This window comes from Manduca sexta, chromosome 23 (assembly GCF_014839805.1).
Source record: "Manduca sexta isolate Smith_Timp_Sample1 chromosome 23, JHU_Msex_v1.0, whole genome shotgun sequence".
NCBI lineage: Eukaryota > Metazoa > Arthropoda > Insecta > Lepidoptera > Sphingidae > Manduca > Manduca sexta.
Window position 1 is genome coordinate 8,691,689 of NC_051137.1, and position 288,358 is coordinate 8,980,046.

General features: G+C 35.3%; 21 protein-coding genes across 30 annotated transcripts in view; 9 read left to right on the forward strand and 12 right to left on the reverse strand.

The window, feature by feature from the left end:
• Positions 1-910: 910 nt before the first annotated feature.
• Positions 911-3,303, reverse strand: LOC115454963 (activity-regulated cytoskeleton associated protein 1-like). The gene has a single exon (XM_037442101.1). It carries the CDS (start codon positions 2,906-2,908, stop codon positions 1,844-1,846), a length of 1,065 nt encoding a protein of 354 aa, XP_037297998.1. The 5' UTR covers positions 2,909-3,303; the 3' UTR covers positions 911-1,843.
• A 5,360-nt stretch (positions 3,304-8,663) lies between these two features.
• On the forward strand, positions 8,664-14,675 carry LOC115446003 (transcription initiation factor TFIID subunit 5). Its single transcript, XM_030172539.2, has 12 exons — positions 8,664-9,050; positions 9,168-9,353; positions 9,997-10,199; positions 10,351-10,550; positions 10,687-10,888; positions 11,261-11,450; positions 11,567-11,642; positions 11,843-11,980; positions 12,479-12,672; positions 13,029-13,142; positions 13,329-13,509; positions 14,386-14,675. The coding sequence occupies exons 1-12, from the start codon at positions 8,988-8,990 to the stop codon at positions 14,592-14,594; spliced, it is 1,956 nt and encodes a 651-aa protein (XP_030028399.1). The 5' UTR covers positions 8,664-8,987; the 3' UTR covers positions 14,595-14,675.
• Positions 14,629-17,293, reverse strand: LOC115446004 (integrator complex subunit 10). The gene has a single exon (XM_030172540.2). It carries the CDS (start codon positions 16,728-16,730, stop codon positions 14,991-14,993), a length of 1,740 nt encoding a protein of 579 aa, XP_030028400.1. The 5' UTR covers positions 16,731-17,293; the 3' UTR covers positions 14,629-14,990.
• Positions 17,294-18,913: 1,620 nt separating this feature from the next.
• LOC115445995 (F-box/SPRY domain-containing protein 1) lies at positions 18,914-24,618 on the forward strand. Its single transcript, XM_030172528.2, has 5 exons — positions 18,914-19,073; positions 19,205-19,549; positions 20,238-20,511; positions 21,386-21,476; positions 22,779-24,618. The coding sequence occupies exons 1-5, from the start codon at positions 18,934-18,936 to the stop codon at positions 22,871-22,873; spliced, it is 945 nt and encodes a 314-aa protein (XP_030028388.1). The 5' UTR covers positions 18,914-18,933; the 3' UTR covers positions 22,874-24,618.
• A 723-nt stretch (positions 24,619-25,341) lies between these two features.
• On the reverse strand, positions 25,342-38,918 carry LOC115445996 (transmembrane protein 164). The gene is made up of 6 exons (XM_030172529.2): positions 38,616-38,918; positions 38,291-38,473; positions 35,918-36,034; positions 28,887-28,965; positions 28,710-28,810; positions 25,342-28,284 (listed from the first exon to the last, which is right to left on the reverse strand). The coding sequence occupies exons 1-6, from the start codon at positions 38,748-38,750 to the stop codon at positions 28,036-28,038; spliced, it is 864 nt and encodes a 287-aa protein (XP_030028389.1). The 5' UTR covers positions 38,751-38,918; the 3' UTR covers positions 25,342-28,035.
• A 9,990-nt stretch (positions 38,919-48,908) lies between these two features.
• Positions 48,909-63,430, reverse strand: LOC115446005 (collagen alpha-1(IV) chain). The gene is made up of 12 exons (XM_030172541.2): positions 63,213-63,430; positions 62,949-62,988; positions 59,261-59,551; positions 58,315-58,557; positions 57,691-57,912; positions 57,099-57,407; positions 56,323-56,790; positions 55,735-56,118; positions 54,473-54,929; positions 51,880-53,397; positions 49,939-51,170; positions 48,909-49,851 (listed from the first exon to the last, which is right to left on the reverse strand). Exons 1-12 carry the CDS (start codon positions 63,407-63,409, stop codon positions 49,591-49,593), a joined length of 5,622 nt encoding a protein of 1,873 aa, XP_030028401.1. The 5' UTR covers positions 63,410-63,430; the 3' UTR covers positions 48,909-49,590.
• On the forward strand, positions 63,299-114,211 carry LOC115446006 (collagen alpha-1(IV) chain). The gene is made up of 15 exons (XM_030172542.2): positions 63,299-63,500; positions 98,816-99,001; positions 99,082-99,126; positions 99,235-99,519; positions 99,623-99,868; positions 100,130-100,913; positions 101,342-101,602; positions 101,761-101,989; positions 103,576-103,688; positions 107,255-107,655; positions 108,034-110,101; positions 110,919-111,096; positions 111,749-111,863; positions 112,144-112,364; positions 113,451-114,211. Exons 1-15 carry the CDS (start codon positions 63,408-63,410, stop codon positions 113,671-113,673), a joined length of 5,448 nt encoding a protein of 1,815 aa, XP_030028402.1. The 5' UTR covers positions 63,299-63,407; the 3' UTR covers positions 113,674-114,211.
• A 2,928-nt stretch (positions 114,212-117,139) lies between these two features.
• On the reverse strand, positions 117,140-120,026 carry LOC115446007 (PITH domain-containing protein GA19395). The gene is made up of 4 exons (XM_030172544.2): positions 119,498-120,026; positions 118,893-119,014; positions 117,830-117,934; positions 117,140-117,374 (listed from the first exon to the last, which is right to left on the reverse strand). The coding sequence occupies exons 1-4, from the start codon at positions 119,675-119,677 to the stop codon at positions 117,164-117,166; spliced, it is 618 nt and encodes a 205-aa protein (XP_030028404.1). The 5' UTR covers positions 119,678-120,026; the 3' UTR covers positions 117,140-117,163.
• Positions 120,027-120,292: 266 nt separating this feature from the next.
• On the forward strand, positions 120,293-125,024 carry LOC115446002 (thioredoxin reductase-like selenoprotein T homolog CG3887). Its single transcript, XM_030172538.2, has 3 exons — positions 120,293-120,707; positions 121,914-122,043; positions 123,317-125,024. Exons 1-3 carry the CDS (start codon positions 120,547-120,549, stop codon positions 123,635-123,637), a joined length of 612 nt encoding a protein of 203 aa, XP_030028398.1. The 5' UTR covers positions 120,293-120,546; the 3' UTR covers positions 123,638-125,024.
• Positions 125,025-125,477: 453 nt separating this feature from the next.
• On the reverse strand, positions 125,478-148,388 carry LOC115446001 (WD repeat-containing protein 35). Of its 6 annotated transcripts, XM_037441888.1 has the most exons (23): positions 148,111-148,388; positions 147,166-147,277; positions 146,795-146,934; positions 146,317-146,419; positions 145,645-145,805; positions 145,285-145,432; positions 144,982-145,112; positions 144,532-144,735; positions 143,922-144,036; positions 143,710-143,823; positions 143,190-143,412; positions 142,722-142,947; positions 141,976-142,145; positions 136,012-136,227; positions 135,244-135,387; positions 134,624-134,744; positions 133,984-134,112; positions 133,707-133,800; positions 128,433-128,608; positions 127,177-127,263; positions 126,984-127,093; positions 125,612-125,664; positions 125,478-125,559 (listed from the first exon to the last, which is right to left on the reverse strand). In XM_037441888.1, the coding sequence occupies exons 1-23, from the start codon at positions 148,132-148,134 to the stop codon at positions 125,489-125,491; spliced, it is 3,072 nt and encodes a 1,023-aa protein (XP_037297785.1). In that variant the 5' UTR covers positions 148,135-148,388; the 3' UTR covers positions 125,478-125,488. The 6 variants fall into 6 exon arrangements, with proteins under 6 accessions (XP_037297785.1, XP_037297784.1, XP_037297787.1 ...); XM_037441887.1 differs by having other exon boundaries at positions 125,478-125,664; XM_037441890.1 differs by lacking the exon at positions 148,111-148,388 and adding an exon at positions 147,863-148,077 and having other exon boundaries at positions 125,478-125,664.
• Positions 148,389-151,087: 2,699 nt separating this feature from the next.
• LOC115446017 (sodium leak channel non-selective protein) lies at positions 151,088-173,720 on the forward strand. Its single transcript, XM_037441963.1, has 35 exons — positions 151,088-151,592; positions 151,665-151,850; positions 152,600-152,823; positions 153,043-153,171; positions 153,921-154,066; positions 154,150-154,258; positions 154,604-154,803; positions 155,106-155,266; positions 155,422-155,589; positions 155,972-156,163; positions 156,643-156,780; positions 157,228-157,434; positions 157,686-157,939; positions 158,241-158,363; positions 158,438-158,626; positions 158,807-158,986; positions 159,107-159,227; positions 159,340-159,471; positions 159,832-159,999; positions 160,247-160,314; positions 160,418-160,558; positions 160,820-160,940; positions 161,626-161,759; positions 161,976-162,141; positions 162,652-162,846; positions 163,126-163,343; positions 163,545-163,768; positions 164,187-164,323; positions 164,668-164,804; positions 165,382-165,541; positions 170,089-170,193; positions 170,277-170,340; positions 171,052-171,148; positions 171,334-171,410; positions 171,718-173,720. The coding sequence occupies exons 1-35, from the start codon at positions 151,491-151,493 to the stop codon at positions 171,900-171,902; spliced, it is 5,358 nt and encodes a 1,785-aa protein (XP_037297860.1). The 5' UTR covers positions 151,088-151,490; the 3' UTR covers positions 171,903-173,720.
• Positions 173,721-176,196: 2,476 nt separating this feature from the next.
• Positions 176,197-185,173, reverse strand: LOC115446016 (nucleolar protein 10). The gene is made up of 19 exons (XM_037441727.1): positions 184,882-185,173; positions 184,538-184,798; positions 184,321-184,461; positions 183,627-183,835; positions 183,088-183,316; positions 182,309-182,435; positions 182,052-182,220; positions 181,697-181,934; positions 181,493-181,615; positions 180,593-181,023; positions 179,331-179,393; positions 178,877-179,030; positions 178,703-178,777; positions 178,460-178,623; positions 177,930-178,131; positions 177,462-177,637; positions 177,205-177,385; positions 176,908-177,123; positions 176,197-176,508 (listed from the first exon to the last, which is right to left on the reverse strand). The coding sequence occupies exons 1-19, from the start codon at positions 184,945-184,947 to the stop codon at positions 176,266-176,268; spliced, it is 3,468 nt and encodes a 1,155-aa protein (XP_037297624.1). The 5' UTR covers positions 184,948-185,173; the 3' UTR covers positions 176,197-176,265.
• A 1,308-nt stretch (positions 185,174-186,481) lies between these two features.
• On the forward strand, positions 186,482-186,892 carry LOC115446015 (M-phase phosphoprotein 6). Its single transcript, XM_030172555.1, has one exon. The coding sequence runs from the start codon at positions 186,482-186,484 to the stop codon at positions 186,890-186,892; it is 411 nt and encodes a 136-aa protein (XP_030028415.1).
• Positions 186,893-187,850: 958 nt separating this feature from the next.
• Positions 187,851-197,009, reverse strand: LOC115446028 (katanin p80 WD40 repeat-containing subunit B1). 2 transcript variants are annotated; one of them, XM_030172570.2, is made up of 16 exons: positions 196,683-197,009; positions 196,467-196,597; positions 195,756-196,089; positions 195,271-195,469; positions 194,424-194,574; positions 193,768-193,942; positions 193,562-193,696; positions 193,424-193,480; positions 193,079-193,243; positions 192,471-192,614; positions 192,299-192,401; positions 191,701-191,833; positions 190,382-190,522; positions 189,856-189,968; positions 189,696-189,770; positions 187,851-189,467 (listed from the first exon to the last, which is right to left on the reverse strand). In XM_030172570.2, exons 1-16 carry the CDS (start codon positions 196,711-196,713, stop codon positions 189,212-189,214), a joined length of 2,343 nt encoding a protein of 780 aa, XP_030028430.1. In that variant the 5' UTR covers positions 196,714-197,009; the 3' UTR covers positions 187,851-189,211. The 2 variants fall into 2 exon arrangements, with proteins under 2 accessions (XP_030028430.1, XP_030028431.1); XM_030172571.2 differs by having other exon boundaries at positions 189,212-189,467; positions 193,619-193,696.
• Positions 197,010-198,176: 1,167 nt separating this feature from the next.
• On the forward strand, positions 198,177-199,225 carry LOC115446022 (UPF0598 protein CG30010). Its single transcript, XM_030172563.2, has 2 exons — positions 198,177-198,543; positions 198,616-199,225. Exons 1-2 carry the CDS (start codon positions 198,382-198,384, stop codon positions 199,129-199,131), a joined length of 678 nt encoding a protein of 225 aa, XP_030028423.1. The 5' UTR covers positions 198,177-198,381; the 3' UTR covers positions 199,132-199,225.
• LOC115446021 (protein crossbronx homolog) lies at positions 199,121-201,203 on the reverse strand. Its single transcript, XM_030172562.2, has 5 exons — positions 201,031-201,203; positions 200,894-200,958; positions 200,708-200,808; positions 200,266-200,453; positions 199,121-200,166 (listed from the first exon to the last, which is right to left on the reverse strand). Exons 1-5 carry the CDS (start codon positions 201,114-201,116, stop codon positions 199,917-199,919), a joined length of 690 nt encoding a protein of 229 aa, XP_030028422.1. The 5' UTR covers positions 201,117-201,203; the 3' UTR covers positions 199,121-199,916.
• A 5,447-nt stretch (positions 201,204-206,650) lies between these two features.
• On the reverse strand, positions 206,651-216,232 carry LOC115446026 (protein big brother). Its single transcript, XM_030172568.1, has 3 exons — positions 215,890-216,232; positions 214,894-215,073; positions 206,651-207,923 (listed from the first exon to the last, which is right to left on the reverse strand). The coding sequence occupies exons 1-3, from the start codon at positions 216,061-216,063 to the stop codon at positions 207,573-207,575; spliced, it is 705 nt and encodes a 234-aa protein (XP_030028428.1). The 5' UTR covers positions 216,064-216,232; the 3' UTR covers positions 206,651-207,572.
• Positions 216,233-260,149: 43,917 nt separating this feature from the next.
• Positions 260,150-262,754, reverse strand: LOC115445997 (tRNA-dihydrouridine(20) synthase [NAD(P)+]-like). Of its 2 annotated transcripts, XM_030172530.2 has the most exons (6): positions 262,300-262,563; positions 262,064-262,202; positions 261,651-261,983; positions 261,282-261,569; positions 260,950-261,109; positions 260,150-260,790 (listed from the first exon to the last, which is right to left on the reverse strand). In XM_030172530.2, exons 1-6 carry the CDS (start codon positions 262,451-262,453, stop codon positions 260,512-260,514), a joined length of 1,353 nt encoding a protein of 450 aa, XP_030028390.1. In that variant the 5' UTR covers positions 262,454-262,563; the 3' UTR covers positions 260,150-260,511. The 2 variants fall into 2 exon arrangements, with proteins under 2 accessions (XP_030028390.1, XP_030028391.1); XM_030172531.2 differs by lacking the exon at positions 262,300-262,563 and adding an exon at positions 262,668-262,754 and having other exon boundaries at positions 261,651-262,202.
• Positions 262,755-264,735: 1,981 nt separating this feature from the next.
• Positions 264,736-265,399, forward strand: LOC115446000 (COP9 signalosome complex subunit 9). Its single transcript, XM_030172535.2, has 3 exons — positions 264,736-264,985; positions 265,069-265,141; positions 265,270-265,399. Exons 1-3 carry the CDS (start codon positions 264,917-264,919, stop codon positions 265,305-265,307), a joined length of 180 nt encoding a protein of 59 aa, XP_030028395.1. The 5' UTR covers positions 264,736-264,916; the 3' UTR covers positions 265,308-265,399.
• Positions 265,400-267,586: 2,187 nt separating this feature from the next.
• Positions 267,587-275,724, reverse strand: LOC115445998 (transcription factor Dp-1). Of its 3 annotated transcripts, none has more exons than XM_030172533.2 (11): positions 275,557-275,724; positions 274,878-274,999; positions 274,076-274,124; positions 273,910-273,995; positions 273,000-273,172; positions 272,526-272,694; positions 271,628-271,840; positions 271,184-271,332; positions 269,559-269,641; positions 268,677-268,760; positions 267,587-268,210 (listed from the first exon to the last, which is right to left on the reverse strand). In XM_030172533.2, exons 2-11 carry the CDS (start codon positions 274,986-274,988, stop codon positions 268,041-268,043), a joined length of 1,287 nt encoding a protein of 428 aa, XP_030028393.1. In that variant the 5' UTR covers positions 274,989-274,999; positions 275,557-275,724; the 3' UTR covers positions 267,587-268,040. The 3 variants fall into 3 exon arrangements, with proteins under 3 accessions (XP_030028393.1, XP_030028392.1, XP_030028394.1); XM_030172532.2 differs by having other exon boundaries at positions 275,283-275,669; XM_030172534.2 differs by having other exon boundaries at positions 275,433-275,665.
• Positions 275,725-278,250: 2,526 nt separating this feature from the next.
• Positions 278,251-288,358, forward strand: part of LOC115446008 (EGF domain-specific O-linked N-acetylglucosamine transferase) — an 11,135-nt gene continuing 1,027 nt past the window's right edge. Inside the window, exons 1-8 of the mRNA XM_030172545.2 lie at positions 278,251-278,724; positions 278,957-279,047; positions 279,354-279,454; positions 280,235-280,411; positions 280,566-280,840; positions 281,883-282,217; positions 282,447-282,549; positions 282,993-288,358. The exon at positions 282,993-288,358 is cut by the window's right edge and continues 1,027 nt beyond it. Coding sequence (XP_030028405.1) covers positions 278,406-278,724; positions 278,957-279,047; positions 279,354-279,454; positions 280,235-280,411; positions 280,566-280,840; positions 281,883-282,217; positions 282,447-282,549; positions 282,993-283,160 — 1,569 coding nt within the window. The 5' untranslated portion in view covers positions 278,251-278,405 and the 3' untranslated portion in view covers positions 283,161-288,358. The remainder of the gene's footprint in view (positions 278,725-278,956; positions 279,048-279,353; positions 279,455-280,234; positions 280,412-280,565; positions 280,841-281,882; positions 282,218-282,446; positions 282,550-282,992) is intronic.

Consider the following 288,358-nt stretch of genomic DNA (forward strand, 5'->3'; position numbering starts at 1 on the left):
GTGTAGTCTATCGCGTCTTATCAGCATACTTTTTCCTATCATCTTGACGAAACTCAGCCCTATCTCTAATAATATCCCAGTTATCTATGAACCTACGAAGGTATGGGGTGATCTGAGGGAGGAAATTCTCTTTATCTAATATGGCTCTTAAATCACACTGCGCATCAAATGGGGTTCGCATTTCTCTGGCGAACATAACGTGCGCGGGACTGGATCCTAGGGTGGAACACATGGCACTATTCGTAGCAAATCGTATTGAAGGCAAAAATTCTGGCCATCGGCGGTGCTCATTTCTCACTAGGATCGAGAGCTGTGTCCGTAAATCCCGATTCTTTCTCTCTGCAGGAGTGAGGCGATATGGAGGTACTGATATAGGCGGATGATCCCCAGTGTCGATATGGTGTTCGGCATACGGAGTGGGAGCTCCCCCTGGTCCGAAGACTTCTTCATTATCGCCTAAAAGTGAAGCTAGCCTCTCACGTTCGGGAGGACTAAGCATGGTTCCCTCGTCTTCTCTTAGGAACTCAGCAGCAGAACAAGACGCAAGGCTGTTAGAATACTCATATTCTAATGGATATACTTTTCCAGAACCATGAAAGCGCCATGTGGAAGTAGCAAAATTAATTTCCAATCCGGCTGCTGTTAAAAAATTGATACCTAACAGTGTATCATTGTCCATCGCATCGGGAAAAACAGAAAATTCTACATGAACACTCCTACCTTGAATCTTGACTTCAAGCGTCGTTGACAGCATCTGGCGTGTTAGCCCGGAACCGTCGGCGAGCTTAACACGCATTGGGCTTGGTTTGAAGAGTTGATTATGCTGTTTCAGTAGGGCGTAGAGTGTGGTTCCGGCAATGGATCCTTTAGACGCGGTATCGATTAAGCCCATTCCTTTAATTCCTAAAATCTCGATACCTAAAATGGGTCGCCGAAATGTTCCTTCATGGCAAGAGTTAACTGATGAGAAGGTAACGAACCTCTCATTATTGCGTTTCGAAGCCGGACCACTTAAATTATTCATTTTCAGATTGTTTCCTGGTAAATTCTTAGTGACCCTGTTCAGTAAACCGGTTTTCGAAATTTGTCCCGAAAAATTCATGGTCACCCTACTTTGTGAGCCCATTTTCGGAATTTGTCCCGGAAAATTCATGGTCACCCTACTTTGTGATGGACACTGTTGAGACCTAACATTGTTGATAACGCGATGTCTACTATGCAATATAGGTAAATCACAATACTTATGCAAACCATTATTTACGATACACTTATTATAGTTAGGTTCCCTAGGAAGCAATAACTCACATTTACTAGGTACACGAGTGCGATTAAAAGACTCCCCCTGAATTACAGGACGAGATGGCACATTCATAATACTTTTATGCTTAACTTGTTTATAGGGAACATTCATATTACGTTTACAAACAAAATTACTATCGGGGAATATACTTTCGTTATTATACGAACTATTAATAAGACTAGGTTCTGTAGTGGTGAGTCCTGTGTTTACATTAGCACAGTTTGAACTTGCAAAGTTAACACTACAATTACGAGAACACGAGTCAGGTACAACCCCAGTACAAACCATAGGATAGGTATCAAAATTACTTACGTGCGCGGACGCCTTACCAGCAGCCGTTGCAGGAGGGGTCGGATATTTTCGCGATTTTGAGCTCGACATCGGAATAAAATCAGTCGCGCTAAAATTTGAATTACACTTAGAACGATTAGGACGCATCACTCCGCTCTCGCCGCATCCATAACACGATATAATATTATTATTCTTATTGTTTATATTACTATCACGAGCACGACCTACACTTTGTAATAATTTACGACACTGTTAACGTGTATGTCTATAGTTTTTACAATAAACACAATACGACGCTTTCCTAATCGGAGTAGCGTTGGAGTCGATGCTTGGTATATGATGACGCGAAGAACCCTCTGCTGTCGAAGACTGACGGTTGTAAGAAGCTCGTTGCGTTGACGGCCGCATCGTCGCGGTCGTCGCAGGCGTCGGCGATATAGCGCGGGCGCGCGTAACAACGGCGGCACCCTTTGAGGTGTCGGCGCGCGTAACAGCGGCGGCATTCTTTGAAGTGTCGGCGCGCGCCTTTTGTGAATCCGCTGTGGCTTCCTCGATGCTTCGAGCTTTGTGAAGGAAGTCATTAAAATTAGAGAACTCTTCTCTTCGAAGTCGTTTACGTATGTTATAATTAAGGAGTCCGTAGATCATATCCAACTGGACTTTTTCAGTGAGGTCCCCGCTGGGTAGACGTGCTAAATGGGCGCGCGCTTTAGCCACAAAAATCTCTGTTTTCTCTTGAAGCCCTTGTGGGTTGGAGAAGAGTTCCACGTATATACGATGTGGCGGTCGGCTATCTCCGAAAGCGCTGCGCAAGCATTGAAGTGCGCTATCCCAAGTGGTGATGGTCTGTTTTACTCCTTGCCACCACGTGGCTGCTTCGTGAGTAAGCAGCATTGATAGCCCACGTAGAGCGTTAGTGTCGCTAACGTTGGCACAGTCTTTAAACGCTTCCACTGCATCAATAAAACCATCGAGTGACTCCGATGTCGCTCCGCTGTAACGAGCCTTACACGTTGCGAAGTTGCCTGGTGCAGGTTGAGCAGAGGACGTAGGTATGGCCGGCGCGGGTGAAACACGCGCGGGCGAACAAGATGGCTGACGGGCATCTAGAACTTTATCAAGCAGGCGTTCGAAATGTTCCGCTTGCGCTTGCTGCAAGAATGTCATCATAGAGGCGATATCGCTCGCCGTGATGCACGCCGAACCTTCAGTCACGGACACGCGGCGCCGCTCCGTTAACCTTGGCGTCGCCATTTCTTCTTGTTCCAAGTCGAAGTACTCGGTTTGACGTCGTTTGTTCCGTGCCGTACGTGGCATTTTGGAACGATCACGTAACAATTAGTTAGCACTTATTCACAAAACTTATTCGGCCTTCTCGTTGGGCAGCCAGTTTTATAACAACTTTTCGTTGTGGGTTCGGGGCGAATCGAATTGGAAAAGCGCGCGTGATTGACGACTAAGAATTTATTATTATTTGACACATAATCAATAATATACACAGCTACACAATATAAACGCAAATACATTTAGGGACTAAAAACGGTATCGCGACGGAGCTCGGGTGATGCGTGTGCGCGTGTGGCGAGGGCCGGCAACGGACTGGCGACACGTCCCCGAGCCGCTACGTGGCTGTCCATTGGCCGAGCGGTAACGCGAGGCCGTAGGTAAAACGCTTCGCGCATGCGCGCTAATCGCTCGGCGCGTTTTAAAATTCGGACACGTTATAATATAAAAAAAAACCCTCAAATTGAAGGTATCCAATTAGGTGTTTGGTACCATGTAAAACTATCACCCGCATGCGATCCGGCCTATTATAGGTCAATCAGTCTTCTTAGTAGGTAAGAAACTTAATGAACGGATCTTCCTCAAACGTCTCAAAATAGTAGCTGATTTTGTCCGGAGCAGTTCGGTTTTCGCAGTTTCGAGCATCACATCTCCGTGTCACGGAACGTGTTTAGAATGCGTTTATGTACAAAATCCGTACCGATGCTCTTGTTTTCGATGTCGAAAAAGCATTCGACAGTTTGGCACAACGGCTTACTTTTAAAACAGTAGGTACACACGCAATGTACCCACACAGCTCGTGTACATTATACGAGACTTTTAGTCGAATCGCGGTATCAAATATCTCGTGGAGGGATTTCTGTCTTTCTGACACACCACCACCGCGCCGGAAGCCCGCAAGGTTCCGTCCGCTCTTTCTCCATTTAATTTCTCGCTGTCCACAAGCAATATTCCAAAATTAAAAGACGCTCATCTGGCGCTCTACCTACCTCTACGAGTACCTCATCCCTGATCAGAAGTTAACGTTCGTCCCACTCGTGAACGCGGTACGCGCGCGAACCACATTCGCCATGGATCAATTATATTGGCTCATAAATGACAATAGTAAAATATGCACCCGCAACAAGATTAAGATCCGATAATGACATACGCGTCGCCCGCACATATCTAAATATCGCCTGCTCGACTTCAACGTCTGCAGGTCTTGCAAAACAATTTCTTATGACGCGGTATTGGTGCCCCGTGGTGGTACGTTCACAACCTCAACCTCCACGTGGAAACAAATATACCGGCCATCAGCTACTTAATGCATATGGCCAGCAAACGCCACTTCGATCGGGCGGTAAACCATCCGAACACGCTAGACTGTCATAATTCGATTTATACTCCATTCGACCGCGCTTACTGGAGGCGGCTACGTTCAGTTCTAAGCGATCCAGAGGACTATAGCACACTTGCCATTCGCCATAAACACGAATTCCTGAAATTCATACATCCTGCAAGATTGCAGCTCCGTCCGCGCCGCAGAGGACGTCACCACGTTCCACGTCCCCCTGATCCTTCTAATAGTTCCGGCCCGCGCATCAACGAATATGGTAATGGATAGAAAGTTTGGTACGCTCATCTCTTAATCGTTCATGTCTCATGCTCTCCTGCGGACGTCTTTAGCCGAAATTACAAACCTGTTAGTGGATTGCCCTCGGCATGGTCACTTAATTTTTCAAGTGTGTCCGGACGACTGTACATACTTCATTTGTTACAAAATTATTCCGTCGAATTAAAATGTAGATTTTAGAAATCGTTCTTCTTATAATATTAGAGTAGCACTAGAACTGCTTGATTCAATGTTGGGCTTATACATTTGTAACGGCATTCTGAATTCCGAAACGTTATTTAGATTTGAACCGCACCGCTCCGGATCCAATATAATTTTGTATTACTACCTCAGAAATACATTGAACTTTTCCGTATGTTAAAAAAAATAATTCTTAGAATGATTTGATACACTAATAATTTCACGAGCATTCAGGTTTCAGACCCGGAATTCATTCCATATTATTCAGCTAACGTTGAGTTGAAAAGTAACAAAAAATCAGAATTTTTAAAGGTGTGAGGCTAACATCCGTTTTTCTAATTTTAAGGTTATATTTAAAAGTTGAAAAGAAAATGTAAAAATAATTAATAATCATGGATATTTCTGCCTTTAAAATTTCGTCATATTAAATTTTAAAGGCCGAAATATCCATGATTATTAATTATTTTTACATTTTTCTTTCAACTGCGAGAACTAATCACTAACTAGACGTGAATTTAAATTCTTTACTTGCCAATACTTGTTTAGTTACCCAGATTAAAGCCGAAACAAAATGTATGAAAATGGACCTTGAGGTATCGCCTTAAATTCAGAGCACCATTACGGATGTAATATGAGCTGAGCCATAGACCTACACACCCTCCACGGAGTTAATAAAATATTATTAAATAATAATTTAGAAGGTAAGTATATAACCTCGATATATATGTACTACGTACTAAATTTGGCGTTCCGAAAACTTACTGTGTTCAACTGAAATGAACTGCAATCCATACATCTGACTTTATGGTTTCAACAATGACAGCGTGTGTACGGAGCGGTGCTTATAATATAAGAACTCATGTTTGTGTAAACAAAGCATGTGAATAAAAATTATTAGTCCAATAAATAAAATTATTTTTATGTTTAAATTGACTTGAAAACGGTTGCACTCTAGTTTATTGGTCTCTGGGTTGCACCTCTACCTCAGAACAATGACAAGCATAGAAGTAATACTATGACATTTGAGTGTACTCTGTCTTTGACAGCAAGAAATTTAATTGTGTTGCGATCCCTTCTGACATCTTATCGATATCGATAGATGCTTTGTCTATCGGCTATGGTAAATTCACAGACCTGCTAAAATAAACACTTTTCGGTCAGTCAACTACAAACCGTTGCAAATTGCTATTTTAGATAAAGGCTAAAAAAGATATCAAAACCCTGATTTGGTATTCAAGTACCAAAAGAAGTCTGGGTATATAAAAGTACTCGTTAAAAAGCTGTTAAATTACAATAAACTATAGAACTACCGCCTTTCTTCGAACTAAATTTTGTCCAATTTTCATTTGCTATTTACAGCAGTTTCCATGCCTTCCGAAATGTCATTCACACAAAAATGGTTTAGCACTTAGATTATTAAATTACGAAAATGTTAGAAATTTCGGAAGGAATAGAAACCGCTGTAAGTAACAAACAAGAACTCGGCCGGAATTTCGTCTAGGAGAAAGCCAGTACGCCTTCTGTTCTTTTCTGACTTTCTTAAAGATTAAAAGATACCCAAGAGGTGTGATTTGACAGAAGCTACTAAAATGGGACAGTAAAATTAAAACACAGCGGTATCATTCATGTCACATATGTTTGATAACTTATTTCAATGTTAATAAAACTTTGTCGAAATGCTTAGAGCAAACAAGGTGCTGTTTTTTCCAATTGGGACGAGCTATGGCAACGATCCATTTTTGCCTCATAGCGTCATTTGTGGGGAATCTGCAATGAAACACATTGTATGAAACACACTATGAAAATCAGATAGTTTCCCCGACCCCAACCTTCGCGCACGATTTCCAAGTGGCTTTTACCACTACACCACCGTATATTGAAAGTAAAAGGCAATTTATGCAAAATAGTAAACTACAATATACTAACATCTACTTATGTTATCGACAGAATATGCAGCACAACACTATTGAACACGATTACGTAAATTGGTAAAAATGAAAAATACTTAATAATGACTGGATCGAATGGCCAACAGCAGATTATAATATGACTACAGCATAATAAAGTATATTTAATAACACTTTTTGCACTTATGTACAGGGTTTAAGCAAATATATTAGGTTTTTTGTTTACTCACCGATGGAAGCTGATGATTTCAGTTTCATTTTCTTTACGAGAAGAATGAGATTTACACTCCACAATAACGCAGGCCATTGCTTGTTCCTAGGGCTATATTTTACTTAAGCGGCACTGTGTATTTATTAAAATCTATATATATAAAAATGAATTGCTGTTCGTTAGTCTCGCTAAAACTCGAGAACGGCTGAACGGATTTATCTTATCTTGGTCTTGAATTATTCGTGGAGGTCTAGGGAAGGTTTAAAAGGTGAGAAAAATTCGAATAATTGCCGGGAAAATCCTCAAAACAGCATTTTTCTATTTCCCATACAAACGTTTTCTAACTAATACGTAGAGTCAATTTGAGCTTTATTGCTATTGTATAAAGTTCACTGTTGTCTAAGCAATGTAGGTGTGTTCCTAACATCAAAGCAGTGTGCGTTGGAGCACAGAATATAATAATGTAATGTCGCGTTCTGAAACTCAACAAAAGTGATATCGCGGACCCGACTAAATTGAACAGTCACAAAATTTAATATATCATTAGTTATTTGGTTGGCTTCACGATATTATTTCTTTTGTTTTACTTTAAAATGCATGTTTTCGTTATGGACAATTTTTGAGCTACTTTTGCATATCTATACTTATAATAAATCTGTAGAGAGGTCAATTCTGTACATGAAATATATTTCCAAAATAACTGGGGGTGATTAGGGATCGATACTGATGCCAAAAATGCAATTAGTAAAATTTTTGTCTGTCTGTCTGTATAACCGTTATAGAAACAAAAACTACTCGACGGATTTTAACTTAACTTGGTACAATTATTTTTCATACTCCTGAGCTGGTTATAGTATACTTTTCATCACGCTACAATTAATAGGAGCATAGCAGTGATGGAAAATGTTGGGAAAACGGGAGAAGTTACTCCATTTTTAAGCTTCCGTCATTTCGTGTGCAACCTTAATGGTTAAAAGTTCCTTCGATTTCACCAGGATCCCATCATCAGACCCTGACCGGACAATCGGACCACCTGCATACCACCATAAATTAAAAAAACATCCCGACAAATTGAGCACCTTCTCCATTTTTGAAACCCGAAATCCACGCGGGTGAAGCTGCGGGCGGAAGCTAGTTAACAATAAAAATATTACACAACATGTAGCCACTTTTGAAAAGCACGCGCTGAAGTATAACGTAACTAAATTGTGTGGGCGCGTTTGTGACATTGTTTTGAGATTGGCAAGTTGAAACATTTGACATTTTATTTGCTTTTTAATTCGGCATCATAAAGATTACCAAAGGTAACCATTTGATTATTTTAAAGTGTACGCAAGCCGACCTTAGCAACATAATATTTGTCTCGTTCTATTCAACGGTTTTGGCCTATTTGAAAAAATAGGATAAGTATATGAGGGTAATTTAGATTCCTTCTATGCTTGTTCTTGTTCTGAGACCTCTACTGAGTCTGACCACCAACCAGTGTGACCATATGTGGCAGGATCCTGCCTTTTTGGCAGGTTTAGCCCTTTATTTTACTCCCTAGCAGGATTGGTTGAAGTCTTAGAAATTTGGCAGTATAGCAATACAAGCTGGCAGATTTAGCAGTATAGCCTATAAATGGAACAGGGTGTAGTATCGAGGAAAGAAAAATCAGTAGGAATTTTAAAATGTCAATAGCAACGTTCAATGTTGAATACTGTTGTACATGTCGCTTCTATTTTACATACAAAACAAGGTTTTAGTGAACATAGCGACTGCATTTTATTGCAGCTAACTAAAGAAATTTCTTTACACTGACGTCTATTAAGAATTTGGCAGGATTTGTCACTTTCTTGCCTAAGCGGGGCAGGATTTCAGATTTAAGGTTGGTCACACTGCCACCAACGTCAAAAATGTCATTGAATTGCCAATAAGCGTTTTCGACAGCCAAACAAAATAAATTGGATTGGATTGGTGATTTTTAATTTGCATTTCGAATTTTTGATGAATAAAATAAAAAATATTATTCCCATTTGATACTAAAACTGCTACACACAGAATATTGTTAATTTATTACGAGATTAGCTCTTGGCGCCTACACCACATTTGCATTGTATCAAAGAATATTATTACTAGTAAAAACTACTAATGTAAGAAACACATTACTTCACAAAGCTATATTTGTAAGAAATAAAAAAAAAAAGAAGTCGGCTAAACATGACTGAGAAGTCTACACCCCTCCTGGCTGTTTTACAGCTGCTTCGAAAGTATAATTTGAAGGTAAGAATATTTACATGTAAGTAACTTATCACAAATATAATACAAAACTAGGCTTTAAATGCATTCATAACACAACTTTCTGTTGTACGCAAATTTTATGTGATGTTAATTCCACAGGGTACTGAGGAAATATTGAGGAAAGAAGCAAGTCTAGGAGATGTGGAATATGAAGGTTTAGATCTACCTGAAGTTGAAATAGCAAGCATACTCACTGCTCACCATACTGAGAGTGACCCTTACAGTTATGAATTTGCATATGATAACTTGAAAAAATTTGTTGAGAATTCATTGGATGTATACAAGGTATGTATTTGATGTATTACTAAATATATGTGTGGGTTGGCATCAAGTAGAAGTCTAATTGTAAATATAAGCAAAATCCTTTTTTCTATTGCATGAAAAATTGTTTTACACTAATACAATGTTAAAATAGGTCAAAGGCAAGGTAGAAGGGTACCTAATGTAAATACACCTACATTTAGGGAATATTTTATTCTTGATTAAATATTTAACTTTATCATATTATAATAATGGATATAATGATGGAATTATAATTATGGAAAAATGTAGTGGTGCTTAAATACCAGAAAGGAATTTTCACTTTCAAACAAGAAATATTTTTAAAAATGAATCTATCTTACTAATTTCATAAATGTGTAAGTTTGTAAAAATGTTTTCATGTTAGAAGTAAATGCAGAATCAACTAAACAGATTTGCAAAAAATTTGGCACACCGGAAGCCAAAATCCTGTATTAACACATTTTTTTTCACAGCTTGCATAAGAAATAATAGATGCTTCTAATCATTTTGTTAAATAGAAGGTCCTAGTCTTGTACAGTGCTTTAGAGCTTTTATTGCTGAAAAGACTTTTCATGCAGGCAAAGCCACATGCAACACCTGGTACTATAAGAAAATTGAAGCCATAATATATTATTTTTTCTTTCAGTATGAATTATCAATGCTCCTTTATCCAATATTTGTCCACATGTATTTAGTGTTAATTTTGTATGACCACACGGAACATGCTGCTAATTTTTTGGAAAAGTTTGGCCCTGAGCAGGAAGATTACTATCAAGAGGATCTAAAGAGACTTTCCTTTGTCACCAGTAAGGAACAAATAAAAGGCAATGAATTGGCTGAAATATACAGGTAATTAATTGTTTCACATTATTTTTAAAACTATGTTTAGAGTTCTGTACTTGTACAAATTTGGTATAAATTATAATGTTAGCCCTGCAGTCAGTGCCACAATCAATAAATAAACACAGATAATAATTAATTGATAATATATATTTTTCAGTTCCAATAAATTTGTGGTGCAACTGTCTAGAGATGCATCTTCACAGCTTAAGCGTTATTTACACGAGCAAAAGAGTTCCACAGTGATCATAAATATTATTAATAACCATATTCAAATTGAGGTTCATGATGGTCCAGGTAGGACACAAAGTCAGGTCCGGGCCACAGCTGGTGGTATCCTCGGTGAAGCAACTAGAAACGGTATAGTAAATTCTTTATAATTCACTCTAAAATCTGATTGACTTCAATGGAAATAATCATAAATTTGAAATAAATTTTCATAAAAGTTTGGTTTTAAAAATAAGAATATTTTAAAATAAATATATATTTCTCACAGAAAACCGCACAAAAGTTTATTATGGCCTACTGAAAGAACCTGATATTCAAGTACTGCCTGCACCAGTAGAAGACGAAGAGGAGGTCGAAGAAACACCTGACAAACCTAAAAAGAAAAAAGCAAAAAAAGATAATATCTTTATGAAAAAGCCTAAATCTGACCCTAACGCTCCTCCGAATGATAGAATTCCTTTACCTGAATTGTATGTATTTTACATCTTTATGTTGTGTACATAATATGATACTAATATTATATTTGTGACCTGTTTATTTAAAAACTATAGGTACCTGTGTAGAGTAACTTGTAAGATAAGTGGGATTTGTTTATATTTCAAGAATAATATCTATTAAAATTGGAGACCATGTTTATATGTAGTAGTAGCATCTTGTATTCATGGTGTTAACCACATAATGATTTAAAAAAAGGGTGCTCAATATCTTTTGGTTATTTTTAACTAAGATTTAGAAACAATTTTAATAGAATTGTGTGCTTATTGGTAAAACAAAGTCATATGCGCTAAAACATTTTGTTAAATAATTTAAAGTATGAATAATATATTATATTTTTCCTTTAGAAAAGAGGCTGATAAATTTGAAAAAGGGAAAGCTCTAAGAGAAGCTTCAAAGCGTGTGCCACTAGGACCCGAAAGCCTGCCATCTATTTGTTTTTACACATTGCTAAATAGTAGCAATAATGCAATATGTACTGATATTTGTGATGACTCCACTTTATTGGCAGTTGGTCTCGGTAACTCTACTATAAAGGTAATAATTAACAAAATCTTAATAATCTCATTACACACAGAATCTTTTCCCTAATTTTTTTCTTATCGATTTATTGTATTGAAAGAATAAACTAAATATTGACTATTGACTTGCAGGTTTGGACTTTGACAACAGTAAAATTACGTGGAATGAAATCTGTGGATAAATTGCAAGACATTGACAGAGAAGCAGGTAGTTTGTGTTCATATTTATATAATAATGTAAAGTTTTATATTCAGTTCGACCCTTTCATTTCACACTTACTGTATCTTTGGGGATCTATCTATATCATTCTCTAATATTATTAGGTTTAAATGTGCCCATAATACGTTAAAAATGAGTATTTTATAAAAGTTACAAGGTTTTTTATTGAATTATTTATTAATTTTTAGGTGATGTCCTTGTCAGAATGATGGAAGAAAAAGACCGAGATACTTGCCGTACTCTTTTTGGTCATTCTGGTCCTGTGTACAAGGTCGCATTTGATCCGTTCAAAACGTTGCTTTTGTCATGCTCCGAAGATGCCACAGGTATGAAAAATAAATATGTTTTTTTTGAAAATTCGAGACAGTACTGAAGATCGTGACGGAAACACTCTTGAAAACGAAGACAAGACGTATTGCTCATGATAAAAGATGAAAAGTTTGCAGCAAAGTATACTCACTTGTTCTATAGTATTTCATAGATATATATTTTAAAATAATTGCAATAATCTGCTTACATTTGGTAACAGCGCGTCCTTGGCATAGCTCTAACGGGTATGAAATGTAGGCCGGTAGACCCAAAGTTACTTTAGGATCAGATCTTTAGATAGGACTAAAGTTAAAATCATAAGTTATACTTTATCACGGATTTTAAAGAAATTTGGTATGGAGAAAGGTCGAGACTTTGAAAAGGACATAGGATACTTTCTGTTCCGAATAACTAAAGCAGGACTTTTAACGCGTAAAAACTTTTGTTTGGATCTGCGAGCAAAAGCTTGTTTTAGATAAAGATAGATGATGATAAAATAGAATTTTCTATTTCAGTAAGGCTATGGTCTCTGCAGTGCTGGACGTGCCTGGTGGTGTACCGCGGGCACGTATGGCCGGTGTGGGACGTGCGCTGGTCCCCGCACGGGCACTACTTCGCGTCCGCGGGACACGACCGGACAGCTCGATTGTGGGCTACAGACCACCACCAACCACTCAGAATCTTTGCTGGACACCTCTCGGATGTTGACGTAAGTAATTAAGTATATACTTCTAGTTAAAGATGAATGTATGGCGAATGGATGATAGTGGTCTTAATATATTTTGTAAAATTAATTAAATAATTATTATTTGGGTATTTCTGCTCATTCATCATTCATCAGTCCGGTGTCCGGAATTTGTGCCCGAAATGAGGATAAACTCACCCCCTATCATCATGAGATGGAACACACATGGCCAAAAATGGGCCTCTCCCTTCGGGTACAATGGCATGATGTGTGTGTACACATGCGTGTGTGTGTGTGTGTGTGTGTATATGTACATGAGCGCGCGCGTGTGTGTGTTAATTAAATAGTAATATAATAATTAACACGATTTACTTTTACAGTGCGTACAATTTCATCCAAATTCTAATTATATCGCAACAGGATCCAGTGATAGAACAATAAGAGTATGGGATTGTTTGACGGGAAGTCAACTACGCATAATGACGGGACACAAGGTACGGGCACTTTAAACTACACTATTAGAATTACATCATTTTCATATCTTTAATGCGTTGAATACCGCGCTAAAACAATTAAATTATTTACCGGTGCGATTCACACGTCATGTGCTTCTCACACTCGCACGGCTTTCATGTATCTATGAATAAGATAAAACTTTTAAAACATGTATTAAATTTCAGTCCGCAATTTTTACTCTCGCATTTTCCGTCTGCGGAAGATGGCTTGCGTCAGGCGGAAGCGGTGGTGAAGTAATGGTGTGGGATATCTCTAATGGGATGCCGGCCACCCTTCTTCCCCCGTCGCATACGGCACCAATTCATGCTCTGGCATTTAGTCGGGACGGCACAATTTTAGCTTCTGGTAAGAGCATATACTTTAAAGCTATTCTACGAATTATTAGTAGATATTTTAATTAATACAGGATAATATTTATTCAAGAGGTTTAATTTATGTTGCCACAGGCCACAATGTAAATTCATTGACCCATTTAAGTGTCTAAAAACGTAATGAAAGTTGTTAAAATTGTTTAAAAAAACGTATATAAAATTGACCAAAATATTATTTTATTCTTATAAAGTTAGTATACAGTACACGTGACTTTGGTTAGTTTCTTTAATTTTAGTAAATTTTTTGAAATCTATCGGTAGACATTTCAAATGCTCGGCCGCCGGTCCGCTCGGCCGACGGTCCGCTCGTTGAATATAGCCGCTCTAATCTATTCCCCCAAATAAATGATAATCAAATGAGTGCTACTTATTGACTATTTAGTACAATTACTGTAAATAAAATTTATTTGAAACATGCACTAACTCTATATTGTACTCAAGTAATATTAATTACAAAAATTGTACCGCCCCCAAAAACCATGTTAAAGATTTTTTTTTTGCTTTTTAGTGTTTACTAATAAAGAGACCCCAACAGAACCCAATAAAAACATTTATTAACATTGTTTTGACTTGAACATCAAACCACTAAACCAATTATGATGTAACTAAATCTTTAATTTCTACAAGCAAAGATAAATATTTATTTGGCAATATTGCCAAATAAAACATTTTTGTACTAAATTATTATATTATAGGGGTGTATTTATAAGTCATAACTGTAAATATATTGCAGGTACAATAACAAAGTAATTGTATTTGTATTTATAAGTCATTTAATAACTTGCTACTTATAGCTACGCGAAATCTGTGCGAGGTTTTGGTTTTGTTCATATATTCCAATTCATTTCAGGTTCTTTGGACTACAATATAAAATTATGGGACTTCACCGCTATAACTGAAGAAGCTACTCTTGAAGAAGCCGGTATAGTAAATAGTACACAAAAAGAAGATAAATTTTTGTTGCGATCGTTTCCTACAAAAAATTCACCCATAAAAGGATTGCACTTTACAAGGCGTAATTTATTACTTGCCGTGGGGACATATGAAGGAAATCCATAAAAATACTTTTTAAGTAACTGAAATAAAACAAATGTTAAGCATTACTGAATAATTTTATAGAATAAATGTTTTAGAAATAATTGTAGTTTCTTTTTAATACATCTGTAGTGCTCTGTATAAATTCAGAGTCCAAAACCGATGCTCCGGCGCTCCTTGATTTGGGTAGGCAATCCTCGCATCTAAATTGTGTTGTCAATTTTGTCCATGTTCAAAATCAATAAGTGCAATCTTTGCCTAACAAATATATTTTCTGTAGAAACTGCAAATTTTTTATTACTAGTTCAGACGTCTTGTGAGACCTGAGGTTATAAATTGAAAGTATTTAAGCATCACAGACTTAATATGTCCTGTTGCAATCTCTTTCTATTAAAATAAAAAGTTTTTGTCTATAGCAAATTACAATATTTGAAGAAAATATGAACGCTCTGAAGTTATGAACTGGATAATTAGATTTAAAATAGAGTCATTACTCCGTGCTACTTGTGCTCTCATAGCTTGTTTGAAATCTTCTCTAACTCCCTTGTCAGCCCCCCTAGTGCCAATTCTTCTCTGACCTAAATGTTGCTGTGAATTTGGTAGTATATCTAATACAATTTTATTTCCTTGTTCATTCCAAATAAAGCTTATTTCTTCTAATATATCAATATGAATAATGTAAGTAGAAAATAAGTGATAATGGAAGACTCCCTTTTGTCTTATTACATCCAGTATATGTATAAATATTGGTTCTTCTTGAGGCCAACCAAGCTGCATTAGTACTAACATGTGTCCATAATTTAAATCAGAATTGTTTCCTGAATTGAGCAAGATTCTTATTAGTAGTGTGCAAAAATAATGCATTATAGCAACTTTTGTCAATGGTAAAAAATGAAGGTGTCTGTGTTTGCCACCAACAATTAATTCCGTGTCTAGTATCCCCTCTATATTTGGTAGCTGAGATATTGCTAATAAAATACTTTCAACACATGCAGTAAATTTCTTCTGTAAATAATTTATAGACACCCTTACTATATTAGTTGCAAGGGTGTTAATATTGGATAATGGCATGGCATCTTCATTCCTGCCTCTGTATAAAGATAATTCTTCTGAAAAACCTTCAGTCCATGGTTTTGCCACCAGCTGGTTTGCTAGTTTTATAAATTCTCGTGATATGACATCATTATTATGAAGCAATTCCCAACAGTTTGCTGCAGCTTGAAATTGGTGTGATGATATCCCTGTTACTTCTATATCTCCTTTCCTTCTTTTGGATGGTGGCATATCAGGATCTGTTAAAGCCTCAATTAAAATGTGATTTCCCTTGAGTGATCTTTGTTCATAAAGTGATCGCAAGAAAAAGGTTGTACCACAATACAGAAGCTGTCGGCAATCTTCACTATTTCTTAATGTTAATAGTCTTTGAAAATAAGCTTCTTTGTTTAGACTGTTACTGTAATTAACAAGGTATGGATCCCAACCCAGCTGTCTTCCCAATAAGTCAAGAACACCATATAATCTTTGCCATGGGTCTGTTATATCATGTTCACTTTCATCATATACATAAGAATTGTAAAAATCAATAGCTTTAACTAATAACCGTTGAAGTAATCTGGGGGACTCTAAAGAGCTCAACAGTGGCAATGTTTCTACCACTAACAAACGTGCATATCTATTGTCGTAAAAAAACTTTTCAGCATTTATTAATGTTTTAACGAGACTGTCTACACCCAACTGAGGAAATTTTTTTAGTAACAGAACTAAGGAACGGCAATGTTCCATAGTGTCATCACTATTTTCAACACTTGTCTTAAGTATGTTTAATTGAGTGTGGGGATGAATATGATCAAACATTTGACTTAAAAAGCTGCCTTCTGATGATCTCAAGGCATTTGCAATTGCACATATCTCTGGTAATAATGTTTGTATATTTTGACGAGACTGTATTAATGAACTGAAGCATTCAGCAGCTTCTTGAATATTACCTGATTGTTTTTCCATCATATAGGCTTCGAATTGAATTTTAAAATTTGTTGGGAATAATGTTTTTGCAGTTAGCATCCAAGCTTTTGCAGAATATATGTTATGCCTCTGAGCATCTTTAGCCTTCATTATTATGTAGTCTTCATCTGATAATGTATGATCTACTCCCGGCATCATTCTAGACAATATGGTACTTGTTTAACTCTATATACTAAATGATGGCTGTACTTCTTGTTCAGAAATTCTAAAATAGTAATAGAAATTTCTGCTTAGATATTTTGAAGCACAGTTACAATTTCAGAAATACTAGGATGTGAAAAAAATCGTTATAATTATTATGTTCCACTTTTCAGCTTTACAATTTTTTACTATATCAGCTTCAGCCAGGTCATAACCTCTAAGTACCTACGTCTTTAGACGTTTTCCTGCCTTCCCTGTAAGATATATTTTTATGTTTTCATAATTATTTATCCCAGGTGGGTACGTCTAAGTCTCATTCCACTGATGTTCTTGCATATTCCTGTTCGAATCTCATTTAATTGGAAGTACAAAAGTTTATGGTGTACAGTAAACAGTTTCCGTATGTACTTTATTGCTTTTTCGTGCACAATAATCGAAAACCCCAACGAAACGGCCCGATTATCGAAATCTCGAAATTATTAATTCAAAGAGAATTATAATATTAATTTATCAGAGTTCTTTTTTTTTATTTTGATTTCCCCTTTATTATTGGGAAGGCAAAGGGTTCTAGCCCATACAGCCTCGTCATTAATAGTGCTTAGATCAAAGAGAATTATACTATATATGCTATAGAGCAGGATGTTATGGATATGAAATTTCGGATATGGATATGAATATAAGAATAAAATTATATCGGTTTCGGATACGGTTACGGATATGTAATTATTTCGGATTATCCGTTAGTTTCGGTTACGGATATTAGATTAAAGTAAAATAAAAATATTGAGTAATGCAGTAGGGTGACGATTACTAACTATCGTTCGTCGTCATTGTCGATTATTAGTTATCGATTAACTAATTAGGGGACATGGGTGTTCGGAAAACCTCTGTGTTTTAATTTGAGATGTAGTTTCAGTGAAGTAGTGCCACCTCCTCTCCGTGAAAAGTTTTTATCATACCGTTTACATTTTGCAAAATTACCTTCAACTTGATCTAAAAATGTCCAAATTAAAGTACATACTTTGGATGCATTTTGTCCTTATAAATCAATTTTGTACGTAACACACGACTATTCCTTCACTTTATTAACTAAGTAAGTACCTACTCCTAAATAAATAAAATACTATTTATGAATGAGGTTATGTATGACTAAAAATTACAAACAAACTACATAATATGTATATTATACAAGATGGCGTGTGAGCGGTGAAACAAAAACCTGTCGAAACATGTTATCCGTAACTTATCCAAAACTTTTTTAACGAATACGGTTACGGTTATGGACATATTTTTATTTCGGATATCCGATAGTTTCGGTTACGGTTACGGAGCTCCATAACATAGGGATGTTATAGAGCACTCTATAGCAGGGGCTATAGAGTAAATATTTTTCTTTAATTCGTCCACAGGATAGGCTATGGTCTTTCGACCTAGTCCAAGGAGAGTCCTAGGGCCGTTGCCCCTAACGACCATCCCCCTCCCCCGCCCTTCCCTAACAACGCCCTTGTTGGTCGCCACAGATTTATTAAAAAGAAAAAATATTATTTTTTGCTATGATTAGGTATTAGAAGATTTGAATACGTCGTATATTTCCGTACAATGTCGAAATAACGATTATACATCGTATCAAAGCTGAAAAGGTCTTATGAATACAATTTAAGATAGGTACTGCATCGATACTTTCAAGGAATATAAATATATTCGATATCTTTTTGACATTTCCGACATCCCTGCAAAGAATATGAATACTTGGGAAGGAGATCTAAACTAAACACATAAATAAAAAAAATATATGTTGAAATCAAAACTTGAGTGTAGTGTAATCCAGAACTTATAAAATATTAAATAAAGTCGTTTACATATTTCTAAACTCTATTTTAAAATATACATCTACATACTTATTAGCGCTTTTAATAATAACTAACTGAATTTGAACATAGAATGCTCGCCAACGCTAACAATGCTTGGATTAAGATTCCGAATTCAAAACCAGATTTTTTCAAGCTCGGGCGTTATAAGAAAATGCCTAGCAGCCTAATTTGATGCCTGGGCTTATCAAGTGAAAAGTGAAAACTCTAGTTTCTGGTGAAAACTGTGAAGTATCAACTGTCAAAATACGTAAGACTAGGCAGTATGGTCGTAAGACTATAGCCTGTCCTCTAAGGACGAATTATATAAAAAAAAAAAGTATCAACTGTCAATGTCACACTGGGTACCTATTGACTATACTGTGCATGTTTCGATCCATGTAATATTTTACAATTATCTTGCTTATATTCCTAAGAATCTTTCCAAAATCTTAATGATATTGTTTGTCAGAGATGGGAATGAAATGTCAAGGTTAGAATTAGAATAGATCTTCTATACAGTAATTAATAATTTTAACAATAGATAATAGAAATTGTTGTGTTTACTTTTACAATGTGCTATCACGAAGCTGAAATACTAACATTTGATTTATTTGTTCACAGTAAGCACATGAACATGAATGAATTCGATGTTTATTATGACGATTACGCATTTGCTGAAGTATTGTCTGAGCATGTCTTAGAGAATATATTTTCTTACCTCAGTTTAAAAGACCTGCTTAATTGTGCTTTAGTATGTAAAAGTTGGTATAGAATCCTCAGCGATGAAAACAATGATCTATGGAGATTACAATGTGTGAAAAGATTGGCAGAAGAAGTAATGAAGGCTGATTTACTTTCAACACTTACTACATTTAGGTCCAAATTAAGAGCATATTATCATGCATGGAATCCACATGATTGTTCTAGAAACATATATATAAAGCCAAATGGATTTACTTTACACAGGTAAAGAAATACATTTAGACTTAAATATAATATGATATAGGTACACACTAGAAAGCTTGACTATACTATTCCATTAACACAAGAAGTATTTAATGGTTTTGTTGCCTTCACTGGACATGGAGGACTGAGGTGCCGTGTTGGTCATCTGAAAAGTCAAAGTTACAATATCTACCTACATTTTACAACTATATATTTTTTTTAACTCTTAACAGTCCACACTACACAAAATGAGTTTGGTTTCACAGAAATTTATATAAAAAAATCATATAAATTAACTTAATGACTTATAATGACATATCACTTACAATCTGTGAGGAAATATGCCCATTTTTGTGACTGATAGAATACCATATTTTTTTACCCATCCTCTGCAATGTGCAAACTGCATGTTGGCTTATCTTGTTAAAATTTTTGTACAAACTTAATGGCAGTTTTTTATAATGATTTAAGCACTAAAAGATATTATGATTAAATTGTTATGCTTTGTATGAAGTTTGTTTAGTAGGATTTGATTTTAATTTCATTCAATGTCTTCATAATCGAATACTACTATAAAAAAAATGGAGGTAGAAAAATGTTCTATGATGTGTATGATATAATACCAAGGAAATGTATGTTTAGTGTATTAAGCTTTTGTTTCTGTCAAGTTAATGTATGTAAATATAGTTTACAATGTATTATTTCACAGAAACCCTGTGGCACAGAGCACTGATGCATGTAGGGGAAAAATTGGATTTTATCAAGGTCGACATGCATGGGAGGTAATATGGGAAGGCCCTCTTGGTACAGTGGCAGTAGTTGGAATCTCAACCAAAGATGCACCCTTGCAATGCCAGGGCTATGTTGGTTTACTAGGATCTGATGAGCAAAGTTGGGGATGGAACCTAGTTGATAATCAGTTATTACATAATGGTGACACTCAAGGACACTATCCACTTCTAAATAACTGCCCAAAATACCAAGTAAGATATTAAATTATTGTCTATATTCTAAAATCAACTATGGCAACAATTATGTTTTAAAACCCTCTCTGGTTTGACACAGTGTCTCCCACTTCACAAAATATAATATGTCCAGGTTTACAGGTTAGTTTGCATGTTAACCTAGAATGCTTAACAAGATCTTGACATTGTAAAAACATATTGTGCTTAATGGAAGTGATGTAGTGTGCAAAAGTAACGGCGAGAGAGCCAAAATGGCTCTCTAAAGAGGAACTTCATTGTGAAGATAGTAGTCCAACTTACAATCATTGAGTAACATAAACTTTTGGCTCCGATTAAGGACTGAAAGAATGTCAATACTGAACTAAACTTTTTCTGCAATAAGCTTGTAAGAAAGCATTAATTCTGCCAATCGTATTTTATTAATATTAGAAATAAGAGTGATAAAAATGTAAATTAATAAAAAAATCATAATAACACCTAGGTTATTTATTATCCCAGTAATTTTGTTCTAGAGATTTTTTTTTCATCTGAGTTTTGAAGTAGCTGGCGCTGGCGTCGTAGATGATGCTATGGATGTATATGGATGTATATGGATTTGGGAACTTGTAGTATTAGGCTTTAAATGTTTAAAGCCTTTTCCTACAAAAGTCCTCAACTCCCAGGTGAAGCCGCATGCAACAACTAGTAATTCAGAATATTATTTACATGTTTCAAATATTCATAGTTTCGAAAGCTAAACAATCTGTATGTGTCGGATCCCTACTTTGGTTTACATCAGGTTAAATATATACTTTTTTAATCCCCTTTTAGCCAAAATCCTTTTATGAATATGCCAAAAATTATATGAAAGATTAGTAGATTAGTGATGAATTTTCTTCTGGTTAAATTTCAGGTGGGTGAACGCATAAGAGTTATCCTAGACTGTGAAGATAACACTTTATCGTTTGAAAGAAATTATGAATTTTTGGGGGTTGCATTTAGAGGTACGTAGTGGTTTGCTTTCGGACGTTTGAATTTACATTGTCATATTTGTTAGCAAAATTTAGTTACATAAATGGCAATGGATTAATTTATATTTTGGTAATCAAATTGAAATTACTTAGACATTTGGTACAAACTGTACAAGTTGTACTGTTTCAATCAGCAGTGTGCATGGACTGTTGTGCTCCGATTTTAAGGACACTGTATCCAGCGTAATTATTGGAATTATGAGCCCTAACATCATATCTCAGGGTGATAAGCACACCATTGAGTGCCATGCAGTACTTTAGTTCTTTTTGGTATCGCTACTATTTATGGGTGGTTATATCCCTTGCCATGGTGAGCGGCATGTCTGTTATTCAACTGCAATCAAAGAATATCAACAAATGGTATGAGATGGCAATATTGGGTATAAGGGAATTTCTTTACACTTGTTAACATCGCTGAAATTCCTGACACCGATACTAATCTTATAAAAGGATTAGAAATAAAATAATTATGCTACTCGATAGCCTCGTTCTCACATATGTAAGCGAAATAAGGCAATCTTACTTCTTACTTTTATTTTACCTTTCTCTAACTCGTTTGAGCTTTTTTGCTCGGGCCGCCCTGATACCTTCAGGGAAGAGGTGATTCAGTCTCCCTGCTGTTCCCCGTGTACGAAAAACGCGTCCCCTAACAATCTGTTCAATATTATAAACGCATAGATTGCTGTTTTAAAATTTGGCGCAAGCATACACAATATTACCTCATGGGCTTCTTGTTATCCCAGGATTTACTCCCAGTGGAAATAATTAAAACTTTTCACATAGATGGCGCTGGCGCCGTACCGATGGCACAATGGTTCGCTACAATGATTAGGAATTTATGTAGCGGGAAATTTTCATCATGCGGGCGAAGCCGCGAGCAATACCTGATATTAAATAAGACACTTAGAAGCTTTTCATAAGTTTGCGCGACGCTCGTAAAGTTCATAATTTTGTTTCGTTAGCATCATTTCTATTGTCTTTCGATGGTAACACAAGGTGGTAATAGACTGCGGTGTGTGAAAATAAATAAAATATATTTTACTTTAAAATTAAAATGGTGTAAATATAGGTATATTGATACTCTCCCTAACGATAGACAGATCAGCATAAATGTGCGTATCTACGGAAATACCTATTTAACGGATAAAATAGATTTTAGGTAATACAGCATTAGTAACTAAAGGTTTTATCTTTGGTTTGGTCAAACACATATACTTTTCCTTTTATGATTTATGCACATTACCTAGATCCATTCAGATTTTTTATTATTTCCAGGACTTCCAAACAAGAGACTGTTCCCAACAGTATCAGCCGTGTATGGCAATACAGAAGTTTCAATGGTGTATTTGGGGCCACCAGTGGATGGCTGATAGTGAATAACATTTTCTTTTAGTATTTATTTCTAGTCAGAACAACACGATGTGATAAATATTACTAATATTCATTAGTAGCTACCACTATAATAACTAACAGCCGTATTCACTCACAATATCCCCTATGATTTTCATAATTGGAATTTCGTAATTTTGTTTAAGTATCTGACAGCCAGGTGAAGATAAGTTTCCTCACAATGTTACTAATCACAACGCCCAATTGTATTCTATGCGTAATTAGGTGGCCCAGAGGTCGCTTCTAATACCGAATGAGATGTAAAACACAGTATCGAGCTATAATTATTATAAAATTAAATAACATTTGTGAATACGGGAGTAAGTTTTCAAACAAACCGGTATAAAATACAATCAAGAACATAGCTGAGGTATGCTAGCAATTGCTAGCATACCTTTCCATTGTTATTACTAACAACAAAATATGTTAGGCCAAATAGGCCAGTGTTATGTTAAACGCATCACACACGGCAGCTATAATGTATAGATTTATATTATACAACGATATATTTAGACACATCTTTCCATTGAAATCGTCTGAACACCACACACGACAGCTATAATGTATGTTGTTATACTTTCGTATCTTAAGACACAGATCGACTAAAAATATACATTTATATCTAGTTCTAAGTTGATTGTGCGCCAATCGAGAAAGATACTAAAATGAAGATAAATAAACCTACATTACATAACCTGCTATGTGTGTGAAACGTAAAGATAAGTTAAAGCTATACATTCCGGGATGTAATATACATTATAGTTACCACGTGCGATGCGCTTTAGACTTGTTAATTTAATTCTTTTGCAAACCTATTTGAATCCCAGAGTACGACATGTTCGAATTTCAAACAAGATCTGAAATTGTTGGCGATAGACGATGTATGCATGCATTTCACACAATATCAATATCAGAATGTAAACAGCATTGCTCACACTACCCACTTGAAATAACATATTCAAATTATGTATAATTATTACTTAGCTACATTTTGTGCGTATTCTTTTTGTTGCAACCTGCAGGGGATAATAATCTTTAAGGGGTAATCTTTAAGGTTAATCAAATAACGTGAGACGCTTAATGACAATTTAATAAGTTTATTTCCCTTAACAGGCACATAATTTTATGTTCATCGGAATAAAAATTGTCGAATGAAATAGAGATCATATTTTATTACGTTATTTGTATAAGAGTAATAAAATTCGGAACATTTTTAAGCTATAATGCTAAAACCATAATCGAACGCCAAAACATAAAACAATTTAAACCAGTGTGTGATAGACCACAGTGTGTTATCACACTCGTTTAGATTGTTTTATGTATTGGCCTGTATGTATTATTTAAGTCTGTGCCTAAATTAAATTTAAATAATTGACGTGCGAAAAATTTATCCTGAAAGATCCGATTTATATTTTGCGGCCAATAAATGTATATCGATCCACCGGCATAATTGTGTGTAATGGTGAGGCATATTCATCTCTAGTTTGTCGATGCTTTATCTGGACTCAACTCTATTTACCACGAGATGTAGGAGTAACGACGGTGTCGGTATAAAAAAAAATCTAATTTAAATATTAAGAATCTCATGTAAGCTCGATTTATCATGCGTTTCATTTATACAAATTCGTACAATTTTCAAGCTTTGCTTTTACGTGTCAATGAAATAAAGTACTTAACATCCAAGAACACCCCCCATGTTTTTAATAAATAAAAACGATACATTCAATTCGTGTTTTTGTTTTACGAAACCGAAATCTTTATCATGACGAACCGCTATATGACCTAGTCACCCGATTAATCTATTAGAGGTCAAGAACAATGCACGTGCCATTAATATATTTTTTATAAAACGCTCACACTGTCACTTAACAGAAAAAAATAGGCATGTCTAAATACAATTTTCCGAAATAGATGGATTAAAATAAGAATATCAAATGCATTCAATAATTAATGTCTTTTCTTTTTCAATATATAAAATGATTTTAGAACAGGATTGCGAAAAGATAATGATTTTATGTTTTCCATAAAATGACTCCTCTCGCACCATGAAGGGGCGGTAAAGAATATCAAAATAAATATTACATAATATCTAATGGTTATAAATATACATTGAGACCTATGAGGGTTTCTATTGTTCCCCCACAGTTCCCTTCCCCAAATATTCCCTTCCAACTTCCTCCATCTATGCACCATAGCTTGCACCATTGTACTATCGGGACGGAGAGGGGTGGGGCGGTCTGCAATCAAATTGCGAAAACTCGTCCACCGCCACCACGACACCACAGTCGTGAAACGAATCACCCTTTTTTGCATCATTAAGATAAAGAAAAAAAAAATCTAATATAAATTAGCTATGTATATAAAACAATATAATTGACTTCAAAAACCACTATAAAGGACAAACAAATAGGTTGATTTAAATGGGATAATAAAATTGAAATACGATGAATGTAATCTGCTTTGAAGGGTTTATAGCATTACGATTATATTATACAATTAACAAATTCTTGAAGTCTGTGCCTAATTTAAAATTAAGTAATGTTTTTGCATAAAGAGTATTTATTAGTGTTATGTTCCCTAATTAGTTTGGCTGGCAAATAATACGTTAGAAATCACTTCACAAGATTAAGATTCACGGAGACCAAAGAATGACTCACAGACAACTTGGCATAATGAAACTAAAACAAAAATATGTTTATGTTGTTTCTTTTTTCGTGTTTTAAAAGTCAATTAACCCAAATAAAAAAAAAAAAAATTTAAAGCAGTTTTGTTTATATTTAATTTTTAAGTACCATGTCGACTAGGCCCACTTATTTATTTTGTACTTACCCACACGGTACACCGCAACAGCTTAAATTAGCAGTCTCATTTTCCAATTCAAACATTTAAAGGCAACCACATAAATCTACGCTTCTTGATAGGGATTTTAAAAGTAATCGGCGTCAATAAGAAGAAAAAATGCTGTTTTTTTTTAATTCTATTCATAAAATAAATTATTGATTTTTAAGTGTCTAAACCCTTAAAATAAAAACAAAAAGAGATAGAAGTGAACCATAATAAAAAACATAACAATTACATATTAAAAAAAAATACGTCATGTAAACCTATTATAATAACAATAATTATTGTTAGGTCATAATTATAGTGTTCTTCCTGAAAACTATATTTGACTATTCTTTATACGTTCATTAAGGACAATTAGTATAACACAATGACGAAAACATATCAAAGGTCAAATGCGGGATCGTCGATTGAATAATTTTATTTGATTCACATAGTATGTATACCTTTCCTTTTCAGAGAAGTTTCATGATATCGATAAAACTACTTTAGGGCTTGTTTTTCGCAGCGCCCATTATTTTCGCGATAAATTTGTTTAATTTTCACTCCCCGTAAAGTAGTTTTATCTTAATGTCAAACATTTGCATTAACATAAGAAATCACACCTGAATTATAATAAATAGAATTATATGAAGTGTGTATAGCTCAGTAGTAATAAAATAGTGAAAACATTAAAAATCCATTAACACCTAAATTGCTGAGAAATACATTGGGGAGTGTTTACGCCGAAAAAACTATGATCTCTTACTCGCCTGTGACGGCGTCCAACCTAGTACAAATCATAACGATTTAGATACGTACTTTAATCTTCTACCCCACACACTGACGCACAAATAACGTACAATTTAAATCAGTGGCCCTAATTGCGTACAATTTTACACACGAATTCATATTTAAGGTATCTAGGTGAGGTGCCACACAGGTGGAGTGCTCGGTTCGGAACGAGTGCAGCGCTATCGTAGCATCGAAAGAGACCTCATTGGGGTAGACGGCGGTTCTGGCGTGCGGGGACAAATTTCTACGAATAGTCGTGAAAGAAATGTGTTGAGTCAGATCGGGAAATCCAAGATACTGCCCATTGCTAGGGGTGGATTTGTAAATAACCATAGCAATACAAGACATGGCCTAAGGTGCCATACGTAGTTAAAGTAATTGCGGCACAAATTATCTGAGGACTCTTTTTTCGTTTCCGCAAGATAGGCACCCAGACATGGGACAGGCGAGGTGGCACAAACTGAATGGTATATATTTAAACCCCGTTTGGGAGATAGGCATTGGACGTGCGTCTATAGCTATGTGTATTTTATTCGCCATACTGCTATTCAGGTGAGCGCGCGCTTTCGATGCGTCGGGATGTGTTTTTGTTTTCTGGGTAATTTTAAAAAGTTTGTAAAGGATACAGGGTTATTAATAGGCGAATTTGAAAAACGTCCCGCTTTAATGGATTGTGTGTGGGAAGCAGTGAATATTCAGATAAGATTTTAGGGAGGGGGACTAGGGAAGAACTTCTTCGAGGTCCTCTGACTTGTAGAGTCGGGCCTTAGGCGACGGCACTGCCGAGTCGATAAGAATCGTTATAAGAGCGCTTTTTGCCCAAGGTGCTGGTTGCTATTTTCTTTGGTATATTTCTAATATTAATGACTATGTCCACCATGGCCGTCATCGGACCTCTTCACGTTTATATATGAAAAAAATGTTTATTCTTCTGTATAAATCAGTTACGGGTCGCGTGTCGGCTAGGTCGAATGACGTTCACATTTAGCTCTCTCTATAAAACAAATTATTGTTACGTGTAATTTAATACTTCTTTCCATTGTTTTATTATTATCTATTATAATATTAAAGTAGATGGCCAAAATATACTAATTATTGGGACAAAACTTCTGTCGCATATCTGTACATTATTATGTACATAATAAATGTGAAACGTCAGATAACTATATTTTAAAACCCATAACAAGCTACTTTTGTAAAAAAATAAAATATTCATTTAGATTTATGATTAATTAAAATTTTGAATGTACAATTATCGTGTATTGTTGTTAGCATTTAGAATAACTGTTTAATTTACACATTACTGTATACATATAAAGTTCGGTGTATCTGCATTTTATACTATTCTTTATTACTTGTACTATCTAAAGCAATTTTCTTATAATATTTAATTCTATCATAATCACCAAAATGAAATGGACGCGATGAAATATCGTTTTTTACTACTTAGGCAATTTAGTTCAACAATCTAGGCACCCTTCAACGGGATTACAGCCTTAGAAAGAAAATGCATATATTCACTATAACATTAATCGTTATGAGTGTTTACAACCTGACGATCAATAGGTTTACTCTCTTGAAGATAATCTTTCATTTGTGGTTTAACTTTAGTCGGTGGAAATTTAGTAAGGCAGAATTCGGCAACGACACAATAAAATTTACAAAGTAACGGACATAATAATGCTTGGTGAATAACTGCAGCCACGCGATACCACGGCCCGTCGAACGGATCCAATATAGCTGGGCAGAGCATGTGGTTTAAATTGACCTGGGCGGGCTGGAACAAAACATGTCACATAAATACATTTTTATTCATCGAATTAGCATACAACCGACTCACTGTAATACTTACTAGTATATTATTATTTATGCAAAGCAGCTACTTTATACGTAAGGTTGAATACAATTTTAGGTAAGTATATATTTTTTTTATAATGTTATAAGTAAACTCCAAGTTTAAAACATTTTTTTTTCTTTTGAATGCTAAAGTTAAACTGTATTTTTCAGATTATTATCGAAATAAATATTTTGAATGTTTATTTTATATAAACCTAATATACGGGATAACGATCTATTATTTTAAGTGTTTTATCTCTTTATGTGTTAATCTAAAACTTCTGGCATACAGACTAAAGTAAAAAGCAAATCACTACAATATCATAGTAATAATAATATAAAACTAATTAATATAATCATACTTACAATTGCGATTATCTGTAATATAACAAAATGATAAAGCAGGTTGAGGCAATAACTGAATATAGACCAATTAATGTCACCCAGCGGTTCTATGTTGTATACACCTAAAACATAATTGTAGACAATTATATTTTTATTTTAGAAATTATAATCATATTATAATATATCATAACTGTCTACCTCCAATTCTGAGAAGATAATATGGAATTATAAACATCATTCCATGTTGGATCCAATAAAGAGCAGCTTCTGCCAGTATCTACAATGTAAAGATTCGTAGTAATGTTTACAAATATCCATATTAAATAAAGAAATTACGAAATCATAATATTAAACTATACGGCGACCTGAAAATATCATAATGTTATATGAAAGTCCAGACATAAGAGAACTATAAATAATCACATTGCGTGTTGCTAAATCGTTATTTTTCTACGAAATTAAATACAATCAATTGGAGGATTACATGCCTTACTTTCACCTTACACTTCGCTTGTTAATATATTTAAATGTAATGTATGATAGGTACCATAATAATAACAAAGGTAATATATGCATTAATGAAATGCGTACTTTTCGGCCGTTCAACTTCTATTTATTAATTTATGCAATGTAAAATACAGATATGTATTTGTTTTTATTTTTGTAACTACTTAAGTTAATTAGAATCCAATATTATTGTGGATTTAACAGTTATATATCGATACCGGAAATTTCAATTGTCGTAAGGGACAAAGCATCACTTTTCAGGAGAGCCAAAAAACATATTTTTTTGTCTTAAATTCATTGTAACTTTTTCATTTGTAATCTGATTTTAAAGGTGTCTAGGGACCACTGATCTATTTTTGTGCTCTTTCTATTAGCTTTATCCAGAATTAACGTAGGGCCACTACTTTCAAAGATAGATGTCCCTTACATCCCACCAAAATGAATAAAACGCCTATACACCCTTAGCTTAGTAAGGTTGCATAGGTTGTAAAGGACATTTTTACACAAATTAAACTAGCGTTTTAGGTAATAAATGTCACATTACCTAAATGTGAAGGGTAATAGAAGGTCCAAACTTATACAATTTTAAAAAATAAAACCCTTACTACATTTTTATTATCTTTTTATTAGAGTAAATCGAATAATAAAAATAACATTCTAAGAACAAATCCAAGTCTTATAATGAAAAATAATGTTCCTGTATAAAAAAAATAAATAAAAAAAAATCCTAATCCAGTATTTGGTACGAACTTTCATAATATTTTTTTCATATTTTCTAAAATAATATCAAGTATCAAAATAATAAGAAATTATTAACATAATACACAAACAATATTAATTATAAATCAATGGAATTTCTGGCACACTTTACCCATATTTGGTAACGAAAGATCAAATACTCTAAAGTATGAAAATACTTATTCATCGTCCTTAGCCTCCTCCGCATTAGTCTCGGGAAGAGCATCTCTACCGAAAGCCAAAATGGTGGCTCTAGGTATTCCTTGTGAATACGCTTCGGTATAATTGCATATTATTGCATAATTTTTCAAATCATTAAATTTATCTACTGATATAGGAAGACGATTTCCATACAATGTCGGCAAAACTATGTTCTTGGGATCTTGGTTTTCTACAACTTCAGCAATTGTTTCTTCGTCTTTTCCTTTCCTTGGCTTTTATCTTTTACCTTGAAATTTCCCATTACTAAAAAATCCTTCTTCTTCTCTCACCTAAGGCTATTATTTGGGGATTTTCATCTTTTTCATAGAATACTTCACCTCTGCAATTTTATCTTTATGATTGTTCAAAGTCATTGTTCGTATCGTTTTTAAATGTGTTTTTGAGTAATTTCAGTGTAAATTTTAGACATCATATTATGTTCTGTTCTGAAATTATGTTTAGAAATGTTCCAAAATATTTTATGGTATGGTTTTGCCCGTTTTCTTACCGATACTGCGTATGCTGGCCATTAGCTTGTAGCCCAAATGATAATTCGCTTGGTCTCCCGTTCAATAACGGCATACATAGAATCAATTGGTATGTATTGATGCCTAGGTAATTTATAATATATCTGTACTCCTTGAATATTGACAGTAATTTTCAAAAAATGACTGCGGTTAGTAGTTGTTATTTAGTTTTTATTCTTCCCTGGGCAAGAATCGCAATAAACATTTTCGATGGAACGGTAATTAATTTTAAGAAGGAATTCACAAACACAAGTGGCAATATCGTTACCTCCACGTTTATCACGTCTACCACTCTCTCTATCTACAAGAAACAATGTCCAATGTTAGTTTGGCTCTCATAGAATGTATGTTAGTGATGTAACGAATATTCGCATTCGCGAATATTCGCATATTTTTGGATATTCGCATTCGCATTCGCAAAATTTCTGCGAATGTTTTGCGAATGTCAATATCAGAAAAAATATATTTGAAGATAATAGTAGACTGCCTCGGTGGCATAGTTCTACTGCATGTGCGGTACGGCAGCGCTCTAAGGTCCTGGGTTCGAATCCCGGATCGGGCAAAGTGATATTTGGATTTTTCTGCTCAGTATCAGCCCGGAGTGTGAAATTTGTGCCCGACATGGCGATAGGCTCGCCCCTGTCACACTATTAGACGGAACACACTTGGCGAAAAGTGTGTGCCCTGGTTGCGCCTTTGCATACCCCTTCCGAGATAATATTCGTAATACTGTGTGTGTAATAGTAGGTTAATAAAATCAAAATCTAAACTAAAACAATATACTTCTACAATAAACTATAAATATAGTCTAAACAAATAAACAAAAATTATAGACTCTCAAAGAAAAATACCTCTCTTTCTTAAAACATACCAATTAATTAACTATTTTTACCATGTTTTAAGTTAGTAATTAAACTTGAGTAGAGGAATATTAAACTTTAAAAATAAACAAAATTATTTCGTTTACTTTAATAAAGCTTAAAAATGTAATTCCCCATAGAACTTGTAACACAATAGCAACTAAGAAATTAAAAGCAATTGAAAGAAACAAAAACAATATATTCTATAATTTTTTATCAGTCTTTACATAACTTTTAATGTTTAGATAATTATCATCTTAGATAATAATAAAATTTAGATAATCATCATAGAAAATTGGCGCCAAATTTGAACAAAAACTAAACATTCGCATTCGCATTCGCGAATGTCGGTAGCAGATATTCGCATTCGCATTCGCATTCGCGAATGTTCAAAAAATGACATTCGTTACATCACTAATGTATGTGCAGTTATAAACGGCATATTTTCTGGAGTAGTATAGAACCATGCTCTCCCCATAATATCGGGTAGTGAGCACTTCGTGTTAACCAAAAATTACTGTTAGTATATCTTTGAGATCAAATTCTGGGATCAAGTAAATATTAAATCTTTGATAGCTAGCTTTTTCTCCGCAAATGAAAATCAATTTCCTTTTTTTCGTCCTTTCTTAACATATCTTCGTTTTCTTTTTTGTGCAGAGTATGCACTTGTCTTATTTTGGCGTATGGAAACGTATATTATAAATTATTATTAAATTTATAGCAATGAATACTTTCTTACTCATATGAATTTAGAATTTTCTGGACAGTTTACTAGATAGATTCTATAGAAATTTGTGATATTTCTATATTCTTGTGCCAATAAAAGACATTAACTATTCTTCTGGCATTAGTGCGATGAAACTATACATAGTGTTTTAAAAGAGTCAAAATAAGCTGTTGCTTCTTCACTATAATATTGATGCTTTACGTCTAGATCCTTCAGTTTTATTTATATAATATTCTTATGTTAGGCTTCTTCTACTTTCTACTAGTTTAGCATTTTTATCTCTTAGTAATGCTTGGTTATTTACATCTTACAATCTAATCTCGCCGGCATCGTGGTTCAAAAAATGCTCAAATAATCTTTGTCCTTTATTTTATGATATTTCATAGCATTTATCTGGTAAATACTAATATATAATTAATGTATAATTTTCTATAATATTTTTTTCTTCTCTTACTTGATCTAATTTCATTTCATTTTCAATCAATTTCAACTCAGTCCAGCATTCTTGCGTTTTTTTATGTAGTTTAACTTTGTTTGCTATTCTTAAGCGCATATTTAATGATTGACTTACTTCTTAATAATTTCGTTTTATTTTTTCGTTATTTGCATGTTTTTGGTGAACCAGACTCCAGAACTGCCTAAAGAATAATCTTCGTCAACAGAAAGAAAATCAACGTGAAATTAAAATTTTTTTGCTTCACCTTTTTTTTAGTAGTAGTTCTAAATTCGACATCAATCGAGCATTTACTTTGAGTGTTGAATCACACCATGGAGAGTGACCGGGAGCAAGGCAGAAGCCGATGTGTTGTGTAGGCGGATACTTCTTACTGCCAAGTGTCTGAACGTAATTTTTCCTTCTGGAAACTTTCCCTAATCCCAATCGTCGATCTTTGAAACAGATTCAATTTGATAACAACCAATGGTACGCATAGATAAAATGATGTAGGTATGTAAAATAATGTGAGAAGCTTTATCAATATAAGGTTCCGATAAAAGCACAGTGCCTACAAGCTGATGAAATCTTAGAGGTTCAACAACAATAACAACTGTCTCTCGCAAAACAGTCCTCGCTGCCGCTTCGGTAATATTCGATGCAACTGCAGCATAGAGCCCTCCTTGATGCCAAAGTGTCTCATAAGACCTATTTTCTCAAATATTTAGCTTCAAAATATCAAATTTGTCAGGGCGTAAGGGATTTTTTTTTAAAGATAGAATTATTTCATATATACCAATCGATAGGGCTCGAAAAGCCGAATCCGGCAATATATATAACTCATTTTCGCCAAAATGTCCCTTACGCCAATTGAAATTTCCGGTATCGATATGTTACCAGCAATATGTTAAGTCCCGTATTCTTTACAAATCCTAGGCAATGTATAAAATGCTTGGGGCGCCCGGCATTCCATACTTACACTACAGAATATACACCCAGCAATTTGTGCAAAAGGAAGTTTATGCTTAAAATATTTATTTATGGCACATGTACACACTTTCAACCTAACTTAACCAACTTGAGAACTTGTACCTATGATATAACTTTTCCAAAGTCTAAAATGTAAGCCGAATACGTCGTAAATACTACAATAATATGGTTTAATTGTCCATGAAGTATTTATAGGTAAGTACGTGCATACATAACATTGTATATAAAGTACAAAATCGGTTTTCTTTACACATTAACGGTGGACCAGCTTTTATTCTATACAAAGCCTGGTTATTGTATATATTGCCTAGGTAAAGTATGTAATGAATGTTCATTCATAATCTTTTATAAACTACCTGGACGGACTAAGCATTGTATACATTGCCCGAACAAAGAATCGCATTATACAAATTGCCGGTGACAAATACACTATCAGTTTTTAATTTATAATATCAGCCTTGTACTATATACTGTCCCACTGCTGGGCACGGGCCTCCTCTACTACCGAGAGCTGGAAAAGCTGGTAAAACATAATTACGTTATTACTAGAAAACGAATCTAACATTATTTATTATATCAAGATGCAATTCTTGTGCGCTCGGTCTCGGCTCCGAATGCACACAGTTAGTGTTATACCGCGTGGTGGTAAATTCAGACTGAGGTCTATAAGGGCCCTACGGACAGTTCCCTCGTTCTCTCCTCCACCGATTCTAGAAGAGGGTATCCTTCCCCTACAATTCCCTTCCAACTATCCTCTGGGCTCCGGCGATAGCTAAGCCGGGGGAATCCAGTATCCCGTTCGCAGGTTTCCACAGAGTAAACTGCAGGAACACCTACTTAAAAAAAAAGCGTTCTTATATCATCTGCATAGATATTCTAAAAAGGTTATTTTATTATTATTATTTGTTATCAGACAGGCAGTTTATTTAACTGATATGTCTGTATCATGTAATTTTCGATTCCGGTTTCACTTCCCAGCAAAATATTTGTCAAGTTTGTTCTTAAACCGGTTAAATTTATTCCAAAATGCATGTATGAATGCGGGTCATTGCGTAATTACGAACCTATTAACCTTTCGATCTGAGTGCTCAATTTCGTTTATAGATCAAGTTAAGTCTTTAAAATTGTCCTCGCATGTATCGGGAATGCGCTTATTACACAATACGGGACAATAGGGATTGTTGGTCTTTAGTTTAAACGTAGATTAAATAGTCTTGCCACTTGCAAATGTGATTAATGCCAAAATATCGCTGTAATAACAATGCAATATCATAATAAACATTATAATACTCGAAACCCTCTAAAACATTTCTATGTACAGGGGCGGCTTTAGGGGGAGGCGAACCGGGCGACCGCCCAGGGCCTCGCGCCTACAGGGGCCTCGCGCGCGGTGCTTTGGAGGACTTTTTTTGCGATCTTACCAAGCAAATTGTTAAAACCGGGGAATTGTTCTTGCGCCGTCCGGGGCAACGCGTTGTATTTTTGATTTCACCTGGGGCCTCGAGCCCACTAAGGCCGCCACTGTCTATGTATGTACAATACTAGATATAATACCGATAATGTCTGGAATTACTGTTCTGATTTGAAAAAATCAACAAATAATGTTAGGTTATTTCTAGCTGTTAACTGTTAGGCTACTTTTACCCGATAATAAAGTTTTACGCGGGCGAAATCGGGATCAGAAGCTAAAATTTTATGAAGTCAACTTCTTGTCAGTGGAAGTTAGAGACTTACACTATACACTATACACACACATAGTACGCTAGTATGCTATTCGATATGTGGCCACACACGTACCAAATACCTAAACACACTTAATTTGGACTTAGAAGTAATAATGTACTCGAACTCCCCTCCCCCTTTTCTCGTCTAACCCTTATGCACTCTGTTTAGTACCCATAATTAACACGCTATTATTAGCTTCGATCATATGTTTGTATGTAACGGAAACTTTGAAGACAATTTGGAAAAAAAAATGAATCAATTTGAATTAAGAATAGTGTAAATAAGAAAAAAATGTATCAATCAATGTAACAAAAGCGTGGGGTACATGGTATCAATAGATCACTGAAAAAGCACCAATTTTTTACACTATTCTCAATTATTTTTAAAAGCATAGTTTACCTACATTCTCATTGAAATATGTAGAGGCCTCAAGAAGATTTGGAGTTTGTAGTAGATACTTACATATATTATTGCTTTTAGACTATTGGAAAAATAATACTATTCATTGGGTTGATACATACTGTTCTAGATGCTGTCTCAGGAAACAAAAATGCTAGAAGTGGTCCATTCAACAAGTTCAAATGAATGCGAAATACTGCAGTTACTGTGTTGCTGGGTGGTGCGGCTAATAAATAAATCTGCAAAATAAAAATTGCTATAATTACAAATTCGTACACGTTACAAAAAAAAGATTTACTGAAAATAAGTATACACATTTGCGCCGCATGGGCTACCGGCGAGAAAGTACAGATTTACAAATAAATTATTTCAAAAATTAATTTTAGTTCTTTTAAATATTTTAAACCACCATTATATTCCTTATTAACAAAATAATATCTGCATTATAAAAAAATTAAGTAAAGTAAAGATAACATTTTGGAGAAATAGGATGTTAACTTTTTTATATTATGTATTGTAAATTTGGTATAGATAGCTTATAAAAATATAGTTGGCATGGCGCTCCATTTTGCTGGAGAGAGGACCTTTAAATATAGAAAATATGACATAAAAAAAAGATTAATACAACAGTCACAAATAATTTGTAGTTTAGTAGTAGTTAAATTTTAAATTGTATTTGAATCTACTAGTTAGTTGTGCCTGTGCCTACCCCTTTAACTGACTTAAACTTTGAAAACTACTTTCTATGAAACTATTTATAAGTTATTGTTGACTGTAAAATTATTCTACTTTTTTTATCTATTTTGTGTATTTCTTTTAGTAAATATTTTAATCTTTTAACTAACATAGTGTATGCTCATAAACACCATATTCTTTATTCACTTGAGACATTCAAGGCCAAAACAACAGATTTCAATTTTCAGTCTTCATCATTTTGAAAATTTTTTTAGGCATGTTGTCCATCTATAACTTAAATAAATTTTTAAGGTATTTCTGAATTCTTCAGAATGCTCCATCAATGGAAGCAGTTTTTTTTTAAATATGTTGTAGAAAATAAAACATCATAGTACTTTTTGTCTAGTGCTAATTAAAGTGAGGAGAATATTCTGTAGTTCAAAAATTTCTGTAAATATAATTGTTTATGTCTTAATAAACGAAACACTGGATTCTAACTATTATGGTCAATAGAAAGGATAGCTATTACTCCAATTTATGTAAAATAAAATCATGATTATAAATTAGTGCTAAGGTTGACTTTCATAAAAAAAATTACAAAAATCTAAATAACTTTTAAACTACACTATTTCAGACAACATAAATAGGGATTTAATTGATGTATATTGAGGCCCTCTAGCAACCTGCTTCTGTCATAATATTATGGTGGACACCTAATTAAGGGCATGCAAACATTTTCAAATAATGTAATTGCCATATAGTTTTATGACACTATATTTACATGGTTAAATGATGGTTTTATGCTAAACAGTACATTACTAATGAATATTCAAAGTAACAAAAACTTTAAAATCCTTTCTGTAAATAATTTTTCAGTCTGGTCATCTAATCAAGGACACTTAATGTTTGCATTCAACTTTCCTGTAGAAAAATATTATTTCTTTAAAAACCCTTTCATAATAAAACATTTAATAAATTAACTATGTGTAAAATCATCACAATTTTCTTTAAATATCAGAATATAGCAGAACATTTAAATTGTACAAGACAAAGAAATATGATGCTGTACAATAAATTAAAACATTCAATACACCAGTCAAAGAAACAAAGACTGAAAATTTAAAACAGTCCTAGCAGGATAGTCTGTTATTACAAAGAGAGGTAATTTTTTGAGGTTTTATATTGATGAAATAAGAATCTGTTTTGGCTAGAATAAAATGCTAGCATTTCAGCAAGGACCCTGGGCTAATGACTTTCTACCATTTATTTAATTTAATGTTCTAATTTTTTTCTGATGATTGTACTTTATTTATTACTGATATTAACAGAGGATTACTAGTATAGTATAAGTTAACATTGGAAATCCCACACTTTACTTACCATCAGGTTCAATAGGGTCAATGCCGTGCAATACTGTGGACATGCAAAAAAAAAAACTAATAAAAATAACATGGATTCAACATGATGTCTCACTAGGTGTATGAATTTTTGAGGTTTAGTTAGATTATGTTTGTCATTAAAATAAATAAAAATATTCATGCATGGGATAAAAGATAACAGAAAAATATTTATTTGGCCTTAATGCTTATACCTATACCAAGCACAATAGATAAAAACGCCATAACCTAATTATTGTACTCTAAAATATCATAAAAAATGATTTGTTAGTACTAATACTCCCTTAGTAAGTAGGTATTTATTTCAATATATTTGATGTTGCATGAATATTGTAAATGTCATTATGAGATTTCTATTTTAATAAAAATAATTTAAGCTTAAGTTACACTTACAAATTCTCTAAATAAAATAAAATTACTTACTTGCATTAAAGTAGTTACATGGCAAGGATTTAATAAATAAATAACAGTATGTGACGCAAATTTAAAACCAATTTCCATTCCCCATAGCAAGGCCAAGAGGATAACAAGAAACCTTTTGCCTCCTCTGTCACTTTTCGTATAATTTACATCGTGAGGAATTTTTAATTTGGGATATGTCTTAATCTGTAAATAAATTAATAAATTAACAGCAATTTTTTTAACGTAATTACAAGAATGCAGTTATTGAACTAATTAAATTATGCCGATATATGGCTTTTTACATTTAGATAAATAATTTTGTTTAGAAATATTTTATTATACGAACCAAGACATAAATACATATAGAAGTCACGATAATCGTCTCAATAATCTTTCGTTGAGGCGTTAAAAAATAAGCGCACTCAGGGCCAACATTTCTAGGAACAGCTCTGTTTGCACCACTGTAAGCCCACTCGAACATGGTTCACAAAAATTGCGTAATAAATTAAATTAAACACAACATTCAAAAATGTTCTTTAAATAGATTTCTTGCTTTCAAACATGCAAATATTCAAAGAATACATTTATTACAAATTACAATGTTTTAATATTTCGTTTCCCGCTAATGACAGTGATTTTATTGAATCAGTGTTGCCATTCTACAAAATTTAAAGTTACCAAACAATATGAAAATTACGCTCGAGATAAGGGGAAAAAATCTTACAAGCTAGACATTTATACCAGAAATTTATATTATTTAATATCATTTACGTAGACCTAGCTCTAGCTCATACCTCTTCCGATCAGCGGTAGAAGTGAGGGGTATTTGTCGCAACAGTTAAATATAACAGGTGTGAAAAAATAACAAACAGTAGCTGTTACCAAATAATGAAAAAACAGTTCCATTACACACGAGGGCAAAAAATCTTTTGAACAGTAAGTATCACAATATTTTTATAATTGTTCTCTATATTTTTATAATTAAGAAAGATACATATCGTCTGTTACTGATAACAACCTGTTACACTCCGTACCATTTCGTTATGATCGTTGTATCATAAATAGATCATTTATACTCTAATGAAAGTACTTAAAGAATCTAGACACGTCCAAAGGACCAGGGCCAGATGCAGTACCAGGTATATTTATTAAAAAAACAGTTATATCTACTAGTAAAACTCTCTGTATTCTATTAAAAAAATATTTCAGCAAAAGGTATTTCCCAGACATAATATGGAAGTATGCATTCATTTCTCTCATACATTAAAACGAGTTGAAGTCCAGGGTCACCATGAATAATATTATGTAGATACTATATTATTATCAACTCCATGGAAGTCACCAACTAAAGACCTATTTCGATCTTCTGTAGAATATTAAAGCTTTTCGAAAGATTAGTGCATAGTACAATTTGTCTTAACCGTCGATATATATGTATTACGTGCTAGGTCTGGCGTGTCTGGATGTGTCTGACGTATTGTGGTAGGTAAACGTTTATTTGGTTTAAATACTTAATAATTATCATGATATAATAGCTGAAATATTTCAAATTTATGTGTTGACTCTTTCGGAATCTGTGTTGAGCAAGGCTTGTGTTATATGTTGCAAATCACAAACAAGCCAGAAAAAATACGTATGACTCGGTGCCTTTCCACAGGTGAATTTTCCAGCAGAATTCAAGATATGCTTATGACATCAACTAGAGTTTCCACAAGAAGTTTGGGTTCTTTAATTTTATTTTAATTCAAAATGTATAAATGATTTCAATAATTATCATTGGAATGCAACAAAATGTATTTAAATGAAATAAATAGTTTTGATTTTTCTTGGCTTAAATCGGGTAATTTCAAGTCACTCAAATTTTAAAACTGTAGGTCTAAGTACACGTAAGTTATATTTAATTAAGGTCAGGTGGGGCAAGTGCGCCGACGGGGTAAGTGCACCTGCCCTAAAAAAATCGAAAACTATTGATGTTATACAATTACCGCAATCTTATATCTATGCTACTAACTGAAATGCAGTTCCACTAAAAAACACAAATAGCTCTGTTCATTTTAATACGATTTATTCGCCATTTTATTTTAAGTGTCATTTAGACCTGTAAACCATAGAGTAAATAATATACTACGTAAGAAGAGGCGGCACTTAGTACATTGAATTTGAGCTCACGCACACATACATGAGCCCAGTAAAGTTATATTTTGTACCAACATTACGCAGAAAAAATGACACGCAAGGCTGCCAACTTACTATAAATCTGCTCGTCTCTAGGGACGTTCCTTATTCAATCGATATTATCGATAATTTTGTATCGATAGCTTTATATCGATAAAAATTCCTGACCATAAATCTTACACTGGTATAAATTATGATTGAATTTAGAATATTAAAAATAAAACGTCCACATTTTTTTATAATTCCCTTTATTTAATTAGAAAATACACAATATTATCACGTGAATTTCTTATGTATAAATTGTATTATGTTTAGGTCTCCTACTCAAAAATTCATTACACTCCAATTTTCCGTTATTTATTTCCAATTTTATATGGAAATTGAAAAATTTGATAGCTTACAGATATGATCTTTTTCCATCCAATCAAAAATTACTATGATACAATCATTGCAAGGGCAAATTCATAGATGTCGCACGTGCCTTTTTTGAGTAGGTTAATAAGCATAGAATTGAAACTCCATAATCTAGAATATTCTCTTCAACGACTACCTGAGTTTGTAAATTTGAATTAAATATATATCACTTTTATGTAATGTTTTAAATCACAATATATATTTTCTCTTTCCGGTGTGGATAAAATGGAAATTTAGCCATAATTATGTTTGACTTTGAGTGCTTTTGTATGCCACAAACCTCACATTTTTATACACATTAATTCTTTTCCCCATTCTCGCACACAAAATAAATAAACTACACAAATGTAAACAGAATTAGAGTCAATATCTCGGAATAATAAAAGTCACTATCTCGTAACACACACTAGACAAACCTCCTTCCTTCAAGAAGAAATATACACGGAACGGAGAAGCAGGCTCAACTCAACGTATTCGGCATAAAACTTACCTTATTATTTAACAAAATCGCAATTATACAAATTTTTGCAAATAAACTCCAACAATGACAAATCTACCGTCAATAATGGCGGCAAATTATCAACTATCATGGTAGCCAACATACTTTCTAATTTTTTTGGTTTATTATGTTGGTACGAGATGTAACGATCAGACGTCCTTTTGTCAACCAAAACTAAACTTTATGTTACGGCATTAAGATATATAATCATTCATCATTACACAAAATGTTCTAAGTGTCCACCCCCTGCTGTAAACCTCAGAACAATGACAAGCATTGAAGTAATACTATGACATTTGAGTGTACTCTGTCTTTGACAGCAAGAAATTTAATTGTGTTGCGATGCCTTCTGACATCTTATCGATATCGATAGATGCTTTGTCTATCGGCTATGGTAAATTCACAGACCTGCTAAAATAAACACTTTTCGGTCAGTCAACTACAAACCGTTGCAAAATGCTATTTTAGATAAAGGTTAAAAAAAAAAATATCAAAACCCTAATTTGGTATTGAAGTACCAAATGAGGTCTGGGTATATAAAAGCACTAGTTAAGAAGCTGTTAAATTACAATAAACTATAGAACTAGCAGCTTTCTTCGAGCTAAATTTTATCAAATTTTTATTTGCTATTTACAGCAGTTTCCATGCCTTCCGAAACATCATTCACACAAAAATGGTTAAGCATTTAAATTATTAAATTAAGAAAATGTTAGAAATTTCGGAAGGAATGGAAATCGCTGTAAGTAACAAACAAGAAATCGGCTAGAATTTCGTCTAGGAGAAAGCCAGTACGCCTTCTGTTCTTTTCTGACTTTCTTAGCGATTAAAAGATACCCAAGAGGTGTGATTTGACAGAAGCTACTAAAATGGGACAGTAAAATAAAAACACAGCGGTATCATTCATGTCACATATGTTTGATAATTTATTTCAATGTTAATAAAACTTTGTCAAAATGCTTAGAGTAAACACGGTGCTGTTTTTTCCAATGCCAATTGGGACGAGCTATGGCAACGATCCATTTTTGCCTCATAGCATCATCTGTGGGTAATCTGCAATGAAACACACTATGAAAATCAGATAGTTTCCTCGACCCCAGCCTTCACGCACGGTTTCCAAGTGGCTTTTACCATAACACCACCGTATATTGAAAGTAAAAGGCAATTTATGCAAAATAGTAAACTACTATATATACTAACACCTATGTTATCGACAGAATATGCAGCACAACACTCAACACGACTACGTAAATTGGTAAAAATTAAAAATACATAATAATGACTGGATCGAATGGCCAACAGCAGATAATAATATCACTACAGCATAATAAAGTATAATTAATAACACTTTTTGCACTTATGTACAGGGTTTAAGGCGATACCTCAAGGTCCATTTTCATACATTTTGTTTCGGCTTTAATCTGGGTAACTAAACAAGTATTGGCAAGTAAAGAATTTAAATTCACGTCTAGTTAGTGATTAGTTCTCGCAGTTGAAGAAAAATGTAAAAATAATTAATAATCATGGATATTTCTGCCTTTAAAATTTCGTCATATTAAATTTTAAAGGCCGAAATATCCATGATTATTAATTATTTTTACGTTTTTCTTTCAACTGCGAGAACTAATCACTAACTAGACGTGAAGTTAAATTCTTTACTTGCCAATACTTGTTTAGTTACCCAGATTAAAGCCGAAACAAAATGTATGAAAATGGACCTTGAGGTATCGCCTTAAGCAAATATATTAGGTTTTTTGTTTACTCACCGATGGAAGCTGATGATTTCAGTTTCATTTTCTTTACGAGAAGAATGAGATTTACACCCCACAATAACACAGGCCATTGCTTGTTCCCAGGGCTATATTTTACTTAAACAGTACTGTGTATTTATTAAAATTAACAACAAAAATATTACACAAGATGTAGCCACTTTTGAAAAGCACGCGCTGAAGTATAACGTAACTAAATTGTGTGGGCGCGTTTGTGACATTGTTTTGAGATTGGCAAGTTGGAACATTTGACATTTTATTTGCTTTTTAATTCGGCATCATAAAGAGGACCAAAGGTAACCATTTGATTATTTTAAAGTGTACGCAAGCCGACCTTAGCAACATAATATTTGTCTCGTTCTTTTCAACGGTTTTGGCCTATTTGAAAAAATAGGATAAGTATATGAGGGTAATTTAGATTCCTTCTATGCTTGTTCTTGTTCTGAGCTGTAAACAGAGATGACCCCGTGAAAGATAACATCAAATATTTCAAGATATTTAACATATTTCTGTAAACCAGTTTTTTTGTACTCAAGGTATTTTGTTTTGAGCCGACTTAAATAAAAAGGTGTATTAGTTAATTCGTCAGATATTTGTTTGTTTTAAATGGTTCGTTTTTACAAAAGAAGAAATGAGAAATGTTATAAGGTCAAATTCTAAGTTTTTGAGTTATAATGCATTCAAAAATGTTAATACCCACATAATTGTATGTTTTTTTAGTTTTTAGAAATAAAATGGATTTCGTATTAAAGCTACCATTTCTTTATAACAACATATCCGCACATAAAACTCTAATATTAATACCTAAATATAGCAAAAAAAAATAGGTAAAAATGGAAAATGGATTTCGTATTAAAGCTACCATTTCTTTATAACAACATATCCGCACATAAAACTCTAATATTAATACCTAAATATAGCAAAAAAAAAATGGGTAAAATGTTTTGAGGCCCTGATTTACAAATATATGGCGCACTTGCCCCGAATTTGATTTGACAGCCATAGTTTGTTATAATATTGAGTTATAAAAAATTATCCAAGAGCAATGCGGGTAAAACTTATTTTTCTATGGACTAAAATGAGTGTTTTCTTTATAATGTTTAATATTGACGTTTTTTTTTACACAGGCGCACTTACCCCATTTCCGGAGGCAAGTGCGCCTACTACCATCTTTTTTTACTTTGAGCAAAATATTATTAAATTATTGTCTGATTTCCTTGAATGGCTATAGGTCGTTATCACAAAATACCAAATATTGTTAAATTAATAAAATTACATTCTTAAGTCAGTACAAAAAGAAATTATTTTGCATTGAATCCAGCTATGATAATTTTATGGCGCACTTACCCCGACTGACCTTATATATTAAATTTTTATAGGATTTAATAATCTGAACACAGAACACTTCGGATCCCGTACAAAATAGCAGCCTCACTCTCATGTTAAATGTTTTCCCGTAAGTGAATGATAATTGCATGATTCAATAATCAGTTTTTTTTTGAGCCAGGAAAGCTTGAGATATTTGTGTTGAATTGCCCCACAACAATAAGCCATATCGCAAAACTGATCCTACATAACCATGGTAAGCTGTTAGTGCTGTTAGTTCCGAGGCTATCCTACGTATATTTCGCAACGCAAAGACGAATTTATTTATTCTGTTGCATACGGATAAAACGTGTAATTTCCAATTGCAATGCTCACCAACAGAAATCCCTAAAAACTTGATGTGGTCAGTTTGTTCTAATTGTTGGTCGTAGTATTTTAAGGATAGATCTTTTGTCGTCATTTTATAATTAGAGAATTCAATGAATTTAGTTTTAGTTAGGTTTACATGGAGAACATTTAATTTCAACCATTCAATTACATCAGATAGAGTTTTATTCGCTACAATTTCATGATTGATGGTCTGTCGGTGTTTGTTAGGTATAATTATATATATACCATCTGCAAATAGGATGAAATGAAATGAAATGATTTATTTGAATCTGTAAAATGTTATGCATTATTTAGATTCCGTCAATATTAACTCTACCACCAGTTCGGAAAGCAGTTTTCACCAGAGAAGAACGGGCAAGAAACTCTGGTGTTGCTCTTTTCAATCAGTGTAGGGTAAAGACTACAGTACATGATAAAGTAAGAAGAAAAAAAAAAGCATTGGTGATTTACATTATTGGGAAGATCATTAAGATAAAGCAGGAAAAGAAGTGGTCACGCTACCTTGCGGGCTCCCCTTGTATTTTCTTTGAGCGTTGACTTATAAGTAGTGGATATAAGATTTTTGTTAACACGGTTTATTACAACATGTTGGTGTCTGTTTGATAGGTAGGTTTTAATCCAGTTTAGAGCTGGCCTCCCTAATACCATAGTGTTCACATTTACGAATGAGTATAGCGTAATTAACGAAGTCAAAGGCTTTCAACATATCTATCTATCTAAAATAGTACAGTCTCAGGGATCCCATTATCTATGTTTTCCGTAACCGTCTTCATCAATGTAAAGCCTGCAAGTGTAGTAGATTTATTTTTTTGAAAACCGTTTTGTTTTTCTTTAATTACTTTGAATTTGTAAAAAAAAATTGAAATACGTGTATGCATTGCCTTTTCGTATATTTTAGACACTGTAGGGATCAGAGTTATGGGTCTGTAATTAGCTCTTCTAACGAATTGTCTTTCTTATATAACGGTTTGACTATAGAAAGTTTTAACTCATAAGGAAATATTCCTTAACTATAGGAGAGATTTATTAAGTACGTCAAAGGTAAAGATATATTTTTTGCGCACATTTTTAGTACATTGGTCGATATGGAGTCATGCCTACCGACTTTGTCCTTTTTAAAGATCTTATAGTTTTTTCAATTTCAGTTGGGGTACAAGGGGATAAGAATAATCACTTTTGTGCATTTTGTATGTTAGGTAAGTATATACCTAACGACATCATTAAATATCATTACAGCGATTTTCTGTGGATGTCATTGTTACATAATATTCGTTGAAGGCATTTGCTATATGAATAGGGTTAGTAATTATTTTATCTTTGTATGTAATGGACTCTATGGATTGGTAATATTTCATATCAGCTTTATTTTTAATTAAATCCCAAGAGAGAATTTTCTATATGTTTATTATTTGTATTTCTTTTTGCTTTGAGTATGCATTTTTAGGTAATTTATTATACTGAAAATATGCTTGTTTATTTACGTCCGACTTATCTATATAATAATTGTATCTTAGTTTCTTTTTGGTCGTACATGAAACTCTGAGACCTTTAATAATCCACTGTGGACCTGAGGAATTTGCATTAATTTTAACCTTTTTTGTGGGAAAACAAAGGTCATAGAATAAAATTAAAGTTTTGTAAAACAAATTGAATGATATATTCGCGTCAGTTTCATTGTATACGTCGGACCATGTCAAATTAGCCATGGTTTCTATGAACCTTCGCAAATTTTCTTTACTGTAATCCTTTTGCATTACATACCAGTATTGTAGTCTGTTTATCAGTATCTTCACAATACTGTGAAGACGCGCAATGCGCCCGAATGCATAGTGTCGGCAATTAAAGATTTCTTTGAGTTTGTTCAGCTATATGTATGTGACAGCCTGTATATCAATATTTTGCTCAAATATTTTGTTACGAGTCGTTATCCTAGCCGATGACATCGGGCGTTTCCGGGAATATTCGACAAAATAATTCGAAGATATGTCTCGCGGCGACTATTGTTCTGAGCTCAGAACAAGAACAAGCATAGAAGGAATCTAAATTACCCTCATATATTTATCCTATTTTTCAAATAGGCCAAAACCGTTGAAAAGAACGAGACAAATATTATGTTGCTAAGGTCGGCTTGCGTAGGTACACTTTAAAATAATCAAATGGTTACCTTTGATTATCTTTATGATGCCCAATTAAAAAGCAAATAAAATGTCAAATGTTCCAACTTGCCAATCTCAAAACAATGTCACAAACGCGCCCACAAAATTTAGTTACGTTATATTTCAGCGCGTGCTTTTCAAAAGTGGCTACATATTGTGTAATATTTTTGTTGTTAATTTTAATAAATACACAGTGCTGTTTAAGTAAAATATAGCCCTAGGAACAAGTATAAGGTTTTGAAAGAAAATAGAATATAGATGTTAATAAATTATTATATTCAGTTTATAAACCCCAACACTCTGATCGTTATTCATATAGATTTGTTAATTGAGCTATCAACCTTTAATACTCTGGCAGCACAACAGCATAAAGGAATAACGATCAGAGCGATGGCAGTTACAAGTTGACATTTAAAAAAAAATATATATAAAACGAAAAGAGAATGGCGAGAGGGATTCCGCCGTCTGAACTGGAGAAGGAATGGTTGTTATGTTGAAATAGTTTAAGTATCAGTTTTGTCTCTAAGCCAGATTGGCAATTTATGTTACAATATATAAGTTCAATATAATTAAATACTTACTAATAGTGCTGCTGTGGTTTAATTATTTGGAACGGTTGGACTGCTTACTACACAAGTAATGGCCTGCGTTAGTGTGGGGTGTAAATCTCATTCTTCTCGTAAAGAAAATGAAACTGAAATCATCAGCTTCCATCGATGAGTAAACAAAAAACCTAATATATTTGCTTAAACCCTGTACATAAGTGCACAAAGTGTTATTATTTATACTTTATTATGCTGTAGTCATATTATAATCTGCTGTTGGCCATTCGATCCAGTCATTATTATGTATTTTTCATTTTTACCAATTTACTTAGTCATGTTCAATAGTGTTGTGCTGCATATTCTGTCGATAACGTAGATGTTAGTATATTTTAGTTTGCTATTTTGCATAAATTGCCTTTTACTTTCAATATACGGTGGTGTAGTGGTAAAAGCCACTCGGAAACCGTGCGCGAAGGCTGGGTTCGAGAAAACTATCTGATTTTCATAGTGTGTTTCATACAATGTGTTTCATTGCAGATTCCCCACAGATGATGCTATGAGGCAAAAATGGATCGTTTCTATAGCTCGTCCCAATTGGCATTGAAAAAAACAGCTCCGTGTTTGCTCTAAGCATTTCGACAAAGTTTTATTAACATTGAAATAAGTTATCAAACGTATGTGACATGAATGATACCGCTGTGTTTTAATTTTACTGTCCCTTTTTAGTAGCTTCTGTCAAATCACACCTCTTGGGTATCTTTTAATCGCTAAGAAAGTCAGAAAAGAACAGAAGGCGTACTGGCTTTCTCCTAGACGAAATTCTGGCCGATTTCTTGTTTGTTACTTACAGCGGTTTCCATTCCTTCCGAAATTTCTAATATTTTCTTAATTTAATAATCTAAATGCTAAACCATTTTTTTGTAAATGACGTTTCGGAAGGCATGGAAACTGCTGTAAATAGCAAATGAAAATTGGATAAAATTTAGCTCGAAGAAAGCCGGTAGTTCTATAGTTTATTGTAATTTAACAGCTTCTTAACGAGTGCTTTTATATACCCAGACCTCATTTGGTACTTGAATACCAAATTAGGGTTTTGATATCTTTTTTTTAGCTTTTATCTAAAATAGCATTTTGCAACGGTTTCTAGTTGACTGGCCGAAAAGTGTTTATTTTAGCAGGTCTGTGAATTTACCATAGCCGATAGACAAAGCATCTATCGATATCGATAAGATGTCAGAAGGGATCGCAACACAATTAAATTTCTTGCTGTCAGAGTACACTCAAATGTCATAGTGTTACTTCTATGCTTGTCATTGTTCTGAGGTTCTGAGACTACTATATTTTAAAATGCCAAGAAAAACAAATAAGTACACTTTTAAAGTTCTTTTATTAAGTAAAATTTCTTTAGCATGCTAAGCGTTAATCTATCTACAATGGCAGTGCTTACATAAACATTTCCGTTAAACATCCGACCGCATTTTACTCGGCTTTTACAAGAAGAAATTATGTATTTGCTTAAAATTTTGGGTTGTAGAAAAATAAGAATATGTATTTTAAAACTTTGTTGTAACAGTAATAATAGAAATAGATACTCGTATATACAATTAGCAAATCTACATTATCACAAATGCAAATATAAAATATGTAAGTATGTGAATAAATGAGAGTTTTATTATGTGACTAGTGATTACTTATTGTGAAAAGTTAAACAATTTGAAATAATACAATAGCCTAATGAATGCGTTACTATCCTGGATTCATTAAATTACTTTATAAATACACTTGTAATCTGAAGTTTATTATACATTTTTTTGTTCTAATCTTAAATTGCTTTGGCGTATTCATTGCTATTAAGGAACTCAACATTTTTTTGTTTGATAAGTAGCGATAAATTAGTTACTACCAATAACATAATTGGATCGTTCTAATGCACTCTTATATATTATGTACTATCTACTATATCTGACCTCTGAACTTAAATTTATGCAATGTCGCATTATGAACCAGTCACATTATTATCATTTGCATACCAATTTTAAATTCTATATTGCTAAGAAGTATTCTTGATACACACTGTGCAACGAGACACACGTTCTTTTAGATGCCCTGCTTTAATTGTTTGTCTGTCCGGCATAGCAAACTGCTGGCTATCCTCAACGGTAGTAAGCCAGAAGCTGAGTTTATCGGCAAAGTGGTGACAAGTGCCGCCTTCTCCGTTACATTCTATAAAAGGTATAGCACGGAAATCTTCTAAGCAAGATCCGGGGCTGGCTAGAGCTTGTCCTCCTCCTTGGCCACCTGCTCCAGTATGCTGTAAAATAAAAACAAAATAAATGCATAATAGTATCTGTTTATAATCGTTAACGTATCGGTAAAGTTAAATGTATGCAATAATTACCATAACGAAGCTGTATCCTATCCATAATTCGTTCCAACCGCTCGGACAAGTAGGAATGTCTAATGTCTGACTGTGAACCGCAATAACATTTGATGGTACTTCACACACAACGCATCTTGATATATATTTCGCAATGTCGTTTCCTGATACCGGTGTCATGGGTATGGGTTCCCCAGTAGACAACCAGTAACTTCGATCGTTACGACTTGAGTAGTGGCAAACATCATTAAGATCGCAGAACAGGAATGGCATTGTACTGAATTTTCTAACGCATGAACCTGCATATCCAAGATCTTGATTATGTGATTTCTCATTTCCATCTATATAAAGCAGGGAATATCCATCCCATAATTTCACGTGTCCAGAATCACACTGAGGCACTAAATCTCTTTGACTATGTCGGACCAATAATATCCCTGTTAAATAATCGGTCCTTGCACAAGGGGCTCCTGCATCTCCCTTAGCACCAATTTGACCAGTCATACCTATCTCACCCCTTTCACCTTGGAAACCTTGGATTCCTTGCATTCCCATTGGTCCTTGTGGGCCTGGTAGTCCCATAGGGCCTCGGTCTCCCTTCATTCCTGAGTTTCCTTGGAAGCCTTGTGGGCCAGGTGGACCGTCTCGTCCTGGTGGACCATTCAATCCAGGCATTCCTCGTGGGCCCATATCTCCCTTTGGTCCCTGAACAACAACTGCAGGTTCACCTTTATCTCCTTTAAAACCTATATCTCCTTGTAGACCCATTCTACCTGGTAATCCTCGAGCTCCTGTCTCACCTTTCTGACCCTGTAGTCCAGGGTTTCCTGGAATGCCATTTAATCCACGATCACCCTTATCACCTTTTTGTCCGTCGATTCCCGGTTGTCCAATCGGTCCTGGTTCTCCTTTTTGTCCTGGGAAACCAAATCCTGTTGCTCCTTTGTTGCCTTTATCTCCTTTAGAACCTCTCTCGCCAGGGAATCCTCTTTCACCAGTCTGTCCCCTTTCTCCTGGGACTCCCGCAATTCCTTCTCGGCCTAGTTCACCCTTTTGACCTTTTTGTCCTACCGGGCCAGGCAACCCTGGTGCACCTGTTTGTCCAGGAAGACCTGGCAAACCTTGGTCTCCCTTCTCACCAGGCGCTCCAGGCATACCCGGTCGCCCATGTTTTCCAGGTGTCCCAAGTACACCCTTTTCACAGAAACCTTTTCTTCCAGGTTGACCCATTGGACCCATAGGTCCCATATCACCTGAAAAAAGTGTTATAATATGAATGTTAGAATTTCTGCATATAATAATGACTTAAAATATTTTTTTAAATTACGCATACCAACAGAGTGGGTTTTTAACTAGTTAAACTTCGCTGTAACTATAAGAATAAATTCGTAGTAGACTTTATATCCTATCTATAAGATTTAAAAGATTTACATTCCTACTTGCGTGTAATGTTATTATAATCTCGAAACTTCAATTTCATTTATTATGTTTACGCGATTGTTAGAAAAAACATATTCCTGACGGCAAACAAGCACGCTCTAACGAAGTCTGCAGTTGCTGCACATTCGGAATAAGTTTCCAGTCACTGACCTTGACTAGACCAGCTACAAATCATTGCCAAAGAACACCGATTCCTACCTAGGATGATTCGCGAGGCTATGGATTAAAAAAACATCCAAATTATTGTAATTTGGAATAGAGAAGATGGTCAGAAATTTGCACAAAACCCAAGGAAACAACCGAAGACTAGAAATAGGAATTTTTGTGTGTTAATTGCCACTTTAGATTATTTTTAATAGGTGGTTATCCGTAGCGGATATTAGCGTATAAGTTTTATAACAGGTCGAGACAGATGTAAGACAATCCACGCAGAAAAAGTTACGGGCGCAGCTATTAAAGTATATCAATAAATATTTCACTTTATAACAGAAATTGAAATAGAGAAAAACGACAATATTTTACCTTTTTCTCCTATCATTCCAATTACACCTTGAAGTCCCTGTGGACCCGGGAAACCTTGATCACCCTTATCTCCTTCCGGTCCTTGAAGGCCAATAAAACCTTTTTCTCCTTTGTCTCCTTTAGCTCCAGCTATACCTTGTATACCCATATCTCCTTTATCTCCTTTTATGTCCACAGACAAACCCGGAGAACCGCGTTCTCCTTTAGGCCCAGTGTAGCCCTTAGGTCCGATGGGACCCGATGGACCTATTGGACCCTGCTCTCCTTTTAATCCATTGAGACCATTTCTACCAGGAAAACCCATTTCACCTTTGTCTCCTTTTTGGCCTTCTAGACCTGGTGAACCCATTTCGCCAGGTGATCCAGGCGTGCCCTCTAAGCCAGGTATTCCAGGACGTCCTGCTTCGCCAGGCAGTCCTGTGTTACCTTTAAGTCCTTGTATCCCCGGACGTCCCTGATTACCTTTCAACCCTGGAAGACCAGGATTTCCATTCAATCCTGGCATACCAAGATCTCCCTTTTCTCCAGGTAAGCCTGGTAAACCTATTCCAGGAATACCTGCATTCCCTTTGTCACCTTTATCACCGTTTAAACCAGGTAAACCAGGTAGCCCTTCGATACCACGTTCACCTAATTCTCCTTTCTGTCCTTTATCAGAAGCAAGTCCTGGCTCACCTTTAGGTCCTATCATCCCAGGAAGACCCATGTCACCTTTTAGTCCTTGTAAACCAGGTCGGCCTGGTAGACCTGGTCGTCCAGGAAATCCTTGATCCCCTCTCATTCCAGGTGCACCATCAAGGCCTTTTGGACCTGGTGCGCCAGGTGCCCCTGGATTGCCATTATATCCTATATCGCCTTTATCTCCTTTTCGTCCCGGCTCACCGTTTATTCCTGGTGTACCTGGTAACCCAGGGCGTCCTCGTGCGCCGGGGAAACCTTTAGGTCCCTCTGGTCCCTGTAATCCAGGTTCTCCTTTATTACCGGGTAATCCGATAAGTCCAGGTTTACCAGGTGCTCCCGGAAAACCTTGCTGACCTTTAGAGCCATCCCTTCCTGATGCTCCGGGGATACCTGGGACACCAGGAGGACCAACCGGCCCTGGTTCTCCTTTACTTCCAGGTGGGCCAGAGAATCCTGGTCGCCCCATTTGGCCTTCGTCTCCTTTTTCTCCACGCAAACCTATAGCACCTGGTGGTCCATCTTCACCAGGCATACCCGGTTCTCCTCTAAAACCTGGCTCGCCCTGACGACCAGGTTCACCTGGAGAACCTTTTGGTCCAACTATAGATGGTCCAACTTCTCCTTTATCGCCTTTAAGCCCTGTAACCCCTGGGAAGCCTCTTGCGCCAGTTGATCCTGGAGTTCCCGGAGAACCAATCGGTCCAATATCTCCTTTTTCTCCTCTAACTCCAGGAAGTCCACGAGGTCCAACTGGCCCTGGTTGACCAATTATGCCTCTTTCTCCTTTGTCTCCGGTTTTTCCTGGATAACCCTTGTCACCTTTTTCACCAACATCACCTAAAACAAATTATATTTAATTAACCATAATTTAAAGGTAACGATAGTCGAGAGTGGAACCATAGAATGTCATACTACGTAGTGAAACGGACTGCTAAGACGAGGGTCACAGGTTCAAAATCTAAAGCATATACATCTACCTTTTCTAAATTATGCAGTTTTTCTACAAAAATGGTGTTACAAAGAAAGAATCATTTATTGTCACATAACAGGTATAAATAAAAGGTTTAATATCAAGTTGCATGTCTTCAATAGGAAGAGACTAGGGTCAAATAAACGTGGGTCCATTAAAACAAGTGTTACAGTCCGATGACCATAGCTCGATGCCAGTCTGAGTACGTCTAAAATTTTTGTAGGGGTTTATTTGTTTTTGAATATGTAAAGTAAATAATTTTATATTTTATTTCGTATTACACGAAAAGTATTGTTTTTCGTCTCAGCTAACAGTTATCATTACTGTAAATATCCCAGTAGAGTTTATTCTTGTATTTACATACAAAAATAGGTCCTTTATTGTTTATAAAGTATTTTAAAATGGGGTGTAAAGAGAACTGAAACAAGGCAATTTAAACGCCTATTATTTACTTTCCAACTGTGTCTCATAGTCAAACAAGTTCTCTAAATCTTATTGTAGATATCAGGAAATGGTTATAAAACTTAGAAATGTGCAAGATTTATATAAGTAAGTTTATATGTTCCATTAAGAGTATCCAGAATAAAAATTTCATAAAAATACCTTTCTTTCATAGAAAGAATAGTTTTACTATCTCATAAAATGCATCAATCAATACCCACGACTTGAAGAACATCATCTTTCAACTAACCCTACACACTGTTTTGCTTGACCCCGACGTAGCGTTAGCTGAACCGATACCCGATTTTTTTAAATTTTGCAATAACAAAATTGTGTGCACTACATAATCTAAATCAGTGCTACTATTTCATAGTAATATAATTTAGCTTTAATTTGAGACCTTTATAAATTAGATGGTATGACGTCACACTTGATTAATCGTCCTGCGACATCGACAATAGCATTTGCTATTAGAATAAAGAAAGTTACGTTTAAAAATACCTGGCAATCCTTGAGGTCCTTGTTCTCCTTGTTCACCTCTGTCACCCCTTGTTTGTTCCGTCAAACTAGCAGCACATTGCCCTGGTTGTCCTTTTACGCCCTTCAATCCTGGAGTACCCTTGTCTCCTTTCGCTCCATAATCCCCTGGTGTACCTTTTTCTCCTTTAATAGATATTCCTTTATCTCCAGGTCTCCCATCTCTGCCAGACTGTCCTGGTATACCCTCAATCCCAGGAGGACCCATTACGCCTTTTTCTCCTTTTTGTCCAGGCATTCCCACAGGTCCAGGACGTCCCATAGGGCCATCCCTTCCTCTTTCACCTTGAGGACCACGTGAACCTTTAGGACCAGGATTTCCCTTTTCCCCCTTTGGACCTTTAATTAGATCATATGGTATTATAGCACTATCTCCTTTGTCTCCCGGGGATCCTATGGGTCCGTCGTCACCACGATCACCCTGCCAAGTAAAGTGAGTTTTAAAAATGTTAACTTCCTATTTTTTATATTAATTTACCAATGGTGGGTCGCTCGTGTACAAGAGACTAAATACGTAAGTACTACCACCGCAATTTCATGTGTATCAGTGCCGAATGTGGCAAAATATGTTATAAGACAATATTTTCATACCCAGCGACATATTCACGCGAACATGACCTCGAGCAATCTAAATATTACTTTATTATCAGTTCAGAAAACAGTTCTCACCAGAGAAGAACAGGCAATATATTTATTTGAATTAAGGCCCTCCACACGCTCACCCCTGGGCAAATGGCTTCAAGCATTCGATCCATACATTCACGAACCCATAACATACGGGCTGGATTATGTAAAAAAAATTGAATAATTTCTTTAAAAATCATTTTAAGTTCTGAATAAAAATTTAAAACAACCATTATATCACTCATAAACTGTAAATATATTACTTATAACTACCTAATAGTGTTGGTTGCGAATTAAAATTATGGATATTTTAGGACGAGGTGTCAATCAACAATTTTACTACCACTTTGATTATGAAATTATTTTTTTCGTGTTGTTATTAATAATAAGCACATGAAAAATTTTAACAACTAAAGTACAAATAACATATTGTAGAAATATGATGTTAATCTTTTTTTTCTATATTACGTAAAATAAATTTCGAATAGATATCTTTACTAAATATAGTTAGTACGCCGTTTTGCTGGGCCATAAAATGGCAAATAAAATTACACATTTATTTGCACTTTGTTCCTAAGTCATCTGCGTGATTAATTACTCACTGGTGCACCAGGTGATCCAGGTAAACCGTTCAATCCATCTGATCCTCGTTCTCCAGGAAGACCTATTGGACCTTGAGGCCCTCTTTCTCCACGTTCGCCTTGTGCCCCATCAGAACCTCGATCACCTTTTTTGCCAGATTCTCCCGGCCAACATTCATTACATTTTCCACCGATATCTCCTTTTTGTCCAGGATTTCCAGGCATGCCATTGATACCAGGTCTACCTGGTTCACCCTTATCGCCGGGTGGACCCATTTCTCCTGGGGCACCGGGTGTTCCCAGACTAGAGTTACCGGGAACTCCTCTGAGACCAGTGTAACCTTTCTCCCCCTTTTGTCCTTTTTCGCCAGGATAACCGGGCACACCACTGTCACCTTTCTCGCCCTAGGAAACAAAAACGAAAGATCATGACGTATTTTTATAATCAACTTAATCACAGGTCGAGCAATATATATGTATTGTTTGTGTGTGTGTGTGTGTGTGTATTTTTTGGAACGTCATTTATCTGGAACTTAATTTTTTTTTATGTTTTAACATAAGTCTGAGATAATCACTTATTGTGAAGGGATTAAATTCTAAAAATCTTACAGGGATCGATAGTCCATCCTGTCCTTTGGGTCCTCTTGGGCCTTGTGGGCCCACGGCACCAACATAGCCTCTAGGTCCAGTTTCACCACGTGCACCATTAAGACCGGCTTCTCCCTTTTCACCTTTTTGCCCAGCTGGCCCTTCAATACCTGGATTACCAGGTTCACCCTGACTTCCAGGTGGTCCCATGGGTCCCGCTTCGCCTCTTTCGCCTGGTCTGCCGTCAGTCCCTTTTGGTCCTGGTGGACCGGTATAACCGCGTGGTCCCTGTGGGCCAGGTGGTCCCCGCGATCCCGACAGACCTCCAGCAGGACCAGGTACACCTTTCAATCCCCTTGGTCCGGGTTTCCCATCTCTTCCTGGTTCACCTTTACTTCCATGTAATCCTGGCAATCCAGGCATCCCATCCTCTCCTCTATCACCTTTTTCACCCCTTGGGCCTGGTGCTCCATACATTCCATCTCGACCCTAAACATAAAAGTGTACAAATGGTAAATAAAATTAATAGTTACAGCTTTACATAAGATTATGCTCCCGTAGTTTGATTTATAAAAATGAATACTTTTCAAATAATGGTAAAAAGACATGTAACGGTTATGATATGTATAAGTTATGTTTACAGATGATATAAATGATACTTTATTGTATATAAGCATTGCTTATAGAAAGCGAAAAATTATAGTATTAAAATGAGTACAATACATTGAGATAATTTTTAAAATTCCAATTATTTTTTAAAACCGTTTTTCTGATTCATGTGTTATATCTTTACATACCCGTTCGCCGGGGTTTCCTCTTGTACCCTTTTCTCCTTTAGGCCCGATATTGCCCGATAAACCCGGTTCTCCCATCGCTCCAGTATCTCCTTTTTCACCCATGCGACCTGGTTCTCCTTTGTCACCTTTATCCCCCATATCTCCTTTGGTACCTTTGACTGCGATTCCTTTATCTTTTTCCACAGGTAAAGTAGGTGAAGTACAACCTGCACCCCGATCACCCCTATCACCGCGTTCTCCTTTATCACCTCGAATAGACTCCCCCTTAGATCCTTTAGCACCTTTGTCTCCTTTCCCTCCAGTAAAACCCTGCAGAAAATATTATATAAATATAAACATATTATGCTATGATTCGTTTGGAGTTTGGATATTTTGGGAATTAAAATAAATATTTTTTTTCCGGCATAAATATAATGTACGTCATTCTGTAATGCCTCTTAGTTGTTCTGAACACGCATACACTACCAAGGAAGTGACAAAGAGATTTTTTTTTTGATACAGTAGATACTCATATTTCAATTTATTTATAACAGTATAATGATAGATAACCTATAAACTAATAAAAATGTAGGTACTCATAATGTTTACTGACCATTGGCCCTACGGCTCCTTTAGGACCCTGTAAGCCTGGAGGTCCAGATGGTCCCATTGGGCCTTGTCTACCCTGCATGCCTTCTGTTCCAGGTTCACCTTTTTGACCTTTTGGATAACGACCCATATGAGCTGCTTCACCTTTATCACCTTTGTCACCCCTTGGCCCAGGATAACCCCTAGGACCTTGATATCCCTTTGGGCCAACTTCGCCGGGCACACCCTGGAATTAGTTATATTGTAATTAATTTTAAATATATCTTAATAATTGCTAATATTATTTCGAATAACAATTCTTAGAAATCATCATTGTTCTTAATGCCAGCGTACGATATGTTAAATTGATAAGATGCTGGATTTGGTTATAAGTATTCGAATTAAAGTATCACATTTTTTTATTTATGCCATTGAGCATTGAAACTCAGAGAGACTTGAGGAAAACTTTAATCTGTCTTTAGACCGCAACAAAATTAATCAAACAGGAAGATAGGGTGGAGTTGGATTATGCGTCATGAAGCTTGTAGGCTAACTGGTCTTTCCGGTTGTAATACAATTCGTTTAGTTTTTTGCGGAGTAGAGAATTTTCTTAATTACAATTTTCATATTTTTTAGTTTTATTACTCACATCTGTTCCATTACAACCATCTCTACCAGGAATTCCAGGAATACCAGGTTCACCTTGAGGACCTGGTTGGCCAATTATACCAGTAAATCCTTGAGCGCCAGGCTTTCCTCTGTCACCTCTGGGTCCACGTGGCCCTTGTGGCCCCATCTGACCCTTTTGACCTTTAGGCCCCTGAGGACCCTCTGCACCCTCATGACCAGGAAGGCCTCTGATACCTGCTGGACCCGGCTGGCCTGGGAAACCCTGTTTAGGAAGTCACTGTTTGATACACATCAATAAAATTATCCTTCGTCCTTAACTTCACATATAAGCTTTGTTAGATCTAACCAGTGTTTAGAATATCACGATTTTGTTACCTTTTTATAACTATGTCTAAGGGATGATTGTTTATCGAATGGGATAACATTGGAATTTTCTCATATTTTCTGTACAAAATAAGTCAAAAAAGCATAAGTAGTAATATTCCCATTAAAAGTTATATTTTATTATTTGGAGTAAGTACCACCAAGAACTGAATTACAAATCTGCGTAGTGCGTGGCGCTCCACTGCGTTATCATCCTATGACAATAAATGTTAAGTCTCATAATGATTCAATGGGTACTACAATATAGCTAATTCAAAGCTGAGGAACACAATAAATAGTGCTTGCACAATGCTGATTGGTGGCATAAAAAGACATTGCGATATAAATGGAGGAACTGATGAGCTTTCGATATGAGACTTACCACTTAAACGACGGAAAATAAAAAATAGGCCCCAAGACAAAACATAAATTATTTCATCCTTACAACAACGATTTAAAATTTATGTGTGTTGCATTTTATCCGATAAATAACTATTATCTCTTGAATCATGATTGAAATATCAGCCCTAAAATAACTTTCTAAAAATGTAGTGAGACACTTTCAATAAACAATAGCTGTAAAATAATTAAAAATAAATTACTCTGTTGCCCTTTTCAGCGAAACATTTTGGCACACAGCAACCGGGGGCCGTGCAATTGCGATCCACTGCAGTGGTGCGTTGCCTTGTAACCGGATCATACACTGCGAAATTAAGCCCTGAGGCCTGTCGGGGCGGTGGTGGCGACGGCTGCGGCGGCGGCGATGGCACGTCTATCCTTCCCGAAAGACCATACGTGTCCGGTATTCTATTTTCCAAGTCTTGTTCTTGATAGTCCCCTGAGTCCCAATCATTAGCAGACCAACTCTGGGGGCCTCTCCAGCCATCTTCTTGCTATAATTAAATGTTATAATTAATATAATGAATGTGAATAAAATAAGTAAGTACCTACCTATTATATAAACACTTATTTAAGGTGCAGTGCCTGCGTGGCCAGATTATATTTGGTGATAAAAAATGTTTCTAAAGGATTTTTGTCGTGTATATATTCACCCTTTGGTCTACAAAGGGTTAGGCTGATGCGCAAAAATCTCACAGTTTTTGGCTCTCCGACCAGGGAGTTGAACCCAGAGTAACACGACTGACAGGCCATGTATGCTGCCGCTAGTGTTTAGATAATTAATACATACTTATTTCGAAATTGGTAGAGCAACACTGTATATTTGTGTAACTACGTAGATAATTGTCAAATAACCGTGGCGGCGACGTTGGTGAGTGAGATTGCGAGAAACTCAATTCCCCCACCCCATATCTAATATACGTATACATTTCCTTTTTTGCATGATTTTTCCTGAATTGGAAGTGTTTATGGGCGATGGAGATTATTTAATATTAAGTAACCCATATACTCGTTTTCAGGCTTATCTTTTAGAAAATCCTTACTAGGGTTATTGCAGCTGTTCAAACCTAGCAATGTCTACAAGTATTTAATAGCATTGTGACCGTCCGCGTTATCCAGCTGTAAGGCTAATTTTTATTATCCTTAGTCCACTTGTACGAAATATCTGTCTATAAGTGTTTAATAGCATTATGACCCTCCGCGTTACCCGGCACTAGGTTATTTTTTATCCTTATTGGATTTGTACGAAATATATATCTAAAAGTGTTTAATAGCATTATGACTGTTCGCGTTATCTGGTATTAAAGTTATTTTTTATTATCCTTTGTCGACTTGTAGGAAATAAGTAACTGTACTAGCGGATAGTCGCTTAGCGATTGTTCATCACTGCTTACTCTACATTATGTTATTTACAGGCTACTGCAGCTTACTGCTTATAGCGGATCTTTTTTACTGCAGCTTACTGCTTTTAGCGGATTACTTTTAGCGGATACATTTTTTCAATAAAGACGCTACAATCGCCTTCGATTTCGCTATAATTGCCTTCGATTCAGATTGCGCGATTTTAATTACGATACTTTTCGCGTTATAATTTCGCTTTTTACGACTTAAATTCAACCTACAAATTTATGTATTTGTTCAACAAACAAACATTTTAAATTGATTGCCTTATCATCTCTTATTTTATAAACAACTGAATTAACGAAAATCATCAAAATTAAACCCGTAGGACGAAAAAATAGTTGAAGAGCATAAAGTAATAAGATATTCTTGCCTCGAATAAATGGTGATACCTACAGTACAGTATAGGCCTATACTGAACTTACTATTATTATACGTACCTATTTTAATAAACAAATATATAACAGGGTTACTTTTTTTTAATTGAACGTGATAAAACTTACACCCTAACTACAAAAATTATACTACTGAAATACTGACATGAATACACATAATATACATTTTAAAATTGTACTTTGTAATCTTTCAGTAAGCGCATGCTTGTTATTTTACAATATCATTAGCACAAAGATACTATACAACCAACAAACATCACGTCTATTTCCATTTTCAGGGGCAGGCACTAGGCAAAAATAATATTTAAAATTTTTGCTAGCTATTTTAGGTCCCCATAGGAACGAGTGTATTGCTATTTGCGGCCAATAATACATACTTCAAACTGATACTGAGCAGATAAACCAAATATCACTTTGCCGTACCCGGGAATCGAACCCGAGACTTCAAAACAGTAATCACAACAAAGTATGCGGATAATGCGAGATAATAATTTCCGTAAGGAATGCCAAAGCATTCTTAATTGCACCAAAAAATATTTTTATAGCCATAATTATTATCATTGAAAAATTAAGTATATTTTCTAATATCACCTCACCTAAAAATCCTCTGCTAATCTACCCATCACGCCAGCAGCCGTTGGCCGCGTGCATTGTATTATAATTATATAGGTACATTGAAATTATCTATAACTAAATGAAGAAACTTTGTACTCATTTTGAGCATAATTAAATTAAATTTAGGAGGACAGTCAAATTGGACACAGTTAAAGTTTATAGGTATGGATAGAAATGCAAAAAGCTAAAATTTATTTTAAATTATACTAGGAGATGGACAAGTGGAAAAATATCTAATGTGTGATGAATTTAATCTGGTGGTAATGATAAAATAAAAAATAGTTGTTTGTTCGTTCATAATATCTGGTATAAGTTACGCGACCAATGATCAAAGTTTAATTTGATACTTAGCCACTTGCTGTGTTAGCATATTGTTATAATAATAGTAAACGGATACTAGTTGTTGCGCACGTTTGCATTACAGACAAAATTGGATTCCACTAAATTCCAGTACCTACCTAATATCATACCTACATGTAAATATTATAATAGTTATTATGTATTGTACGTATATCGGCGACTTTTCGATTAAATTAATAATTTAAATAAAAAAATCAATTTACGTGTATTTTGCTGCTCTCACAATGGATGCAAATAATATCATAATAATACTATAATATATATAACAATCTAGTTATGGATATCAAAGATTGTAAAAATATTGACTATAAATAGTGAATATTGCATTTCATAATATTAATATAGCTTCTCGGATAATTTCATTTACCATATTATATACCACTTGCTCATTGATTTTCGGGGACGAAGTGGGAACTATGATAATATTTTTATAAGTACACAAAATTATGATATATTCATATTAAAAAATAAAACAAAATATAGGTAGGTGACTTCTATACCTATCCCTAGTTAGAATTGTGCATCCCACTTCGTAAAAAGTAAATGTATTATTGTTAATATTAATTCCAGCATAATCAGAGTATAATAAAATTATTTTAATGACAAAACTACTTGCAGATATATATATAAATAAATATATTTTTAAAGCTTCCGCAGTTATTGTAACAGTAATAAATAAAATAATTATTATTATCGTACATAATGTATGTATTTAGTTAGTACATTTGCGCAATGCCCACGCATTACATCCGAGCAATGATAAACTTTGTCGGTTTTCTCCACGATTGCATTGTATATCGTTATTGGGGACAAGAGCAAATAACAAGGAAATGCTTTACTCTAATCTAGAATATTAAATGTTTTTGCCGCGAACTTTTTAATTTTGATAAATATTTTATGATATTATTTCATAAGTTTGGTCACCGCCAAAAAACCTCCAACGCAACGTTTGCTAATATTGACTCCTCAAGAAACTGAAAAACGACGATTGCAAGCGGACGAGCGGGTCAACTCGACCGCTGCCTCGACGTAATTTTAGCATTCCCAATTCTGCTCCGGTTTAGACGAATCAGTTTAGACAAAAAAATATAATAAAAATGATTTCTCAAAAGTTACTCACCGATTTTACTCCTGATACAAGTGCCAAAGCAGCTACCAACCTAATGATGAGATTTTAAATGAATCCAACTTACTTTTTAGCATTCAAAAAATACACACATTTTTAAAATTATTTATATAGATTTAAATTAAGGTTATAAAATATAAAGTTAACATTAACTCTTTAATTTACGTATTAGAAAAGTGTTTTGAACTACAAATCTTTAATTAAATAGTTTCTATCACTTTAAAAAAAATGTACCGAAACATATTTAGGAAGTCTTACCACAGTACGTAGTCCGCCATGGCACGAAGCGCGCTGCGCCTGAATCCCGTGCGCGCGCGCCGTTTGTGCCGGGATACTAAAGGAAAGAGGAGAGCTCGGGCGGTGGTCTGGTCACCCCCGCCCCGCAGGGAGCGGACGCAGCGCCTGCGGCCCCAGGCTGCTGCGAGGGCGCGCATCCAGTAGTGCGGCGCAGCCATGTCGGGCCCGGCGCGTGCGCGCCTCCACGCGCTTTATCTTGTGCCCGTCGCGCTTCTTCTACTCTTATGGAATCCTATTCCAGTTACAGCAGTAAGTAAATCTAAATAATCATACTACTTTTTTTAAGCTATACATTGCAGAAATTTGTATGATGTTTGCAAAGAAAAAAGACATCAACGCGCATACTACATTTGTTTTGTCTTTGTCCTCAAAAGATTGCTTATTGTTCCGAATTGTTGTATGTCATAAATCTGCGTTCAAGATATAAAAATATAATCATGGACCTACCTAGTCCATTGTGAGTGACTTTACTATTTAATAGTGTAATTTGTTAAAAGGAAGGACTACACTATAATATAACCCTAATTTGTTATGTAGTTAGTATTCATATGCATGCATGGATAACGATAGGTATATTTATATATATTACATTTATATGACATCGACAGCAGAAAAAGTAACTTTTATATATTACACATTAAATGAATTGTATGGTTATGTAGTGAGTTAAATTTTTGAAATCAACATTCATTTATTGACGTATCTCTTTATTTTAGATATGTATACTAAAATAATAATTATTATAAACGTACATGTAGTCCCTCATGCCTTCTTTAACTCTTCATCTACGCCCAAAGGGGTAAGCAGGGACGCAACTGCGCTTCTGTATGTGGTGGTACTAGTGTACCACCACAATTAACCAACATCCTTCTTTTTCCATCAGTCCTTATCTTGCTCTAATAAGATGTTCACTTAATACGCGTTTTCAAATAAGCTGTAAAAACTATTTGGGTTAAGCTAGCTGGCTCTGTTACGTTTCTTTTTTTTAGGCATCCAAGCTCTGGCAAATTTTATTAGGATAACCCACTTAAAGTCTTTGAGTCTTCAACAATCTGAAAACAATATAAGACTGTCTTATCAAAATGGTAGAGTCACACACTTAACACAAATAATACATAGTATAATTTTTCTACGCATGGAAGGGCCTGACAGACGGTGGTAGTGTCTGTCTCAAAGAAAACTAACATGAGGTAACAGAGAAGTGTGGATTTTAGTATGATGAGTTTTATTTCAGTAGAGCCAAATACGTCTCTCCCTTCTTTACTCTTTATTTTGACCTCTAAATGCGATGCATGTATTAATTATCCGAAATTACGTTTACAAACGATACAGATCGCTAACGATCAAATAGACTCACTTGTTTGTTTGCCGCCCCATGTTTAAAAACGTAGTTTACAATATAAGATATAGAATAGACTCCCCCATTCGATACGACGTATTGTGGGTACGCTATTATCCAATTTGAAATCAATAACCTCTGATTAAGTGGTTTATCGACATCATATATATTAAGGCATTCGTTACTTAAGAACTAGGTCCTGCAAACTAGGTGCAACAGCCATACGAATGATTTGCCGTTCTTGTATATCCATGAGGAGAGTAGTCTCGACGGATTAATTCATCATAGCGCCACAGATCGATTCTCTCGAGTTGCTCCTCATATAATCGATTAAAATGGATCCTTAACATCGAAACTTTGAGGGAAGTGCAGTTTAGAGGTCATTTGAACGATAAAGCTAAATCGGTTAGTAGGAAGTTAAAAACTTAGAGCGGAAACAAACAATATTTCACGGGCTATAGTTGTAAACTCTATAAAACACAAAGCCTTACGTTGGGCAATATTATAACATCTGGGTACGAAACCCTAAATGCTTAATTGACTTAAGTCATGTGTCCCTGAAGGCGCGCAATTCATATCATTGACTTCAATGTCACGGACATCTTATAGATTTCACCATTGCGGTAAGACCTTCAGTCTTTTTATGTTCTATAGCCTCTTCCGTGGCAAGTATTTTGAGAAATTGATCATGATCCTGATGCCATCGGCATTATTTTACTATCACACCATGCGATACCACAGTGGTGTCCATTGATATTATTATGATTGGGAAACATGCCAGAATCGGATGTAGGCATTCACTACTATAACCGCTTTTATTTTTAAACGAGAATAAAAATTCTGCGTGTGCCGCGTCTTGTCACCTTTGGACTTGCTAAGTCCATGAGCAGGTATAAGCACTTACAATAAGGCGGGTCGCTTATTTGTCTGCTTATTCGGATATAAAAAAATCGCAGATGAATGAGTGTTTCAAAAAAGCCTTTAAAAATAAATAGTTAAATATCGACTTTAACACCTTTCATAAGATTAATTTATTGCCAAATCTTGATTTTTACTTTTCACACTAATCTCAAGAATATTATTATGATATTTATAATTAGATACAAATCTCTTATAGTAAAATATAATACTATCGTAGAATTCGAATCTTGATTTATAGATAATATAATTAATTGACTACGGTATTTTTATATCTGTGCGTTTTATGCACTTGTTCAGATCAATGTGTTGGTAAATAAAGATCTGCTTTGTTCTCGGCATTTTTAATGTAATTCCTTTCATCATCTTTTTCTTAAATTGATACCTATATAGTTCGTTACTATAAGAATCAGTTTAGTGATCGTGTTCTGCTTGGGTCGTCAACTTTCTTCTATGAAACTAACGAAATCCACGCTAACTATTTCTGAAATATATGACTACATTAGGCTTACATATGGGTTGGAAATTCAGTTGCAGTTAGTTTCATCTACAGATTAAATATAGAAAGCGCAACTTATAATCCCTATATCGAAAAAAAGTATGACAAAAAATCCTTTCCATTCTTATGTTGTTACAACCGTACACTTACTATACCATACTTATAAATAGAAAAGTCACTGTGTTTGTCGGCTAAGCTTTCAAAGCTGAAACATTGAACTAAATAAAAAAAAATATAGGTCCTTTTCTATCCCCGGAAAATAAAGAAACGGTTGAATTCGTGAGCAAAAGCCAGTATTATATAAAAAGTTCGTAATGATTGTTTGCTTAGATGCTAGGATATTTGATAGAAGAAAAAGCCGAAACCGATGAACGGATTTGAGTGAAAAGTTAAATTCACACTGGATACGTGTTACTTTTTATCTAGAAAAAGTAAAACCATAGCGTTCATACCGGAAAAGGGCTAAAACATTCCACACTAAAACTTAGTATCTACTTCACAATAAATGACTGTCATTTTTTTATTTACTTTAATTGCTCATTTGGAAATAGAACCTAAGAACTCATATATTATACATCTTATAAAGTTATTGGCCTTATATATGTACCTAGTGTTTACAGTTTGCAAGTATGTATGTAGCAAAATATTATCATGTTTTTTAATTTTAAAAATAAATGTGATGCACTGATACCTTGTGGCACATTTCCGCAGAAAATATGATAAAACATTATCAATTCATTAATACTTAATAAAATGATATGAAATAATTTATTTTAAATCCATAAAATATATAAAATAATGTTTAATATTTAGATTTAATAAATTTTTACTCTAGCACCAGTTAGGAAAGCTGTTTCCACCGGAGAGGTGCGAGCAAGAATTTCTAGTGTTGCTTATTTTCAGAATTAGTTCAAAGGTGTGGTTGTCAAATTAGCACAGAATTTAGAAAATGTTATATATATTTTTTGTTTGTTTTGTTACTGTGCATCGTCTACTGGTAATCTTAGATAGTAAATAATAAAGGTTTCTTATGTTTACGCGAATGTTAGACATTGAAATTAAAATACTTTTCGGATTCTAGTTGTTGTTCGTGGAGTGCTCTAAGTTATATATCATCACGCTATGACCAATAGGAGCGGAGCAGTAATGAAACATGTTGCAAAAACGGGGACAATTTATTAGTTTTGAGAGCTTCCGTTGCGTGCGCTGCGTAAACGGTTAAAGTTATGCAACAATGATGTATGACGGGATTGTTCTTCTTAAATAGTTATACAAAAATATATTATAAAACAAAGTCCCCCGTAGCATCTGTTTGCCTGAACGTGTTAAACTCAAAAACTATCCAACGTATTAAGATGAAATATGGTATAGAGACAGTTTGAGACCCTGGGAAGAACATAGACTCCCGGGAAAATATATAGCGTGACTTTTATAATGGAATACTTTAGCCCGAAAAACTTTATAACGCGGGCGGAGCCGCGGGCAAAAGCTATGATTTATAAATTTCTAAAATACCATTACTACTTATACATAATAAGTGGCAGTAAATGGGCAGACCAGTTCCAATAAGCAGCACCTATTCACAAGTATGACGCCGATCGGTATCCTCAACCATGTTGCAAGGAAGTGGCCGACTCGACACACGACGTCGGAGCAGGCATAGGCAGTTTGAGTATGTCAATATGTCATACCTAAGCCGCCTAAAAATATATATGATTATATTATTGTTAAGACTATATATTTTTTGAAATAGAATTTGTGTGCATATGATTTCGATAAAGTAATAAAATTGTAAACTAAATTTTACATACGTTTTCAGCACTTTCATATCTATACCATTGATACATTTTTTATCATAATTATGCTGAAAAATATAATTTTGTATCTAAAAATATTTTTATTATCCATATGAATTAATAATATTTAATCAAATAAATAAGGACAAGATTTATACACAAACATCATTCTTATTCCCAAAGAGGTAGGCAGAGGTGCGTCCAGGGCATGCACTTTTCGCCAAATGTGTTCCTTCCCACAATGTGACAGGGAGCGAGCCTATCATTATGTAAGGCACAAATTCACTCTAAGCTGAAAGTGAGTAGAGATGTCGTATATCCTCAGGGCACTGTCGTATCACGAACGCAATACAACTACGCCAAGAAGGCAATCAATGACACAATTTAGGTTTTATATCACTTGCGCAACTTCGATTTTTAGGCCAGGATAGTGTATTAAATTAGTATTAGAGACTCAGCCTATCACTATGCCGCTCCTGAAGGCGGATAGTTATTGTCGTTTTGTTGCTTATAGCAACAAACGAAATGGTGGATTTTCTTCTAGCACAGGGCATCATAGGGATATAGGGATAACTTGATAGTCCCGGGGATAATCCCGGCCTAACTCCCATTCAAAAATATGTCTCCAAGTGCTCTATCACAGTAAAATTATTAAAACATAAATAAGGAAGTGGTGTTTGCATTGTATTTTTCCTTTGAAAACATTACATTATACAAATAGGACTTAAAGTTATAACTTCGACTTAAAAGTGTGCTAATTCAAATATTTTTGAGCACACTGTTTTCATTGTAATTGTTATTTATATTTACACCTATCATTTCATTAATTACTAGGTGTTATTCGTGGCCCTGTACGCGACAACAACCGTACCCAACATATAACGCCCACTACACACATGAATAAATATATCTATCTCTATACCAAGTTTCATTCAAATACATTCAGCAGTTTCCACATTATGTGTTTACTCCATCAAATATCCCAACATTATTACAAATTCACGTTTTAATACATAACAAAAGTAAGATAATCGGACAAAACAATTATCAACTGCAAAGTCTAAGGCCCTTTTTCGCAAGTTTTAAGTAAATTTTATTTGTCAGTTTTATATTAAAGAGCCAATGTAAATAATACTTATTTTATTACCTACCACTTATCTGGTAGCATAGACTACAGTCTAACTTTTATATTTAGTCCGCGTATATATTTATGTGACGAAAAGCATTTACTCAATGGTTATGAAAAAGGCCCTGAACAGTTTTAATTATAATATAGGTAATTATTATAGGATATTTATTTAATCTTCGTAAGTCCTCTAAAATTTAAACTCTAATGGACATCTCACCAGCTACCACCAGCTTCGACTTTCGAATAGTCAAATTATTTAATAATCAATGCTCAGGTGTATCACATCTATTTTTAACTTCATGGAACACGGATAAATTCTCTATACTAAATACCACCTAATACTATTTAGTAACTAAGTTCTAGGACAGTCAACTCACTTCAGACTTATTGTTGAAGAGACACTTTAATTAATAAGGTACAATTTTATTCAAAAGCTTGTATAATATGAATTCCGACACCCATGAAAAAATAACTAAAAAGTTAAAATTTTACTTGGTATAGTTAAAGGAAATTAGAAAATAGAACTAAAATATTTAAGCGTATCATGAGAGTAGTGAAAAATATTTAATACTTGGGGCCCGACAGACGTCCTGCCCTAAAGAGGAGCTTAAATCATAGCACAAAAGTACAGCGTCACCTACCGGGTCCAATTATGAATCAAAATTATCCAGGCAACCACGCGAAAACACACAAATATTTCATTAACATCGGTCCAAGAGCTTAGGAGTTCAGTGACATGTACAAGAGAATTATATATATAATTTATTTATTTATCAAAATCATAAAAAAGACAGCTTTTTATTGAATTCCTTTTTTATCAATACCCAAACTATCAATCGCAAGAAGTTTAAAACTTTGTTAAGATTTTTTAAATTTTCCAATTTTCTGCGCAATCTTCTTAATTATTTTTTCCGTAAGGAGCTTATACAAGGTACGGGAAAACTTAAAAAAAATATGAATGATATCGGTTTAGTCGTTCTAAAGTTATGGCATGACTAAGGAAATAGAGACGCATTTTTATACTTAGTCTGGCCATAAATACTGTTACACTTAATTATAAAAAAATATTACATTTGAATTTCGAATCTGTCATTTTTATACGATTGTTCATTGTGTTTTCTCATTTTGGCGCCAATACATTGTAAAATATTTTGCGATATTAAAATGGTGTGGGGTGATAAAGAGAACCGAATCGCTGTGATAGCATTACACAAAGTAGGTATGGAGCCAAATGCAATTTTTAAAACTCTCCATACACTTGGTATTAGTAAAATGTTTGTGTACCGGGCTATTAATAGGTACAATGAGACCTCCTCTGTTTGTGACAGAAAAGATCTGGCCGTCCACGTAGTGTTCGTACGAAAAAGGTGGTCAAAGCAGTAAGGGAAAGAATTCGAAGAAATCCTGTCCGAAAGCAAAAGATTTTATCTCGGGAAATGAAGATAGCACCTAGAACCATGTCGCGTATTTTAAAAGATGACTTAGGACTTGCAGCCTATAAGAGACGCACTGGCCATTTCTTAACTGATAATTTAAAGAAGAATAGGGTGGTAAAATCGAAACAACTACTGAAGCGGTACGCAAAGGGAGGTCACAGAAAAATTTTGTTTACGGATGAGAAAATTTTTACAATTGAGCAACATTTTAACAAACAAAATGACCGTATTTATGCTCAAAGCTCTAAGGAAGCTTCCCAATTAGTCGACAGAGTGCAACGTGGACATTATCCGACTTCAGTGATGGTTTGGTGGGGTGTTAGCTATGAAGGAGTGACTGAGCCATATTTTTGTGAAAAAGGTATCAAAACATCGGCACAAGTGTATCAAGATACCATTCTTGAGAAGGTAGTTAAGCCCCTTAACATCACCATGTTCAATAACCAAGTATGGTCCTTCCAGCAAGACTCGGCGCCGGGTCATAAAGCTCGGTCCACGCAGTCTTGGTTGGAATCGAACGTTTCGGACTTCATCAGAGCTGAAGACTGGCCGTCGTCTAGTCCCGATCTTAATCCGCTGGATTATGATTTGTGGTCAGTTTTAGAGAGTACAGCTTGCTCTAAACGCCATGATAATTTGGAGTCCCTAAAACAATCTATACGATTGGCAGTGAAGAATTTTCCCATGGAAAGAGTGCGTGCTTCTATTGATAACTGGCCTCATCGTTTAAAGGACTGTATTGCAGCCAATGGAGACCACTTCGAATAAGCTTTTTATATTTTTAATTGTTTTATATTTATGTATTAAACTGACACACTGTAAAAGTAATAAATGTTATTTGCAGTTAACAATTTTCTTTTTTCTTTATTACAATATTTATGGCAAGACTAGGTATATTATATAGATTTGACATGGTATAATAGATATACATGAATAGTGCAATAAATATACATAATTCGTATTTATGGAAAATTATTCCCGTTTAAAATAATTATTGTATACTTAAACTTTTTCCTTGAAACTCTGTGCGAATGCAAGTAATTTTCTGAAATAAAACCCTACTATACATTTGACATTTATAAATAATAGTCTATAGATTGATTTCGGGCTATGTTTGTGCATTTTTAAACTATTTTTCTGATGTTATTTACGCATGAATCGTCTGAATAAACTTATGCGTTTATTATTATACATTACTAGGTGTGTCTGGTAGCTTCGCCCGGACAAAATGTCGTTGTTTGTATAAAAACTCCACTGTTCTGGGAAAAAGTATATGCAGGAGAGAACTATCAGGATTCTAGGTGTCAAATTTCATTAAAATCCGTTCTGAAGTTTTTATGTTATATTTTATTATTAGAATTATATTTTATGAATTCCTGGTTACTGTTATCGTAACAAAAAACAAGTGGCAACTTAATATAGAATAATCAAATGACCTTACAATCCAGTGGAGTACCTACTTGAAAAACATATCGCTTATTAAAACTTTGATGATAAATACTTAGCTACAGAGGCTATCTTATATAAAATACTGATGTCATTGCTTTGTTAGTAATACTCTTCAATTAAATGTTCAATAATTGTACCGCATGCGATTCAATCTTTGACCTTATTCCAAGATTAAATAAAAAAATGAGACACAAAATTGATATTATCAAGTTTATATTATAACCGATAGTTAATGTGAACTTATATTTATAATCATATTAATTTTATGTTATTGTAAATCCGATACTATGTATCATGTAGGCCAGTCTCTCAAAGAAAATCGATGCTATGCGGTAGCTTTGCTATTGCGTGCAATCGGAAACGTCGGAGGCCTAAGACATTCCCCTCTCCAATCCCTACTTCTTTTCTTTAAAGTTGACAAGCAATCAAATAATGTAGCGATGTGTTTAGTTTAAATTATGCGGAGAATATTTATTAACAGATAATCCACCTGGTCGTTTACATCCGTTCCAGCAATGGGCTAGTGTATAATTTTGAGGCTAATATATTTTTACAGTCAAAAATTTTATTGGTGAAATTCTCATTTTACAATATTCCAAAATAAAACCCGGTTACCTCCTCATTTTTTTTAATTACAATAAGGCTATTTATTAACTCAAGTCTTTCTGTTGCTTCCGTTGGCAAAGTCAAAACAAAGAAGATTCGCAAGTTCATTCGTCCGTGTTTTACAGACATGCTATAAGAGCTGTTTTATATTGTTATTCATACTATTCATGACATTCATATACTGTACAGGTATGAATAATTATATCTATTATAACTATGGTAATGAAAATACAATGTCTACAGACCCCATCCAGTAGGATATCGTTGAATATTCGATTTAAAAACATTATGATATAAGGGCTTTGAAATAGCTTGTCAATATTATACTTAATTTTGAAATACGACTACATAATAGTTATTGATTTCTATCGATAATTTATCGATTAAAATGCGTTTTCATAATCATGAATGGTTAGGCACTTGACTTATCGTAAAAAACCATAATATTAGATGACGTCGATCAGTTCAAAATTTATATTGCCAATTTAATAAACCTCATTTTATCTCCAGAATTTCTGGCAACGGAACCCTACATTCATATGCCCTGACTGGGTCTTGATTAAGTCTTAATTGCATAATATACGTAATAATTCATTTTGTAACGCATTTTGTACTATACTTTAGCATGTTTTGTGCATAACAAACTTTCCACGATGTATACAGTCGCATAATCGTTGCTTAATATTTTTTTCATAATTTATAATTATTGTGCTTTAATCTGGTGTTACGGTAACCTTTGCACTTCGTATTATCTTTAAGTTTTTATTTGGTACATAGTATCATCTGGCAACAACACTCCGTTATCATCTTGTAGCCTCATGACCTAAAAATGGCTTCAGAAGAATTATTAAAAACGTTTCTTGTTATTATCTATAATTTAAATTAATGTCACTGCGTTTATTTTTAAAAATGTATATTGTTTAAACGTTATAATTTGACACAAGATCAATACTTTCTTCGGTTGTATGAAATTATCGATTTAATTGAATAATTATTGCAGAGGTAATGAAGTTTATTAAAAAATATCTTATCTAAAAAAAATAATTAAACTAATTACGTTTATTTTAAAGATCATGACCCATAGATAATATAACGGATGAATGGCGATTGATATAAGAAAAATCCAATTTTAATTATCTGACCCATATATTTTATTATTTTTTTGTAAATACGTATGTTATGGAACATTCGCAAAATAAAGTATTTAATAGTCTTTTGTGCTAATTGATTGTTTTAGAGACTCGATAAATATATTTAAATAGTAACTGTTTTTCAAATATCGGATTGCTACATTCAATAATTTTATTATGATAACACGAATGATATCAGTAAATTCATATTTCCGTATCCCGTTTGCGTTACGCAGTTCTGCGAAGCGCGGGAAATAAGTCATCGTCATTTTGGTATGCATTATTTAGAACAACGCCTTCTATCAGACGGCCATAAATTAGGTCAAAATCAGCTCCCATTGACAAAGCTCTCTGAAACGAGGTCGCGACACAAACAGCGGCTTCATTTATCAACACAGCAGGAAACTGCTATCAACTTGTCGTTAGGTACATAACACATTTTTGCAATTATTGCCGAAATAATTATAACTCCCACGATTTGTTATTGGGTTCTGATAAGCTGGTTATAAAATTCTACATACATGCACGATACACGCGTTTTCTTTGTAAAATAATGATAACTTATCTATTCACTCATTTAACACATATTTATACTTTAAAGCATTATGCCCATAAAATAAATTTTATGTCATCACTTTATTTTTAACAGCTAAATGACTAGACGAGTCATTTAGCCACATATGCCAGTAAACAGTGCGTTGAAAGGAGTAACACATGAGCTGCAAAATATATAATGCATTACGTTGTAATTAGGTACCTACGTATGTACCTCTACTGGACTTGACATCCTCAGGGTCAACCCGTAACACTACCTACTTTATATTTCTACCCTTTTCAGCAGTAAAACAATAACCAAAATGGTTGGAACTGCACACTACAAACTTTCAATTAAAGCATACGAGAAATAGATATAATTATTAATCGCTCAATAAGTACTGAATGAAATCTTACACATCTTTAGTCCACACATAATCACACCTAGCTATGTGGTTTTCAGTTAAATACTTAATAAATCATTAACAAAATTAAGGAACTGTGATTGCAAACATATTGTAGCTAACTAATATATTTAATAGTAAATAATAAGTAAATAACTTATATACAAATAAACATGCGTTACAAGTATTGTTTATAATAATATGTGAAGACGATGTAATTAACGTGTATTATGTCATATAAAAGTTTACTACATTATATTGCTGTGTGGTTCTGTCGGTCAACGTTTGGTTATTTTATTCCGGGGTGAATCGCCCTGTCAATGTACGGGCTCATTCATGAGTCGCTCTTTTATCGTTGTGACGTAGGCCAGTACAGAACGTTGAACCCAAGAGGAAGTATGCCTATGTTCCTCAATTTTTACGTGTCCTCGTTATCGGTGTCGTGTATAGTGTTATTACATATAATTTTGACAAAAAAGAGCAACACAATCTAAACCGCAAGCCAATAGAAGGGTAGAAAATGATGTCAAAATAAATTCACGAATTAATAATTATTTATTAATCGTCTAATAATACGGACGCTTTACAAAAGTCTATGGATTTTAATATTTCGTTAATAAATGAAACTCAATACTTCTCTTCCTGATACCAATACCTAACCATAAGTATAATAAATTATTCTTTCTTTCTCTCTTTCTTCTAAATTATTCTAACTATAAATGTAAAATAAAAATGTTAGAGTTTCGAACAAAATACTTAGTCTGGCCATAAATACTGTTACACTTAATTATAAAAAAATATTACATTTGAATTTCGAATCTGTCATTTTTATACGATTGTTCATTGTGTTTTCTCATTTTGGCGCCAATACATTGTAAAATATTTTGCGATATTAAAATGGTGTGGGGTGATAAAGAGAACCGAATCGCTGTGATAGCATTACACAAAGTAGGTATGGAGCCAAATGCAATTTTTAAAACTCTCCATACACTTGGTATTAGTAAAATGTTTGTGTACCGGGCTATTAATAGGTACAATGAGACCTCCTCTGTTTGTGACAGAAAAGATCTGGCCGTCCACGTAGTGTTCGTACGAAAAAGGTGGTCAAAGCAGTAAGGGAAAGAATTCGAAGAAATCCTGTCCGAAAGCAAAAGATTTTATCTCGGGAAATGAAGATAGCACCTAGAACCATGTCGCGTATTTTAAAAGATGACTTAGGACTTGCAGCCTATAAGAGACGCACTGGCCATTTCTTAACTGATAATTTAAAGAAGAATAGGGTGGTAAAATCGAAACAACTACTGAAGCGGTACGCAAAGGGAGGTCACAGAAAAAATTTTGTTTACGGATGAGAAAATTTTACAATTGAGCAACATTTTAACAAACAAAATGACCGTATTTATGCTCAAAGCTCTAAGGAAGCTTCCCAATTAGTCGACAGAGTGCAACGTGGACATTATCCGACTTCAGTGATGGTTTGGTGGGGTGTTAGCTATGAAGGAGTGACTGAGCCATATTTTTGTGAAAAGGTATCAAAACATCGGCACAAGTGTATCAAGATACCATTCTTGAGAAGGTAGTTAAGCCCCTTAACATCACCATGTTCAATAACCAAGTATGGTCCTTCCAGCAAGACTCGGCGCCGGGTCATAAAGCTCGGTCCACGCAGTCTTGGTTGGAATCGAACGTTTCGGACTTCATCAGAGCTGAAGACTGGCCGTCGTCTAGTCCCGATCTTAATCCGCTGGATTATGATTTGTGGTCAGTTTTAGAGAGTACAGCTTGCTCTAAACGCCATGATAATTTGGAGTCCCTAAAACAATCTATACGATTGGCAGTGAAGAATTTTCCCATGGAAAGAGTGCGTGCTTCTATTGATAACTGGCCTCATCGTTTAAAGGACTGTATTGCAGCCAATGGAGACCACTTCGAATAAGCTTTTTATATTTTTAATTGTTTTATATTTATGTATTAAACTGACACACTGTAAAAGTAATAAATGTTATTTGCAGTTAACAATTTTCTTTTTTCTTTATTACAATATTTATGGCAAGACTAGGTATATACGAAGAAAAAGTAATTTTAATTTGACATGCCCTCAAGCCATTTCTTCTCACTACACGATGAGATTTTGATGAAGCAGCAACATTAACTTTCTGTCAGAAATACACTACTAAATAAATAAACAATAAACTACAAAATTATAAAAAAATTTTTTTTTATCTAAAACCGGGATTTTCGGCGAAAACATTTGTTATTTATGGATGATTTTTTGCAAAATGTCAGCTGAGGTAAAGACGAATATTATGTGATTAAATTTAATAATGAAATGTCAAAATGACCCTGTATATTCCATCGTTACAGTGAGTGCTATAACATTTTTATTTATTTTACCATTTTAAGAAATGCAAATGTCTGAAATATAGCTCTTAACAGATCTTATGGCAAGACGGCCAAAAGCTTAGTTCCTTTTAGCAAAAATGAAAGATTTTGTTACACTTTTGTGATACCCCCTTTTTTTTTTTTTTTTTTTTTGTGTCGCGGGGAAAATCCATTTACGGACCCCCCACCTCCGAAGAGGCGGGGGAGTGTCGGGCTCACCAGCGCCTTCCACCCAGCGATGCTAGGAGTCGCCCGAGATGTGATGGGCGATCGCTGGGTGGGTCCCTACCAGACTTAGCGCACCGGAATACCGACTAAAAAACCCCGCGTGGGCCATCATCGGCGCATTAGGGACGGCTCCGGGAAAACCTGAGCAGAACGCATGGATTGCGCCGGAACCGCCCTGCGCAGTGCCGCTTTCGCGGCCCGACTCGGCGGGGAAAGGTCCGTTCCCCGCACGCCGAGCGTCGCTGTGGCGACGGCGACAACGTGAGGCCTAGCCCTTCACGCTGTCGCCCACCCCGTGGGCCGCCTTAATGGATGGTAGGAGCGGCGGCCCCGGTTGCCCACGAGGCGCAGGGCGACGGGTTAGACACCGTCGCCCCGACGCCTCCTTCTCCTCCTCTGGCGGCGGCGGGCGGGATCGGTCTGCTCCTATCCCGCTCCGCGGCCTCCTTCTGCGACATGGCACGCTCGCAGAAGGAGGCCATAGCTCGCCACGACCTCCGACTGCGGACCATGGCGGCGACCACGGTCGGCAACGAGAGGTCGCTTCCGATGACGGCCAAGAGAGCGCTGCGCTCTTCCGTCCAGGCTGGGCACTCCTCGAGAGTGTGTTGGGCCGTGTCCTCGCGGCAGTTGCCACAGTGGTGGCACACGGCGGACTCCTCCTTCCCGGCTATGCGACACAGGTATGCACCGAAGCACCCGTGCCCGGTGAGCACCTGCGTCAGCCGGAATGTCGGCGCACCGTGGCGCCTGTCCAACCACTGACGAAGGACGGGTCGCACTGCCGCGACGGTCCTCAAGCCCGCACTCGGGCTCTCCAGCTTGAGCTGCCATTCCTCCACAGCGGCGTTGCGGAGGGAGACCAGAGTGGTCTCGACCTCTTGGGGGGCTAGCCTCTGTCCTCGGCGCAAGCTCTCTTCCCGCCACCAGAAGACAGAAGAGAGCCCGCGCGTCGAGATCCCAGGGCAGAGTGCCCGCCAATACGCAAGCCGCTTCGTGTGAGATCGTGCGGTAGCCCCTGACGATACGCTGCGCCACCATGCGCTGCGGTCTTCGCAGCAGCCTGACGCAGCGGTCGTTCAGGAATTGGCCCATACGGGAGAACCATATAGGGCCATAGACCGCACGACTCCAGCGTACAGATTCCGGCAGGGATTGCCAGGACCTTCGACGTTTGGTAGCAGACGGCCGAGAGCACCGGCCGTCCGTACCAACTTTCGGCGAGAGAGCCTCAAAGTGCGCGCGGAAGTCCCATCGGCTGTCCAGATGAAGACCGAGATACTTCATCTTTGAGCCGACGGGTATCCGCACGCCCTCCACAGAGATGTAGGCCTCGATGGGCGGCCTACTCCGAGGCCCATGGAAGGCAAGGGCCTCGGTCTTGTGGAGAGCCACCGCGAGACCCAGTCGCCGAATCCTGCGCACCACCAATTCGGTACCGAATGAGGCGAGCAGGGACGCCCTCTGAAAGGTCCTGGCCGTCGCCGTCACGAGCGTGTCGTCCGCATAGCAGACGACGGCGACGCCTTGAAGGTTGGTACCACGGAGCACCCAGTCGTAGCCGATGTTCCACAGGAGCGGCCCGAGGACCGAGCCCTGCGGGACACCGCACGACATCGCTCTACGGTGCCACCCGTCAGCGCCCGGATACACCACGTACCTGTCTGACAAGTACGAGCGCACCAGACGCCGGAGATAAGGTGGCACCTCGTGATACCGCAGTGCCTCGTTGATGCAGGCCCAGGGCATGGTGTTAAACGCGTTGGCGATATCCAAGGACACCGCCAGCACGACCCTACCCCGAGCGACTGCATCCTCCGCCAGTGCTTTCACCCGCAGAATCGCGTGAATCGTGGATCGGCCGCGCCTAAACCCGTACTGGCAAGCGGCCAGATCCGGGCCGATCCGCTCGAGATGCCCGACGAGGCGAGCGTGTACCACACGCTCGAACAGTTTGCACACCTCGTCGAGCAACACGATCGGTCGGTAGGCCGATGGCGACTCTGCGGGTCTCCCTTCTTTCTTGAGCAGGACAAGCTTCCCCGTCTTCCACCGCGACGGGAAAGTGCCCTGCTCAAAGCACGCGGAGAAAAGGCTACGGAGCCTCGTACCCAGTGACTCGACAGCGAGGACCCAGACACGTCCGGGTACACCGTCGAGCCCCGGAGCCGAGTTTTGCTCCGCAACCGAGACACTGCCACCTGGAGCTCTCCAGGCGAAACCTCCGGGATATCCTCTGCCGGAATCGACAACGATGGCGCCGATGGACGTGGCGCCATCGGTGGAGGAATGGCCTCCTGGGTGGCCGGAAATAACGCCGCGACAACGTCCGTCACCAGATCGGCTCGGAGACTCTGCGTCAGCGGGGCGCCCACGGGCGGAGCTTGCTCAACGCCATGCGGTACGGGCGTCCCCACGGGTCGCTGTCGAGAGTTCTCCGAGACTCCTCACGTGCCGCGGCCTTTGCTTGCGCAATGGCCACCCGCAGCGCTCTCTTGGCCGTCTTGTGTAGGCCGTGAAGCAGCCGCTCCTGTTCATCATCGCCGGGTGGACGGGAATGACGGCGGCGGTGTCTGGCGAGTCGACGGCGCGCAGCCATGCAGGACGCGCGTAACTGGGTGAGCTCCGCCGACCACCAGTACACCTGTCGCTTCGGAGGGAGGCATCGGGCCCGGGGCATGGCCGCGTCGCAGATTTGCGACATTGCCCCCCCGAACCACTCCGCCTCCTCTTCGACCCGCACCGGCCCTGCCGGTACAGGGAACCACGCCTGAACAAGAGCGGCTTCCTTCACAGCCTCCCGGTTGAGCCGCGTAACGGCCCAACGCTGGCCGCCCCATCGTCGGGAGGTCAAACTTCCACTGTTACTGGGCTGGTTGGTCCGGGGAGTGGAGACACTGAACCGTATGTACCGGTGATCGGACAGCGTCTCCTCCTCCACCAGGACTCTCCAGCCCTGGACACGGCGGGCTAGGTCCGGGGTGGCGAACGTGATGTCCACCACCGAACCCCCGTTGTGCCGCACGCACGTGTCCTCCGACCCCCGATTTAGGACGACCAGTCCTGAGGAGATCGCCCATTCCTCCAGGGCCCTACCCCGCGCGTCCGTCACCGACGAACCCCAGGCCAAGGATTTGGCATTGAAGTCGCCGGCGACAAGCACAGGGCGGGGCTGGCTGCTTTGCACCACCAGGGTTCCCAGCCGAATGAGAAAACTCTCAAATTCGGCTAGGGATCTGTTGGGGGAGAAGTAGGCTCCCACTACCCACACCCCCAACAGAACCGCCACACATCCGGTACCCTTCGCTACTTTTTCGAAGGGCGGGGAGCCGGCGGCACCCCGGGTGATGACAGCCACCGAGCCGTCGGAGTCCCCTGCCCAGTCATCCCGGGGGGGAACGAAATACGGCTCGCTGACTACAGCCACGTGGATTGACCACTGCGCCAGGCTCTGAACAAGCAAGTCCTGCGCTCTGGCGCAGTGATTGATGTTCGCCTGGAGGAAATGTTTTTGTGCCATGATTTAATGGGCGATCTCCATCTCCACTGGGTGGGACGGTTGCGGACGCGTCACAACCTCGGCACCTCCTCCGCGACGGTTGCGGGAGGGATCGAAGAGGCGACGCAATCCTTGCCGCCCACCCTGTGCCCCGCGGGTTTGCCGGCAGCTGCGCACACTGCGCAATGCGGCTCCGCGGAGCAACCCTTGGCCTTGTGAGCCCTCAAGACCGCAACGGTAGCAGATCCCGCTGCGGTCCACCCTGCGGTGCATTTAGCACCTACGTGCCCCCGGCAAAGGCACCTGTAACACCTTTGGGGCCTCGGCTCAAGGAGCCGGACCCCGGCGGACACGAAGCCTACCAGGACGCGTCCTGCCCTGGCGACCTTATCCGCCACCTTTGCCGGGCACTGGGCCCACGCGGCGCCCAGACCCGAGTGCTCGATCTTGACCTGGCCCACCTTCAGGTCCTCGATCGAACACTCTCCGATTTTGGCGATAGCCGTTGCGACATCGTCAGGGGTGACGGACTCGTCAAGCCCTGAGATGCGCAGCTCTGCCGTCATGACGGGCCGGGAGACGCGAACGCCTTCCGACCCACAAAGCGCCTCCCCTCATTTTGATGACGAGGGAGTCGGCTTTCGCCTCGGACTCAGGTCCGGGCACCTCGAAAAGGTAGGCACCGGTGGCCACCCGTCGCGCCTTCATGCCGACCCCGATGCCAAGGCTGGCCAGGTCGACTTTGCCCCTGACCGCCTGCAGGGCCTGGGCGTAGGTCGTGCCCCGTTCTACCGCCTCCGGTGCTACCGTCAGGGTGACGGCAGCCTTCTTCGGAAGACGAAGCTGGGGCACAACCTTGCGCACCACCTTCTGCCTCTGGCCGGCATTTGGGGCGTTCGGCTTCGGCCCGGTCCTCCTCTTGTTCCTCTTCCCCTGCCGCCCCGGTTACCCACCACTGTCCACCCTTCTTCCACTGTTGTGGGGGCCGGAGCGGATTGAGGCAGAGGCGTCGCCGCTCTCCCTCCTGGACCCCCGCATACGCCGACGCGGCGGGCGTTGGGCAGGCTCCTCGGCCACAGGTGTGGCTGCAGGAGCGGGGGGCCGAGGCGGGAGCTGGAACGTCAGCAGATCTGGGCGGAGCCGCGAGTGTTGCTGCTGCCCGACTCCTCCTCTCCCCGACGGCTGGCCAGGACGGGCCAGACACCACCGACGCCACTGACGAGCGTGGGAAGGGCGCTGGGGCGAGTTTGGCCGAGATCGCCTCGAGCGTTTTCTCCATGAGAGCTTCCATCCGTCTCTCATGCCGCTCGAGGCGATCCTCCTCCTTTTCTTAGAGGCCGCCTTCGGCTCCCTGGAGCGGTCGCCGGCCACAAAATCCTCGAGGATTTTGTTCTGGGTGGCCAAGGCAGCCTCCAGTGCCGTCACCTTCCGCTCGAGGGAGGCTATTATGGCCTCCAGTCTCGCGGTTTCCGCGGAGGAGGGCTCTTCCGCGCGCTCCTGCAGCTTGGCGGCATCCTCCCTGAGAGCCTTCACAAACGTCCCTTTGAGGTTCCGGGACGCTTGTGAGACGTGACGGATGTTCTCCGCCACCTCAAGGAGGAGGTTCTTTGTGGGAACCTTTGCCGACTTTGGCGCCGCAATTTTCGGGCAGGGCGCCACGATCCCCACTTCCTGGAGCGCTGCCTCCTCCTCCACTGCGCGGGCGGCTTCGGCCACACGTTCCTCCCTCAGGGCCGACTGGTAAGCCTCTTTAATCCCGGCCACGGAGTCATCCTCCTCCGTATCCGAGGCTGAGGCCCCACACAATTTTTTGGCAGCGGCGCGCAATACTGGGTCCGTTGCGCTGCCACTGCCACTCGTGCGGACTCCCCGCGGCCTTTTTGAGGCCGGCTTACGGGGTTGCCGCATTATTCGCCTAGGTAGCCGCGAAGAGTCACTGCTCGGCTCGGACTCGCTCAGGATCCGGGCCGGCGCGCGCCTCCTAGCGGCCACCGCCTTCTTTGGCTTAGAGCCACTACCACCGCGTATCTCGGCAGTCGAGGTGGAGGCAGTGTTACGCCCAGTCGCCAACGTGATGTCGCGGTCGGAGAGCAATTCTACCTCGACAGTGCACTCTTTTTTTTTTATTATTTTTTTTTGGGTTTCCATCTAATTCCCACGAGTATGGGGGAAATAACGGTCCGCCCAGGCAGTGCCCCCTGTACCTGGGTAAGCCTAGCGTAACCCGCGCAGAGTGTCGGCCGGTACTCTGGCGGGGTCGCACTCGGGACCGAACTACCCATCGGCCATGCATCCCTCGCGGTGCGCCGCCGCTTGGGATTCGGGGTGATTTTTATAGAGGTTTTCTTCCTCGCGGTCCGGGCGGTTAAGCCAAGACCCTCGGTCCAGTGGGAGCGCGAGACATATCCACAGACCTCCACACCAGATTACGATCTGCGACGGCGACAATGGGAGAGGGAGTCCCCCCACTGCCTGCTCGGGGCGGGATGAGCGCACACCGAGCCCGTCGACACCCCGGACAGAACCGGGAGCCGCCCGAGATGGGCCCACCTCGTCCGAATCGGACGACGGCCGCCGCAAGGGGCGACGACCGCCATCCAACTCCATTGTCAGGATATTGGCCGTCGCGCCAACCAGCTCGATCGACGCGCCGTTGCCCAGGGTGCACCACGAGGAGGTTTCCTGACCTAGCACCCCGATACCCCCTACCATGCCATGACTGTTGCAGAATGATGACAAATTTTTGTCGCAAAGTTTATTTTAGAAATGTGAGTGTACACTTTGTATTTTTGCTTATGTAGCAGTGTCCAGTGGTTTTTTTTAAGTCGGTAAAAAAGATAATAGTAAGGGCTTTATCGACCCACTCTTTTACTGCAAAGCTTGATTAAGCACGTGCTATATATCGACAATAAGGACCAAGTCTAAAGTTTTTTTTATTTAATTATTTTCTCTTCTTACAATGGATGGGATTTCGACATATTCTAGTTTTGAAAACATTATCATTTTGACAGCTTTTCTGAATTTATTTGTTCGTGGTGCGGTTGCGCCCGTAGATTACCCTGGTATTTACTGGCTTTGGACAGAGGAAGTCTTATGTAGGAAACCTTGAATTATTTTGTAATATAAATAATGTATATTTTGCAAGTTGAACACAATGCCGGCCTCAAGAACCGGCGACTGGTCTACTGGCCATCTCTCCCATACTGTACGTCGATACTGGTTGAACAATTTGGTTAATTCCCATACCGAACTCTACTAAATGACTATTTATGAAAATAAATAGAAATAAAATAAATAGTGCGCGATGAAATAGCTTTTGCGAAATATTGTTACAATAACATCTGTCTCTTTTGTGTCTCACTGTTTCGTTACATTTATTTTCAGAAATAATAAAATATTAATTCATAATCATGCGCAATTTATCAGTTTTAAACAACGTGCGATTTACTATTTATTATATTAGGAAAGTAAAAAAATAAGTGAGTAATTCCAATGATTTTAGGTTCTAATTTCTCAACATTTTTGAAATCCTAACCCAATCAAAACATTCAATTATTTTGTTTGAATAACATCAGTTTATAAAATTGATATTGATGGTATAAGTCCCTAACTACATACAACTATGTACACCGCTTATTGCAGTTTATATGTACACAAGATTCCGTTTTACAACCGCGAGCACTGCACTGAAAGTTATTGCTTACTTCCAGTAAAGTGAAATAGGTCAATAGTTTCAGTGCGGCAACAAAAGCCAGTTGTGCAGCTATATTCCTCATCTATTTTTAGTATTGGTCGATGACGGTATGTGATGTCGGCTGTCGGTGATTGCGGAAAGCATGCCGCTGCTCCGTGAATGTGCGAGTTGGCGTCAGAGACCCAAACATACTCGTTAAACTAATAATAACACCGCAACTTGATAACTTCATATTATTCATAATCTCACACACTTTCGGAATCAAGCCTAATGAGAATGACGCTGATACTGCTTTATAGAAATTCACATCTCAAGTTGTATTACCTTTCGATACAGAACCTGTAGGTAATCAATACCTGTATATTCGTATTTGAACACGCTAATCTCTAAACCTTCTATTACGATGTACAATATCCTTTACTTATACGAAACTACATAATCCCAAGTGCTTTATGGTTATTTTGGGAAAGTACTACTTGCAATAATTAATAATATTTGTCAGCCTCCGGGGCGTAGTGAACAAAATGGCACAAATAAATTGATTATAATATATTTTACAACAGATATAGACCATGTATTGTAGGTATTATCACGCTGCTTTAACCTTTTTAATACGCTTCCATAAAATTTTTATTCTGGAAAATGATTTTCACGCGGGTGCAGTGGCGAACAAAAGTTAAGTACTTATTGACATTACCTGATGACCATAGAGTGTTTTGGTAAAGACAGCCCAGAGATGAGCCACTTCCAGGCTCACGTGTTTTCTCAAATAATTTTATAGATCTTATTGTTAGGTAATCACACTGCCCGAAGGCGCCATCATAAATGGTCTTATTTAGTTTGGCGTATTTTATTCGGACTTTGAACTCAATAAAATTTTAACTACTATCATTTTGCGTGAAAGTTGAATGTACTTTAAAAATAAGTTTATCAAGAGTTCGGCTTCATTATTAATTATACCTAACTGGAAAAAAATACGTTGACTTATAATGATGTTTAAAGTGTTCTCCTTTGAAACATGTAGGCACGTGATAATAAACTTTGGCTTCTTACTTCTTGTTAATATTACTTTGATGTTTAGATGGTTTTAAAAAGTAGATAGACGTAGAAACCGCTTAACGAATTTTGATGAAATTTGACACAAGGACATAATATAGGCTACTTTTGATCCCGGTAAAATTCATAATGGAACTTTAAGTAAAGGTTATATAGTTTCAGATGGACGGAACCGCGAACAAAATCTAGTAATGATAATAATAATTATATTCGTTTTGATGTTTTTATTATACGTAAAAATAATTGTAACGTAAGATAATATGAGGGAAAATTATTCAGTTTTAACCAGCTTTTGAAGCTATTCGTGCAGACTCCAAACTATAGCAGAAATAAATGATATATAATGACTAGCTTCCGCCCGCAGCTTCGCCCGCGTGGATTTCGGACTTCAAAAATGGAGGAGGTGCTCAATTTGTCGGGATGTTTTTTTTAATTTATGGTGGTATGCAGGTGGTCCGATTGTCCGGTCAGGGTTTGATGATGGGATCCTGGTGAAATCGAAGGAACTTTTAACCATTAAGGTTGCACACGAAATGACGGAAGCTTAAAAATGGAGTAACTTCTCCCGTTTTCCCAACATTTTCCATCACTGCTATGCTCCTATTAATTGTAGCGTGATGAAAAGTATACTATAACCAGCTCAGGAGTATGAAAAATAATTGTACCAAGTTAAGTTAAAATCCGTCGAGTAGTTTTTGTTTCTATAACGGTTATACAGACAGACAGACAAAAATTTTACTAATTGCATTTTTGGCATCAGTATCGATCCCTAATCACCCCCCAGTTATTTTGGAAATATATTTCATGTACAGAATTGACCTCTCTACAGATTTATTATAAGTATAGATATGCAAAAGTAGCTCAAAAATTGTCCATAACGAAAACATGCATTTTAAAGTAAAACAAAAGAAATAATATCGTGAAGCCAACCAAATAACTAATGATATATTAAATTTTGTGACTGTTCAATTTAGTCGGGTCCGCGATATCACTTTTGTTTCAGAACGCGACATTACATTATTATATTCTGTGCTCCAACGCACACTGCTTTGATGTTAGGAACACAACTACATTGCTTAGACAACAGTGAACTTTATACAATAGCAATAAAGCTCAAATTGACTCTACGTATTAGTTAGAAAACGTTTGTATGGGAAATAGAAAAATGCTGTTTTGAGGATTTTCCCGGCAATTATTCGAATTTTTCTCACCTTTTAAATCTTCCCTAGATCTCCACGAATAATTCAAGACCAAGATAAGATAAATCCGTTCAGCCGTTCTCGAGTTTTAGCGAGACTAACGAACAGCAATTCATTTTTATATATATAGATAATACACATTGAGACGTGGCCTCTCACTGGGGGCCTCATTAGGAGACTCAAGGTTACTCAACGAGCTATGGAGAAGGCTATGCTCGGTATTTCCCTACGAGACCGAATCAGAAATGAGGAGATCCGTAGGAGAACAAAGGTTACTGACATAGTCCATAGGATTAGCAAGCTGAAGTGGCAGTAGGCCGGGCACATAGCTCGAAGAACCAATGGCCGTTGGGGTCGAAAGGTTCTAGAGTGGAGGCCACTTCCAACAGGTCGACGTGGAGATCCTTGGGGGAGGCCTATGTTCAGCAGTGGACTTCCTGTGGTTGAGATGTTGATGATGAATGATAATGAAATAGCGGCTACATAACCGGAACTGCAATGGCCTTCTCATCGATGATGTTGTTCATACATATATAATATATAAGAACATTAATATTATTTAATTCCTTACAGCACCGGGACACTGCAAGCCTGTTTACCCAACATCAAAATCCCTTAGGAAATTATAATTTAGCCTTTTGGTGACTTATATACTTTTAAATATCTAAAAGCTATTTTTGACAAGTAAAACACACAGCTCCGGTCGCTCCAGTCCTGTATTGAGAACGGCTACGTTCGGGTGTTTATGATTCGTTCGAGTCACCAGATTCCGGTAAACGCTCGTAAATCCCGACATAGCGTTCCATTTTTTAATTTGACATAGTTACATCAAGAATAAACATGACTCCTTGTTTTAAATACACCTGGTAATTAAAAAGAGGCAAGACCAGAACGTAGTAAAATGAGTATTTTTATAATACTCGCGGTATTACATAGTTACGTCAATATTTTGAACTAGGACAAACAAAAAAGCTATTTAATGGTTTTTTATAACATATCGAAAGGGCCAAAAAATAACGATGTTTAATAAACTAACTCTAGAGCATAATATTATACTTAGAATATAATTATATCTATCACTGTACTCTCTTTATTACTCTTTCTATAATTGATAGAGTCCCGATCCAGAAATACGTATCGAGCTTTATTGAGACATTGATTACCTGAGAAAATGTTTACAATTATTTGAATATTTATATTTTACGATTTTTCCGAGGTAGATAGTGGCATGTATGTAATACGTATATCCAGTAGGGGCTTGAAGGGGTTGCAAATGGGACAACCGAACAGAGCCTCGCGCAAGCTAGAGGCTAAAAGAAATTAAAATTACCTTCCTTTGGTAAATTCGCATAAGAAGGCCACGCAAAAAGCTACCGCCCAGTGTCTCGGAATAGTTAAATCCGCTACTGTATTTATTAATCGTGAAATGGTTTAGATGTCAATATAAAACTATTATTATGTAATTTAATTCGATGTCTACCTTTTGTGTAAACATAAGAAATCACTATGATCTCTATGCCTAATTTCATGCAAATCTTTTAAACGGTTATAACATACAACGTAACTTCCGAACATCTTTTAAACATCTACTAGTGGTAAATCGCGCATATGTGAGAGTCCGCCTGGGTAGGTACCACCGCAATGTCTATTTCTACCGCCAAGCAGAAGTGTGTAGTCACAGCTGTATTCCGGTTTGAAGAACATTGCAGCCAGTGTAACTACTGGACTTAACATCTCATGTCTCGGAATGGTGAGCACAGCTGAATACTTACGCAGCGCGTTTACAATAAAAATGGTAAGGTTTCAAGACAGTGGTAATAACATAAAATTAGAACTCTATGGTGGTGAACTGCGGGTAGTGCTCAAGTAAATAAAAAGGTTTCCGACATAAACGGAGCCGCGGCCAAACCGAGTTACAAATAAAAAAATAATTAAATAAACGACTGAGCAGTTTAATAATAATGATGGTCGTACATAATATATTGTCGGCCGGCATGTGTGATGTGACATGTGTTGGCAGGGTGTAGAAGTAGCGCGGGGGAAGCACGGGATGTGCGAATGGCCGTTATCGCATTGGACACTGCAATGATTGTTTATCCAGCTTGTTCCTTGAATTGCAACTAATGACTCACCAGTTCCATAATCGTATGTTGCCGTAATATGAGCATGTGGCTTATTACAAGCATGACATAATTTACCACGTTTAATTATATAGTTATTACCAGTGGTCGCCTAGTGAGCCAAATTCGATATTTATCATTATTCAAATTATTTACTCTACATCGAAGGTGTAACAAAATAATTTTTCAAAACATTTTTGATTGATAACACTAACAAAATTCAATAATAAATACAAAACAAAAAAAAACGAGAAATCCGGGAAAATGTTACTGACTCCTAAACGTTTTTTATCTTTATGTATTTATTTTTTATACACGTAGACTTTGATATATATATGATATATATTTGAATGCATCTCTAGTATTTGTGTTTTTTCAGTTTGTAAAGGTCAAACTATGAATATCTACTAAATTTTCTTTCAACTGAATTAAATTGGAATTAATTAGTCCCACATTTCTTATGGATTTCAATTTTAGATAGTACATAGTACTTATCAGATTGATTCTTGTTTTGGAATTTTTAAAAGGCTGGGTCATGGAAAAAGCTTGTTGCTAGTTTCGAATATTGAGGTACAATAATGTCTTATTTTCCACATACATTTTTGGGTACCTAATTACTACAGATTATATTGTAATCTTACATGCTAGTTTCATATTTGCATTTGGGTCATGACAGTGTTTTACAGTTTTATTGGTGCAGATGTTTTAATTTTAAACATCCGAGTCCTTAGTCTCCTTAAACATTCCCAGAATTAGTATGAATGATGTCATATAATATAATACACGGCATGCAACCCGAGTACCTATATTGTTTAATTTTGTTTAAAATACATCATTTAACTTGCGATGCTTTTTTCCTTGTCTAAGACAAACAAGGGATGAGAAATAAAGTAAAGATCAATCTGCAATCCATTTTAATTGATTTTTAGTATAAAATTTCCAAATAAACTTTGACTACTGCTGGTAGGTGTCTTGTGTGCGAAGTTCAATTGGGTACCGCAATATTTATTTTGTTGCCCAGAAATATTAGGGAACCAGTGTTCTGTTTAGTTTGAAGAACATTGTGATTAATGTATATATGTAGGTAAATACTGGGCATTGTGAGACTTAAAATGCAATATGTCAAAGTGACAAGCGTAGTTATATCGTTGTTTCTGTTCTTGGATAATCGTGTCGGTTACTATCAAACTAGCAGATTGTTCCAATAAGCCTCGATATCACACGCTTGTGAAAATATATACGATTAAGCAAACGACAAAGCTGTGAATTCGGGGTTATGTTACTGTTACTACCATTTACCAGTAGTGTTACTTGCTTTTATCGTCATTGTTGTTAGTATGTAAGAACGAAATTATAAATGTTTTTGACCCCGAAAACTGTTAAGTCGAGAGCTAGAAAACATCGCGCGCATTGTTTTTCAGCGAAGCATCGCTGTCTGTGAAATACGAGTTACGATGCGTGCGCGAACGGAAGCACACTGCGACAGTAGGTAGAGCCCACGCGTCCTGTCCGGAAGTAAGCAGACGTTTGCTAGTTCGCGCTTCAAATCGCAGCTTACCATCACAAAGTTTCATTTGTTTTTCCACTAATCGCGCTTAATGTTTATGAATTGGGTTCTTTTTTTACATGCTAGTACTACTACTACTACTAAAAATTAAGTAAGTACAGTAAGCGGTAAAGCTCCGCTGTAGACCAGTTAGTCGAGACAGTGGCGGCCAGCTGTCTACAGCATAGATTGGGCATTTTGGGCCATTTGGGCATTGCTTAGCGTACGGAAATTAAATGACTGACGACGGTACGTCTCTATTGACATAAAAAGAAATCTTAAAAACTCAAGAGATTTCGCACTCTGAATTAGATATTTTACTATGTTTTTATTTAATAAACCACTTACTAATTTCTAACATCAATTTAACAACAAAAGCCCTCTCTATGGCAGGTTTTACGCCTTTAGAAGGACGGTCGCTATTTTTGAGGCTACAAATATTGTTACACAGACATTTCAATTTAATACAAATTTGGACCCATTATTTTATAATGATATTCTATCTGTTTTTCAGTTCTAACATTATAAAAAAATAGATATAATTTGTTTCAATATATTTAATAATATAACATGTCTGTAGTAAATTTACAACATTCGCTAAACACACTAACCGAAACATGTGCTTCGATGGTTTAATAATCATTTTTATGGCTCCTAAATTAAAAGGCGACTGTCTGACTCGTCAGTCGCGGCTGAGAAAATTGTGTTCTTTCGTGTATGCACCTACGCAACTATTACGTAATGAATGTACATTAGATACAATCGAGAGGCCTTACAATCGTTTATTTAACCTTTATATAAAAATACATGTTTATTTATAGTTAAAAAAAAAACAACAGAACTAGGTGTCTCTGAACATTAAAAAAAAAAGGAAAGGGTAAAGAAGATTAGATAATAGAACAAAAATCAGCGATTTTTGTATTTTTTTGGTTTGTTTTTCTATTTATTCGTATTCGACTCCGATACTACTAAACAGAATTTCATGAAGTTTTCATAGTTGAGTAGGACTATAATTAGGACCAGAAATAAAGCTTTGCGTCTTTAAAATCCGAAATCGGAAAAAGTTATCGTCGTTTAAAATATTTGCAATATAAGTACTTAAAAGCTTTTGAACAGGCGCAGTTGTGGGCACAGCTATTAAATAAAAAAGAATCTAAACTTTCGAGGTGTTAAAAAAACGAAACCTCATTTCTGGCCAGCAATGGCCATAGTTATTTGTATGTATGAAACAACACTACGAACTGCGGCGACCTATATCTTTCAGCCTTGACAGACGTAGAAAAAGACCAGTTTAAAACTGGTTATAAATTTCAATTTATTTGCTCCATTTAGACTGTCTGAAAATTAATGAAACCTTACCTAATGTCTGTCAAGATAATAAATTATTAAATCAAAAGTCAGGCAGCAGTGAACAAGGCGAGTGTTACTTCTATTACATTGCGTCGTCATGCAAATTTAGAAATGTGGCCAACAGCAAATTGATACGACTCAAATGGCTTCTTAATAAATAGGCGTATTGTATCAGATACTTTCGTTTGTGTAATTCCACCTATGTTGGCTTTTTATACCTAGCTACCTACTAACCAAATACCAACATTTTATTATGTTGGTACTTGTACATTGTTTTACCTACTTTTATCAGTAACGGATATATTAGTATTTTTCAAAATAAATGCTCGTTAGGAATTAGTTTTTATGAAACATTATTACGTTTTTTTCTCCCTCCTATCTTTTTTTTGTCTTAATACAATTATTTATATACTAGCTTTCGCTCGCAGCTTCGTCCGCGTGGATTTCGGACTTCAAAAATGGAGCCGGTCGCGAACGTTCGAGAATGTTCGTTTTACGAAGCTACTCGCTAGGTGATTCGCTAGCCTCTAGGTGCCAAGCAAGCCGCCTGCCTGTGCGTTCCCGACCTTATATATATACAAAAATTATAATCCTTATAGCATGATTCAGTATTCACGCATGATGGCTTATTATTAGCGTATTTCGTGTAAGTATAACTTTGGTGTTTCTATACCGATTTCTATGATTCTTTTTTATGGAATATTTAATAATGTTAACTTTTATAATTAGGGATGACTGAGAGTGTTATAAACGCAAGAGTAGACAAATATAATGAGAAAGCTTCGAACTGCTAAGCTATCGGGAATTACACGTGTTATTGTGAGTCAACCATAAAAGTTAGACATATGCTGTGGTGGGATATTTTTTACATAATTTTAAGGAGAACATTTCCGTCATACATGATTTCTGTGTAGCTTTAACCATTAAGCTTGCACACGCGACGGAAGCTTAAAAAATGGAGTAACTTCTCCCGTTTTCCCAACATTTCCCTTCACTGCTCTGTTCCTATTAATTGTAGCGTGATGAAAAGTATACTATAACCAGCACAGGAGTATGACAAATAATTGTACCAAGTTTCGTTAAAATCCGTCGAGTAGTTTTTGTTTCTATAACGGTTATACAGACAGACAGACAGACAAAAATTTTACTAATTGCATTTTTGGCATCAGTATCGATCCCTAATCACCCCCTGATAGTTATTTTGGAAATATATTTCATGTACAGAATTGACCTCTCTACAGATTTATTATAAGTATAGAAGATAGATTATTTGATATAATAAATGTCTTTAGAAAAAAGACAGATGAGCCTGAAAATTCGTAACAATATTTTATTTTGTGAAATACCCATATTGAAAAGGCGTTAACATTGCAGAATCAGTGAAGTAAATTATTATATTCTTTTTTAGTACTTAATTGAAATACAAATTTCGAAATGTCACAAAGGTAATCACGGATACAAGTAAAATATATGTTTTTTCGATTATTTGGAAAAGACTAGAGAATAAATCTTGCACTACTCGCCTTTTTTGATTACTTTTATGAAAGTTAAAAATTGTTACAAATTGAAAGTTTTAACAATTCTATCATTCACAATACCTACAGCATACAAATAAAATAGAAACAATAACAAATAATACCATCCACATTGGTGCAATATGGAGCTTGTCAATCTGTTAATGGAGACGAACAAAAGCTACGATGATGCAATGTTTTTTCTGACATCATCGTCGCCATAAACTATTCTGCAAAACACATTTCATTGAGATAATTGTGTCCACATAAGACATATTGGTATTCCCATCATGGCAGCTTGCAAACACTTGATAAGATCATTTGATTTTGTAAACAGATATTTGTTTATTATACTTATTAGCTAGATATATTATTATGAAGAATAGATACACTCTATAGAGTCAGAAGTGTAACAAGATGAATTGGATACAACGTTTCACAGGCAGCTCAGATTCCTAGAAAGATTGCGAAGTATTTTGCCTACTCCTCAATGCTAGTAAACTTACTCCAGTACTGGAATAGCCGTATAATTAATGATGCAAACGTCACATGGAGTATTTTGCCTACTCCTCAATGCTGGTAAACTTACTCCAGTACTGGGATAGCCGTATAATTAATGATGCAAACGTCACATGGAGCCTTCACATTTTCATCATTTTTTTTTAAATGTTCGTATTTTTACCTATTCCTTATTTATTAAGTGTTTATTTCCTTATGTATTATCTAGCTTAACTAACAATTTTAATTAGGCACCGACTCCAAAATTGGTATCCAGTATATATACCTGTTAAGTGAATTAATTTCATGGTTTTGAGTGGTTTTTGAAGGCGGTTAAATTTTTTGGTATTTTTTTAATACATTTAAGACATCACGAGGAATAGAAAAGAAATTAAGTGAGTATACTTATTACACGCTAAGGTGAACCTCTGCTTATGCCTGCGGGAACACAGGCATGAACTTACTTAATGATAAAAACACACAATAGCTGGAATCTGAATTAGGATGTTAATAGCAAGTAACAATACGTGCCTTATCGTCATGACTTCTGACACAAATACAGGGTAGAGCAAGTGTAAGAATTTTATACTTCCTGCATTTTTATAGAGCGTATAAATAATTTTCCATGGGCATGGGAGTACCTACTCGAAATACCTAGTAAAAATTAGCCCTTAATTAGGGACTGGCAAAGTATGTGTTGTTAACATATACTTTGAACCATCCCTCTGAATCCTTTTTGTCAAGTAGCACATTCACAAAATTCTATATATAATATAAAATCGTTAATTTACCATACCGGTTCATTTTTTTTTTTTTTTGGAAATTAATACTTATGAAATTATTGTCAGTTTATCTGTTTGTCTGTTTGCTTGAATGTTCGTTGGTGTATCACGCAAACACTACAATTAGCTTTCTTTTGTGTAAAATATAGATAGGGTAGGGCGGAATCAGATGGTCATACGAGAGAAACGGGCGAGACGCTTTGGGCGTATTCTGGTTTACAGGGCAGTGTATCAGGTATAATACGCTGAGATAGATCAAAGCTTTCAAAAATTATATAGAGCGGACCTTAGGAAAATTGTCATATAAAAATCTTGCGTTCATGCAATGAATAATCGTCTATTCTATTCTATATCGTGATTTTCTGGTTTCGAATACGCATATTTTCATATTAGCATATTTTCTATAAAAATGATATTTTTGTATTAATATCTAAGGACGCTGTGACATCTTGCCACACGAACATTTCAAATAAGACGACATATTACTAATTAGTAATAACTTTTGGAGCACAAATGAGGTCCTGATGTCCATTTTTTAACTAACCATATTATCTACTATCCCTCTTATTCATAGACGTTATTTATCTAAGGACGGAGCATTGCTGTGATAACAAGTCTATTTCTCAGCTTTGTTTATCTGACAGCTTGCTGTTTGTTCAACTTTATTTATCTGACAGCCAACTAGATTCAAGTTGTATCTCAATATTATCCAATCACAACGGCCCTATGTCTACGCACTGCGAAGGCTGCTAAGCCGTCAGCACTGAGAAACAGACTTGTTATCACAACAAAGATGGAGCTTAAATAAATAACGTCTATGAATAAGGGGGTAAGTCTATGCAGACAACGTTGTAGGCACGGCTATTACGGTATTTAATATTGTGGTGTAATATATCGAAAGCGTCTGATAATTACTTAAAATGTTTATACAATATATCTACATAATATCAACGCTGGAAAGGCAATCATGTGTAAGCAACAAATATACTGAAAATTAATTATATAAATATTTGGAATCGTCATATTATCGTTAGATGTAAGTTTTGTAGCTCTAAGACAATTCTTAATATAGGGGCATTCCACGTGAAGCGGGCACGAAAAAAACTCGATGTCTCAGATTTTCGTAATATTTGATTATGTTATACCTGTATATGTCCTCGATCCAGATACAAAATATTATTAAAGTATAAAGCCTGGTAAGCGAGTTAAAAAGGACTTTGAAGTTTTGACTGGCCGGCTGGTATACGCCACTTCGAATCCAATTATCAAGTTTTTAAATGTTACAATAAAATAAATAAAGCAATGAAATAAATACTTCATTTAAAAATAGCTACTATTGTATAGATAATCCCTGCAAAGTTTCATAATGGGCTGAGAAGTAGTTTAGGAGCTAGACCGATTACAGTGCCGAAGCGCGGCGGTCGCCAGAAAGAGCGAAGTAGTAAAAACTTTCAATTAAACTAAATACTTTCGATTAGAGTATTTTATCATGTTTTGCATCGCTCTAACGATTCAATTACATCTGATTATAATATAAAAAAATATATTTATATTACTGTTACCTATATTATCTGTATCTATATTACCCAACCATATTGTACCGCGCACTATTGCCGTTGAGTGCACAACTTCTTCTCTGACGTCTCAGATTAGATTCTTGAATACATATGGTGAAAATTGTTACACTAGTTGCGCCTCTGTCTACCCCGTTAGGGATAAAATAACGTGGGAGTGTATTATTTGCCTGATGAGCTTTGGCTTTCTATACTGAGATCTTTCACCTGCCTTCATATCTTACTCTAATGTGTTATCGACTCCACAACGTTTTAGACTTGATGTAGCGATGGATTTACATCAGTTTTATGACCGGGACGTTCTGTATATACTGCACTAAGTTACAAAATGTGCCGTAATCTAATTTGCACCATGCGGCGTCGTCTGCGCATCAGTATTTAACACAACTGAAAAGTTGCTTTTGTAAAATAACATGGGTAGGTATGTAAGCATACGTTTCCGAATCTCCTTACGTATTCCGGCATTAGAGGTACACTTTGATCCCAGTAGCAGTATAATAATATCAAGTAGTAGTGGGTGAATATTTGAACATAGACATATTCGGTGTTCCTAAAATAAATTCAAATATTGCTCCCAATCGCGAACTTTATCGATTCGATGTAAAGTTTATCGTACTTATATACTATATAAATCAAAGGCACAGTCTGTAAATCGATATTCAGGTCGAAATTGGATTTGAAAAATGTTCACGAATGGCAATGAGAAATGACACATATGGTAATTAGTATTTGAAAAATGGTAATTAATATTTGCTAAATGGTAATTATAGTTGGTGGTTGGTAGGTAATAAGTAAATAAATAAATACCGTTAAAATTATATAATATATTATATTTATGAATTATATAAAAGTCTCTAATATATAAAGATTGAAAACAAACATATCTACTCATTGCCACCATTATAATATATAATAATATACGCAACATGATTAACCGATTTTGCTCTTAATAATCAACAGAGTTTGGTCAGCAAAATAAATACATCTAACAAAACAACAGTCTTGTTTAATTATTACAATAATATTATATTTTAAAATCAACAGAAATGAGAAAATCCATTATAAAAATGCGTTAAACATTGATCTCGACTTAATTCTTCAAGGAAATAATGCTAAAATGATACAATATGTCGAATGTCGACGGACCACCTGATATTCAGAGGGACTAGTTGCTTTGGGTGTTTGGAAATGAATTGTAGACATACTAAGTATGTCGGAAAATTACAATGTGATAGCAAAAATGAATCTACTAATACTATGGATAAAGAAACTATTATTGATGAGTTGGGTTAGTGAAACTCTTGTGCTAGACGATCTGTCAGAAGACCCCGGACGTCCTGTTGTTCAAAAATATTATGAATCTGATTCTAATTCAAGTTTAAATATCTTTTAAGTTCCTATGTTATAATTTATCAGTTTATCTCATAACCTTAATTAAGAAATACATTTACATGCGACTTGTTCAAAATATTATTTTTAGTTGATTTTATTTTTCATATAACAATTCCGATAGATCTAAAATATTTTCAACATTTCTTTCTTTGCAGTCTTCTAGCTCTTGGTGTTAATTCTTAAGCTGATAATATTTTTTTCTTTGCTCTTCGTTTTTTTATCGTTATTTTTCTTTCTGGTTTTCCTGGGCGTATAATAATAGGATCAGCTTTCATTTTTGTGTATCTACTGCTAAGCACAATTCTCAAGGCTTTTGCTTATACTTCTTCATTAGTTTTTTTTATTCCCAGGCATCTTTAAACTCAAAAACAGTGAGATGGTAAGCGTTACGATCACCCATAAACAGTAGCAATTCTACCTGGAATTTTAAATTACAACGTACTGTGTGGTACTTCACTGCGTTTACTACGGTACGGTACTGCGGTCATCCTGAGAAATCATAAGGCATTAAGTCTCAAGATGCCCTGTAATAACATTGTTTGCTACATTTTATTTTATAAAACATTCTTTAAACTACTTTATAATTTAAGAAACCATAAAACGGGACAGTTTTTTATGACGATAATTATAGTTAATCCAAATTGTAAATAAGCAACACAGACTTACCACAGCAATCTCAAACGGAAATGAGAAAAATTTGTGACAAACGCTTTTTTTCGACGATAAATTCGTATTTATGCAGCTGCAGCTCGTGCTGCAGCTGCCGTATAACCAATTCTTGATGTGTAATCTGCTTGAGTCGCGAGAGGAAACTCAGCTCTAGCCGCAGAATAAATCAAACAGGCACCGACACGTTCCGTTTAAGTTTTAACACTATGACTATTTCAACAAATGGTAGGTAGAACAATGTGTTGGGACAAATTTCGAAGTGGTTAAAAATAATATTAAAGTGTTCTTTATAGTTTGTAATTTGGGTAGCTTGTAGAGTATGTATTCTATTATCTGAATAGTTTAAAAAAAAATACGATCTTCAAAAGGTTTTTACTACTTTTCGCACATTTATTGCTAAAATTTGGAAATTGTGACACGGATGGTAATTAGATTTAAGGCATGTTTTTGAGGATAGCTTTTCTATTTATTACAATACGGATATGTTTTCCACATGCACATGTAGACCAGGAACCAAGCTTTAGGAAAAATAAAAAAAAAAACATTAAATAATATTTGTCTAGGTAGTTATTTGCTTAGAGCCGCGTAATATGCACATGTCAAATATTCACCCTAGTAATACGCAGTAACAGTATATTACAATTCTACGCTCCACATAGACTGATCATCCCCAAAAATTGTAGGGTCATAGAAACTCAGGCCCTCCTCTTCATTTTACGCTGTCGTTAAGATAAACTTACGATTATTTGTAGTACTTACATTACAGGAATACTTTTCAAACCACCGTATTGTTCTCCTAACGTTAATCATTTTAATTACAGGTTATATGCAATCAGACAATATGCGACTGTACCGGACTGAAAGGTGACCGGGGAGATTATGGACCGCCCGGTATACCTGGTCCACAAGGCGACTACGGTGATGATGGACCTGAAGGCCGAATGGGTGTACCCGGAGAATTTGGAGATTTCGGTGATCGCGGAGATTATGGTGACAAGGGAGAACGGGTATGGGAATAATCAACCAAGTTAGTACATTATTTATTCTGTTATTTAGATATCAATTTCTTTTTTTTTTTTTATTGCAGGGAGTTGATGGTCCATACGGATTAAGAGGTTCCCCAGGACCGCAGGTATTGAAATAATGACCTACGTGGTCACTTTTAGTTTCTGTGAAACAGGTATATTATACTTTATAACATATGATAACTATGTCTAGAATAAATTGTTATCTTTTTAAGGGACCAGTAGGATTAGGAGGAATTATAGGTTTACCAGGTCTAGACGGCTGCAGTGGTATTGATGGAAATCCAGGACCTCCAGGAATGCTTGGTCCACCTGGTGACCGAGGTTTACCCGGACCACAGGGCGACAAGGGTTTCCAAGGTTTAGCAGGTGAAGGTGGTGTTAACTCAAGAGGTGCCAAAGGCATGCAAGGAGAACCAGGCAGGCCGGGAATGATAGGAGAGCGGGGGCCTCCAGGCTGGAGGGGAGATAGTGGTTTACCTGGTGAAGATGGTGATCAGGTTGGGAAATCGCAAATATTATAAATATTAATATCAAAATTGTTCTCTCCTATAAGTAAATTTTTCACAGAGATTATGTTTTCAACTAACTTTATATTTATAGGGACCTTCAGGCTTAAAAGGCGAATTGGGGTACAGAGGTGAACCTGGCGAGGATGTTATAGGCCCGCCAGGTGAAAAAGGCGATCAAGGCGAAGTAGGTGATCCAGGACGCTCCACTATATATGGAATTGATCGAGTATCACAAAATATAACTATAATTGCCAAAGGAAATATGGGAGACAAGGGGTATAGAGGGCAACAAGGAGTTAAAGGAATTAAAGGAACAATCGGCTCACAGGGTGCTCCGGTGAGTTAACATTCGAGCAACTATAACAATCTTGATTTTTTTTTAGTGTACAGCCACGTTAAATGACTCCACTACATCCGATGGTAAGTGGCGTGGCGGAGTAGAGTTTAGATAGTTCCGGATAATAAAAAATGATTATCCATTGCCAGTCGATATTATTATGCCAGTTTAGAACCAGATATTTACAGGCTGATCCCGGAAAGCGACACATTTTGTGTAAATAAATACATTCTATTGATTTACGTTTTTCTTTTAAAATAGGGAGTATATGGTGCAAATGGGCCTCAAGGTTTTAAAGGAGATCAAGGCAATGAAGGTCCGCGTGGAAAACCTGGCCATAGGGGTAAAGATGGCCCCCCGGGACCTCGGGGCGATAAAGGCGCTCCAGGATACGCAGGATTAGACGGGGATAATGGACTAGTTGGATTAAGAGGTGAAGATGGTAGAGATGGAAATCCTGGACCTCAAGGACCACCCGGTGAACCAGGACCATTTGACGAAACTCTTAATGAGCCTTTACTTCCTGGGCCAGTCGGAGAGCAAGGTCCTGAAGGATTTCCAGGACCAATTGGAGAACCTGGTTTGAATGGCGAACCTGGTATGCCGGGTATAATGGGGAAACATGGGTTACCAGGTCACAAAGGTTTCCCTGGGAGACAAGGGAACCCTGGTATTTCCCCAAAAGGGGAACAAGGAAGTGATGGTTTTAAAGGTTTACCTGGTTTTCGTGGACTCTCGGGCTATCCGGGTGAAGTAGGACCGATGGGACCAAAAGGATTCAAAGGTGCTACTGTGAGAGGGCCACCAGGTGAAGAAGGATTTTTTGGCATGGATGGCATACCTGGCATGCGAGGAGATCGTGGTGAACAAGGTACCACGGGGCCGCCTGGTTTTCCTGGCCGTGGTGTTCATGGAGTAGGGCCACCTGGTCCTCCTGGTACCCCAGGGCGCCCCGGTAGACCCGGTGATACGGGCTTTGCAGGAATGCCAGGTCTTCCAGGTTCAAAAGGAATTCAAGGAGATGATTGTCCGTATTGCCCATCAGGTAACGTTTGTTACTAACTATTCAAGCCACAAAAATAGTCATAGCAACATTACACAGTAATATTACACATATTATTATTAATAGTAACAATTGTTACTATTAATAGTAATATGTGTAATATTTTGATTAATTCTGTGAAACAATATATTTTGAAAGTTATTTGGATTTTCATGAAATTTAAATAAATCTACTAGTCGTTCAACTTATCTTAAAACTTCGCAAGCTTTTTTAAAAGGCTAGGTCGCTAGGGTCATTATTTGTTTTCGGAAAATAGAGCTTAAATTAATAGTTATATCAAGTGACCATGTTAAAGCAACGTCTTTAAAAATTGGGTTAGTGTTCCTCCGGGTAACCGACTGATGTTATAAATGATGTACTGTAATGGTGACTATTTATATATACAAATGTAATTAATTACTTGATTTCAGGAAACCCTGGCCCTAAAGGACAAAGAGGTGATGATGGTTTCCCGGGTCAAAAAGGTTACATAGGTTATGAAGGCTTGCCAGGTCCACGGGGTTCGAAAGGAATCTCTGGATCTCCTGGTATACCTGGGCCTAAGGGACCGAAGGGTAACAAGGGAAGTCCCGGTATGGGCGGACCTCAAGGCGCTAAAGGGGCGAAAGGACACCTAATCGAGCCCCCAAAATCCCTAACAATAGCAGATGTTGGTCCACCAGGAGACTCAGGTAATGTACTATTCGCGGTAATTCCCCATTGACGCAAATACCAGGCGCATTAATACGACTCAATTACATTCGATCGAAACTGAGCATGTAAAAAATCATATTTTGAGTATTAACGATTATGTAATTTAAATAATAAACTTATTGTTTCCGATTTTTAGGATTCATGGGTGATATCGGATTGCCGGGAGATCCGGGATATCCAGGCAGTGCTGGCAATTTTGGCCTGAAGGGTAAAGAGGGCATGCGGGGAGACGACGGTTCCCAAGGATTTCCTGGTAGAAACGGGACTAGAGGGCGCGACGGGCAGCCTGGTTGGCCAGGAGCTCCAGCTGATTTCTATAATATGCCTTTTGTACTTCAAGGCCAAAAGGGTGAACCAGGTTTAAAGTAAGAACTTGTAAAAATAGATTTTTTCATAAAGCCGCGTCTACGCTTTGACGTGGTTTTGACGTTTCGACGTCGACACAAGTATGAGCGGAACAAGCGAAAAGTGAATTCCCGTAGCGATGAAAACTTGATAGAGCCCGCTTCAACCATAGAGCTCACAATTATAGTTTATAAAAGTTGTCTTTAAAATACTAAATATGAAAAAGTATTTTGAAAATACCTTTATAAAATAAAATTATGCTTTTATAAAAAAACAATTATACATTTGCTCATTTAATATCGTTATGGTTTAAATAGACTACAGAGTGATTTTTTTAAGTGAATGCCGATGACCAAATCCGGAACTATTATATTATAGCGAACTTACTTTTCTGACGGTATCCCAAATCGTTTTTGTGATAACAGAAATGATTTTGATGATTTTTTATATAGAGTGCAGGAGTTCCCAAATTTTTAGCCACGCCATCCAACTGTTTAAAATAAAAATACCTACGCCTTTATCCGCTTCGATGAAAGAAACATGGAGCCAGAAAGCTCACCAAGTACCCTTATAGGAACTTTAGGATACAGAAAAGGACATTGGGTACATTTAATTCAGAAAAAGTGGGTGTACTGTTTCCGAGTGATAGAAACGGTCAAAGTCGCGCTAGGCCCGCGGGCCCGCGCCTCCCGTTACGTGATATCACGCCTCCCTAAGGGGGTGCGACCCACACGTTGAAAAGCAATGGTATAGATATCGATTGGAAGTTTGGAATGCTATGTCTCCTTTTTGGAGCAAACATAAAACTCGAAGGGGGTGAAATTGGGGGTGAAAGTTTGTACGGGGAATCTATCATTTGTAAAGTTAGCGAAATAAAATTTCATCATGTCTACATTTTTCTGATGTATCTGCGTTTTCTACCAATGTGTGAAATAGACAAAATTTTAAGTACTTTACTATTTTTTTAAACCTATAATACTGTTATTCGTCTATATTAAATGCTTACACATTTTTAATATTTGACGTATGCATCATAATATGATACAAGTACATAAGTAGATACGATCATCCCAAAATAATGTATTAACAGGAAAACGTTTCATACGTACATTTGGTTTCTATTCGCATATTATACGAATATTTAAGGCTGACTAAAGTCACTTGTTACCTACCCATTTAAAATTTGCATGTCTTATAAAAATCAGGAAAGTTGGAAAACATTGGGTCGGTTTTGGCTCTCCTACAAAGTTTGTCCTTTGAGACATTTAAAATTCCAGCATCTATTTTTTCTCTTGACTTCAATTTCTTTAAAAAGGAATTTTAAAAGCCTTATCCAATAGGCTAATAAGCATGACATGATAATTAAATTTGCTTAAGCGTGAAAACTTGGTTATGACTGGCTGCAATACTTTTTTGTAACTTACTATACTGTTTAATGTTTTTGCTTATTTGAAAATTCTGCATAAATTATGATATTGTTATTACCGGTTATTTTCTTTTTTTGTGATGTCATATGTAAACCAAATCAAACATAAAGAGCTACGCTTATCCTGAAATACTAACTGTTTCTTAATATAAACTACTTAACTACCAAAATATTTTTCAGAGGCGAATTAGGAGAACCTGGTATAAATGGTTCTCCAGGAGAAGTTGGCGAGTCTTCTGAAAATTTATATTCAAAAGGTGCAAAAGGATTTCCTGGAATCCCAGGAATCAAAGGTAAATAGCAATATTTTTTAATACTACGTTAAACTATGTACTTATATTTTTTACACAACATATCCCTAGGGATGAATATGTGGTATTCTTACTTTTGCCCACTAATCCACTCGTTTATATGTTCGTTTTCGGAATATAAAAATGCTTATAGCACTTATGATTGTTTTTACTTATTAGTAAAATAATTTTTCCAATTTTAAGAAAAGAAGAAAAAACATATGCCTAAAAAGCAATCATTTCAGGTTTGAAGAACAGGGGGGAAATTAATGACATTTAAATCAACATTTTACCAGATAATATAAAAACTTGACTGTAAACTACATACATATTTAGTGTCCGTAAATAGGATCTGTTGAATTCATTACAAAAAAAATAAAAGAGTATAAAGGGATGACATGGGGCACTTTGAATGCATAAAATGGCGCGGACTCCGTCCCTTACAATAGTGACATATAATCTATCTATACTTATAATAAATCTGTAGAGAGGTCAATTCTGTACATGAGATATATTTCCAAAATAACTATCAGGGGGTGATTAGGGATCGATACTGATGCCAAAAATGCAATTAGTAAAATTTTTGTCTGTCTGTCTGTCTGTCTGTCTGTCTATCTGTCTGTCTGTCTGTCTGTCTGTCTGTATAACCGTTATAGAAACAAAAACTACTCGACGGATTTTGACGAAACTTGGTACAATTATTTGTCATACTCCTGTGCTGGTTATAGTATACTTTTCATCACGCTATAATTAATAGGAGCAGAGCAGTGAAGGGAAATGTTGGGAAAACGGGAGAAGTTACTCCATTTTTTAAGCTTCCGTCGCGTGTGCAACCTTAATGGTTAAAGCTACAGAGAAATCATATATGACGGAAATGTTCTCCTTAAAATTATGTAAAAAATATCCCACGACAGCATATGTCTATCTTTTATGGTTGACTCACAATAATACGTGTAACTCCCGATAGCTTAGCAGTTCGAAGCTTTCTCATTATATTTGTCTACTCTTACGTTTATAACACTCTCAGTCATCCCTAATTAAAAAAGTTAACATTATTAAATATTCCATAAAAAGAATCATAGAAATCGGTATAGAAACACCAAAGTTATACATGAAATACGCTAATAATAAGCCATCATGCGTGAATACTGAATCATGCTATAAGGATTATTTTTGTATATATATAAGGTCGCGAACGCACAGGCAGGCGGCTTGCTTGGCACCTAGAGGCTAGCGAATCACCTAGCGAGTAGCTTCGTAAAACGAACATTCTCGAACGTTCGCGACCGGCTCCATTTTTGAAGTCCGAAATCCACGCGGGCGAAGCTGCGAGCGGAAGCTAGTAAATAATAATATCAGCCCTGTATTATATACTTGCCCACTGCTGAGCACGGGCCTCCTCTACTACAGAGAGGGGATTAGGCCTTAGTCCACCACGCTGGCCTAGTGCGGATTGGTAGACTTCACACACCTTCGAAATTCCTATACAGAAATTCTCAGATGTGCAGGTTTCCTCACGATGTTTTCCTTCAGCGTTAAAGCGAACGATAAAATCACAAAGAATACACACATGATTTTAGAAAAGTCAGAGTTGTGTGCCCTTGGGTTTTGAACCTGCGGACATTCGTCTTCGCAGTCCGTTCCACACCCAACTAGGCTATCGCCGCGTTATATAATAGTGATATGCTAGTACCGAAAATTTTGTATCGACATCGAAGAATTTAAAGAGAGATAAACAAGTTCAAAAACAATCTAATACAAAAGGGGTTTAGGTTCTATCATAATATAAATATAACGAACCATAATATAAACAAACAAACTGAAACTGATTTATAAGTGACAATTGTTAAAGAAAGCAGTACCTGTTGTGACAAACATCCAGTTGTGTTTGATTCATTTTGTATATTAGTATATTGCATTATTCCTTGCTAAACATTTAAGTTACAGATTAAGATATTTACTTAATACATGATAAATGGATAGCGTAGCCAGCAATTATTTGGTGGGTATTATTTTATAATTAGTTATTATGCTCTTTGATCGAGAAACATAACTATGTCTCAGCAAACTAAAATCAATGAGCGTAAAGATGGTGGTTAAGATAGTCAATTATAATAATTATTTGCAATAACAATAATATGATTATGTATCTATTTCCGTGCATGCAAAGGTTCCTTGAAACATTAGACCGCCAATTGTAAAAATATACCTATCTTTATTTTGTTTCTTTTATGTTTCATTGGTTATGCAATAACAATTCTAATTTTATTCGTAGCAATATATTAAAGTAATATTACTATTAGGTGAAGTATAATAATCATTACTATTTTACTTACCGGGAATATTGTTGGAAAACAGTTATCTTTTATTCGTGTTACTTTTAACGCGTGGTTTATACATTTCTTCTTAAAATGTAGAGAATGAATATATGTATTTGGTGTAGGATTCCAATCACGTCGCCGTATATTCTCAATCCATTTTGCCCTGGTTTTAAAATTTTCTGGTAATCTAAAAAAAATAATCTAATTTCACTTAGTTTGTCATTCTGGATAATACAATATTGATGTATGCTCTAACATTCTTTTAAAGATAAACACCGTAGCTGATAAACGGGCGTCTGTTAAAATATCGATATCAATAATTTCTAAGCAAATCCACCCATCCTTAGGGATGGGTGGATTTGGATCACGAGCTTAGGCTCGTGTTTAAACAAAAATAATGATTTTTATGTATATAAATCACGTCTAAAAGGGTCCAAAGCTTAACAAACCAGATCCACATATAATATTAAATGATAAAAACAAATCCAAAAAGTAAATATACAAAGATAGATATATTTACTAATGTTCGGTAAAAACAGTTACTAACCTATGAACAGAAAATTCGGGGTCTTTCTTGCCTGAATTCAATTTGCATCCTTTCACACAACACTGCGTCATTTTCGAAACTTTACAAATGCACTAATAAACAAACTAAACAATTGAGAATATGATTATATTCCTTTAAATTCAATATTTATGAAGATTTGTTTACATCGTTTGACACTACATGTACTTGCTGACTCGGCTGCAATAAATGGCGTCTTCTTCCGCAAGGTGGTCCCAGTGTGTTGAAGTAAACGAAATAGTGCCATATTCGAAGAAAGCAATTATTTTGTCTTTTTATGTTGCGTTCCAAATAAGCTTTGAGAAAAAGAGATAGACATATATATTTACAATTCTGCGTCGATTTTCTTAACATAAATATAACTTAATCATACAGCTAACTTTTGAGGCCTGTCCTCTATATATTTAGTCATCGATTTATCCCTGAAGGGATATGCAGAGGCAACCAAGGCACCCACTTTTCGCCAAGTGTGTTCCATCCCATGATGTGACCCTATCGCCATATTGGGCGCAAATTCCCGACTCCGCGCTAATACTGCGCAGAAAAATCCACATATCACTTTGCCCGACTCGGAATGTGAGAGCACTGCCGTACCGCACATGCAGTACAACTACACCACCGAGGCACTCAAAAAGTTATAGATATAAAAATGTAATATACTTGTATTTACAAAATGTTTTTAGGTATACGAGGGAGGAAGGGAGAACGGGGGGAACTCGGAGTAGATGGTTATGAGGGTCAACCAGGTGATCAAGGATTTAGAGGAAAATCAGTAGCTGGTCCTATAGGCTTCAAGGGATATCCTGGTCAAAGAGGTGACACGGGTCCTTTCGGTGAACCAGGAGACGACGGACAACAGGGACCCGTAGGATTTCCAGGGAGAAAAGGATACAAAGGCTCTCGTGGAGACATAGCTTCTACCGCTTTACCTGGCGAGAAGGGTGAACCTGGACTAGCCGGGATGAAAGGATATACTGGTGAACCAGGCTACCCTGGCTCTTCTGGACGGCCTGGCGCTTTAGGAATGAAAGGACTGCCAGGTCCTCCGGGAGAAATAGGACCTGATGGACCAATGGGACCAAGGGTGAGTTGCACAGGATCATTTTCCAATCTATTTTTAAGGAAACAATAAAGAATGAGTCAAGTAGTCTTTCGCGTCTGATTTTCAAATATGATTTCCGCGTCTGAATCAGTAATTTTCCATTAAAAGCGATGAATACATAATATAGTGTATAGTTTACTTTAAGGAAAAAACCATTTGTATAAACTTTACTTTCATTAAAAAAACCGCTGTTGCTATTTCAAGGAAAAACCTGTCAGGATTATATAAAAACGCAAAATTACCTACACATTACTAAAACATAATATTATTGTTCCAAAAAACTAATATTCTAACTACGTTTAATACATGCATACATAGTGTGATAAATGATTTTAATTAATGTAACAATTATTTTTACAGGGTAGAAAAGGGTTCCCAGGTGTCTTTGTACAAGGCGCACCAGGTCTACCGGGTCGACCGGGACTGCCTGGGTTAATGGGGCAGATAGGTGATCAAGGTTTACAAGGACCTAATGGCTTACAAGGTGATACAGGTGTCAAAGGAATGAAGGGAGAGGCAGGTCGAATGGGATATCGTGGTTTGGATGGAGAAAAGGGAGCTCCAGGTTTGAAAGGTTTCCCTGGACGTATGGGTAGGCCTGGACTAAACGGAGTGTCTGGGGATCGTGGAGAAACTGGTGCTCCTGGATATAATGGAGAACCGGGAAGTATGGGTCCAAAGGGATCTGAAGGTATAAAAGGCCCGAGGGGTGATATAGGCCTTCCTGGAACTCCTGGCGAAGAAGGTAAAATTGGAAGGAAAGGTGACATGGGTGATATCGGATTCACGGGGCTTAAAGGAATTAGAGGTGAAAATGCACTCAATGGAATGAAGGGTGATAAAGGTGAACGTGGATATGAGGGCATAGAAGGAACACCAGGATTAAACGGCATAAAAGGTGACAAAGGAGAAGAGGGAGACATAGGCTTAAGCATAGAAGGCAAGCCGGGGAGCAAAGGTGATAAAGGCAATTCAGGTTTCCCAGGAAGACCGGGCATGCCTGGACTTCAAGGACAAATTGGCGATATTGGTTACCCTGGAATTATCGGTCAATCCGGTGATAAAGGATTCCAAGGGGTACCTGGCTATCCCGGAAGACGGGGTAATGATGGACCCAAGGGACAAAAAGGTATTCCTGGCATCACGGGCAAAAAAGGTTTTATAGGTGATCGCGGTGAAGCAGGTATCCCAGGAATAATGGGCTTTTCTGGTCTTCCTGGAGACCAAGGATTACCTGGACGGGAGGGACCTCGAGGACTGTTAGGAGATAAAGGAGACGTAGGAGATATTGGTATTACTAATTACTTACCGGCAACTAAAGGCGATAGGGGCGAGAGAGGAATGGAAGGTTTCAGAGGCGAAACCGGAGACTACGGGGACTCCGGTTCTATGGGACCCAAAGGTTTCAAAGGACCACAAGGAGACATAGGCAGTCCAGGAATTTTCGGAGCAACAGGCTTCCCTGGTCCCAAAGGTATGAGAGGCAACCCTGGACCTCCTGGTATCCCAGGCGAACCGGGTCCAATTGAACAAGGTGCGCCGGGTACACCTGGAATAGATGGTCTCCCTGGATGGATAGGACCTATGGGCCAGAAAGGAGCACCTGGTGAATATGGAACCGATGGACCTAAAGGTCTACAAGGCCCACCGGGTCTTAGTTTCCAGGGAGCTAAGGGCGACAATGGGCAAGATGGTTACCCAGGAATTCCTGGAGAACAAGGTATGCGTGGATTCCAAGGTATGCAGGGCGAAACTGGACCACAAGGCTTTATGGGAGATGATGGGGAACCAGGTATGTCAATCAGCCCTAAAGGAGCCAGAGGAGAACAAGGTTGGCAGGGCAATATGGGTTTAAAAGGTGCCCAAGGAGACGCTGGAGATTTTGGCGATAATGGTTTACCAGGTTTAGTAGGATTAAAAGGCGAGGACGGTGACATGGGTCAAGAAGGAGAAACAGGCTACAAGGGACCACAGGGTTTTAAAGGACTTAAAGGTGATAAAGGAGAAGGCCCTAGACCCTATGAAATTATACGCGGTCCACCAGGCGAAGAAGGACAACCAGGTTTTGAGGGACAACCTGGACCAAACGGATTGCCGGGCCCCATGGGTCTTATAGGTATAACGGGCGAAAAAGGTGAAACGGGCGATATCGGTTTTCCAGGGCCAATAGGAGCAGTAGGTCTGCAGGGATTACAAGGAATAAGAGGTGTTAGGGGACAAAAAGGTTATGAAGGCTTAAAGGGAGCAAAAGGTTTTCCTGGAATGCCAGCTCCGCCTCCCCCTGTTCCTAAATCACGAGGATTTTATTTCACAGTTCATTCACAAACAAGAATGATACCCCAATGTCCTGCGGGAACATCACCACTTTGGGAAGGATTTTCATTAATACACATCGTAGGAAACTCTCAAGGCCATGGACAGGACTTAGGTAAGTAATATAACAAGTACTTTTAAGTAACATACACACACTCACGTAGACAAACACTCACACCTACACACACATTTACGCTTTTTATCTCCGAAGGGTCAGGAAGAGGCGCAACTAATGCACCCACTCTTCGCCGTGAGTATTTCGTCTCATGATGTGATACAGTGGGGGCTTATCGCCATAATTGGCAGATCCAGACTAGTGATGCGACTCGAGCCCTGTTTTTACTCGAGTCACTCGAGTGAATTTGTCAAACTCGCACGTGAGTGGTCTCTATGTATACAAGTTACCGAGTCAACTCGGTGCATCGAGTTCATTCTGTTGCCATTAGATGTCACTTCACTACTCTATTTTACATATAATATATATGCCGCGCCGGTAAAAACCAAAACTGAAAGTTCCAAACTTGCATCTCTTTGTTCGCTGCACTTTTAAATACATATGGATTAGTTAGAAATTGCTAAAAAAATTGAGAATTGCAAACTTACAACTCGAGTGAAGTTTTTTACTCTAGCAATTTTATTAAATGAGGTAATAAAATTGCTAGAGTGAAAATTCTATTCAAGTCGCATCACTCATCCATACTCTGGGCTAATATTGAATAGAAAACCTTATTTTCACTACCTTACCAAGGATTCGAACCCGCAACCTCGGCGTAGCAGTCTTACCTCACACGCAATACATGTACCTACCTCACCGAAGTAATTTCTTTGCAATTGACAAGTTATATTATATACTTATTTTCCCAATAATATCGCAGTTTTACAAGTTGTCTCTCAAACTGTAACATGAGTAACGAACAATAAACTTTTTGTAGGTGCACCGGGCAGTTGTTTACGTAAGTTTACAACAATGCCATACTTATTCTGTAATTTCAACGATATTTGCGAATTTGCTCAACGTGAGGATTATAGCTTTTGGCTTTCAACACCGGAACCAATGCCTATGACTATGACGCCAATACTAGCCAGAGATGTGGGCAACTATATATCAAGGTAATTTTTTAACAACATCTTTATAAAATATAAATTAGTTGAATGTATCGACGAACCTATCAGCACCAAACATCAGGGGCCATTGATATTTTTTTTTTGTAAAATGGTGACTAATAAAAATAACATTTATGAGAATGGCATCTTAGCGACAGACTTATCGCAATCAATGTATGAGATTGGCCTATCAGTCAATCCCATACATTTTGTTTTGTTTTGTATTAGACTTAACGAGCGTAGAAGGCATCTTGCCTACTGCCCCAGGTGCAACATTAATGAAAATAGCGGACTACCTAAGTAGATTATTTAGGTACACCTTTAATACCGTGTACCTGCCAAAGCCACTGTAGCCCAAACTTCATAATGGCCCATCGTTGTTACCTGTGTTGGGAGCATGCGCTGACAAACTTTCAGCTTTTATAAAATAACGAAGGTCTGGGGTTCACGGGCTCTTAGACTATTACAAACATTACCTACACGTTTATACGGCACCCTCGATGTGCGAGTCCAACTCGCACTGATCCGGTTTTTTTAAGCGATGTCTAATTTAAATTGCCATTCAAGCTAAGTAACAAACAAATATATGAAAACAATGTTCAGTTTTACAATGCTATCGCAAATATTACCCACTAGACAATACTGTTTTTTTTTTCAGATGTATGGTTTGTGAAGCACCTACGCGCACGATTGCAATCCATAGTCAAAGCAGTGTAGTCCCTACTTGTCCAAATGGATGGGAAGAGTTATGGATAGGTTACAGCTTTGTAATGGTAAGCCCTAGTTAATTTTGTATGCTAAACATAACATTATTACGTGACTAACACTATTAATATAATGTAAGTGGTCGAATCATAATGTACATTATGCACAATAGATACGCAAAAGCATAGAACTGCGTGCGCGCCGAAAGCGAAGGTAGTTAGGTAAAAATATTGAAAATAAATATTACTTATTGATCTACTCCTCGTCATAATATTTATTATTTTATGTATGAAGTGTGTATATATCCACTGATCTGCATAATTACGCTATTTTGTGTTTTATTTTCAGCACACCGCAGGTGTGGACGTTTCTGGACAGAGTCTCATATCACCCGGGTCGTGTTTGCGGGAGTTCCGTACGAGTCCGTTTATCGAATGCAATGGACTTGGCCGTTGTAATTACTTCGCCACTGCCATTTCGTATTGGTTATCGACTATTGATGATAATAGAATGTTCCAGACACCTGTACAGCAAACTCTTAAGGCTGACCAAGTATCCAAAGTCAGCAGGTAAATAATATCCATACCTGTATATTATTATGTAGCTTCCTATGTAATATGTTACCAGCTCCGGATTTAGGGGGAAGCAAGCCAGGAGCCATGCCCGGGCTGCTTCACTTCACGAAAAAACGATTTAGGTCTCAGCCTTTATAATCGCTTGAAAAATAAGACCCTCCCCCCTCTCCTCTGAAGTTACCATTATTATAAACAATAAAAAAATATTTATTTTAAATAAGTAAGTAAAATATTTTGACTAGAAGCGTATGATCCCGTTTTCTTAGGCTTCATTATTCGTACCTTAAGATACAAAAAAAGGAGAATGCCCATCTGTGTATGGTAGTCCGACCCACACACTTTTATCTTATATAACTTTTCGACGCGGCTTAGCCCGCGTGTAAGTTGCCCGGGATGAAAGTTCCGCTATATATTTTCCCCGAGATAGAAATAAGCCTATGATCCTTTCCATGGTCTTAAACTATCCCCAAACCATTTCATCGAAATCCATTGGGTAGTTTTTGAGTTTATCGCAATTAAACTGGCAGATAGATGAGGCGTAGGACTTTGTTTTATAATATATTTTTTAGAACGTCTTAAGAGGAGCACTACTGTCAAACATGATTGTTGCATAACTTAAAGGAATAAATTTTCTCCGGTTTTGCAACATTTTCATAGGCGGTTAGCTCGTATTGGCCATAGCGTGATGTTATATAGTTTATAGCCTTCTTCGATAAATGGGCTCTCCAACAGTAAAAAAAAATCAAATCAAACCAGGAGTTTCCAAAATGTGCGCGTTCACAGATAAACAAACATTTCAGCTTTATAATAGTATAAAAAATATTTTTGAAGGGAATGTCACTGTCAATAATATAACTAATAGTCAAAATGGCCGAGAGAATCAAAAATTGTCTTATTTAAATTAAAAATAAAAACCCCAAAACAGATTTTTATAAAATTAATTTGAATAATTTATAAAAATATTCCGTAAATTATGAATGATTTCACAAGGCCATACATTCCCTTTAAATAGTGGGTCAGATTTGAGCGTTCAACTTTATCTCAATAGCGAGTCGTAAACTCTCTTGTTATAATTCGCAGGTGCGCAGTTTGTATGAGGAGGTGGGTGGGTCAACGGTCCAGCTCTACGTACCCGGGAGGCAACGTTAACTCCGTGCCTAAGGCAGTGCAGCGCAGGCCGACGGTGTACCGTAGACCAAACTACCATAGTGGATACCCTGGATATCCTCGTCGCTATCGAGTAGTGCGCGGAAGGCGCACACGACCACCAGTAACGAAATCGTCACCAGTGTCATATGTGTGATCGTCGCTACAAGATATATTTCTTACCGCTGTCTTAACGTGTTGAAGCTGATCAGCTGCTCGAAAATTAATTATTCACACCTTCATTGGGTACCTATATTATAACTTATAACGTTAGGTTTCTCACTGCCATTTCTATCAATTACCGATATAATAAGTTATTAAATATCGTATAATATAATAATTTAGAAAAAAGCTTATCAACTTATTGCAAATAAATATGATCATTTTCAATCATTCGTAAGATAATAGCGATAAAATTATGTACCTTAATATTCAGTAGGTATTATTCATTTCTTTATAATGATTTTATTAAGTACCTAATACGAATGTGTGGAAAGAAATTCGCTACTATCACTATTTTTATAAATCATATTGAGTAGCATCCAGTAGAGCAAATACTGAGCGATCACCTAGTCCATTGAAAAAAAAATAAGACCAATCGTTTTATTATCATTATAGTCAGATAGATAAGTACATAATTTTGTAAATAAGTAGCTGCTTGTATGAATTATAATAAATTTCGATGGAAAATTAAATGTTATTTATTCGTGATTGTCATACTTACTTACCTAACAGTGCTTGTTCTGAGTAACAGTGTAATGTGATATAAGTAGTATATTACATTGTTACATATTATACCTACGTATATTATAATTTTCCTACATATTATGAAACATCTGAACAGAGGCCAAATTAAATACACTTCACGAAATATCTGATATCGCTATAATAACAGATTGCTGAAGTAAATTCAAAAATGCTGTTCAGCATAAAAGTAAATGGGGTCATAAATTAGCATCAGGAACGTATTGCTTTAGGAATTAGGTTATACAGGAATTATCATATAGACGCACCCGGAAGGAGAGATACTGATCATGATCTAACATAGAAACGTAACAAGTCTTAACGCCATATTAGAAAAAGTAGTACTATGCGCATCGGTGTGACCTAGCCAATAGGCTGGTTAAGATGTGTCCTCGGTGGAACTAATGAAAAGAAACTTTCGTGAATGTCGAATGCGGATAACAGATGGCTAAGATTATATCATGATCATATATTATGTTCAGTAGTGAAGTTAATGCCCTTTGGTTTATGTAATAGCATTGTTAATAGTTCGTGATATGTAACAATACCAGCAGTAGTAGAGACGTCTCCCACTAATTAAATTATAGATGCCTCAGTGTTCATGAAGTATAGATCCCCTTAGAGTGAGGAATACCTACAAATGAAATAGTATGACAGTATTGTATACCACATCGAACATTTTCCAATTATTTTCATTTAAACCAAGTAACTAGATTTACCCAAGTCTCAATAAAGCTAAAATGACTTCTGAGAAATTATTTTCGAAAAAGAAAAAAACGTTGGTAGGTACTTGATTAAGAGAAAATAATTACTTAATGATTAACTATAGGTAAGTATTTATGTATTTTAAGTTAAAATTGTAAAATTTATAACAAAACTGCCACCACATTTAATCAAAAATGCTGTTTTATTTCAAACGGCTTCTATCCTCACAACAAGTAAACACATGGAGCAAATATTATCTATTGGAGGCGTTTATCCCCTTTGTTAGGGTTGATAGATTTTTTGCTTGTTTTTACGTACCTATGAACCTACATACGTAAGGAAAATGTTTTTTTTTCTTTTTCCGGATGTTCTGCAACCGTCTATACATTATTTTTTAAAAAATAATAGAAAAATTGCAACGTTTTGTAATGAGGTTACCTTACGTTCATCCGAATTTCAATTTGGCTGAAATAAATAAAGTACGCAAAATTGTAGAGCATCTCGTGTTCAAAGTCAAGGCGGCTTAGTAAGGAAACGTCCACACATAAAAAGACGTATTGTCGATACGTCGCTTTGAAAAATTGTCGCAATCAGCAACGGTGTCCAAATAAATATAATATTAGTAAAAAAAAAAAAAATGGTTACGTTATATTAGGCTTATTTAATAGCAACACGAGCCGAGCGAGAGTCGGGAGCGTGGCGAGGTTGAGACCGGCAAATGCCAGAAAAACCCTGCACTTAAATTCTCCTTGAATCCAACATTTCCAATTTCAAAAATAAATGTTTGTTTGCTTCTGTTATTCATAATTTATAGTCACCCTGCTGACAAAAAAACTAAAAGTTGGACGCCGTATTGTATAATAGCTGCATTACAAAATGGTGTCGTTTTTAAATTCGGCGCTCCTAATAGTCGCCAGTATCGTAGTATATACGGCACGACTTGGCTGCGACATACTCACTGCACTAAGTCGCGTTCGTTTCTGCAGTCTGCTTCACGAGTCATAACTCGCATTTGTGCACGTTGTCACGTGTGTAATAACCCAAGAGTCACGAGACTGACGCTCCAAGGGAATTCCCTTCACAATGCAAATAGCTGACACTTGCCGATTCTTCGCAAACAAACGCATTCGACATATTTTATACTAGCTTTTGCCCGCGACTCCGCCCGCGTTATAAAGTTTTTCGGGCTAAAGTATTCCGTTATAAAAATCATGATATATATTTTCCCGGGAGCCTATGTTCTTCCCAGGGTCTCAAACTGTCTCCATACCAAATTTCATCTTAATATGTTGGGTAGTTTTTGAATTTAACACGTTCAGGCAAACGGATGTAGCGGGGGACTTTGTTTTATAATATTTTTTGTAGAACTTTTTAAGAGGAACAATCCCGTCATACATCATTGTTGCATAACTCTAACCGTTTACGCAGCGCACGCAACGCAAGCTCTCAAAACTAATAAATTTTCCCCGTTTTTGCAACATGTTTCATTACTGCTCCGCTCCTATTGGTCATAGCGTGAAGATATATATAGCCTATAGCACTCCAAGAATAAAGAGCTATCCAATACAAAACGATTTTTTCAGTTCGAACCGATACTTAGTTCTTGAGATTAGCGCGTTCAAACAAACAAACTCTTCAGCTTTATATAATAAGTAGTTTAGATTATCACAATTTATTGACCATTGTATTTTGTAACCATGAAGTTAAAAGTGCAATTGCTCTATGTTTTTTTCTAATGCTTAGTTGTTAGGCTTTGCCTCCATGATCTAGTGCCCCTGATTATGGAGAGTAGACTGGGGAGATTAAGGGTTAGACAATCACCATTATATAGGTTTCTACTTTTTGTAATACAATTTTCCATTGGAATTGAATTTACCGAAGAGCGTTGAAAGAGCGGCGCAACCGCTGATACAACTGAGCCAAATAGTTTCTGCAACACAATATTATGATTGGAAAATATAAAATCGCCATTCTCATATTATAAGTTTTAATTTTTAAAAATCCATTTTTCCAATATAGTATCCCCGCTAGAGAGTGAATGTAAATCATTTAATAGTTTAGTACTTATATATTTAAGATCGTGCTACTTAAACTTTCTGATATGTAAAGTTGAATAAAAAGTTTATAACAATAAAAAAAAACTAACCACTGTGATTAAGTTCAATAAAAGAACATTCGAGTTATAAACAAGGTTTATTTTACTCAATTGTCCTTGAAACAGAATCTAAATGTTTCAATTTATGATCATCAAGGTTAGGCATAACTTCGTAAGAGCATATGGTAACGCCGTGTCTGTGTCCTGGTGTCCATTCTCCCTTTAATCCAATATAATAAATTTTTGTAGTGTCGGCACCGAAATTACGAGGAAAATGCATTGTTAAATGTGACACCGATGAAAAAGTAACTATTCTGAAAGAAATGTACATCAATGTTTATTTGTGGCCCAAAAAACACGTAGTTTTTAGGTACAGACTGCAGAGTAGCTCGCGTGAGACCTTTCGCAAAATAAAAGTCCAATTGTATATTTATCCAGGATAAAAAGCAATCGATTATGTTAGGTCTATCCGTAACTTTGCCGCAAGCCTTTTTGCGTTACTACGTCAACTGGCAGGTCGAATAAGTTGAATTTACTTAATTGTTATTTGCGGCTTTGAAGATTTAGCTTTTAGGTCCCTTTACTTATATTGTCATTATAATGTTTTAATGGCTATGGGTAATAATTAGGGGATTTCATGTTTTGAAAACAAAATAAATTCTCAGTTTACAATTTTCGGAACGAAAGTACTGTAGGCATTTCGTGAATTTACGTTATGGAAAAATCAGGTATCTAATCAACATAAAAATCCTGTGAACATAGAACTTACTTAGGATTATATTCAAGTACTCCTTCACTATCCTTCTGTAGCTCAAATACTTGATCAGGTGGTAAAGTAACTTCATCAAACGTCATATTAGGCTTGTTTTTAAACCTGAAATAGTAAGTTCACAGTTAGGCCATATTTACTGATGACACAATTTGTTAAGTATAAATATTTGTATGAAACAATATTTTTTGCAGATCAGCTGAGTGTAATAAAAACACAAATTTTATCAGGGTCTGAAAGTATCTCCTTATCAAATTTCCTCAGAACCTATTGGGTATTTTTAGAGGTTATCGCATTCAAACAGGCAAACAGATGTGTTAGAGGACTTTATTTTAAAATATATTTTTAGTACTTATTGAGAGGAATATTTCTGACATACATTATTGTTGCATAATTTTAAGCATTAAACTAGCACATACAACGGACACTCTAAAAAGGAATAATTTTTCCCCATTTTTGCAACATGTTTCATTAAAGCTCTGGTCCTGTCAGTCATAGAGTGATGTTATATAGCCTATTGCCTTCCTCAATAAATGAGCTGTTCAACACTAAAAGAATTTCTTAAGATTAGTATGTTCAAACAAACAAACAATCTCTTCAATTTTATACAGGGTCATTTTGACATTGAGTTACTAAATGAAACCACATGCTTATCTTCTTGTAAATAACACTTTACAATAAGTTATTTGAGCCATGGATGTAAAATAAAAAAGTGTAAGTTTTGAACAAAATAAATATGAATAAAAAGTAATTTTAATTTTATGCGCCCTAATATCACTACTACCACTCTAAGAGTATTTGTCACAGTGGCAGCATCATACTTTCAGTCAGAAATACACTCACGCACACGCCATATTCGCATTAAACTGTAAAATGATCGAAAAATCAGAAAACTAAAACCAGGATTTTTGGTGAAAGTATTTGTTATTAATGGATGATTTTTTGCACAATGTCAGCAAAGGTGAGCATGAGTATGTGATTTCATTTAGTGACGCAATGTCAAAATGACCCTGTATAATAGTATAGATCTATTTAAATACAAGTACTTATTATTTATACTTACAGCCTTAATTCTGCAGGATGTGAATCAGTGTTCTCTGATGACACTTTAATACCCTTTAATTTAATGTTACCCGTGAAAGGGATGTTAAAAAGCAATTCTTCATCTGCATCACTCTCCACAAACTGTTTTAACATAATATTTATAGGTAATGATGCATTATTTTCAATAATACCAATATTACAGCTAAATAATGAGACATGCAAGCCAGTTACTTTATGATAAGAAACAGTTGGGAATGGGCAGTTCCATTAAGACAATGACCACATTATCCTCAACTTTGAATAACAAAGCCAATAGCGCTTTGCCATTGTCCCACTTGCATTATGATTATTTCTATTGCATTAAGCCTCTTACTACCACTAGGTACTAAACAATACTGTTTACAATTTCATAAAACCTAGAAGGCAAGCTTACAGTTCCTTAGCAGCAGAAATAGAACATTAGAATGGTGCCTACCAGGATGTAGGCCTAACACCTAGTGAATAAAAAACTTAAACAAACATAACAAAAGATATTTTTTTATAATTTTTTATGTTGTCTGCTTGATTTAAATAATTTGAATAGTCGAATATACAGAAAAATAAATTAACAATTTAAGTACTTACAAGACTTCGATCCAAACGATTTTCCCAAGATTTGAAAACAGTTTTACCAGAACCTTCAACACTTTCATTCAAACATTGTAAATTTTCTTTATCAATTTTTTCAAATAGATTGTACTGAAAACCAATTTCGTTGACATCGCCTTGGTGATCATGTTCATGATGGCAGTGATTATGAGCCATGGATAAGAAACTATCTACCTAATGTAGGTGGGAATAGAATTGTAAAAAAATAATCAGTAGCCACTATTACAGTTCTTAGTGTACTGCGTAGTGTATACGCGGAGATCTTTACTAGTAACTAGACTGTGTAGTAATAGATGAAATAAAACAACTAGTCAGTCGCCTCTCGCGTTACTAAAAACGAATAAATTGAAATAGAAAATTACAATTTTCATTAACTGAGGAAGATGAAACAGGTTTGTATGTATTAAAACATTTGAAATCGAAATAGTGATAAGCAAATTTTCCGTCGTAAATATTATAAATATACAAGTAGGTACCTAATTCACCAATGTCATAATGGTCATAATCAGCTGTCAAGTGTCAAAACCTAGTAACTTGACCAATTTTTTCTCAACTATTATACTATAAACATCGCTTAATTCTACTAGAATGCAATAAAACCTATTAGGAATCTACAAATTATTACCTATCCCCACATAATATTTGACAGAATGTCTTCCACATAAAATAAAAGGCACACTAAGCAAACAAATTAGATTATTGAATAAATAATTTTTAAGATTTTTTTTTATATCGAAGACGGGCTCAATAGACTTGTTTCCAGAGCCGTAATAAAGAAATAAAAAAGATATGGAGCTGTCAGGTCACATTAATTCACAAACGTCACTTCTTAATTCTTATTTCTCTCAAAAAGTTTAATCGCTGAATAAGAATTTTGCACGAGTTCTGTCGGCAAAATAGAACATAACTTGTTTCTTGACAGATACAACATTACATTTGTTGCTATTTAGTTATTAACTATCTTAGATTTTTAAACACTCATATGTATTGTGCCCAGTGGTGTTTTCATTTGAAAATATTTTAAAATGGCTTTGTTTAATAACTTCTGTTTATCATATTTGTTTGCAATACTACTTACGTGTTTAATTTTATCTGCTGATAATAGTGTGAGAGCTAGTGAAAATGATCCCGAAAGTATTACAAAAATTGGTCAAGGTGTAGGTCATGTGATGAATATTTATTACTGGTAATCATTTCAATATTTATTTATTGTTTATAACTGCATTTAGTAGTGTACGTAATGTTACCGAAATAGGCTAAAATTTCGGTGACTCCAGGCAGGTGGTAGTGCCCAATGGGCAGCAGAGAGAAATATGGTACATAACCTATGATTACCTGTCACTTTTTTATGAGCAAATGTCCTGTGTCCCAGAAAAATATGTAACGATACACTCATAATTTAATAAATAAAACCCAAACAAAGAGATATTCTGACACCTGAATACATTTGGTGTCAGAAAATCCATTTTATTGGGAGCTGCTTCAACTACCAGAGTAATGAGATAAAAAAAAACCTTAGGAAATTACTGTATAAAACAAATGAGGAGGAAGGTGACAGAAGAAACGAAAGATTGTTCATACATTAGGTCCTGGTGTCAAAATATTCCCAAGTACATAATATACAACACTTTGTGCCTTTATTCTCAATATTTCTCCATGTACTACTTGCCTGGTTGATTGAATTAGAGGCTTGTTTTCCACTGCTAGGGCACATCTATTAACCTTGTTTTTAGTCAAAGGTTAAAACTATGTAAGGTGTGTTTCGATAAGCTCCAGACCATCAATACATATGTACTACATGCTAGATTTGCATTCCAACATTCACTGTGTTCAACTGAATTGAACTGTAATCCATTAAAACTGATTTTAGTATGGTATCAATATTTATGTTTGTACCTGTGTACGAAGAGGTGCTCTTAATATAAAAACCCGAGTCTAAGTGCAAACCTAGATGTAAATAAAAGATAGAGACTGTAAACTTACAAATGTGTAAATATCTTTATAGAAATTTCAACCCCTTAGAAAAGATTGAACATTGGCAGCATAAATATGAACTAAGTTTTAATAACACTGCTAAAGTTAGTATGATAAGATCCACATAATTAAGCAGAAGTCTGCATCAGTGTTAAGAAGATTGAAATCCACCAGTTTAATTTCATTGAACATCAAATGTGGTGTATAGACTGGGTCAGAAACAAACCATGTCATGTCATGGTTTCACAATACTTTTGCATAATATGTTTTTATGGCCTTTATTGAACTTAGTAAAATGCGCCTTCTGGTTTGAACTTCAGTTAATGAGGCATACCATCATCATAATGTTAAAAAAGTTTACAGCTTCACTCTCTAAATTCTATCAACAAATATTAACAATTATGATTTCTTTTTTCAGTTACTCTTGTGGCTATAGAAAAGTATTTGAGGACTATGCAGGGATAATACAACAAAAATATCCAGAAATCTCTGTTGTTGGTGCAAACTATGATCCTCCAGGCCTTAATATGTACCTTTCAAGATTAATTGTAAGTATAGCTTCATGTGAAGTTAACACTCATTGGTTTTCTGTGTGTTTATGATCACAAATCTTAAATGAATGATATGAATGTAAAAGATGAGAAAAGATTTTTTTTTAATTACTATTAGTGCTAGTACTATCTATAATATATACAACATATAGAACTTATAATATAACATAAGCAATGTCACAGTAGATGTTTATCCCTAAAAGAGTGTCTAAAATAAACTGTACTTTTAACAGTGAATAAGATAATATAGATAACAATGTGAGGTCTACAAGAAAGTAATAATACAGTAGCACCAAGGCTATCTGATAATCAACATGCAAGACAGAGTCGGATTGTTGGTGTTTTTTTTAACTACAGGTTACTGAAATCTGGTACTTTTTAGAGAAACAGAACGTGAGAATCTGACAAACTAGGTAATAATAAAAAGATATATTATGCCTATGTGTAATATATAATTGTACATTGATAAAGGTGTCTTATTGGATTATAAGGGGCCCCAGATAAGATTGGATTACCCTGGGTCTACTGTATAATGTTTAATTAAACAATATTATTTATTGTTCACCACTAAAATAGACAATACTTATGTGTCACATTACAATGAATATTCTTTATGTATATATTATAATATTTTAGTAGGCATTATCTTATCACAATATTGATTACAATGTATTAGTCGGAAACATTATTTATTGACTGTCTGGGAACAGGTAAAATAATAGATATTATTATTCCTTACCAATTGATGATGTTAAAATACTATTTATGTTTCTCCCAACGGAGGAAGAAAGTCTTTTTGGATTAAAGGATATTACTTTAATATTTTCCCTCTTAACCCCTTAAGAGATTGGTTGCAAAATATTATTTGTTTGCAATGTATTCTTTTGTAAATTACTAGATATCCAAATATCAAATTTCATAATTATTTATTGGTATACAAGTACCCAAAACAAGCTAGGACATGGTTCTGCCTGGTGAACATTAGAAGAATTGCATATACACACTCAAAGCAAAAGCACTAGTTCAATTAAAACAAAAGATTAACAAAGAGATGTCTGCAGTTCCATGTTTTGAATCATAGGTCTCTTATCCAGTCTTTGTAAATTTCCATGCATGTTAAGAAGAATATCGAAATTGTTCAATGTTATTATATATATTCGTAATATTAAAAACTTCAATCCGGATGGGGTTTCCTAACAAAAGTAAAGATATAGGATTATATCTTTACTTTTGTTTGATACATGTACTAATTTTAAAACTTTGATTCCAGGGTTTTGGAAAGATGATCCTCATAATGTGCATACTGAGTGGTGTGAACATTTTTGCTTGGTTGAACAAACCTCAACCAGCTTGGTGGAGTTGGTGCCTTGAGAACAAATTATATGCCTGTATGATGATATTTTTCTTAGCCAACATGGTAGAAGGCCAACTGGTCTCATCTGGGGCATTCGAAATATCTCTAAATAACATTCCCCTTTGGTCTAAATTAGAAACTGGACGGATTCCACAGCCTCCTGAACTATTTCAAATAATAGATAACACTTTACAATTTTCAAAGATGGATCTACCTAAAAGCAATTTTGTACAATAATTACCAACTGTTTATTGGTTTCTATTAAAAGCTTTTGATTAAAGGGGGCTAAGGTTCTTAGGTTAAGGTAAAATATATATAAATAACATTAAAAGAAGTGAGCTATTTAGTTAAACTTATCGAAAATACGTAGTATGATTATGGATTGCAATAAGCCAGGTGATATGTAAGTGTGTGTAGCCCATAATTTAGATAGGTACATTTGAAAATAATTAATAATAAAATTTTGTAAACATAATAGCAGTAGATACCACAATTCGATATTGCGAGATTATAAATTGTTAAATGAAATCTGGCGTTAAATTGAAGTTCGAATGTATAATGTTTTGAATAGTTAAAATATGCAATAAGTAATTAAATATCAGACACTTCACTAATACGATACACATGCATATATGCAATTTTGAAATCAACACGCATGTGGTGAACTTTATATATCATATACATTGTCATTACTCCTGATAAATGAAAAACGATGCAGATTAGAAACTAGTCTTAGTTGTACGCCAACAAATCGCAGGGTAATGTCGCATTGCGTCCATTTTAAAGGAGCCTATAATTTCACTGAATACAATTGTAGTAATGAGACTTTCGCGCTGATGAAAACATTGGTAATTGCCGAGTTTTAGAAATATGCGCATGATTGCACTTGTCGGCTTGTAATGTTCAGTGGGATATACACACTTAGTTTCCATAATATATATAGAATGTCTTGATACCATACTGTAAATGTAATTACTTAAATACTTACATATTATTATATGGTAGATATAGCCAGGTAACTCTATGTTAAACCAATGATGTGCTTAACAGACTTATAAATGAGCTAGGTACTTTCCTACCTACTCGTTATATCTGAAAATATTTGGTAAATGCAGAAACACTTATTGCGTGTAAACAACATTTTAAGCTGCTCGTTATTTATATACCAACAAGCTACATGGCATCCTTATAATTGAACCCCCTTCTTTGTCTATATTCATATGTCCTTTGTTCGTTAAGCTAATTTTTAAAGATTTAAGAGTTCAGTTACCTCTTTTTTCACAGTACTATAATAATTACTGCAGATGTTTTCAGTTACTATTATAATCCAAAGTTAATACTATTTATTATAATAAAATATATAATAATAATACTTATCATTATTGTAAAAAATATAAATATGATTATACAAATTACTATGTACATGTAAACTTTTACAATCCAAAATATATATCTTAAAATAAGTACCTACGCGTTTTGGGAATTTCAATAAAGAGTATTTTAAATTCTTTTATTTCACTAAAATTCTAATTTTGATATTCAGATTAATTTAGGCAAGCATCTAGTCGGTGGTTGATTGATTTCTTTTTAAAGTTCACGGTAATAAATAAAGAAATAATCGAAATAATGTGTTTTTATTGTGCACTCTTCTATCACAATTTCCCTGAGTCTGGATGCACCAGATGTCTTCGAGGTTAAACATGCAATCATTGGGTCGGTAAAGTGACAGTTTTTATGGTCGGTATCAACTCTGACTGGAATATCTGTCCAATATGGCGAAAGGCTCAAACCATCCAAATCCATTAATAAAATACCTACAAATGGCGAAAATTAGGTAGGTACCCTACTTGGCCATATGTTAACACCTTCGGGAATGAGTCGTAAGTGTGTGTGTACGCAACAAGATGAAGATCGCAGTCCAATGCCTTATTCTACGCAGTGCGTTGTAGTTTAGAATTCGGGTGGTATTGGTACTGTTTATGGCTAATCATGTCTTTTATCGTCGAGCGGGCAGATTGCTCGTCTCACCATTCACCTCCGATTATGGTGTAGATGAATTGGAAATAAAAACAACGAAGATGTTCACAATTACAATTTATGTAAGTTGTACATGACACATGGGACAAGAATGTCGTAGCACGAGCTCCTGGCGGTGTGCGCTGGCGCCGCACGTGGCGCACGTCCACGCGGCGAGCGGCGCCAGCGCGCGCCCTGATACAAAGCATTCCACCACCGCCGCCGAACAACTTTCGCACGTACTGGCCCTGCAACATAAACGTCTATATGAACTATTTTATAATAAACAGCTTATTTTTGCAGCTTCATCCATGTCTATTTTGCCGATAAATATTGGCAGATGAACTATATTATACACGCTTGTGAAACTACCTACGCAATTTCATCTTGCACTTTCGGTTGAAAAGGTATACAAAAGGGTAATTAACATTTTTTTAAATGTAAATAAATTTTTACCTATGAATAAGCCACAAAAGGGCGCAAAAACGTTACCCGCCATGCTGCTTTCGGGACATCACTTGACACAATATTTTAGCTATAATGACATCACAATAATGGCGGCTACCGTTTCACGCTTGTGTAGAACATTTAAAAACAATGAATTATAAAAAATCTAAGCGGCGATAGCCTAGTTGGGTGTGGAACGGACTGCCTAGACGAATGTCCGCAGGTTCAAATCCCAAGGGCACACACCTCTGACTTTTCTAAAATCATGTGTGTATTCTTTGTGAATTATCGTTCGCTTTAATGGTGAAGGAAAACATCGTGAGGAAACCTGCACATCTGAGAAGTTCTCTATGGGAATTTCGAAGGTGTGTGAAGTCAACCAATCCGCACTAGGCCAGCGTGGTGGACTAAGGCCTAATCCCTCTCAGTAGTAGAGGAGGCCCGTGCTCAGCAGTGGGCAAGTATATAATACAGGGCTGATATTATTATTATATATTATTATATAAAAAATCTAACAATTCTATACTTAAGTCAAAATATTTTGAATGATTTAAGGTTATAAATACCTTGAAATTAAACTAATTTTCGGATTCTATCGCGGTTTTAAATTTAAATTTAGGTAGATATTGTAACTTTGACTTTACGGATGAACAATACTTCAGTCCCCCCCGTGACCATGAATGCTGCAGTCTTCGAAACGTCAGGAGAAGATAAAAAATACTAAAACCGCGATAGAATCCGAAAATTAGTTTACGAGTAATTTCAATGTCTAACATTCGCGTAAACATAAGAAATCATTATATAAATACCTTATTTATGAACCTTTAGATTTTTTGCAGACATATTAAAATACCCTATTCCCGACAGGATTGCATTAACTGCGCGCTTCAGCTGCGTTTTTTGTTCAAAATATAATATCTATTATATGATCTCTAGTAGAATCCCCTGTACTTGCCGCCATCACGACATCCACATAGTGACATCAATTAAACGAAACAAATCTAAACTTAGCAAGTCCCATTTTATTGTTGTTTTATTTGATGGCAGAAGTACTAGGACAAGTAGCTAACAACATCCAATAATCAAATTTCGTCAGCGCCATCGCGAGATTGACACGCACCATTCGGGCATTCCGGCTTCACAATTCGGGCAGTCTATTTTATTGCCTTTTGCGTCATTGGGCTTATTTCTTGTGAATATTTCAACAGCCAAATTTTCAAAAGTGTCGGGCTGTAAATAAAAATATTTGGATATAAATTGAAAGAAAACAATTCTTGCATGAAAATAATAGATGCGTTATTTATTGATCTTACATCTAAAGCCTCGAGTTTCATAAATGCTTTGGAACAAAGTTGGAAAGCTCTCGCTTGAATCGCTATTGATGCTATAGTACACCAAGCCTGAAACAAGAAAGACAATATTGACACTTACGAATGCGTGAAAACAAAACGTTAAATAGTAAAAACCAGATGCCTGCTCGAGATTATCACGAGAATCGCTCTACACTTGATAGCATGGTATGATACCTACTAAACCAAATATTTAAAAGGCGATACTCACACTACTCGATAGGTATAAAATAATTATTGGAAAAGAAATTTGTCAGCATGGCATAGTTTATTTAAATTGGGCCTATACCTACATAAATAAAAAGCAAAATTGACCGATATCATGATAGCACGTAGGCTATTCCGATAAAAATAAGTATTTCGACTACCGGGACCGAATCCTTGAATTCAAAAAAAAGGTAAAAAAAATATTTGTAATTAAAAAAAATGTCGTGGTAAAATATAATATCATGAAAATAAGTTTTGGCTTGAGAGCGAAAATAGCATAGTTGGGTGTGAAGCGGACTGACAAGATGAATGTTCGCAGGTTCAAATCCCACACCTCTGACTTTTCAAAAAAATGGGTGTGTACTCTTTTTATTTATTTATTAAATATAATCTTACAGGAGTTACACCCAATGCGATTATATTTAGGTACTTACATTGTCATATTATAGCCAGTTCAGATACACATACATAGTTATTTCATACGGTCGACACATTATTAGTTAGGGTTTCTATAGTTTCCCTTATGAATTCCGCCAGTGTACAATTAAAGATATCTATGTTCCGCCCAACTTCATTAATTATGTTTATGGATCTTAGTACTGGAACGAATCGGGCCGTCTTAGTGCGAGTCAACGGGACTTCGAGTAGCCTCTCTCTTACATTGATTCGCAACCTTGGGTTTTGAGTTATCGCTTGCTTTAACGGTGAGGTAAACATCGTGAGGAAACCTGCACGCCTGAGAAGGTCTCTATAGGAATTTTAAGGGTATGTGACGTCGACCAATTCGCACCAGACCAGCTTAATGAACTAATCCCTCTCAGTAGAAGACAAGGCCCGTGCCCAGCCGTGGGACAGTATATAATACAGAGCTGATATTAATAATATGTTTATTATATGGTTTTGGTTCGACGTTTTTTTCCTTCGCAATAGGTTTCACAAACTTTATGACGTGGTTGAAATTCGAATAGGAGCCATTAGGCAATAGTGAGTACTCAGTACTTGTCCAGGCGTACCTGAACGTGTTGATTGTGGTGGAGGTGATGCAGACGGGCGTGCAGGCGCGCGGCGGCGCGCAGCGCGGCGTCGGCGCGGCGGGGCCGGTCGCGCGCGCGCGCCGCCGCCGCCGCCGCCCAGTGCTGCGCCGCGCCTGCGCGCCAGCACCGCGCCGCCTCGCGCGATGCGCCGCCCTCTGTACCATCACAATACTTATACATCATAATATTATGGCGCCACATATTTTGGACAATCCAAAAACAATTTTCTAATTACACATTTATTTCACACTAGCTGACCCGGCGAACTTCGTACCGCCATATTTTTTCTTCTGTCTCATTCGCACATTCACCTTTCTGAGATTTTGTAACATTTGCTATTATTTTTCTTAATATTTTATTTATACAAATCTTGTCCTGACAATAACGAACACATAAAAGAGAGATTTATTTAATTTGGTGCAGTCATTTGGAAGTTATGCGCGTACAAACTCTCGGTGATTCATTTTTATTTATATAGATTTATTTATTACTAGCTTTCGCCCGCGGCTCCGCCCGCGTTATAAAGTTTTTCAGGCTAAAGTTTTCCGTTATAAAAGTAGTAGTTTCCCGGGAGCCTATGTTCTTCCCAGGGTCTCAAACTGTCTCCATACCAAATTTCATCTTAATACGTTGGGTAGTTTTTGAGTTTAACACGTTCAGGCAGACAGATGCAGCGGGGGACTTTGTTTTATAATATATTTTTTAGAACTTTTTAAGAGGTACAATCCCGTCATACATCATTGTTGCATAACTTTAACCGTTTACTCAGCGCACGCAACGGAAGCTCTCAAAACTAATTATTTTTCCCCGTTTTTGCAACATGTTTCATTACTGCTCCGCTCTTATTGGTCATAGCGTGATGATATATAGCCTATAGCACTCCGGGATCAAAGGGCTATCCAACACAAAAATATTTTTTCAGTTCAAACCGGTAGTTCCTGAGATTAGCTATTACTGCTCCGCTCCTATTGGCCATAGCGTGATGATATATAGCCTATAGCGCTCCACAAATAAAGGGCTATCCAACACAAAACGAATTTTTCAGTTCAAACCGGTAGTTCCTGAGATTAGCCATTACTGCTCCGCTCCTATTGGTCATAGCGTGATGATATATAACTTTGAGCACTCCACAAACAAAGGACTATTCAACACAAAAATATTTTTTCAGTTTGGACCGATAGTTCCTGAGATTAGCCATTACTGCTCCGCTCCTATTGGGTATAGCGTGATGATATATAGCCTATAGCAATCCACGAATAAAGGGCTATCCAACGCAAAAAGATTTTTTTAGTTTGGACCGGTAGTTCCTGAGATTAGCCATTACTGCTCCGCTCCTATTGCTCATAGCGTGATGATATATAACTTTGAGCACTCCACAAACAAAGGACTATTCAACACAAAAATATTTTTTCAGTTTGGACCGGTAGTTCCTGAGATTAGCCATTACTGCTCCGCTCCTAATGGGTATAGCGTGATGATATATAGCCTATAGCAATCCACGAATAAAGGGCTATCCAAGCCAAAAATATTTTTTTAGTTTGGACCGGTAGTTCCTGAGATTAGCCATTACTGCCCCGCTCCTATTGGGTATAGCGTGATGATATATAGCCTATAGTACTCCACGAACAAAAGGCTATCCAACGCAAAAAGAATTTTTCAGATTGAACCGGTAGTTCCTGAGATTAGCCATTACTGCTCCGCTCCTATTGGGTATAGCGTGATGATATATAGCCGATAGCACTCCACGAATAAAGGGCTATCCAACGCAAAAAGAATTTTTCAGTTTGGACCGGTAGTTCCTGAGATTAGCGCGTTCAAACAAACAAACAAACAAACTCTTCAGCTTTATATAATAGTACTAGCTTTTGCTCGCGGCTCCGCCCGCGTTGTAAAGTTTTTCAGGCTAAAGTTTTCCGTTATAAAAATAGTAGTTTCCCGGGAGCCTATGTTCTTCCCAGGGTCTCAAACTGTCTCCATACCAAATTTCATCTTAATACGTTAGGTAGTTTTTGAGTTTAACACGTTCAGGCAGACAGATGCAGCGGGGGATTTTGTTTTATGATATATTTTTGTAGAACTTTTTAAGAGGAACAGTCCCGTCATACATTATTGTTGCATAACTTTAACCGTTTACGCAGCGCACGCAACAGAAGCTCTCAAAACTAATAAATTGTCCCCGTTTTTGCATCATGTTTCATTACTGCTCCACTCCTATTGGTCATAGCGTGACGATATATAACCTACTAGCTTTTGCCCGCGGCTCCGCCCGCGTTATAAAGTTTTTCAGGCTAAAGTTTTCCGTGTTAAAAGTAGTAGTTTCCCGGGAGTCTATGTTCTTCCCAGGGTCTCAGACTGTCTCTATACCAAATTTCATCTTAATACGTTGGGTAGTTTTTGAGTTTAACACGTTCAGGCAGACAGATGCAGCGGGGGACTTTGTTTTATAATATATTTTTTAGAACTTTTTAAGTGGAACAATCCCGTCATACATCATTGTTGCATAACTTTAACCGTTTACGCAGCGAAGGCAACGGAAGCTCTCAAAACTAATAATTTTCCCCGTTTTTGCAACATGTTTCATTACTGCTCCGCTCCTATTGGTCATAACGTGATGATATATAGCCTATAGCACTCCAGGAACAAAGGGCTATCCAACACAAAAAGATTTTTTCAGCTCAAATCGGTACTTCCTGAGATTAGCCATTACTGCTCCGCTCCTATTGGTCATAGCGTAATGATATATAGCCTACAGCGGTCCACAAATAAAGGGCTATCCAACACAAAACGAATTTTTCAGTTGAAACCGTTAGTTCCTGAGATTAGCCATTACTGCTCCGCTCTTATTGGTCATAGCGTGATGATATATAACTTTGAGCACTCCACAAACAAAGGACTATTCAACACAAAAAGATTTTTTCAGTTTGGACCGGTAGTTCCTGAGATTAGCCATTACTGCTCCGCTCCTATTGGGTATAGCGTGATGATATATAGCCTATAGCACTCCACGAATCAAGTACTATCTAACGCAAAAAGAATTTTTCAGTTTGGACCGGTAGTTCCTGAGATTAGCCATTACTGCTCCGCTCCTATTGGGTATAGCGTGATGATATATAGCCTATAGCACTCCACGAACAAAGGGCTATCCAATGCAAAAAGAATTTTTCGGATTGGACCGGTAGTTCCTGAGATTAGCGCGTTCAAACAAACAAACAAACAAACTCTTCAGCTTTATATAATAGTATAGATAGCACTCCAGGAACAAAGGGCTATCCAACACAAAAATATTTTTTCAGTTCGAACCGGTAGTTTCTGAGATTAGCGATTACTGCTCCGCTCCTATTGGGTATAGCGTGATGATATATAGCCTATAGCACTCCACGAACAAAAGGCTATCCAACGCAAAACGAATTTTTCAGTTTGGTCCGGTAGTTCCTGAGATTAGCCATTACTGCTCCGCTCCTATTGGGTATAGCGTGATGATATATAGCCTATAGCACTCCACGAACAAAGGGCTATCCAACGCAAAAATAATTTTTCAGTTCGGACCGGTAGTTCCTGAGATTAGGCATTACTGCTCCGCTCCTATTGGGTATAGCGTGATGATATATAGCCTATAGCACTCCACGAACATAGGGCTATCCAACGCAAAAAGAATTTTTCAGTTTGGACCGGTAGTTCCTGAGATTAGCCATTACTGCTCCGCTCCTATTGGGTATAGCGTGATGATATATAGCCTATAGCACTCCACGAACAAAGGGCTATCCAACGCAAAAAGAATTTTTCAGTTCGGACCGGTAGTTTCTGAGATTAGGCATTACTGCTCCGCTCCTATTGGGTATAGCGTGATGATATATAGCCTATAGCACTCCACGAACATAGGGCTATCCAACGCAAAAAGAATTTTTCAGTTTGGACCGGTAGTTCCTGAGATTAGCGCGTTCAAACAAACAAACAAACAAACAAACTCTTCAGCTTTATATAATAGTATAGAAGTATAGATAGATAGATATACGGATAAAAATAATTTTAGCAAAAAATTAAACCGCCTTCAAAAACCACTCAAAACCAAAAAATAATTTCACATAACAAGTATATATTGGAAACCAATTTTGGAGTCGGTGCCTAATTATAGAAATAAATGAAAAATTTACCCAATGTAACAAATTGTTAAATCTATACTATTATATAAAGCTGAAGAGTTTGTTTGTTTGTTTGTTTGTTTGTTTGTTTGAACGCGCTAATCTCAGGAACTACCGGTCCAAACTGAAAAATTCTTTTTGCGTTGGATAGCCCTTTGTTCGTGGAGTGCTATAGGCTATATATCATCACGCTATACCCAATAGGAGCGGGGCAGTAATGGCTAATCTCAGGAACTACCGGTCCAAACTGAAAAATTATTTTTACGTTGGATAGCCCTTTGTTCGTGGAGTGCTATAGACTATATATCATCACGCTATACCCAATAGGAGCGGGGCAGTAATGGCTAATTGTAGGAACTACCGGTTTGAACTGAAAAAATCTTTTTGTGTTGGATAGCCCTTTGTTCCTGGAGTGCTATAGGCTATATATCATCACGCTATGACCAATAGGAGCGGAGCAGTAATGAAACATGTTGCAAAAACGGGGAAAATTATAAGTTTTGAGAGCTTCCGTTGCCCGCGCTGCGTAAACGGTTAAAGTTATGCAACAATGATGTATGACGGGATTGTTCCACTTTAAAAGTTCTAAAAATATATTATAAAAACAAAAGTCCCCCGCTGCATCTGTCTGTCTGAACGTGTTAAACTCAAAAACTACCCAACGTATTAAGATGAAATTTGGTATGGAGACAGTTTGAGACCCTGGGAAGAACATAGGCTCCCGGGAAACTACTACTTTTATAACGGAAAACTTTAGCCTGAAAAACTTTATAACGCGGGCGGAGCCGCGGGCAAAAGCTATCTTATATATTATATAAAAATTAATCCCCATTTCCCTTGGTCACGCCATCACACGTGAACGGCTGGACGGATTTCACAATTTTTTTTTGTGTTTGTTATTGTCAGAAGGGTCTTATGTAAGAAAAAATTAAAAAAAAAAATGCGCGGAAAATTAGAAAACTTAACGAAAATATTAATTCTATATAACTGTCAATTGTTTGAAATAAATGTCAGCGATTGACAGAATGCGCGCTGCAAGTTCATAGTTAAGACGGGACAACGTCTGTCGGGTCAGCTAGTTAAAAATAAAATAAATTCATCCCAGATAACTTACCAACGGCAGTCAGGCTGTATAGATGTCCGGCCAATATATAAAGCTTTTTGATACGTGATGGCGAGGCGTTCTTCGCTGCTTCCATATTAGCTAGCTATAAATGGTATCAACATATTGAATTACCAACAAATCAAACTGGCACAATGTTAGCAGAGGCAAAAACGAGTATATCGTTTCGTTTTACGCAATGTCAAAAAGACCCTGTATAGTACGTTCATCGAGTGCTTTGTCAGTTACATAAGTAAAAATTAACGAATAAAGTTCGAATAGTAATTACCTGAAAAGCTGTAGATGCAGCTTGTATCAGTCTGCCGCTTTCTTTAAGATGGATGATACCTTGTATCGAAGGCGGTTCATTTAGGCTTTCGTTGAAAGTATCTATCGCGTGCTGTTTAACAGATGCCTCCTATTTTAAAAGGAAATAAACCTTTATGAGCCATGACCTTTAATGGTACTATAAAATGATATGTATGTAAAATTTTAATTTTATTAATATTTATGTGGTAGGATTGGCAAATCAGCAAATAACTATCACGCATGCAATGTATGAGTTTCATACTATTTAAAGCTATCAGTTGCATCCCCAGTTTATTTCTGATAGTGTTGACTCAGTAAAGCTAATCACATAGCAGAACTAATGCGTTCGTCAAAACTAACATTACGACTGCATAAGGCGAACATTCAAACACATCCAATGAAAACGGACTTTCTATACTTATAAAAGTATAGTGAGTGCATTAAAAACCCTGATTTAAATACTTTATTGCTGTTTATTTTAATTTAAGCAATGAAATTAATTAAGTCATAAGATAGGTACTATTTGGTTCGTAAGCACGTTACTTGCTGTGCTCCTCGGTCGCTGGAGTAATGTGACAATATACTACTAGTTTTGTGCACTCGATGTGCGTGTACTATACCTTTGACTTTGGCGAGCTCGCGTATAGTTTAGTCAGCGATTCGCTGTCCTCTAATGCCATGTAACATTTTTTCAAACCCTCAACGTTGTTGCACATCGTGTAATATTCAATAGCGCCAGACCTAGACAAGTGGGTCATTTATAAGATTTCAGCTGCACAAAAACAATACTTATATATCCTATATGTACATTTCAGTGACGGCAAAAAGAGCTTAAACTAGCCTTATTCTAAGCCAGGGTGTAGTCTATCTATATATCAAATTTCGTTCAAATCTACTTAGCACGTTCTGTGTTTACTTCTTACTAACGTCTTAAGACACTCTCCTGAGCAAACGGCCTTAACCATTCGTTTCATACATTTACGGCCCACGAGTTACAGGCAAGAATATGCCAAGATTTAGGAATAATTTCTTTAAAACCACGAAATCAACAATTTTCGTGCACATTATGAAATATTTAAACAACCGTAAAGATAACATATAAAATAAATACGATGTTCGATTTTTGTTCTATATATATTATATATTTCGAATAGAAAGCTTTTAAAAAGGCGGCAAGCGGCCCTTTTTCTGGAGGCAATGCGTTATTGACTTTCACATTTACAATAATTTAAAAAATTACCAGTTCTGCCTGTCGATATAGTAATCGCCGATGTTACAGTACGCTTGTTTGACTTGTGCGTCAGTCGTGCTCAACGACATTTTCAACAGCTCCACGACGCGGAACCAGTGCCCCAGGCGTTTGCGCAGCGCAATCGCTAAATCGCTGTAACATTCATATTTTTCGTAAGTAATTTTCTTTACGAGTAACGACAACTCGTACCCACACACCCACACAAGGATTTTATACTCGAATTTTCAGGTAGATGCACAACTGTGCAACCAATTTGCATTAATTATGTAGATATTCCGTTACATGATGTAATGACGGGCGAGCCTATCGCCATATCGAGCATAACTTATAGACTTCAGGCTGATATTACGCAGAAAAAAAATCAGTTTGCCTGTCCACGATTCGACTCGAAACATCGGGACGGTTGTCGGTAATGATAAATCTTGTGAGGCTGATTTTCCGTAGCAACACTCTTGATCCGCTATCACTAACAAGTAACAAACGACTTAAAAATAGTTGAGGGCTAATCTCTTTCAGATTGAGAACAAATCACCGAAACACCAAAATAATACGTTTTATATCAATATGTTTTACACTGATTAAACATGAGTATTTAATTTTTTAGTATATTTCGAGGGGATGAAACATGAAAGGTAAATTGGTATGGTAAACAAGACAGTGTAGACGTCAATTTAGTAAAACGTACTTAGTGTTGAAAAATTTACACTAGATATACAAGATCTTTTTAAGCAATTTAAAAAATACACAGACACCCACCGTCTATCTTCGTTATGATATATTTTTTCGGCGGCATCAAAATCTTTGAAGTAAGCCAAAATTTCAGCTTTCTTTAGAGCATTAGAATGAAGCGCGTTTAGACGCGCTACGAATCTGATGCCCGCGTAATCGTTTCTCCTCACGAATGCCGCTTCAGCCGTTTCCAATGCTGTTTCAGATTCAAAGTTTTTTAAAGCCGCCTCAGCCAGAAGTAACCTAAAAAACAAAAGAAATTGTAAGTTTTTATTAAGGAAAAAAAATTGGCAAATCCTATTTATACTTAATAAAAGAATCATTATCAAATTAAAAAATAAGGTGTCAGTAATAAAGCGCAGTACATTATCATAAGGTTTCCACTGTTTATTGGCAGTCGGGACATTATTATCAGGTGAGCGGTTATTCTGAATCATTGTTAAGATAAAAATTAAAAGTCCTTCAAAATGCCATAATTTTAACAAATACCAGCAACAAATGTATTTACTTATATCTTTCGAGATATCTCAAAACAATATATTCTATCGTTATGTTCCTAGCTATGGTTTCTATTATGTATTAATTGTAAATGAAATTATAATATGTACATTTTCATATAATATTCTTTTATTACAATGACAAATGTCAATCATACAATTTACTTTTTAGTGACCATAGAGTGGCCACGAACACAACAGTTTCCTCCCCCCTCAAATGAACATAGTTTTTTACTTATTCTTTAGAACGTAAGTCCAGGATCTGGTCCACGTGACGTTTGTGTACTTCGCCACTCTCTGTTCTGATTAAATAGTGTAGGTGACCTAGGACTTTCTCGATTCTGCCAAATTCCCACTTGTCACGGCCTGTGTAGTCCCTAAACTGCACCTTACGTCCAATCTCGAATTTCCTGGTTACAACGGAATATGATCTCGCCGTCTCTCTCGCTACCTTCCCTCTGAATTTGACATGTAGAGCGGTGCGTACTTCTCTACCGAACATTAGCTCGTATGGGCTCTTGCCACTGCTGACGCTAGGGGTCCTTAGCAAATGTTCCTTAACATATCAAAAGCTACTCATATAAGTCATCAAATTCACCAATTAAATAAGAAAACCCCATTCAAAAGACAAGTTATTACAGTAAAAGACATAAAAGGGAAATGTTTTCGTTGCGGAAGTGAAGGCCACAGAGCTAATAATTGTAGATGTATTAACGATACATGTTATAAATGTAAAAGAAAGGGCCATTTAGCTCGTGTATGTTTACAACCGTTCAGGGGCAACCATTTGGTCCAATCTGAGCACGTGGAGGTGCATGCTGAGGATGTAGCCCAGGATATGAACGAGGAGTTGATTGTCGATGTTGGTACACCATGGAACATGAACGTCATTAGATCAATCATCAATGACAAATATATGATTAAGATCCACATTAACGACAAAATTGTTGATATGGAGGTAGACACGGGAGCAGCTCTCTCATCAATATCTTATAAAGATTTTAAGGCATTAAACCTCGATACAAAAATATTCAAAACTGATATCATCATGAAAACTTATACAGGAGAATTAATCAAACCGGTCGGAGTAGTATACGTGACATGCAAATATAAACAGCAATTTTTCAGCGGAAAGCTATACATTATCAAACAAAACGTTGAACCTATATTTGGTCGATCATGGATTAGACTTACAAATCTCAATTTAGCCAATATCAACAATATACGATCTAATATTGATACGAAACTTGACTCATTATTGGCTGAATATTCAAAGGTTTTCGATGGAACTCTTGGCTGTATACCTAACTACAAGGCTAATTTTTCTTTAAAAGAGGGAGCTACACCAATTTTTATTAAACCAAGACGTATACCGTACGCTCTAAAGGAAAAGGTTGACACGGAAATAGATCGCTTGTGTCAACAAGGAGTTATTACGAAAATAGACAACTCTGAATGGGGAACTCCTGTAGTTCCCATAGTTAAACTCAAATGGAAGTATACGTCTATGCGCCGACTACAAAGTTACATTAAATAAGGTCATCAAAGACGACCAATACCCAATACCGATAATTGAAGACATACTCGTAGAAATGAATGGTGGTGAAATATTTTGCACATTGGACGTCAGCCAGGCGTACCTACACATGATGATGGATGAGGAGAGCGCCATGATGCAGACAATAAGTACACATAAGGGTTCATTCAAAGTTAACCGTTTGATGTTTGGTGTTAAGGTAGCACCTAATTTGTGGCAAAAATTTATGGATCGATTGCTGCAAGGATTGGCAGGAGTAAAATGTTTTTGATGATATCATAATCCAAGGATGTTCAGAAAATCAACTCTTGGCAAGACTACGTCAAGTTCTTCAAAAATTACAAGAATATAATTTAAAATTAAATAAGGAGAAATGTCATTTTTTTAAGAAGAGCATTAACTATTTGGGACATGCGATTGATAAAAATGGGTTACATAAAAACAGAGACAAAGTTAAAGCAATTCTGGACGCCGAAAGCCCTAAAAACATTGACGAACTCAGAACATTTTTAGGCATGGCAAATTATTATAATAAATTCATACCAAACTTAGCTTCAATATCGAATTCCTTGAATTCTTTGCTAAAGAAAGGTACAGAATTCGATTGGACCATGAGATGTCAAGAGAGTTTCGACAAGATAAAAAAAGAAATTATCAGTGAAAGGGTACTAATGCACTTCGATCCCAATAAACCAGTAGTACTCGCTACAGATGCATCCCCGACAGGACTTGGCGCCATTCTGTCACATAGAATGCCAGACGGCTCCGATAGACCAATCGCATTTGCATCTCGTTCACTCACATCAAGTGAAAAGAAATACAGCCAAATTGACAAGGAAGCGACGTCTATCTTTTGGGGACTTAAAAAGTTTTTCAATTTCTGTTACGGAAGGAAGTTCATATTAATTACAGATCATAAACCGCTCACTATAATATTTCATCCCCACAAAACATTACCGGCAATGAGTACTATGAGGCTTTTTCACTACGCCCATTTTCTATCTGGTTTTGACTATACGATTGAATACAGAACATCGAGTGGCAATAGTAACCAGACTACTTATCTCGATTTCCGGTAGATAAAATAGCCTTGAATATTATTGACGCTTGTAGCGTTTTTCAGAGAAACCAAATGAACGCCATTACAATCGACCGGAAAAAGATAGCTGAAGAAACCACGAAAGACATGGATTATGATACACTGATGAAAGCACTGATGACGGGCACAAGTGTTAAAAGATATGGTTATACTGACAACGAGCTTACTGTGCAAGATGGGTGTATACTAAAAGGCACCAGGGTTATGATACCGGCTAGTCTGAAAAACACAGTACTAAACGAACTGCATAAAGGTCATTTGGGAATTGTTAAAATGAAATTACTTGCCCGTAGTTATGTTTATTGGAAAAATATAGATAAAGACATAGAAAGTCTAGTAAGTCAATGTCGTGAATGCCGATTAAACCAAAACCAACCAACACCGGTACAAGTACATCACTGGGAAAAACCATCTGGTCCGTGGCAGAGGATACATATCGATTTTGCGGGCCCTGTTAAAGGATATTCCTTATTTATAATAGTTGATGCATACAGTAAGTGGGTGGAGATTATACCGACGAAGGTTACCACTAGCTCATGGTGTATAAATAAACTGAAGGATTTATTCACAACATTTGGAGTACCATTCACCTTAGTATCGGACAATGGTCGACAGTTTGTATCAAATGAATTTGAGTCATTCCTGAAGAATACGGGAGTCATACATAAAACGTCAGCACCTTACTAAAATTCATCCATCATCATGTGTAGGTACGCCTGGCTGACGTCCAATGTGCAAAATATCTCACCACCATTCATTTCTACGAGTATGTCTTCAATTATCGGTATTGGGTATTGGTCGTCTTTGATGATCTTATTTAATGTAACTTTGTAGTCGGCGCATAGACGTATACTTCCATTTGGTTTAACTATCGGAACTACAGGAGTTCCCCATTCAGAGTTGTCTATTTTCGTAATAACTCCTTGTTGACACAAGCGATCTATTTCCGTGTCAACCTTTTCCTTTAGAGCGTACGGTATACGTCTTGGTTTAATAAAAATTGGTGTAGCTCCCTCTTTTAAAGAAAAATTTGCCTTGTAGTTAGGTATACAGCCAAGAGTTCCATCGAAAACCTTTGAATATTCAGCCAATAATGAGTCAAGTTTCGTATCAATATTAGATCGTATATTGTTGATATTGGCTAAATTGAGATTTGTAAGTCTAATCCATGATCGACCAAATATAGGTTCAACGTTTTGTTTGATAATATATAGCTTTCCGCTGAAAAATTGCTGTTTATATTTGCATGTCACGTATACTACTCCGACCGGTTTGATTAATTCTCCTGTATAAGTTTTCATGATAATGTCAGTTTTGAATATTTTTGTATCGAGGTTTAATGCCTTAAAATCTTTATAAGATATTGATGATAGAGCTGCTCCCGTGTCTACCTCCATCTCAACAATTTTGTCGTTAATGTGGATCTTAATCATATATTTGTCGTTGATGATTGATCTAATGACGTTCATGTTCCATGGTATACCAACATCGACAATCGACTCCTCGTTCATATCCTGGGCTACATCCTCAGCATGCACCTCCACGTGCTCAGATTGGACCAAATGGTTGCCCCTGAACGGGTGTAAACATACACGAGCTAAATGGCCCTTTCTTTTACATTTATAACATGTATCGTTAATACATCTACAATTATTAGCTCTGTGGCCTTCACTTCCGCAACGAAAACATTTCCCTTTTATGTCTTTTACTGTTATAACTTGTCTTTTGAATGGGGTTTTCTTATTTAATTGTTGCATTTGATGACTTATATGAGTAGCTTTTGATATGTAAGAACTGTCACACTTTGCTGTTTCTATAGCTGTTGCTGTACGTATGAGATTTGGTAAGTCAGTTACATCGGTACTCTGAAGAATTTTAGCACGTGCGTCATTGTCTTTAAGACCTCGGACAAATTGAAGTGTGATAAAATTATCAGCAATCGATTTATTGCAGTGTTTGCATTTAAAATCACAATCTTGTGCTAAACGTTTTAATTGTGCTGTATATTCTATAATCGATTCATTCTCCTCTTGTGTCCTTGTAATGAATTTGTGTTGAGTTGCCCACATGCTTGGTTTTGGGTCCAAGTAATCATCTAAAATTTTAATAAGTTCGGCGTAACCGACATCAGATGGTTCTTTTGGTGCACATAGATCGTATGCTCTTTGATGTAGTTCTGGAGGAATAGAACTTAAAAGCATGTACATTTTGGTTTGGTTGTCATGGCAATTATTTAAAAGCAAAAACATTTCTAATCTTTTGTAAAATTTATAAAACTTTCTTTTTCTTGTAATGGTTGAAACATTATCTTCGGTACTACCGTTTCACTGCTTCGAGCGTATGTAGATGTAGGTGTTGCGTAGTATGGTGTAGAAATAGATGTTGTAGGGCGTAAATCCTGTAACCTTACTTGTAGCTGTACTATCAATTCTTCAGTTATATATCTTTCTTCTATTTCCACCTCCACCTGATCATCACATTCTATTATCGATTCAATTTCCGTTTGAATTTGGTCGAACTTCTTTTGATAAGTTGTCAAATGTTCTAGTCTTGCTTTTAATTCGTAGTCTGGAATTTCTTGTTCATTTTGTATTAAATAGTTTTGTAATTTTTAAGCTGCCCCTTATAGAGGCTCGTATTCTTCGAAGTTTTTGTAGTTCCATATCCTCGTCGCCAATATTATGTATTAATTGTAAATGAAATTATAATATGTACATTTTCATATAATATTCTTTTATTACAATGACAAATGTCAATCATACAATTTACTTTTTAGTGACCATAGAGTGGCCACGAACACAACAGTTTCTTTGACAACAAAATAGAAAAGTATCCAAACGTAAGAATGTCAAACTCACCATAACTGCGGATGTGGGTTATCCTTTATAAAATTTTCAGCTTCCTTGAGACCAACTTTCTCTATGAGTTGTCGCGTATCTCTCAACGATTTCACTTCTACTCGTACTATGTGTTGTGGGGTACATTTATCAGTTATACTGTCTAAGAGCGCCGTTATAATTTCCAGTTCCTTATTAAAACAAAAGGAAAAGTAATTTTACGTTATTTCTTGCACTAAAAAAATAATATAATACAATAAATTCTCAAAATAAAACTAGTTTTTAGCTTAGTTAGCCTATGGTCACAAGATGGGCGGCCGGCCCGTGACCATAAAAGTTGCAGTCTTCAAAACATCAAGAGTAAAATTAGAATATCAAGAACCTCAATAAAATCCGAAAACTAGTCTTATGTCAATGTCTTACATTCGCGTAAACATAGGAAACAACAGAATTTGCAATAAACAGCCATGCTAAATCCTACTTACTTACCAACATTGACATTGTAAAGTAGCTTTGCTCGTAATTTCGTACACATGAAAGAACTTCTTCAGAAAATGTCATAATATATCATTAATATCCCTGTTAGATACACGATCCTATTAAAGACTACCATGTCATAAAATATACCACTTTTGCCTTACTGCATTTTTTACGCCACAATATTTTTTCCTGAAGTTATTTAGCAGACATACAGCCAAAAACAGAATGCGATTTATTTGCTCGACGAATAAAGGAGTAATTGTCTATTTTTCTAAGAAAATAAATACCTTAAATTTACACAGATAGCCTTGCATGACCAACGGTTCCTCCGGCTCGTTGTCGCGCATTACATACAAGCGTGTTTTCTCCGCGACCGCCAACATCTGCGGGTTGTCAGTCGCCCACAGCGCGCTCCACACGTCCTTACGCAACGCCTGCCCTATACTTATATTGTTCGCCATGTCTGTGTCCAATAGGTACAGAGAACCTGGCTGATCGATGACATAAAATTTACTGTAACGATAATAACACATTTCTAAAAACGTACTCCACTAAAACAATCACTTACAAAGTCGCCAGATTAAATTCCCAAGATGGAAAGATGGACGAGGGAAATATCTGCAAATATGCGTAGTTACCTAGTAGTATACGCACTGTGCGCTTTGGTTTGTTGTTTCGACAGATGTGCAATCAACAAATACAAGTTAACCTAGAGCTCTTAATTTTTTTTTAAATCATACGAACTTAAACCATACCTAGAGTTTGAGTTTAAGCCCATTTTATAAGGTTTCGAGTTTAAGTTGATGGATGTAATCTTTTTAAAATTGACCAATGAAAAGAGTAGTATCGCGCCGGAATCTCTGCCGACCAACAGGTGAGAATCAGAACATGTGACGCAACATATGGTGTCATCTTGAAAGCCACCGTCGTTTGACGTCACCGGCGAGCCATCCGCGTGGTAAAGCTGCTCTGATGTACCTGAAATTAATTTTGTGTTACAATTCAACAGCGGTTTTGTGGTACACCTTCTATATGCGAGAGTCTAAATGGGTAGAAAGCACAGCGAAGACAATTTCTCCTGCCCAGCAGAATTGTCCAACCAGTTTTATCTCAGTTTGTAGTGCTTAGTTTGTCTCAGTAGGTGAGGTGTTGCTTAAGTTCAGCCGATGAGTTTTCCAGTCTCATCTGATATCATAAACCATATTACGTCCGGCAAAAAAGTTTTTTAACCGACTTCAACAGGAGGAGGTTATGTGCTATCTGCGATATACTTACGAGGTCTAGATGGCGTTGAGAATTTCCATATCAAAAATGATTCCTTCGAAGCTGCTACAACTATCGCCTTGCTATTGATTGTCACATATACGACTGGTATATTAATTGTCTTCGCTAAAATCACAAATTTATACAAAATAAATATGATTAGTTTAGGCCTGCGTCAATTCTGGAATCGACGCCAAATATGAATAGTAAAAATCTATTCTCACCGTCACATTGAATGCCTTGTTGATTCGATATTATCAACATACTTAATGTGGCTATCACACAGTACTCGTCAACAGCGCACATGTCTATAACGTCAGGAATGTGGTTTATCCAAGACTACAACAAATAATTATAAACAATACATTTTCCTGGACAGCCCCAACACTTATGCCCGGAGTGGCGGCAAAAGGACTAAATAGTAAGGTAATTAAAAATACCTAATATTGACCTTATAATGACTGCCTTGGTGGCGTAGTTGTATTGCATGTCCGGTACAATAGCGCTCTGAGGTCCTGGGTTCGAATCCCGGGTCGGGCAAAGTGATATTTGGGTTTTTCTGCTCAGTATCAGCCCGGAGTCTGGAATTTGTGCCCGATATGGCGATAGGCTCGCCCCCTATCACATCATGGGACGGAACATACTTGGCGAAAAGTGGGTGCCCTAGTTGCGCCTCTGCATACCCCTTCGGGGATAAATGCGTGATGTTATGTATGTATGTATGTAATATTATTACCTAAAATAGCGTCTTCACTAGATAAGTCAGATTCGTCTCTCCGCTACCATTCCGTGAGCCATTAATCACACTCATAAGATTATTATTACGTTACTAACCTGGTGTGTGATGGTATCCCAGAAGGTAACTGTTTCTGTTCCTGATACAAACGATAGCGTGTTACCGTAAAACGCATACTTGTGATCAGGCTTCACGTTCGCAAAGTAAATGAATGAATCGATTGCTATCGCCAGACGCAGCGATCGTCTTTCCCACGACAAAGCTCTCATAGAGCCTCCCGGCACGCGCAATGTACGTAAGTGCTAAAACAAAATTAATAAATAAAAATTTGTAGAAGATATGTAACAAGGTAGATTCTTATGTTTGATTTTCTGTGTTGTTATAAACGCAACAGTAAAGAACGCGAATACGTAGACCTTTTGTGTAGATACCACCTAAATCCATTAAAATTGGGCCGCTGTTTCGCTGGCTCACTATTACAAGAAGAAAACAATGGCGCATATATATATTTTTTAAATACTTTAATATGCTTAATTAAAAAGTATTACCTCTCCGTAGGCGTTAAAAAACTGCACAGCATTAGTTTTATCGTCTGTACAGCCAGCAACAGCTAAAATTGTACCATTGTGATTCCAGTGACAGTCTATCGTGTTCATGTTTGTTTCTATAACTATGCTATCTGTAAAAAATTATACGTAAATGAATCGAAGCAGGAAAATATGATGTTTAATGTTTTTTATTTCGAGACAAGATTTAAGTGTAGCCGTGACACTGGTCGAACGGATTTTTACACGTTTTGGTTCAATTCAAAATTTCTAGGTAAGACCAGTTATAAAAGTAACCATGATTACCTTCCTCCATGCAAGATTTCATCAGTAATATAAGCCCTTTCTTGTAACATATAGCCAAAACTGGTCTCGTGGCGGGCGAATTGCCAGAAAACCAATCCAATGAAATTACTTCTGTTGCACCAGACACGTTAGTTGTTGTAACAGGCATCTGAAATGAATACATCACAATGCTAGTTTATAAACGAAATGGAAAGAATTCGTTAAACTGTTTTCAATTAGCGATCCTAATCTGAATCTTCAATTTAATTCCCAAAATAAACCAATCAAAATATGTCATTTGTAAACATGTCAAAGACAACCTTGTGCTGGTTGGTCCATTTTCGCGATAGATCGAAAAAGCGATTGGGATAACTTACATACCATAAAGTTACCCTGGTCATCATACAAATGTAGCTCGCCATTAGTAAGTGCAAAAAGCAGCATTGTATTGTCTGGCGACCACTGCACCGCCGCTAATCCAGGACCTTTGATATCTTTACCCCAGACTCTTGAGCCGTCTACCGAACCGACAATAACAGCGCCTGAAATATTTATGGTTATTAATATATTTTTTTTAAGTACATCTCCCTCTTTTCCTTTGCGTGTCCGTGTTATGCTTGAAAATTTCATTTAGGTCTATTTTAAATTAGTTTCCTGTAATGGTCTCATCTTTGTAAAACAATGTCAATTAAAATTTGTAAAATAGATGTAAACAATATTTTTACAATTTAAAAATACGAAAGTTTGTAAAGGTATTATGATGTTTCTATGTTTGGATATTTTTTAGAAATAAACGCAACAAGCATTCATATTTATAAGCATATGAAATTTGAACCTGCAGATAGGATATGGTCCATGCCCTTGATTAGAGCACTTGATATAATATGTGAAAATTACACTCAAATATTTTTACTTCGGGAAAGTCTTTCTCACGGGTGAAGCCGCGAGCAACACATACTGTGGATATAATAACTATTAGGTTCCTGCAGTGTACTATATAAAAGCATGTAATGTTTAGAATTAATTATGTCCAATGAATGAAAACATATTTACCATCTTCATATGCAATGCATATTTTCTGACCATCGGAGCCCCATGCCATACCAGTCACAGTTGATTTATTTCTGTTATTTATCATCTCTTCATACCAAGATCCCTGATCGCAGAAGTAAACAGAAAATGCATTTGAGAACAAAACATACTAACATTAAAATATAATCAATAAGTTTACGTAAGTTGGTAACTTCATTAAACTTACAAAGTTTCACGCAAATAAGATGTAAACCTTAAAAGGTGTGTAAGAGTCCGTCTCAAGGCGCTCCACCAGGTAAATCGACGCGCTAAACGTATTTTTAGAACCTATCTATGCGAAAGAATATTATTATTTTTTTACAATTAATTTTCTTTCTTTGTGAAATTATTCATAAATCTTTGCATTTATGGTATGAATTGTTCAACTGCTGTATCCTCAGGGAGAGGCCTGAAACAATTTGACAAGGAATGGAACAGGCTAAAGTTGGGAGTTAATTACCTTATACAACATCCAAACAATAATAACTCCATGCTCATCACTGGTAGTCAATTTCTGAAAAATTTCATTCCATATTGCCACACGAAGTTGACCAGTATGCCCCTCAAGACTAAGATTCATAGATAGATTTCCACCCCCACCTAAGATTCACATAATTTATTGTAATTTCTGTAATTTATTTCAGTTCCAGAAATAATATCTATATAAATAAATAAAATAATAATACCAATAAAAAAAATTAAATTAGCTTGTGGTGACAGATAAGGGGAGAAAATGAAATTAATCCCCAATCCACATGGCGGAACATTCAAATTGGCTTAACTTCTCTTTAACTAAATGCACATGATGTCATGTAAAAAAATATGCTTTACCTGACTCCAGCTTCAATACTTTTAACATCCCCTCCTCCCCACCAACCGCAATATATCCTGATGATTGATTCCATGATATGCAAGTAACATTAGATTGTTTTGGTATGGCAATCTGGAAAGTAGTCAAATATTTTTAAGTTTTATATTTTTTCCTTTAAAAAACATGACTAATATGTAGTCCATTATATACTTGGAAAAAAAATTATGGTACATTTTTTACCCTTATCAGTGTAAATAGTATACTCAAATATAACTTTATATATTTATATATTTTGTAATAATTACAAACAGATGTTCTGACTGTAATAAATAATGGTTCTCCACTGCATTCTTTCAACTGCTTTATTTTAAAAAGGGTATAATGAATCTAAAGAAGTATAGTGGATTAAATACTTGCAAGATTAATACAGATATCAAAATTGATCAGTTTTATAGAACTGATCAACAAAAATCAGAATATATTATGATAATTATACAATAATACAAAGCAAACAACACACATTTATCCCAAGTTAAAGGCAAAGTTGCAACCATGGCAACCACTTTTTGCCAAGCATACTGTGTCTCATGATGAGATAGGGGAGAAGACTATCGCTATATTAGACACAAATTCTAGTCTCCAAGGTTATTTCGAGCAGAAAAACCTAATATCACTTTGCCTAAACTTCGAACTCAGGACTGCAGAGTAGTGTCATACCACTTTTTCTCTCGGAAAAAGTCATTGCCCTTCATGGTATTAAAAAGTAAACATATTTCAAATAAGAAAATGGTATTCCCTTTATGGCGGCAATTTTCGTAGCTAATGATTTAGTTGTATATTTTTATTTGCATGACCATATTCTAATGTAATAGATATATCTCTCAAGATAACATCTTCTTGGGGACACAAGTGCGTTGTTTAAATTTTAAAGTAATATAACTATGGAAACTAAAGCAACAACAAACCTTTTTGCTCATATAAATAAACATCTTTGCTTAGTAATTTATCGTGTACCTTTATTCACAATATTATTTATTTATTTATATACGACATCACATTTTTCACAAAGGATTTCTTAATTTTAACCATGCAAAAAATACTATAAATACGTTGAAAACTCCAGTGAGCAAAACACAAACCACCTAAGCGAATTTGAAAACAAAACTCTGACAATATACTTCTTTTATCATTGGACAAAACCAAAACTGAAAACAGTCAATTGTCAAATAAACTGAAAGCCAGGTAGAAAAAAAGAGAAAGGAAATCAGTGTTGTCAATGATAATTTTGCAACTACATCTACATGACTAAAAAATTCTGTTCTATTCAAAATTCCGTCAAACATTTTCAATTTCCCGTCAATATAATCCGCTAAAATATTTTTAGGATCTAAAAAGCTTATCTAAAAGCCACTTAACACGAAACTAATGTTTGTGCTATTGCGTTGGCATATTTTATTAACCATTGTTAAATATTATTAATAGCGACGACACAAACGAAATCCTTCAAAAAATCCATTGATCATAATATTGTTACTTGTTTCCCATTGGCCCAACCCGCAATATTTGAGGGAAATGCGTCAAGTTGACAATGCTGCTGGAAATACATATGATAATGACATGACTACTTTTGACAAGTCGCCGTCGATATTGTGAGTACTTGCTAGTACGATACGTCAAAATACCAGGTTTGTGAAACCACGTTTTGTAAAGTATTGTGAATTGTATTAGAGATTTTTGAGTAATTTGAACATTTAAAACAAAGGTGAGTAAAATTATTATTGGTAAAAGTATGTTATTAAAATTTTGGTTTGACGAGAATAAGGTAAATATGTTAGGCTATGGTGCAAAAGAACAACTTTTAAAATAGCTGGCGAGTGGCGCAAAACGTGTGCCTGACTTGAAGTTCAACTTTATTTACATCAGTTACCAAAACAAATTAGTGTGTTGGATGCTCCCATACGAATAACTATTAAGTTGTATGATCGCAAGTACAATACCTGGGATGCGATATATTACATACTAGCTTTTGCCCGCGGCTCCGCCCGCGTTATAAAGTTTTTCAGGCTAAAGTTTTCCGTTATAAAAGTAGTAGTTTCCCGGGAGCCTATGTTCTTCCCAGGGTCTCAAACTGTCTCCATACCAAATTTCATCTTAATACGTTGGGTAGTTTTTGAGTTTAACACGTTCAGACAGACAGATGCAGCGGGGGACTTTTGTGTTATAATATATTTTTAGAACTTTTAAAGTGGAACAATCCCGTCATACATCATTGTTGCATAACTTTAACCGTTTACGCAGCGCAGGCAACGGAAGCTCTCAAAACTTATAATTTTCCCCGTTTTTGCAACATGTTTCATTACTGCTCCGCTCCTATTGGTCATAGCGTGATGATATATAGCCTATAACACTCCAGGCACAAAGAGCTATCCAACACAAAGAGATTTTTTCAGTTCAAACCGGTAGTTCCTGAGATTAGCCATTACTGCTCCGCTCCTATTGGTCATAGCGTGATGATATATAGCTTATAGCGGTCCACAAATAAAGGGTTATCCAACACAAAACGAATTTTTCAGTTGAAACCGGTAGTTCTTGAGATTAGCCATTACTGCTCCGCTACTATTGGTCATAGCGTGATGATATATGACTTTGAGCACTCCACAAACAAAGGACTATTCAACCCAAAAAGATTTTTTCAGTTCGAATCGGTAGTTCCTGAGATTAGCCATTACTGCCCCGCTCCTATTGAATATAGCGTGATGATATATAGCCTATAGCACTCCACGAACAAAGGGCTATCCAACGCAAAAAGAATTTTTCAGTTTGGACCGGTAGTTCCTGAGATTAGCCATTACTGCCCCGCTCCTATTGGGTATAGCGTGATGATATATAGCCTATAGCACTCCACGAACAAAGGGCTATCAAACGCAAAAATAATTTTTCAGTTTGGACCGGTATTTCCTGAGATTAGCCATTACTGCTCCGCTCCTATTGGGTATAGCGTGATGATATATAGCCTATAGCACTCCACGAACAAAGGGCTATCCAACGCAAAAAGAATTTTTCGATTTGGACCGGTAGTTCCTGAGATTAGCCATTACTGTTCCGCTCCTATTGGGTATAGCGTGATGATATATAGCCTATAGCATTTCACGAACAAAGGGCTATCCAACGCAAAAAGAATTTTTCAGTTTGGACCGGTATTTCCTGAGATTAGCCATTACTGCTCCGCTCCTATTGGGTATAGCGTGATGATATATAGCCTATAGCACTCCACGAACAAAGGGCTATCTAACGCAAAAATATTTTTTCAGTTTGGACCGGTAGTTCCTGAGATTAGCGCGTTCAAACAAACAAACAAACAAACAAACTCTTCAGCTTTATATAATAGTATAGATTGCCAATATTTTTTTACTATGATATAGGAGGCAAACGAGCATACGATGCACCTGAAGATAAGTAATCACCGCCACCCATGAACATTTGTAATAGAAAGGGGCATAGAGGTGTGTTGTCGGCCTTTTAGGTGGGAATAAGCTTTGTTTACGGTTGACAGGTCGTATCTGCCCTTAAATGCTATAAAAAATAAATACTTTCATTCTTTTACATTGTGTTGATTATTGGGCTAACGTATATTAATTAGCTTTGCTATTGGGTGGAATATTCATAAAAATACTATTTCGAATTAATGTTGATTGGCGTCTAGTAGTAGAACATAGGTACCTAACTTGTAATACGTGTATCTAATACTGAAGTCGTAATATTAATTTTATATTGTAAATAGCTGTATTTATAATCTTTTTATGAAAATTATAATATTTTCTAAATTAAAATTCATATATAATAATCCGCTAGTTGCAACGTAGTATTGTCAGAATGGGACTACGACCGTTGGAATAGTGGTGCGCAGTAAAATTACCTCATGCCGCACTCGCACGAAGGAAGTCACGACACTATATTGCCAGTACGGAGCTATCCAGTGAGAAATAAAAAAAAATGCCAGAATGTCTCACTCGTACCGAGGCACCGTATTTCAAAGTGCGACCTAGTATCAAAACCTGTTGCATAAATACGTCCATTCCTACGCACTATCATGATCTGTCAGTTATCACTTGTCATACTGAAGCTGAACTTGAAGTGAAAATCAATACAAAGTGAATCAATATCAACCATTTAGAAATCTGATTCTTCGTCTCGTTTTAAAAAGAATGATAACTCATAAACACAAATACTACATTGAAAATCGTGGTAGCTTGCTTATATATATATAAGTACATAAGCAAATAAAGATCTTTCTTATTTATCAAGTAACAAATTTCCATCAAAAATTATTTTTAAAAGGATAAAAATGTTGGGGCGAAAACAAAGCTTGAAAGGCGAGCCTGTGCTCGCTGATTATGGCCCTGAAGAATCATTAAACGAAAGTGCCGATATAGAGTGGGTAAATAAGGTATGTCTTAATAAATTAAAATGTATTTTATTCTATTATGGAACCAAATAACATACTGCATTTTTCTTTCAGTTGTGGGTGAGAAGGATATTGAGATTATGTGCTCTGCTCAGCTTAATGTCAGTTTCTTTAAATACACCAAAATCATTTGAAAAATATCCTTATCTTCAAATTATAACATTTGTTGTGGATTGTTGTGTTACTTTATTATTTACAGCAGAAATGATAGCCAAAATGCACATAAGAGGAATTCTCAAGGTATATATTTAAACTTACATGTATTAAATTAGAAGTCAATATTTATGTCAAAACATTTTGCAGAATATTAATCTATTGTGCTAATCTCAAGAACTACTGGTTTAAATTGAAAAACATCTTTTAATGTTACCATATCATCAATGAAAATGTTGCAAAAACTGTGAATTTTTTTTTGAGGGCTTCCATTGCATGTACTACTTAAACCGTTAAGGTTCGCAACAATCATGTATGGCTAAATTGTTCTCCTTAAAAAGTTCTAAAAAATGTATATTATAAATCAAAGTCCCCAGCCGCATATTTCTGCCTGTCTGAATGGGATAAACTGAAAACCTATTCAACTTTTTGATGAAATTTTGTATGGAGATAGATTGTGGCTCAGGGAAGAATATAAGATTACTTTCTATCCTGTGAAAAAATATTACAGGATTTTTATTCTGCAAAACCCCTCCAAGCAGGCAAAGCCGCAAGCAAAAGCTAGTGTAACAAGCTACATATTTAAATTTTAATTAAGGGTTTTATTCTTGATTCCTTAACTTCACTTCTGAACCATTATTTTATTTCAAAATATAATATAGTTTATAGTAGACCCATATGCATGATTAAGATATAATAATTAATATTATAGTTTTCAAAAACATTATTGTAAGTTATTTTAAATCTTTTTGAATATAATATAATATTATATATATTTTATTGTCATTAATACCAGTGCTATAATATGAAAACATGTGCCATACAATATGTTGCAGGGGGATGTTGCTTATCTAAAGGACCATTGGTGCCAGTTTGATGCTTCAATGGTATTTTTTCTCTGGGTTTCTGTGTTACTGCAAATGTTTGAGTTAACAGGAATTGTGCCGCGATACAGTTATTTGAGCATATTAAGAGCACCAAGACCATTGATTATGATCAGATTTCTGAGAGTATTTCTGAAGTTTTCCATGCCAAAGTCCAGAATTAACCAAATTTTCAAGTAAGTAAATAACTTACATTTTTTATTTTAGTCTATAATCACAATGTTTTTTGCGTAATTTTTGCATATTTGTAAATTATTATATTGTGATTGGAAAATATAACTGCAAGGTTGATTTAAGAAACAACATCAGTTAAAGTTCTTCAAGTTTTGCAAAACATTGCAATTGTGCTAAAATCCTTAATGATCATATAAATTGTATTTTTTTTGTTCTTACAGGCGATCAAGTCAGCAGATATACAATGTGACTCTCTTTTTTCTCTTCTTCATGTCTTTGTATAGTTTGCTTGGTGTTCAATTTTTTGGTGAGCTTACACATCACTGTGTAAGGAACAATACAAGTCCAAAGTAAGTAAAATATAACATAATTTATGTAATGATGAACTTATTTACTAGTTAAAGTAAGAAATAGATTAACAGGAAAACTTGGAACTTCTGCAAGTAATTTTTACCATGTAAATAACAGTTAGCTGACTTCTGAAATTTTTAAGTTTACAAGACTTGTGACAAATTGCATCTGTATAGAATAAATATTAAAATATTGCTGTTAGTGTGTATGTATCTGGAAATTCTTGCCCAATATATTTGTCAGAGTAATTAAAATATTATAAAATAATATGCTGATTAATTAAAATGTATTGTTTACATGCAAAACCAGCTTTTAATTATTGTACTTTGTTTAACACTAAGTAGTAAAGTAAAGTATTATTTAACACTAATAAATGTCCATGACTACTAAAATTTTAGTTATTGTGAAAGTAGTTAAATTATTGATGTAGTTGTAGCTACAAAGGCGAAAATATTTTTAAATTTTTGTATTGATTATAACTTATTGAGCAATAGCTCAAATCTGAGGAAGGCTAAAACTATATTACACTAAGTCGTATTCCTAAAACACATTCACATAGGCCGATTCCAAAAAATACAACATAGCATACATTTTTATAATTACATTTTTTAATTTTCATAGCTCAAATCTGAGGAAGGCTGAAACTATATTAGACTAAGTCATATTCCTAAAACACATTCATACAGGTCGATTCCAAACATGTTGTATATAGCATACATATTTATGATTTAATTTTTTTAATTTTCAGTGACATAACCATAAACTCGCTAGCTATACCGGACACATTTTGCTCCCCTGATCCAGACTCTGGTTATCAATGTCCACCTGGGATGAAGTGTATGAAACTTAATTTATCAAAATATATTATGGGCTTTAATGGATTTGAGGAATTCAGTAAGATATATATTTATTTTATTATTGGTGGTTTCTACTTGAATTGCCTTTTTTTTATTGAAATGTATTTCTTTTATTTGCAGCAACAAGTTTATTTACGGTTTATCAAGCATCCTCTCAAGAAGGTTGGGTGTTCATTATGTATCGGGCTATAGATTCTTTACCAACCTGGAGATCTGCACTTTATTTCAGGTATCTTAAATTTAATTGTATAGTTATATCCATAACAGGGATCGCTCCAGCCGAACCTTCCCTCCCCGACGTATCTAATTAGATACGTTATACGAATATTATAGCATAACAAAAGCCAAAACAACAGTTTTTACATTTTTGTCTATCTGTGTGATTGTACACACTTTACACAAAAACTGCTGCATGGAATTTAATGCAGTTTTTATATAGAGAACTAAGCAACCCTTGTTATATGTGAAACATACAAGTACACTTATTGTATTACCTTCTTATATGAAAACTATTAAATCATTCACTTATAAAATAAAGCTTTAGGTAAAATTTTAATTTTTTGTTTTTTTGCAGTACAATGATATTTTTTCTGGCTTGGTTAGTAAAAAACGTATTTATAGCGGTTATAACGGAAACATTCAACGAGATAAGGGTACAGTTCCAACAGATGTGGGGCGTCAGGAATCCCATCACCAAAGGCAGCACCACACAGTTTTTCACCGGTGATGACAATGGCTGGAAGCTTGTTACAATCGATGAAAATAAACATTCAGGTAATGCAGTTTTATTATATGAACAGCACATTTTTATTGACACAATTAAAAATTTAAGGGATTTTTACTAAGTCTTCAACAATGACGAAATTTATTATTCCCTGTATTCAAGTTTTTCCTATAGCAGCTACATTCAAATCGACCGTCGAAATGGGATTTACCTGCAAACAACACTAAAATGCCCTTTAAATCAATTTATATTTCTTTTTAAATACAGAGATTACGTGTGTTCAAAACGTGTAAAACTAAATATAAATTTTATTATTCATAAGTAAGTACTGAAATATTCCCATCGGTTTCAGGGACCGCACCAGAAATACTGCATAAAATGTTACGATCAGCGTATTTTCGGCTCCTAGTAATGGGCGTGGTACTCGCAAATGGTGTAATCACATCTTCAATGCATTTTGAACACGATGGCAATCCGAGAGAATTTTTCTATCAAAAATATTACTATATTGAAGTAAATATATATTTTATTCTATTTATAATTCCTAACTTGCCTCCAATACCGCATATTGTGATGTATGTCATTCTCCCATGCGATTTTGATTTAGAAGTTTAGTAAAATTGCAGTTGAAACTGTCTTCCACTTATGAATCAATATTTATATTTCAGATTGCGTTCACAATTTTTTTGGACTTGGAAGCCTTAATGAAAATATGGTGTTTGGGTTTAAAGGGTTATTTCAAACATTCTGTGCACAAGTTTGAGTTACTCTTGGCTATTGGAACCACCATTCACATCATCCCACAACTCTACATGTCTGGATTTACATATTTTCAGGTATAAAATATGACTTGTTTTTAAAATGTTGACTATTTCTATAACACGGAAACATATCGTAGTTTTCTGATTTGGTGTTTTAAATTGATGTTCGTATATTTAAACCTAAAAAGGCTGTGTAATATATTTTGGTTACAATGAATAATGCATCGAAACTTGCAAATATTATAATGTATTGTGGATACACAAATTATAAAATTTCCGCCTTGAAATATATCTGCAGCTATATCATTAAAAAAAAAAAAACCAAGAAAGATCATTAGTATATACTCACATGTCACAAAGAAGGGTTTACCAATTATTTCTTGAATAAAGATACGGAAAGAAGCTTGTACTTAACAAGTATCAAAATAAATAAATAATTGTGCTTATTATTTCATAGGTTCTCAGAGTGGTGCGATTAATAAAGGCGTCACCTATACTAGAAGGATTCGTGTACAAAATTTTCGGTCCCGGAAAAAAGCTCGGTAGCCTCATAATATTCACCATGTGTTTGCTTATAATCAGCTCGTCAATATCTATGCAACTGTTTTGTTTTCTATGTGAATTCACCAAATTCGAGACTTTTGATGAGGTACTGTCATTTTGGCATTTTAATTCTTTGTTTTGAAATTCTTATATTAGGATTTTAAAATCACATTTTTAGTGGTATCACCCATTGCAAAGAAGGATATAAAACTAACTTAGATGATAGAAAATAAGATTTTTTTACTGCAGGCTTTCCTATGAAGCCTCCTTTCCTTTATTATGAAGGGGTGTGTAACAAGTGTGAGGGTTTATTTCTGTAAATACTGTTTTGAATTTAAAATTTGTTTCACTAATAGGAAGGTACCCTGTCCGTAAGTTTTAATCGTGATATGTTCTAACTCACAACATTTTAACGATATTAGCAAATATATTTTTATTGACTCGAGTTTTCTTGCTCTAATAAAGTCCTTATTGAACTGCAAATAATGACTTTCAAGGACCACTTTTATCTGTATACTTACACATAATCATTTTATCTGTGTACTTATACATAATCTTTATTTATAAATACTTCATATTTTACAGGCCTTTATGTCCATGTTCCAAATATTGACGCAAGAGGCTTGGGTCGAAGTGATGGACGAGACAATGGTTAGAACGAGTCAAACTCTGACACCACTTGTCGCAATATACTTTATATTGTATCACCTGTTTGTTACTTTGGTAAGATGATACTTATGATCTAAACTATAGCGTTTCAATTTGAATATCACAGTATAGTCGCTGCCAATCTTGACGCCGTGCACCGCACCAATATAAGTCAAAAGCGGTGTCGCTGTTGTTTTAAAAAAAATACAAAACAAATAAAGTTGTAACATACTGCGTAGGTACAAAGCTTCTGAAGTGACTAATATCAGGTTGGCTATATAAAATTAACTGGAGTAAATTAGATTTGAAAAAGGATGAACTTCCCTTTTTGTTAACTTTGTAACTTTGATTTTGTTAAAATAGCATATATTTTGGTAATGTACTATTCTTTCATGGTTTTTCATTAATATTTTCACGTATTCATTAAATATTTTAAAAGTAATTCTGTCAGTACCATTCCTAATTAATTATTTGTTTCCGAGAGTTTATAAACACACGTAATATTATGTGTCTCATTTGTAGATTGTATTATCGCTATTCGTGGCTGTTATTTTGGACAACCTTGAATTGGACGAAGATATAAAAAAATTGAAGCAGCTAAAATATAGACAGCAAAGTGCAGAAATTAAAGAAAGCTTGCCGTTTCGACTGAGAATTTTTGAAAAATTCCCAGACAGTCCCCAAATGACGAAGCTTCATAAAGTTCCGGGAGATTTCAACTTGCCAAAGGTCAGAACTAAATAGAAATATCATAAAAGTAAAGTTTCATTTTTACGTCAGATCCAAGGATATCAATATTTTTTAAATTAATTTCAGCTAAAGAATTTATTGAAAGATATTGCCGTTTAATTTATATTCTTAGTTAGTGCAAAAACACCTTCCGTTTTAATTTAACCCATGTAGGAATCCCAAAATATAATTTATTGTCAGATCAGAATAGTTGCCCTCGGCGTTAGAACAGTTCGGAGTGGTTTGTCCAGGTGCGCGAGTCGTTCATGCGGCAGTTCGTGTGCGAGGTGGAGGGCGAGGAGGAGGGCGCGGCGAGCGCGGCGGGCGCGGGCGCGGCGCGCGCGGCGCCGGGGGACGCGTCGCGCCGCGCGCTGCAGTACATCGGCATCGCCAAGATCGCCTTCCCCTACCGCAAGAGGTGCCTCGTCAAAACGCTCGTCGTCGCGCCGCCCTCGCAACGGCCCAGCGAGGCTCTCAGGCGACACGTCGTCAGTTCCATTATCGAGTATGTTTCTTCGCGCTGCTATTTTGTTTTACATAAAACTTATTTTATCTAAATGGAATAATTACCCAATTAATTTTCTTACCATATATATTTTCTGTGAACGTGAATTCGTAACCACTATATGTACAAGATATTTTATGTGCATCATTTCCTTTAATTATAATTATGTTGCTGTTGTTTTCAGGCTTATTCAAGTGGCGCTGTTATAATTTGTAAGGTTTATTTTTTTCTTTTATTTTTTTTTATTTATTATTTTCCTTTATAATTACATTTTATTATTATTTTAATACTTCTGTTTCAGAGATTCTAACAATCATCGGCCTCTATTAGGAGACTCTGCCATGTTGGCCACCGGAGGGAAATCAGGCCTTAAACCACAAGGAACCATTTCAAGTGCAAAACAACTACGAGTCGATCAAAAAAAGTACTGCATTTAAGTACTATTTTCTATAACTGATTAAAAATACTTTCCTCAGATTAATAATGAGTTGTTTAAAGGTTTGGTTCGCGATCCATAAGGCGTTCGGTTCGCAGCGGCTCTATAAAACTGAAGCAAACGTACGAGCATTTGTTGGAAAACGGCGACATCGGCGCGGCGTCGCGCGTCGTGCCGTCGTCCCGCGCGCGCCCGCCCTACCTCGACATCCGCCTGCTGCAGGCCAAGCGGCAGCAGGCCGAGATGCGCAGGTACAGTACACACCGCTTGTACTTTTATATTCGTATATACAGGAATCGGGAAATAAATTTTACACGTTCTCTACATAAAAATAAAGAATATTCCTTTAGCAATAGTATCTTCTATCGAATAATAATTAATATACTTTTATAATTTCACAAAGGAATGTGTAATTATAAATTTACTTTAAGAAATCAACGCGAAGAGGACCTAAGAGAGAATCATCCGTTGTTCGATACACCTCTCCTCATAGTGCCGAGAGAATCTCGCTTCAGGAAAATATGTCGCGCGATAGTAGACGCACGATACGACGCGAGGCTACGCGACCCTATTACCGGCAACGAGAGAAAAGTCCATTACAAGAGCTTTCAGTGAGTAATGTGCTCCAAATGTTTTTATTTTACATTAGATAACTAATTTTCAAGTAATTTTGAAAATCACATTTGTTATCATTAGTTATTCAGAAGGTCTCATGGCTTGTTTTATTTTAGCAATTTCCTTGGCCTGGTAACGTACATGGATTGGGTTATGATCATGGTGACCACGATGTCTTGTTTGTCGATGATGTTTGAAACACCTACTTACAGAGTTATGGAAAACTTTGTGCTTCAGGCAAGTAACTGTTGTCTTCAAAATGAATTTATAATTTTTTCACACTGAATATTTTATTTGCTGTATACGTAATTTCTCTAGGTATTAAATTTTTTATTTCTTCTAATTTCAGATAGCCGAATATGGATTTGTGATATTTATGAGCCTTGAGTTAGCTTTAAAAATATTGGCTGATGGGCTTTTCTTCACACCGAAAGCCTACTTGAAAGACGCTGCAGCAGTATTGGACGTGTTCATTTATATTGTATGTACGAGTATATGTATATTGATTCTATTAGATTCTTAAATGAAAGTTGTATAAATAATCGTTTTACAACTAGACATTTAATTGTACCTTTTTCTGGTATAATATTTTATAACACTGTTACGCTTGTCAAGCAATAAAATTAGGTAGATATTTTTTAACAATACTGGCAAATGCATAAACTCAATGACCGACTATCCCAGAGGCCGTATAGGTTGGGCTTAGGATGGCTTGACACTTATGGGAAACACAAGCTGTCAAATGTGTGGATCGTATAATGATAATGAACCCGAGCTGTCGTAGCGCGGCATTGGTAGATCATTAGGGGCGCAGGAGTGGTTGATCGGGCGCGCCGTGCAGGTGTCGCTGACGTTCCTGTGCTGGATGCCGGTGGCGGTGGCGCCGGGCGGCGCGGCGCAGATGCTGATGATCCTGCGCTGCGTGCGGCCGCTGCGCATCTTCACGCTCGTGCCGCACATGCGCAAGGTCGTCTACGAGCTCTGCCGCGGGTTCATGGAGATACTGCTGGTGAACGAACATTCTTTTCTTTTATTACATACCGGTTACAATAATCTGATATCATTATTTACATAGAATTTGTGTAAATGTAGATAAGCTGTATTTTTCGAAATATTTTGTTTTTGATCAAAACATGAACGGCAAACTCAACCGCGCTGGCTCATTGATTAAATAAGCTATAGTCTACAATGTAGCTTTGACTGAACCAAAATTATAATATGCGCAAATTATAATCTAATGTTTTTTGTACCGCTAGGTATCGACGTTACTGATTCTACTAATGTTCGTATTTGCAAGTTACGGCGTTCAATTATATGGAGGAAGGTAATTGATTTTTTTGGTTTTAATACCAAATATATAAAAAATAATTATATATTTTCTAAATTTATCCATCGAACTGTCGTTATAATTGCTATGTTTTTGTTAGATTGGCACGGTGCAACGATCCAACGATAACACGCCGCGAGGACTGCGTGGGAGTGTTTATGAGACGAGTGTTTGTAACCAAGATGAAGATCAGGCCCGGCCCCAACGAAACCTTTCCTTCCATGCTAGTGCCCAGAGTGTGGTGAGTGATTTTCAAATGTAACACATTATCTTTTTAATATCCAACTAAACTTACTGGTAAGCTTCTGTTTAGGTACAAATATTGTTGCAATTTTTTTTTATATATTCCATTTCGTATTTTTTTTTATATGAATTGTTATTGATTTGCGTAACTAAAAATGGTGACGATCTTATCAAATAAATAAAATTATTAACATAACCTACACATAACCATTTAAATCAAATTTCAATAAACTTGCTTCATTCCGCCGTTTTATTTCAGGGCCAATCCAAAGCGGTTCAATTTCGACAACATCGGCGATGCTCTGCTAACGTTATTCGAAGTGCTATCGTTCAAGGGTTGGCTGGACGTGCGTGATGTGTTGATTAAAGCTCTGGGCCCGGTGAGTACCAACATATAGCAAATATTTTTTAATACAATTAGGTGATAGGTCTGTTATGCCAAGTATAGACGATGCGAACGCGAACGTGTGTGTGTGTGTGAACATTTTTTTTTACCGTGGCTCGTCAGTGGCTAAAACTGCACCTGTTGTTAAGCGAAGTGTAGCACATAGAAAATGCCAACCGGCAAAATATACAAGCATCCGCGGACGGTCAGCAGACATGCCGACCTACATAAATGAAAATTAAAATTCATTGGAAGCGAGCAAGCATGTGGTCCTGATCGCCAGAAATTGGCTCGCCCATATTGTTTCGCTTCGTTTTATATGTTCTCCAATTTCTGCTACTGTTCGGTTTATAAGTACTGCAGTTCCTTGCTTTATACAAGGCTGGTAAGATTCCCGCATCTTATGCGTTAGATTTTACAGTGACGACCGCGATGAATTGTATATCGAAGTATTGGTAGTTGCTAATATATTTTTTCTACTACTCCCTATTTTTATTTTGTATGTATAAGTAGTCGGGGTCCTTAACATTAGACGAGCGGTTATCTCATCTCGCCATACTAGTTGTAACAAATATATTAAGCGTACGAGTATATGATCTTATTGCGATTCGTTTTAAATGTGAAGAAATGAACGTCAGCAAAAACAACTTAGTAATATTGTATACAATAATTTGTTGCAGGTACATGCTATATACATACACGTCTACATATTCCTGGGATGTATGATTGGCCTAACACTATTTGTTGGTGTGGTTATCGCTAATTACTCTGAGAACAAAGGCACTGCACTCTTGACCGTTGATCAGCGCAGATGGTAATGTCAGACACCTCTATTAAGTTTTTTTTTTTCAGATAATGTATTATGTAATTAAATTATTTAAGCGGAATGTCGACCATCGCGGGTCCTCTTTCCCTGTATTTCCATAGATAGTATTTTCTTGTACCTCCATAACCATAACTTAAAAAATAAACATTACACAATATTAAAAAATAAAATAAGTGCATTACGATGTTGTTTAAATTTTTTTAGGTGCGATTTAAAGAAAAGACTAAAAATCGCACAGCCTCTTCACCTGCCTCCCAGGCCGAACAAAAGGAAAGTCCGTGCCTTCGCTTACGATGTCACGCAGAACTTGAGCTTCAAGAGAGTCATCGCCATTGTGGTGCTCATCAACAGCGCCTTATTAGCAGTCACAGTAAGTACCCGACAAATATTATACACACTGGACCATTACATGGTAACTACTCTTTGTAATTGTTGTTTTGTCAGAATTTAAGTAGTGGATTTTGTGATATAACTGTGTTCTGTTATAATTTTGAACATTAGTATCCATACTGCTTTCCGTCATATTCTTATTAGTTATTATAGTGGCAGCCCACATAGCTGCGGAATCAAAGTCATACATTGAAATACCCAGCTTGGCAATCTTTTTAGTTTTTCTACAACTACTTTGTCGGGATTTTACTTTTCAAACAGAATTGATGTCATTGGCATTGGCAGGAAAGTCAGTCTTGCACAGGTCAGTCTTAAAAAAATTAGTGTCAGTTCCAAATAACAGTTTTTTTCTGCAACATGCTCTAATAAAGTATGTTACGTGATCACAAATTCAAGACCTATAAGGATATATTATATTGAAAAAGAAACAAAAGCCACAGTGTCACAATAAAGTGGCACCACCCTTGCATACGTAATGCGTTTGTGTTAGTGGTCGCGGTACTCGCCGTACACGGAGCAGCTGGCGCTGACGTCGGCGCTGCTGACGCTGGTGTTCGTGGTGGAGGTGCTGCTGAAGACCATCGCGTTCACGCCGCGCGGCTACTGGCAGAGCCGCCGCAACCGGTACGACCTGCTCGTCACCGTCGCCGGCTGCATATGGATATTCATGCATTTCACACTCAAGGTGACTTCTATATGCTCACATATCGAATGACGTATTAGTGACCTTACTTACTTAGTATTTTTTGTGATATTTACTATTCTAAAAACTTTTTCTTTTATTAGTTTAAACATGATACTAGATCTTATAATTTCAGCTCAGACGTACACCTGCTGGATCTAAAAACCTTTCGGCGGAACAACACCTTTTATAATGCTTAAAACCGCCCGTGAATTACATACAAAATATTATAATATCAGATACCTTCCCACCAATAGTAGCCATGTATTATATTAATTTCAGAATGACCTTTCATACTTCGTCGGCTTTATGGTGGTGATACTTCGTTTCTTCACGATAACTGGTAAACACACGACGCTCAAAATGCTGATGCTCACTGTAGGCGTGAGCGTGTGCAAAAGCTTCTTCATCATATTCGGAATGTTCCTGCTGGTATTCTTCTACGCGCTGGCCGGCACCATCGTGTTCGGGAACGTCAAGTACGGAGAGGGTATCGGCAGGTAAGATGTTCGTCGAAAATTAACTAGTCCGTCATTTAATTCTCGATCAATTCAAATTTATAGTAATACCTCCACACATACATAGTTTTTTTTTCACATCTACGGAACCTTCCAAATCTTAAATACAATGTCATACTACTCCATTTATAATAAGAAGAAAAGTTTTGAGTCAACTTGTTAATATAATGGTTGTTGACACAGACGTGCGAACTTCAACTCGCCGATACACAGCGTGGCGATGTTGTTCCGCATCGTGACGGGCGAGGACTGGAACAAAATCATGCACGACTGCATGGTGGCGCCGCCGTACTGCACGCCCGCCGCCAACTACTGGGAGACCGACTGCGGCAACTTCACCGCCTCGCTCGCTTACTTCTGCACATTCTACGTCATAATCACCTACATAGTGTTGAACTTGCTCGTGGGTCAGTAGTCAGTAAACACTTCCTAATAATGTAGTAGCTGGGCGATTGACCTCAGGTGACGTTCCAAACAGTTGTATAGTGCGCTGGCTTATAAGGGCATGTGACGAGGTCGCGCGCTACTGTGCGACTCTGCTCGCATTGCCCCTCGGAGCCGCACACTAGGCTCAGGCGCATACGCAACAGGCATCGCAGGGCTGGTACTAGCACTGTCATATGTTTATAACCACCAATTATTTTTAATAAGTATACTTATTTTGCATACCGTTATCTGAGGAAGTTTTGACGGTCCCGTAAATTACTGTACTTCGCCATAATACCGCTGTAGTCTCGTTTTATATCTAAAGGTCTCGAACGTGAACCACCCATCTTTTGCACAAAAGCGGACCGTCACAGTTCATTAGCCGATGTTTGATTACAGCTATCATAATGGAAAACTTTTCACTGTTCTACTCGAACGAAGAAGACGCTCTACTCTCGTACGCGGATATAAGAAACTTCCAGAATACCTGGAATATTGTTGACGTACATCAAAAAGGCGTCATCCCTGTCAGAAAGGTGAATGCATAGTATATTCAGTAACATTATGCGTAGTGCAAAAACAAATTCTCATAGCTTTTCTTGTAACATCCTTTTGCATTTTTTTAAATCCAAAATCAACGGAACGGAGCCAATGCGAATAAGTATGGTGTGATTGTAGCGAACAAACATTATTCTAATTGGTTATTTTCGCTATCAATCCAATGATATTGATCAAGGCTGTTTACTAATTTCGGCCGCAAATCGTAATTAGTTACAAATAGTTATTACAAAATGATACCTATATAACAAAACTATTATATATACGTAAATGTGCAAAAAGATTTAAAATAATCAAACATTAACCCATAAATAACTTGCAGGTGAAGTTCATTCTGCGGTTGTTGAAAGGTCGGCTGGAGTGTGACACGCACAAGGAAAGACTTTTGTTTAAATACATGTGCTACGAGTTGGAGCGGCTTCATAACGGTGAAGATGTTACCTTCCATGACGTCATCAAGTAAGTTTTGCTTTTATAAATTTGTCTCAAGAATATGGCTGCCATCACCTAAATTGCCGACGCCGGATAACACGGCAAAAATCCCGGTCATTTGGGCGAAATATGGGTTTTTCCCCGGATACAAAATAGTTTTTGCAATAAAAATAAAAATATCGTTATAATGTTTTAATTTTATTCATTTTTACATGCCGGTTATTATAAATGAATTTTTAACTAAGATTTATTTCAATTTATCACTTATCTATAAAAAAAAATGGATTTCCTCTGACAAAAGTCGATTACACGGGTTACACCCGGACACTTTTTAAAAACCCTGCCGGACGGCGCCCGGACGTCCTTCAATCTGAGACAAATCCGGGGAATTCAGGACGGATGGCAGGCCTACTCAGGAAAGACTTATATCTTCGCCTGCGTTAGATTGACTTATTGAAAAATTTCTTAGTTCTTTGAAAGTCATATTTTGGCCAAAGTGTTTTTTATACACATTACTACATTATTACCATTTGTTTCTATTTTTACTCGACATAAAATAAACTAACTAATTGCAATGTCTTTGGTAACACTTTATCTGTTACAGCATGCTATCTTACCGGACTGTGGATATTCGAAAGTCATTACAAATGGAAGAGCTCCTGGCGAGGGAAGAGTTTGAATTCTTGATTGAAGAAGAGGTCGCTAAACAAACAATACGCACGTGGCTCGAAGGCTGTCTCAAAAAAATACGGGCTAGCAGTAGCGTAAGTTCGGTTTTCATTATATCCACATTTCGCTAAACGATAATCTATATACTATTATATAAAGCTGAAGAGTTTGTTTGTTTGTTTGTTTGAACGCGCTAATCTCAGGAACTACCAGTCCAAATTGAAAAATCCTTTTTGCGTTGGATAGCCCTTTGTTCGTGGAGTGCTATAGGCTATATATCATCACGCTATACCCAATAGGAGCGGAGCAGTAATGGCTAATCTCAGGAACTACCGGTCCAAACTGAAAAATTCTTTTTGCGTTGGATAGCCCTTTGTTCGTGGAGTGCTATAGGCTACATATCATCACGCTATACCCAATAGGAGCGGAGCAGCAATGGCTAATCTCAGGAACTACCGGTCCAAACTGAAAAATTCTTTTTGCGTTGGATAGCCCTTTGTTCGTGGAGTGCTATAGGCTACATATCATCACGCTATACCCAATAGGAGCGGAGCAGCAATGGCTAATCTCAGGAACTCCCGGTCTAAACTGAAATTTTTTTTTTGCATTGGATAGCCCTTTGTTCGTGGAGTGCTATAGGCTATATATCATCACGCTATGACCAATAGGAGCGGAACAGTAATGACTAATCTCAGGAACTACCGGTTCGAACTGAAAAATTATTTTTGTGTTGGATAGCTCTTTATTCGTGTAGTGCTATAGGCTATATATCATCACGCTATGACCAATAGGAGCGGAGCAGTAATGGCTAATCTCAGGAACTATCAGATCGAACTGAAAAAAGTATTTTTGTGTTGGATAGCACTTTGTTAATGGAGTGCTATAGGCTATATATCATCACGCTATGACTAATAGGAGCGGAGCAGTAATGGCTAATCTCAGGAACTACCGTGTTTGAACTGAAAAAATCTTTTTGTATTGGATAGCCCTTTGTTCCTGGAGTGCTATAGGCTATACAGGGTCATTTCGACATTGCGTTACTAAATGAAACCACAGGTTCGTGGTGACCTCTGCTAACACCGTGCAAAAGATTATTCATAAGTAACGAATATTTACGTCAATAATCCCGATTTTAGATTTATGGTTTTTTGATCACGCTGTGTCTTAGCGCGCTTAACTGAAGTGAATGAACTACGTCACAGCTGATGATATTATTACCGAACCTATAGGGTTCAGAAGGTCAGCTCACAAATGAACTCCCAATACGTTCACTGACTTGGTTGCAGCAGTTCATTGAGTCAATAATTAATTACTACAAAAAATATTTCGTCAATTATAAACGTTATTTTCGTTAATAAAATAGTTTTCTTACCTTTTGGTAAGAAAACTATTTAACTTTTTTAAGTTACCTACATAATTACTAAAGTTACAAGATTTAAATCTATTGGTATCGTATTTTTTCTAGATTCTACATGATATTCCGACATTTATTTTAATTCCAACATTAATATTTCGGTTTGTCATAATATCTAAAAGAAGACTACGTAGACATTACCGAACGTCATATTATGCTTTCTGTACCATTTCTTTGCTAGATAGGTACACTATGGCAATGCGTCCGAGTCTTTGACCGAGTCCGAAGAGCGCGCGATTATTCAATACAATAGTCGTACTCTTTCTCGCCTAAACTCGCAGTGTTGTCAGTATAAACTTTTTACCAAAAGCTTGCTAAAACGACACAGTATTTCAAAAATCTGATATTAGATTTTTTTATTACATGATGTTCTAACAGATTTAACACACAATTGTATTACAAAATAAAATAAGTAATGATTTATGATGAAATGATTAATGAAAAGTCTACCTAATTAAAATAATACACAGCAATATTTTAGTATTTTTGAAACATTATTTTAAGTAATAAAGTATAATAGAGATTTTGGATTCAGTCATTCATTTTCAATAGGCATACAGAGTATAAAATAAACAAGATATTGCACAATAAGGTAATAAAAAAAAGTTTGGTAACACTGCGAGGGCACGTGTTAGTTGTAAAACTCTGGCTCGTCAAATATCGTGTACCTCCAGACTAGTGTTGCCAGGGTCAATTTGTTTAAAATCAAGAAGGTAAAAAAAATCGAAATTTAGTGATATGGATCGGGACATAAAAAAGCAAGTATTTTTTTAAAATTTAAGTTTTGTGTATTTCGTTTTACAAAAAATATCACTGCAAGTCATGCTAAAGTTGCGTTTTAATTTGGATTGCTGTTTTAACATCAAAGCACAGATCGCCGGGTAGTCGCATCTCTAAGCAAGAGAATAAAACAAAACTGTACGTTCAGCGCTAGTGAGATGATACGTGCTATTTTGATTGCATTGTCGCACTCAACACAATGATGAATGCGTAGTGAATTACTTCATAATACTTAATGGTTTTAATAATTTTATTGGTGCAAAACGGGTCACGTCCCCAGAACTCTGAAAATCGGGACGTCCCGCGCAAATCGGGACATCAGGCAACACTACTCCAGACCCTTGCCGCTAGTTTGTGGAATTCGCTAAACTCGTGTGTCGCGTGTTGGTCGGTCAGGCACAAAGAAATTTAAAGTGGTCCCCTAAACGCGACCTTAAAACGTATAAAATAGAGTCTATTTTTAGAAATATTTTTTGTCATTTTGAATATTTTACGATCGCGAATTTGCATCGTTGACGCGTACGCGAAACTGAACTAATCACAATCTATTGATTATGTTTCTATCGGAGGCTGTCATTACGATTTTAATGTGGATTTATGAATTTGCGATAGGTACTGAATGGAAAAATCCAATATCATTTTGTCCGACCCGGGATTCGATCCCGTGACCTTAGCAAAGCATCCGTACAACAACTGCGGCACCGAGGCAGTTACAAATTAACTGTATTAAAAATACTTTGAAGTATGAAACAACTTTTAAAGGAACAAGCAATCTACAAATCTTCATTAGGTATTGGTAAACGCATTTACTGTTTTGAAAACATGTTAAGATACCTATTGGGAAGCCGCGCCGCGCCGCGCCGTGACGCATCCCGTCGCTCCACATTTTTACCTCAAACTATCACATTACCTAATTATTATCAAGATTGTAACTTCGTTATTAATTGTTCGTGTGAATTGCCAGACTTGCAGAATGATATTTTATTGTTATGAGTGTTATAAATCTAACCGTTAAACGTATTTATTATACCTACTTATCTACTAAAATGGATGAACTACCGACATTAGAATGTGTGTGTTTTGATTTAAAAGATTGAAACCACTTTAAAATTACAATAATCATGTGTTATGTGTACCTAACTTATGCAGTTGTGGTTTTTTGATTAGTGTCGTTTGCTTATGATGATAGTTTGAGCATAGAAAATATTGTTCTAATGAAATGTGATGATTAGTGCGTGATGTTTATGTTGGCGTTGGATGTCGACCTGCAAGGTGGACAGACGACTTGTTAACGTCGCGGGAACACATTGGATGCAGGCAGCTTTCGACAGGTCCGTCTGGAAATCTTTAGGGGAGGCCTATGTTCAACACTGGACTTTATGTGGCTGATGATGATAATGATGTTTAGGTATGTGTCTTTTGTAACGTCGGCGTAGCGTCGTCGCTGCTGGTTTAATTGTTGATTGAGTGATGTGGCACGACACAAAACCCTAGGTAGTTAAAGCGCCGACATCAGCTGTTCGGTTGCGGCGCGGCGCGCGCGGTGCGACGAACTACCCTTGCGCTCGAGTGTGCATCACTTGTTCGTGTGCGTGAGCATAATATTATCAATGACTGTATGCGATGTTGCCGCTCCGACGAATTCTAGTATAGTAGTAGTGGCAAAAGGGTGTGTAAAAATAAAATGACTATTTGAATATTTATTTTGTTTGAAAATTTTACTTTTTTGTTTTTGACCTTAGGTTAGAGTAACTTATAGTAAACTGCTTCTTTCAAGATGACTTTCTCGCAGTTAAATTTAAGTCTAGGGTTACAAAATGACCCTGTATATCATCACGCTATGACCAATCGGAGCGGAGCAGTAATGAAACATGTTGCAAAAACGGGGAAAAATTATTAGTTTTGAGAGCTTCCGTTGCGTGCGCTGCGTAAACGGTTAAAGTTATGCAACAATGATGTATGAAAGGATTATTCCTCTTAAAAAGTTCTAAAAATATATTATAAAACAAAGTCCCCCGCTGCATCTGTCTGCCTGAACGTGTTAAACTCAAAAACTACCCAACGTATTAAGATGAAATTTGGTATGGAGACAGTTTGAGACCCTGGGAAGAACATAGGCTCCCGGGAAACTACTACTTCTATAATGGAAAACTTTAGCCTGAAAAACTTTATAAGGCGGGCGGAGCCGCGGGCAAAAGCTAGTCTAACTATAAATTAGTTTAAGGATAACTGTATATCTGCCTTAATATCGAACTAATTATAATTACATGTGGTTGTGTTCAGTAATCAACATTTTACCGATTTAGACTAAGTTTTTAATATCATTTAGATTCTTTATATGTACACAAGTTTATAAGAGACTGAGATATCAAACTGAAATATCCATTCTCAATCTATTCTGATTGCAGCGTGAATCTACCACGTCGTAATAAAAAAAAATCTTTTCAGAAACAACAAACAAGCTTGATCGCTGGCTTGAGAAAAACGAATGAACAAGCCGTTGATCTCACCAATGAAAAGCTGGATAAAGAGAAATTGGAAACTGAAGCGCAGGTAATTGAAATATGTATTACTGCTCCAATGCAGCATACTGAATATTCAATCGTCAATAAAATACGGTAACGTTATTTTCACAGCAGGTTGTAGCCAATGCGGGGCGGACGGAAATCACAGAATCTACATCACAACCAGTCATGTCCAGTGAGTAACGCATACTGTAGATGATGTTCGAGATCGGTTCAATGAAATGGCAACTTAGCGGGTGAAAATGATTTTAGGAAAACACAAATTATATAAATCAAGGGATTAGCAATGACAAAGCGCAACTGTCGCGGCAGCTGCCACAACGTCCCGGGCACGCGCCGCGCCGCACGCTCCGCACGCGTTACAAACATCGTGCGGTCGAAATGGCCGTTCGCCTACACAGTCTATCTATATCTATACTTCTACACTATTATATAAACCTAAAGTTGTTTGTTTGAATGCGCTAATTTCAAGAACTCAAGGCTCTAATTGAAAAAATCTAGTGTTGTATAGCCCATTTATCGAGGAGGGTTATACTATATCATCACGCTATGAACAATGGGAGCAGAGCAGTAATGTATAATGTTGCGAAAACAGGGAAAAATTTATTACTTTTGAGAACTTCCGTTGCGTGCGCTGCGTTAACTTTTAAAATTACGCAACAAACATGTACCACCGAATTGTTCCTCTTATCAAAAATTAAATGACCTTTCCTAGTAACACCTAGTAAAATGTAATCAAATTCGCGTCTTTGTCTCATTTTTATTTACCTAAGATTAAACATTTTGTAGTTAATGTAGATTGATCACTTCTGTGGATTCAATTAAAATTTTATGGTATATAACATTATTTCGTTATTGCTAATTTAAATTAATGTTACTATTATAGATATCACAACTTCTTCATTTGATTCACAAACATCGAAACGGGCATCTGCAAAGGCGCAATTTAAAAGGTCTGGCTTGCCATCTACCAGCGTACCTAGGTAAATATAAATTATGGATATAAAAATGATAAGTTATATCAATTAAATTACTAACTTTTTATAGAAATATTATACTCTAAGAATAATATTTAGAAATTTGATGAATTACAATTGTTATTGCTTCATTGACAAATTTAAGTTCATTACGTTTTTTAATTAATATAATAATCTTTTTGTTTTAATAGGCCTGACAGCCCAGTGAAGAAATATTTGCAACCTACACTGAGCGATCCACATCCGGCACTCAATAAGAAACCAACGCGTAAGGCTATTAATCCATTCTTACATAATATATTTACTTAATATTACTGCATACATCTTTTCGTAATTTTTTGTATTTTGAGGCTGGATATTTTAAAAAACAGTATAAAATATATATGTGGGACGCTATGCCATTCGTATGATTGTTGCAATGGACCTGTATTCGGTCGTGGTCGTACTTGAATAGAATGCGGACGAAAATTAGTTTCCATGGTATCGTCTGTTTTTTGTGTACAAATAAGTCATGTGGTCATTACATATTTATAGTAATTGTTTTTATGACACTATAAATTGTTGTTGCACATTAGCGACGCAGCACCGCAACAGCCGCGGCAACGTGCACGCGGGTGCGGGCGGGGCGGGCGCGGGTCTCGGCGCGGGCGGGGGCGGGGCGTGCGAGCAGCCCGCGCTGCAGGAGGTGCGCGCGTGGTGGGGCGCGCAGCTGGCCGGCGCGGCGCATGCGCACACGCGCGCCGCTATACATGCTGATTGAACACTTATTTATATTACGGCTAGTATTATTTTGTTCTCTTTGTGATTGATAGTTGACTTTTTTACTTGCAGCACGGCTTGCGTGAAAGTCTTCCCGGAATAAAATTCCTTCGGTAACATATAACCGTCATAAAAAGTCATAACCGATGTGTTATTCCAGGATATTAGATATTATATATCTGTGTTCCAAATTTTATTCAAATTCATAGTAATATCAAAATATTATTTGATTAAGTTGCGTATTTCATGTTATCAATATGTGACCTGCTAGTTGTATATTTACAATCAATTTATTTATTTTAATTTTATAAGTTATATAAAAAATATTAAAAAACTGCCATATGCGCAAAGGCATCGACCATACAGCCTTAAAGATAATTGAGATTGTCTCTTATATGTCTGTAATATTAATATTAGTAGGCTCGCTTCTATTACATCACGGAACGGATAGACTCGACGAAATATGGATATATTATATACACCTTTGCCCACCAATTCGGGTATAAATGCGTGAGATAATATTACTTCGTTTCTAAAGTTTGTAAAACTTAGGATGAGCCCTGTGATAGCTGTGAAAGTAACGTGTCTGAAGCTTGGAGCAAATTAAAAATTAATGCTTAATTTCGATTATTGACAATCTCTATCGATTAAACTCGTATTTCAGTTAATAATGAACAGTGCCTTCCCAAAAATATTTCAATGAATTTTACAAATAGTAATAATATGTTGTATATTTTTGTTCATTAAAAGACTGTACACATACATTTTTAATTTAAAATAACTTTTTATTCGATTTGTTTGCCAAATCGATAACTTATAAACGGTGGTAAGGAACGTTACTAGTAGGGGTCGCAATACCGGACCATTTTTCAAAACCGGTATTTTCGGTATTGACCTAAATTAAATTCCGGCATTCCGGCATTCCGGTATTTTCGGTATTTGAAGAAATATAAGAAAAATAGGAAATATACATTTAAGTTGGTAATTAAATGTCAAATTTTAATGACAGCTTAGTGGTTAGTTAAAGGCTGAATGAAAAGAGATTATTTTCGTAAGCCAACGTTCATGCCGTTCTGATTTCTGAGAGCTGGCTCAAACCTCACCTTCCTTATACCCTTTACACCTTCCCTGGTTTCATTTTGATTAGAAATGATCGAGTTGACATGAGAGGCGGAGTTGCTATATATTTATGTAGCGACCTGAAATATAAAACTGTAATATCTTCCTTTGCTTCTTATTCTACTTATGCGAAATTTCTGCTTCTTGAGGTTTGGGTAAAGAGAGTGAAAACCTTACTAGGTGTAATTTACTGTCCCTCATCTCTTGATTACTTCTCCAGTCTGGAAACAGTGGAATTCTGAATAAGCTCATCACATCATCATGGGTGATTTAAATACTGATCTCCTTGCCAGCCACTCTTCCCGATCGCGTAAACTCCTCACTATCCTTGACTCTGCTAAACAGCATGTCCTACCACTGTAAGCCACCCACCATGAAATGGATGGTCTCGACACTTGGCTTGACATTATCCTCACCTCTGCTCTTTCCTCTGTTTTCTCCCACGGTCAATTTCCCGCTCCTGGCTTCCCTCACCATGATCTCATCTACATGTCTTACGCCCTTAAACCTCCCAAGTTCCCCTCGAAGATATTGCACTTGCGTAGTTTTGGTCGCATCGATGCGGATAAGCTGAAAGGAGACGCTGCTAACTTTAACTGGGATCACCTATTGGCAGCCACCTCTGTTGATAAAGTCGCAATTTTTAACCGCGTTGTCTGTTAACTCTTTGATACCCATGCCCCTTTAAAGAAAATTAAATTAAAACGATCTCCTGCACCATGGATTACATATGGGGTTAGGATGGCGATGAGATCGGGCTTTTCGCCAGTACAGAAGGGATCGTTCGGAGGAGAACTGGTGCCTTTTTAAGGCTGCAAGGAATCGGTGTAACCAGATGGTTCGTAATGCTAAACGCCGACACATTCTCAGTATTATTTCTTCTTCCTCGCCAGCCAGTATCTGGAGATTCCTCGGAACTCTGGGTATTTAGATCTCTACGGTGCGACTATTGGTTTGGATGATATTAATCAACATTTCACATCTGTTACCATGATTGATCACCAAACTAGGCGTCGTACCATGGATTTTTTAGCGGGTCTATCCAGGCCTAACATTAATACTTTTCATTTTTCTTCTGTGCTGTTGGGTGAAATTAGAAAAGTCATCCTGTCCATTAAATCCAATGCCACTGGCTGTGACAACATCAGTCGTCGCATGATAATACCTATCCTGGACCAACTTCTACCAATCATGTCCCATATCATTAACGCCTCCCTCAGCACTGGTATTTTTCCGTCTTTGTGGCGGAGAGCTATTGCTATCTCTCTTCCTAAAATCCCTAACCCATCACTTGCTAAGCATTTCCTTCCCATATTCATTCTTCCTAATCTCTCGAAAGTGCTCGAGGCCTGTGCTCACAAGCAACTGTCTAAGCATGTGCACCGAAACAACCTACTGTGCCCACTCCAGTCTGGCTCCAGACCTGGCCATAGCACTATTACTGCACTCCTCAAAGTGACTGGCGATATTATGGCGGGCATGGAGGATTCCAAAGTCACTGTTTTGGCTTTGGTTGATTTCTCCAATACCTTCAATACAGTCAGTCACGACATTCTTCTTGCAAACCTCTCCCACCTTATGATTTCGCCCACAGCACTGAATTGGTTCTCGTCATATCTTCAAGGACACCAATAGTTGGTGCGCCTAGACGACTCTTCGTCTAGCTTTTATAAAGCGTGGCCTGGCGTGATATAGACTGTGGCGTCCCTCAAGACGGCATACTCTCCCATTATGGTTCTCTATCTTGATAAACCTCTTAACACAAAATCTTCAATGTGCGTACCATCTGTATACTGATGACTTGCAAATTTATTCTCATTTATTCTCAGGAGCAAGTCGATTGTGTGTCCGCAGCTGTAGATAGGGTAAATAAGGACAATTTCGGCCTTTCGGTAAACGCCGCAAAATTGCCATGAAAGACCAGGCCATTATTGTAGGCAGCTCGAGGCTTTTAAACAGGTTGTATTTTACATCTATTCCCTCTGTTATGTTTCTCAACTTTGTTTATCTGACAGCTTGCTGTTTGTTCAGCTATGTTAAGCTGACAGCCAAATAGATTCAAGTTATATCACAATATTAGCCAATCACAACGGCCTTACGTCTGCGCACTGCAAAGGCTGCCATGCCGTCAGCACTAAGAAACAGACTTGTTATCACAGCAATGCTCCGTCCTTAGATAAATAACGCCTATGAATAATGAGGATAGACTTTAAAGAACAAAAAATATGTCTAATAAGTTCTAATAAAAATAACAACTAACAGTCAACACCGCTATGCTTAGAACAAAACAAAAGTAGCAATATAGGCATAAGCCATGTATTTTGCCCGCTCTTTATAGAATATACGCCTATACGAATGAATGAAATAGCAAGCAAATAAAATTTTTGCGATTTAAAACTCGAGAAATTAATAATTATACACACATTTTGTACTGAATTTTATTTTTATAAAATACCGAAAATACCGAAAATCCCGGTTTTTGTAAAATCAATACCGGTATTTTGAAGTTCTTAATTTGGTCCGGTATTCCGGTATTTTCGAAATCCGGGATACCGGTTTGCGACCCCTAGTTACTAGTATAACAGTTGTACCAATAAAATTTGATATTTTTTCGCATACATTAAGCCGTTCCAAATTTATACAAATATAGAGGCGTTATTTCAAGGACAGCTGTCACAGGACTCATTCTAAAATTTACAAGTATAGTATGCACGACGCAGCGGCTATGCTCGTTACCGAAACCACCTCAATAATGGGTCGGGGTAATTGTTATTCGGATTCCGCCAACATGAAAAATTATATATTTTAATTTAGAGCTTTATTAGCGTATTGACGTGTTAGTCTAATAACTAATCTAAAAAAAAGTGTAAAACTTTACACATATTTATACTTGTTATAAAAACGAGCACATAGAAATACGCACACGTCATGCATTCAACGAGTTGTCCGCAAAATAAGATATGTGTGGTGAATCCAGTGTCAAATAGAGAGACTGATGTTTTAATTATAAAAATGTTGAGAAATACTAGTACCTCCTGCAAATAGAGTGACGTTTACAGCAAATGTTACGTAGACTTACCATTTTCGTTTACATATTTAAATACTCGTGTTCTATTATAATGTGTATTTAGTGATGTGTGACGAAAAAAGATTGTGGTGATTGAAATAAAATAGAGTTCCACAAACTAATCAGTGTATTATTCATTATAATTATTACAATTTAATTGTTAAACATATAAATACAATTATTGTAAATAGTGACACATTCCCAGTGAAAAGAGTCCTATGACTATGAGAGTGAGTGCAACGCATAAGTATCGGCCCGCGATGGGATAGTGAAACAATTTGGCGTGCAGTTGAAGCGTGGACGCGTACATCAGTATAGTAGTGATGTCTTCTTGTGACGTATCTTGGTGTAAGAATGGACGTCCGCATAATTCGTGTCCCACGGACTGTGTTTTCCGACATTCCTTTGATAAACGCGCCGCCTGAAATAATAAAATAAAGCGAAGCGTAAATATAAGCATATAAATCGTAAGCGAATAATTAAGTTTAAAGAGCTTGTTCCTTTGCAAAGTTTTTTGATTGGGTAGATATTTCTTTATATAAAATATTTTTATATCCAAAACTTCGATCAGTGTGTTGTTGATCGAAAATCCAAAACAATAAATATCTAGACGTTACTTGTTACCCAAAACTATAACGTCTACAAAAGTAGCACGAATGAAATTATATTTTCAAATCTATGCAAAAAAGGGCACGTCAATTAGTTCCTAAGTCAATAAAAATACATGAATAGATTAGGTAGGCAACAAGAGTAGATGAAGTCACCTGTGCAATGTGAATCTATTTTACTTTGGTGGCAAGTGAATTAATTATTCGCTTACCTGAATAAACGGCACTATAGCAGCTGATAACCATAGCAACTGATTCAATATACTAATGCCTAGTATAGGTTCAGTTTCGGTATCTACTTTGTCCATATTCAGCAGCCACATGACTCCCGACGCCGCCCATGATATGTTCACTATTGTAAACAAACATACTGCAGGCGCCAAATCATCATTTAAATATTTCAATAACTTCCGAAATTCACCTATTGCCTACAATTATAATTATTTGATAGTATTAGTATAAAGGAATTGTATAACTTATCAATGTCGTAATAATATACAATTGATTACCCTCATCCAATCCAATGGACTGATCGTTCGATTAAGCAGGCGTTCCTTAAGGAACATTAAATGCGCCTGCAGCAACTGTGCCTGAAGGCAATAGCTTGTAATTATCGTTGCTTGCACCATGTCGTGAATAAGTGTACAAATAATCAACAAAATCTTCAGACTTAGGTTGACTTCGTGGGAGCTAAAAATTTTAATAGTGTTATTCTTCCTTCTTATTGTTTGTTCGGATATAATGAAGAGGAACAAGTGTACATTACCTTGATTCTGTCCATTTAAAAATAATGTTTCCTTTGGCCAACATCAAGTTCACTAAGCAGAGTGATAAACACATCCATATCACACTGAGGATTATGAAAAACCACAACATACGCAATAAACGCCTCGGTTTAGTGGTGGGCATTCCCTGAGGTGCGTAAGATGATAAGAGAAAAACCTGAAATAAATACTATTTTACATGGTACTCTCAGACTCTAGTAAGTACTAAAACCGACATTTTTCGGTCTCCAAATCGGGTAAATAATATTATAATTTATGTTCGTTTTGACATTGCAAATATACGTTTATTTTACCGAACACTGGAATTGATGCCTAAAATATCGACACCCTCCCCCAAACAAACTATAGCATGATAATAAAATGGTAAAACATGCACCCCTGCCTGTACCTTCCGTATAACAGACTTGAATTCAAATCATTGTTTCTAAAATAAATACATTAACACATACCCTTTCCATTAAATTCTGCAGTTGCTCGTTATCGGATATTCTAAATAAATATAATGCATACAAGAATCCCACAAAATGTAATATACTAGGGCCTATGTATGTAAACATCACGTTTCCGTAACATACTTCTTTGTAAGTATCGTATTCTAATGACGACGTTAATGCCAGGGGGACTAATTTGTAACAAAAACCTCTGTCGCGTCTGAAAACAAAATTATGAATATTTTTATTTCGGTAACTCTGATTACTTGTTACACAATATGGCTAGATGCATAATTGAGGCCTAAACAAAGTAAAATAAGGTCGCTAGATAGATACTGTCGACCAGTGACTTCGGACTATTGATAAACAAACGTTGTTAAAAGTTAAATTTCTCTAAATACTATAGTCAATTATTTGATTTGTGAGGAGGGCACATTGTAAATAAAAAATAATTACTAAGTACGCAGTCTAAACGTCTACATTAGGTACACTAAAATCTATATTTATTTAACTTATTTACTAAATATTAATTATAATTTGTATCATACCTGAAGCAAGCCATATATTGAAGCACATATCCTATAAACATAAGTACTGCTACTTGTGCAGAGTGAAAATGTGAGTAACACACAGCACACCTCGATGAATTTGACACGTCGAGCACAGGTCGCAAACCCATGATCGTTAGCAGCTTTAAGTACGGCAGCAATATCTAAAAATAATTCACCATTTAGTACAGTATCCGTGAATCCGATAATAAATCTACTTAATGCAATACAAAACACGCATACTTTCGATTTACAGTAATGTAAAATTGCCGAAGTACTCATGTACTCTGTATCTGGAGATTCAGTTATTTCTCCGATCTGAAAAAAATGACACAACTGAGTAGTGTTTATAAAAACAACATTTTTATGGATGCTTGTTACTACAAACAATGGTATAATTATTTGTATGTTACTTACATCAACACTGTTGGCATCGAGACTGGACCTCGTTGACCTTTCCATCGCTGGCTCAACAAGTTTGTCGTTTCCCAGCACATGGCTGTCCAGCAGATCACTAGCTATACGATCATTTAAAAAGTTAATATTATTCAGTTTATTGCCCATATCTATTCTTTAATTACCATTATGCACATTATACAAACGATAACATTGTAATAATCGTCCAATGATGTTGCAAACGACAGTGAACTGAATAAAGACGGTAGGTAATAAATAAATAAGTTAAAATCACTTACCACTACCGTACGATCCGTTGTCATTTTGCATCGTCTAATGTATTTTAATTATTACCCTAACTATTGTCAATAAAGAGCGTCCTCCTTTTTACTATACGTATTTTAATGTGTACTTTAAAAAGACAGTTGATAACACAGACAGGCAATGCAACATACAAATGCATAAAAATACGTACCTATCTACACATATCAATGCAACCGACCCCCCCACGATAAGTCCCATTGTCAAATAATTTCGACTACACATCGTGGTCCTAACTTACAATATCGATGAGTAGCAGTTATTTGGAGATCAAGTAAAAAGAAAATATATGACACTAACACTAAGAATGAGTTTTGAAATTAAAGACAATGCAATTTAAGAAACTCCGAAATAGGTACTGTTCATTGAACTTACGATAAGCTTGTGAGATAAAGGTGAAATTAAAAGTAGCGACACTGTTTACAAAAACAATTTAGTCATAAGATTGCCTTTAGCTATAAAACTTTTTTTTTACGTCAAAGCGAGGGCAAAGGGGTAAATGTGTCATATAATGGCTAGTAATGACTGTCGCCGTAAACATCCAGAATATCTACCAGAGGGATGCAGATGCATTTCCATTCTCTCAGATGAAATCAGACGATAATCTTTGTTTTATTTAAGTCGGCAATCCCGTAGTCATAAATCCAGCTCATGCTGGATCTGTGTGCATGACGAACGCCTAATACTTTTGAGTATAACCATGATATAATAATTACATCGCTGTATAACATCATCCATCTAGAATATATCTAGATTCATCATAATCATCTGATGGGGATGGAATTCTAACTCACTGCACATTATGTTGAAATGAGTATGAACGTTTGACTCCGAACTGCTCGAAAGAGCAATAGACCGAAGGAACGCGATGGTGCTGGCGTAATATAGGTAGGTACTTTTTAATATTGGCCAATCAATTACTTTGTTGTTTTCAAAATCACACTCTTATTAGCCGATCGGCATTTAGTGTAATAGTGGATATAAACCTTAGAGGGCGAGTTTCTAGAAATAATAAAGATTCAAGTAAAAATCATTGAATAAGTACATTCGTTACCTGTATATGGCACTTATTACTAAATATTATACTGATTAATGTGCACCTAACAAAAACAAAACCTACACGCGCATCCACGATGCACACACCTGGCATGCTTCGTACGTATGAATTACAATAGGCAGTCACAAACGCTTTGTGGGGAAAACGGGACTAATAAAAGAGGAGCTACAATGATGTATACTGGGTAATACATTTATTTGGCGACGCATTCATCTTTGAAAAAGTATTTTACCAAAGTACATAAGTTGAAGGAAATAATTTATGAACTACATTATTCCTGCTACTTATCAAACACAGAAATTACATAATCACATACAGAAAATAATAGACAGTTTAAACAAATTTGTGTGTTTATTGATCATAACATTTTAGGCAGTTTCTTTTTCATTAAATATCCTGTTTTACGTACAAACTGTTTTCTTTCTTGATAATGTTTTTTTATCATCTTGTGATTATCCTTATCTGATTTTTTACCTCTCATAGAAAATTTCATTTCTCTATTGCCTCCTGTACCTGAGACTATCGTTGAAAACCCTTCTTTGGCTATTCTGTCTCCTAGACTGGATTTGTTAACTCGTGTTACACTTTTAACTATGTTGGTCGGTTTTGGTGCACTGTTAAACTCGTAAAGCTTTTCTTCTGCATCAGGTTCCTGTTCTTTATGTTTTTTCTTTAGCAGTTTGTGTTGTTTTTTCACTTCTTTCTGCCACGAGCGTTCATCGTCCGAACTGTCGTCGCTGGTTTCGTATAATTCTATATCCGAATCTTTTTCTTCTGCCTGTTCAGTATCCTGTAATAATGAATAACAAATATTTCCATTGATTATACTACAATAAATAGGGTATTGACATAGTCACTGCTGAAATATCGTTTAAAATATTTTGTTTGTCAGTCTTATTTTGTGTAAAAGCCTTTTTTTGCCGTTATGACAATATTAGGGAATGTGCTATTATATTATTTATTATAAGGTACCCCGAATACGTCACATTACCGCTTTATTATTTTAGATTTAAGGATAAATTTAAAGAACCCATAGATCATCATCATCATTGGTAATTAACAACATGAGATGATTAAGTAGTATTGATGAAGTAGTGGTTTGTCCGTTGAAGATACGAGGTTCGATGTGCATCTACAAATGTTATCAGACGGAGTCTGAAAGGGCCTGAATTTTAACATCGGATTTCGAAAGTGCAGGCTAGTTGCACAAACCAGCCCAATAAATAACACATGCATAAATTATTAATATATTATCTTACCTGTATAGACACTGCTTCTTTTCTCGGTTCCCTGTTTTTATCAAACCTTGATAAAACTGGATTAAGTAGACGATACTCTTCGGCTTCTTTATCAACCTCGAAATCAGGATTTTCAAACAATGCCTGCAAAAATTTAATTAGATTTATAGAAATTAACTTAACACAATGCAAATAATAAAAAAAAGACATTTGGTCAACACATACTTTAAATCTATCGTCATGAAGTAAATTCGCAGTAGGTTTCTTTTTCTTTCGTCCTTCGTTATCCAGCAGTTTAGAAGCCAAATCTCTATTGACTTTCGGTAGATTGTCTTCGACTTTAATACGAGATGGTCTCTGCTGTTCAATTTTTTCCCTGATCTTTCGTTTTTTATACTGTTCGAATGCAAATGGATCTGCAATCGATTTAGCTCTCTTATAAAGTCTGACATCCACAAAGTATCTGAAAAAAAAGCATTAAAATCACATTACTATTGTATTTACTTACTGACAATATGCTTCAAGCCAACTCCGCATTGAAAAAGAGTAATGGCAGAGGAAGGATAGATACATCACTTACCCATGCATATATGCCCTCAACAGATTTGTTCCAAGTAAATGATCAAGACCAAGTGACTCCAATTCCTGTTTCGTAATAAATTTGTAGTCATCATACATAGTCTGTGAAGCTGTGATTTCAAGTTCATCAGTCAAATTATCTAAGAATGCACACCATCTTGGTGCAGGACCTGAAAGATAAAATTATAGTGTTGGTATTAAATTTCTTGCTGAAATGTATTGTCTTTGCATGACATAAGTTGAACTAATATTGCTTACCTAATGAAGGTATATAATAAATTTGCATCTTTTGATCTTCAACTGCCATCATGTTTAATCCAGTATTTGGTATAACACATAAATCATTGAAATCCACAGAGGATTCAATACTTGTATACTGTTTCCCCTAAAAAAGAAGTATTTGCTATATTATCTTCTGTGTACTATAATAAATCAATCAAGTGTAAGTAGGACTTGTGCACCAAAGGTTCCATACAAATTGTAGGTAAGGTATCTAAACATATAAGTTATTGAACTTTTTCAAGGTTCGCCCATCGAAAACTTTATCTGGTATTCAGAGTACCTACGTTTTGCTCTTCCCTTAAAATCATCCCTAAAACATATATAACTAATAATTAATTGGGTAAGTTCATAGGTAGGTAAAAGAAAAAAAAACACTTCTAACAATATTCCTCTAACTAAAAGACAAACTCAACTTTAACATTTGATCCCTAGACACAGTTATTGCACCAACCGTAAAAAAATTAAATTCGATTTTTTGCTATGAAAGTTCAAACATATTATGGTTTCAGATATTTTTCCTTTTCCCATGCTGTGAAACATTTTTTCTTGCTAAGTTTAATAATTCTGGGACAATGAGGTGTACTCTATAAGTTTTGATTCCCCTAGTATTTGCTACAAATGTTAACTTGATATCTCTAAGAAAATTTGAAAAAAAGGTATTGAAAGGCAAACAGACAACAAAGTGAGCCTATAAGAATTCCCTTTAAGGTATGAAACCCTAAAAATACACATAATGTATAGTATAAAGGACATACAGTATTCTTATCCCATATTTTGACAATAGTTGAATCCATGGAATACACATAATTCATTTTCTTGTGAAAATCAATAGACTTTATAGGTATTTCATTCATATGGTCCTTGACTAATAATGGTTTACTAGATCTGATGTCATAGATCAGTACATGTCCAGTGCTGGAACCCACTCCAATATTGAGGGCTCCATCAAATTTTATAGCTGTTATAGCAGGTAAAGCATCATTTCTGAAAAAGAAAAACAATCCTTAATGAGGATTTTACTAAATATTGAATAACAAACATATTTTGGACAAAATATCACCAAAATATGTATGAATACTTATAACTATTTCAAAAGACACAATCTGTTATTAAACCAATCCTAGAAACTAAATTAAAAATTTTGACCTGTGTGGACTGAAAGATGCTTAAGACAGTTTTAAAAATAAAATAAAACTCTACCTTTGATTATGTACGGTTCATAAAAATATGGTAATATTATATAATAAACATATTAAAAAAAAATCAAGTAAATACATAATAAGGATGAACTAACTTATATTCTGAGTCAGTGCAGTGCAAAGCACAATCTAAGGTTCCTTGTAGTGACTTGGCACGGGGGTCCCATGCCTCAACATGACCACTTTCAGTGCCCAATAACAAGAGCCCATGATCCTCGCTAACTGTACAACAATTGATTTCAGTTGCTTTTGTCACATAGGGTGCTAGAAATTGACCAATCTCTAAATTTAACCTGTAGACTTCCTGAAAATAATTCAATATAGTTAATAATTGTTACATTAATATTGCTACACCAATGAAAGTAAGTTGATAGAAAATCTCAGCACATCTCAGCTAAACCCCACATATATTATCTTATGCCAGGTGGCTCAAAAGGCATAGCTTGCAATTTCAAGTTGCATCCTTGAAGACAATATTTTTCAATAATGTGATTGTGAGGATTTTGAATGTTGTGGCCTGGTAAACAGAGTCCAAAATTATTATCAATGAACATATATGCATGGCTTGCATGCAGCTTTAGCAAGGAGGCCAAAAGTTAGTTTTCACATTGTCTAACTGCAGACATTAAGTTAAGAAGAAAAATTTTATTGATTTTTTCAAATATTATTATTTACTTGTTGTTCTGCCTCTTAGAGGCTTAATTTTGATTTAAATCCTCACTGTACACTTATCAAAAATGAAAATAAGAAGCCAGGTATAACAACCTTTTAAACGAAGAAGATACATACCGATGAGGCACCAACCACAAATAAGTCACATGAAGGACTATGATATGCTATATCTCTACCAAACCGTGGAACTCTCAGTCTGTAGTGCCTGCCATGGCCCACATGGAATTCTATATAACGGTCACATTGAAGAAACACAATCTATAAGAATACACAAGAAATATCATTAATAAACTTAAACATAATAATAAAAAAATCATATACATGTTAATACTACCTTTGTATAATCTTCACTCAAAATTTCAAATTTAACTACTTCAGAATCTAGACATCTTTCAAATTTCAGTGATAAATTATTAACGTCAAAACATTTTATTCGTGGTTTGTAAATTCCTGTTGCCATAATGTACTGTCCATCTTTAGACACACGAAGGTTCGTGCTCACGCCTGGCATGTCAAATTCTTGGATTAGCTCGATACGTCTTCGGAGATCCACATTTTTTTTCAAAAGGGCTCGTTTCTTTCTTTCTGACAGCCACTGGAAAGTAGGTTATCCATGTTATAATGTTTGTTAAGCTAAACTTAAAATTAAGTTTTATGAAAGAACAATATTGTACTTACGTCTGGCAAAGATTTTCCAACACTTAAGTTGTAGATTTTAACATTATCTATTTCCGATACTTGCATATTTGCTAAACTTTGCGAAACTAGTTACAACAATATTTAGAAAACTCCGTAGATACAATTTTTTTTCAAACATGAACTCTCCCGCCGCAGCATGCTAGAGAAAAACAATGTTTTCCTATTTTTCTTTTAACAAATTAAAGCAAAGAACTTAAAGGCTAAATCTAATTCTTTAGTCCATGCGAAATGTGCATGCCATGCCGATATAAATAATATTGACAATCGTTGTCAGTTGATTTTTTTTAGTCTATCCTTTATATTAGGAAGGCAATGGGTTCCAGCCCATACAGCCTGATCATACTGTCAGTTGAGACTTGACAATTATGACATATACAGTATTATACAAATATAAAAAAAATATGAGTATCAATAATCAATATCTTTTAGTTGAACTAAAACCAGCGGCGACATATTTTTGCACGTACTACAGATAAGAGCGTTGCCGTAATCCGTTTTCAAAAATTTTGTAAATAATGCCATGTACGAATTTCTCAGAGAATTTACAGGACTCAGAACAATAACAATAGAGGACAGGCTATAGTCTTTCGACCATACTGCCTACAAAACAAAGAGAATTATATAAATGGAAACTACAAACCATGTATAGTTATTATCAAAGAGAATTATAATATAGTTATTATATTGAACTCAGAACAATGACATTTTGAGCCCTCCATATCTGAAGGCTTGACACCTGACTTCCCAAGTCTATCAAGTGTCAGTGTCAAGTGACACTTTGAGTTATGACAAGTAGAGTTGGGTAAGGCACGACGTGAAAAAGAGTTTGCAAGAGTAGCCTCTTTTTAAAATTCAGCCGGTACAATGTCCTACTTCAAATGAGGCGAGCCGTACTGAGGCTCGGCGCTTCAATGCGCTCCTTACAGTATTTTGTAATATTAACACTCAAAATATTTCCCTCTTGCATGCATCTCGAAATACGTAGTATCTCTAAGTAGTCTGTGATCTCGAAACGCAATAACGTAATGTGCATGGTAGAATAAAGTCCTATTGTAATTTGTAGCATGCGGTTCTCTACCTCTCTGTCTTCGCCCTATAGTTTATCAGAGACGGAGAATGACTAACGCGACTGCCGCGACATAAAATTTGAAGTAGTACAATAATAATTTTGAGACATTCTTACATATTGACGTCATGTACAGGACAAATGTACCGCCTCTTGTATGTCCTACTCAAGTCAACATTAATGACAAGTTGCAGTCTGCACATCTTCCATCATCGTAAACGCGAAGTTGAAACATTAATAATATTTATTATTATTTTGGAGCACAATAACAATGTAAATAAATAATTTGTGTTGCGCAGAATTTTAGAACATTGAAAACTACGTTTTACTTTTTATACTGTACCGTGTTATTCAATATTCACCCGAACAAGTGTGGACAATAAACGTGTTTCGTGACTAGTGCGTGAGGTCCTTATTGCTCAGTGGTTAACGCAGTCTATATTTTATAAGGTGTGCTCTTAACTGTTTTGTCTTCTTATAACCATAGGATCGTAAATCAAAATATTTAGCACCATGGCGAACATTACTACAAAGAAACCTCAACTCCCAAAATCAGTATTGGATATGAAGTTTATGAAAAAGACTAAAGAAAGAATAGAAAGAGAATTAGAAAACACGCATGACCATGGCAACTTATACTCCAATATTATTACAAATGAAATGCGCAGTGCTTCTGGAAATTATATTTCAGAATCAAGTTTTTTATACTGCGAGGATTTAATAGAAGGTAGACTTTCATTTAAAGGCATGAACCCAGATATTGAAAAATTGATGGTATTAGAAACACAAGCCGAACAACCTAACAGTGAAATGCAAAAAGATGTATCTGATGAAATTTTAGCTAAGAAATTCAAGGCATTTAATAAAAGGAAAAGACCTATGGAAACTCCTAGCAAATATTCATTCATTAAGAAAAGAAAGTAGTACTCACAATATTATTTATGAAGCCAGAATAACAAGTACAGTAGAGTGTCAATGATCTGAATTATTTAGGGAACATAGGTGTTCATAAACTAGTTTATTGGGGTAGTCAAGCCACATACTTTCATGTATCAACCAATATACCTATAAAACATACATTTATAATATATTGTTTATCAGAGTAGTAAGCAAGATATGAACAACAGGTAGCTTAAGGAACGTAGTATTGTTTCATCAATATTTTACTTAATTGTGAACTGTTGAAGAGAGCCTAGCTGTTTGGTTAAACAGTTTTCAGATAATCAATGCTTTATTGTACTATAACTATTGTAATTTTTAACCAACTTTCCCTTAAAAGTATGGGGAAGGATCTACTATATCATATAAGAATTTATGAACATTCTAGTTATAAAGGAGTAAGATTTAATTTCTTGTTTCCTTGAATTCTTCTGAAAGTTACACAATACACACTGATAGCCAGAAATTGTTTTTGTTAACGCCTTTTAGTAGGATTACTACTTCACTTGTGTTTATTTGCATCATTATGATTTTGAATTAATTGTTATTTGTGTTTTATCATACAGCACACTGTTTGTGCTTTAATGAATCTGACTGGAAAATCAACAGGATTGCGTGTTAGTATTATATAAATTTAACTTGACTGTGACTTAACTTGACACTTAATGTAAAACCAATTTTCACATTTATTTTGTGTAGTAGTATGATGTACTGACTAATGATTTTTATGTGTCTGCTAAAATTATGTAAATGTTTTGTAAACCTTAGCACACATACTGCCATATGTCTGGATAGTGACAATATTCCAATTAAATGAGAAAAATTAAAATATCTACCAAACCTTTGTTTTTGTTATGTTTGTTAGTAATAGAGAGTGGGAGGTGATGTTCCATATATGTTCCATAGGTGTTATAGCTCTCCTGTACAAAATAAAAAATATATAGACTTTAAATATTATCTTTTATTTTATTCCAAAAAAATGTTAGGTGTATAATAATTTAGTTATTACAATGGCCTATGCCACCGCTTTGCCAGTAATGTTAGGTAGCTGCTTTTCACATTTAATAAATACCTAATTCATTATCATCATGTTAACATTATCTTAATCACAAAATGTTTAATATTATAATGCTACAAATAAGTATACTGCAATACAAGAAAAAAAATGCTTCTAAAAACGACTACAATCCAAAAAATAATTGAACTTAATATATGGTATAAATAAGATGTTATTAAAACACAAGCAAAGTAATCTTCTCCATTCAGTTTTTTATGTTTATATACACATTTGATATTTTTTTGGTGTTGTCTAAGTTAAATAGAAAATTGTGTTTTGTATGTTTGTTTGTTACTTAACAAAGCTGGCAATTTAATAGACACCAGCTTTGAAAAATAATACTGTTTTGTTACTGAATGTAGTCAGTCTAATTTCTGTAATTTAGTATAATATTTATCTTTACATATACAGTAAACAAAAACTACATATGAACAGACATTTTTTTTGCAGTATATCTTCATCTGCTCTATATGTTGTTATAGTAAGATGATATTGACATCATCCTGATTACCCAAACATACTAAAAACATACATTTTCTGATATCAATAATAATAATTGAAAATGCATGTTGGTTAATAATAAATGCGTAATTATATTGGTTGGCTATGTAAATCAATTTATAAATGTATTATCTGGTCTTATGACATGCAGGTTCGTATCGGTCTAATAATCCATTGGAATAATCGAGTTAGGAATGATCTAAATTCTAAAAACCATCATATTTTCATCATTATGAAATTGGGTAACTTTGCAAGTTGACTGAAATATTCAAAACAGTTGAATATAGTAAATAAGCATTAAGTAAATGAAAGGAATGAAATTTGGGTATCGAATTCAAAGCCTCATTTTCTTTAGTTGAAAAAATTTACATTCTGCATACTTAAATACTACTAGGTTAAATATGATCATTTTTTATTCAAAGTGAAATCGTTAACTGCTATTTGCTATCATTTGCAGTAGAACTGTTTTATTTTGGTGTTCTTTTTTTATTTGAATTTTGATAGAGTATAAATAATCCATCAAAAGCAATTTACAGGTTACATTTTGTTAAACTTTATGTGACACTTTTGTATTTCTGTTAGCAAAAATATTGATAATTATTGATAATATTTTTACTTTCGTATTTCCAAGTACTGCATTAAGTTGGCGTATTATATAAAATGCAAACAATAATATATATGATTTTTTTTTATGTATCATTACTATTATTAGTGTTATAAGGCACGCGAATTGCTAGACAAATGTTTTAGTCAAGTCCTTGCTGCATGAGAATATGTAGGTCCCTGAAGGCGGCGCCGAGACGGCCCTGCAGCGTCTGACGCTTGAGCAGGAAGGCGCGCACGTCGAGCAGCAGGCGGTGGATCTGCGCGCACTTGGCGTAGCGCTCCTCGCGCGGGATGTCGACGCCCAGCGTGCGCACCGGCGCGCTCACGTTCGCGCGCACCACCGACGAGAAGTTGCGCACTATCAATCTTAACGCGTTGCATCCGCACTGCATGTATCTGTAATACAGTACGTGTTAAACTACCCTACTTTTATAGTACCTCTTTAATGTATAATTATGATATTGTTTATAGTCACTAGTCATAGAGCTATCTATTTTTTAGTAAAATTTATTGATATTTTCGTCTAAAATAGTACCAAATAAAATACAAAAATAAAAGTAAATAAATTTCTTAATTCATAGGTTAATATTGCAAAATATTTTTGTGGGTAATTTTGTTACTTACGATTCGTATTTGCTCTGCAATAATTCGTATATTTTTGGTAACATTAGTAAACACATATCTAAATTCCATAAGGACCTGAAACAGAGATAAATAATGTTTAACTATAATAAATTTCAATTGATTTAATTAATATAGCACAAAAACTAAAATTGTCACTTACGGTTTATGCGCCATAACATTCAGAATGTCGAGTATTACTGAGGTATCCTCTAAGGCGATGACAGACTCCAAGGCTGCTTTTAAACTTTTATTGACTCTTACTGAATGGAATATCTGCAAAAAAAAAATCATCTCAACATATTTTTTTTTTTTTATAAATATTTTCACCCAGGGAAGTGCATATTTTAAGATAGTATGGCCACTAAACTTATTGGCCCCAACTTTCGAGACGGAACCATTAGTATCTGACGAAACATGGCGAATGCGCGGCATGCACCCCATTCGTATGCACATTTACATGATAAATCTGGCATCAGATTGTTTACAGTGTTATTAGTTCAGAGTTCTATCAAAGATGATTAATATGACTTACCAGTAACTGATTTATCGATTGAATGAATTATGATAATATGCACGTATGACTCTTTGTTAGCGTGACCGTCATTGTGATCTCATAAAGCTTAAAAGGTAGGGTTATAGATTTGTGTAGGTATAATATTAACTCTGTAGTTAATTGAGTATGTGACCTGTAAAGCGCGTTGTCGAGCGGTGAGCACGGCCATCATGGAGTCGTGTCCGCGCATCATGACGCCGAGCACCTCCTGCTCGCTGGGCTCGGCGCCGCCGCCGCGCGCCCCGCGCCGCGCCGTGCCGCCCACCAGCCCGCGCTACAAATCACTTCATTTTAATACATACTAATCATAATATTTTTTCATAACTAGTAAATTTATTAATAGGGTGTTTGACTGGTGTAACCAACAAATATAAAACTGCTCCAGGAGAAAGAATAGTGGGCGACAATATTTATCAAATAGATTTTTTTGTTTAAAACGTATTATAAATATTTTAAATACGTCATTAAAATTTTTAATTTTTAATCTGTATCCCTTGCGGCCTAAAACGACGCGATGCCGGCCGCCATTCCTAGTGACGTCATCTCTCATAAACTTTGCATCATTCAATACAATAAATATATAGTAACGACTGCATGACACATAGAACGACAGATGGCGCGCACTCATAATTTTTAAAAAAACGAGGTTACAAAAACCATAGTTTATATTTGACACTTATATTAAAACATTATTTTTTTAGGTAATGTAACAACTTTATAACATAATATACAACTATAAACTTACATTGAAATGAACTTCACAAAAATAAATCGTCGATTTATCCGACGTATATTTTGGATCTCGTCGTGCTAAAGTCCACCACTTCTTTCTTAAATCTTTTGATTTTGGCACATGAATGAATAATTTATCGGGATTATGTGGTGTTGAGTTTTTACGTTAAGGCACTGAACAATATTTATATGCCGGCATATACATTTTTTGTGGGAAAAGTAACAACTAGCACTAACTAGCATAGCAATTTGTTTTGTTGTAAGGTGCAGGTTAGGTGTCGAATGTTTGTATATGAGCGATGACATCACACAGGGATAACGTCACGTGACAACGCGTTTTAGCGCGAAATTATAAATGATAAAAGAAAATCACGGATATTTAATAAATTGAGCATATTTTAACAATAAAAATATAATTCAAGCTATAAGTGAATAGTCCTCTATCATAGTACATACATTTTAAAAAATTGTCAAACACCCTATTATTAATTCGTTCAAAGGTGTACACATTTTTGACAATAATATCTTTGTTATATAACCCATATTTAAAAATATAAAAAAATTGGGTATGTATAATATTTCGTTTGCAATTGGAGTAATGTCTTTCGAAAAATCTGTAGGAAAATGTATAAAAAATTTCAGAAAATCGATCACTGCAGCGATTTTGTCGTACACAGGTGTTTTAATATTATGCAATTTAAAGACGATGCGTGTACTTACTGGTAAGAATTCATCCAGATCAAGCCCCACTGGTCTGTCGGTACTATATGGTATGAATTCCGGTTCTGGGTCAGCAGCCTCAACACTTCGGCTAACGGGAACGGTGTCGCTAGTGACACTATCCACTCGTCGTCTGAAAACACATTGGTAAGTTAAATCAAATTAGTCATTAATACTGGTTTTAGGTTTTCCCAGAATGAGGACTACCTATGTTAGTAGTTATCCAAGGATAGTTTGACTTAATCAATATTTAATTAATAATATTATGATATAGTAATAATATGTTTCTCAGTGCTTTCGGCCTTGACAGCCTTCGCAGTGCGTAGGCATAGAGGCACTGTGATTGACTAAGCTTTACAATTTACTTCAGTTGGCTGTCGAAAAAAAAAGGGAAACAAAGCCACAGAAAATATGAAATTGCTGATAAGTATTGTTTATAAATACGGATGTAAGTATCGATAGAGACATGAACAGTGGCGAATAGCACGACTAGTTAATCTCCTCCAGTGATACAAGCTCGAAAATCAAGAATAACATAGATGTCTCTGAAATAGGAAGGGTAAAATCTTTCTATCCACTAATAATCATATTTATTTACCTTGTATTTTCGCTGGGTGATCTGGTAAATGAAAGCGAGCGAGGACCCAAAGTTGGAGGACCCAATGACACCTCACTATTGCTCTGGCGCAAATTGCTTGAAGCTAAAAAATAAACTGTAAGTTCAAGTATCCAATGAATAAAATGAAATAAATATATTCCCTAATACTTACATAAGTCAGTTGTCGATTTCGTTTCTTTATAGGAATTGTGCCTGTTAAGCGAGCTTGCCGTGACAGAGCTGGTAGTGTAATCCCTTAAGGCGGAGGTTGGTGCTGTCCCGAATATTTTATCTTCTTTATTATTCTCCACCAACCCTACATATTGCAAATAAGCTTTGAACATTATATTATGAAGTTACGATTCGCAAACCTTAAGCTTTAAAGCTAAGAACATATTTATTTAGTTTTTTTACGCTATCTTTTTTTTTTATATAAATTATCCGATATATTTTTTTTAGTTTCTTTATCATCCGCAATGCAAACAGCTACTGATCAACTTTTAAACAACATTGACTAATTAATAACCGCTGTATAGTTTATATGTGATTCATAGTTACGCAAAGTTTTGTCTCGATTCCTCCGACGTTAAATTTCCCTTAGCATAAGAAAACAAGACACTTATTAACATCACAGATGCATACAGCGTTTATTAGTAAGGCGGCATGTGTGGAGTGTGGACGCAATATATTTTGATACAAGATTTAAGTTATTAGTTCATAAAAGCAAATACCCAAAAAGGCTTAGTAAAGCATAGTCTGAAACTAAGTATCAGTACTTACTAGAATAATTTTCAGTTCTTTTCTCTACAATACTGTAATGTTCCTTGGTGGAGGTGGGGATGCGGGAGTAGTGCTCGGGGCGCTGTCGCTGCGGCGGCGCGGGCTCCAGCATGAGTTCTCGCAGGGACGTGCTCACTGCAGGCTCTTTTTCCAGCGGCTCTTGTACTACATATTAGTCATAGTGTGGATATCTCAATTATTATTATACAACATATAATCTTATATTTAGCACACATAGCCAATATTTAGTATGAATTACACAAAAAACGCTAGTTTAAAATGAAATTCTTGATCTAAAGTATTGTATACATATTAATGTGGTAATTCAGTTTTAGAAATGTTTACCTGTTATGGAAAAATCTTCAGAGGACAAACTGTTGGCTGGCGGTGGGGTGCGCGTCACTGAAAACCATTTTTACAAATATAATGGAATTATATTGCTTATTTAACTGAACAGATTAAGTCGCGTAATTGAAAACTCACACGCTCGAGAGGGACGGAATATTTCAGAGTAGTCATTAAAATTGGATATAATGGCACCTGAATCCTCATCAGCTTCTGTCCCTGATGTAGATTCCTCAGCTGTTTTTTCGTCTAGCAGTGTTGGCCTGTGTAAAACTGCAACAATTGATTATACTTAAATGGAATTTCGGACAGATTAACAGTACTTAACGAGAAGTAATAACAACCTTCTTTTGGTGGTTTTTCCTTTGAGAAACTCTTGCGCACAGAGTGTCCTTTTTGGAATGGAGAAAGGTCTCGAACAAATGGCGGCGATACAGGCGGTGGCCCGCCAAATGGATGCACTTTATTGAGATCGACAACCATTAAAACCACATATGTTGAATGGAACGATCCTGCTATCTGAAAATATTAAATATTTTCGCTAGGGGCTGTTCAAGTATTACGTAACGCAATTTTTGAAGATTTTTGTCCCTCCACCTCCCCCCACGTAATGCGCCGTAACGTTTTCCTGTAGGATCCCGCCCCCCCCTCAATAAGTTATGTAACTAATTACAAATTTTTGTCGCAAAGTATCGGAAAATCGATAAAATACCTATATTATTTTATTAAAATGAAAAATCCAATGTTACATGACGCATTGTACGAACCCCCGATCCCGCGCCTGTAACGCGTCGTAACGTTTTTCAAGACCCCCCCTCCCCTACAAATTGCGTTACGTAATACTTGAACGGCCCCCTAACCAGAATCATATAACTTATTTTGTAAATGTTATACAAATACCAAAATAATCTTCTAGCTCTCAATAGATCTTTACATGTTATGAAAAATAAAATATTTTTTTTTAATGATGTATTTACTTATGAGATCATTACGTACATACCATTTGTGTCTGTGCTACTGTTATGTCATGGATTTGACCCCAATGCCCGTGAACTGTGTCAAGTATCCGGGCTGGTTCCCATCCAACAACATGTAAACCATCATTAGCACATCCTAATAAGGTGGTTCCGTCATCACTGAACACCATATGTCTGGAAAAATAGAACTTGATGTAGATTGTAGATGGCATAATACTGAGGTACTATTTATATTAAATGCATTATTAATTGTACATTGCTAACAATCAAACACTAATTATCATATTCTGTAATATATTGTCATTGGTTTGCCTGTTATGAACAACATAGGCTTCATGCTACTACATAAAGCTTATGAATTTGAAGTTTGAATGCTCTAAACTCTGGAGTTGCTATTTTTTAAGGGATCTCCAAAAAAGGAGGTTCTCAACTCATGTGTGTACTTTTTAAAATTTAAATATATAAATAAAACTGAAATATCATAATAATTTATTTTTTTATATGTGGGACTATTCATAAATTACAGCAAAGATTAAGGAGTGGTCAACAAAGTGTGACATTATATGGCAAAACCTAAGATATCAAAATATAAAACATAAACTATAAATGAAAAATAATATAAACCATATATTATGTTTCATAAGTAAGAAGCTACATTTGAATCTTCAATTGAAAATTGCTTTTTGGTCCGGGAAGGACCTTGACAATGTGGTGTTGCAAGCAAGAGCTTGTTGAACATACATATAAAATCAGCAAACTAAACAGTGCTAGATCAAAGAACACATATTAAATCATATATCTTAGTACCTTGAGCATACCAAATATTTATGTTAAATAAATAAAATGTATATTGTGTTATCATTATCTCACCTAATTGAAGTATTTTCTTTTTCAAACTTTGATACCAATTGGAATTTCTCCATGTCCCAAAAATTGACTGTTCTATCCGTACTACAACTAGCAAGAAGGAATTCATGTGGATGGAATTTTACACAGGTTACTGCAGAGGTATGCTCTGCAAACTCTTGAAGTACTTTGCCAACACGCACATCCCAGACCTTAACTAGACCTAAAACAAAAAAAAATCATATAATGTTATTTTAGTTGATGGATCAATTGTATTATGTGTGTTACATTTACAAAATGATAGAATGAACTTTTATTCTATTGTGTTATATACCTCTTTATAATAACTGTGTATCTTACTATATATACATTATTGTAGGGTCAGGTTGGTGAAGATGTTACAATGTCTTTACTAAAAGTAATTGAATATACTAATACAAATATTTGTATTAGTTAAATCCAGTAGACTTCCAAAGGCTAAAGAATAAGATAGATGAAATAAAACAAACCATCTTCACATGCAGAGGCAATCCATTGTCCATCAGGACTGAACTGAAGACTGTTGACTGGCAGGCGGTGGCTTGAGTAAGTGACAATGCATCCTCTTTTCCTTGTGTCCCATAACTTAATGCTGCTGTCACATGACCCTGTTGTCAAGTAGTCTCCATAAGGATGGAAGTCCATACATTTTATTGCACCTTTGTGACCAGTGAAGGTCCTTAAAAGTTTAGCTGCTTCCAGGTCCCAAATCTTGAGAGCGCCAGTCTGGGAGCCGGCACATACTAAGTCTTCAGAATGCCCAAAGCATACACATTCTACTGGAGTTGTATGACCACTTAAGCTCTAAAAAGAATAATAGTAGATTTAGTATCAAAAATAGAATGAAAATAAAAGTTATGTTTGAAATATACTAATACAGAGTTGTTGTTTACCAATAAAATATTTCATAATAGAAACCCCTAATAATGTCTAATATTTCTACAGTAAGATAAAAGACTTGGAATACAACACTTACACATTTTGGTGCTGTGATCATATTCTTGTTAGTTTTTAATTTGTTTTTTTTTTAACTATGCAGTATGAGGAAATGTATTATACAAGGATAAAATTATAATTTTTATACATTATTAACCATTATTCATCCCAAAATCACATATAAGTTGTAAGCTAGTGTCCTTTCTAACATACCTTTATACCACAACAAAGAATTTGATACAAACCATCAAGCAACTTTGTCGTCCAATAGCCCACAAATTGACTTTTTTGTCGTCACCACCAGTCGCCAGTACCTGGTTTGACTTATGTCCCATGGCCAGGCAGTTGACATTTGCCTTGTGAGCAACAAACTCTTCTGCAAACAAAATAAAATAGTTACTGACAAAAAGCACACAACTCGATTGTCGAAAAATATGTATTTAAAAAAATAAACGTCATACGTAGTTTCCATGATCTTCGTACACTTTCCATGGTAATTTTTAATCATGTATATTCCATGTATGGGAATGTAGCCTTGTTTTTGGGTTCAATGTTTATAGGGATTATAGATGCATCACTTCAATATATTTATTCTGATAAACATTATGAAAATATGTCAAAAAAGATTCGTGCTTTTGGCAGATATTAGTACACTGCGATTTGTTATACTACAATAAATGGATTTTGTAATGGTTTGATAGTATGATTTCGAATTCCAATTCACTATTACCACTTGTTCATACACACAAATTTTAGATTGACAGTTGACACTGTAGTTGATATTAATTGTCTCTGGTTGACACTTGACACTATTTAGTGTCTTGACACTATTTATTCGTAAGTCTCTTGTAGATAGGGAGTAGCAGTAGATAGTTTAGAGTAGAAGGAGTAGTTATAAACGTTAACTTATTACGGTTATAGTAAAAATGGTATAATACGATTATTATACCGATTATAACGATGTATTAGCTAAAATTTTACACAAATTATCTTCTTTGTTATAAACAATTACCTACTATTTTATATAACACTGCTTTGTTTATTTTCTTATCTGATTTGAAATTTTGTTAACATTCTATGATTGATAGATTCATAACTATAAGTAAACGTCCCTATTTGAACAAATGCAAAAAAAAAGAGTTCACCAATAATATTACCTACCACCACCACCAACACCACCTATTTAGACGGAATATAATTATTATTGGCTGGCAACGCTAGTCATGAAAGTACGATCGAAAAATTGTAATTTTTAGTTTGAAACTAGAAACCTTGTAACTTGAATAATTCTAAGAAATTGTATTTTGTGAAAGACGGGCCAATGAACTTGTTTCCAGAGCCATAATAAATAAATAAAAAAAATACTCAATATAATAATTAAGTTTCCGGTTAAAAGATATGTAACAATGGCTATGAATAAATAAAAAAAAAAATAAAAAAAAAACAAAATAACGTCAATGTCAAATGTAACAGGTGTTTAGTGCAGTGTTGCCAGAAGGTTACATTTCTTACATTTTTCGTTACTTTTGACCCCCTCGCGTAACATGTAAGTAATTTTTATATTTAAGGTAATTTTCGTAACTTTTGAGAACAACGAGATTCGTAATACAAAATTTTTATTGTAAACAGTTTACGAACGCGTTTCTATTCAACGCATCCAAATTGAACGCACCTAAAACTAGCGGGTCTAAAAATATTTCACTCCATATCACACTTAGAGATGGCTCGCCATGACAAAATGAAAAACGTATCTTGCACATATCAAAACTTGATTTTGCTTGAGTGTGCGCACGCACGTTTCCTACTTCGCGAGTCCCCGTGGTTTCGTAGCTATAGAAATGCTTGCCCAAAAACGCGGAAATTAAAAAAAAACAATAATGTAACTTTTGCAGCAAAAATGTAACATTTCAGGAAACGAAACGTAACTTACGACTCAAGGGCCCTGGCAACACTGGTTTAGTGAATTACGAGATCATTCAAATTCTATTTGTCTCTGATTTAAATTTCGAAGTCCATTTGATGTGCAGAAAGTTCGAATCGAAATCTACGTTTGTGATATTTATTAGTTTTTAGATAAGGTGTTTGAACGGGTTTATCAACTTTGAATCTTGATACTATATTTTCTCCAATCACAGTACAAGGAGAAAAATATAAGCTAAAATGAAATTCAGTAATACTAAATTTTATTACGTTTTAAACCAGAACATCAAATATTTATTGCGCTTAAGTCGTGGCCAAGAAAGATCACTCAGCTATGTGCAAGGACAAGAGCCAGAACCAAAAGTTAGAGAATATTTTTATTATATAGACCATCAAGGTATGGTGGGTAATCTTTATGCAGTATTATTTTATTTTATTATGGAACTATGTATATACATAAATAATTATTTTTAGTTATTTTTAGATGATTCCAAGATGAAAAATTTTACATCATGCTTTAAAGAGAAGAAGTTTCTAGAATTTTTCTTCAAAAGAATCCGGATGAATACTACTGGAAGATATGCTGACGAATTTCCGTTTGTTTCCTTATGTGGTAGAGAAAGGAATTACATTAGATGTGATGATCTTCCCATTGTTTATACACATATCATTAATAAATGTAATACAGATTTTCTGACTTACGGATATGCTGGTGATTTGTTGAGTACAGAATTTATTCCTCAACAAATTTATATGTTGCCTCTGACTGGAAGGGTGTACCATCCTGCTGAAGATAGATATGGGGGGATTGGGCTTATTAAATCTAAACTTGCTATAGAATTAAGTAAAAACTTTGAATTCCAAAATGGGGAGGCGCAACCACCAACACACTTTGTGTGGAAGAATAATAAATATGAGCTAGATCAAGATTGGTTTCAGGAAAAAATAAAGCAATACAATTTAAAAATAAACACCACTATTTCTGATTAACATTTTATTACTTTATATTAAGATAATTTGTAGATAATAATAATAAGATACATCAGGTATGTACTGTGATTACATAACATTAATTAAATGAAGATTATTAGTCTTTTATTTTATACAACATCTACCAATAACACATTTATCACAGGAGTCAGTTATGGCAGATTAATAAATAAGAAATATGATTTATAAATATGAGAGGATTTCTTTGAAGTTATACTACCTTATTAAAACATTCAAAACCATAAGCTATACAAAACAATATTATAATTTGATGTCACAAAAGTTTTTGTACTATAACAATACAAAAGTAATACTAAAATAATGTGTTAATTAATCTACATTTTTGTAATAATTAGGTACTATATAATGTGGCATATTATGTCACTGTTTCTTGAATTAAACATAACATTGTAATTGAAATTAATGAATGAGATATATAGCTAATTCACTAACTAATTCCAGATTAAATAGCAAACCACTTTTGAAATGATTCTCTAAAGTTTGTTAATTTACAGTACCAGTGTCATATTTGATTAACAAAATTAACAATTTTTAATCAAGTCCCCTTAGTACACTCAGTAGTTTATGTCTTACATAGTTACAGATAGAATTGCTCCAAATAATAATATACAATTTGGTTACACTTGGAACTGGTTGATCAATAATAGACTGCTACCCTATAAAGAATAAAGCTCACCAGTGAATATTGTCCAAGCCCCAATCATGGTTCATATATGGTTAGAAGCATTTTGACATAAAACAAGACCAATTTATTAATACATCTTTTATGTTTCTCCTTTAGAAAAAGGTTGAAATGATCCCGGCTGAATCCAAGATATTCCATGTGCTACACTGTCATTTAGTTCAGGGGATTTTAGCATTATATTTTTTGCATTATCATGCACTTCTGGATTGTATGGTTTAAATGTTATATAATGTTTGTCTTCTGTTGGTGGATCATCATATACGTGGTCAATACTATACCCAACACATTCTCTTACTTTTTCCATAAACAATTTTCTGTTAGTTTTGTATCTGAAAATAAGCGAATTTGATTTCAACTATCAAAAAACAATATTCATATCATGATTTATATCTTTATACAAAATTATATCATGTTACTACAATACTTACGCAGCAGATGCTTCAACATTTGTAGGCACTTTCATATTCAAATTGTCAAATATCCAATGTAAATATTTAAATATTTGCCAAATATGATTTCTTTTCCTGTCCCATTGTGGAAAGACCTCGGTTAAATTAAGGATGCCTGTGCTGGCGTCCACAGCTGGATGGTACAAATGTGAAGTGAACTTTAAGACCTGAAATAAAAAATGTATCATTACTATACTAAAAATGTAATACATAGGTGTATATGCCCTATACCTTAAAAAACAATTCATACTCTAATTAACAAAATATAACAGTGCCTTAGTCATCATTAGAAATTTATCTATTGTCTTTATGAGCCGTATCGCACTGTCCAGAATCTTTCTTGGACATTGCGATACGGCTTATTCGGCCTTCATTTATCATTAACCATTGATGGATGAATGATTGAAACAAGTATACTTACTGGCACTTCATCATCTGGAAATTTTTCTGGTAAGGTTAGTGTGAACCTAAAAACTCCTCCGTCATATAACCCAACTCTTACAAAAATGACCCCAAACCACACTGCAAGGAACAATTCGTTTATTACACCAGATATATTACCTTATATTATAATATACCAGTGTATATTTAGAAGAAGTCTACTTACAAAATGAGTTTTCGTAAGATGGTATTACATATATTCCTTGTAAATTCTCAGTTTGTAGCATGCGGCTGAAAAATATATTATATTTAATTGTAAAATTACAAAACAAGGAGAGTAGGTATAGGTTATAATTGTCTTACTATTCAGCCATAATGACATATTCTTGGTGAAACATAGAGTATAATTCTCTCGTTTCTTTAACATTATTTTGGGTTTCATGACTCATTTGGAAAAATTATAAAATAAATATGTGTAACAATAAATAATAATTGTAAACAAAACTTCAATACAAAACACAAATGTCAAAATTCTAATTTCAACGAAAGTCAAAACTCTTAAGTCAAATCTGAAATAACCAGGTTAGTGTAGCCAATCCTAAAATTATATGTTCTTTTTAGAATTATATATGTACACTATTTTAATAATAAAAGTAAAAATTACTACTGTTTAAAGTTTTACTCAGGATTTTTTATTTGTAGTAGCTATGTAATTCATTCACAATAGTTCCCCTATAATAAAGTTTCTTTTTGCAATACTAGATGTCGCTAAGCACAATAAAAATATTTTCAATCTCCACTTTCTAGTACTTACTAGTAAGAAAATAGAGGAAAGAAAATGTAGGTAATAGGTATCTACATCATAATTATTGTTATTTGCTGAGACGAATGAGTTATCTCTAAGTTATATGCTTTCACCCTTGTAAGTTGTAACGCCTCCTTGACACTAAATACTAATAACAGCATAAACGGGTTGTATTCTGTGTTTAATTCCCGGGCTGAGCAAAACTTCGTATCGGTTCTAAAAACATGACTATCGTGGATGCAGTGGGATTGGACTGTATAAAGTAGCAAGCCGTCAAAAAAGCGGGTCATATTAATAGAAAAGTAACCTTAAGGCGATACCTCAAGGTCCATTTTCATACATTTTGTTTCGGCTTTAATCTGGGTAACTAAACAAGTATTGGCAAGTAAAGAATTTAAATTCACGTCTAGTTAGTGATTAGTTCTCGCAGTTGAAGAAAAATGTAAAAATAATTAATAATCATGGATATTTCTGCCTTTAAAATTTCGTCATATTAAATTTTAAAGGCCGAAATATCCATGATTATTAATTATTTTACGTTTTTCTTCAACTGCGAGAACTAATCACTAACTAGACGTGAATTTAAATTCTTTACTTGCCAATACTTGTTTAGTTACCCAGATTAAAGCCGAAACAAAATATATGAAAATGGACCTTGAGGTATCGCCTTAAATAAAAACGTAGATATGTATTTCTTGGTTTCCTAAAGAAGATTTCTTGAAGCTACAAAAGTTAAGGTAGCTAACTGCTCTTACTGACAGATCTCAAAAAACCACCCTGTGTTTCCATCTATTTTTCAAATGTCTTTTCTTTTACAAAAATATTAGTAAAAATTACTTGCTTTTAACGAATATAAGCATGCGGGCACAACCTTAGTCATTATCAGTAGACCTACTTAATTAAGATACTTATAGTATTGTGTCGTAAACCAAGTAGGTACCTATAACCTATATATTCTGCACGTATAATATGTATAAGTACTTACATTTACGAGTTAAATATTTATAATGTAGATAAATAATTTACATGGTTTAGAAAAAAATGCATAAATATAGGTAGGTACTGTTACTCTTACTGTTATAAAAAATGCACACGAAAAATATAGGGTGGGTGCAACTGAGATGAGCACCTGATGATCTCGGGATCAACGGCGGGCGTTTTCAATTACCTGGGATTATCCCGCACGTGGCGCTGGATTAAAAGCGCTTTATAATTTAACTATCTTCACTCACGCACTAATTGTTTTGTATTCATCAGATTTCGATTATTATAATTTCAATATTACCCAGTTATGTGATTTATAAAACTACTCAATTCACTTGTTATCCGTTATCGTCTAAACATAATATAGCCCCGACAGACATCCTGCTCTAAAAAAGTGATAGAATTCTAAAACCGGAGTACGGTGCCCAGTGGACCCTAGAGTCTAATTGTGAATGTAAATCATGCACGGATCCACCCGAAAACACATAAAAAAAATCAATATCGGTCCTATACTTAAGGAGGAATTTAGTGACTCACGCGTACGGAGGAATTATTGGTAAATACGTATTTTATTATTTATCCAAAAATAAAAAGACAGCTAATTACATCAAACGCGTGAAGATAAAATAGTCGTTAAGTTTTTTGTAATACTTAGGTATTTAAATTTTCTGTGGAATTTTCTTAATTTATCTTTCTGTAAGAACTATATATAAAGTATAAGAAAAATTTAAGAATAAGATAAATGTAATTGGTTAAGTTGTTCTTAAGTAATGGCGTGACGAAGGGATTACTTATTTATTACGATGGGAAGCCTGTATTCCGCCTAACTAATGTCTGGTAATAACAATTTCATTAGGCAATCTATATTTTTTTTATTACAAACAACCAGTTAATAATGTTTTATGCGCGATTCTATAACAAGTTTTATGACAGCTGTTTTCTTCGTAGAAAACAGACGTTAATTCAAGGAAACATATGGATGTAATGGCGCTACTCGGTTTCAAAGTGCCGCTGGCTCCCCGTCGGCTATAAAAGTTTTACATTTGATGTATCTGCGCTCTGCAGTCCTGTAATTTAGTCTCGTAGTATAAACAAACAGCTATATTTGTTTTTCGATTCCATATAATTAAATGTTGACAGAAATAAATCTCTTTTTAAAGGATTGTTAATTCGTAAACATTTAAATTCAGAAAGAATATCATAATATTATGTATGCACAGTATCGTATTTTGGTTGCATAGATGTATCTGTAACAGGGATAAGGTATAAGGTAGAGTCATGGAAGCCGCAGACATGCATCTTACTCGTTCACTCAAGCGTGATACGAGATTGGCCGATTCACGTGTCTTCAGGAAACCTTATGAGCAAGCTCGGTTGACATCAGGTGTCAGGTTTAAACGGGTATTCATTTCATGTTACAGACTATAATATTTTGTTTAAGTTTAATAGATCTCTACCCCAAGTTATTTGGTATGCTATTTCTAGTTGACTATGCGTAAGGATTCAGTATTTTCTTAATACCAAAAAATATAGGACATTCCTGTAAATTAAAACAATATAAATTGGTTTAAAAAATCAATTCTTTTTTCATATTAAAATTACATTATATTATCAGTGACACTTGCCACATTGCTTGGGTGACATACCCACACACTACCGTAGATATACTGACGTAGATATAGTGTCTAGAATAGGTTCCTAAAAAATCTTGGTTAAATTTAAGGCGAAATCGCGTACTGAGAATACTATAATAATTTAAAAGATTAATTTAAAAGGTAATAGGGACTCATCAAAATATGTATTTGTTTTAGGTATAAGTAAAGTGCATTATATTCAAGTATAATTCCAGTATTAATTATGAATGTAAATGGTGTTGTTCTGAAACATACATATTAACGGTAAAAATACAGAGCCATGGAGTGGTAGACTGTAGTACAAACAGACGCGATAGCCGGCCGACGGGACCGTACAGTTTAACGCATCATACGGGTAGGACACAATCTTACAAATCGACGAATATGATTTACCTACTTACATTTATTACTCACAAATTCATTCTCTCTTAAAATAGACAAGTACCCTTAATAGGGGACTACATGTATTTTATATAATAATAATTAATTATTAATTTATTAACAGTTAACTATCTGCGTCAAATCTAAACAAGTTCCTTAATACTACTATGAGTTATTTATATTATTTATTAATAGTCGTTTATATCTGGTTTTATTGTGTAAACATTATTACTTTTTTTAAAAGGCGAATATGTCGGTGAATAAATTATAATTAAAGCGCAGTTCTGTTAAAAAATGTATTTCGCTGCTTAAAGTTGTATGCTTGAAAAAATAACCGATATCAAAACACAATTTCATCGAACAGGTATAATGTTGCCGGCCCCTGTTCCCACGCTTCGCATGCGGATTACACGAAATGCCTTTTTGGTGCTTCGCTACTACACTGCAGTCTTTTGCGCAAAAAGAGTGTCCGATAAATCGCAGGTTCATAGTGTAAGAGATCAGATATTCGGCGCTGAATTGTAAACTTATTTTTTTTTAGTACTGATATGTGACAATGTCCAATAAAGAGGGTACCTGCTCAATATTGACGGTCAAGGTGCCGAATGTCACAATAAGCTGTATGATAACATCAATACTGATTCTAAAGCTCAGTTCCGCATATATAACAATGTGGTGGCAGAATATTCCTATCTGTAAGTTTTTATGCTTCCTTAACAATATGTGTATTAAGGTTTACAAAACTTAATTTATTGTCAAGGAATGCTTATCGACTTCCTTATCAAATCCCTATCTTACCATAATATTATGTGTTATAAATGCGAATGGTTAGGAAAATATGACTAGAATACTCGTTTGAAGTATACACCATCAGACTTTAACACACAATTAATATAACTCTAATTTAACACTGTTTTTTTAAAATCCGGTCTAATAATTTCAATAATTTGTGGTTTATTTTTTTCCAGAAAGTCATGAAATGAAATAATATTTTGTTAAATTAATCAAAACCGGTAGTGTAGGGTACCTACATAAAAACTAAAGGTAGGTAAGTATTATTTGGTATTGATACTATAAATGGCGTAATATGTTCATGATTTTTAACGTTTCTTCATCCAATGACCTTCCGTTTTTATTTATTTTTAATTTGTCTATTCAATTTAAATAAGTTTATTTAATTGTTATTATTGATTGTTTGTTACCGGCTATTACATTCAAAATAAAGCATAATAACAATTTATGTATTCCATGTATTGACAAGATAATTAAGAAATAATTACTCAGACAAATGCTAACGTCACACGGATGACTAGTTTTCGATATGCAGGAATATGGTCATTAGTTTATCGAGGCAAATTGTATATAATGAGTGAAGACGGGTAAGGGCGGACACAAACACCGCGAACAGATGCGCCGCAGGTTTTACAATAACCCTTAGATAATAAGACGCATGACGCGTGACGAGCAGCGCTTAAACAGCCATCATGAAACTAGCGGCACCAAACGGCTAATTACAATTAATTGACTAGCTTGTAAATGTATCGGGGTTCGCTTCCCCTTCGTTATTCACCTGAATGCACCGAAACCCTGTAGCCTTTGGACATACATAATGACGTGTCATTATACAAGTTTAAAACAGTTACAAGGTGTGTTAAAAAGTGTGTCGAACACATTCCTTATTTTATCGATATTAAAATAAGCAATTTCGTATTACCATTATATTTCGGGAGGAGTTTTATTTCGCAGTGTTCCCTCGTACGGGTTGGCTCGGAAGCACGGCGAAAATAATTTGATGATTCAACTGTAGTTCATACTCAGGGGAGTAGCTATAGCCGTATTAGCCGTGTTAATGATACGGGACCAGCGCACCTTAGAGGTCCCGATATATGTAAGGTCAAATTATCGAGAAATTCGTCAAATCATTACTTGTACTGGGGCAGCATCTATCCAGTAAATTTTATGGGTTCGTATGTATCGAAAACTGATTAAAATGCTTGGTGTATACTCATTTTCGTATTGTCGATTTAAGTTATTTTGTTTATTTTATTAAGAACCTACTTGCCTATTTATTTTTTTATGTTTATGCTTCTTTTGGACACGTACACAAGTTTCAGTTTGCAAAATAATTAAAATGTAGTATCTGCCGAGTAAAGATCAAAAAATAAATTTAAAGACACAATAAGTAATCAGAAAGATTTTAATGTTTTCTGGCTTGTTTATGTTACAATCACAATCAATAATAATTTGTATGTCATGTAAACTAAAAATTAAATAACATTTACTACAATTAAAACAAAATATATTTTTAAAAGAAACTTACATTAGAAACTTACGGAGTTTCTGATTCAACGATTAAGTGGCATTTTCAAACGAAAAAATATTTCCAACGTACAAATATTATAACATAATATTATTAATACATTACACCTTATTTCCTATGACATTTTTTATAGAAATTTTACAAATACCTACTTAAGAAATAAAAAGAGAAATTTGTACAAAACTTATTACGTATTACTATTTTACTAAGTAGCTTTTAATTGCACCTAAATGATTTACCTATTAGCTACATTACCCAGTAAACAATAACATATATTATGAAATCACGTAAGAATTCAATCGATGTAACTACTACAATAAATTTATAGATATCTTTTTGGCGTATGACGTGGTTTCTTCTGCCATTATGGCATATCATGTTCCTATAGAAAGGTGTCATAAAGAAGATTTTTTATACTCAAGCTAAGCCAAAATAGATCTACTCACCTAAACTATTGTTTCTTCATTTATTTCAAGAACACTTTACAAATCTAAAAATAACCATGATACATCTAAATAAAGAACAAAATACCCAATTTATATGATTATAAATACATTTCCATTTAAATAATGAAATAAAATTCTTTCGATGAACATTTTTGTAGTATTAAGTAAAACTATTATTGAAAATAGTTTATACTGGTATATATCCTACTCGTACATCAATGATAATACATGTATTCAATAATGTTTGGAGCTCAACGGAGAGATCATTTTAATTATTAATAGGTATGTTCAATGCAAGTGTTGCATGTTTACTTTAAGGGGTATTTGATTGAAATTTATGAAATAAGTGCGCCTTGTGAGTGTGGCTTAATGTGCACCGGGTGCGGGTGTGGATGAGCAGGATGGGCGGCGTGCGGCGGTTGGCGCGGCTGGTGGCAGCGCTGTGCGTGCACGTGCGAATGGGCGCGCAACTCCTCGCCGTGCTCACGGTACGCTCGCTGCTTGTCTTCAAAATCCCGCAGCCGCTGATTATATCGTTCAATTTGATCACGAAGTGCCGCGTCTTCAATAGCCGCTCGTTCTTCGTCTAGCTCCAGACAGCCAGCTCCGTCCAATCGTTCCAGGTCAATCCAACCGCGCCATCTCACGCAGACGCCGTTCATTATAAATCGCGATACGATGTGTGCCTGGTGACAAAAAAAGGATTAGAAGAAATAAAAAAAATGAATACAAAAAATCAAGGGAGCTCCGCACTGTTGGTGGCAAGGGCATTTTATCTGCCCCATGTGGCACGGAAGTAATTTCTCAAATTGGACCCAAACGTGTGTTCTTATTTGGCGTTGTATACGCGTGCTAATTTCACGCTCGTGTCTAAAAATATCTTAGCAAAATTTTTCTACAACTATACCGAGGTTTAAGTATGGACACTCAGATATTTGAATTAAAATTTGAGTTTATCTCAATGAATTATGATACACCCATAAACACATTCACAATGCACTATGAAACCATTAGACCAGTTCATATTAATGTACTTGAAAATTATTTACACAATATTTTTACGTAATGGAATTAGATGGATTTTTAAATTCAATATTATTTTTATCGCTTAATTGGTGAACACAGCTAAAATTAAAACAGAATATAATTCGGAAGGTACAAAGACAAAACAACATAAGGCAGGCGAGGTTCAGCTCGCGTGCCCGCTTTGTTCCGGCACCTGCTTTAAAAAAACCTATAATTGTGGCAAACACTTGGCAAGGATGCAATTTTACTAATAACAACTTCTCATTTTGTTTCATTTAAGATTTCGTGATGTAAGTATGCACCGCTTGCCGTATGGTCAACATTTTTATTTTTGTATTAAAAGTAACGACGCTAATACTTAGATCTTTTAAGAAATACTTATAAAAAGATTTATTGTATAATTTTTGATACATAATCTTATTACTGAAAGAAAATCTTAAGAATAATAGCTGATATGGTCTTTACCTCGATCTTATCTTGTTAAAAATGCATTGATTACAATAATATTATATTCAGCTTTAAGGTAAAATCATATCTTAATATGGAATAAACAAAGGAGTTTGCACTCTAGTTAAACGAATTAATGAACAAATGAATGAGAAGTGAATTAATGAACGACACTTGTTTGTTAATTTTATATTAACCCCCGACAAGGAGAGGTGTTATCAAATATATAAATAAGGGTAAGTCCTGTAAAAATTGTTAACTTGGTTAGTCACTTTGCAAATAGCAATTTTCGTTTGCACAATTACAATTACGTGTCAATAATAAAATTATTTTAAATTGAGAACTGTATAATTTTTTTCAATATTACTGTGTTAAACTTATTTCTTGATTCTTCTTTATTCATAATATTTAATCAAATTTGGGCACAGAAGAGGGTAAAACTTGTTATAGATAGGGAGTAAGCGTCGGGAGCGGCCATGTTGACTGGGCGGACACAGCGTCGCGACGCCCTCCAATCACAAAGCGCTTTTCCTTTATTGATTTTCGGGAAAATGGTTTTCCTCGACACGTAGGGGATTCTGACCGTGAGTATTATTACTACAAATTCTGTTTTTGTTCAGGAATTTAACACGGCCACATTTACAGATTAAATTAACATAATATAATAATTTGTATTACATTCTGCTCATGACTTTGCCCATGTAAGGAACCTTCTTCAAAATAAAATCTTATTTTGCACATATCCGGAGTAAAAAATACCCTTTACATAATTTGGTGCATGGTGTGTACAAGTTTCATCTAAATCCGCTCAGCCTTTTCGCTGACTATTTCTGGCAAACACAGAAACATCTAAACGTCATTAGCATTGAGCAAGTATGTCCATATGGTATGAAATCACAATAACCCAAATACGTATGTTCAAAAGTTAGACCGTGTTAACAATCGTGTTTAGAAGATTACATTTATGTATGTTTCAAACATACTATTGTGCTGTAATGAAATATCGTTACAAGATGCGCGAACTCGAGCACACTCGAGCCCTTTGTTAAATGAACCGAATGTAAATAAATATAAGTATTCATACAAACTCGCAGCAGGCGGTCACTAAACAACGAAGGGGCTAAATTTAATAAAATAGGCACCAAATGGATTTCGATTCTACATCAATGCCTTATTTGAAAAGAACGTAAGGGAGCATGTAATATTTTCATGAATTAAAAAAACCGTCCCCGATTTATAGTCTATGAGAAGTAGTCTGCCGAATTTAGTGATTGTTAGTACTTTGCATAACTTGTCATGAATGCTTTCCTTGTAGTTAAATTGTAATATAGTAGTTTTGACGTTAAATATGATTTATAGTAGGTATATATATGCAAAGGCTGTAGGTAGAATTATTTTCGAGGGGAGGGCTGTACATCAGACTATAATAAAATCACTTTGTATCCTTACGATTGCAGTATCGATAATTTTGCTGGTTTTAAAAGCAAGTAGTAACAGTAAGTTGTTTCAATATCTTCGAGGTGGACCCCATGCAATTTTGATGAGACATGACCGACCCGGCTCCCGGCCAGTCTTCTCCTGGCTCTAGCTACGTCTATGGGTTAATGGAGTAAGAATTATTGGTCCTCTAAGCTACAATATATTACAATTCTACGTAAAAGGGTTACATAATCTTTTATTTTTATTTAAATCTCAATCTAAAAGAGGAAATCGTTAGCATGATGTGATTGCTATTTCTTGCCTGCCCATAAGCTGTAGCATCGCTACTGTATGGACAGAGCTACTAATTGTAATTAAAATTTAACAATACTATTATATTATCCGAAGACTATTATTGGCAGCAGAAGTATACAAAGATGATGTAGGTATCTAATCAAATAGCCTAAGTCTGTTGCACATGAAAAATCACCAAGAATTAGTTTTGTAGTCTATTCATATTTAAGTTTAATTTTTTTAATGATTACACTCAATAATTTAAATAACATGATCGTCTATGAAACCTAAAAAGTATTTATGTCTAATGTAATTGTTTTGTTTTCTCACTATAGTAAAATATGTGTAGACGATTTTTAAAGTATTTAAGTAAGGAACATGATGGAACCATGTCCTGGATTAACATGAAGGCTACTTTTTATCCCGAAAATACGATGGGACTTCTATTCTAGGAAAAGATTTAAACGCCATCGTCAATATGTCAAAAATAAAACAATGAAAATACGTCACAATGCTATTACTTATTAGTAATTACGCTAAATTTTTATAGCTGTTTATTCTGTTTTTCTATAAATGATTTTGCCTTCTACGCTGTCTCATACTATAAGCGTGCTAAGAACGTGTTAGGCAAAATACATATTCTTTGTATTGAAAAGTATGAGACTATGCCCAATAGAGCCATCACCGACCAACACCGTTGCATGCCATGCAAGAACCGTCAACAATTGTCGGCGAGAATATTTTGTCAGCACCGCTACGCTCCGGGCGTGGCACTCGACGTTGCCAACAGGGTGCGCACAGGCAGCGAAGCTACGCTGCTGATACATTGTATTAAGCATAGTAGACTGTGACGTGTTTCTATCTGTGCCCGAACATGTTCACAGCAATAATTAAGTTATTGTTAATAAACTAATCGATGTATGGACAAACGTATGTCGATGCATTAATAAAAACACAATTATAAAACGTTTTGTAGTTTTGACCGTTGTAGAAGTGACCACATTCCACAAATTAATGCATTAACATGTTCCAAGCTACAGCCATTATAAGAGAAGAACCGTAATAATGCCATGTAGAATAGATGTCATTTATATTGTACATATAGTAATGCAGAGCGTGACCAGAACGTTATACGCGGTCTTGTGCCTTTATACTTTTTTTAGAGATTTGAAAATTATTAATGTCTTAATTTTGGCTATGAAAACATGGCCCGGAAGCTACGCCCTTTGATACCAAATGGAGACTGTTGACGAATGATGTTATTAACTACGGACAGCGAGCTTTGCGAGTGGAGAAAAAAATGAATTGGAATTTGTTACTCACAGTTACTGTTATATCTGTTTTAGAAAAAAGGTAGTTTTGATAAATTGCCTTAAGGAGCGAGCTTAAATTTCGAATTAGGAAAGGTTACTGCCTCGGTCGAGTAGTTACCTACATTGCAGTAAGACTGTCGCGCTAAGTACTCTAGTTCCGTCTTCGGGTCGGCTAAAGTGATATTAGTTTTTTCTTTAGTATCAGCCCGAAGTCTAGTATTTATGGTGATAGGCTCGCAATCTATCACATCACGGGACAGAATACACATAACTAAAACGTTACTGGTTGAATCTTTCCCTTCCACTCGGTGATTATAGGCGTGAGTTGTGATTATGGAACATGTTAAATTACGGTGCCTATAATAGTGGTTGAGTTGATTGAACGTCCAAATAAGTATTGATGAGTGACGAAGGGAAATAAACGATTGCACCACATTGAGTAATGGTAGGTAAATATTGCTCAATACTGTTCTTTGGCGATATAATATCTATTTATTAGAGACTGTACAATTTCATGTTACAAGACGAGAGGTGTGAAAATAATGATTTGCGAAAATAATCCCGTGCATTTTCCGTCGAGTAACTAATATAAAATATAGCGTATGTGGCAGAGTAAATAATGCCTTTAGAATTCATTAACTGGACTACACGCACAAACTCTTTATATCATTAGAAATATTTATTTTCTATTAGCAGAGGTTACACTACATCAAATGTATAACAGTAACACTATTGTTTTTGTTATTTTTCATTATCTTCGAGATCCCTATGACAGATACAACATTAGCCAGCTAAATTGATACATATAAAATCTTCAACAGAAGCTTTAGCTGTAAGGAACGGAAATAAGGATATTTTGCGTACTTTAGTAATTTTAAATTTTAAATATTGTATAAACTTATACTAGGTGGGCACGAATGATTTTCCGTTAGTTTTGTGGAGGCAATGAAAGAGTAACTCTTTATGCGGGGTGCCGTGCTAACGTCTAGTAATCAATATAATTTATTAACACACATTGGATGATTTAAAAGACACATAAAAGAAATTGTAACGTCAATTATCAGAACCAGTCTTTGGCGGTATATAACATCCATAGTAATGTCAAACATAAAATGTAGTTCAATCTAGTTAAATTACGAAAAAAACATCAAATTGATGACGTTAGAATCGCCATTATTGCCTAATATAAAATTATCATTATGTAGAAAATTATTAATACACATCCTTGTGAAAGAATAGGTATTAGATATATTAAGCAATATATCCCAAAAGCAAACAGTAATCGAACTTTCTGCACGAATAGGATCGGTTGAATATTCAGTTATTATGTTTTTGTTTTTATTTGGGACACTTGTAACGAGCTTCTATTGGGACACTTCACGTGAATTTAGTATAATTTGGTGAAATATAACTATAAGAAAAAAAATACAATACTTACCCATAATTCAATTTTGAACTGATTAGTTATATTGTAGTGTAATTTTTGTTTGGATAACATTATACGTGCATTTATAATTAAATTTAAATCTGCATTAATACTTTTACCCACTTTATTAAAAAAAAGCGGCGATAGCCTAGTTGGGTATGGAACGGACTGTCAAGACGAATGTCCGCAGGTTCAAATCCCAAGGGCACACACCTCTGACTTTTCCAAAATCATGTGTGTATTCTTTGTGAATTTATCGTTCGCTTTAACGGTGAAGGAATACATCGTGAGGAAACCTGTACAACTGAGAAGTTCTCTATAGGAGTTTCGAAGGTGTGTGAAGTCTACCAACCCGCACTAGGCCAACGTGGTGGACTAAGGCCTAATCCCTCTCAGTAGTAGAGGAGGCCCGTGCTCAGCAGTGGGCGAGTATATAATCCAGGGCTGATATTATTACAACCACGCTCCAAGAGATTTTTTTAAAATATTGTAATGGTTATCTAAATATCTTTAATTATTATCCATTTCAGATTAATAATAATAAATTAAAATAAAACATAAATTATAATCGTGAAAATTTGCCACATTCATTGCGTTTCGATTTTTCTCATTGGCACCGCGTCCTAAGTTGGTGTTGCTAAACCCAGAACGGACAGAATTAGTCAGCAGTTGCGATGCGTTCATATAACCTAATTCTTACCGGTTTCCCTTTTAGATTTGTTTTTAGTTTTTGTTTTCTGTTAAATTGGCCGCGATATGTTAACTAAGGATTTTTTTTTTACTTCAGGTTACGTTTTGAACACTTTCACCGTTAGCCACTGTTAGTCAGACACAGATAAAACCTAAAGTCTTTAGTCATCGTCCGATCTATTTACCCGTAAGGTAAGTGAGATTTAGAAGGAAAATGTACTATTTTCTGGGATTGTAAGGCGTGCATCCAGTATACGCTGAAAGGGGCGCCTCTTGTAACATCGTGGAAAGAAATTAAACGCAGGCATACGTATCAAAATTAATATTCCAAAATTGGTAGAACGATATCGTATATAATTTATTTAAAAAAAATATAGTTAGCATAGATTGGCTGGATCAACTAGCCTGATACGGGTATCTCTATAAGTCCTGGCTGTATGCACATTGAGACGTGACAGTTTTGTCACCATGCATTCTCAATAACATGTCTAGAAGTCTGATATTCCCCTGCACTCCCTGATTACCATGTTTCAGAATTGTGATATAATTGTATACGGATACTAATAAAACGTTTTAACTAGTATTAGGTGGTCCTATAGCGTTCTATTGCGAACGGGACCGATTGGTATCAAAAATGGTTTTGTTTGAATTACTAATTTTCTTACTGACCGTACACATGTTTCAAAATTAATGTGTGTAAAATTTTTTCTTGCAACTATAGCGATTTATGTAGTTAAACGTGCTGCCCCATCTAATATCCCGTACAGGGGTATTGACTATATTAAATGTGTTGTGGAGATCATTTTAGGTAATATTTTTTAGATTTTCCAGGTATTGTATTTTGGTAATTCAATAAGATTTCCTAATTAATTTCTCTACATTGTATTGACACTTAACATTGACAACGAGGTATATTGATGGGTATATTTTAAATATAAAATCATTATTATTGTTGTTAAGTATTCAAATTGCACAACATCCCAAATAACATTGAAGAATCCATGTCTTACAAACAAAGGAAATAACCAAATGAAAGCCTACCTTTCCGTTTTCTTTTTGGAAGTCACATCCACGATTGTTATAAGGAGAATGGTCGAACACCAGCTGTAAGTTGGTGCCAGTAGCAGTAAATGCGATCTCCGTATGTCCCTCACGGCATCCACTCATGAAGCGCATCTGACGCTCCTCTGGGGGGCGGTCCCGATAACCGGTGTACCTCACCTATACAACAAACAATATCAATGCGTCAATATTTTAGTTAAGTACCTGAGACTGCATACGTATTCACATCACACTATTGGGTAAATCCTGGAATTAAAACTCCAGCTCCACCAAAGTATCTACAATACAGGCTAAAAACATGCCAATTTAGTACTTGGCTAATTAGTGTGCCCTATTTCGAACAATTCTATCGCAATTTTATAGCGGTTTATGCATCACATAACTAATTTCCAAACCTCTCCACAACCTTTCACATATAAAATAGTAGAATAGGTGTAATCGAGACTCAAATAAAAATAATTTATAGTTACTTGTTTTCATTTGAATAACAAATAAGTACTGATATTATATACAAAAATATACTTGCATGTATCAGTCACTTATTTGTTTTAAAACAGGACATAGGAAAATCCCGTATTGATTAAGAACAAGTTGTGCTTAAGTATTAGATTAAAGACGGTAGAATGACGTAAAATTTAAAGTACATAATAATACAACAATGATTGTTTTGTAGTTACTTGCAGATGTTCAAATTATTTCATATAAATCTAATTACCGATTTAATTTATATGCAAGTAAGAAAATGTTATAAGACACTGTGTTATGGATATTTAAAAAATGGAAGCTTAACAGCTTACTATGACATATCCATATATAGCAAATTAAATACTACCAATAGGAAAAAATAGGTTGATATTGTTGGCGACGTTGAAGCTGACATAATAAATTAATGAATTTTCCTGTTCTCGAATAAGGACAACAACACATAAAACAATATGTTTGGTTGTAAAATAATAAAGTAATAAATTAACGAACCTCACTCTCCCGGCTCAGTCTTTTGAAGAGATCGTCTGATTCGAACTTGGCTTTTTGATCAGGGACAACACGCGGCATTTTGAAAATAAACCGCGGCTTTGGCTGTTCGTACAGTCCGATAGAATCAAAGGGGAGCATGCCAGCTAATGCTGCAGGATCACTCATTGCGTGCATTACACGGAGACTAAAATTCCACTGTATTATTGCCAAACATCACTATGAACGCGCGCCACACTGAGTCAGCGGTCACTGATGACTCAAGTTTTTAATCCGTAGTAAGCGACGTTGTTACTCGACTACCTGTCACTACGACATTCAGTCACTGAATGATCGTCAGCAGTACAACTCGGGGAGAATTTCCATCAGGGCGGGGTCTTTGTGTGGAGGGGATCCGAACGCCAATGGGAGAACTCGCGGCAACGCCCGACGCCTTCCCTCCGCACTTTCGGGAGCTTTCAAGCGAAAAGAGGGTTTTCCCCTATCCAAACTATTGAAAATAAATACTGTAAACGAATGAATGTATAATGATGGGCATTATCCTCTTTTGACGTTTCGAGTGTTTTATATACTTGTATCAAAGCTTTTGTTCCTTTGTAAAGAGATAAATATACGTTATGTACCTACGAATGTTTTACAAAAGGGGAGCAGGATTCCAGGATGCGATAAAGTGAAACGTGATATTTTATAACATGAAAGCTGTATTTATTGGACGAGTAGGAGCCTAATTGTATTATAGGCGCTGGGGTATCAATATCATGCTAATATTCTTATTCGTTGTACACAACGGTTCCCCTACAGTGTCGGTTTAAGTAACATTAGGTACAGTCGCAGCAATTATTTAATTTTGGTAAGTGTATATACATATTTTACCAGTTAACATAAATATGACGTTTATTATAGTGAAAGATATTAAATAAAACAGAAAAAAACAGAATTAATGAAAAATGCCATAAAGTTTTGTGAATGCAGTACTTATATCGTCACGTTCTTTCTGCATGAGTTACACTCTGGTTGTAGTATATCTGCGGCTATGGCGGTTTTAACTGTAGTCCAAATTTTCTTTTAAAAGCATTTGAAGTCAATATAGTTGATGGTGGTCGCCAAATTGTTTTTATGGCTCCGTTAACCTAGTGTCTCTTTCCAAAAGAACATAAATTTAATATAACATAATTAAACTTCTTTCTATTAACTGACATTAGTCTCTTTCAACTACATATGATCAAAAATATTAAACTCTTTTATGTACAATAACTTAAGTATGAACTCTTTATTTTTTGTGAAAAAAGTTTCCATACTTAGTCGGCGTACCAGCTACAGGTGTCGGCTTTTTACGTCAAGTCTTGTGAAACAATTACCAATGATATTCATTGACGCTGTGTTATTCCATTAAGATCCCCATACCATTGCCTTATTTTAGTGATGTCTTTTATAAGAATTTCTAAGTTAAATACTTACCAAAAATTATGATTATTAAGGTAAACTACCTGAGTTTTACATATTATTCGGAAATGATTAAATTTTCGCCTAAAATATTGTATCTGTTTTGCTTGCCGTGTGTAATAATACTTGCTTTAATCACACAAGCGCTAGAACTCATATGATAACATCTTAAAGTGTCTTACAATTAAAATATCCTAATCACAACAAAGGCGGATGTCTCGATGTGTCTGTCCCAACAATAGGCGGCATAGCTCACTGTGAAATGTATCAAGTTTTGTTAAAAGTGTGTGCCAATAAGAGATGGCCTATCGATAATAATTCTAAAGTGTTGCTATTGTTGCCTTCTGTAGCGGAAACTGTTGTCGCACCAAAACCTATTAAAAGATGTCAGGTAATGGAGACTTAACAGAGACACATTCCTGGTAATGGACACATAAATCAATAAAACCTTGGCATCTTTATTCTGTGTTATTACATTTCAAAGCTTGGCGATATAAACATTTAGCGCGCAATAAAACTGTAGCTTTATTATACACATTTCTACTTGAACGGGTAGTAGGTACTAGAATTCAATTACTTATAACCTATTTGGTCTAGTGCCAGCATACTTTCGCTATGTAAATTATATATTCTCTTATGAAAAAATATGTCAAAAGTATTTTTGTATTTATTCTGGGATGCCAGGCATGGAGATGAAACCTATGACCTCAATGGTCATACTCAAAAGAACATAGAGGCTTTTCTACCCGCACATCCACCACTACAATTCCTGTAAGCCAGGATCAGTACACAGTTTATGATATCAAGCGGCGAAGCTCGGCGAGTCTCAGGGAACACTAATCTGTCTTCAACCCGTAACAAATTAATCAATTAGAAAGATAGAGAAGAGTTAGAAATATTAATTTACAAAAAGAACAGTAAGTAACTCCGATTATTTTAAATGCATCCTCTAATGATATTTAGGTTCGAACCCGCGACCTTCACCCAAACAGTCAAATTAACTCCTCGTTAGACTATTGCTACTACTATATCAAATCCTTTAATATTCTGAAAATAGCTAGGTTCTGCTGATTATCTAGTTCGTTATGTCAAATATGTTTATTTTGCAAACTTTTAGCCAATATTGAGTAAAGATATGTTTTATTAAAGAAACCTTAAGTTTATTGTTCTACGTGTAGATAGTAAGTAAATTCTTTATTTTATGAACGGCATATTCCTGAATTTCCTATATCCTATTCGATCTTTAATACCTATTTAAGTTTATTGCTACTATTTAATACATAGATGATACATATTACATACACTGCTGAGTACCACTTAAATTAGGTACACGGAGCTATAACGGAAGCATGTTAGCTTTGTAAAGACTCTAGTCTCTAGCTTGTTATCCAGTTCTTTGAAGGCGGTTTAAAAACAGAAACAATTGAATAACAAACGCGATTAAATCTAAAGTGTGGGGAAGCGGTTTATGAGAAATGAATTTGTACATTACCTTGCTTTTTTTTTTGCATATTAACAATATTTAATACGTACCTTAGTGCAGAATATATAGGTCCTACCAAGACATTAACTTCGGTTCTATATAGCCGAAATATTTGTCGAGTATCGAGAAACTTTGCTTGCGTCTAAAGTTACTCAACGGTTGATGTTATAATTGGCCTTCACTTTGGTAACAATCAAGTCCCATGTGGATACTTTTTCCTTTTAGAAAATATACATTTAATACAGCTGGATTAACGTCCTTATAAAAAAAAAAACTTTAGAGTAAAATTTTTAATGTTCAAAATATGAAAATGTAAAATCTACCCACTTAGTAAAATATTAATTATTCACCAACTATTCATTAATTATTAAGCACACACGTACATACATCACTCGTTGCAGATGAATACTAAGTATGATTTTTCCAACGAGCACTTGGCTGATAATATATCCAACAAAAAATATCACGTGAGAATAAATTGTTTAATGTTAAAACATACAACTACACTACTATCGTAAATTTAAATTCCACTGACGGGTTAATAAAATTATACGTTATTGGAGAAAATCACTGTATTGTGCATTTTATTACACAAACGTAAATCTGCATTAAGAACCGTGCAATTAAACTCCTTATATCTTTTGAGACCCATTATGTGTTAAATAATTGTAATAATACATGGTGGTACACAAGGTACAAGAATAAAAAATACTTTATACGTAGGCAAAAACAATATTAAGTATATCGCTATAAGGCTTATACTATTGGTAAAAAAATAACTACCACATTGTAGGTACTACCATATTGTTCAGGATTGAAATAAATGACAGGCATGTCAGAAATCTAGACATAAGGGTGACGAGATAATTCTTCGTCTAAATTATATTTGATTCTAGAGGGACGACTAGAAATCGACACTCTACATTGTCACGTCATATTTTGAAGCACAAGAGTAGATCTCGAAAAGTATTATTTTATTTGACCATATGGCAGTAAGGGCCACAAATGCCCTTAAAATATGATAATAACCACCAAAAACTTTGCATTACTATTTACTACGCTCTGCATGTGCAATAAAGAATTATGTGTATTAGAACTTAACATCCAAAGTATCAGAAATGTGGAGTCCTATTATTACTAGTAAATACTTACACTGGATATTTATATCTTTCTTACCAGAATTAATTGTTGTTTGGCGGCAGACATGGATGTTGCTGTGGCTCGTGCCGTGGCCCCACGCACTTTTAGAAACAAGAGACTCACTTATCAACTTATAAGTACTAAACATTCTAATGATATTTAATTACGTACTGTAATTAATGATTATCTATATCTATCTAAACTTATAATAAATCTGTAGAGAGGTCAATTCTGTACATGAAATATATTTCCAAAATAACTATCAGGGGGTGATTAGGGATCGATACTGATGCCAAAAATGCAATTAGTAAAAAATTTTTCTGTCTGTCTGTCTGTCTGTCTGTCTGTCTGTATAACCGTTATAGAAACAAAAACTACTCGACGGATTTTAACGAAACTTGGTACAATTATTTGTCATACTCCTGTGCTGGTTATAGTATACTTTTCATCACGCTACAATTAATAGGAGCAGAGCAGTGAAGGGAAATGTTGGGAAAACGGGAGAAGTTACTCCATTTTTTAAGCTTCCGTCGCGTGTGCAACCTTAATGGTTAAAGCTACACAGAAATCATGTATGACGGAAATGTTCTCCTTAAAATTATGTAAAAATATCCCACGACAGCATATGTCTATCTTTTATGGTTGACTCACAATAACACGTGTAACTCCCGATAGCTTAGCAGTTCGAAGCTTTCTCATTATATTTGTCTACTCTTACGTTTATAACACTCTCAGTCATCCCTAATTAAAAAGTTAACATTATTAAATATTCCATAAAAAGAATCATAGAAATCGGTATAGAAACACCAAAGTTATACATGAAATACGCTAATAATAAGCCATCATGCGTGAATACTGAATCATGCTATAAGGATTATTTTTGTATATATATAAGGTCGCGAACGCACAGGCAGGCGGCTTGCTTGGCACCTAGAGGCTAGCGAATCACCTAGCGAGTAGCTTCGTAAAACGAACATTCTCGAACGTTCGCGACCGACTCCAATTTTGAAGTCCGAAATCCACGCGGGCGAAGCTGCGAGCGGAAGCTAGTCTTAAATATTACTTCACTTCCTATGTTATGTTAAAGGATATTTAGCAATTTAAGATAGGTCCAACTTAAAAGATTATTCTATTTACCGCCATTTTCAATAAGTGATCTCTATCTTTCTTTTAGCTCCATCTCAAAAATGAACTAATCGAAACAAAGTTTTTTTTTAACATGCTTACAAATGAATTATAATTGTATTGGTTCATTCTCGGATTCGGATTAAAGATTGAGAATGGGATCGGTTATTAAAAATGACTGTAAATGAAAAAGGATTAATCAGATATACGGTGCCTTATTCAGTGCCAATATCTTTCTTTCCACATTTTGAAAAAAATCTAAACAATAAATACGTGGACGGAGAGACGAGCAAAAGTTAGTCATTTTATAACGAATCCTTATCTCACTCTATACAATATTGTTGCCATGATATCAAAGTGAGTGGGCGTGAGAATTTTTTGTGGGAATCTTCTATAATAGGTATTCATGTAAGTGAACCATAAAAGTAAATAATATATTTAGTGGAATAGGAATATTTTTTATCGAAGCGAAATTGGTGTAAGAAAACTGTATAAAACATTGACAGGTATAAATTATATATAAAAGGACTATAAGGATAAATTGTCTAATGATTAAAGTTAATTTAAGTATTCCACAATTACGTTAAAACCATGTTTAATATTATATTCATAGTAATAAATAACTGCCGAAGGGTTTGTCTGTCACGTTAAATACTAGTGTTTTCAATTGTCGTATGCCAGAGACGCGGCTGAGACTAGAACACTTTTGATCCGATATTTATAATGGTCACGTGGTTGACAGTCGAGGGCCGGAGACAATTTTATAGCCTGTTAAAGAAAATAAAAAATCTGCTTTGGACGTGTCGTATATACTTTTTATTTTAAAGCGTTATATGTACAAAAAAATTGTGCCATATTTAATAACAAAACGATGATGTTTTTTATTTTCCTGCTCTGGGTATAGATTGTATTGCACTTACTATTCATAACTCGGGTAGGCGTACGTTGATTATGATATTTAAAAAAAAAATGCACTATTCATTTGGAGCCGCGTGCGTGTTTTGGAATGGATGAGACCCCACACTTATATTTTGCAAAGATCAAACACTAACGCTCTGTGACACGTGCCTGGGTTCAATCATACAAAGATACGTGACGATATGAATTCATTTGCACCATTTTGTATCAATGGCCCAAGTGTTAATATGTCATGACATATTTTATCATTTGAATTAAGACTATTGAACTGAATGAATCTTTATATAGTAAAAACTAGTAACTATGGAATATACTTATTTAAGTCACAATAGTTCATAATTATATCTTACGGAAATAGTAGTAAATACGTATACTAATTAAAATATCAAATCTAGAATTCGCAAACTATGTATATTTAAAAAAAAATATGTAACTCACTTTTTGCCCTGCGCAAAATCTATTAGCATAACGGCAATAATCTAACAAATACCTTTTACTTATAAAGAGACAATTATACAGAACACTAAAATATGTAATTTGTTGATTGATAACGCAACATCTACCACTTCCACTTGATAACGAATTGTTTTATTTTATTTTGTCCAGCAAATAGTCGAATTAAAATTTGTTGTAATTAAGTACATTAAATAATTAATTAGTTGAGTATTGGAGGGGGTCCACGTTCTGCTGAACGTGGGCCAGTCATTCCGGTTCATCACCGGTCTCCAGCAGGAGACCGGTGATGAAATCAATATTACATGTTAGCACCAACTAAGAACCTAGTACCTAGTCGTTGTTTATTGTTTAAGATCATGAATACCATATATATATGATAAATGAGACAAAATTTTAATACGTAGCAATGTATGTTGGTTTTGTATATTTTCTTTTTCAGTTCTGACGCTTACGATCAAGAATAATAAATTAAAGTCAATTACGACAGTATGAAGCGCATAATCTGACAACCTGATATAACTGACAAAAATTCTGTAGTGACAAACTTCATTTTTACTACACATGCCTAGTCGTTGAAAATGCACTTCACATCGTAGCAACCTCAGAGTAGCACCGAATTTTCGCTATCTGGATTAAGTAAGTCTGTACAGCACGCAACATGTAGATGGCTGGCATAATACATGACGTTTTGTCTGATGTACAGACGATTACGACTCCATTCGAGAATTTTTTTTGTGTATTCGTTCTTAGAGGAAAAGTAGCCCGGGTATCGGGATAATTTAGTTTTCTGAAATTCGGAGCAGTAATTCCAGAGATTAGCGCGTTTAAACTTGTAAAAAAACAAGGTTTTCGACTCTCTATATGTATTATTATAGAATACCTTATTACCTCTATTGTTTAAACGATGATGATATCACAACTAAAAGTATGAATTCAGAAATTGTCCTGAATAAATTGGTGTCTAAACGATGTACCTATAATTTCTGTTTTAACTTCGTTACACATTAGAATTAATCGGTTATGATAAATCATGATACTATAAAAAGTATACTTACAATAACGTACAGCAACCAACTAGTATTCGACCTCGCAATAGAAGACGTCATTTGTATTGTTTAGAAAACAAACGTCACGTATACAAATGTTCAGTAGTTCTCACCTTTGGTGCAAGCTTTTTATAGCGAGCACTAATAAATCATACCATTGTTACTTGCCGTTTCATTTCCATATTTATTGTGACAATGACCGTAGCATAAATTTAATTAATTGATTCATAAACCTTTCATCGTTGTAAAGCAAAAAGTACACATTGACCTCTGAATAAAACAATAAAAACTTTGTACAACCAAAGGGTTACAACGTGTTCTCATTTCCATGTGATATTCTAATATGAGTTGTATTCGACCAGTCAACTCATTTGTTACCGACTTTTATTAATTCATCGGCGTTACCCTTTTTGTTTTTTTTTTGTGTCTACCATTCTTTTACTAAGCCCTATAATTTCAAATAAGTTTTGTTTTAAAATTATATTTCTCCATTTAATTGTCCCCTTTGTCCAAATACAATATTCTCTTATCCTTTGTTTCAACTTACCACTATAGTTGAAGATATTTTTGGCGTAACGTGTTGCTGTTGATGTGAAAAGAGGCTTAAAATTTGAACTGCAGGTAATAAAATCAAATACAAATTAGTATTCTCCGCCGCCTGCCAAACGATGAATCGTCGGTCGTAAACGCGCAAAGAAGCCGTCAAACATAGTTTATGCGAGTGATTCCGGTCAGTGCTTTGTCTTTCGCCGCTTGTCCTTCGAACGACACCCTAATAAAAGGCGTGGCAAAAAATACCCTAATGGCTGCTGATCCTATTTCAAGATAATAAAATGCAACAAATTTAGCCTTTTGTTATATTTTGAACAGTAAATGTTCAAGCAATGGCAATACACTATTTGAATATTGACGGCCACCGGAACGGGTCAAACTGGATGGAACTATTGTTTTATGGACGGTTTACTTTTATCCATTGTTCTTTCATAATAAAAAAAATAATAAAACTAACAGTAACTCCTAATACAATATTATTTATTTAACCAGTTCTATTGCAAGATATCCCATTAGAAAATAATGGTTGGTAACCATAAAAACAAAAGTTCTAATATAGTATAAAATTTATAAGAAAATAATATTTAAAGTATAACTAAAACTTTAATTTAAGGTGGTAGCTCAAGGCCATTCTCATACATTTTGTTTCGGCTTTAATCTGGGTAACTAAACAAGTATTGGCAAGTAAAGAATTTAAATTCACGTCTAGTTAGTGATTAGTTCTCGCAGTTGAAAGAAAAATGTAAAAATAATTAATAATCATGGATATTTCTGCATTTAAAATTTCGTCATATTAAATTTTAAAGGCCGAAATATCCATGATTATTAATTATTTTTACGTTTTTCTTTCAACTGCGAGAACTAATCACTAACTAGACGTGAATTTAAATTCTTTACTTGCCAATACTTGTTTAGTTACCCAGATTAAAGCCGAAACAAAATGTATGAAAATGGACCTTGAGCTACCACCTTAATGAGGCAAAAAATAATCCCGAAGTTTTTTTATAGTATGAGCGGTAGACGAACAAGTCATTTGAAGTTAAATGTTCCCCGTCCTCAATAACTTATAATTATAATTGACGTATTTTAAGGATAGTTGCGATTATTTTCAGTACTTTTTTAATCTCTTAAGTTGCTAACGCGTGTAAAATAAGCGCTTTAAGTGAAGCAACTCATAATACCAAAACAACCATAAATAGATTGCCGGTTTTGAAGGAAAGGAACAAGGATTAGGAGCGGAACGGGTTTTGATTCTGCCAAAACTTCACTCGTCATAGTAAGATACTCTACATCAGCTACCACTTCACATTGGTTTTCTATGAGACTGTGACACTACCTCGTTTGAAACCGGACATACAAAGTCTGATCCCAGAACGCAACAAACTTGAGCGTGCTTTGGGTTTTTACACCTTTTATTGACGTGGTCGTTTCCTGAGCCGATACAAAATATGGCCTACCTCATACTAGTTGATTTAGTTCATGCCTACCTAGTAGATGAGATGAGCAAAATCGGTATAGATCTGCACGGTGTGTACTACAGCGGTTTCCCAAGTAGATAGAGAGATAACTCTTTATTGAACACCACATAATAATACTTAATAGTAAGACGAAAAATAGCGTAAATGGCAATATCCAGTTTGCCTTCATCAAATATGTCGTTATTAAATAAGAAAGTAAAATCGGATACAAACAATAGCTAAAGCAGTACTTATATTGAATATATTTATTTTCGTGCATTTCTGACTAAACATCAAAACTATATGATAAATGTAATTAATGAAGAGATGTTCACTGTGCCCATAAATTATTATTTATTTTTTTTATAAAACCTATACACTTAATGACAATTGCTTAACAAACACCCGCTAAATTCATTTATCTACAAACTTGTCTTGTAAAAGTATAGAAACATTCATATTGAGGTTTCGAGAATACCTGAGACAGCGTGGGACATACCCAATTACTCACAAATATACCTATAATAACTGCTATAAATAGATACACGACATCTACGCCGACCAACTAGCCAGAGGTCATAGATTTTTTTAACATGAGTACTTATTTGTTTTTCTATAGGAAATCGTTAAGTTTATCAATAACAAAGTTATATAAAAGATAAAATTTATAAATAACCTCAATTTCAACATCGTTAGGAGATGAATCATTGGTTGGGTAATAGAAGAAAAACTTAATTTTATGCAAAATATTTCGTAACATACTTAAAAGTTACAATTTTTACTATGTTGAAAGCAGAAGAAAAATTCCGTAGGTACAATACTGTACTTAACGCTAAGGTAACAGAAATCTTGAAGACCCATCTACATTTAAAATCTTCATAGAATTGTTTAATAAAAAAATATAAAGAAAGATCTTTGATTAAATTACAACATGTCACTACATAATATAAAATTTAATAATAAAAGAAGTAACAAAAAATCGTAGTATGTTTTTGCACTACAAGACAAAAAAAACAAGACATGAATGGTGGGCCTTGTTAGATCAGGGCTTTTTTGGTATATTTTTTTGGTTTCGATTATAATATCGAAATATTATATATATAATAGGTTTTATGCTAGGATAGGTTATTAGAGTTAATTCAAATTATTGCATCAATTTAACTATAGTGTTAACAAACTAAATATTCAGCATTCAGCGTTTAAAAATAAAACGACCCAAAAGGAGAGATTATTAATTAGCAAGGTTTTGTATAAATTTTTAAGACACATTTGTAATTACAGAAATTAAATAGTACGGGATGAATTATAAAGGGCGTAGGGGCATCTAGATAAAAAAAGTTTGTTGATTTACTTAAAATACTGCACCCACTTACGTATCTTACACCCGAATGAAGAAGGTAGAAGGCAGAGGTGCAACTAGTGCATCGACTTTTCATCATGACGTGTACGCTGTAGATACCTTCAAAAGGTAATATAGGCTCTTATACTTAATACCTTTGTATTAAAAAATTTACTGTATGTATTATGTAATGGTATCTATCTCTAAAAAAAAAAAAAAATTAATGACGTGTATTCCGTTCAGTGATGTGATAGGGATTCCTGCAATATCATTAAATTTTACAGGCTGCAAGTACTACTATTTTTATTGAAATAAATCTATTTTGCAAATTTTATTCGCGGTTGTATATCCCTACTTACTAAGTCATAGAAAATACAAAACAAGAAAGTTACAAACATATACGAAACCAATTTGTTATGATGCCACATGTTAGTTATAACAAATTATTAGTAAGACCCTAAAATCGGACAAGAATTCGGAGAAAGAAACAAGCTATACTGTGTAATTTATTAAACAAAGTAAGCTAGTGTAATACTAAAATTTGAAATGGTCTTATACAAACAAGGAAAACGCTATTATATCGTCACGGTGGCCTTTACGTGTTTCTTAGAAGCACCTACTTATATATCGCGACAAGCCTCCGACTGGCGACCATCTCCGGCCCGGAGACCTCGGCGGTGCGGCGCGGCGCGTCGTAACGGTATTGCGTCAAATCGTGATCGGAAATACCTGATCGTGACTGCCAAAGCGGGGCCAACTCTCAGGATTTTACGTCACCAATTACAAAATAAATATGCAAAATCGGTTCATTGAATCACTGTCTTGGATTTCTACGGGATTTCCCGAATTATATTTTTTCTTAAAGTTACCAATACATCATACAAGCTAATAAAGGGGTTCCCAACTCGTGGATATGTTTTATGCAGACATAAATGATTGGGTTTTATTTAAGTAAGTACTAATTCTTCACATAACTCAGCCTCACAACTAAAGAACATTTTTGTAGCAGAATACCACTAACGAATTATAATATAGTGGGTCATCTGATCGAAAGTGATCAACACTGCTTACAAAGCAATGCTTCAATAAACGCGCGTTTAACGCGCTGGTGAAATTTTAAGAGACGAATAGTGATTGGTATTCAAATATTAAATCGTCTTAATTTTCATATTTATTACTAAGTAAATTTTGCTGGTGATTTCGCTAGCATGTATGATCTTTCCGCAATAAAAGTGCCACGGTATTCATAGTGTCTTTTCGGGAAATTAGCTTTCCAACGTTTCTATGCGCCAAATGACATTCAAATTCGTTCAGCAGTTTCTACCTATTTCTGATAAACAAATTAGATAAAATGCATTCAAACATCTTCACTGTCTCTCGTATTTTTATTACAAGACAATAGCATATGAAGTTGTAGGATACTTCGAGCCTCTGCTGCTGTACTTAAACAATAATCTTGCCTCAATACAGCCATTGCAGAAATAGTGAACTTATAATTACTAATTAATATGTTTCTATCTCTACATTTTTTAAATTCCTCAAGATTTTTGTTGGTTCCTAATTATAGTTATCAAATAATAAGATTTGTTAATTGATTATTTTGTTCTCTACTAAAGAATTCCAAGAATACAATTATATAGAAATGAGAGAACAAGGATGTAAAAAATTAATCGTACAACTTTTGAATTTATCCAAGGTGAAATACCGCTTGCCATTTTTTACGACACTACAAACGAATCGCTTACACGTCATTACAGGAGCTTATTTTGTCATGAAGGGACGGCACCGTTTATAACACGTTATCTTTAAATGAGCACAATAACAAGTTTAATAATGGGAGTGATTAATGTGCTTGCAGGATGACGCGCACTTTGTGCCCGCCAGCCCTGCCAGCCGTGCCAGCCCTGCCGCGCCCTTTCGCGCCCGGTATACGGCCCGGGCAAGGGAGGCGCGAACACGATACTGCGCACTACACTGCGCCACGCCGCGCCGTACACACTGCGCAATGCTGACGACTCGCTCCCGCCCGCCCCAAATGACCAGACATTATTTAATTGAAATGGAAGTAAAAGGGTGACAATTGTAATAGAAAACAAAAAAGGGTTACGTTTTTGCGAGAATGTCCCTAATGAAATATTGCGCCAGCCGTGCAGTGCGACATTTGTCCTTTGATATTAACATTAATAAATTGATCTATTGAAATATGTTAAAAATAATATGTTTCTATGCAGAGATCGATTGTGGCAACAACTGTTGTTATGTTGTGAAGATCTATATATTTTCTATATATTCGGTATAATAACAAGATGAAATAACGTATAGATTGGTAAACTAAAGTTGGTAGATTCTCAGTACTCACACTAATACAATATTACACAGTGTGTTAAAATGTTTTAAATTATTATAATTGAATAAGAAGATCCATAGATGCAATTAAACATCGTCCTATAATTTTGGCTTTGTTGACACGTGAGTAATGTTTCATCATCATGACAGAGTATGTATATACACTGCCACCCACTACACACGCGCAATATCCCAATATATAGTACACGCAGCTTTAGATAATTGACCTAATAATACCAATTGAAACAAGATAATTTTAACTTTTTTTATTATTATATTATCGATGTATCTTAATCATTTATACAACAAAAATTGAACTGCAAGTTTCGTTAAAAATTATAAAACATATTTAATTAAAAAACAACAAAACAATGAGTTTTATTTTAAAAATAGACGCAAAGAAATAATTCTTCTATTAATTACAGCTATTAAAGTATTTAAACAAAATGGACCTAAAATTTATTACCACATCGTGATAAAATACTGTCGCAAGCCGTATCCTTGTGGAACTATTTTCAAAACTATTGTCAACAAAAACGTTAACACTTCACTGTTTGATTTGTACGAATTTTCGACTTCGATGTAAAAGTAGATTGATATGTCACCAGTCACGTTTTTGTTGCTGTTTGTGTAGCTACCTGGATCTATTGTAAAAATAAAAAAATAGGGGTAGTTTGCTATGTGCACCGACTGTTCGTTTCACGCCACTCGCTGAGAATGGATGACACTTTTATAGACGAGTCGTTGACTTTATTTGTTCAAAAATATATCATGACAGGCGCATTATTAAAATCGAAGAAAGAATTCTATTTGACATTTGAATGTTATATTACAATCAATAATTTTAAGAATGTTTTTTTGTATCTTTAAAATAATGCAAAAGTATTGTAAGCATACAGCGTTTGTAGCAACGTTTCATTAATATTTAATATTCTTGTATCAGCCCGCGAACCGAGGGCGTGAAGCGTAAAATCAAATTGTCAACGCGGAGTGCAGTAAACATATTGATATTTTAATTAGATTTACAAAGTCGTCGTCTGGTAACGGCGCCGGGATTGCCGGGTACACCCAACTCTTTGAGCCGCTCTAATGGCACCCCGCGGACTATAGTTAAGGGTTGTCGGGTCGCGCATTGTGCCTACTCAATATTTACTCCCAAATGCATTACTGTAACAATACTAACTTGCTTTTTTAAGATTTAGCGGCAGCTTCCGCGTTATCGTTTTTAAAAGCTTTGTAAAAGTAATTCACGACGTAATTATAGAGCGACTCAGCAGGTAACTTCCTCGCTCATAGGACCGACTATGAACTTCGGTAATAATGTTATTTTTTGTTCATAGAAGGCCCTAAAAACTTTTTGTCGCTTCTACCTTTTGTTGATGAGGCACTAAAAATTACAGAAATAAAACAATAAACACATAACAATTACGCGAATAAAACACGACACAATTATAAAAGAAATATGGATAAAGAATTCAGGGCTTTAAAATCTATGTCTTTCATTAGCTTAATGTTATTGGTGTAATTTAACTCTCAATTACAAGCCCTCAAGTTACATACGAAATGTAGTTAGATATTTCAGCTCCATATTAAATGTAATATTTTCGTAACCATACTAAAAGTGCTGCATATAAAAATGTTCATAGTATTCCAGCAAAAACAGTAACATATTGGCATGTGCAAATTATTTTTTTCTCAAAACAACGTCAACAATTTGTCAGAATATGCGACGTCGGAGGGAGGTAGAGCTCCCACTGCGAACCCCGGTGCGTTGTCGCCTCACGCTGAGCCGTCGGTACACAGAACTCTAATTGACACACTAAAAATACGTCATGACGCATGAAAGCGTTTATTTCGCTTTGCCCTTCAATTTTCTGTTGTAATTTATGTACATGCACGAAACATGTAGATAGTATAGGTTTTACTCTTGCAAAGCTCTTTCATTGAATATAGGTGAAATTGTAATAATGTAGTACAATCTGCTTCAAGTATATGCCTAGATAGTAGATACCTAGTTGACAACAATCAGCAAAGCTACCATTTATTGCCAAATTTGTGGAGTTTCGTGTTAAAAATATGTAATTAAAGACAATTAATATATTAACGAATTATAATTAATAATATGCAATAAGTAACATACGTGACAACAATATTTGAATATCTTACATAAATTTTATTATATGCCAGAAGAGGTGATTACGACCTACAAATGTTTTATGTAAATTAGTTATATTTTTTATAAGAGTTCGATTAGAAAAAATCTCTTATCTTATTTTACCTACTAATATTATAAATTATAAAGTTTGAAAAATGTTTGGATGTTTGTTAGAGATTAACTCAAAAATAGCTAAACGGATATAAATCAAATTTCTCGAACACATAGACGATATCTCAACATTCAAATATAGGCTACTATCATCTCCGTAACTTGCTCCTGTAAGAAATAATTGAATTTTTTATCAATTTTTTAATGAATGGCGCTGGCGTTGTAAAGATGGTACTATGGGTTGGTACAGTGATTACGCGAATTTTGTAGCGAGAACGATGTTTAACACAGGTAAAGCCGGGAGTAAAACCTAGTTATTTATATAAAGAACTCTTCATCACTTTTCAGTTTCATGTCATGATTTAATTTAGTTAAATTTAGTTGCTATAAAACAAATAACATGTTTTCAAATACATGAAATATAGTTTGTATAGTGCATAACTTCATATAATTCTCAATAGCCGGCCACTTTACTGTATGCTCCTATATTATTCTTTAGACTTTTTCTAGTAATGCCACCCCACATTACAATGATCCGGTGCGTTTCCTCGCCCCACGGATGCCCCGAGGCAAATATCTGCAGAATGCGTGTAATTATTTATTTGCCCTCAGAGCCCTCGCAGCGCCCACTCGTGCTTTTCAATGACCAAACAAATAAATTCAAAGAATACAATGGTAATACGAAATGTAGAATGCGCAATATACGTTTCGAGCCACTGTTATTAGCGATGGAATAGGAACTATTTTATAATAGATAAAGTTCCTTAGTTTATCCAACACATACTCGAAATATAAAAAAATAAGATAACTATTGTTTTAAAGAAATTTTACTACTGGAGCAAAATTATTAAACAAACTATATTTTGCGACTTATATCTGCTCACATTAAAATTGTAAATATCAACTAAGCTTAACTATTCTAACCTGTAATAGAATGTCTGAAGCAGACACATTTTCATGTTTATCAATAAAAGTATCGGGTGCAGGTAAAAAACGATATTTTTTTGTAGTTTGTATTTTTAAATGAATAAACGGCTTAAACGGTATCGTTTTTCATGAGCGCTTTGAAGAATAGAAAATATACAAAAGAGTCTGATAAAGCCGGAGACAAATACCTCGCACTGTGAGCTGCGACGCTACTATTTTGACATTTTAATTTCACCCTTGCTCGAAATCCGTTTTGAATAGCAATGGGGGCGCGACGTGTTCTCCGTTCACTGCTGAGCTCTCCTGATACATGTATCACACTCGCAGGAGAGACATGATTGACGTTTATCGCTCGGATTAAAATACAATAAAATTTAATTTTAAATCGAGCACAAAAGTTTTACAACCCTTTCAGGACCGCGCTGACCTTTTATTTTTTACTATAAAGTTTATGTTACTAACATACATCCAGAGTCATTTTATTTCTTATCTCCACAAACTAGCAAATTGTGTAAAAAAAATTACAATAGCTTGAAAATTATATTTTTTTAAGTCATTTGTTGATTATATCGATTAGAGGTAATTTATGTCAATCATATGGGCATTGTGTGTGGGCTACGCTCCGTTTTTGCTTTGAGCCGGACCGTTCGTCGTAATTAAACAGCGAACCCCTATTACAAAAGTCAATCTCGGGATTAATGTTTGACGTGAAAAGACCTTTTCCAGTGTGCCTGCAATTACGAATACGTCGGTATTGCACTGTCAATATCAAAGAAATTAGTTTCGTTGATATCTGACATGACATCCTCTGTAATTATATTATGTTACGTATGCGCCAATTCAAAAAATATTATTTAAAATTTCTTCAAATAAAATGGGAAAAGTGTACGTAAGTGTGTGTAATTTGAAGTCGTACTAAGTTCATTAGTCGGGGTGGCATTAAGGTTTCCGAAAGTTATTATTTGCATTTTAACAAGATAGAATCACATTTTAAAGTTCTTGAAGTCATAACAATTTTGTTGCACAATTTTCCCATGACTACAATTAAAAAATAAATTACGAGCTACGTACTTTTAGAAAATTTATTGCTTTCCGCACACCTACATACAATTGTCAATAATCGGGGGATTGTGGACCGCGACGTGACATGCTCATTCCAAATAATAGGTTATTTTATCCTCAACACAAAACCAATTTCATGTACATAAAGTTGTTTGCATTTTGGATTTGTGCAATTCTTGATTCACGAACACGACAAAAGTGCATCACTTTCTGACATATAGAAAATTATGACAGAGGAAAAGGGATAGAATCTATCGAATCACGGTTCGCATTAAAGTAGCACTAACCCTTCCGTTTAGTTTGGGACTGGTAGACGATAATTTGATTTCACGCGCGTCCAGTGATTTATGTCGATGCGTTATCGCTCCATATTTTACCGATTTAGTCCAATGCTCTTTTTATTCGATCCCTTTGTAACGTGTGAACACGACTTAATACGGTGTTTAACATCGAATACAATAGAGAATACTGAGACATACCTAAATAAAAACAACTCAGTTTAAGAATGGAAAAAAAAGGTTCCTGGTTTGTTCAAGATTGTTAGTAAAACTTAGAACACCGAGGTTTGTTTACCGATTACCACAGTTTTATAATGACATTATTATTCCACACACTCCTATTAACACCAAGTTGAAAGTTATGCTTTTTATTAATAAACACACGCTGAATATTTAAGATATTATCATCGTTGTACGGCTATTAACGACGAGCACGCCACGTGCCCTCTGTTATAGTTCGTAATCTAAATGAATAGAGCGATCAAAGAAATAAATATTAATTATTTTATAAAAATGTAAAGTAATTATTCAAAAGTAGTATCTTACACGAATGATATATTAATATAGTTGTTTGACCATATATTCCCAAATAATATTAACAGATAACTACTGACTTTTTTTCACAGCTCTACCTATGGGTAAGTCCTAGATCCGTAACGCATCCTTACAGGTTAATCTACATAAAAAAAATGTTAGCGAATGCCAAAAACTTACAATTGTTTTTTTTTTATATTTTTAGAACTTGATAAAAAATTAAAAACCGTGGAAAAGTAAAGTTATCGTTTAGTTCATTAGTTCTATAATTTTGCAATGAAAATGTCTACGAAAGATAAATCGAGCAAAAGGACTGGCTCCTAAAATATTTCCCGATCTTACATAGCAACTAAAGCAACTCTTCGATCCACATGGTACGGATTTAAATGCCTGAGGCAAACAGCTCCTTGCCTTGGTAACCAAAATCGTACCTACAACTCATTCCTACCTTGTAGGTATTCCGTTTTTCTTAGGCAAACTTGCAAGCCTTGGCGAATCGAAGCAGCTCTACAGAAAGACCGGTAGCGCCATTGCTCTATTATAGAGCAGTGGCGCTAGCTTTCTTCTTGGTGCATTTGATGGTAATTAATGATTTCTTATGTTTACGCGAATGTTAGACATTGAAATTAAACTAATTTTCGGATTCTATCGCGGTGTTAGTATTTTATTTTCTCCCGACGTGTCCCCCCCGTGACCATGAAGGCTGCAAAGTCTTCAAAACGTCGGGAGAAAATAAAATACTAACACTGCGATAGAATCCGAAAATTAGTTTAATTTTGATGGTAATTACTTTCTCTCTTTTAAGACTCTCACGATTGGTAAATAATCTGTAATAAAAATCCTTAACCATACCCAAATCTATCCAACTAACATTTTGTTTTTTATATTATTACGAGTAGAAGAGATTAACCGCTTAATGTTCTGATGTACAAGTTTGTTTAAGTAATCAAATAACTTAAACACGTAATCATGTCTATCCTAATCCTTAGATAATGCCTTTGTTAACTATTTTCATGCTCCAATACGCCCTTTCACAAATATTTATCTTTTATGTACAATTTTTATCGCTATGTTAAGCTATTGTTCGGCCGGAAGTTTTTTACGACAAAAAGTTAGATTTTGGGTGTAAAAAATGTTTGATGTGCAAGCACGTGTGATCACGTGTCCAGTGATCGATCACGGACGGACGTTGTCGCGAAATAGATATATTCTCCAAATAACACAATGAAGTGCGATAAACATCTGTTATAAAAAACATTATTCACATTCTTAGTCTCCGTTCCATTAGTTTCAATTTTAAGCTTAGCGAGCTTACATCGATCTGTGCCTGCGTACTGTGCGAACAATCCTCGCCCAATCCCTAAGTGTGAACATCTGTATTTGCGTATTGCGCTCCCACTCTTACACCTATTGATATAAATCCGTATTCAAATAACTTTAATCGCTTAGATATACAAATCCATTCGCGGCCCGGCGGAATATAATTATTCATAGTCGTTTGACGCATGCAATCCTTTCCGTCTACACTATGCGCTATACGCTGCGTTTGCATAACGATAATATTATTAATATTATGCGCAAAACGATATGGAATTTTAACGCTAAGGAGCACTTTTTTATTTATACCTACCTAAAATGATATCAGGTTTTTTGGTTTACGAATTACTAATGACCTAATCAAATAATGAAATTTTTGAATACAATACCATAAATACAGCTTGATAGATAACAATTTAACCCATTCAATGTAATGTTATCTTATATTGAATTTCGATAGGCGTATGTAATGCCGGTGATCAATAAAATTATCGGTGTTCACGCTTCTCGTGCGCAATCAGTTGAAAATGTTAAAGTGGGTCTCATCATTTCATGCATGGCGGAGCGGGTTAGCGAACAAGAACTCATTCAATACATCAGACACCCTTACACAAACTAACAATCAAGAAACGCTTTACGCACCTTTTAATTCAATATTAAACAATATAATGCAGTGAGCTAACAGTGCAGTGACAATATTTTTACACCCGGATGTAATGCACTAACACAAAAACTATTTCAATTTCCACCAGATGTGCGATAAACTTTATCAAGAGGGTTAACCGTGACCTTATAAAAAGCGGAATTTATTACATCTCACGACCCTTGCCCTGGTACTAAGACAGCCGAGAAAATAATAGGAAAATATCGTAATTAAAATCCAACCCTTCCCGTTACGCGCCTTTTTATGGAGGGATAAAATTGGACCGAGGCGCGCGTGACCGATTTGATGATGTAGTAGGTATGTAGTCCTTTTTGTGAGCTATATACACGATCAAAATATAGTCAGCTGATAGCTGGTGGCCAATGACTCGACGTCATTAAATGGCATCGTTTTTTTTTTGTGTTTAATGGCATTTTAGTAGAAATGCATAAATATTTAACAATCATTTATAAATAAGTCTAAATATTACAAAGAGTTTTACATCGCACACTAAGTATATGTTTAGAAAATTTAACTTGATATATAATAGAATCAAAATACCGACACATTGTCTAGAATGTATACATATTATGTAGACACAAAGCACCTTACTACAGGTACTTTTTTGATTTGGTGTTCAATATTCATACTAGGTAACTAATACTCGTACACTTGTAATATTCATATGTTGCACTCCGTGACAGATTCAAACCGTGACAGAACACCATCTCAGGGAACAGCACGGGACGACTTACTAGTTTAATGACAGTTACCCCGTTTATTAAAAAGATAACATGTGTTGCCCTTCATTAATTTGATAAACGATCTTATCCGGTCGTAAAATTATGTTATTTAGTTCAAAATTATCAAGAAATCCATTACGTGAAAGAGCCGTCTGTATTGTTATTAAATATAAAATTACCATGCCGCAGCGGCTAGTCGCAATACTAATGTTAACTCCAATTTACCAACAGAATATTATAAGGTAATTTCGTTTGTGATTGTTATTGTGGTAATATTGAGGTAGTGCTGGCAAATAACAGAAGCTTAGCCCATGGCCGCTGCAGGACGTGACGAGGCGGGGCCGTCGCGGCGAACGCACGGACCTTCTGGGACTTGAAGCTGCACCACGTTTTGTATTGCTTGCCTAAATTAAGCGTAATCTGGCAGTCGGTACCGCGTGATTTTTTGCTTTCATAATCTATAAAAAAATATGTATGACATCTACATATAAAAACAATATACAACGAGTCTCTCTGGCCGTCCTATCCAATTTACTTAAGTTTTTTAAATGAATGGCATGGAAACGATTACATTCAACCGCTATTTCCTTCTGTAGATTTATTTTGTTTTCAAAGATTTCTTTCTCTATATCTCCAGTTCTAAGTGAGGTACGCAGATTTCATTTTGGCCTTAGAATAGACGTTGGAACGAGTTCTTTCATTTGAGTTTTGCCTACTTAAATTGGTTAAGTTGGAGGGAAACTAGGTGTGAACATTAAACTTGCCTTTCAAAATGCGTTTAACTTCAACTTAGGTTAGGTAACAGTTACTCATTATATAAGACCATTAGTTAAGAATTATATTATTTAAAAAAATGCTGCGGAGTATCACGGTCATCTTAATTTGTTTTGTCTTAAACTAAAATTTACTAGTATGCGAGAATACTAGACTGCTTATGTTGTAATCGTGCTAATAACAGTACAAATAATTTGCATAAAAGAAAGCGCGGGCGGAGCCACGAGTAAAATTTAGCAAACAATAGCGCAAATACTAACAGTCGCGTTGCGTCGCTGGCAGTTAGAAAAATCTATATCTATACTATTATATAAAGCTGAAGAGTTTGTTTGTTTGTTTGAACGCGCTAATCTCAGGAACTACCGGTCCAAACTGAAAAATTCTTTTTGCGTTGGATAGCCCTATGTTCGTGGAGTGCTATAGGCTATATATCATCACGCTATACCCAATAGGAGCGGAGCAGTAATGCCTAATCTCAGGAACTACCGGTCCGAACTGAAAAATTCTTTTGCGTTGGATAGCCCTTTGTTCGTAGAGTGCTATAGGCTATATATCATCACGCTATACCCAATAGGAGCGGAGCAGTAATGCCTAACCTCAGAAACTACCGGTCCGAACAAAAAAAATATTTTTGCGTTGGATAGTCCTTTGTTCGTGGAGTGCTATAGGCTATATATCATCACGCTATACCCAATAGGAGCGGAGCAGTAATGGCTAATCTCAGGAACTACCAGTCCAAACTGAAAAATTCTTTTTGCGTTGGATAGCCTTTTGTTCGTGGAGTGCTATAGGCTATATATCATCACGCTATACCCAATAGGAGCAGAGCAGTAATGGCTAATCTCAGGAACTACCGGTTCGAACTGAAAAAATATTTTTGTGTTGGATAGCCCTTTGTTCCTGGAGTGCTATAGGTTATATATCGTCACGCTATGACCAATAGGAGCGGAGCAGTAATGAAACATGATGCAAAAACGGGGACAATTTATTAGTTTTGAGAGCTTCTGTTGCGTGCGCTGCGTAAACGGTTAAAGTTATGCAACAATAATGTATGACGGGATTGTTCCTCTTAAAAAAGTTCTACAAAAATATATCATAAAACAAAGTCCCCAGCTGCATCGGTCTACCCGAACGTGTTAAACTCAAAAACTACCCAACGTATTAGGATAAAATTTGGTATGGAGACAGTTTGAGACCCTGGGAAGAACATAGGCTCCCGGGAAAATATATAGCGTGACTTTTATTACGGAAAACTTTAGCCCGAAAAACTTTATAACGCGGGCGGAGCCGCGGGCATTTATAAATAAAATCTCAAGCCTTTTTCATAATCGTACATTTTCCACAAAAAAAAACCACGAGGGTATTAAAGCTACTCATGATTCAAAGCATGTTTTAATGTAGGTATTCTAAAATACAAAGACACGATAAGAATAATGTGATGAGGTTTAGGTTTACGTTAGAATTATACAGTTTACCTATTAAAAGATTACGAAATAAGGCAGACTCTGAAATTAGTTTAATAATGATATCATAAATAACACAATAGTTACAATAATAATATAGACGTATTTGGCAAATATCTCGATTTCAGTCCCTAATAACGTGTGCAAAAGAATGGCCTTTGTTAGTATATTCAAAGGTGGATTTTCTTTTATCGAATTACTAACATAGAGCCAAATATTTAAATAAAAATTTCAATAAGAACTTGAAGTTATACAATAGATTAGCTAAGAAAAGGTAACGTTACCTTGTGTCATGATACGCCGCCTTCATTCAGACATGTTAGTTTGTAAACGTTGCACTTTATACCTATGAACATAGAAGTGATTTTCCGTCGTATGAAAAATTAAAAAGGTGCGATGCACAACTCTCAACTCGCAATATTGTTTGTTGTTTGTTAAAGTACGCGTGAACAAGAGATCTCCAGACAAGTATTGATTGGTATTCAATAGCAGTCCGATGAATGGCCCTTTGACAATGCATTCTCCTTACTTATAGATAGATTTATCTTATTTTTGTAAAACATGTTGTGCATTTCGTTATTGATTTATTACGTTAACCTGTAGGCATTCTCCGGAGGGATATGGTGATAAATGTTAATAGGAACTTACATTTAGTTTATTTCATTTTAATTAATGTGTGTAATTTAAATAGTCATCAATTAATGAGGGTCGATTAAAATAAATGCTTGAATTTCAATTACTACCTAATAATTTGTGTTGATGACCTGCACTTATCTATAAACTGTGAAGGTAAGTGCAGGTCATACGCATTTGCGCACCACTGAATCTCAAAGCGGCCGACAACGCTGGTGGTCTCACTCTTAACGCTCGCTACCCTTCAATGTCATTGACCATTCTTCTCTAGATAGTACCTTGATTTACAAAACTGTAGGATCAATGAATAGAACTTATTGCAACATTGTTATCTCGATCCAATCAAGTGCACTCTACCAAGCTGTTTGCCTTTTTGAATTCGGCAGACATTGCGACGTCGTCTCTATTATTTGAATTTTCAATAGTTGATACAGCAGTTAACAGTGTCTTTTATAAAGCAATTGAAATAGATGTAAGTTCTTATACATTACATGTATTAGGATTGTAAAAGATGTGATAAAGGAATTAGCGCCGTGGAAATAATGTATTTATGACTATTATTGATAACGTGGTAATATTGATTTTATAAAATATTATGTAAAGCGCATTGCCAGGTTTATCCCAAAAATATATTAAGTAAACTTTACTCGCTATAAATAATGACTACGAAATCATAGCAAACATGAAATTTAATTAAGGTAAAAGTGAAGCTTTCATTAAGAAATCCATTAAGCCGAAGAGTTGAATGGTAAAAGTATTCTATAAAAATGTCACGTCAAAGCACATGATGTGCAGTGACATAACTAGCGGGAAGTACGTGGGGGGAGGCAAACAAAGAGCCGCCGGTGGAGGAGGCCCGCCGCGCACGCGCCACTTGAACCTCGTTAGTGACGCACCCGCAGCACAATACACTAAAAGTTAAAACAATGCCAATCATACGTTGCCATTATGCTAATATCACACACAATCATCACTTTTGTTTTGAATTTACTTTTAATTATTATTCGAAACCATATTCGTTTGCATTCCTGCCGGCCTAGCATGCGCATCACGAGATATCTCGAGAACGAGAGTAGACAAATTGTCGATGTCGATAAATATCTCGTTTTCTCTAACATGCGCACCACGATCGACAAATTCCTCGTTGAAGACATAAGTTTACTCGTGAAGACAAACCGATGTTGCCCAATGAAATATATATTCTAAACATTTTATTTTCTAATATAGCTACAATGGTTTTAGTTCATTCAATTTTTATAGATCTATGATCCAATTAGGTTTTTGACGTTTTATGTGACAGTTTATGTCATAACAAAGAGCATAATGTAAATAAAAAACGTAAATAAGTAAACAAATTCAAAATTAATAATAATATTGTACAATATAATAAGGATTCTAACACAAAATAACAGCTCCGCCCTATTTTGGAGTACGAAGTAACAAGACAAATTAAATAAAATCTAATAAGACAATTATTTGTACGAGTATATTGTGCCCAAGCCGGACTTTACCTCGGGTGACTACGCCCCGCCGTGAGAACGATGTACCATAATGCCTAATGGAATCAGTAGTCCAATCGGGAAGGAGATGGCTGTGGCTTTGGGCCTCACAAAATACCCAATTGATGTAAGTATAGTGAAACAATAACCTTATTAGCAAAACACCAATGTTGTAAGTTGAACTTTGCAGCCACAAAGCTCGAGTTTGTTCTTATTCGATGGTAATTGATGTTTTTTAGTATTAGTGTTTATTAAAATATGAAGTAAGTATATATTTTCTTTTTGTTTTAGTTCCGTGAATCAAGTGCCTCTACATTCATTGGAATGTCCCCAGCCCAGCAGTCAACACCATGTTGAAGAGCTTACCAAATACTACTCCCAAAAAGTTTTTTAGTTGCTCGGTTTGAACTTAATACTTTAATGAAAATATGTATTTTTATAACCAGTTTTTAAGAAAAACTACATTTTTAAATACTTAATATCATGTATATATATTTCGTTAGGTATCTTTATTTATACACTAGATAAAACATCTGTATGTTAGGAAATTTGGTTCTGTTCTGTTGTGTTCTTGTTCTGTTGGTTTAGGAAATTAATAATATAAGTAAACTGCAGCAATTACTTGAGAGTGCAATTTCTGTTTCTTGTAAGTGTTCATAGTATTTCATTACAGTAATTGTAGGAAATTTGTTGTATAACAAGTTATTATGAAATATTCTATTGTTGCCTAAATTTGTGTAGAAGATTTTGTTGTAATAATGAAAACTATCTTGATATTTAAAATGCGAATATAATAAAATATACATTATTTACATAGGAAAATATCTATTTATTATAATTGAGGTCATCCTGCTTGTGAGACACTTGCAGGTACTGATAATTGTACAGGTTCTTCTCACATATGATGGTCATTTATAATAGTTTCCTCCATTGGAACACTGTAACATAAAATACTGCATTACCTACAGTTACTTAACAATAGTAATATAATGTGAAGTTGTACCAGTGGTAAAATAATATAGTCAAACAACTATTTGAAACAGTGTATAACCATATATCCATTATTGTTAAGTCCATCAGTATACAATCAGTGTAAATGAAGTTTTTAATAAAGAAATAAAGCAAGATATTGTTTGTTCATATTGTTAAGTTGCATAGTAATAGTATCTTCTCCGATACCTGGCATTCACATTAAGAGTTTTGCTGTTTGAATCCATAATGTGACATTTTTGGTAACATATAGGTACTAGTTTTGCAAAACATTATGGTAAAACAAGTTACTCATTTGTATTTGTAGTATTAAAATAAACAAAATTAAAACTGCAATTAATCTGATTAAATAGCTCTTATTACCTCATTAGTTGGCACACTAATTTCATTTTTATGAAAGGTAACACGCTATGTATTAATTGTGAAGATATTTCTCAAAGTACATTCATTTTTATTTCTATTAACTCTAATAATTAATTAATAGTACATTACCAGTTGAACCTTGGTGTCGCAGGCATCCTTCCTCATTTTTTGATATTGTGCACTTTGTGGCTCATTAGGAGGTAATATTTTTATATGGGTACAATCTAAGAGCCCTAACATACCTTGCACGTAAAATTCACGAGTCTCACCTAAAAAAAATAAAAAATTATTCCATTATCTATAAAACAAAATACTTCAATTGATATTAAACTCAGCTAATTATGTAATTAAGTATGTAATAAATATATTCAATTACCTTTAAACGGACGGCTATGCCTTTGGCTTGAGACTCCAAATCGGGAGCAAACTTTTCTTTAATATACAATGCCATTCGTTTTGTAGCAAAGGGATATCATAAATCAATTAAGTATAATATGTCTTCTTTCCACTTTACACGCCTCTCGTTTGTTGTATATCGATATTATTTTACTATAGTAAGATACCACCATCGCGTTTTAACGAATAAATTAAATTGATAATTTTCTCGGTTTATCTCTTCGTACAATATCATAGAAGACAAATATCTCGTTTACATGTGTCAAAAAACGATAAAATTATTTGCTCATGTTAGGGTTTGTAGACAAAAATACCACAGATTAATAAAACATTAATTTTTCTCTACTTTTCTCGTGACAAGTCGAGAAAATGAGCGCGCATGTTAGTGTCGGTAGACATATAGCGATAAACGACAAAATCACGAGAAAAAGTGTCGACAAAATTTTGTCGTCGTGCGCATGCTAGGCCGGCTGGAGAGCAAACATTGTCTAGATGTTTTGCAATTAACTCACTGCAAATTTTTTATTTTCGAACACACATATAAATTATGTTGTTGCCCTATATCAATACACATATTTACATTTTAAATAAAAATGAAGTCATGTTCATATGTTTCAATAATATTAAAACCGCGTTTTATTATATTATTTATGTGATTGTTTGAAGAGACAATACTATACGTACAAACGGCAGTATAAATTGTTGTTTAGGATGAATTCATGCGGACAGAGCCTTATAAGAAGTAACTGAGCCTATTTTATTCCATAAATATTGAAGTTCAAATAAGATAAAACCGCAGTTGCTGCCAGACATTCTAGAAGAAGACATTTTTGTTACATACCCGCAAGGTAAAAAATCATCTTTTTGACATCGCTCTACACCCACCGCATCAAAATTTTCTTCGGAATCATCTTTTAAAACATTAATGCAGAGTAGATACTAAATACGTAGATACTAATAATAAATCTAAAGCAACAAGTAAAATTCACCGTTCCATTTACTAATTAGGTACCATAAAACCTGGCACCTTTGCAATTTTTTAAAGATTTTTAAAGTATTGAACGATTTTTCTACAAAAAAATCTAATGGGACTATAATTTATATTTCCGAGTATTATTAATGCTAATTCTTTATAGAATACGATGATATAACTATTTGTATGGTAACTAACGTACCTCAAAATGAATCCATATGGATCACTTTGTTGACAGCCTCTCTGTTAAAACCCCTTTTTCAACGCGATCAAAAGGTATGACCGTTTATGTTGCATATTTTCGCCTATTTTGCGATTTCAAGACCTATAGGGTACTTCCCGTTGAACCAGAAGCATACAATTTGCAAGAAGCAATGTATAGCACACGATAAAAAAAAACAAAAACCGTAAACTTCAAGGTTCTCTGCCTCATTACAAAAAAAAAGCATACTACTTTGTTTTTTTTTTCAGATATTCCGGTGTTATTAATTGTAATTCCTAACATTGTCTAAGGCTATGACCTAAATAAATAAATGTTCATTTGAACCATTACAATTCCAGCTGCCGGTTACAATCGTAACAAAATGTTAAATGTTGGTCATTATCTCGACACCTTAAATTCTAACTATAATGAATCTGTTACGTTTAATTGATATTTAATCTGTCTCAATAGTTCTATTGTCGGAAACGTTCTCTACAAACGAGACACGACAATGTGTCGACAATTAAGAATCGTCGAAGGGGCATTTAACAGCTAATGCGCCTATTAACAAATGTATTTGCCGTGTTCGAGCGCGCTCGTAAATCCTCCGAACAACTGGAGCATTTCGATCTTGTCAAGCTATTAAACGTATATCATTCAGTTCTAAAGTATCCAAACAAGATCAGGAATTTTGTTTTATTTATGTCATTTGCATCTGTCACATTTTAAGTATCCAAAAATACATGTTCATATTATGTGCCGGGCGCTAACAGCATAGATGCCTGTACACGAATATATATTGTTTCACAAGATTTTTAACAATTACTGGTTTTTGTGAAAATTTACTTTTTATTTTTCGGTACATAACTAATTGTTAGCTGAATGTGATTGATCAATTTATTTTATCAAGAGATTATATATGTTAGAAACGAATGTTTAAGGTTCGCTCTATTTCTTATACAGCCAATTATAGTAATCCTAAAATTTATAATATAAAAAGAAACAGATTATGTTTAGGATAAAAGATAAAATATATTCTTTTCTCTATTTTTGAAAATCGGTAAATTAATGCCAAAATTGTTTTCAAATGTTCCTACTTACCTAGTACGAAATAATATGCTTATTTTATCTGGTAAACAGCTAATTAATAAAATGAATTCGAATAGTTAAGACCTCTTGGCAGAGACGCGTGGCAAGGCATAATCAGTAGATCTCATAAATAAACTGAGAGCTTTGTGTAGAAAAACAAAAGGGGGTTAAGTTATTAGAGTTAGAGATCACGGCAGACGGGCGCGCGTGCCAACGCGCGGGTGGCTCTCACCCGTCGCTGCGACATGACATGAAATAAATTGGTTTCAGAGTTCAGACACATTAGTTGTCTGCAAATTTTATGCATATACGTAAATTATCTGAATATTGTTATTAATTTGCTTTAGCCTGTAATCCGAATGAATATAAAATAATATCTGTCTATATTTTTATATTCAAGAACGTAGTACAACGCCCTATAAAATATAACATTTCAACTGAGCATGCGTAAATGTGGAGAAATAAATCAATAACAAAGCGTCTATGAAATACATGCGATCTTTGACACGTATAATATATTACTCCTATTACTATATTATATATATGTAGGTATTATGCGTTTACTACATAATTTCCTTGAAATAATTAAGTTTTTTATCCCGAAAAATACACGCATGTTGTCCATTTATGGTTAACGTTTATCTAATTAATAGGGCCATGAAACAATAAAATCATGCCATATAAACTTCGTGGGAGTAGGTAATTAACAAAACTTAAAAGCGTTTTTTTACCTGCCCCTTTCCTTTTAAATTTGCGTTGCAGTGTCTTTATAATTTTCAGAATGCAATTAAACACGTGTAACTTAATTTGGGAAAATACTTATGTTTTTCTAGTGATATGATGTTTTATTGGCGATAAACAGAGAAGTAAATTTCTTTCTATCAATGTAACATGCATAACAATAGTACAGTTAAATATTTTAGCACATTAGAATTGAGATCGTTTTTCAATTCGTTTGCATCCCCTCAGTAATGAGATGCTACATGTTGCGATTTAAAGTGAAGTTTATTGAATTGAACTGTCGAAAATATGCTTTTCACGTCGCATCAATGTACGAGTGTCGCATTGTCCGTCATTTAAGTATGCAATACAAAACAGGGTGACACATCGTGATGGGCCATTGTCATTGTCAAATCTATTAGTAAATCCAAAGTTTAAATTATATACGCATTCGCTCGGGGCTTCTTTTGCATAAACGGCAATAAAATGAAGATTCTTAAAAATATTACAACTTTTTTACTTAGAACTAAGGAACGTGTCTACTTAAAACATTAATACGAAACATACGTAGGTTCTGATAGCTACCTACGTGAAAGCCATACAAAACAGTTAGAATTCAAATAATCTTAAAACCTACCCGTGTTGCAATTATCTATTTTTTGTTTTCGCAAGGAAAGTGCTTTATCACTACCGCCTGTGACTCAACGGCTATGTCGGGATCATCGGACTCCCAGCAGGCGTAGCGCCGTTTGGAGAGATGGAAAATGTCGGTCTATTTATCTACCGAACTCTACGGTGACCCTCTTCGGCTTATAATGTATAAATGCTTGGTGGCTCCACAACAGACCCAGCGCGGTGTCGTCTAGTGCGTCTCCGAATGTGGAGTCCCTTAATGCACACTTGGGACGTGGACGCTGCGCACACAAGGAAGCCCTTAGAATTAATGCCAAAATGAGGCTTAAAATTATCTAAGATAGGGGCCCTAATCCGTCTGCGGTTGCGAATCTGTCTTTTTGCAATAAAACCGTGTAAGAAAGTAATGGATTTTTGACATTGACCATGTCCTTCGATTAGAACGCCCGTAATTGCAAAGACGGATTCGCCCTTGCAGATGAAATAGGGCCCGATGTCGTTACTTAATAAAGTTTTAAAACTTCTTTAATTTCCCATAATTCACTTTAATTTTCATACATATTATTTATCTATTCAATTATTACTCTATTCAGTGATAAAACTTCAAACTCAATTTAGTACCTGCTAAGACATTTGACCGGTAAACTTCGTATCCCTTTTACACATTCAAAGTGTTTTGTAGGACGCAATCTTGTTATTACTCGTTAGATTTGATAAAAGAATTTTGTAATATTATTTAGATCTACGGCCGCGTGTCAGCTTAGTCTGGAAAAGAAGCAGGATATGTGTCGACAGTGTGTATATTTACTTATACCATTTTGAGCTAAAGGTATAGGTACGGTTTGTACCAAAAAACATCTAGTCTAGTTAGATCAATGTGATGGAGGGATAAACTTATCTTTACTATATATTTAGTACTTACCTTGAATATTTATGATTGGAATATGAATCGTTATAATATAGACAATATGCAATCCAAAAATATGTTTTTATGATATGCGGGAACTGTAGCGTTGGACGGTTTGCGGTTAGCTCGGACGTCGGACGTTGTCGTCATCGGCGACCGCGGCCAGACCAACGCGCACTGATGTAATTTCGCGGTTTGTCTCAAATATGCTCATATTCTTTCAACCGATGCGGTTGTAAATCAAAAAACTCATTAGAACTTTAAAATACGCCGCAGTTTGTACACGTTGATGTACGACTTATACAACAAAATTATGATCGTGGAAATTAGAGATGATATTTATAAGTAGGTATAGTCTTAAACTCATAATATACAGATCCATCGGAATATATATATTATGTCTGTAACCTACTATCTGGCTAATCGCAAAAGGAAGAACTACTGTGATGGCGGGATTAATGCACTCTACAGAGCGCCCACTCCCTATTAACTTTTCTAAATCAAGTACTAAGACCTACTTGTCAATATTTAAAGTAGATAGGTATCTACTTGATTTACATAAAACCTATAAAGATTTTGTATTACTTTTATTAATTTCATTCATCGAATCACCTTTCATCCCTGGTAGTCCTCAATAAGAAATTCAATACTTTACGAAGCTGTTCGTTCCCGGTAAATAGACAGCATCGTACAGTAAATCTATAGAACTGATTGTATTATAAGACTATTTTGTAGCTGTGGAGCGAATACTCATCAACTAACAAAACGTTCTCTTGAGATTATAGCATTTAAAACATTTCATTCCTTTGTACTTCATTTACACATAAACGGTTTAATGACAAATGTAGTGTGTCGTTGAGGAATGTGTGGTGGAAATATAATTATATTTAATAATTATACATATAATTAACAATCAATTATTTTTTTACTGCTTCGAATAATCAAATTTATGTAGTCGATGAGTTTTCGCCGATTCAAAACATGAAAATTATGGCACTTAGTTAGTTAGTCATGTTACTTCGTAAAAACATTCAAAGAGACAAACCTTTTTTTTTGACACAAAGTTATTGTTTCTGATACTTAGTTTTTATTCAGAACAAAATAATAATAATTTTGATCGTTAAATATATTTTTTTAAATATTAATAAATACACGAAAACCCCAAAACTTCAAAAAATACAAATAAATAGAATGAAAATGAATGTTATTTTAATTCTGGCAAAACAAAACTTCGCTGCATCTAAGTAATATTAACTATTTCGAAGCCTAGAAAAAAATACGACCCGCGTGGGACGTGTATCATGCTGGGAACCCTTGCCTGCTACTTCACATTCTGCAGTAATATATGAAATGAAATGAAATGATTTATTTGAATCTGTAAAATGTTATACATTATTTAGATTCCGTCAATATTAACTCTACCACCAGTTCGGAAAGCAGTTTTCACCAGAGAAGAACGGGCAAGAAACTTTGGTGTTGCTCTTTTCAATCAGTTTAGGGTAAAGACTACATTACATGATAAAGTGATAAGAGAAAAAAAAAGTTTAGAGCAGTTCATTTATAGGCTCATGAAATAAGGAATAAATTAATTTAAATTTTTATATGACTGCACAACCCTCTCAGGAATCATGAAATTTCTCTATTATCCTTATAATTATTTCCTCCCAGCACCTCTAGCAATTAGAAATTAGAAATGTAAGCGAAATGGGCAGAACAGTCCACACAAGCAGCACCCGTTCACGAGTATGACGCATGTGCCAGCCATCGGCCTCCTCAACCATATTGTAGGGAAGTGGCCGACCCGTCACACGACGCCGCCGCAGGTACAGACAGTTAGAGAGTATTTCATACCCAAGCCGCTTACAGTTATATTACAAATAAAGAGAAAGAAAAAATATATATATATATATCTCGATCAAGTGACATGGTTCCAAAGACAATCACACAAAAATGCCTAGTCCCAGGCATTTATATCCTCAAGGTATTCTGAGATCTTGTAATAAGCTTTATTACACAACTTGCGCTTAATAGTGGCTTCGAATTTCGCAATATTTAAGGATTTGATCTCAGTGGGAACTTTCTTATAAAAATGTATACAGTAACCCTTAAAAGACTGGCTGATCTTTTGGAGCCTTGTTTTGTGATTAAGTAATTTATTTTTGTTTCTAGTATTTAAACTATGGATATCGCTAACTTTTGGAAAATTTTCTATATTTTTATGGACATACACTAAGTTAGCGAAAATGAATTGTGATGCTACTGTCATTATATTTGCTTCTTTAAATATTTCTCGTAGCGCACATCTAGGGCTTAGCAAATATATAGATCTTGTCGCTCTTTTTTGTAGAACAAATATAGTATTAATGTCAGCAGCACCACCCCATAGTAAAATTCCATAACTCATCAAACTATGAAAGTGAGCAAAGTAGACCAATCTAGCTGTCTCAATATCAGTTAGTTGGCGTATCCTGCCCACTGCAAAAACTGCGGCGCTCAGCTTTTTAGCTAGGACAGATATATGAGGGCCCCACTGAAGTTTACAGTCCAGTGTGATACCCAAAAATTTGGTTGTATCCACAAGGCTCACCTCGTCACTATTTATAAAAATGTTAGCGTTAACTTTTTAACATTAGGTGTGACGAATTTTATGCATTTAGTTTTTTCGCTATTTAATAATAAATTGTTAACGCTAAACCAATGCACTAATTTTGAGAGAGTGTTGTTTACATCGTCAAGAATTAATTCATGTCGTTTTATTTTAAATAATAAGGAAGTATCATCTGCAAACAACACTATCTCACATTTGTCCCTTATGAAATAAGGTAAGTCATTTATATAAATTAAAAAAAGAAAAGATCCAAGAATTGAGCCCTGGGGAACTCCCATTGTAACAATAGAACCAGGAGATTGTTTTCTATTGACATCAACAATTTGTACCCTATTGCTTAAATATGATTTAAATAATTCAAGGGAAATGCCATTAACCCCATAGTGGCTCAATTTCCTGATAAGAATATCGTGGTGAACACAATCAAAAGCTTTGGATAAATCACAGAAAACTCCTAAAGCATTCTGAGTATCCTCCCAAGCAGCAAATATATTATGTTTGAGCTCCACACCAGCATCTGTAGTGGAGCGACCCCTGGTGAATCCAAATTGTTTATTATGAAATAAATTATTTTTAGTAAAATAATTTTGAATTTGTATAAGCATGAGTTTTTCAAAAATTTTGCTTATTGAAGGTAGCACAGATATAGGTCTAAAGTTAGTGGGGTCATCTGTACTACCGGATTTAAAAAGCGGGATTATTTTACTTATTCATTTTATCAGGAAATATACCACTCTTTATACACAAGTTAAAAATTATAGCTAACTGGGGAGCTAGTACAAATATAACAGACTTTAAATTTTTTGTAGAAATACCCCAAAAGTCACATGTGTTTTTATTATTGATCATTTTAAATGTTTTTATTATATCTAAACTATTAACACAGTGGAATAAAAATGATCCTCCACATCCAGACATTTTCTTGTAATAATTTGTTGGCAATTATGGGAGAACATTTTAATTTTTTTGTTATAGAAACCGGTATATTAGTGAAAAAAATTTCAAAAGCCCTAGCTACATCTAAGTCGGTACTAATAATTTGGTTATTAATATTTAGGCTGAACTCCGTTTCGCGAGGTTTAGCCTTACCAGTTTCTTTGCTAATTACTTTCCAAATCATTTTAATTTTAATTTTTATAGGAATATATCCAAAAATATATGAATCAAGAAGAAACCAGGTCGCTTGAGAAACTTGTGGTTCCAGCTGATATGGGAGAGACCATAAATTATAGTAACGCAAGGCATCACGGATGCTTCTCTTAAGGACAGTTTTGGATTAGGTAAGATTAAACAAGTCTTCAGATTATTTACCAAGATACAGACCGTATAAAACGCTTAACGGGGCAAAGTTCCAGCACAGCTCTAGGGCGGCGATTCTTGTTTTTTTATGCTATCTGCTGCCAAAAAAGTCATGAAGCAGATTTCTTGCTGCGGAAGTGACCCAAAGATGCGAACAGTATTTCATGGCCAGCCGAGCTTATGCTTCGTGCCATATTATTAAAATGGCATGGCGATGCATATTTCAAATGTGTGTACCAAAGAGCTTTGCCGGGCTTCAGCATTTATTGGCATGAACTGTGAGGTGTTTCTTTTGACGAAAACGTGAATTTTACACTCGTACATTACGCCGTATCCCTATCTCGATAAAAACGATGCGAAGGTGCAAAAACTCACCAACAGATAATGCCCTTAACCTCCCTGTAAGATTAGGACACAATAACGGATCGGAAGTACCCACATGTGGTAAGTATGTACATACTTACCATTTATACTTCCAATCTTTTTATGTACTTATTAGCACAGAATTCTACTCCACTATGCACTCCTCGAAAGTTTCCTAAACAAATGACTATGTTTAGAAATATTGGGAATCTGAATCTCTCGCCACATATACTGCCTGAAACAAATATCGGGAAGAATGTGTCAGAAAGTGTATAATATGGTGGTATGTTGCAACTCCGTTGCAAAGAACCGAAGTTACGAACTCTCTCCTTAGTTTTAACATTAGCTCTTTTACAACAATTAGATACCTAACTTATCATCATGTCTACTTTAGTCACTGTTCGATATGAGGATTTAAAAAGATTAGCCTTTACCCGCAAATCTACCACATTTTGTTAACTTTAGGTATATATTAATAATGTGATATTAAAAAAAAGTTTACGTATAATTCGAGATCATAGACAGATATTTAAATTTTACATGTGAAAGTAAAAGCAAAATAACCTTTATTTTTGTTTGTAAAACGATCAGATTTATACCAAGATAATGTATAATAAATAATTTAGTAAGAAAGTAGTGAAGTTTGAAGTTAATTAAATATGAAAAGTTATTGCGTAATTAAAAGAATTTGATATATTCACTTGAGAAGATTGTAACTTGTTTACTGGTCTGTGTTTGTAACCTGAACCGCAACCGTGTCAAAACGTGTCGAGTGTAAAACAGAATGCTGGATAGATCAGACCTCCCGCGTATTATAATTCTCAAATTAACAATCTTCCAGAAGGTATTTATAGCTTCACTTTTACATTAATGTTTGTCCAGGGCCGGAGGAATTTACTTCTTTCTGAAAAACAAAATGCTTGGGAAAAAGTAGTGTTAGTCCTATGTACCTTCATTGTATGAATACTTGCTAACCCCTGCCGACGGCCACTCTACATAGTTATATCATATACTAAAATTACCTAAAAATATTACTCACTTTTCTTAAAGTGTCAGTGCTGATATGATATACCAATACGTATGTTTAAGAGAATATTTTAAAAAAAATATGAATACGTAGTATTATAAATTAAACCACGATAGATAGGTATAAAAAATCTGAGCCAACGTTTAGAAAGCTTAAGTATTTAAAAGTCTCAGACGAATAAATGAGCTGATAGACTACAAATTCGCGAACTCTGATTCACGCACTTCCATGTGTGTAAATAACAAGGAATAGAAAAATATGACGAACTAATTCAACATTTACAAATAATTCCTATTTTTTCAATTTAAATTGTAATTGAGCGTATCAAATGAAACTTTTCTTATTTTAATCTTAATGATTTCTTATATTCACGCTAATGTTTATTTCAATATTTTCGGTACTCTTTGCTTCCATAAAATTCTCTAGTTACTCGGGCTGGTGGATGATTTTTGTTCATGGGTTCAGTGACGATGTCATCCCACCAATTAAAAGAATCCTTTACGTTGATGATTTTGAGAAAGGTACCTTTCTGACTCGCTGTTATCTATACTATTATATAAAGCTGAAGAGTTTGTTTGTTTGTTTGTTTGAACGCGCTAATCTCAGGAACTACCGGTCCAAACTGAAACATTCTTTTTGCGTTGGATAGCCCTTTGTTCGAGGAGTGCTATAGGCTATATATCATCACGCTATACCCAATAGGAGCGGAGCAGTAATGGCTAATCTCAGGAACTACCGGTCTAAACTGAAAAATTCTTTTTGCGTTGGATAGCCCTTTGTTCGTGGAGTGCTATAGGCTATATATCATCACGCTATACCCAATAGGAGCGGAGCAGTAATGGCTAATCTCAGGAACTACTGGTCCAAACTGAAAAAATATTTCTGTGTTGGATAGCCCTTTGATCCCGGAGTGCTATAGGCTATATATCATCACGCTATGACCAATAGGAGCGGAGCAGTAATGAAACATGTTGCAAAAACGGGGGAAAATTATTAGTTTTGAGAGCTTCCGTTGCGTGCGCTGCGTAAACGGTTAAAGTTATGCAACAATGATGTATGACGGGATTGTTCCTCTTAAAAAGTTCTAAAAATATATATTATAAAACAAAGTCCCCCGCTGCATCTGTCTGCCTGAACGTGTTAAACTCAAAAACTACCCAACGTATTAAGATGAAATTTGGTATGGAAACAGTTTGAGACCCTGGGAAGAACAAAAGCTCCCGGGAAACTACTACTTTTATAACGGAAAACTTTAGCCTGAAAAACTTTATAACGCGGGCGGAGCCGCGGGCAAAAGCTAGTTTGTTATAAATCACACCGCGTCGTTATTATCAGAATTATTGATGTTATACTAAATCTATACTACACCCCTTCTTAATTTCAAGATCCTACTAGAATAAATAGAGAAGTAAATAGGAAAATATTATTGGAATGTGCTTCAATTATGAAATTAATGCATTTATTTCGAACAGCAATATATTAGTATCCCAAAAAAATCAAGAGCATTATCGTACCAAATACAAATAATATATAGGTATACCTATGAATAACATAATACCTATACTATCACTACATAGTATAAAACAAAGTCGCTTTCTCTGTCCCTACCTTTGTATGCTTAAATCTTTAAAACTACGCAACGGATTTTGATGCGTTTTTTTTAATAGACAGAGTGATTCAAGAGGAAGGTTTATACGTATAATAACATCCATTATATGGTGGAGAAATATTGCACCCGTGTAAAGCCGGGGCGGGTCGCTAGTTATCTATGTAAAACTGAAGAGTTTGTTTGTTTGAACGCGCTAATCTCAGGAACTACTAGTTTGAATTGAAAAATTCTTTTAGTGCTGGATAGCCTTTTTATCGAGGAAGGCTATAGGCTACATATCATCACGCTGTGACCAATAGGAGTGGAGCAGTAATGATAAATGTTGCAAAAACGGGGAAAGTTTATTTTTTTTTAGAGCTTCCGTTGCGTGCTGTGCGGAAACGGCTAAAGTTAAGAAAGAAATATGTATATCGGAATTGTTTATCTTAAAAAGTTCTATAAAAATATATTATATACCAAAGTCCCCCGCTGCATCTGTCTGCCTGTCTGACGCGTAAAACTCAAAAACAACTACTTACTTGGTACTACGTACTCGGGATCCCGGGAAGAACATTGACAACTTCTACTATACGGGGAAAATATATAGCGTGACTTTTATAACAGAAAACTTTAACCCGGAAAAACTTTCACACAGGCGGAGTCGCGGGAAAAAGCTAGTCATACATAAAATTACCAGTATAGTATCAAGTCAAACATAATACAGTTTAGACAAGGCTTTTTTGTGGATGCACGCAGAGGCACACGGTGCGTCTTCAGGAAATTTCGAAAATACCGAAAAAATTGCCATTAAAAAGTACAGAGAGGACTGCATTTAGATGACATTTTGTTGTTATACTTCATGGACCCCACTCCACTTACATCAGGTGCAGTGGGGTCACTTTACCGTGCACATTAAAAATACCCTTTGTTGTATAATGGAGGATTTGTTTTTTATTTCTTATCTTTCATATTAATCTCAAAATAACGTTTGAGTACAACATGAATTTGTTAAATCGAGGATAATGCAGTCATGGCTGGCACAGGAAACCGCAAACTATCTATCGTAACAACTACAACGCACCAGCCAAACCAGTGTTTTATGTTGATACGTATTTATATTGAATTGGATGTGTAGGTACGTATTATTAGGATGATAGTAGACAACTATTAGCCGATTTTGTGGATATTTTTTACGTTAAATTTTAAGAACGTCTAGTCGCTGTGAAGTAAGGGAGCATGTCAAAATGCAAATAGGAGAACTTGACTGTAGGTACTTAGCAAGCCTTGTTTCTTTATTTAAGCACACCAACAATGCGAAGATAAACATATAAATAAAATCTTAAACTAGTGCTTACATTTGTGAAGGATGTACACATTTTAAAAAATTAAAATAATACTTAATTATGTTTTTCCTCTCTACCCTCCCTCTCCCTCTATCCTCTCACCTGATCGAATCTATAATACGATTCTGAGAGAAGTTAATATTAGAAGGGAGAAAGAGAAGAATAAAGAAGAAAATAAGAAACAATACACGTAATCGTATCAGACATATGAGCCTGAAATAAAATCATTTAATTCATGATCATCATGATCATCATCATCATCATCAGCCGCAGGATGGAACATGGGCCTCCTCCAAAGATTTCCAGATATTTTTAGCACCCTCACCCCATTTCTTATTATTAGAATATAAAAAATTGCAATAAGGGACCGGCCTATGATTGATTTTGTACATTATTCTATATGTAATGGTTAATAATACGAAAAAGAAGCACTCCTGCGAAAACTGCATAAATATTGGTTAAAAAATGAGCGAGTAACTCATATTAAAAATATTGTGATGTGCAGAAGTGGGCGCGATGTGGGGATCGCTTCATCTCTTTCTTTTGCACGCGTCGTAATTCCCGATGACGTCACATGTGGGTATTTCGTCTCTTTTCTGTTTCTTGTTAATTACCCCTTCTACCGAAATTCAAAGACTTATAACTTGTTGATTTTTTACCGGGTTTCAATAATTCCTTCTGTGTTATAATTTATATTATGTAAATTTTTGATAATAGTAAAGAACAAAAATGAGTCCGGTACCCTATTGTTATTAACAAATTAAGATGACAAAAAAATTCCCTACCAAGTACTTATATATTGTTCTTCGTTAATAACTGAAAAACTATTTATATTTAAGAAATTGTAAAAATAATTCCTAAAGTAGAAAAATCCAATAAAATCTCCCAAATCCAGGAAATTTATCTCCAATATTTATGCACGGCCGAAAAATTCATGTCGGTAATTACGAGTGCCATCCAAAAATATGTCCTTTATTCAATCTAATGGGACAACCCTCCGCTCTGCTGCTGCCGGTTGCCAAAATCCATGTGTGAAAAAAGTATGCTTTAGTTTCTTGGACAATTGATGCCCCCGACATCTAGTGTCACTACGCTGTATACTCTTCGATTGTATACATACACCACATCACATGTAACGCCATCTGTTGAGCAAAGATATTTGCACACTTTTTATAATTTTACCGCTTTGGCTTTACCTGTGAAGTACGATAGTTATTTGGCTACAAAATAAGCATATTTTTTCGTTGAAAATAAGGTGTAGGTACAGACTGACAAGGATCTTAGTTACGCATAAATAATGGAAAAAAGAGTTTTTAAGGTATTAAATATGTAATTCTGGATCGTGTTTTTTTTTTCAATAATAAAATATCATCTTTAGAAACTAAACAAAATATCGCAGAACCGTTCAGTTTCGTGTTTTATTGCAAGGGCTGATTTTTTTTATCGATAGAACAGAGCTAAGGGTCTGGCAACATTAATTGACAAACTACTCTCTGAGAACTAGGTACTATGTCGCTCGTTTATTATGGGTCTCAGAACAAGAACAAGCGTAGAAGGAATCTAAATTACCCTCATATACTTATCCTTTTTTTTTCAAATAGCCCAAAACCGTTGAAAAGAACGAGACAAATATGATGTTGCTAAAGTCGGCTTGCGTACACTTTAAAATTATCAAATGGTTACCTTTGGTCCTCTTTATGATGCCGAATTAAAAAGCAAATAAAATGTCAAAAGTTCCAACTTGCCAACCTCAAAACAATGTCACAAACGCGCCCACACAATTTAGTTACGTTATACTTCAGCGCGTGCTTTTCAAAAGTGGCTACATGTTTTGTAATATTTTTGTTGTTAATTTTAATAAATACACAGTGCTGTTTAAGTATAATATAGCCCTACGAACAAGCAATGGCCTGCGTTATTGTGGGGTGTAAATCTCATTCTTCTCGTAAAGAAAATGAAACTGAAATCATCAGCTTCCATCGGTGAGTAAACAAAAAACCTAATATATTTGCTTAAACCCTGTACATAAGTGCAAAAAGTATTATTAATTAATCTTTATTATGCTGTAGTCATATTATAATCTGCTGTTGGCCATTCTATACAGTAATTATTAAGTATTTTTCATTTTTACCAATTTACGTAGTCGTGTTCAATAGTGTTGTGCTGCATATTCTGTCGATAACATAGATGTTAGTATATTGTAGTTTACTATTTTGCATAAATTGCCTTTTACTTTCAATATACGATGGTGTAGTGGTAAAAGCCACTTGGAAACCGTGCGCGAAGGCTGGGGGTTAAGGAAAGTATCTGATTTTCATAGTGTGTTTCATACAATGTGTTTTATTGCAGATTCCCCACAGATGATGCTATGAGGCAAAATGGATCGTTGCCATAGCTCGTCCCAATTGGCATTGGAAAAAACAGCACCGTGTTTGCTCTAAGCATTTCGACAAAGTTTTATTAACATTGAAATAAGTTATCAAACATATGTGACATGAATGATACCGCTGTGTTTTAATTTTACTGTTCCATTTAAGTAGCTTCTGTCAAATCACACCTCTTGGGTATCTTTTAATCCCTAAGAAAGTCAGAAAAGAACAAAAGGCGTACTGGCTTTCTCCTAAACGAAATTCCGGCCGATTTCTTGTTTGTTACTTACAGCGGTTTCCAATCCTTCCGAAATTTCTAACATTTTCTTAATTTAATAATCTAAATGCTTGACCATTTTTGTTTGAATGACGTTTCGGAAGGCATCAAACTGCTGTAAATAGCAAATGAAAATTAGACAAAATTTAGATCGGAGAAAGCCGGTAGTTCTATAGTTTATTGTAATTTAACAGCTTCTTAACGAGTGCTTTTATATATCCAGACTTCTTTTGGTACTTGAATACGAAATCAGGATATTGATATCTTTTTTTTTAGCCTTTATCTAAAATAGCAATTTGCAACGGTTTGTAGTTGACTGACCGAAAATTGTTTATTTTAGCAGGTCTGTGAATTTACCATAGCCGATAGACAAAGTATCTATCGATAAGATATCAGAAGGGTTCGCAACACAATTAAATTTCTTGCTGTCTAAGACAGAGTACACTCAAATGTCATAGTGTTACTTCTATGCTTGTTCTTGTTCTGAGTTAATGTTGAGTAGGACATACAAGAGGCGGTACATTTGTGCGGGACATGACGTCAAAATGTAAGAGTGGCTCAAAATTATATATTGTACTACTTCAAATTTTATGTCGCGGCAGTCGCATTACTTATTCTCCGTCTCTGGTAAACTGTAGGACGAAGACAATGAGGTAGAGAACCGCATGCTACAAATTGCAATAGGACGTTATTTTACAATGGACATTACATCACGGCGTTTCGAGTCGCGAGCGAGAGGGAAATATTTTGAGGGTTAACATTACAAAATACTGTAAGATACGCATTGAAGCACCGAGCCTCACTACGCCTCGCCTCATTTGAAGTAGGACGTTGTACCGGCTGAATGCTAAAAAGAGGCTACTCTTACAAACTCTTTTTTATGTCATGTCCTACCCAACTCTATTCTGAGTTATAGGTAGTAGGTAACATTGCTAGACAGTGTCAATTTGAGTGATGCCAGAATGGTCCTTGGTTACATTTTCCTCAAATTTCGAGGACAAAATGCTTGAGAGACAATTGAGGAGTAAAAGAAATCTTAAGTTAGAATGAAATTTAGAATATGAGATATGGTTTATTATATATCGAAAGAAATATTAATTTTTAACCTTTACTTTAGGGATGTACAAAATATATTTTTTAGTTTCTGATTATTTTCTCAAGTGTATTTGGGGTTATTACAAAGCCGCACTGAAAACACTGTTATCAACTGTCATACAAATCATTTATTCAATATAAAAATAAATACTCTTATGGAAGTTAATTTATCAAGACAATATGAATAAATACACGGTACCTAATCTTCCCATCATGCAGCACATTTTGGAAGATATATCGGACCCTGAAATCATACATTCTGATATCCCTCAAAAAACAGGATCCGAGGATGAAGCTATACAAAATTACTACACTTGCTTTCAACACTGCCAACAACTTGAAGCGGATTTGAAGAAACAATCTGAATTAAGTGCAAAGTTGGAAGAGCTCAATCAAAAATTATTAGATAATATTGCAAGTATGAAAAAACAGACAGAATAAACTGCTGGTATTTTATTCATTAATCTTATAATTAAATTATCCTTTTATTTATACTTTTTTATTGGGTAATTTAGAGAATACTTAAACTAGCTAATTTAAAACGAGTTCATGGTAAAAAAATGAATCAATATCTATATTTTCTCTTATATAAAAAACAGTACACTACTGTAAAACAAGCACTGGTAAATACTGCGTAACTGACGAAAATAGGCAAGTATAAGATAACATAAAATACAAAGTAAGTATAAAAACATTCAGTCTAAACTCTGTCCCGAAAAATAAACAATAGTATTTATCAATGGTAGTTTTATAGTTTGAACTATCCATGATGACATGAAGGTGCTCAACTAGTAACTAAAGTATATATTTACCATAACCTTTTGATTTTTAGATTAATTTACCAAATATTTGTAATAGCCATGCTATGTTTTTACTTACATTATAATATATAGAGGTATTGACATGTTAAAGGAAAAGTAAAAGATACACATGGTCACGTTATTTAATAATGCTGCCATTTTTAATTAATTCTTCTTCAGTAATTAATTCTAAATGTAATAAGCAAACTAATGCAGCACCTTGTTCTGCAAACTTTTTACTCTTTTCCCAAAATGATGATGTATATTTCTTATTATTGAATGTGAGTATAGAACGGAATAATTTTGAAACTTGTTGGGTGTCGTAAGTAGGCAACTTGTGTCCATTTTTCCCAGCCCATGTATGCAGCTGTGTTTTTGGCAAGTTAAGGTCATCAAAGTTGGATCGTATGAAGCACACCTGCAAATTAATAATTATTAATACTATTTGATGGAGATCTGGTATTTTTCCTGCAGAATATATTTATATATCAGAATTCAGTCAAAAACCTAGTGAGCCACAAAATAATAATTTCTACGTAATAAATGGTCTCATACACATTTTTAGAAAAAATCTTACTTTTGACTGTATAACATCGACAAGATCTATGTCACATGATTTAATTTTCTTTGTTGGTGGCTCTAATTCAATCGGACAAACCTGCCACCTTCCCTGGATGCCATTCTTTTGATATTCTGATTGTTTTAGCCTACAATATTCTCCTAAGTCCCAAACAGAACTGTAATCAGAAAAAGACATTATCAGTCAGTAAAAACCTTCATTGATATAGTCATAGCTGTTAACTTATTATTATTCATATCAACATCTAATTTAAGACATATAATGATCAGTCACAGCACTAGCTTATGTTAATATGATACAATATTTATTTATTGTATACTTTTGATTACCATATTTGCTCTAGTGTTTGGCAATCTAAAAACTGCTTTCCTCTTGGTGTTTCTTGCAATTCCCTTAAAATATTTTGTACACAATACTTTGTATTTGATGGTGCATTGTCATAGTCAACCGCAAGCTTTAGATATTCTTTGATAACTGTATCCATTGGCAGAAGCCCTTCCTTTCTAAATATAGAGCAATTCCATTCGGCTGCTCGAGCAAGCATAACACTGGTGCAGCCAGTCATCTTCTTAAATTTGTATATATCACTATGTTTTTCAACTTCTTTCGAGCAACCACTAAAATTCACAATAAATTTCTATAGTACTGTGATTTAATAACAACATATGGTTCATAATTTTGTTTGATCTTTAACTTACTTAGCAATAACAGGAATAGATATTCTGTCTGCAACATAATTAATAATGTCAGTATGAACTGCATGTTGTGGTCTCTCATCTCTTGTGCGACCATGAATAGCTATTGCCCTTATTCCTGCACTCACTAGTTTTTGAACTATTTCTAAAGTGGCCTCGGGTGTTTCTAATATTCTTATTTTGCAAGTTACAGGGATTGATAAGTTATCAACCAAGGTCTTTAGTATTGTGTAAGCCTTATCAGGTTTTGCCATTAAAGCTACACCCATTCCTCCTTTTATAGAGAATTCTTTTGGGCATCCCATGTTTATATCTATCGCGGCCACATCGTTTTCTCTAAAAAAAATATGTAAAATAATGTTCATAAATTATAAATCGGAAGCAATCATGTCACTGTTGCACTACTAATATCTTACACTAATTTTGCAACATTTAAAGCTCGCGTTGCATCACATGTACCTAGTTGAAGCACAACTTTTTCTTTTTCTTCAGCGCAAGTTCTAAACACTATTGTGCCATCTGTTTGGTCTATAAAATCTACAGTGTTGAGAATGTCTGAAAAAATGTTATTTGTGTTATTATTTATATACCTTTTATTTTATAAGATAAACAACAAAATGTTATAAGCCTATCTATCTCTTTCTACATGTACCATTATATCTTCGTTTTGATCGAAGGAGTTTCCAGTCGATAAGTTCTTCAGTATAAACTATATCTGCTCCATAGCGCAATGCCAAGAGACGCATGGGTAATGTGCCAATCCGTACCATAGGCGCAAGTATCAATTTGTTTTCATACGATAACATGATAAAATAGTTGAACCAAAAAAAATATAACCATAAAATATTATTTATCTTTAGCACTATTTACACACGTTTCTTAGGGGTTGACAACTGACGTTTGACAATTCCCCTATTTATTCTTTTTGGTTTATTTTCTCTACAAGAAAACAAAAGGTCTTGGCCATGCAGCCTGGTTACCTTCTTCAGTGGTAGCAAATAAAAAAAAAAAATTACTTACTGACATTAAAAATACCATGTTTTAGGCTAAAATAGGTTGCATTTACTTTAGAAGAGGCGGCACTAGGGATGTGACATTGTTGATAATAAATCGATTTTTAATTAATCGTTTATTTTTTTAAGTATGAAAAATCGATTAATAAATAATCGACTTTTCTTAAGAAAATAATCGATTTTATTACATAAATAGATTTTTTACTAATTTTTCAATTAATTTCAAAATAAACGCCATATACATTATATCAATAGATTTATTCATTAAAAATTAACAACAGAAACAGTAAGTTCTTATATAATCAACACAAATTAAAGTTTTAAAACAAAGTTTGATTAAATGAATCATCTAAACTGTTTTAAAAGTACTTACAGAAGAAATGCCATCATAGATGCACAGATGGCGTTAATGTAATATTATGGAGCTATGATAGTATTCTTTGGCAGTTCGTGTTCCGGGCTCCAAGCCAGAAGACCAAACGTAATGTCGGGGTGCATTTATTGCATGATTGTAAAAAATCGATTATTAATTTAAAAAAATCACTTATTAAAATCGATTTTTAGTTTAAAACAATCGATTTTTAATCGATTATTTTTTCACATTCCTAGCCGGCACTTAGTACATTGATTTTTAAGCCACCTACATGAGCTCTTTTTAGGTAACATTTTATACCAACGTGACGCAAGGCGGCCAACTTATTATAAAACGCTCCTCTCTAGTGACGTTCCTTATTCGATCGATAATATGATAATATTGATAAAAATTGCTGACCATATACCTTATACAGGTTTAAATTATGATATAATTTGGAATATCCACAATTTTAAATAATTACCTTTATTTAATAACAAATTATTATTATAAAATTCACAATAGTGTTATAACGCCAATTTCTTATCTATGAATTGTATACACACTGTATACAATTTATACATACATAATATATTAGATCTTACAAAAAAACATTACAGTCCAATTTCCCGTTATTTAGTTCCTATTTTATATAGAAATTGAACAGTTTGATACCTTACAGATATGATCTTTTTTAATCCAGTAATCTTTGCAGAGGCAAATTCAGGTATCGCAAGTGCCTTTTTTGATTAATTCTTTTCTCGATTGTAGTACACAAAAATAAATAAAATACACAAATGTAAACACAATCGAGTCAATATCTCGGAATAATAAGAGTTACTATTTCGTAAATGCACACGACACAAATCTTTTTAAGAAAAATATACACGAAACGGAAGAGCAGGCTCAACTCAACGTGTTCGGTAGAAAACTCAAGTTAGTATTGAGCAAAATCGTAATTATAAAGCATTAGCAAATAAAGTCCAACAATAAAAAATCTAGCGTCAATAATGGCGGACAATATGTAGTTTATAGATCTATTATGTTGGTACTAGATGTAACCTAAAGTTCTGCCAACCAAAACTAAACACTACAAACTTGAATTAAGATACATAATCATTCTTAGAAAACCTTGACCTAAACATCATTATAGAAAATGTTCTAAGTGTCCACCCCCTATCATTTTACCTATGACTTAGCTGCTTGGTCTTTGACCATAGGCGGTCCCTTTCGGAAGTATTAAAAACAGTGTTGCCAGAAGGTTACATTTCTTACATTTTTCGTTACTTTTGACCCCCTCGCGTAACATGTAAGTAATTTTTATATTTAAGGGAATTTTCGTAACTTTTGAGAAAAACGATTTTTGTAATACAATTTTTTTTTATTATAAACAGTTTACGAACGCATTTCTATTTAACGCATCCAAATTGAACGCACTTAAAACTGGCGGGTCTAAAAAGTATTTCACTCCATATCACACTTAGAGCTGGCTCGCCATGACAAAATGAAACGTATCTTCATATATTAAAACTTGATTTTACTTGAGTGTGCGCGCACATTTCCTACTTCGCGAGTCCCCGCGGTTTCGTAGCTACAGAAATGCTTGCCCAAAAACGCGTAAATTAAAAAAAAAACAATAATGTAACTTTTGCAGCAAAAATGTAACATTTCAGGAAACGAAACGTAACTTACGGCTCAAGGGCCCTGGCAACACTGATTAAACATATATTTGACAATTGACCGTTTTGAAGTTTCTTCTGACGTTCAATCAAATCCAAAAAAAAATTGGATACAAACATTACATTGATGTGTGTGGGTTAATAATTGTACCGACTAACTTTGTCTATTTTATTGTTAGAGGCAGCTAAGGCGAAGATCGAATTAGTTTCAAAGATACTCCCAAAATGAAACCCACAGTTGCTGCAGACGAAATGTTTCCCGAAGGTGTCGGACCTTACATGGATCTGGAAGAGGTACCTATATTAAAATATATTTTAACTATTGTTATTACAATACTAATTTGCCATCTTACACAAGAGCGTTATGTATTTTTAAGGCTGGCGGTCCATCCAATCTTCTAATGGATTTAGCCGCAAATGAAAAAGCAGTCCATGCAGACTTCTTTAATGGTAAGAATATCTCGTTGATATAATTAAGGAACTATGCATTAAAATACCAATTAAATCTATAATTAAAGATATCTTCCCAAAAATCAACTTCAATATATTTTAAGTCCTATTAATCATATTTATTTCAGATTTTGAAGACTTATTTGATGATGATGATCTTAAGTAATTACACCTGGCAGAAAATTAGGAAAAAATAAATAATTCAGAACTTATGTTTATTAGGTTTAAACAGCAAATATAAATTTATCAAATTAAAAATGGACATATTATTTTAAAATATACATTTCAGCAAATGTGCATTGTCATTGTAAGTATGAAATATGAATGTTACTTGTTCAAGTATATTATGATGAATAAAGGGGTGTTTAGTAACCAAATAGGTTCCTGTACTGGTGGAACAAGTATATGGTAAGTACAATATAATGGCACTAACACACTACTCTTGTGGTTCAGCACATCCTATTCATAATACATAAAATATAAAAACTAATTGACTACAAAATAATAGACATATAATTTAACCAATAATAAGTGTATACTGGATGGATCAGGATAATACTATTGTGTCACAGGGATGCAATGTGTAGTGACAACTGTCACTGCACACACAATGCCTATTATGTTTTTGAATGGTTCAAAGTTTTCATAAACCTATCAACCATGCTGCTTAGACTTATTAATAATAACTTTTATAAAATATTGAAGTCATCATTTCTAAAATTTAAGAAATCATTGAAATCTGGTGAAAATCTACAAGTTATAAGCCATTGAAATCAGGTAGTAGGGTGTTAGTGTTTTTTGAAAAGGGACGAAATACTTGGATGTGTCGTCAGCGGGCATTACGCTGCTTGCGAAAGAGATATTGAGCGATATCCTCACTCCTACATGTAGCAATATTTGAAAATTGAATTTCTGCCTCATTTCTTATCAAATTTTAATGTTTTTTTTTTCACAGGATTTTTTTTTAACTGCTGTTACATATTTAAAAATGCACAAAATTAAACATAGCCAAATACCCTACTCCTAGTCAGTAAACAACACAGACAACCTTGTAACTACTGAATAGGAATATGCATAACATTAGAGGGGCGAGTTGAAATGGCATTGATTCAGAAAAATTAGAGCTTTGTAAGTTTACTTAGCAATCTGTAGATGATTACAAAAAAAAAGAAATACGCTACGCACAATCTGTTATACTTATAGTCTGTCGTGTTGCATTGATTTATACTGATTTAAGCTAAGTACAAATTCTTAAGTGATAAATATTAGTCCATTTTTCTGCTATACTGCATACTAGCATATTTATGAGTTAACTATCGTCAGATTTCATTTGTAACATAAAAATAATGACAGACATGTACTGACCAAGGCTGGCGATCAATTAATTTTACCGGAATTTTAGATGCAAGTAACCAAGTAATAATTACTAAGTAAATAATATTACGTAAAAAAATTTGTTAATTGAAACCAAATTTGATAGATATTTATGGACTACTAGCCCGCGGCCTCTTAACGGATATCTTGATCCAATAGCAATTATGAATTTTATGAGAGTGTTCTATTTTGCCGCCAGAGCACACTGGTTCATTTCTCGTAGATTAGATATAACATTTTACAGATCGTCTCATTACCTGGCCCCTTTCAGCTACGACGAGTAACGCTCTGCGATAGGTCGCTGGCAAGAACTGGATGCGACAGGCCGAAGACAGGGTAAGGTGCCGATTTGAGGAGGCCTTTGACCAGCAGTGAACAAAGGTATGGGCTGATTGTGAAACATACGGTCTGATGTAATCCATTGACCCCTTTATATCTCCGGTAAAAAGAAAACTGCACAATATTTTACTTTTCTTTTGTTCTCTCTTATCAAACACAATATTAAGTAGTTAAGGGGTATATCACTACATAGTATAAAACAAAGTCGCTTTCTCTGTCCTTACCTTTGTATGCTTAAATCTTAAAACTACGCAACGGATTTTGATGCGTTTTTTTTTAATAGATAGAGTGATTCAAGAGGAAGGTTTATATGTATAATAACATCCATTAAATAGTCGAGAAATATTGTACCCGTGCGAAGCCGGGGCGGGTCGCTAGTAATATATATATATATATATATATATATATATATATATATATATATATATATATATATATAAACAATTACTTTATGAACCTATCAAATTAGTCAACGAAAATATTTATTACAGAATTTTGGTCGCGATTACACACACGCCTGGAAATTGGGAACATCAATCTAAATCTCTTAGAATCGTATCCTTGGCCGATTAAAACTGTCCTAGAGATAGTTGCGCGAACTCGCGCCGTCCTTGTTGACAGGCAGTTAGTGTATATCTAAATTTGCACGAAATTCTGTTGCGGTCAAAATATTTTATGTAACATTATCGGTAATACGTAAGTGCACAATGCAGGAAAATTTAAAAAGTAGTGTTATGAAACATGTTGTTTATTAATTTCGATAATGTAAAATATTTGTCATTTTATGATAAAATACTAGATTTAAAATCAGCACTGACTTTTTATGGAAAAAGAGTTTTTGTAATTGAATAAACAACTTTATGTATTATTGTAATAACAAAAGTCCATTATTTGGTTTCTATTTAATGTAAAAAAGGATCCATATTTTTGTCAGGCCGATAAAAGAAATAATAACATGTCTTAACATTTAAGATAGCGCATAGCAGCAGAGGCGCAAGGTTATTTGTAGCTGTCGTCAAACAACTTGACCCATCGCTTGTAGAAGTCCCTGGTAGGGTGCGCGCGTGGCCTCTGCGTATCGACCCAACGATTGGTAGATCGGGTAACTTCGCCTCCCGCGCTCAGCTCAGGTACCGCCTACTGGGTTGTTTGTCGACATTTATACACGTCATAACCACCGGGGCGGTTAGACATCCACATCGCTGCTATCATCACTGTATTCGTTCGCCTCGCCCTCCTGTTCCTCGGCGTCTCCCTCGATCTCAGCTTCTAACATTTCATCCTCTATAACTTCTTCATCCATTTCTTCTTCTTGTAGTATACTTGTTAACTTTGTTTCAAGACCTCTACCCATTTCTGAAATAATTTAAAACTAATAAAACACTTATTTTTATTTAATGTTTTACTACGCATTAAAATAGTAAAAGTTAAATTTAAACTATACTGCATGAGATTAGAGACCAACAATAATGGCAATTTGTACATAGATATGCACAAAAGGACCCAACCCACAGTATGATCTAAAACGAGCTTAGTGTGCCAAATTAATTTTAAGTTATAGTTAGGTTTATATTTTCCATTAGTAAAAACATCTTAGTCAAAATATGTTGATTTGAACTTTTTATTAACAAAATGAACTTTTTATTAACAAAATATAAAATAGAATATCAACGAGCAAAAATACGATTTAAACTTCAATCTTCACTATTTCAAAAGTGTAATTTTGTGGGCTGGACCCTTTTTGCGAATCTACGTCCATTTCACACATGAAACCCTAATATTATTAACATAATTAGGTCGACAAATAGTAATATTTACTCACGATCGACATATGATTCTAATGATTTTGGAACCATTTTTTTTGCCCTTTCAATATCTTCTTCTGAACATTCACCTTTATCTAAACCTGCAATAATGAATAAAGGGTTATGTTAAGTTTTAGATAAATTATATGTATAGATGAAGTGGCTCGTCAATGGCACTAAATATATTATGCGTAAAAATACCCGCCATACGTGTCTGCCTGTACACAATAAACTCAAAAACTACCCAATGGATTTCGATGAAATTTGGTATGGAGATAGTTTGAGACCCTGGGAGGGACATAGGCTGCCAACTATTCTGAGAGAATATATGGCGGGACTTTTATCCCGGAAAAACTTTTACACACGGGCGGAGACGCGAATACAGTACAGTGAAAATCAGTTATAGCGATATTGAAGGGACCACGGAATCTGGGAGCTATAACCGATAGTCGTTAGAAACGATACTGATTTCAAATGCATTTATTTAAAGGGACTTTACTTTTTAGTCGTTATAACCGATGCATCGCTATAACCGGTTTCTACTGTATTGATTTCAGCTACTAGCAATCCAAAATAAAAAACAGGGAACTCAGATTTATTTATTTAAAAAAATTAAGTGTCCAAATAATATGTCACCTGTGACAGGTGACACTAGTGGTTGTTTTAGATAGATCTTTGTAGTTTCTGTACACTTTAAAGACACAAACCGACATTTTTAAATAATATAAATTTGGGTGCAGGTGTGAACGCAGTGACAGCCCAAAGCGCACTAAGCGCGGGAAAAGGATGCAGAGGTAAATAGTTTACTAATATTTTTCCTATGTGTTTGAAGCTTTCAGTGTCTAGATATATAAATTGAAGTATTGAGTATTAAAATATGCTTAAAAAATTAAACTTACCAAACAGAAGACCCATTCTTTTCAAAATATCTATGTCGTCGTGAATTTGAAACCTCTTGTTGAAGTTAAACATATATTCTGTCCTATAAAACAAAGATACATAATTATGACAGTGACAACAATTATCAATGTAGTCTGCCCCAAATGAGGCACAGTACATTGTTATTTATCTATTTAATGTAACCCCACTCGAAAATCGTCGCAGGCAACAAGATCTATTACATCTATACAAATTACTTTACAGTTAATTAGACTCATCATACTTATTAAGCTTATTAAATTTTAACACGAAGTATAATCCGCGTTTACCAATGAGGACGTTTAACTTACAAGTATGCAAAAATAATACATCTTTCTATAATCCTCTTACAAGAATGTGTCGCCTGTGTAATGAACTATCTATAAAACATCCCGTACTTAATATTATACTTTCCGACGCTCAGTAAAATACATATTATCCACAGCACCCAAGTCAAATACAACTCCCACATTGTCTGCCTTACATTAGCCAACATATTTTATATTTATTATTATTATTTTGTAACTAAATAACATATGCGTGTCACCTAATTTGAATAAGTTGTATACACTTCTATTTGGATTCTGACTAGCCATTAGATCCACTGTAATGTAATTTAGATGATTATTGTCAGTAATCTGTTTAGTGTATCTTTATAAATAAACTAGCTTTTGCCCGCGGCTCCGCCCGCGTTATAAAGTTTTTCAGGCTAAAGTTTTCCGTTATAAAAGTAGTAGTTTCCCGGGAGCCTATGTTCTTCCCAGGGTCTCAAACTGTCTCCATACCAAATTTCATCTTAATACGTTGGGTAGTTTTTGAGTCTAAGACGTTCAGGCAGACAGATGCAGCGGGGGACTTTGTTTTATAATATATTTTTTAAAACTTTTAACAGGAATAATCCCGTCATACATCATTGTTGCATAACTTTAACCGTTTACGCAGCGCACGCAACTGAAGCTCTCAAAACTAATAAATTGTCCCCGTTTTTGCAACATGTTTCATTACTGCTCTGCTCCTATTGGTCATAGCGTGATGATATATAACTTAGAGCATTCCACAAACAAAGGGCTATTCGACACAAAAAGAATTTTTCAGTTCGAATCGGTAGTTCCTGAGATTATCCATTACTGCTCCGCTCCTATTGGGTATAGCGTGATGATATATAACCTATAGCACTCCACCAACAAAGGGCTATCCAACGCAAAAAGAATTTTTCAGTTTGGACCGGTAGTTCCTGAGGTTAGACATTACTGCTCCGCTCCTATTGGGTATAGCGTGATGATATATAGCCTATAGCACTCCACGAACAAAGGGCTATTCAACGCAAAAAGAATTTTTCAGTTTGGACCGGTAGTTCCTGAGATTAGCGCGTTCAAACAAACAAACAAACTCTTCAGCTTTATATAATAGTATAGATAAATAAATAAATTTATATATTAATTTGAGAGACTGGAGAATGGTTACTTTTCCTTTCATAAGTCTTATAAAATATGGTCCCCAGTGTTAATTGTTCAAGTGTTAATATTTTTTTATGAATTTATAATTATTGTTCATTTGTAATATACATGAAAATGAACATTAAACAATAACTTAGAAGAATACTTACTTATCATTTGAAATGCTGCAGTCAATCAATGCTTTATCACTAGTGTTTACAACAATAAACGGCAAATGAATGGCTGACGATGGAGATGGTTTCACCCCTTTGCATTCTGCTTCTTTATTTCTTTCTATCAGGCTTTTGAAAGAAATGTGCTGTAAATAGAAATAATATTAAGTATAGTTTTCAACTATAGAGACATAGTTTCTATTATAGTACAGTATATCTGTATACAGAATTTCTTTATAAACATTTTCATTATAAGGTTACATTTCATCTATATATTTTTAGATGTATACATTTGGTATGGTGCTTATGAATTCTGTCATATTATGTAAAAATGTATATAGTTATTATAATTTCTACTTTTAACTAAGAAATTTAGTATTTTTAACAAGACATAAGTTACATTTTTTTTACTATATAAATAAATTATATTTCAATGAATACCTGTAATATAAGTTCATGTAACTGTTGTGTTTTCTTTTGTATCTGTTCAAGTTTTGCTTGTTTTTCTTTTTCTAATGCAGTGCATTCTTGCACACTGTTTGTAGGTAATCCAAGCCACCTGATTTCTTTCTTGTCCTTTGATATAATGTTCATCGCCATTAAAACATTTAGTGCGTCATAAACTCGTCGCCGTATATTCTTCTGGTCATATTGCTGTAATTATAAAATATTGTAACTTTTAAGATGTATTTGGCCCTGTATCTAGCAGTGAATGAAAGCAGAATATGATTCCATCTCATGAATCCTCTCAAACAATATTCGCGGCCAAATATTTTAATGTGAATGTTCTTGAAATATAACAAATGTGTATGTTTATGCAAATGTTTGTATGTTTGTTTGAAGTAAATGCAGAAAGCTTTAAACAGATTTAGAAGACGCATTGACTAAGTTCGGAAATAACATCATATTGGCTATTTTTTATCATTGTAATTTGTTTCTATGGACTTTCGTAGTAGGACAGGCTTTTCACACAGGCAAAGTAGAGAGCGACACATACTAAATACCTATAAAGAAAACTGTTTAGCAATGTTTAGAATTGTAAATATTTTTTTATATTTATCATGCAGGAATACAGATGGATCCTACATGATGCAATATGTGACCTAAATATGGTCACATTTTTTTTATTGCTTTGAATGCTGCAATGTGCTTCAAACCGGAACACAAGAGTGACTACACACTGCTGCTTGGCAGCAGAAATAAACATTGTAGTGGTTCAGCAACAAGCAGATTCTCACAACTGAGAGACCTACCAACAGTCACAGAAATTGAAAAATATATGTAAACATATACATGATGCATTGTATATTAATTAAGTTAGTAAGCAGGTTATACTAACTTGGCTGTCTGCAGATCCGTGCATTCCAGCAGCAAATTCCAGAACTAATTCATCAGCTACTTCATTATATGAAGTAAAACCCTTTGTTCTTACTTTTTCACAAACTTTCATAGAGAAATGTCTAAGACCTTTACCAACTTTGTCAGCATGTTTACGTCTTTTGGTTGTGCTAAAATGAGAAGAAATTATTATTTATTTATGTATTTTAAATAAACAAATATGAGTTGGCATTAAGTATTAATGTAGAATTATTGACAAAAAAATTATATATTTTGTATACTTTTTTAAAATTATGAAATATACATGATTACACATGACAGGAAAATATAAAAGTGAAAATATCAAACTAAAAACTTTCCACCTTGTTCATAAGTGGAATATGTATGCTTACTGACATAAACATGTGTTGTGCGCCTTGCTAAAGAGAGAAAATAAAAGTTGTCAAGCATAATATTAGATTATAACAGGACTTACTACTCTGCTGGTGGATCATTATCAGAATCATGTCTCCTCCTAGATGTGTGAGACATAACTTTAGTCAAACTGTCACTTGTGTTAACACTAGACACCTGGTTATCTGGTTCCTGTTCTAGATATTTTAAATCGGGCACAGTATGTATATACTTCAACTCTTTAAGCTGTGGCTTCTGAAAATTTAAATCAAGTATTTTAATGGCATAATATTTATCTACTAAACCCAGAAATCTGTAACTTAAGAACATCATACAAAAGGCAATTATAATATCACTTCAGTTCTGATAGGAAAAAATCGTAAATATGACTAACATAATATAACATAGCACTCTACTACAGCACCTGATTTAAAGGACACATTTAAAGAGGATACAATATCAATGGAACATTTCCTCATATGTCTTTATAAGATACTGACCTATTTCTAAATTTCCTCGACACAGACATATTGTTGTAAAGAAACAAAAAATATCACATAAATAACAATTAAGAAAGTGGTGGTAATTAAATTGTGTAAACAATTTAATTACCACCTCTTTCTTAATTTTCAGAATAAGGATATAACTATGAGCTGTAGCATTTGAAATAATTAGTAATTTATAAGCATATCAAAAACTTTGCTCTGATTTGTCAATTTTCATGATGGATCAAAAAACAGAAAATGAAAAATTACTTCACAAATTTTGAAAATTCTTGCATTAATAAGAAGCTACATTATTCCTGAGTGTTATAGGCTTTTTTTTTATGCTGAGAGTGGATGTAATAGTGGACGGGAAAATGGGCAAGTACATTATAAAAAAATACTGACAATATATTTTAAGTTTTGAGTATATGGACTATATTGCGATATTAAATGAGTAAAATGTTATTTTACTGCATTTTAAAAACAAATTGCATTGATGTTACATACTTGACTTGGTTTGATTGTTGATATTTCAAGTTTTGGTGTTAGCCTTTGTAACTCTGCAAAATTCTCCCTGGAAATTGGCTGCAATCCTAAGAATGTAAAGTTATTTACATGATGAAAACATAATACATTTTTGATAATAGAATGCAACAATATTAATGTAACTCACTTGAAGCACATTTGATTCCACTTAGTTTTACAGCTTTATACTGTGGTGTCTGGAATGTTCAGAGTTAACAAAATTAAATTTATTATTAACCATGATACCTCATTTGGCACCAACATAATGTATAAAATGTTTAAAATTACATTATATGTTGGATAATTAGTAAATGATAGATATGGTTTGATTGACAAGATAATGGGGTCACATGATTGTTATTGTACATTTTATTCTATGATGGGCAGTTTAGTTTTGTAGTTAATTTTCTTCTTGGTTTCCCAAAATTAAAATGAATGTGATATAGTTAATGATTACCACAAACAGAAGGATATCAATTATACAAAAAAAAAAAATAACACACTTTGTAATAGATCTATTTGTTTAGAAAATGCAAAATCACATAATATTTAATGTACAGGCATTGCAAGTAACATTATTTACTCATGTATATGTTGTATTAGAAGTCATGTCATGAGTTCATGTATTATGTGCCTTTACAGTATATTCTATCCTGTATTAAAATAAATGTGTTTCAGAATGTTAATTCAATGAATTGATTTTAAGCATTATTACTGATATTGTAGAAACCTGTCATTTTTCACATTCTATGTACTATTTGACTGCTTGGGCTAATTCAATACCATAGATATTCATTACTGGAAAACTTAGGGTTCTTATAATAGCATAAAATTAATATTATATGTTATATACTCTTCTTTTTCCAATTTTCAAATATAATCATAATTATTAGCATTTAAATTTAAGTAGTACTTAAATGTGTAAGAAAATAAAGACGATTTACATTTACCTGATCATTAGTCTCTAATGTCGTTGGCACCTTTATCACTTTTACGGGGTTAGATTTTATTTTATAAAGAGCAAGTGACTGATTGTTTCCACTTTGTGCAACTTTTACCATTTGAGGTTGCCCTAAAATACAAAATAAAATAAGATTAATTTAATACTCGTGTGAATCTGAATTTGTGTATGACTATCTATATCAAATTTTTAAAATGTCAACGCCAAAATATCGGTGTAAAAGCTGGACCGCCGGTCAATAAACGAAAGATCTATTCATATGTACGTAATGGTAATGAGCCGCTGGTATGTTTTACAGAAAATCACGATTGGTAAGTATGAATTGGAATAAAAGAAAATAAAATAGATATCTACAATTGTAACAAAGTAGAACCACGTAAAGTGCTTCACTAACCATTGGCGTCATGTATAATGAAATTTACGGTACTATTTGTCTGGGACATTTTCTGTTCATTTCTTGAAATCGTCGATCCATTTAAGGTTCACTAAAAGGCACTCAAAGACGAAATATTAGTTGATGACCAAACAAAATAAAAGTACCTACTCGAGGGGTATGGTCAAAATCATAGGTGAAAATGGCGACAAAACAATTTGAATACTTTTAGATAGATCATAAATTACTAAATATATCACAAATTAGCCTAATGCATAGCAACGACTGTATTTACCGTGTAATTAAAATTATATTTTAGACAATCAACAGAACAGACAACAATTACAATGCAAAGATCAAAATTCAAGAGACGCGGATGGTGCAGTGTTGTCAGGCGATCCATAAGTAATATCCCCAAAAGTCCGAAGAGAATGTAACAAACTGTCGAATAGTCCACAGGCAAAAATCCAAGTCATTTGAAAACCACCAACAGAAGGGTTTTTAAGACAAAATGACCCTAAAAAAAGAGTGGACGATTTAAAACAATACTCTCCGATTTTCTAAAAGTATTTTTTAAGGCAGATGGCCTTGACGCCTCACGGTAGCAAATTGCAATACGTTATACGACTATCGGGTCGCCGCAGAATCTATATTGTTAGGTGATAATTATCATTTACATGTGCCAAAATGTTCGATAAGATGTTAAAATATATTCGATGTGTTGTGCAGCCCTGAGCGCCATTTTCATCCGAGAAGCAACATATTAAGGTCAGTCGGGGGAAGTGCGCCATAAAATTTTCATAGCTGGATTCAATGCAAAATAATTTCTTTTTGTGCTGACTTAAGAATGTAATTTTATTATTTTAAGGATATTTGGTATTTTGTGATAACAACCTATAGCCATTCAAGGAAATCGGACCATAAATTAATAATATATTGCTCAAAGTAAAAAAAATGGAAGTAGGCGCACTTGCCTCCGGAAATGGGGTAAGTGCGCCTGTGTACAAAAAAACGCTAATATGAAACATTATAAAGAAAACACTCATTTTAGTCCATAGAGAAATAGGTTTTACTCGCATTGCTCTTGGATAATTTTTAATCACTCAATATTATAACAAATTATGGCTGTCAAATCAAATTCGGGGTAAGTGCGCCATATATTTGTAAATCAGGGCTTCAAAACATTTTACAATTTCTTTTGCTATATTTAGGTATTAATATTAGAGTTTTGTGTGCGGATATATGGTAATAAAAAAATGGTAGCCCCAATACAATATCCATTTTATTTCTAAAAACTAAAAAATACATACAAAAATGAAGGAATTAACGATTTTGAATGCGGTATAACTCAATTACTTAGAATTTGACTTTATGATATTTGATATGTTTTAGCTGCATTATACCCAGATAACGTGCCTGATCGAACATTTGCAACCTCTTCACGTAAAGTTGGTCTAGACCAAGGTATTTCAGTTTTTCTTTTGTAAAAACGAACCATCTAAAACAACAAATATACGACGAATTAACTAATACGCCCTTTTATTTAAGTCGGCTCAAAACAAAATACCTTGAGTACAAAAAATTATGCTGTTAAGTATAACATTTTAATAATAATAATTCATATTAGTAAAACATATTCTCAAAAAAGGTTGGTTATATATGGATCAGGGGCAAGTGCGCCATACGACTACTAACTGTGGCGCACTTGCCCTACTCGACAATTTTGAGGTAAATTTTTTCTCATTGCTAAAAAATCCTTTATTTTAGTGTATATAAATAAAATTCAGGCAGGAAGTTAAAATAAAAGATTTAAACTATGTATTCACCTTACTGGTTTACAGAAATTTGTTATATATCTTGAAATATTTCATGTTATCTTTCACGAGGTCATCTCTGTTTACAGGTCTAAATGACACTTAAAATAAAATGGCGAATAAATCGTATTAAAATGAACAGAGCCATTTGTGTTTTTAGTGGAACTGTATTTCAGTTAGTAGCATAGATATAAGATTGCAGTAATTGTATAACATCAATAGTTTTAGATTTTTTTAGGGCAGGTGCACTTACCCCGTCGGCGCACTTGCCCCACCTGACCTTATATAGTCATCAACTTAGCGGATGTACCACTAAAACAGCCATCTGTTGATTTAACCATTTAAATCCTCTTTTGCCCAAGAAATATTGGTTTTAGTGACTGATGTTTTTTGTTAGTGGATCTTTGCAATAGTTATTGGGAGTAAGACGTAAATCTATTAAAATATTATACACATTTTGTAACATTATTTAGCTATTGCTGGCTAGCATAGTAGTTCATATTTGTTCATTCACTTCATACCATTCAGGTGTGTTGCCTACTTTCCAACTCAATGTTACAAAAAAGCTAGACCTCTTTCAAAGTTGATTTATTTTGCTTACAAAACCCTTCACTCATTATAATGTGACATTGACATTTACGTGTGTCGCGGAAATATAACCTTATATACTACATAATAAGGTTGTTTTTCCCTGACACGCGTAATGTCACGCGTAATGTCATGTGGCTGTCGGGCTCGCCGGCAAGCCAAGAGAGGACACACGAGAATACATAAAATATGGGACGGAGATGACAGAGAACATGTAAATAAAAACATAAAAATTTTATGTCGAAATTAAAATGATTTGAGTCATTTCCGTATTATATAAAAATGAGAAATGGAATCCATAGTCCATAAAAATGGTGTACCTATGTATAGCGCCATATACATAATATGCTGAATTTTCTGTGAGAGAATGTGGATAATTTTTAATTTTCTCAGATTTTTCTGGAAAAATGTCGTTGGTGAGCGTTCTGCAGAAGCGTTTAAAAACGGATATGTATAAGTCTGCCCCGTTGAGTTAATTTTAATGTGGCTCCATGATCTACCCTTAGTGTCTCGCACATTTTTTTGCGGGTTCGGCAATAAAGATTGGCAGCACTGGCAACAGCTGCGAAGGACTAGGTAACTTTCAAAAAAGTTTCAAAAACCAATCTGACATTCCACTTTTGTTGTGCATAAAATAAACACTACATTTTTTTACTTAAACAAGTTGCAACCAAGCTGCAACACGTCGTAGACATTCTGTATAACCTTGAATATATTACAAGAAAGTTAGAAAAAAAGCACAATGTGGACATCGTTTAGGCTTTTATTTATCTTAGTATCTATACGATTCACAAAATCGATTGATATAAAAGACATAAATATACCGGTTGAACATATTCCATACGTTTTTAATGCATTCCCAAATATTGCAAAAGCTTGTATTTTGGACCCAGAATGCCAATACAAAACATTGACAGAAACAAAAGCATGCTGGGGCTATGAGAATGAATGCGATATTAAAGATTCTTACCACATCAGGCCAATATGTCCTGGTGATCATAGGGGATGGGTTAAAACGAAGGAAGCTCAATATGATACTTTTTATACCCAAGCCGATTTTGGTAAGTTTGAAATGTTTTAGATTATGTTGTGGATATTTAGGCTTCATACACTACTACATTGTAGTTAAAATTTCACAATGTAATATGGAAAATATAGTTGACTGTACACTACTACTTTGGGCAAAAATAGCTAATCACATGTTGCTTATTTAGAATAGGTTAATATAATATGCAGCTTACAATCATTAAATTATTATATGTTATAAAATAAACCTTTATTACTGTATTTCAGGATATATTAAGGAGCAAATCAATGAATTAATGGTAATGTGTCAAGCCTCATATCAAGATGACACTTCATTGGAATGTTCAAAATATTTAAGGTTTGTGTGTATGTTTTATTCAGTATTGGATTTCACTAAGACAATGAAACAAATTGTTAGGTGCAAAAATAGTATAACAAATGTAAACCAACTTTGATTTTGTGATTCCACAGAGAGATTTCTTATGGCAATTGTTTTGATATTCCAATGGCTCCTTATATCTGTTAACTCTACTACATCTCAACTCCAGCTATATTATCTTCTGAAGGACCTTTGTAAATGGTTACATTAAAGGAATGCAGCTTGTTTATTGTTATAAATACTAAACTACTGCTCTCTGACATTAATTAGTGGATATTTCAACAGGTTTTGCCGAGGTCGCAATATGATGCTTAACTTCACTGGGCTTGTAGGGCGGGGTGATAATCTACGATATAAAATGGATATTCTTGGTCCTGGTCAAATAGGTAATTATCTGTTTATTTTTTTTACTGTTCCTTTAGTAATTCAGAAACATTTATCATGTAGTATTTTTAACAATTTTGGAAAATATGTAAGACCTGTGATGTAATGTAATATTAATATAATTATCTAATAGAAACAACTTTTTATATGCTTAGTAATTCTAAATAAGGTTTTAAAATTACCTCAGATTTTAAATAATATTCCTACTAATGTACCAATTTTTGTCTTAAAATTATTCAAGATCAAAATGTGTATATTCTTTACTCTGGGTATCATAACATAGTTATACAAATTGTCTTGCAGATAAATTTCTGCAATTGTTGTAATATGCAAATAATTTTAGAATTTAAATTCTATTCAGTTCATGTAAATTTTACTCACAACACTAAATAGATTAATAAAATCACACCGCTGATGGTCAGGCGCCTTTAGCTATGTTTATACAAGTGAAAAAACTCACTTGTGCTATTATTCTTTGATACATATAGGTACCAACTCAATAAAGTCAAAAATAAGATAATGTTTTTAAAATATTTCTTTCTTACTAAGATAATTCAAAACTTATTAATGTTTTTGTAAAAAAAGCAAGATTTATTGAGTTTATAAAAATATAAACTTACATTAAAATCGAAATTGGCCAAAATCAACAAATACTGTGAATTGCATTGGTATTGTTATTACACTATAACTAAACTATAGTTTAAATATTTTACATAAATTTTGACTCATGTAATGCTCTTTGCTTTGACTGTAAAATAACTAAAAATATTTTTTGTTTTCAGGTGGTTACTGTAAATTTTTTTCACAAAGACTTCTTAAGGAAGCAGAACATATGAGTGCATTACAATCATGGTCCCCGGAAATGGTGAATTTTGTCAAAACTGATAAGAGGCCTATATCTGATGGTTTATGTGATGTAGTTATTGATAAACCAACATATATTATGAAATTGGATGCTTGTAAGTATATTTTGTTCTATATTATTAGACGCTATCTATAAAAATTTAATTAATATTGAAATAAGGTTCTAAGTTTTCAAAATCTTAATGCACCCTAAATTCACATAATTCAGACAATAAATAGTAAATATGTGTTTGTGATTATGTTTTTCAGCTGTGAACATGTACCATCACTTTTGTGACTTCTTCAATTTGTATGCCTCTCTGCATGTTAACTCGACGCATCCATCTACTTTCTCCAGAGATAACCATATTTTAGTATGGGAGACATTTTCATATGATTCTGCATTCAAGGAAACTTTTAAAGCATTTACAAAAAATCCAATTTGGGACTTGAAAAAGTTCAGAGGGAAAGTAGTCTGTTTCAAAAATGTAGTGTTCCCTTTACTACCTCGAATGATATTTGGTCTCTATTATAATACTCCTCTGGTAATTATACATTTTTAATAATAATAACATTTAATAAGGAACACCTATAGAGAAAGAATGAAAAAAAAACTGATTTTGATAATCTACAAATAGTAATCTATACTATTATATAAAGCTGAAGAGTTTGTTTGTTTGTTTGTTTGAACGCGCTAATCTCAGGAACTACCGGTCCAAACTGAAAAATTCTTTTTGCGTTGGATAGCCCTTTGTTCGTGGAGTGCTATAGGCTATTTATCATCACGCTATACCCAATAGGAGCGGAGCAGTAATGGCTAATCTCAGGAACTACTGGTCCAAAATGAAAAATTCTTTTTGCGTTGGATAGCCCTTTGTTCGTGTAGTGCTATAAGCTATATATCATCACGCTATATTTAATAGGAGCGGAGCAGTAATGGCTAATCTCAGGAACTACCGATTCGAACTGAAAAATTCTTTTTGTCTTGAATAGTCCTTTGTTTGTGGAGTGCTCAAAGCCATATATCATCACGCTATGACCAATAGGAGCGGAGCAGTAATGGCTAATCTCAGGAACTACCGGTTTGAACTGAAAAAATCTTTTTGTGTTGGATAGCCCTGTGTTCCTGGAGTGCTATAGGCTATATATCATCACGCTATGACCAATAGGAGCGGAGCAGTAATGAAACATGTTTCAAAAACGGGGAAAATTATTAGTTTTGAGAGCTTCCGTTGCCTGCGCTGCGTAAAGGTTAAAGTTATGCAACAATGATGTATGACGGGATTGTTCCACTTAAAAAGTTCTAAAAAATATATTATAAAACAAAGTCCCCCGCTGCATCTGTCTGTCTTAACGTGTTAAACTCAAAAACTACCCAATGTATCAAGATGAAATTTGGTATGGACACAGTTTGAGACCCTGGGAAGAACATAGGCTCCCGGGAAACTACTACTTTTATAACGGAAAACTTTAGGCTGAAAAACTTTGTAACGCGGGCGGAGTCGCGGGCAAAAGCTAGTATGAATATAAAAAGTAACTTGATTTCAAAATGAAATTTTGTATAAATTTATTCTTGTATTCTTCCAGATTTATGGCTGTGAAAGAAGTGGATTATTTCATGCATTTTCAAAACATATAACACATTCCTTAAATATTAAGCTTCATCCTAGAACAGATGACAGAGTGCGGGTAACATTGCTTTCAAGAGGAACGACATACAGGTCAATACTGAATGAAAAGCAAATAGTAGAAGCACTGAGTAAGGAGAAGGGTTATTACGTGCAGAAAGTTGTGTATGATAGGAATATGCCTTTCAAAAAGCAACTAGAGTTGACCCACAACACGGATGTGTTTGTTGGTATGCATGGAGCTGGACTTACGCATTTATTATTTTTACCAGATTGGGCGGCAGTATTTGAAGTGTAAGTATTTTTTATTAGCAATATTTTGTAGCAATATTTTTTCTATATAAATTACTTGCGTTACCTTCGTTGTCTTATTAACGCCGATACGTAAATGTGCTAAGACCCCTTTTCTTTACAAGAAAATGAGTGACTATTAGTACATCAGTCATACAATACCTTCAGTAGTGAGGTGGGTTGGCTAATGATTTTTTTATGGTGAATTCTAAAAACTATGTTTACTTTTTAGGTACAATTGTGAAGACCCCAATTGTTATGCTGATCTCACTAGACTTCGAGGACTAAAATACGTCACATGGGAAGACAAAACTAAATTAGTTCAGCAAGATGAGGTACACATTTGATACTTGTTGACAATAATAGAATGTTTCTTAATAACTTGAACATCTAGAATTACCGTCTTGTATTGATGGAAATTAATAGCGTAGGTTTAGTATTAGTGTATCATTATAACATAAGAATTATCTTCGTATCTTGAGCTCTGACATAAAAGAGAAAAAAATATTTTTTAGAGCTTGTCCAGCGCAGAGAGCGTGTCACATGCTTAACACAATGACAACAAACGGCTATTTGGTAAATAATTACCACGAGGTAGTTCCGTTATTCAAGAATAGTACGTAATTGTACGCGTGCGTAATCCTGCGCGACTATTCGAGTTTGTGGAGCGCTCAAGATATGAGCCGATACCTATACCTAACTTGTTCTTACTTCTGGACGCTTTAGGTGTCCTCTATTATCCTTTTTTCCTATTTAATTTTAAACAATATCTTTTCAGGGCCATGGACCAGGGGGAGGTTCACATGCGAAATTCACAAACTATTCGTTCGATGTGAAGGAATTTTTGAGATTAGTCGAGAAATGTGCTGAGCACGTACGCAAGCGTCCTGATTTTAATAATTTTATTTCAGCTTCTTTAAAAAAGAAATTAAACGAAGAACTTTAATTTTAATAAATCGTAATCTATTGTTTTGTGAAATGTGTAAGTATCTTGAAACGGTACCTGTTGTTTAAAATTGTTTTATTTTGGAGTAATTGTTACTTTTGTTAAGTAAGTAGTTAGTAGTACATATGTCACGATAAGTTATTCAACTTATCGCGATATATGTATTTATATTAAGGTCAGGGGGGCTAGCTCCGGCATAGTTTTTGCATACCTCACATTAGTAAGCTCATATATCAAGCACAATTTGTTGGTGTACCTATGTCGAGGTTTAACACAATTAATAATTATTATTAATCGTTTATATGTACTTCCATATGTTATTCACATTAGGGGCCGTTCAAGTATTACGTAACGCAATTTTTGAAGGTTTTGGCCCCCCCCACCTCTTATGTAACACGCCGTAACGTTTTCCTGTACGCCCCCGCCCGCCTCAAAAATGTATGTACCTCTAAATATTTTTTTTTTGGAAACGTACCGGAAAATCGCTAAAATACTTGTTATTGTTTTAAAATAAAAAAAACGATGTTACACAATGCATTGTTCGAGCTACACCTCCCGCGCCTGTAACGCATCGTAACGTTTTACAAGACCCCCCCCCCCTCCAAATGCGTTACGTAATACTTGAACGGCCCCTTTGCTATCTTCAGAATCATATATACAACTTTATTTTAAAGCTTGGCCACTAGAAGGCTTTTTCCCTTCATAAACGGGACAATCCGTTAAATGAGTGGATTACATGGAAATCTCTTATTATTTGATGTATTAATGTGATAAGATTATAATGTATCGGCAGGAGACAGTTCATTTTGAGCATAAAAAATACACGTCGAATTGAGAATATTCTTTCTTTGATGTCGGTTAAAATCTTAAAAATAATGTCTCGCCTGCTGTTTATGTGCCAATATGTGCAATATTTTTCGGGGGCTATTCCGGCACCAAGAGAAAGCCCAGGCTTATACTAAAGTTTTTTTTATCGTTTTACGCCATCTAGGTGTTTTTATAGGAACTAAGGAGTTAAGCAGTTTTATGGATAAGATTCCTCAATTCGAACGCCGTAATTTAAAAAGGATAATTCGCTCCGTATACGGAACAGGACCGCCTGACCTTAGATGATTTTCTCATGTTCCTAATCTATGCAACATAAATGCCCAAAACCAACTATTTATGTTAACGTAGTATGCTTGGCAGTTGCATAGAGTAGATTTCGCCGCCCGGATCGAACCCACAGTTTGAAGCTCCAAGGCGAGCGAGAGCAAAACGAAGCATTGCGTTCACATTGTCAATGAACATAAGGAAACAAAACATGTTTTACATATTTTAACAGACGAGATTTAAAAATTACATTATGTTTACGAGGGTGCGAACGCAAATATTAAGAACAAATCATTTTTAGCCCTTATGGCACGTGGCACTATACCTTTTTAATGAACACTAGTAGTTATGATGTTCGCTGTTTTAGTATTTGACTATCTTGTCAATTAATAGACTACGGAAACTAACGTGAATACAGGGGAACGATACCTACTTAAGAATTTTCTTTTTGTCTTCTTTTTATTATTCTGTGATTTAGCAATGTATGTAAGCTCAAATTTTATTTGATAATAAGTAATATGGAATTCATTTCGTCTAAATGAATTTAATATCTCATGCATAATCTCTTAGTCATAGTCACAAGATTGTTAGCAAAGTGTAGTTAGTGTAGCTAAATGATAGAAGAAAATTTAAAAGCCTTTTGAACAAACACAGTGATACAAAAAAAAATATACACCGTTACTTTTTAATTACCAAAAATAAAAAATAGCGTTATTTGCTGTTGTTTTTAAACACATAGTTGACAAAAAAATATGATGTCATAAGATTATCCCTAAAATAAATATAATTTTTAGTCAAAAGTTGCACTGATACAAAATGTTGGCCTTCTACCGTCCATTAGTAAATTGTCAATTGATGAACGTCAAACTGACCTGTGATCTACATAGTATTTATTATTTAGTACTCAGAAATTCACTACATGTTGTGTCCATAATCAAAGTCCTTAATTATAAAAAAAATTGCCCATAGTTAAATTAATGCAGGATTTATGAAAAATTTTACTCGTTATAACTTTTCCATTTAGATTTAGACTAAAATTCCGACCGCATATTTATGATATCTTCCTTTGTAAATAAACTCCATTTCTGTTTTTGGGTACTTAAAAACGATTGATGTTTTCATCATAGTGGAAGCTTTGAAACGTGGCAATTGATGACATTTAAAAACAACTCACTTAGGCTGGCTTGCATAACGACTTAATAAATATAATTAACGTTAAATAAATTGAATTCATAGTCTGCCTTTTGTCAATTCCTTATAGATGGCGATGATTAAAGACCGGCGATAGCCTAGTTGGTTGTGGAACGGAATGCCGAGATGAACCGTAGGTTCAAAACCCAAGGGCACACACCTCTGACTTTTCTAAAAATTATGTGTGTATTCTTTGTGAATTATCGCTCGCTTTAACGGTGAAGGAAAACATCGTTAGGATCCTGCACGCCTGAGAAGTTCTCTTTAGGAATTTCGAAGGTGTGTGAAGTCTACCAATCCGCACTAGGCCAGCATGGTGGACTAAGGCCTAATCCCTCTCAGTAGTAGAGGAAGCCCATGCCCAACAGTGGGACAGTATATAAGACAGGGCTGATATAATAGATGACAGTGAGGAGAGAGATGTGAGATTACAGAGACAAAGTCGTGCAAGCCATCCTAAGTGACAAATTCAACCAATTCCATTTAGTGGTTTATGCGTTAACTTCTAGCAAACTTACAAAACAACTTCACAATCGTTCACATTTATAATATTAGTATCTAGGATTGGACACATTCAGCATTTCAATAGGTTAATTAAGTAAGTACTCAGTACTCTGTGAGCTACCATGTACTTCGAAGCTCGAAACATTGCAAATAATCTCGTTGTAGGTACTTCACAAAAATGTTATATGGAGATAGTTATAACGTGTGATTTTGTTAAGGGTCAACGATTTATCTCCACGCGGCTTTTTTTTTATTGTTATATTAAGCGTACTAGATGATCAGTCAGTTTCAGTGTACATTTAACTTAAGATCATCTTAAATTAAATGTAGCTCCACTATCATTATGATTATAATGTGATCAGTATTGCACAATTTGCAGGCGCGGTATGCGCTGTTCCTTGCTGTGATGTTTTCGATTAAATAGTTGAATTATAAATCAAATAAATTTAATTGCATTTTGTCTAGTATTTAAAAGACACGTATGAAGAATTTGTAGTATTTATTGTTTTACTTTTACGGATGTAAAGTGAAATGTGGTAGCCAAAATTATAAGATCTACGTGTAGCTATAGTAGTAATTAGGTATTACTCGCGGCTGTGCCCGTGAGACTAGCTTTTCTCGCTATATTTTTTTTTAAAACACTATAGGCTCATAGCGTCAGTGTTATCTATTTAAAAACTAGATTTAAAAAAATGTGTGTGTATGCAATTGACACACGGTAGAAGTGAAACTTTTAAAAAATAGCCTCCTAGAGATTGAGAACGTTTATTATTTTGGCATAATATTAAACATACTTATTAATTTATTAGTAAGATTAAAATATTCCCTACCATGATCATTAGATACCGTACCTAATGACAACTGATCCATATAAAAAACATAAAATAAAATAATTTTATGACGTTAAAACTTGAACCCTTTGTACCCAAAATTCGATTTTGTCACATCGCACGTTAAAAACAAAAGTGGCATTATACGAAATTTGACGGTATTGAGTTAGAACGACATTTGAAATCGCAATAGGCCAATTAGGGTATCACTAGATGTCACAAGTGTCTATTCATAGTTTTATGTTTTGTGTTTGTTCGTTAAACATAAACTGACACTAATCCAGTTCGTGTCCAGTCGTCAGCGACAATTAATGTCGCTCTAACTCAATACCTCCAAATTTCGTATAATGCCACTTTTGTTTTCAACGTGCGACATGTGTAAACACATCGAATCATCATTTAGACGAAATAGCCCTGGCAATCGGCATTCCAGGGTCTAATCACGCCACTAGTTAGTAGGTAGCGTCTTGCCTGTTTTGTTAGCATTGCCGATGCTTGTGTCGCGAAAGGTTGCGAAATTATTAAAAACGACGATATAGTATACTATATTTATGGATGATTCTTATTGGTGTTGCTAGGTTTTTAGTAATTTCGCGACCTTTCGTGACACTCCCGCTCGGAAGAAAAGAGATATTGATTTGTCAACTCCTTTGTCCATTCTCTGATCTTCAGCGCTTGGACGTTCACTATACGCAGTATTCTATTATATCTAACTGTTCGTCTATACTATTGTTAATTTCATTTGTCACTGTGTTATCACTTGTTATCGACTCTAGGTTGTCGATAGGTAATTGGTTAATTGCTTGAAAATTGTTTCATTAAGTTCCGCGGATTCATCTTTTTCATTTGTTAAAGGTATTTCTTTATTAACCCGTGTTTTTTGTGTTTTGCAATGGGTACTTTTGCGATTGTAATTTCATCTACGTCCTTTATGACTTTCGGTTGATGGTAGCGCATGCTTTTCGTCCGTTTCTTCTATTTCCAATGGGTATAAGTGAGTAATTAATCTTGTAAAAGAAGAGTTTCCCACCTTTACCTTTACTGACCGACATCTGATAAGATGCTCTAATAAGAGAAACTATTTCGCCAACTTTTCGACATTCACGGTTTTTACTTTCTTTGATCTGACCTACTTTAGGTACCTCCTTCGATAATATTCTGGGTCCTTTGTGAGAATTCCAATATCTTTTCTTCAGGCTCGAAAGACATCGGTTTGCAAATATTTCTTTAAATTCTTTTAGAATTATTCTAGCTTTTCTTCAACTCTATACTAGGTCTGCCTTAGTAGTTGTACCTTCTAGTAGATTTTTTTCCTGCGAATCTACTAAGGTGATGGATCTACCAGGCGTAAGGAAGTTTGCTGGTGTGGGAACATGTTCTATTTCGGTGTCTACAGACGTTAAGGGTCCAGTATTCAATATTGCCTCAATTTCTTTCATCACTGTCATCAACTGAGTATCCTTCAGTAAGTGTTTCTGTAAAGTCCTCTTCATGCAGTGCTTAACTAAGCCCACTAATCTTTCATAGAAATATGCTACTTTGATTCTGATTGCAACACGGCTTCGATACTATTTCCTATAT

Excerpts from the sequence above, each read along its gene's own strand:
- LOC115454963 (XM_037442101.1), bottom strand. The coding sequence starts at position 2,908 with ATGCCACGTACGGCACGGAACAAACGACGTCAAACCGAGTACTTCGAC.
- LOC115446003 (XM_030172539.2), top strand. The coding sequence starts at position 8,988 with ATGACTGAGAAGTCTACACCCCTCCTGGCTGTTTTACAGCTGCTTCGA. Across the intron at positions 10,889-11,260 it reads AGAATTCCTTTACCTGAATT|AAAAGAGGCTGATAAATTTG; the intron begins GTATGTATTTTA and ends TTTTTCCTTTAG. Across the intron at positions 12,673-13,028 it reads GACACCTCTCGGATGTTGAC|TGCGTACAATTTCATCCAAA; the intron begins GTAAGTAATTAA and ends TTACTTTTACAG.
- LOC115446004 (XM_030172540.2), bottom strand. The coding sequence starts at position 16,730 with ATGATGCCGGGAGTAGATCATACATTATCAGATGAAGACTACATAATA.
- LOC115445995 (XM_030172528.2), top strand. The coding sequence starts at position 18,934 with ATGTCACACTGGGTACCTATTGACTATACTGTGCATGTTTCGATCCAT. Across the intron at positions 19,074-19,204 it reads GATGGGAATGAAATGTCAAG|TAAGCACATGAACATGAATG; the intron begins GTTAGAATTAGA and ends ATTTGTTCACAG. Across the intron at positions 20,512-21,385 it reads ATAACTGCCCAAAATACCAA|GTGGGTGAACGCATAAGAGT; the intron begins GTAAGATATTAA and ends GTTAAATTTCAG.
- LOC115445996 (XM_030172529.2), bottom strand. The coding sequence starts at position 38,750 with ATGTTCGAGTGGGCTTACAGTGGTGCAAACAGAGCTGTTCCTAGAAAT. Across the intron at positions 28,966-35,917 it reads CTGAGACAGCATCTAGAACA|ATACTGGCAGAAGCTGCTCT; the intron begins GTATGTATCAAC and ends TTTACATTGTAG. Across the intron at positions 28,285-28,709 it reads TATTACAGATAATCGCAATT|CCCGCCCAGGTCAATTTAAA; the intron begins GTAAGTATGATT and ends GTTTTGTTCCAG.
- LOC115446006 (XM_030172542.2), top strand. The coding sequence starts at position 63,408 with ATGTCGGGCCCGGCGCGTGCGCGCCTCCACGCGCTTTATCTTGTGCCC. Across the intron at positions 103,689-107,254 it reads TGGAATCCCAGGAATCAAAG|GTATACGAGGGAGGAAGGGA; the intron begins GTAAATAGCAAT and ends AAATGTTTTTAG. Across the intron at positions 111,864-112,143 it reads TAGGTTACAGCTTTGTAATG|CACACCGCAGGTGTGGACGT; the intron begins GTAAGCCCTAGT and ends TTTTATTTTCAG.
- LOC115446005 (XM_030172541.2), bottom strand. The coding sequence starts at position 63,409 with ATGGCTGCGCCGCACTACTGGATGCGCGCCCTCGCAGCAGCCTGGGGC. Across the intron at positions 57,913-58,314 it reads ATGGTTGTAATGGAACAGAT|GGTGTGCCCGGCGAAGTTGG; the intron begins GTGAGTAATAAA and ends AACTAATTCCAG. Across the intron at positions 54,930-55,734 it reads CTGGATCACCTGGTGCACCA|GGTGATCGTGGTGACGACGG; the intron begins GTGAGTAATTAA and ends TTTACTTGGCAG.
- LOC115446007 (XM_030172544.2), bottom strand. The coding sequence starts at position 119,677 with ATGGCTCATAATCACTGCCATCATGAACATGATCACCAAGGCGATGTC. Across the intron at positions 119,015-119,497 it reads ATCGTTTGGATCGAAGTCTT|TTTGTGGAGAGTGATGCAGA; the intron begins GTAAGTACTTAA and ends ATGTTAAAACAG. Across the intron at positions 117,375-117,829 it reads GTACTTGAATATAATCCTAA|AATAGTTACTTTTTCATCGG; the intron begins GTAAGTTCTATG and ends CATTTCTTTCAG.
- LOC115446002 (XM_030172538.2), top strand. The coding sequence starts at position 120,547 with ATGGCTTTGTTTAATAACTTCTGTTTATCATATTTGTTTGCAATACTA. Across the intron at positions 120,708-121,913 it reads GTGATGAATATTTATTACTG|TTACTCTTGTGGCTATAGAA; the intron begins GTAATCATTTCA and ends TTCTTTTTTCAG. Across the intron at positions 122,044-123,316 it reads TGTACCTTTCAAGATTAATT|GGTTTTGGAAAGATGATCCT; the intron begins GTAAGTATAGCT and ends CTTTGATTCCAG.
- LOC115446001 (XM_037441887.1), bottom strand. The coding sequence starts at position 148,134 with ATGTTTATTTATATGAGCAAAAAG. Across the intron at positions 142,948-143,189 it reads GGCTTAAACTCAAACTCTAG|TAAATTTTATGTCATCGATC; the intron begins GTATGGTTTAAG and ends TTATCGTTACAG. Across the intron at positions 128,609-133,706 it reads ATACAGCCTGACTGCCGTTG|AGGGCGGCGCATCGCGCGAG; the intron begins GTAAGTTATCTG and ends GTGATGGTACAG.
- LOC115446017 (XM_037441963.1), top strand. The coding sequence starts at position 151,491 with ATGTTGGGGCGAAAACAAAGCTTGAAAGGCGAGCCTGTGCTCGCTGAT. Across the intron at positions 154,067-154,149 it reads TAATGGATTTGAGGAATTCA|CAACAAGTTTATTTACGGTT; the intron begins GTAAGATATATA and ends TTTTATTTGCAG. Across the intron at positions 158,627-158,806 it reads CAGCAGGCCGAGATGCGCAG|AAATCAACGCGAAGAGGACC; the intron begins GTACAGTACACA and ends ATTTACTTTAAG.
- LOC115446016 (XM_037441727.1), bottom strand. The coding sequence starts at position 184,947 with ATGCAAGTATCGGAAATAGATAATGTTAAAATCTACAACTTAAGTGTT. Across the intron at positions 182,221-182,308 it reads TTATTATATACCTTCATTAG|GTCCTGCACCAAGATGGTGT; the intron begins GTAAGCAATATT and ends TTTATCTTTCAG. Across the intron at positions 177,638-177,929 it reads TGCAGAATTTAATGGAAAGG|GTTTTTCTCTTATCATCTTA; the intron begins GTATGTGTTAAT and ends TATTTATTTCAG.
- LOC115446015 (XM_030172555.1), top strand. The coding sequence starts at position 186,482 with ATGGCGAACATTACTACAAAGAAACCTCAACTCCCAAAATCAGTATTG.
- LOC115446028 (XM_030172570.2), bottom strand. The coding sequence starts at position 196,713 with ATGGAAAGTGTACGAAGATCATGGAAACTAC. Across the intron at positions 196,598-196,682 it reads ACGAAGATCATGGAAACTAC|AAGAGTTTGTTGCTCACAAG; the intron begins GTATGACGTTTA and ends TTTTGTTTGCAG. Across the intron at positions 194,575-195,270 it reads AAAGAAAATACTTCAATTAG|ACATATGGTGTTCAGTGATG; the intron begins GTGAGATAATGA and ends CTATTTTTCCAG.
- LOC115446022 (XM_030172563.2), top strand. The coding sequence starts at position 198,382 with ATGAAATTCAGTAATACTAAATTTTATTACGTTTTAAACCAGAACATC. Across the intron at positions 198,544-198,615 it reads ATATAGACCATCAAGGTATG|TTATTTTTAGATGATTCCAA; the intron begins GTGGGTAATCTT and ends AATTATTTTTAG.
- LOC115446021 (XM_030172562.2), bottom strand. The coding sequence starts at position 201,116 with ATGAGTCATGAAACCCAAAATAATGTTAAAGAAACGAGAGAATTATAC. Across the intron at positions 200,809-200,893 it reads ATCTTACGAAAACTCATTTT|TGTGGTTTGGGGTCATTTTT; the intron begins GTAAGTAGACTT and ends TGTTCCTTGCAG. Across the intron at positions 200,454-200,707 it reads TTCCAGATGATGAAGTGCCA|GTCTTAAAGTTCACTTCACA; the intron begins GTAAGTATACTT and ends TTTTTATTTCAG.
- LOC115446026 (XM_030172568.1), bottom strand. The coding sequence starts at position 216,063 with ATGCACGCAATGAGTGATCCTGCAGCATTAGCTGGCATGCTCCCCTTT. Across the intron at positions 215,074-215,889 it reads GACTGAGCCGGGAGAGTGAG|GTGAGGTACACCGGTTATCG; the intron begins GTTCGTTAATTT and ends TTTGTTGTATAG. Across the intron at positions 207,924-214,893 it reads TCCAAAAAGAAAACGGAAAG|GCACACATCGTATCGCGATT; the intron begins GTAGGCTTTCAT and ends TTTTGTCACCAG.
- LOC115445997 (XM_030172530.2), bottom strand. The coding sequence starts at position 262,453 with ATGTTATCGTATGAAAACAAATTGATACTTGCGCCTATGGTACGGATT. Across the intron at positions 261,984-262,063 it reads TTAAATGTTGCAAAATTAGT|AGAAAACGATGTGGCCGCGA; the intron begins GTAAGATATTAG and ends TATTTTTTTTAG. Across the intron at positions 261,570-261,650 it reads TCTATTCCTGTTATTGCTAA|TGGTTGCTCGAAAGAAGTTG; the intron begins GTAAGTTAAAGA and ends TGTGAATTTTAG.
- LOC115446000 (XM_030172535.2), top strand. The coding sequence starts at position 264,917 with ATGAAACCCACAGTTGCTGCAGACGAAATGTTTCCCGAAGGTGTCGGA. Across the intron at positions 264,986-265,068 it reads CTTACATGGATCTGGAAGAG|GCTGGCGGTCCATCCAATCT; the intron begins GTACCTATATTA and ends TGTATTTTTAAG. Across the intron at positions 265,142-265,269 it reads CCATGCAGACTTCTTTAATG|ATTTTGAAGACTTATTTGAT; the intron begins GTAAGAATATCT and ends TATTTATTTCAG.
- LOC115445998 (XM_030172532.2), bottom strand. The coding sequence starts at position 275,331 with ATGTCCCAGACAAATAGTACCGTAAATTTCATTATACATGACGCCAAT. Across the intron at positions 273,173-273,909 it reads CAACAATCAAACCAAGTCAA|AAGCCACAGCTTAAAGAGTT; the intron begins GTATGTAACATC and ends TTAAATTTTCAG. Across the intron at positions 271,841-272,525 it reads ACGGATCTGCAGACAGCCAA|CAATATGACCAGAAGAATAT; the intron begins GTTAGTATAACC and ends TTATAATTACAG.